The sequence below is a fragment of the Pituophis catenifer genome, unplaced genomic scaffold, assembly GCF_029215685.1.
Source record: "Pituophis catenifer annectens isolate HBS135680 unplaced genomic scaffold, rPitCat1.0.hap2 SCAF_4, whole genome shotgun sequence".
NCBI lineage: Eukaryota > Metazoa > Chordata > Lepidosauria > Squamata > Colubridae > Pituophis > Pituophis catenifer.
In genome coordinates this window covers 106,586,737-106,851,807 of record NW_027256884.1, presented here as the reverse complement: position 1 = coordinate 106,851,807, position 265,071 = coordinate 106,586,737, and the positions used below count along the sequence as shown (strand labels likewise).

At 36.5% G+C, this 265,071-nt stretch overlaps 2 protein-coding genes across 2 annotated transcripts; one reads left to right on the top strand and one right to left on the bottom strand.

Annotated features, from left to right (window-relative positions):
• Nucleotides 1-97,963: 97,963 nt before the first annotated feature.
• FRY (FRY microtubule binding protein) lies at nucleotides 97,964-250,917 on the top strand. Its single transcript, XM_070942813.1, has 61 exons — nucleotides 97,964-98,162; nucleotides 134,956-135,155; nucleotides 145,077-145,130; nucleotides 150,940-151,079; nucleotides 153,090-153,180; nucleotides 153,958-154,037; nucleotides 155,065-155,145; nucleotides 155,699-155,867; nucleotides 156,284-156,376; nucleotides 157,695-157,793; nucleotides 160,168-160,269; nucleotides 163,153-163,256; nucleotides 163,609-163,717; nucleotides 164,195-164,281; nucleotides 165,213-165,384; nucleotides 166,964-167,096; nucleotides 167,721-167,828; nucleotides 178,644-178,899; nucleotides 180,203-180,385; nucleotides 183,544-183,630; nucleotides 184,545-184,804; nucleotides 185,568-185,757; nucleotides 187,858-187,982; nucleotides 188,882-188,939; nucleotides 189,970-190,061; nucleotides 190,301-190,473; nucleotides 193,431-193,591; nucleotides 194,611-194,721; nucleotides 197,999-198,153; nucleotides 199,558-199,657; nucleotides 200,541-200,712; nucleotides 201,613-201,869; nucleotides 202,224-202,370; nucleotides 203,557-203,725; nucleotides 205,073-205,163; nucleotides 206,669-206,751; nucleotides 208,106-208,256; nucleotides 209,603-209,706; nucleotides 214,780-214,965; nucleotides 215,281-215,479; nucleotides 217,270-217,391; nucleotides 220,263-220,450; nucleotides 220,824-220,918; nucleotides 222,719-223,326; nucleotides 224,056-224,153; nucleotides 224,243-224,413; nucleotides 225,274-225,414; nucleotides 226,604-226,783; nucleotides 227,311-227,472; nucleotides 227,779-227,853; nucleotides 228,906-229,076; nucleotides 232,982-233,182; nucleotides 233,688-233,849; nucleotides 235,094-235,260; nucleotides 236,215-236,404; nucleotides 236,915-237,064; nucleotides 238,051-238,149; nucleotides 238,663-238,746; nucleotides 245,787-245,897; nucleotides 248,353-248,555; nucleotides 249,419-250,917. The coding sequence occupies exons 1-61, from the start codon at nucleotides 97,964-97,966 to the stop codon at nucleotides 249,675-249,677; spliced, it is 9,168 nt and encodes a 3,055-aa protein (XP_070798914.1). The 3' UTR covers nucleotides 249,678-250,917.
• A 1,997-nt stretch (nucleotides 250,918-252,914) lies between these two features.
• Nucleotides 252,915-257,076, bottom strand: ZAR1L (zygote arrest 1 like). Its single transcript, XM_070943860.1, has 4 exons — nucleotides 256,348-257,076; nucleotides 254,696-254,788; nucleotides 254,121-254,195; nucleotides 252,915-253,187 (listed from the first exon to the last, which is right to left on the bottom strand). Exons 1-4 carry the CDS (start codon nucleotides 257,074-257,076, stop codon nucleotides 253,044-253,046), a joined length of 1,041 nt encoding a protein of 346 aa, XP_070799961.1. The 3' UTR covers nucleotides 252,915-253,043.
• Between the last annotated feature and the right edge of the window lie 7,995 nt (nucleotides 257,077-265,071).

Below are 265,071 nucleotides of genomic sequence, written 5' to 3'. Positions count from 1 at the left end.
TAAAGAAACATATTGCACATCCCAGATTTTGCTTAATGTTCTCTTTTGTGTACTTTCAATCAAATTTTTGAATGTGCCTTATTTCATTGAAATGTTGGTTCAAATAGCCATGGGGTTTCTAGTAGGAGCAATGGGTACCAGAGACATCTTCAGGGCGTGTCAACAGTATCAAGATAATGGGATGCAACCAGATCAATTGAAGCCCCACACCTTTCTTACATCATTGCAATGCATATAAGGCATGTTAATGGTGGGATTTGATTGCCCATTGCCCCTACTATTTTGATGAATGAATGCATGACAAAACTATAGGTAGTCCTCGACTGACGATCACAATTGAGTCCCAAATTTCTGTTGCTAAGTGAAACATTTGTTAAGTGAATTTCCCCCCATTCAACGAATGTTCTTGCCACAGTTGCTAACTGAATCACTGCAGTTGTTAAATTAGTAACACAGTTGTTAAGTGAATCTGGCTTCCCCATTGACGTTGCTTGTCAGAAGGTTACAAAAGGAGATTACATTATCCCAGGGCACTGCGACTGTCATATATATAAGTCAGTTGCCAAGCATCTGAATTTTGATCACATGATCATGGGAATGCTGTAAGAGTCATAAGTAAGAAAAACGGTGATAAGTCCCTTTTCTCAGTGCTGTTGTAACTTTAAACGGTTACTAAGTGAACTTGTAAAACGAGGACTTTTCTATTTCTTTTTTTCGTTACCCTAATATTACATTGCCAAAGAAAGTGGAGGAACTTAACGGCATTTGTGCTACAGGCATACCTTTGAAAACAATGTGAATTGGTCTAGAACAGGGATCCTCAACCCACGGCCCATGGCCCACGGCCCACTACCAGGCCGTGGCCTATTCAGAATTGGATTATTTTTTTTAATTTGATTTATATGCCGCCCTTCTCCGGAGACTCAGGGCGGCTTACAGTGTGTTAAGCAATAGCCATCATACTTTTTGTATATTTTTATACAAAGTCAGCTTATTGCCCCCACAAACTGGGTCCTCAATTTACCTACCTTAGAAAGGATGGAAGGCTGAGTCAACCTTGAGCCTGGCGAGATTCGATCTTACTTTAATTGCAGACAGCTAGTGTTAAATTACAGTGCTTAGTCTGTTGAGCTATCCAGGATTGTGCAAGTGGGTGGCTGGAACCTGCATGCTTATGCGTGCAGCTCAACTTGTGGGAGGCTGCTGGACATGTGCATGCCAGCCCACTACTTACGCAAGTTGATCTGTGCTCATGCAGCCCAGTTCTCCTCTCCCCCTTCCCCACTGGGCCGCCAAGCCTCAAAGATTGAGAACTGCTGGTCTAGAATATTATGAAGGATTCTTGTCAGTCTCCTACATCTGTCGTTTACTAAACCTATCTTTCTACTCTTTTTGAAGACTGGGACCATACTACCTCTCATCTAGTCATTTAGCATTTCCTCTAGCATTTCATGCATAGCTCCCAGCGATCGGTAAGATCCCACAGAGTGGGTCTCCTCCGGGTCCCGTCAGCTAAACAATGCCAGCTGGCGGGCCCGCAGGGGAGGGCCTTCTCTGTTAATGTAAAGGAAGCGGGCTCTGATAGATGACCACAACACTGTGGCTGCCCCAGCTCTCTGGAACCAGTTACCTCCTGTGGTCCGGACCATCCCCACCCTATTGGCCTTCCGAAAAGAGGTGAAGACCTGGCTTTTCCTGCAGGCCTGGGGCCGTTGATCTCGCTTTGCGATCTGACGAGATCCGGCCATGAATGATGTGAATGGGTTTTAATGTCTTTAATGTTTTTAATTTTTAAGTGTTTTTATAGTGATTTTTTGAGTGTATTGTGAGCCGCCCTGGATCTTTGGAGAGGGGAGGCATATAAATTGAATGAATAAATAAATAAATAAATAAATAAATAAATAAATAAATAAACAAACAAACAAATAAAAAAAATAAAAAAATCTGGTCTTCAGGATTTCTTAAATATAGTTTTTGCTCATGCTACCAGCTAATTCGTTCACTATCGTAGAATGTTGATCCTAGACATAAACTTATTCAAAGTAAAAACAAGTATTCCCTGAGATGTTTTTATCAGTCTCATGCTTCAATCCTGCTCTTTTATTTTACTGTTCCTATTTCCTGGTGGAACAGATACTTTTAATGGAAAAGACCGAATCTAAATACTGACTGTTTGCTCTTTATTAGCATTTTGCCTCCTTCACAGAGCAGCTTGTACACTAATCCCTTTCTTTTTATTTTGAACATGGCAAAAAAAGAAGAAGCCTTAATTGGTATTCTTACCATCCTTCACCAAGCTCATTCCAAGCTTTCATTTTCTGATATCAAGTCTAGAATTTCAGGCTATCTGTCTACGCTCTGGGTTTATGAGCTGACCCACATTCCATTTTCTACATGCATCTTTTTAATATTTTCAGAACATTACTAAACTTTTTCTGTAGTCACAAGCACATTTCTTCTCTCTTCTCTCTCTCTCTCTCTCCCTCTCCCTCCCTCATTAGAATTGTTTGCCGTTGTCCTTTTACATTTTTACATTTCTTTTTATAGGAATTTCCAGCCATCATAAATACCTTTTCCCATTGTTTTCTTTTGCTGTGGGATCCTATTGACAATTGGTGTGAATCAGGGGTGGGTTCTAAATTTTTTTACTACCGGTTCTGTGGGCGTGGCTTATTTTGTGGGTGGGGCTTGGAGGTCATGTGACTAGGTGGGTGTGGCTAGCTGGTCAGTCCTTCATTTCTGGAAGGTCCTCCCACTTACGACCAATCCTCGCACTTACAACCCGACTCATTTGTTTGCTTTTAACACTGATCAGCTGTAGGACGGCCCTTTGAAGCCCCGCGGCAAGAGTTTAAACAGTTTTTTTCCCTCTAGTCATCAGCTGAGACTCAGGAGGCAGCAATAGATTGGGGGTGGGACCAAATAAAAGGTAAGAATAACGTGGAAGGGGGGTGGGAGAATCGGTTCGGTGATGTCATATCGTCACCGCTACCGGCTCGGCCGAACCGGACCGAACCGGGAGGAACCCACCACTGGTGTGAATGTATCAAAATCTGCTTTAAAAAATTTGGGGTACTCAGCTACATTTGGAGTTAATTTCCCTTAAATTCACCTTGCTTTTAAAATTCCTTAAAAAATTGTTTTTATGGTGATGATGACCTGTCTGTAAAAGTTCTTTCTTTGAGACTTTTTAAGTTCATATTTTCCAAAGTTGTGCTCCTCATGAGATGTTTACGATGCTTCTGTTACTAGTCAATTGTTTAACATTTTAAAGCTAATATTGAAACCGAATGGGCCAAAAAAGCAGCATATGTGTATTTTCCCTTAAGCCAGCCATTATAATAACTTTATATATTTGATATTTGGATTTTCTTGGTATATCTTTTTTTCCATATCTTTTTTCCCATTTGTGTTGTAAACCTAGAGGCAGGAACTATCCTGTTTTTATTGATTTTATATAAACTCTGAAAGCCTATTTCAGCTGAAAACGATTGTACAAATGAAGGGGCTATATCCATGCATGCAAAAAAAAAAAAAACAAACCCAAACCCCACAATAGCTAACAACAAATCAAATTTTAGTACCGTATGCACATATAGACATGCACAGAAAGTGAAAAGATATTACACTGTACATCATTTTTGAGGTTTGGAAATGATTGTTAACAATAGCAAGTGGAACTAAAAGGCCACAATGGCCTATGGGAGACCAACGATGTGTTTGTCTGCAAAAAACAAACTTGTAAAAGTAATGTTTCAGGTAGCACTTGGTGCGTATAATATACAGGCAATTAATTGCAAGCCAACTAAGGTGTGAGTAAGAATAACATGTTCATACTGATAATAACAAATGGATGCCAAAGGAAACTATAGTATAGGAGTCTCAATTATGGGGTGTCCTGGCTGGGAATTCTTTGAGTTGTTAGCCTCAAAACATCTGGAGGACATCATGTTGTAGATGGCTCCAAATGTTAGAATTGTCCTTACCAGGTTGGGCTTCCCACTGAGTTCAAGAGATACCCCTTTATGTATCAACCCCTTAGCATATGTACAGAGCTGCCCTATATCTATTGAAAAGAACAAGAGTCTTAAGAGATCATTTGATAGAATGTTACCTACAGATATATTCCACTATATACAGTATTAATCCTCTTTGGTTCCAATAATGTTAGTAAACTTAGATCAATCATTCATCGTGATACACTTCTTCTGATTTATGTGTCTCGCCTCACTATCATCCCCTTTTAAGGGCCTTCCTATCTTACTCATTTCATAAAAACAGTGGCATAAATTCAGTCAAGAAAGGGAGGTTAGCCATTTTAAGACCTGCAAGCATAGAGGCAAACCTGTAAGTCTTTATATACGTGTATATATGTTGTTGTTGTTGTTGTTGTTGCTGCTGCTGCTGCTGGAGGGCCAGTGTATTCCACAGTATGTATGGAAACAAGTGATAAAAAATGCCTGGCATCGCAAACTCCATAACTTAAGCTCTAATGTCAAGATGAGAGCCTTGGTGGCGCAGTGGACTAAAGTGCTGTTAAGTAGCACTTAGCTGCCAGCTACCTGCAATTACTGTGAGTTCAAATCTCACCAGGCTCAAGGTTGACTCAGCCTTCCATCCTTCCGAGGTAAATAAAATGAGGACCCGGATTGTGGGGGCAATAAGATGACTTTGTATAAAAAGAACACCGCTTAGAGGGGCCGAAAGCCCTACTAAGCAGGTATATACAAAAGTATGAAGGCTATTGCTTAACGCATTGTAAGCCGCCCTGAGAAGGGCAGCATATAAATCGAACCAATAAATAAATAAATAAATAAATAAACATTCAAAAGGATAGGATTTGCAGTGTGACATTATTGTACATATGTCTCATCATTTTTTCATCACCATGGTTACTTGTAGACACCTATGTAATATTTAATATTGGGAAGGGAGAACCAAATTAACAGGTGTGCAAAAGAATCCAGAAAGCCCCATTTAAGTGATTACCTGCAGCTAACAAATGCCATACCGCTGTTTAATTCTATACATAAGTTTAAATATTCTGGAGTATATCACAATGAAATCTGTGGGGAAAAACATAAGTTAATGCTACTTTCTCTTCAAGATCTTAGATCAAAATTAGTTTTAATAATTGGCAGCTAGGATTCTTTTCAAAACATTTTGCAACAATAAAGTCAGTCAATTGATACAGTACTTAGTGACTGTTTTTCACAATATTTATAAACCATCTTTTCGTTACTGCATTTCAAGGTAATTTAAAATTTACAATTACAATAAATAATATAATAGACATGACATAAGTGGAATAGGGAGCATGGGACAAATGAGCGAATTCTCTTCACAATGTAAGATTAAAATCTGACATTGTTTTTCTTTATAAACCTACTTGCTCAATATTTTTATATCAATTCTGGTGAACGACTTTCCAGAATGAAATTAACTCTCCTTTAAAAATCCTAATATAGCCTCAACAACTCGAGAAATGTAAAATAAGTAATTTATTATTTAAAATAAGCAATTATGAATACAATCCAAGATAACATGACTATTTGGAATATTTACAGAATGGTGTGTATTACAAGGCTGTCTTTATCTAGAATAGGATAGAATTCTTTATTGGCCCAAATGTGATTGGACACACAAGGAATTTGTCTTGGTGCATATGCTCTCAGCATACATAAAAGAAAAGATACATTTATCAAGAATCATAAGGTACAACACTTAATGATAGTCGTAGGGAACAAATAAGCAATCAAATCCTATTAGGAAACAGTCAATATAAATCTTAAGGATACCAGCAACTAGATTACAGTCATACAGTCATAAGTGGGAGGAGATGAGTGATAAGAATGATGAGAAGATTAATAGTAATGCAGACTTAGTAACTAGTTTGACAGTGTTGAGGGAATTATTTGTTTAGCAGAGTGATGGCGTTTGGGAAAAAACTGTTCTTGTGTCTAGTTGTTCTGGTGTGCGGTGCTACACCTCTTCATTACAACATCTATGAAGATTTCAAAATTAAATCACCAATAAAGCTTTTGTATCTTATTGCAATAAGAATCATATCAACAACCAGACGGTCCTCCATGACCGCCAGCCCCGTTGCCTGTAAAGAGCCGCCTTTACATCTGAAAGGTGGCTCGAAAAACTCCATTTCCTGATGGAAATGTGAGCCAGAGCAGGCGAGGGCAGGTAGAGCCCTCTGCGAAGTCCCCAGAGTTTTTTTTTTTACTCTTGGGGACGAGCAGATTGTGGCTCCCTATTTTCCCTCGCCGCTGCTCCGAGCTTCGGGAGAACTCTGCCTTTTTGCAGAGCCAGGCGCCGGGACCGGACCAACTAATAAAACTAACAGATGGTTTAGTTAAAGAGAGCGAGATTTGAACCTGGGACCCTAAATCGCAAGTATTTTTAATGATTTTATAAGCGTTTCTAACTGAGGGGAAAAAAAGTTTAAAATGGCGACTGCTGAGGCTTGAGAAGAAAGCCGAAAGTGTACAAATACACTTAGCGAAATACTCAGTGCCAGCTAGAATCTAGAAGGAAAATATTCATATTAAGTTTCTTTTTTCTTGGAGATTTGCACTTGATCTTGTTTGGGGAAAAGTTTTCTTTAAAAAAAAAAAGAGAGCTCTTTTGTGTGGCAGGATGGCATTAAAACTAGCGCCTGACAAACAAGCAGTGGGGGGGGGTGCTCCCCCATTTGCAATTATGTGAACAAGCTCTGAGCTTACAGAAGCAGAATGGTTTTAATTTAAAAGAATTTCTTCAGGAGGAAATGGCAAAATATCACGAGACTGTGAATCAGAAATTTGAAAAATTAAGGCAGGAAATTAAAGAAATGATACAACTAAAATATGATAATCTGCAACGAAAGATTGTAACAGTGACTAATGCTTTTTCAGAAGTTGTTATAAAGATGGATACAAATATCAAATTATTAGAGTCTAAAATGGAGGAAGTTGATGATAAGATTTATAATTTGGACAATAAAATACAAAGAATTGAAAATGATTTGATAAATATTCAAGACAATAGTTTAGAAGTAAAGTCTAAAAAGGAAGCTGGTCACGAGATCTACAATGCAGAAGATATAAAGCAAGGGATTGAAAGAAAAGTTGTAATGATGCAATACAGGCTCACAGAATTTGCGGTCAGAATGAGAGGGTTACAGGAAAATAATAGAGATGATCTAAGAAAAATATCTGCTCAAGTTCTGGCTGGGATTTTAAAGGTTCATCCTGAGGAGGTATCTTGTAAAATTGACAAGGCCTATAGAGTAAATTCTTGGATTGCAAAGCAAAGGCAATTGCCTAGAGATGTGGTGATTTACTTCACAGATAAAGAAATAAGAAATGATATTGTGCAAAAATCCTTTAATTCTACTCCACAACTGTATGGAAGAAAGATCTGGATATATAAAGAATTGCCGCCTAAGATGTTAAAAGATAGAAAGAAATTTGGACTCTTGGTGACTGAGCTAAAAAAACAAAATATCTCATTCAGGTGGGACGTTCCAGTTGGTATAATACTGAGATATCAAGGAGAAAGATATCAGCTAGATACTGTTGAAAAAGCGGAAGAATTTTACTACAAGGTTCTTAAAAAGCAAAATCAACAAGAGATAGAAATTCAAGATAAGCAGAAGGAGGTGGAAGTAATGAAGAAACAACAAGTTACAGAGGTCTCTATAGGTGAGCCGCTTCTGGATTCTCCTTCAGAGGTCTCAGCTGGACTATTTAATACAAGAGAGGCGGCTTTGGATTCTAATGTAATGACTTATCAAGTTACAAACCAGCATGGAAATCAATCAGTTGATATACAATTTATAGAACCAGAATGGAGATTTATGCCACAAAAGCAAAACCAACAAGATCAAGTTATAGATCAGCATGAAAACCAAATAGTTGATATACAATTTACAGAAAGGAAATCAGGATTGAGATCCAACCCACAAAAAGTCAAGAAAAGAAGAAGCAGGTCTCATAAAAACAAAAACTTTTAAACTAAACAACAGTATAATGCCAGTTATTTAAGAGATGATTGAATATATGAAAAGATAATCGGCAAAGTATTGGTTTATATTATCCTGAGGAGAATGACAGACCTCTGCAGTGCTGTACTTTTGGGATGTGAAAAGGGCCTTAAACTGAATGGATTGGAACTATCTTTTTTTGGATTCTTTGATAAATATACTACGTTTATCTTGAGCCACAAGGCAAGAGTGTTATGGAATTGGGGCACGCAGATGATCTGGTTGTTACCCTATCACGGTGGTTGGAATTAATAATTTGGATAAAAGACACCTCTACAGACACTATATGGAATACAAATATAAAATCACTCGGGTGGTTGTGTTTTTTTTTTTTTTTTTTGAAGATATTTGCTATTGATGGGGGCAGATGGTAATGGAAGATACCGAACATACTGTTGGAATTAGGATGTGATGTTACCCTAACATGGGTGACGGAGTTAACAATCCAGTTGAAAGACATTACAGAAGATATCATATGGATTACAAGCCTAAAGTCTTTTTAAGAGGATTTTAAGAGGATTTTATTTACATAAGGGAATATTTTTTAGTGGTGTGGGCAGAAGAATAAAGATACTAAGAATTATTAAGTATGGTAGTCTTGTAGGAAAGTGGGTGGAGACAGGTTAGTTTATTGATTTATTGATTGTTTAGTTTAAGAAAAGGGATATTATGTTTAGATATGAATATATGTAAAAGATTTGAGTTAAGAGATATAACGATGGGGGTGAAGGAAATGGGTAGACTATGAATTGAATAAATGTTAAATTAGAATTTATTATATAGTTTTATAGTGGAAGGCTTTGAAATGTTATATTAATATACATAAAAGATTCGATTTAAGAGATATATGTATGGGGGGTTAGAAAAAGGGTAGATTATGAGCAGAAATCGCTAAACTGGGAGATATAATAATATTATTATGCTAAATTAGGAGTTATTATATAATGTTATAATAGAATGTCATTTTGAAATGTATAGTATAAGGGGGATATGATAATATTATTAGAAAGAAAGGGTCAGCATATGGGGATGGAGTAAGGGGATGGTAAAGTATTATATAATCTGTTATGAACTTGGGTTTTATTATGAAGAAGTCACAGGGGGAGGGGAGGGGGAGGGGGGTTAGGGAGGAGGGGGAAAAAAAGGGGGGGAAATTTGTATTTGAAAAACTTTTTCAATAAAAAAAGAATCATAACAACAAAAACAAAACCATAATGAGAGCATAAATATCTTTCCCTCTTGGACAATGGGTCTGATCATATACTCATTTTTATTGTGTATGGTAGACTAATGGTCATCCATGGTAGGAAAAGCATGGGTTGGCTATTACTTACAATTATGTAGGAGCAGAGAAAGATCAATCCTCTAAAATATAAAAGAAACATCCTGATATAACAGCAAGAGGAAGAACAGTTAACATGGAATTTGGGGAGTCACATGGAGTTTTCAAGGTCCATTTCTGTGCCCCTTGCACAGAAGACTTGCAATATTGAGTCTTCGAAACTCAGCAGAAAAAAATACTGGATTTTGGTGATGCTATTTTTCTGTTTGTAAATAAAATTAGCAATAGTATAGATACATGAGCTCCTTTCCCAAGACTGAAAATCTCAGCATTTTCCCATCACTTCATTTTCATGTCCACTCAGCCCTCAGCATTTAAAACATAATCACACATATGATGGTTAAAATATAGACCTGCAAACATAGCAAATACATTTTTAAAAAGTAGTGAGTATAACAGCTCTGAGTTTTTGAGAACATGCATACTAGATAGACCCTTTGGCCAATATACCACCCCAGATTGGTGCATTATTGCCAATATAGGATATCTTGGATTCCTGGCCACAGGAAAGGAGCTCTGCATTAATATAGGCAATCCATGGAATTCTAGATGTGACTGAACAACTCCCAGAATCCCTCATAATTCATTATGTTTCCTAAGAATGCTGGAAACTGCAGTTCCGCAAACATTTGAAGTGCCACAAATTATCCATCATGACCTACATATCAAAAGTATTATATGAGCAGTATATTCTTAGTGTACGTGTTTCCATTAATGCATTTGTCCTTCTCCATTCATGCACTCAAGCTGTACATTCGAAAATGGTTATGCAGCTTCATTTATATCATCACATCCATGTTTCTGAGGTTTGGAAACCTGAGTCCAAATTATTCTGATTTATTACTAGTGTGCAAAACTGGATAAACTCAAATCCCTCTTACGTTTTATTTGACTTTTCCATCAATTGATTTTGTTCCACAAAATGTAGGACTATTGTTGGATGTTAACTCTTAACATCCTACAATTTTAAGAATGCATGCTCAGGGGGAAAAAATACCACTGTTTTCATTATGCCTTTCTCTCAGATAAGTATGCTTAGAATCTCAAACTTAGTGGCCATTGATTAGCATAAGAAATAAAGATGAATAGTTAATTAATCAGAAGCAGACTGACTTGTGCAAGAGCCATTAAAGGGATTTATAAAGCTGATTGATCTGCTATGAAATCTGATCACCTTGGAAACCATTGATGTGGATCTGAAGCTGCAAAGAAAGTGATTCCTTCTGGTTGCTGCCTTGAAGGATGGATGACTGAGAAAATGCATATCTCGACATATCTATAAGCAGCATGGAATGGATATAATGGAGTCATGATAAGATTAGACTGACCTCACCTTGCCCTTGTTTATTTTCAAAGAGCAAGATCTGTCATTCATTCCTCAAAAAACTTCTCTCTCCCTTGAGGGTGGGAGAGATGGATAAAAACAGGAGGATAAGTGTTATAAGGATTGGCCACAAAAGTATTCAGTCTGATGATGTGATTTAATTTCTAATATGATTGTATAATATAACAGTGTGAATAAAAATAATAGTTACAACATCCTGTTAGATTTTAAGTCAATGAATTATATTTGTATTGCCAACACAAATAAGATGGAAACCTATCATTTGATTTTAGCCACACATAATGCATATTTTCCAGCTATTTTTATTTTTATATTTGAGGAGATTGTCTATTAGAAGGATGGTCTATCAGACAGACAACACACCTACTCTACTGTACTGACTATTAACTCAATAGAATCCAAAACTCCTATCTTAAAGAGAATGTAACCCACTTAACTAACCCATACTGAGGAAGCTTTTTTTGGATACCCATCCCCATGCTCTTGTGTTCATTTAACCTTTGAAAGCCCTGAATACTACAAGACAGGGGTGTCAAACTCAATTTCATTGAGGGCTGCATCAGGGTTGTGTTTGACCTTGGGGGGGCAAGAGGTTGGTGGGCCAGGGCCAGCTCAATATCACTCATGTCGGAGGAGCCTGTGGTAGCCTGAGCGCTGTCAGCAAAAACGAGCTCCCGAGCTCAGTTTTTGGCTGCAACCCTCTGCCAGCGAAAACTTTTCGCTGGCAGAGGATTTCAGGAGGCTGTCGCAACCAAAAATGGAGTTCGGGAGCCTGTTTTTGCTGGCAGGGGCACCATGGGCCAATCCTTTGCTGTTTCCAGGGTGGCCCTGCAGGCCAGATCTAAGCACCCTGCAGGCTGGATCCAGCACCTGGGCTTTGAGTTTGACACCCCTGCTATAAGATAAATGTTAATTTAACTGAATACATAAAGTGACGACTCTGCTTTCTCTTCTTTCTTTCTTTCTTTCTTTCTTTCTTTCTTTCTTTCTTTCTTTCTTTCTTTTCTTTCTCTTTCTTTCTTTTTCTTTCTTCCTTCCTTCCTTCCTTCTTTCTTTCTGCTGTCTGTCTGTCTGTCTTGCTTTCTTGCTTTCTTTTGATTGCTTGAAACTAGGCAGACTTTAGCACCTTACTAAGTTTAATATAAAACTATATTTCACATTTCAAAATTTTATACATTTTTATTTATTTATTTATTTTTGTCAAGAACGTATTTGGTAATAAGTATAAGCATGAATTGGATACATGAAATAGATACAAATGGAAGAAACATTAGGACAGGGATGGTAGACACGCTGGCGCTCTTATGCACACCCCTTACAGACCTCTTAGGAATGGAATGAGGTCAACAGTAGACAGTCTTAAGTTAAAACTTTGGGGGTTTTGGGATGAAACCACAGAGTCAGGTAGTGTATTCTAGGCATTGACCACTCTGTTGCTGAAGCCATATTTTCTGCAATCGAGTTTGGTGAGGTTTACTTTAAGTTTGTATCTATTGTGTGCTCATGTATTGTTGTGGATGAAGCTGAAGTAGTCATTGACAGGTAGGACATTGTAGCAGATAATTTTATGAGCTACGCTTAGGTCATACCGAAGGCGGCGTAGTTCTAAATTTTCTAAGCCCAGAATTTCAAGTCTGGTGGCATAAGGTATTTTGTTGCAAGCGGATGAGTGGAGGACTCTTCTTGTGAAATATTTCTGGACACGTTCAATTGTATTAATGTCCGATATGTAGTGCAGGTTCCAGACAGATGAGCTGTATTCGAGAATTGGTCTAGCCTTGGTGGCGCAGCAGACTAAAGTGCTATTAAGTAGCACCAGCTGCCTGCAATTACTGCAAGTTCAAATCTCACCAGGCTCAAGGTTGACTCAGCCTTCCATCCTTTCGAGGTAGGTAAAATGAGGACCTGGATTGTGGGGGCAATAAGCTGACTTTGTATAAAAAAGAACACCACTTAGGGGGGTCCGAAAGCCCCTACTAAACAGGTATATACAAAAGTATGAAGGCTATTGCTTAACGCATTGTAAGCCACCCTGAGTTTCTGGAGAAGGGCGGCATATAAATCAAACCAATAAATGAATGAATGAATGAATGAATGAATGAATGAATGAATGAATGAATGAATAGCAAATGTTTTGTATGCTCTGGTTAGTAGCGTGATATTACCGGAGAAGAAGCTACGCAAAATTAGGTTTACAACTCTTAATGCCTTTTTGGCAATGTTGTTACAGTGGGCTTTGGCACTTAGATCATTAGATATGAGTACTCCAAGAACCTTGACAGAGTGAGGGTCATCTACAAGCTCATGTCCACTCAGCATGTATTTTGTGTTCTGGGTTTTTTTGCCAATGTGCAAGACAGAGCATTTGTTGGTTGAGATTTGGAGTTGCTAATTGTTTGACCATTCTGACACAAAGTCAGGGACTTTTTGAAGGGTAGCAACATTGTCGGTGGTGTTAAATATTTTTACATCATCAGTGAAGAGAACACAGTTGCTTATAATATGATCATAAAGGTCATTTATGTATAGTATGAAGAGTGTTGGTCCTAGAACGCTGCCTTGGGGGACACCACTATTAACAGGTGCAGGATTTGATAGGGTGTGGTCTACAGGTAAATCCCATTATCGTTTTAAAGAGACAAAGACCAAAATAATCCTGGAACAAAGTTTATTCTTTGCAAAGGGCCTTTCTCTCTAAAGTAGAGAAAGACGGAAATAAAACAATTTACACGAGTTTTTATAGTCTTCAGGAATATCAGAATACACGTCACTAAAGTACCTTGGGAATCAGTTTCAGATCTTATATAACATCTTATATAACATATGCAGTACATAATTCCACCCTGGAAATTCCCCAATTCCCAACAGAAATACCCCTCAAAAACATCAATTGCGTACTTCCTTTAATTAATGAGGGCAAGTTGACCCAAGAACATATTTCCTGCAAAACAAACATCCTCTAAAAAAAACACAGAAATTACACATTTCCTTTCTCATGTTCTTAAATGTCAGCTAAATTATATAATCAGGTTATACAAGGTAAAACAAAGCCTTAACATGATTTTAAAATGGCGTAACTCAGGTTATGCTTTTACAGGAATAATTCCTATTTTTCTCACATAGGGCGTTCCCTATTTTGACCACTTGTTGTCTGTTTGACAGGAACGCAGCTATCCAATTATGTAGGGGTCCAGAGATGCCATAGGATTTTAGTTTTAGAAGTAGTTTGTCATGTATCACTAAGTCAAAGGCTTTACAGAAGTCTATGTAAATTGTGTCTATTTTTTTGCCCTGATCAAGATTTGTAGTCCATATGTTCTTGCAGTGTAGAAGTTGTAGTTTACAGGATAATAATTTCCTGAAACCAAATGGTTTATTAGAGAGTAGATTGTTTGTTTCTAGGTGGAGGGTAATGGAATGGTTAATGATTGATTCCATGACTTTGCAGGTGATGCAGCCTAAAGAGATTGGTCTGTAATTTTCAACTAGGCTGGGGTTCTCCTTTTTTGAAGATAGGGATGACCTGGCTAGTCATTCCTATCATCCCTATCTAGACCCTGGCTACCCTAGGTTGGGTACGGAGCTGGTCCTCATTGAGCAACTGCCTTGGACAAGAGCTGTTTCCAGTTACAACAGTGATGAAAAAGTAACTTTACACCCCATCCTTGCATTTACAACTTTGCGAGTTTGCAAAACAAAGAAAATAAAATTGTAAGCACAGTTGCAGTTTCACTTAGCAACCACTTCATTTAGCGGCTGAGTTACCAGGCCCCATTATGATTATTAAATCAGAACTATCTGTATGTGGAAATAGCATTTTATGCAGGATTTTCAAATGAAAGATGACCATCCCTAGATATAATAAAATCTGATATTCAAAAAGTTGGGTATAGTTTTGGAAATTTTTCCACTTTTGCTTGCATTCAGGACATGACTTTTTTTTTTCCAGTAATGACTGACATGTGGAATATGAAAATCAATTGCTTCAGTAGCAGGAGCTATAAGTTTTTGCTTATTTTTCTGCAAAGTGACCTCCTTACTTAAAATCATGAAGAACAAAGTAATGTTGATGTTACTCACTAGAGGGAATAAAAGAAACCACTAGCTTTCATGTGACAGATATGTAGAAATGGAGCATAACAGAACATGTCAGAATGCATGAATAAGATTCAAAATCTTTATATTTTTTTCCTCCCTGAAGTCTTTCTTTTGACATTCCAGTATAATATATTGGGGCTTCCCACAACATCCATTCCACAGACAAAACACTATGAGTTATTTATTGAACTGCCTTATGTTTTCTGGAAGCTCAAAAATGAATCTAGAATTCATAACCAGTTCATACAAGCTGTTAAAGGATATTTGATGTGAATAGCAAATATCACAATCAAATAATCATATGGTATCCAACAGTTATAAATAACAGATTGTGGGATAACAAAGATGTAAAACAGGTATCAATCCCTGGGAAATATGCTGCATTCAGTTCAGTGAGAGAAGGAGTAAAGAGCATTCAAAGAAATATCTAGGAAGCAGGGAATTTCAAAAAGAGTACAGATAGAGTTCGGCCACAAATGAAGCAAGCAGAATAATAAAAATGGAAATGATACACACCATAGGAATTCTTCCCAAAGCAAGACTGTCAGGCTTCCCCCTAAGCGAACATGGAACATTGCACATGTACAGCTTGGCTTGGGAATAGGGAACAAAGGAAGGGAAGATTGAATGTTTTGGAAAGAAGGCAGAAAAGGGATTTCTGGCTTGAGCAGGAAGAGGGAAAGAATAGACTTTCTTCATAGGGTTGGCCAGTATTAACCTGCATTGCTGCGTTGGTTATGATGGGAAGTGACTTAGCTTTGTTTCCATATAAAGTGAGAGGGAGGGAGGGAGGGGGAGAGAGAGAAAGGGGGGGAGGGAAGGAGAGAGTTTTGGTTGAACAGAGTTCTTGGTTCTGCACTGGCTCAATGGACAGGTGAGGGCCATTTTTATTCTTTCTTTAAGGAATTTAATAATTTTTTAAAAAAAGGAATAGGTTAATGTTCTTGATGGCAAATTGTGTTATTTACTGCTTACGTAACCCTCAAAAGGATTTGTGATTTGTCGCATTGTCTGGTCAAGTTCCAAAATAATGCAAATGGGTAAAGGATATTTTCAACGTTTAGCAATCACAATTTTGTTGGGAAGGTCGATCTCAGAGTATTTTAGTATGTTTTTTGCCTATTCTTGAGGAAATTAGTGAGCAAAGTGAAACATGGAAGGAGGGGTGCCCACAGGGGATGGTCCTAAAAGTGAAGTTGAAAGCCCTGGTTGATCAAGGCATGTAAAAAAACAAATGGAGCTTCAATCATATCATTGGACTGCCATTTTTACCTTTTTAGATCCCACCCAACAGACATCCCTGCATGTCAAGGTTCTCTGAAAGCATTTCTCTGTCATGTAAGAATACCTTTGCAAGTCATTCTCTGTCATTTTTCTTCTCAAATGCAAGCATGCCAGCTTTTACAGTAGGAATGAAATAATTTGTACAACCAGCTTTTTGGGTTTAATGGCCCAATTGGAGTATTGAAAATATACAACAATGAGCCAATTGCGAATACAATTTAGGGAGCAGAGTGGAAAATCAGATAACACCCATAATGGAAGCATTCCATAGACACCAGATATGCTTTACTTTTAGTGGTAAAGTTATTTATATTCTTTATTATTCTAATTTACATGCAGCCTACAAATAACAGTAAAATCACCTTACAAATAACAATGAAAAATTAATACATAGAAAGTAACATTTTTAATTTCCAAAGTAGCCTGCAAATAACAATGAAAAATTAAGGCAAACAAAGTAATGTTGACATAACACAACCGGAAGGCCCTATTATGCCACCAATCCGGCAACAGAATGTTGGTATTTATATATTCAATTCTAGACAATTTTAAATAGTGTTATAAATTTTATTGTCTCTTAGTGCATGTATCTATTCTGTCTCTATGCACCTACCCTCCCATGTATATTATTGGACGGATCATTGAAACTTTCTCCAACCTTCAGTCCTCCAGACAGTTGAAATGAAATCCTAGGAATTATTGTCACAACAGGGCATCGCATTTTGAAAAGCAATCATTGCACATTATAAAATTCTAACATTCCAAACAGATGGCAATATGAAACACCATAGAGTTTGTGGTTGGCAACAACTGCCCATTCCAGATTTCAACAGAACCCATACTGAAGGAACACATCATCAAAGTAATGTGTACATCAAATTAGATAGGTTATTGATTGATCCAAGTCCCGTAATGAGCTCCCACCTCATCTACCCTACAGAAACTAGCAGAGATAAAACTTGTTTTAGGTTGCACGTATATTTTATTTCTACATTTATTTTATTTCCCTCTGTCACTGAGACCTCTGTCCACTAAATCATATTGAGTGTGGTTTTTTTTTTTTAATTTTGATACATCACTAATTCAGAGAGCATTATTATGTTACACAGGAGAAACAAAAGATATCAAGATTTCTTTTTCTCAACCATTCCATTAAATTCTTGATCAGATGGTCGCAGTTTACATTATTTTATTACTGGTCTGTTTTGGTTTGGTTTCGCTCAGCAAAGCATAAACAAATGCATACTTTCTGTAAATGGTGCAAAAAAAAAAAAATAGCCGTCTAATTACTCTTGGCATAATGTATTAAGAATATCTTTCAAGTATGTTGACCCTTTGAACACAAGAGCTAGCAAAAGTAAGCATTTGGTCTCTGTGGGCCTATAAAGGCACCGACCCAATTAAAAAAATGACTAGAATAGTGAAGTCACATATGCTAATTGACCATAAATGTCCTTGTTTCATTCTCATTACCCCAAGTACTATTGATTACTGTTATATACATGCAGACACATTAACACACAGAGGGAGAGAGAGAGAGGGAGAGAGAGAGAGAGGGAGGGAGAGAGAGAGAGAGAGATGTTATTTGGCATTCTATTCACTTGATATCAGAGCTGGGTTTCAGCAGATTCTGACCTGTTCTGGAGAACCGGTAGCGGATATATTGAGTAGTTCGGAGAATCGGTAGTAAAAATTCTGACTGGCCCCACCCCCATCTACTCTCTGCCTCCCAAGTCTCAGCTGATCGGGAGAAAATAGGGATTTTGCAGTAACCTTCCCCTGGATTGGGGAGGCAATGGAGATTTTATAGTATCCTTCCCATGCCACGCCCACTAAGCCACGCCCACCAAACCATGCCATGCCCACCAAGCCACACCCACAGAACCGGTAGTAAAAAAATTTGAAACCCACCCCTGCTTGATATGAACATAAAATGATGGCAAATATTAGAGCACAGGTGGGATAGCTTTCAGAAGAATCACTTGTAGCAGCAACAGCGTTCATTAGCTTTTGCAATTCTCAGGCATCTTCAGGCAAATTCTGGCCCTAAAAATGTTTAGTATTTCAAATACTTGCTAAGAGGTCAACTTAATGAATAACTTAAAGTATGTTCCTCTCCTCCTCAGCCTAATATAATTTTATTAAACCAGACTAAATATGTCATGTATTTTCTAAATGCGGTCTATAAAATGTTCTTTCTGGATTATTAATATTAACATCACATTTAATGAACATGGCCCTTACTTTCTAAGACCCAAAGTAAAAATAAGCACATTAAAGCTGAAAAGTATTATAACTATACTGAAAAATCAACACTCGTTTCCAGTTGCTTTTTATTTTAAATTGGGTGGATTTTAGGGATTTTAAATCCATAAAAATGTTGAGCTCTCCCCTTTGCTGAATATTTCAGCGGTTGCTGGGAGGTTATCAGCCAGAGTTCCTATAACTATTCTTCATTGAACTATTTCATTATTATCCAACTTTAGATTCTCAAAATACAATATATAGGTAGTCCTTGACAGTTTGTTTAGTGGTTGTTAAAGAATTCGTTTAGTGACTGTTCAAAGTTACAACAGCACTGAAAAAGGTGGTTTATGACAGATTTTCACACTTATGACCGTTGCAGCATCCCCATGGTCACGTCTTCAAAATTGAGATGCTTGGCAACTGACTCATATTTATGATGGTTGCAAGGTCCCAGTATCGCATGATCCCATTTTGCGACCTTAAACTCACTTAACAAATGTCTCATTTGGTAACATAAAGTTTGGACTCATTCAGCAATACCAACTTCAGCAATACCAACGGTTATGCTGATCAAAGGAGTCAGTCTATTGCACTTGCAAAGTGTTGCACTGTCTAAAAAAAAGGTATTTTCAAAATATTTTTCAATATCTGAGTCCTTCGGGAGAAGGGCAGTATAAAAATTTAAATAATAATAATAATAATAATAATAATAATAATAATAATAATAATAATAATAATATCAAATTAAGCCTATTAAAGTGCAAAGATGCCAGTACTGATAAGCCTTTTCAATTTTGTATTGGGTTAAGGCTTTTTGTCTTAGAACTGCCTATAGCGTGTGAATCAGCATATCCTCTTCAAGCTGCAGACCATGGGTTACCAATCCCCAGATTAGCATATTTACATTTATACCTGTTAGATTGGCGCAGGGAAAAGAATACGCGAGCAGCGAGATGTCCATTCAGCACTTTATTTAGGAGAATCAGAACTGCCAGCTGTGCTGCCGGGCTCGCCTTATAAAGGGAGTTGGCAGGCAAGCCGGCCAATGACAGATCTTCAAATCTCCCGCCGGTGGACTAGCCAATCCATATATGGACATAACACCCCTCCCCTCCTAGTTCTTAGTCCATCTCTCCGTTGGTCACGTACGTGACATAGTCGCGCAGGTAGGCGGGGCGCCTCCCCATCCTATCTGACCTGCGCAGATCACTTCTTGCCTCACTGTCACCCTGTGCAGACGAGGCTCTTGTCTCTCCCAGTTCCCACCTTGGAACCGTCTGGAACTCGGCCGTCGAGTGTGCGGGCTCCAGCCCAGCACCTCCGGCTGGGTTCTCGGAACTCCCTGGTGGCCCCGGGAAACAATGCCTCAGCCGCTGCAACTCGCCGCTGATCAGGACTGGATGTCAGGGATCTGGTAAGTTGATGGTTCTCTTCCCTTCGCTCTGTGGCTGGTTTTCAGCGCAAACGGCGTCTGAACCACCCCAACAAGGTGGGCTGACAACACCCAGTCCAGGTAGACCTACCACACCCAGACAAAGTAGGCCTACAACACCCAGATGAGGGAGACCTCTGACACCCTGGCAAGGTCGGGCCGCTCCACACCGGGAGAGCAGGCCAACTGCCACCACCGGAATGTGAGGACCCTCAACGTCATCCACAACGGCTGCAGCGACAACCGGCCCGGAACAAATGGACCGCCATTTCCTCATCTGATTGGATCCCTCGGTGGATTCCTCGGATGAGGTCTGGGGAGCTTTCTTGATTCTGTGGACTACCTTGGCTCTCCAAATCGCTGCTGCTGCCACCTCTGATGTTTCTGTGGCTGGGGCCTCTTCGACCACGTCTTTAAGCAAGACCTTTCTCCTGCTCAGCAACTTTCTCTGCAGGGCAATGTCCCACATCCCAAAGACGATGCAATCTTGAATGGCATTGTCCACATGATCGAACTCTCAGTTGGCAGCCAACTTCTGTAGCGCTGCCACAAAATCCTTTATGGATTCGCCCTCCTGTTTGTTCCATTGGCTGAAGGTGAATCTGTTCGCCATCGGTGTGCCAGTTGGTGTGTAGTGTTCCTGGAGAACGTCTTGGAGGTCGCTCCATGCCATGGTCTCAATGTCCTGGGGTGCCACGAGGTCGATGGCCATCTCCAGGACTGCCAATTCACAATGTGCCAGGAACAAGGCTCATTTGCGGTTGTCTTCCAGGTCTTCATAGCTGTTGCCAGTCAGGAATTGGCGGAACCTAATCATATAGGCTTTCCACTTCTCCTGATCGTGGTTGAATGGTGCCAGCGAGATTTGTGGCGCTGCCATGGTTCTCATGCTATCAGCTCGAAGTGACTCCAGCTCAGTGACTTGCTCTGTTGAGTCGGGCTGGGTGGCGATCATGCCACAAGGTTCTTCGCTGTGGTTCTTGAAATCCTTTGTCGCCAGTGTTAGATTGGCGCAGGGAAAAGAATACGCGAGCAGCGAGAGGTCCGTTCAGCACTTTATTTAGGAGAATCAGAACTGCTGGCTGTGCTGCTGGGCTTGCCTTATAAAGGGAGTCGGCAGGCAAGCCGGCCAATGACAGATCTTCAAATCTGCTGCCAGTGGACTAGCCAATCTGGCGGGGATGCCCATATACGGACATGGGCATCCTAATACCACTTGTTATAAAAATGGTTTGAGGAACAAAGTCTTTGTGTGCATGGGTTGATGAAATTTAGAAGTGAACTCACAAAATGAAAAATCTGCTTTCACAAGCCGGAAGCCATTTATGCTCCAGTAGGAGTAGTTCTGAAAATGACAAGTAGTAACTTTCCCCCCCAACATTGCTATCTGTGTTACATTTCATGGTCTATTTCGTAGCACATAATTTCCACACAATTGCCCATCAAATTACAAATCAGTCTCTCTCACTCAGTTGCAGAACATGAGCTCTGTTTAGTACAAAGCAAACTGATGAGGGAACCGATGCATTTTTAGATGACCTTTTCTGTTGTTTTAAGCAGCAAATGATACAACGGTAAGATATTTCACTTATATTTCTCAGAGCCAGCCTTAGCAGTGTGCGAACACAGCTTTCTAATAATAGATGAATCAATACATAAGTTAAATTGAATTTTTTTTCTTGGAAGCCAGTTTGGGGCAATGTTTAAGGCACCAAGCTAGAAACAGGAGGCTCTAAGCTCTATTCTGCACCACAGAGGAAACAATTTGGTGGATATGAATGATGTAACTAATATGGATATTCTCTGCCTATCATTATTGGCTTATTGATTGGCAGATGGATCACTGTTCTACATGGGAGTTGGTCTTCTCTTTCTCTTATATCCAAGCAGGTAATATTGAGTTTGAGTTTTACCACAGATCCTGTTGAAAATTTCTTCCTCTGCATGCTATTATTATTTGTTAATGATATCAGCCCAACTGATTCATGTAGCACCTTCACATTTAGTTTGCCCTCAGGATCTTTTGCAGAGAAAGCTCTGGGAAGATAAAGTCTCTGGCAGAGGCTCCTGAAGGGTTCCCCTCCCCCAATTGACACAGTGAAATTACCTAAATTTAACAATAAGTGGGTCTGAGAAAATATGAAACCTCACTCTTATTCAATTATGTATGATTTTTCACAGTGTGAGAGATATTTAAAACTCAGTAAATGCGGATGTTTACATTTTTCAGGTTCATCTATTGGAGCCATTGTCCTAACCAAACTTAAGTTTTTTCAGATTATGAGCTCATAGACATCCATAGAGCAGGAGCGTCTTCTAGTTTTATTTGTTATTTAAGTTATTGTCAGGCGCAAACAACCAAATCCACGCATGCTAGGTATTTTATTGTACTCTGCCTATAATACAAGAATCTCCCCAGCCTGTTGCCTTCCTTTGGGAACAGATAAAGTGCCATTGAGCTGGGGGTTGAGGGGTCAGTTCAGAATCTCTTGTGGCTCTGCAACAATTCAAGGTTAATTCCCCATTTGATCTCTCATCCGTGCCTGGTTGGGCATTTACCAACAGTTCTAAACAAAGTGTACATATTAAAATGTGTATGTGTGTGTTTATTTCCTTATGAAAGTGGTTTATATTTTTTTACTTCACATTCAGATACTTCAGAATTTCTTTGTATAATGTTTCCAAACTCGCCCTTTTGTTGTAATATCATTTTTTTCCTTTAGGCCAGGGTTGTCAAATGCAAGGCCCAGGTCCCGGAGTCAGCCCGCAGGGTACTTAGATCTGGCCCACAGGGCTGCCCTGGAAACAGCAAAGGACTGGCCCACAGTGCCTCTAGCAGCAAAAACAGAGCTTGCAAGAGCTACGCCCTCCTGAGCTCCGTTTTCCCTGACAGAGAGTAGCAGGAAGCCATTGCAGCTGAAAACGGAGAAAAGGAGCCAGTTCGCTGGCAGAGCTCTTGGGCCACCACAGGTGGCCCTGACACAAGTGATGTCGAGCTTGCCACCCCAACCCTGGCCATGCCCACCCTGGCCCCCCAAGGTCAAACACAACCCTGATGCAGCCCTCAATGAAATCAAGTTTGACACCACTGCTTTAGGCAATCACTCTCAGTCCAGCCCAACTCACAAGAAGCGTAGATACACATTTAACAAAGAAACTAATAAATAAGTAAATCAGCCCTCTCAACGCACATACAGCCCATTTCCTTGCAATTTTCTTTGGAATCAATTCATTTCGAAACATAAACCTAGAGCGACAGCAATCTGGAAATGGGTGTGGAGAAATAACACTGTGTCTCCCAGTGGCCTCCTCCAAGGTTCACACACATTCATTTCAACAGAAATCATCAGGAACTGCCAAGAACAACCCTACTCTCAAATTGTAAGGGGTTGTCAGTGCCAGTCCACATTTATCATAGTTACTTTTTTTTCTAGGTGTTTAAGTCGTAGAGACACTGAGTTTCAGCATTCATATTTATTTTGTGCTATGAGAATCCCTCGTTGGATAGAAAATTGGTTGGATTTATCATTTCCCTCAGATGGATATGCATGATGGCCATATCTGGCACACCTGTGAAGGATCCTATATGCATCTTTTCTTTGTGCACAAAGGTTCAAAAGAAGTCACAATTCCCCTGGCGTTGGTGAGACTGACCTTTTCCCCTTCTCCTTTATAATTTGCACACTGAAAAGAAGCAAGGAGAGAGGTGCTTCATCATTCGGATGATACAGGACACCAGAGCTGCTAGCTTCAGGCAGGAGTTCAGTTTCTTGTGCAGTTTGGCTTAGGCACAGCTATGTCCTGAAAGGAAACACAGCATGTGGTTTTAATGAGACTTTTGCCAGCTAACGAACTCATGTATGTTTCTGTAGCTGTTAATTCCATTTTTCCATGAAGCCTAAAATCTATAAAGCTCTAATTCTCCTCTGCAAACCATTAGCCTGTATGTGTGTTTTTAAATCAAACTTGGCAGGCTTTCATAAAGCATCATGCCTAAGGCCTTGCTGCCATTTGTGGACAAAAAGCATTCTGGACTTCAATTCATTGCTAAAATTATGAACCATCAAACTGTGGCAACAGATGTGGATGTTGCATAGTTGAGTGAACAATTAATTGACAACTATTTCAGCAGGGCTGATTCTCTGCCAAACTATTGGTGGGATTGAGAGAATTTAATGTCAATTTTGGGGATTGTTCTTTTCTCTTTATAGAACCATAAACTTGGAAGGGCCATTGAATCTTACTTTCTGCTCAGTGCAGGAATCCTATGTAATATACCCTTGACTGGTGTTATTGTAAAGAGCAGAAGGAATGGCCTTGAAGGACAGAAGGAAGAAATGCTACAGTTTGGCAACTGTCAGATAAGAGGGACTTGAGCTCCTTGCAAAAAAATAACTTGAGAAAATATTTCAGACAGTCCGAATGATGGGCTGTCTGCTAAAATAAAGCCAGGTCATAATACACACTTGAAAGTAAATCAGGAAGTCTGTAATTGTGGAGTCTGTCTGACAAGAACAAAGACTGCTTATTCACAAGAAATATGCATGTGTAAAGCTTGTAACAATTCTGGATAGTTAGAAAGCTGATAAAAGTAACAAAGAGTTAGGCAACTTGCAGACCTCAGCTAAAATTTAGGAATAGAGATGGCGCGCAGCAAATAAAATGTGTATTAGATAACTCCTGGGGCATTCATTAGCTAAGGCTTAGGAATAGGGACAATGTTACTATGTTATGGATTCAGGCCTTCTTTTAATGCTACCAACATAAAAAAGACAGGGCCATGAGCAATTGAAAGCTTCTTTCCTTTGATCATTCCAGCTGCCCTATTATTTAATGACTGTTGAGTAAAACTAAAATAGTCAATTTTACCATTTTTATTAATTTTGCTATAGGTTTGATTATATTTATTAATGAGAACATATTCAAATGTTTGTACATAATATTAAAATGATACCTTTAGGTAAAGGTACAATAAACAAACATGCTTGGAGGGGAAATCGTGCACTTTTCAGAATTTTCTGAAGCATTTCAGACGTCAAAATGTATTTATTATTGATTTATATATGAAAAGTATAGTTTCAAAAAATGTCTATGTACCAAAAGGTGTCCTGTGAGTTAAGAAAAATGGGCATGAAAGATGTGTGTGTGTGTGTGTGTGTGTGTGTGTGTGTGTGTGTGTGTGTGTGATTATAATTTACAGACAGATGCAGAAATTGGCTAATGCAAGCATAGAGTACTTATTCTCCTGTATGTTAGTCCACTGTATTCAGCAGAGGTTATTTCTGAGTAAACAGGTATAAGATTACACTGTTAATGTTTAAGAAAGCCCAACTAATAAATTTGCCCACCCTTAATTGCATTTTTGCCTACATCACTTCCATGGCAATTGTTAGGAAGTATTGATTAATGAACCTTCTGAAATGCCCAGAAGTGCTTGTATGAGTAAAAAATATAATGGTGCTTTAGGAGAAAGCCTCAGCCAAGGGAATTACTGAACATGGTAGATCAGTAGAAGGAGAAATTGAAACATATATTTTTGAAGGATAAATAATATATTGCACAGTATGCATATTTGCAAAATGAATGCTTTTATGGGGTAAAATCCCTTTTGTATGGTAGATTATCAACTGATTAAAGCAAAGATCTGTACTTGTTTTTATTCTTCTGATACATTGCATATATTAATGCTAGTATACCATATTCTTTTGGTTGTATAAAATCTGCTGGAAAACTGGAATATAGATTTCGCATCCCCCTTTATTTTCCCCCAATACCAGCTTGATCCTCTGCATCATTTCAAATAATTACAGAATTGGCCCAAATACAATAACGATGGGCATTAAATATGCTGACACAAATGGGATTAGTACCAATACAATGTTGTATTGTTGCAAGATTTCCCCTTTTCCATTGTTCTCCTTCCATTCTCTTTTATTTCTCTTATTTTTTCATTTTCCTTCCGAAAGTGCTCTGTGCTTATTGAGTGAGTTTAGTCAGTAAGATTTTAAAAGATCCCCCTTTCTCCCCCTTCTGAGTTGCTTAAGGCTTCCTTTTCTTCTCAGTGGCTCATTTTAGCAAGAACAAACAATTACCATTCATTTCCCTTTCTTTTTTTTTCTGTTGTTCTGTTCTGTTTTCTTGTAGCAAGAACATTTTTATTTAGTTGATGTAGCTATGGTAGTGGAGCAAGAAATAATTAAGAATTCTGTAGGTTGGCAGACGGTTTTCTTGCAATAATATTTGTTTGACAGCTCTCTGACCCACAACCAGCAAAACAGATTGATACACATCTCATCTGTTAAACCCTGATGTTTTCAAATTGTTACCCAAATATATCATAAATCCTACATCTCCATCTGGCATGCATCTAGGTTTATAATAAACTCCTCTAAGGATTCCTTCCTAAGTTAAGAGTCTCAACTGAATTGATTTTTTTCCTACCCCTATAGTATATAGCTCATACAAGTGAGAGAACAATGTTTGCCTGGCACTAAAAACAAAAAAACAAAAACTGAAAGACCTAGGAGGAACAAGAAATGCATTCTGCATAATTTTACTTGGCAAAAATGTATTACTTTAAATTCTAAGCAACAGGGAATGTTTCACTGTAACAAATATCTGAATGTTTTTCGTCCAGCATTTGAGCGGAGAGTAGGAATAAATGAAGGCATGTAAACAGTGGGTTGCCCTGGAAGAACTATATTGGGGCCAGCTGTTATTTATTTATTGGATATTTAATATACAATCAAAAAGGAAAAACTGGGGAGAAAATGGTAAAATAAGACCAAAGGTAAGAACATATGAGATTTGCAAACCTAGCAAGACTGAGTAGTTTTTTTCAAGGTGACTTTAGTTAAATTCTACCTAATAAAGTATCCTAAACCAAGAATTTCAGCTTATTTTTAAGATCAAGTTAATATGCTACAATTATCAACAGTGATTAATATCGTACGGTATGTAAATCAAAGATATTGTGATAACTGCTGTTTAATCTAAGAGATCTATCCTTATTCAGTGCATCATATCTGAATGAACTATTGCAATGAGCCGTGGTGGCACAGCGGTTATTTATTAGTTTGATTTATATGCCGCTCTTCTCCGAAGACTCAGGCCGGCTTACAATGCTTTTAAGCAATAGCCTTCATACTTTTGTATATACCTGCTTAGTAGGGCTTTTTGCCCCCCCCCTAGCAATGTTCTATTTTATACAAAGTCAGTTTATTGCCCCCACAAACCGGGTCCTCATTTTACCTACCTCGGAAGGATGGAAGGCTGAGTCAACCTTGAGAATTAGAATTAGGGTTAGAATACAATATTGCAGGCTGACTCTGCCCCAACCAGGAGTTCGATTATGATCAGCTCAAGGTTGACTCAGACTTCCTTCCTTCCGAGGTCTGTAAAATGAGGACAATATGGGGGCAATATGCTAACTCTTCAAACTGCTTAGAGAGCGCTGTAAAGCATTATGGGGTGCTATAGCTATTGCTATTTTCACAGGGCTGCCCTTGAAGACCATCTGAAAGCAACAGCTGGTGCAAAATGCAGCAATGTGGGCAGTTATTTGTGCTCCTCGATCAGTGCATTTACTTACTGAACAAAGTAAGATTATATATAATTTCGAGAGTGATAGTGAAGTGGCATCAGAAGCAGAAAGAGGTTTATGACACCTTAGCCCATATATATTGCACGAACCAAAAAAGCCTCAATGTTTTTAGGTATTATAAAATGCGTAACTACATTGCATACTATAAACACCTTTGAGAAATAACACATATATTATGATATAAGCTTTTATTTCAGAAAAAAAAAAGAATCCCAGTTGTCAAAAAACATGTGGGTGATAACCAATGCCTTTGTCTTTAAGATGCCAGCAACATTTTCTGTTGCCACAACTAAAGCATTTAAAATGTCCACAACTTTTAATTGCTTTTTCCGGATAACCCATGCACATTCCTGTAAGGTAAACTGATGTTATTATTACTTCCACGTTTGACAGATGGGTTAAGGCCAAAAGGAACAATGGCTTACCTACAGCAATTTACTGAAATTGTGGCTGATAAATGAATCCAGGATTTCTTGGTTCATGCTGCTAGCTACCCTGTCACATTTGCTCTTAAAGTAAGATGATTGTCAATGTCTTAATAGAGGACATGTCTGGATGCCTTTTGAAATGCATCTTTCATGTTACTTATTACTTATTACTTATTACTTATTAATAAAAACCAATTTTGATTTGCTTTCCTATCATGAGATTACAGCATGATTAGACAATATTTGGAGAGGGTTTTTTTCCAGGTTTTCATTGAGCATACTTCATACGTGAAAGATTCTAAGTAAGTAAAAACTGTAGCGAGCATAGTACTTTGATGGAGTAGCTGTCTACGTTTGCTTGACAGTTAACCCTCTGGAGAGTGTCTTAGCATTTAGAATAAAGGTGCGCCCTTTTATGAGATATAGCACATGACCTTGATACTCTACATGTAAAATGCATTATTCCAAAATCTACATTAAAGTAATTATTTTCTCAACCCAACTTAATAATCCAATAATAAGTACATTTGTTATTTTTACATAGCATCACTATTGTTTGCCTTTGAACTGGCTTTTGTTCTGTTATGGATTTTGGCTATTTCTGGATAAGCCAGCTGGCTATTTTGTATGCAGATGACTGAATTTATCGTGGGTTAGACACCTCTTCACACTTGAATTTATAATATTGATGGAGAAAATTCTTTAGTTTTCAAACATGTTATCTTTGGCATTTCACAAAGCTATCTTGTCTTCCGAAATAAGTACAGGGAGACCTCAATTTACAATGAATCATTTAGTGACAGTTCTAAGTTACAACAGTACTGGAAAAAGTGACATGACTTTTTACACTTACAGCCATTATAGCATCTCCATGTCCATGTCACTTCTTAGAAGCCTTTAAAAAGAGTTCTAACAAACACGTTTGAAGACACCTTTGGAGTATTGCATATATTAGGCAACAATGGTTCCAATCACAATTTGTGAAAATCACCTGTGTTGTATTTGCTAATATAGTGGTATCAGTGTAGTCATGTATAATGTTCAGGCCTGGACATGCATTCCTACAGGATTTGCTGGTTACTCCAATCCCTGGGCCCATAATTTGCAACAAAAAAGGATATTTAGGGTACAATATTGTTTTTGTCTATATCATATTTACATGATATGTCTGTTTCTACACTGGAAAGAGAGAATACTGAAGGCACTTATACCTAAGATGATTCCCTCTTCCACAAACTCCCATCGCTACTACCTGATATATATGAAACTCATCAAACAGCTATCTTTTCATCCATTCTTGGGTCTTCACATGGCCCAATCACTTCCTTTGTCACACATTTTGGCCATTTGCATAGCAAAAGAGCAAATTTAATCCACACATGTAAATCAGATGAAGAAATTAACCAATTCTCATCCCAAAATGTTGCACTTCGATTGAATGGAAAACCCACAACTCAGCATACACAACCCAAAATAAGAAACATAGGAATGCAGCAGTTTAACAATATACAGCATCTAGATATGGGAGGGCAGAGGAGATAAGCAAATATTGCCCATAGCAGAAGAGAAAATCTGCCATAGAAGCACATCAATTCTTTTTAATGAATTCAACATGTTTCTCATCTTTCTGGGTTGGAGCTGATCATAACCAAGCACATTTATTGCTTATTTTTACTTTGATTTATATGCCGCCCTTCTCTGGAGACTCAGGGCGGCTTACAAGGCGTTAAGCAATAGCCTTCATACTTTTGTATATTTTATATTTTATAAAGATCATTGCTTTTCTAATTAAATTTGAACATTATTTTAAACTTCATATTTATATGCAGATTTCACACAAATGTGTATTGACTTTTCTCCTAACATGATCACTGTTTTAAATAATCCCAGAAGTTTTATTCAGCTGGGATTCATCGACTACATTGTACCATAGTTCCCAAAGCTTTAAGTTGTGCTACCACAGGGGTGAAACTCAAGGCACATGGGCCACATCCAGCCCACAGGGTACTTTAATCTGGCCCAGGGAGCCACCTTGGAAACAGTGAAGGACCGGCCCATGGTGCCTCTGCCAGCGAAAACGGACCTCTGGAGGGCTGCGCGTGCCCCCCAAGTTTTGTTTTCGGTTGCGATGGCCTCCTGAAACCCTCTGTCAGTGAAAACGGAGTTCATTTTTACTGGCAGAGTGGCACTGGCAGAGTGCTCAGGCCACTACAGGTGCCCCTGACATGAATGACGTCGAACTGGGCATGCCCACCCTGGCCATGCCCATCCAGCCCCCCGAGGTCAAACACAACCCTGATGTAGCCCTCAATTAAATTGAGTTTGACACCCCTGTGCTAGCGTATCTGAACTGCAAAAATCGGATGACCACTAGATGGTAGCAAATAGTTAGAGTTTTATGGATCTCTTTGCTGCCATATAGTAGAAATCTGATTTTTTTTCAGCCCAGATGTGTTAATAATATTTTGGAACTATCTGAACTATTCTGAAAACATCAGGTTGTAGAAGGTTGGGGTACAGACTGTAGCCAAAATTACATTGAAATGTTCATTTAAAATACTGTTTGTTCAGTAGCAAACACTTTGAATGTGTAAAATGATTTTGTTTAATTAGAAATGATGTGCTTATTTTATAGTTTTTTTATTAACTGAAGATATTTCAGTGAGCAATGTCTGTCACAAAGTCTGTTTGCCATATGAGCATTGCACAAAATATTTACATCAAACCTTTTAGTCAATATGGTGCAAAATCTAATATTACTGATATAATATGGCCATAATAATATAAACTAGCTATTGGGTTTTGGTTCAAGTTATAGAGCATACTCAGGTACTGTGGTTTGTAAACTATGATTTATAATTTATTTTGTATTACAATCAATTATGGGTTATTCAATGAAGCATAGTTTATAACTTAGTGTATTATGTGAGTCAGTCAACTATGCTTCAGCCCAAAACATGATTAAACGAATTTTAACGTAGCAAATGTTTGAAGCCAACATGGGGACAATGATGAAAGCTCTGGCAATATGCAATAATCTGGGGAAAAAATCCAGTGACAATTTATGTTATATTCCAGGGTAATTGGTTTATTTGTGAGCCTAAAAAAGCATGAAATTGGTTGTTATCTAACTAATGGATATAGCTGGCGCTTAGGAAGGATGGGGTGGGGTACCAACAGAAAGGAATATACTGTAGTTATTCAGGGTCAAACTATGGAGTCCTTCATGCTCCCTGAGCTGGCTTTTTATTTGCAAATGTTTCATTACCCAACTAGGTAACATCATTTGCGCAAGTAAATTTGAGGTTTGCTCCTTAATCATATACAGTAGCTGCGGATGGGGTGACTTAACGTATATTGCAAGAGGTCAATGAATATTTAATATAATATCATTAATGATATTTTTATGCATGCATCAATCTTTCCTCGTGATCATGTCTGGAATTCAGGAACGGTACCTTATAGATGTTTTACCAAATACTTACACAAACAGGGATGAGATTTAGTGCTGTGCTGTTTATCTCAGCTACGATAATCTGAAGAAAACTAGAATATTTATCATTATAAAAGACATAGTAATCCCAAATCCCAAATTATCAAATACAGTAACATTAGCTACCTTAAAAAGAGATCTAATAAATAAGTGGCTGTACTTAATGTATTTTCTTGCTCAAATATTTTCTTGGGCTCAGTTGAAAAATATTGTATCAGTCTCCTTTTCTAAAATTTATGTGCTTGTTTATAACATCATCATAATACAGAGAAAATGGTTTTATAGCAACCTGATTTATTCAAGGTTACAGAAATTATTTACATGTAATGCTGAATAAATATCTTATCTCTTTAGGATGGTCTTTTACAAGTCCATCTGTTAATGTGGCCGATGTAATTTGAATAGAAGAAATTACTCATTTTGACCTTTGGTGATCAGCAGACATTCAATTTCCTGTTTCTGTAAACAGTTGTGCTCTTATAACACTTTCATAACAGAAATTGCAAAATTGGAATTTTGCAATAGCAAACTTATTTACAGGAAAGGTCAGAGCTCAATGATTGGAATATACCTTGCAAAGAATTTCAGTTTTTGGCACCTTCAGATAAGTGGATCCAGGAAGCTACAGCTAGTCAGAGTAGACAATATTAGTTTGATTTCTGATTGACAGGTCCTACCACTGTCAGTCAAATGTTATTGTATCATCAGTCTTCTTCCACTAAGAAAAAAAGGAACAATGAGAAAATGAAAAGCAGAAAATGAAATCTCAATACAATTTTATGAAAGCAGCTTCATTTATCTTTGTAAGCTGCCCAGAGTCACTGAGAGTGAGCTGGGCGGCTGCATATTTTTTTTCAAATAAATAAATATGTTTGAAAAAATAGAAAAATATTAGTGTCTGAGCACGTACTGTATTATTTATGGTTGATGACCATACTATATGTTCAAATACTAATCCAAGGATTTTCTCTTCTCACGCACAGAAGCATACATCTATGAATAATGTAGTAGAAACATAACATCCATTCAAATGTTTTTTAAAAAATTCATTTAATTGCTTGTTGCTTCTATAGAATGTCAAAGAAATGTAAAATGTGAGACATTGCAAGATATTTACTGGGTGTTCTCTTTGTTATTTTTAGTTGCTTAAAAATATGATAGGCTATTTAAAAACAATAAAGCTAGTTAGAGTATAAAAATAATGATCCTATTTTTAAATAATGGACGTATAAATATCTTTGAAAGGATCCATATAGCCTACTCAAATGGAAATGCAGAAAGTATTGTGTGGTACAAAGAAGTTAGGCAACACTGAGTACAAAAAAATCGATACTATAATGAAATCCAAGCATGATTTTTGTGGATATGAATTTTATTTTAACAGCACTAAATAAATTTATGACATAGTTATGATGGCTTTCAGGCTGAGCTTACCATCTGCTAAGTGGTATGAACATTTTCATTTTACCAACATCACTTCATCCCTCCTTAATTGTATGCAAGTTTTTTTAACCAACCTTTGAAGCTTATCATTTTGTCCATTCTATCCTGTAACATATGCTTATCTGAGCTCAAAAATCCAATATCCAATAAGCAAAAATATATCAAAATGCTTTCTTGACATCTGATGGTCATACCCAGCTCAGACAGGGTAGCTCTATAACAGATATTAATTTGATTATGTTATGCATGTGCTGGAAAGGAACTATACATAGTTAATTTATAATGTTGTGTGAATGCATTTTGTGAATGTCCACAGTTCCTAATGATACCTAGATATTTACAGTGTTTTCTTATGCAGTTTAACTCAGGAGGATATACTTCCAAAAAGCATAGTACTACTGTCCTTAAATGGAATTCAAAAATTACTTAGGCCAGGGGTCCCCAATCCCCAGGCAGTGGCCCACTACCAGGCCATGGCCTGTTCAGAATCTGGCTGTGTGAGTGGCAAGTTGACACATAGGCGCATGCAACTCAACATGCACAAGCAGCAGGACGGTGTGCATGTACGCAGCTCAACTTGTACAAGCGGTGGGCTGGTGCATATGCACACAGCTTGATTTGTATAAGTGGTAGGCGAGTGCACATATACTTGTGCGGGCTGGTTCACCTTTTCCTCCCACACCCACTGGGCCACCAAGCCATAAAGCAGAGGTCTTCAAACTTGGCAGCTTTTAGACTTGTGGACTTCAACTATGCTGGCTGGAGAATTCTGGGAGTTGAAGTCCACAAGTCTTAAAACTGCCAAGTTTGGGAACCCCTGCAATAAAGGTTGGGGACCACTGACTGTACAATCCTAAACCAAGTTATATGGAAGTATACCTGACCATAAATGCAATGGGACATATTTCAGACTAGACTATGCCATATGGAGGCAAGAGGCCATGACTGAGACATGCAAATTTTATAATTCATTAAAAATGTACAGGGGGAACACCTCCCCGCTTCCTTAAAACACTAGAATTCTACCTTATGTGATGAAACAGAGGCTTTAAATAGATAATAACATGTATTTTATGAAAATACATCATAACACATATAATTAATTTGGAGGATTTTCTATCAAACATACAGTCGGGGTGAAATCCAGCAGGTTCTGACAGGTTCTGGAGAACCGGTAGCGGAAATTTTGAGTAGTGTGGAGAACTGGCAAATACCACCTCTAGCTGGCCCCAGAGTGGGGAGGGAATGGGGATTTTGCAGTATCCTTCCCCTGGAGTGGGGTGGGAATGGAGATATTGCAGTATTCTTCCCCTGCCACGTCTACCAAGCCACGCCCACCAAGCCACACCATGCCCACCAAGCCAAGCCCACAGAACCGGTAGTAAATAAATTGGATTTCACCACTGCATACAATGCTCTGTATTGAGTTAAATGTCTAGAGTTAGACAAATTCATAAATACCCCTCTGTTATGACACATAGATGGAAGAACCAGGATTAGGGAAAGTGAGGAGGTTTTGGAAAGAGTCAACACTGTCTTCATCCTTTATGAGCTTCAAAGTGTGGGAATGCGGGTTCAGCTGGATACTCTCTAAAGGGCCCTATTTTGTTCTCTCTTTGTTCAGAACATAGACTGTATTAGAAAAGATAAGAGACATCTCTTGGCGGAACATTCCTGAGAAGTGAGGTAATCAGATAGCAGGAGATGGGCCTCTCGCCTGGTAGTAACTGACACCATATAGCCAGAGTTAAGTTTTGTTTTTTACACCTTAAGTATCGCTTTCCTAGAAATCACGTGATTTACTGTAATAGGTAAGAATGTGAAACTTATATTGGAAAATATATGGATGTTTTTCTATCTCTTGTATGTAATATGAGATGTGTAGCCATAATAACGCCTTCTGATGACGCTTTATTTTGATAACTAATAAAAGAGATGGCAGGCTTTTGTTCGCTGCTCCATCACCCGAGAAGCACCTGCGTTTGTGTATTCTCTAATCTGGTCATTCATGATGAGCCCGCCAAGTTGATTCCAACACAAAGGAACTTTTTAATAGCCATTTTGGTGATGCTGGATTAGATGACATTTGGTCTGTTCAGTAACTTATAATCAATACATCTTTGTTTATTGACTAAGCAGTAGAATATCCATTGAGTTCTGTTCCCTGTTCAGCATTTGGCTGATATAATTTCTTAACATTCTACACTGTGGAAACATAACCTTTTCATAGCAAAGCAAATTAGGGAACCTTATATATACCAAGCCAATGAAGAAAGATTATGGAGTACAACTCTCAGCATTTCTAAAAGGAGAGAGCGTGCCAGGCAAATATCAAAGGGGGAAACAGACTTTCAGTAAATATCTCTGAAAGGTATATTTCATATACCATGCAGGATGTTTTACAGTAAAGTACAGTTAATAGAATTACATCCCATATATTACCAAGACCCCTTCCAACTCTGATGTTCTATGTTCTATTTAGTAATTTTCACCTTCTGTCTCATTAAACATTATGATAGAGGCCTTAGGATGTGAAATCCTGCTTTCCCATATCTGAAGAACTGAAATTGCTGTGCATTAGCATCATGTCATCTGCTCAGATGTTTCATTTCTAAAGGCATACAATAAAATCATATCAACCTGTGTGGAAATATTGACTTCAACAAGTCTACTGCTCTCAAGCCAATACTGCCAGGTACTTGGCTAATTCACTCTTTTTACCTACAATTGAGTTGACTAATTTGCTGGTTTTTCTTGCAATTGATTTGAACACAGATTTTGATCGAAGGTTAGATGGTTCAAAGTTTGAAGGCTTCTTAAGAAAGTGAGCTATTTGTGAATTTCTTGTCTATGTTTGCTTACAGGAAAAATAGACAGGGAAAATGTGCTTCTCTTTGTTCTGCAGCCTCAGTCTCACGTTAGCAAAGCCATCTATCCATATAAGGGGAGATTTCACATGTACCAATTGGATTGTTGGTAAATGTTTTGAAATCTCTCAAGAGTTTCTAGGGCCATTCTGGGTAACATATAGCTCACTACAAATTCCTACAAATTCCACTTGATCACAGAGAGAAGGGGGAAAAATACAGTTTAGCTGACATCAGGCACAAAGACTAATGAACTAAACTTAGAAATGTATTTAGTTACAATACATTGTACCAACTTAATTGCAGTGGATGCTATGAAGTCTACATAAAAGTATACACTTAATAATATTGATATTCTAAAACATAATGATACTCCTTGTACACAATACTTATAAATCAGGGGTCAGCAACCCATGGCTCTGGAGCCGCATGTGGCTCTTTCATTCCTCTGCTGCAGCTCCCTATCGCCAGTTGGCTCCACAATTGATAGGGCTTTTGTTTAGGACAGGTAGAGGAAAAAGGATGCTGTACTAGGAGGAGACTCTATGGTGGGGGAACCAGACTTCTGATTGGCTCCGGAATTGAATGGGGGGCTTCTGGTTATGACCTTTGTGGCTCTTTGAGTGTTTAAGGTTGTATGTTATAAATAATGCCATTAGCACATCTGTCAGCATTCCTTTGTGTGGTGTAGTTTTTAAATAATGTGATCCCCAAAGACTATGGGTACCACCAGGTTTTTATAAGCCTTCAGAAAACAAAAGGGAAAAATCTGTTTTTGCCTCCATGAAAAAGCTGTTTCATAGGAATGGAGCTCCACTCACCCCCCCCCCCAAAAATGCCTGCTTCTGAATCTTTTATTGACACACCTCAATAGGCATTCTTTGTTTCTATCACCTGGCAGATTCTACCTGGAATAGACAATCTCAAAAATACAGACTTCCAAGTGTTCTAGGGCTTTGTACGTAACAAGCAATATCTTTAATTGCACTCAGAAACAAACGGAAAATCCATTCAGTTCCCAAAGCCGTGGTCTCAAGGCAGTCGTGCATATGGCCAACAGGCATACAAACAACCATGCTTTGTGCCAGCTGAAGTCTCCAGGTAGCCGTAAAGAGCAAATGAATGTGAAGCAAATCACAATAACCTATCAAGAGATGATAAGGTCATGAATGACTATTATCAAGCCTACATTCCAAAAAAGGCCTCAGTTGAAGCACCCACTGAAGCTAAACCGTGCTCCTCAACCGAAGAGCTGAGACTCCAGAATTGCAAATTTGCTATTTCAAGGGAAGCACAACCCCATCCAGACCTCAATGTTGATAAAATCCTGGAGTTAGTAGGTTTTGAAGTAATAGCCACTCTATCTCGTTTGGGTTGAGTGGTCTGTTGTGTGGATGATTGGGTGGTTTAGGAGTGGGGAATTGTGGTGGGTGGGAGTGTGTTTGGGGATTGTTATGTGTGTTGGATCTGGTCTTTGGGTGTTAAGTGAATTTCGTTGTATGGGTATACTGTGTATACACGTACAATGACAATAAAGTTATTATTGAGTGCACTTGCTGCTCCCCATCCAGACATGACATTCTCGGGGCATTGAGAATTTCCATTATATCTCTTACTTGCCCAGGGTGGAGATTTATAACTGTATATCGTTTACTTATTGATACCTTGTCCCAGACTTATCCCTGAGACTTCATGTTAAATAAAATGCAAGAGAGACACAAGCCACAAGGTATCCTGTACTAGAGTGCTTAAGGCTCAACCTCATTTTCTACCAAAATCACTCTAGACATCTCTTTACTCATTTCATCTCTTGGAATGTCTTAATACAATTGGCTGGTGAGCAAGGAAAGGCTGCACTGGAACAGTCCTTTAAAGCAGCCTTGTCACTTCTATATTCCAGGAGTTTGCCTCCTGGAATATAGAGGGGACAAGGCTGCTTTAAAGGTCTTGTCATTGTCATGGGGTAGCCCACTGGGTCTATAAGGTGCCTGATGCAGTCTGTCCTCCTAGCAGTGGTTAGTGGCTCTAGTCCATCCTGTAAGTGATCTGTCATTGACAAAGGAGAACTAGAAATAATAGGCATCAGTAGATCACAATTTATGTTATTTTTATTTTTATTTTTTAAATTTTTATACCGCCCCCTCTCCCGAAGGACTCGGGGCGGTGAACAGCCAAAATTAAAAAACATACAATATAAACATTAAAATACTATAATACATCCCTTCATCTGCTCTTATGTAGACAGCTTATAGGTACGTCCCTGTGAGTCAGATTTGATTCCTGGCAACTGCATTGACTAGTCCTTTGGCAAGGTTTTTCGGAAGTGGTTTGCCATTGCTTCCTTCCTAAAGCTGAAAGAGAATGACTGGCTCAAGGTCACCCAGCTGACTTTGTGCCCAAAACAGGACTAGAACTAATGATCTCCTGGTTTCTAATCTGATGCCTTAAGCACTGTACCAATCTGGTTCTCAATATGGGAGCCTTTATATGATAATCATATAAGACTCAAAGGTGACTTACAAGAATGATTATTTGAACATTCCTGTTCAGTCCCCTTTAGTTGCATGCTAGAGCCTTGAAGGACAAACTCTCTCCTTGTCTTGACTAGAATTTTTCCTTCGATTGGATTCTAAATTAAAGAAATGCCACCTATTTTCTATATTTTGACTAAAACAGTATTTTTGCTGCAGAAAAAATATGGACATTTTTCCTTTGCTAACTTGTTTATGCTAGCTTCTGTTTCCCTAACAGAAAAAGTATTGTTTGTGCATTATTCATAGATGCTTGAGTATATATATTGACATATGAGAAAAAGGGGCCAGCCATCTCAATTTAGTGTTGGCCCTTCTGCCTTATACTTTCTGGGGAAAAAAATCCATAGGTGAGGGCTGAAAAAGCTTCCCAACCATAGAAAACAGAAAGTGGGAGTTTGACCCCTCCAGAATAAATCATTATCATCATAGCCATAATCATTATTATCATAATCATCTCTGATAATATAACATTATTATACAATGATTATGTATATAAATAATAATTTATATATGCATATAAACAGTGGTGAAATCCGAACTGGTTTGCTACCAGTTCGCTGGCCGCGCATGCACAGTGCATGCCAACGCACGCTGTGTGTGCATGCGCAGTGTGCACCAAAAGGAGGCTTGGGAAGAAGTGAGGAGGGATCAGCTGTGGTGCGTGATTTAGCTTCGCTAGAAAGCAGGATTTCCTGCTTTCTGGCAAAGCTAAACTGCACTGGACAGCTGATTCCCCCGCCCTCGCTGTTCTACTTACCTTCCCAAGCTTCCTTTTGGTGCATGCTGCACCAAATATATAATATAATATAATAGGCAACAGGGCTACACTCATCCTTCGGATGCTTCCAAAGAATAATGTTAGGAAGTCAGATAACTAGATATCATTTCTATATGTACAAATAAAGGAGGCTCTTTGGAGGCTTGAATTCAGGAAAGAGCACGTATGAGATATCGGATTAAAATGCTATAATAGTAAATAAGGAAAGATGCAGAGAAGCTGTAGATGGCTGGAAGAGCTCATGTGATACATACAAAGTAGATTCAATTCTAAATTACAGTTCTAAACTAGGAAAGATGACAGGTCTATATGCCTAGGATATCTGAATCATCTGACATAAGAGCGTTGCACAGACGAGCAACTTGACTTTTGTGGGGGTGGAAAAACCCATGTGTATCTGGTCTTCACCACCTTATCTGATCAATCCATAGGTATTTTGATAGGTTGTTCTGTTATGCCAATTCATCATAGAGTGAACTGGCTCATAAATGACACTAAGCTATGGCTTTTTTGTCATGTTTTGTAACTAAGCTAAAATTGGCTGGGGTCATATATAATGCGAAGTGTATTAGAAAAGCACTCCACATAGGATCCCAACCAAAAATGCCATAGAGCAGGGGTGTCAAACTTGCATTGGTGGGATGGTGTCACATGACGTATAATGATTTTTCCCCTCTATCACATGACACAGCCCTGTCATACAGCTTTGTAAAATAAAAGCTTCTTATTATGGGCTAGAATGATCTCTAAACTCAGTGAAGCATATTTGTTTAACTATGATTTACTGAATAAATTTGGGCTCATTAAAAAGTAGTTCATAAATTATGAAACATATTAGTTATATTTACTCAAACCACATTATAAGTAATGCAAAATATATCCAATCATAGCATTATGTTGTGGTCAGCAGTTAACATATGTATTCCATTTGCAAAGGAATAGGGAGAATGATACCATCTAAGGGCACAGTATACATTTCAATGGGCCAACACATCCATGTACTTCCCCATATATTTTTTTGCTGTGCTCTTACATCATATATTTCTACAATTTAGTACAGCCTCCATATGGTGGGCTGCCAAATGCCTTAATACAACACATCACTTGGATAGATGGAACCATTCAAGTATAAGATGGCTTTGCAACCTAGCCAGATTTTATCTTATTTTCTTTCTATTAAATAACAATTCCCTCCAGCTGAACTCAATTCCAGGTGACTATATGCACACATCAATGTAGTTTCCTTGGCAACAGTAAAAAAAAGTGGTTTGAAATGGCCTTTTTCCTGGATGTCTTTTTGATTTCCCAGTTGAGTCTACAGCCTTTGGACTTTCCCATTTACTTACCAAATATGTACCAACTCTGCTTAGTTTCGGGGCCCAGATAAATATTAATCAAGAAATATTAATCCACAACTTTATCAAACGTTAAGGAGGAATATGACTGATAGCCAGGGGGATCATCATTCAGTGGTTGGATTTACAGAACAGGTTAAACCGTAATGTGGTTGCCTAGTTTGCATCTCAGTCTGTTGTGTAATTCAACCTGTGTAATGTATAGTTCAGCATGTCGTCCAAACCTGGGGAAGTAAGTTTATCTAGTAAACCAGAGCTCAAGTAATCATGGACCGGCATGTTGTGTGAATATAGCTAATATCATTTTGAAAAGGAAAAATAGAAGTTTCATGATTCAACTTTAACTTAGAAATGTAAGATTCAATTTATAGAGTAGCATCTGTGCTAGTCTATCCGTTTAGACCTGCAGGGATTCTTTAACAACACAGAAGATATTAGAGAAAATGCACTTTGAATCCATTATCCCCAGATATCCCATTAAATAGCACAGTAAAGAATAAGAAATAAGAAAAACTGACACGTATGAGAACTTTTATTTCTGGCAATGAGTTCTTCAAAAATATAACGCTGACAGAGAGGTAGAATTGTGCTAATTGGAGCATTAATGACTGTTTATTTTTCGTTGAGACTATAAATGTTCATAAACTGATCCTAATTTCTACCGTAGGGGAAAACTTCTACAGGAAGGAACTGCAATAATTTCCTTCTCTTCCATCCTACAGTGTGTACAGAATTTGTAATCTATTGTAACATCAGAAATATCCTCATTCAAATCAATATTAAGCACACATAATTTGAATGGGATTGAAATATTCCCGTGTAATAAAGCATTGCAGACTATGAATAGTTTTTCTCCTTAGATCGTCCCCTGCTTATAGACTTTATTGTAATCAGAACTGCTTAAACATCACATCAAGTTATTAATTGTTGAATTATAATTTACTGAAAAAAAATATAGTTGGTTGAATTTGTACAACCTACCAAGCCTTAAATCATGACTTAAATATCACATTGCCTACCAACTGCAAACATCTTAAGGTTTAGCAAAATTTGTAAACCATGTTACTATTTTTACCATTTATACAATATAGGCTTAGCCATAAAAGTACATTTTAAAAAGTTAAAAATAAGGGGTAAAAATAAAATTAAGAATTAAGGAATCCTTTTAATTCCTTTGAATAAAGAATATAGTAATGCAAAAAGTTTCCAATTTGTTCAATAAAAATAAAATAGTTGTTTAATTCCATCAAACAGATGAGGATACTATTGAAAACATGAACTTTAAAGCAAGCAAGAAGATGCTCTTCAGATGTTATTATAGCCCTTCAGAGTTATGTCATTTATAAATAATCCTCACTTGGTTAAATGTGTGGGCAAAGATAAGAGCCATCTCTAATCCTCTATTTGCTACACAAGAAAGAATTACTAAGAGGAATTAATGTATAGGATTGGGAAAATCCTTGGCAGTTAACACTGCCATCCTGTGGATGCTACTTACATTCCTACCAATATATCTCTCTTAAGGCCTATAAAACTACTAAAATGAGTCAAACTATGGTAGACTGAAGATATAATCTTGGCTGGCAAAAGAATAACTTAAAAACAACAACCACATGAAACAGAGGGGATTATACCACAACAGGAAAGAGATTCAAGCAAAAAATATTATTTGAAATATTACATGGTGGAGGAGCAAGAACAAGATAAGACTCTTGCTTTCATTGGCTGGATCATTGATAGATGAGTTGGATTGCTTGATCTCTTGTTTTGATGCACCTTTTATGTTATTACTGTATGATTTTATCATGAAATTATTCTTAAATATGACTTCAGTGTATGAGTTTTTAATGTGTGAATAATATTTTGGGCAGTTCTCACCATTTGAATTTGCAGCATACTGATAACTTGACAGCCAATCAGAATGGATTCTTCTTAAGCCGAAAAGTATCAACCAATCATTTCTTACCTGTTGATCAATAAGCAGATGGCTTGCTCTGTTCCCTCATGCTTGCACCAAACCCTAATCTCTTCCCCTACCAAAAGCCCAGTAAACGAAAGTAAACTGAAAGAATTCCAGCAATGTCTCTGGGAATATAAAAATCTGCAAGAGGCTGAGCAGAGTGTTGCAATCTAAGCTCGGTCCCTTTTGTGTGTGTATCACTTCACACAGACATGCAAAAGGAGTGAGGTGTGGTCATTACACTGTACCAGCTACCTTGAAGATTTTGAAACACGCAGACAGACATCCCCATGGACTCCAAGGAAACTTCCCATCGGCTTAGGACGGCATAACTCTTGGCATGTTTAGACTCCATGTTTTGCCTAAACTCCATCACATTGCAAATATGCCAAGGGGTCAACAGGTGAGAGGCAAATGCCAAATCGTAAAGCCAGCACTTCTGCTGCATTTGTTAACTGAATTCTACAATTCCAAAAAAAAAAAAAAAAAAAAAAAAGCCTTACATCTGCAGAAACAGGAGATGGAAAAGAAGAAGTAACAGTCTTGATTAATTGTCAGAAGTTTCTATCTCAGTGTTTCTTGGCAACTTTAAGATGTGTGGAGTCCTGAGAGTTGAAGTCCACAATTCTTAAAGGTGTTAAGATTGAGAAATACTCTTCTATGCATTTCTACAAGATGAGCAGAACTGACTCCTGGTAAATGTCCTTAGCTGAAAGATGTAATACCCGTGTTTCCCCAAAAATAAGACTGGGTCTTATTTTCTTTTGGGCCCCAACATAAGCACTAGGGTTTATTTTGGGGGGGGTGTCTTGTTTTTTTTCCATATAAGGGAAGCCCACTTCTTCTTGCTTGCGGTGGAGCATGAGGCCACACCATGCGCCAGTGCCACTGCTGTGAGGCGGGGCTTGTGCCGCCTCACACACCCTGCAACAACTTACCTCAGGGCCCCTGCTTGTGGCTGCAACGGAGCAGGATGCTGAGTGACTCTCTGATGCCAGGCCATGAGGCGAAGTGGGGGTGGAATTGCCCCACACACCCTGCACGGATTATCTCAGGGCCCCCACAGCCAGGCCATCCATGCCTCAACACTTGCCTCGCCTCTGCAGCACTGTGCTGCTCAGCCTCCTGCTCTGTTGCAGCCGTCAGCAAGCAGAAGTGGCCGGTGGCATGTGGACTCCTGCTGCACATGGCTGGTGGTGCTGCTGCCGCAAGACGAATCTCAGGGCATGGAGGGCCTGGCTGCAGGGGCCCTGAAGTAAGCCGGTGTGGGGCGTATAGAGCAGCTCCACTTTCCTGCCTTGCCTTGTTGCCACAGCACTGCGAGCAACCAGACAGAATGAGCTGCGCAAGCTCTGAAGTAGGGCTTATTTTGGGGGGGTAGGGCTTATATTAGGTGCACATGTAAAAACATGCAAGGGTTTATTTTTGGAATAGGTCTTATTTTTGGGGAAACAGGGTATATACATCTTTTAAAAATATAAATATTATATAAATAATGTAGTACTCAATCAGAGAGGTTTTCTAAACTCTCTGCTTCAGTTTATAGGGCATGCAGAAGTTTTTTTTTTTTTCTTTAATTTATATGCCGCAGGAGATAACAGCATTTACTGAGATAGTTTGAACAGGTTAAACCTTATAGTGCCATCCAACAATGAATCCAAGCTTCCTGTGCGCAATGCACATAAAAAAGGGGGGCAGGACTTTTCTTGCATGATTGTAGCCATCATCATGACTTTTTTGACCTTCCCAAAAACCCTGTGTGGGTTGATTTCTTTACCTTTTTTCTTTCCCCTGAGATGATTAGAGGCAGCAGAGAAAAATTAAGCTTAGAAACAAAGAAAGGGGCTCACAGATGGTATATTAAGCATCTAGCATAAAGACTAATAGTATTTCAGAAGCTCCTTCACCAGTGTGACAGTACTTTTTGCATTTCTATTTTAACTGAATCTCACTTGAGCTATAAATAAAGGCAAGGCAGATGTGTTTAGCTCTTTGCATTATGCGTAAAAGGTTAGTCTAGACCAGGGGTCGGCAAACTTAAACACTCAAAGAGCCACTTGGACCCGTTTCCCACAGAAAAAAAACACACCGGAGCCACAAAACCTGAGTGGGTGTGGCCAACTCGATGTAACTCACTCACCCAGTCACATGACCCCCCCTAGCCACACCTACCCAGCCACAAAACCATTCTGTCTCTCTCTCTCTCCCTATTCCTATCTCCCCCTCTCTCCCCCATGTCTCTCTCCCTCTGTATCTCTCCCTCTCTTCCCCTCTCTCACCCCTCTCTCACTCACTCTGTATGTGTCTCTATGTCTCTCTCTCTCCCCATCTCTCTCTCTGTGTGTCTCTCCCCCTCCCTTCGGGTGACCGTCCTCCTCCTCCCCCTCCTCTTGTGATGTCCTGGATGGCTGTGGCTGAGCCAGGAGCGTGTGCATGGACGGGGAGACCCTCCCCAAACGAGCACCAAAGCACAGCAAAGGCACCCGCTGGGTGAGCTGCTGCTCGATTAGGAGGGTCTTAACAGGATGGGGCTTCTTTCTTGCACTAATGCTCTGGCCATCACCTTGCTGTTTCATCCCTCACCCCCAGCAGCTCTTCGGCTGAGTACGGCGGGTGTGAACTCCAGCCTGAAGCGGCAGAAAGCAAAGGCTGCCTTATGTGCAAATGTGGCGCGAAGGTAGGTACAGGGCAGCTTCTCTCCTGCACTCTCATCCTCCTCCTCCTCCCACTCTTGTGATGCCCTGGCCAGCTGTGGCTGAGCCGGGAGCATGCGCACACATGGGGAGACCCTCCTTAAGCAAGCCGCTGCCCACCCTGCGCGCACCTTTCCTGAGCTTCGGCGCTCGCTTGAGGAGGGTCTCCCTGTGCGCACGCATGCTCCTGGCTCAGCCACAGCCGGCCAGGGCATCACGAGCGTGGAAGAGCCACACTCAAGGGGCCAAAGAGCTGCATGTGGCTCGCGAGCCGTGGTTTGCCCACCACTGGACTAGACCATTATAACAGCCCCCTCTGGTGTTAAAATCCATAGATCAGTAATGATGGTTAGAGGAAAGTGGTCTGTCTTTCTCAAAATAATAATAAGAAAAAGGTTTGAAGCCAAACCCATTATATGGATAGTCAATTAGTTTGTTATCCTAGCCCTGCAATGAATCTAATTCTCAAAATTTTGCACTTTCTGCCAAGTAATTTCACTTGTTATGTATATTCTTTATTCTCCATTCCTATATCTGAGTAAATGAAAGCAAGTCCCAAGAGTAGATTGATTTAGGAGGATTATGATCATAGTTTTCAAACTGTTTCCCCAGTTTTTGTCTTCATTTTTGTTTTGATTGTTCTTGCATTTTGTTCTTCAGTGGTTATGCAGGCAAGGGAATCTGGGAGTTGCAGTTGCAAGAAATACCTTTATGTAAAAACCTGTACCATATTTTTTTTTACTTTATCAAAAACTAAATGTTATCAAAAATCACACATTGATTTAGCTGAATGTGTTTTTCATGTTGCTTTACATGCTAATTGCTTTTATTATCTGTCTTAAAATATGTTTTCAATCTTAGAAATATCACATAGAATCATTTCAACTGCTATTTTTCAGCAAATTCAATTTTTGTTGTTATGCCAATGTCTTGACTTTTATCCTGTGCTGTATCATCTATCCAATATGACAAATTAAAAGATGTTTAGTGGAATTATCCCCCTACCCACAAAAGGAAGATGTTCTTTTGGTACAAAATGGAAGCCACAGGAAAAGTTTGTTTGGCTTTTATTGTAACATTACACAGCTCTATAAAAGATAAAGGTGTTTTATCTTTATGAAGAGAGCATCAAAACACTATGCGCATGTGTTTAGTGCTAAGTCTATGTGTAGTGAGGCTTTCTCTTAGGAAGTATGTAGAAGGTTGCAATTTAAAAATGTCTCCTGTGGATTAATTATAGAATCAAAATGGTAAAATAAGATGTACAAATTATTCAGTTTTCAGTTCCTCAGGAGGAGTGATAATTAGCACAATCATTTATTTTTATGGGTATAAATTTTGCTCTGTTCAAAACTCCAGACAATACAAAAGGATCAATATTTTTAAAAATATTGTATTTGCCAATCAATTTTTCTGTACAGTAGTCACTGCTGCCATCTGCTGGATTCTTGTCTCCATGACAAAAAAATTTCACTGTTGCAAGTGGAAAGTCTAACAAAAATTAAACTGACACCAAAGAATGCAATTTTGTATTGCTTTTATTTGCTTGTGTGTAAATTATTCTACTTCTTCTTCTTTTCAATTTAAAATTTGTTTCAGAAGGACAAAATATAGGGGTGCAAATATTGGCTTAGAAAGCCTGGCTCATTCCTCTGCTCCCTCCTCAGTCAAGCAAGCTTACTGGGAAAAGTTGGGAGCACTCCAGACACCTTGAGATCCTGAAGAAAAAGCACAATATATTGTATATTTAATACATAGCTATATACATTCATATCCAATGCTCCACACATGTATGTAGATATATTATCAGCACTCTAGAAATTAATTAAACAGAATTGCCTAATTCCTTCTTTGTATTTGTCTTCATGTAAAAAGAAAAAAAAATAGTCCAACCTACCAAAAGCAGCACCAAGGGAGGTGTTGGAATGGATGCCAAAATATGAAAGACATTCATAAAAGGACACCAATGCACACTAGAAGAGTTCAAATTGTCAGGACCAGATAGACTGCAGCCCAGGGTTCCGAAGGAACTGGCAAATAAGATCTTGGAACCACTAAACAGAATATTTCATAACTCATGGAGCACAAGAAATCTTCAAAAAAGGAGAAAAGAAAGATCCAGGAAACTATAGACCAATCAGTTTGATATCAATAGCCAGGAAAATCCTGGAAAAGATAATCAAGCAGTGGATTTATGAACACCTAGAAATGAATAAGGCAATAACTACAGTAGAAGCCAGCATGGGTTTGTTAAGAACAGATCATGCCAAACAAATCTTAATGCCATCTTTGATAAAGTGACTAAATCAGTAGGTCAGGGAAATGTTCCGGATATCGTATTCTTGGACTTTTCACTAAGGAGAGCATCATGAAGCGATAGTACTGCTTTGCCACACTTGGAATACTGTATCCACTTCTGGTCATCAAGATAAAAAAGGTGCTGAGATCCTAGAAAGGGTGCAGAGAAGAGCAACAAAGATGATAAGGGGACTGGAAGCTAAACTGTATGATGAACAGTTAAAAGAACTAAGCATGTCTAGCTTACTGAAGAGAAGGTTTAGGGCTGACATGGTAGCTGTCTTCCAGTATTTGAGGGGCTGTCACAGAAAAGAGAGGGTTAACTTATTCTCCAAAGCATCTGAGAGTAGGGCAGGAAGCAAAGGGGAGAAATTTGTTAAAGAGAGATTCAACCTGGAATTAAAGAGAGATTCCTGGCAGTGAGAACAATTATTCAATGAAACATCCAGAGTGGGTGCTCCATCGCTGGACGTTTTCAAGAAAAGATTGGACAATCATTTGTCCAGGATCAGTGGTGGGTTTCTACCTGTTCACCCCTTTCGGGTAAACCGGTAGTGGCGGTGGCGGGAGGGTCCACCCACCCGCCCGGATATCATCACGGACGCTCTGCGCATTTTGCAGAAGGTTCTGTGCATACGCAGAAGCGCCGCGTGCAAGCGCTCCCAGTTCCAAACTGGTAGCAAGGGTAAGTGGAACCCACTATTGTCCAGGATGGTATAAGTTCTCCTGCCTTGGGCAGGAGGTTAAACTAGAAAAGCTTCAAGATCCATTCCAGTTCAATGATTTTAGTCTAGTCTAGTGTAGTCTTTGTTTTAAGTAGTAATTGGGACACAGCAATTTACGATTCTTTTAGACAAAAGGAAATAGTTTCTCTGACTAATTAAAGGTGTTCTCATAAATACTTCTCAAGTTATATGTGTATTTACGTGGAATATAGATTAGTTCTTGCTTCCATGGATGGATGCATAAGAATAAGTACTCTCTGTGTCCGTCTGTCCCCCCCCCCTTTTTTTACATCAATATATATGTATTTATACATCACAAACTCACAGGTGCAAATGAAAGAGTACAATAGCATAAATAAAATAGAGAATAACATTAAAATTAGAGCGTGCCTATAACGTATTCAGTGCCTATTTGAATTATAATACGGTTCCTAACAACGTCCTATAATTGGACACCACCATAAATGAAGCAGTGAAGTCTTTTTTTCTTCCTAGTAATCCTGCTCAAGAATGGATGTGTAGGTTTTGTGTTCATTTCTAAACCACTGTAGAAAGTTAGCACCCACCCCTCTCTTAGAAGAATGAAATATTTTGAGAAATATTTAAAAAGGCAGAATATTAAAGAGTTTTTTTAAAACAATCAAAAACAGATATTTACATCTTCTTTTCAACAGTTTCGCGTCAGTAATCCATATTTATACATTTTCTCGTTCTTATCTTAATATATCTTTTATACATATATTTCTAATATATCATATATATACCATTATAATATATTATTCTAATTATTTTATTTACATTTGACATAAACCTGTACCTAATTTCCTTTTCACAATTTTTATTTCTTCCCACTTATTTCTATATTTCTCCACCTAATTTAACCATTATTTAGTCTTCCTTTGTCCTTTTTCTCCCCCCCACTTTTCCTCCAACCATTTATACCATCTGTCCCAGACTAAATAGTATTCTGTTTCATATTTTTCTTGTATCTCCTTCGTGAGCTTATCCATTTCTGCACACTCCATAATTTTTCTAATCACATTGTTTTCTAATGGTATATCATTATTTTTCCAGTTTTGGGCGAAAACTATTTGTTCTGCCGTAATTATGTGAATGCTTAAGTATCTTGTTTCTTCCCCCTTTTTTAAAAAATTTCTACTCTAGAAAATTCAAAAGCACCAACAATTAGCAAAGAAATGCAGCCCCCTCACTATTAAAAAAACTATAAGTTGCCCAGAGTCATCGCAAACAAATCTAATAATAACAAAAATTAGAAAGGGTGCACATTCTTTATGATTTTCATGGGTAGGATCACAAATCACAGTGAGCCAAAAGTAGATGAAACATATGCTGACTTTTAGAATAATGTTAGATTTTAGCTAGTATGTCAGCATGAGAACACACCAGAAATGCTTTTTCCAGCATGTTATGTGAAAGACAAGGTAGTAGTTGCTCTATTCTTAAAAATGTCAGGGGACAGAAAAAGGTCCATTTATGCTAAGGCTATATTTTTAACATGTATTAATGCTTCACAATTTTTGCATCTATACAAAGAAAAAAATTTTTTTGCTTCAACTATTTCACCTATTTTTTTTTGTTCTAGGCATTACTCTATCCTATATAAGAATGTTTTATAACCGTTCCTATCGTCTACAAAACTTGAAACATTTACAGAAAGACTGGAGGTTGGTTCTAAGAACTAACAAAGGTTTAACTACTTTAGTAATTACTAATGCAAGCACATATAGCATTATATTGCATTGCTGCATTTGAAACATGGGAGTTTCAAACCAGAATGCCAACCTGGGATTGTTGAACTAAGATTAATTTTGAATGAAAGACAATTTTACAACAAAGCCACAATTCAGTTTAATCTAAAATGGATTAAACGGATGCCGTTTCCTTATTCCTTTACCTGTCAAGTTGATAGCTTCCACTGTTACCATTTTAGTTTTGTTTAAGTCACAGCACATTGGTCATGCTGAAACAACAGTGCTTCTCTATTATTTATCTCATTGCCCTGAAGTTCAAAAGTATTAACATATAGACACAACCCATGCTTTCTCTTTAATGATATTGGAAGTTGTCTCGGGCATTTTTGGGGCCGGAAAAGGAAAAGAACCAAAGCAGGGGTGGGTTCTACTTACCTTTACTACCGGTTCGCAACCAGATCGCAACAGGATGCGCAGAAGCTGATGCGCATGTGCAGATTGCCTATGATGACATCCGGGGTGGTGGGCGGGGCCTCCTGCCGGTTTTACTAGTCCAAACCGGGGGCAACACACCACTGAACCAAAGTACATCAACCCTTCTCTTATGTGGCCATAATTTAACATAGCACTTGTAAATGTGATGTTCTCTCCAGATTGTTGGTTATCATTTCACAGCATTCCAGGCAGCGATTATGATATGTACAATTCTGTATGTGTTTTCTTTGATATTTCCTTTTTAAAAGATCATTCAGGTTTAATCATTTATATGTTAATATTCCTGCCCTTTGCAGTTTGCCAACTGATCTTTGTTTCTTTTGAAAAACCAATGCAGAATGTTCTCATTGTAGAATAATGAGTAAAAGAACTGATTACATTTCTGGTATTTAAACACATCTCCTTCCGGTAACACTTCAGCATTTCTGAAAATCTGGATAGTCTTGATCTAGCAGTTGAAGACTTTGAGGCACTGGAAAGGTTGGTACAGGTTAAGACTCAGCCATCAAACAGAGTTGCTCTTTGGTTCTGATTCCTGAATAATTCCATTCCTAGTTCTATGTGGCACTATGCCTGAATGAGCAATTGCACCAATGGTGGGTTATCCCCGGTTCAGACTGGATCACAAGAACTGGTAGTAAAACTGGCAGGAGGCTCTGCCCACTGCCCCGGATGTCGTCATCGGCGATCTGCGCATGCGCAGAAATAAGGCGCGTGCACAAGTGAAGCGTGTGTGCATGATCCCATTGCGAACTGGTAGTAAAGCTAAGTAGAACCCACCCCTGAATTGCATAATATCCCAGTTCTCTGATTCTCCCAACCCTACATCAGCAGGTGGAAATCCTGACCAGCAGACTCTTTGCCCAGCATTGTCTGGGACACTAGAGGCAGCCTTTCCTGGATCATGTTGTGGCCCCGCCCTCTGAGCCTATCTCATCGGAGGAAGAAAGCTCCGAACATGAGGAAGAGGAGTCAGCCAGGCCTCCCTCTCCAGGCCTCTCCCCTCTGGCACTGTCTCAGGTGCCGGCCGAGGGAGAGGAGATTAGCCAGGAGCCAGGTGTCTCGGATGAGAGCGAAGGAGAGCTGTCATTTCTGGATGCACGCCAACGAAGGCATGATAAATGGTTGCAGCAGTTAAGGAGGCGTGCTAGGGATTAGAACTGAGTCACTGGACCACACCCCAGAGACTATATAAGAGAGGGTGGTGGCTGGTAAAACTCCGTGACGAACAAAAACGAACTTTGGCTAGTCATTTGAACGTCTGAAGCTGCGAAAGGAGCTGCTGGACTATTTGCAATGCGTATGTAATTTTGTGTTATCTGTTGCAGTAAAAGCTCTTGGCAGACGGTGATTATATTGCTGCCAAGTTTGAGATAACGACCTGTGTGCGTGCCAAGTACTTTCTTAACCCTCGGCTGGCTGTGTTTGTGTGTGTGTGTGTGGACGGGGACAGATCAGATCAGTAGACACTCACTCAATGTTAACTCACCACTGTATTGTCTTCTGTTTAAATTACATGGACTGCCTTTTAAAAGAATTTGGAAGTGAGAAGACTACTACCAAAAACCTTCTTAGTTATAGCCTCCTGACTCTAACATAATCGGTTCCCCAAGGTCAGTTTGGCCCTTCTCTCGTTATTCAAAAAGAGCATAAAATAATGCTCTTCCAAAGTGTTTCAGTGCGAGGGATATAACTTTATAGGCAGGATCTGATGAGAAAAGCTGGTAGTCTAGGATTAAATAAAGTTATTGTGACTGTTTTATTCTGTGATTTGTAAGTCATCTAGAATCTATTGTATAGGACAGTGACATGATAGCAGTGTTCCAATATCTAAGGGGCTGCCACAAGGAAGAGAGTCAACCTATTTTCTACAGTACCAGAAGGCACAACATGAAACAATGGATGGAAACTAATCAAGGAGAAAAGCAACCTAGAACTAAGGAGAAATTTCCTGACAATGAGGACAATGAATCAGTGGAACAGCTTGTCCCCAGAAGCTGTGGGTGCTCCATCACTGGAAGTTTTTAAGAAGAGATTGGAAAACCATTTATCTGAAATGGAATATAGGGTCTCCTACTTGAGCAAAGGGTTGGACTAAAAGACCTCCAAAGTCACTTCCAACTGTGCTATTCTGTTATTCCTCACAATGACTGTTTGAAGTTACGATAGATCTCCCCAAAGGTACTTACATGAATGCATTTCAGGTGCCTGACAAGTGGCTCAGGTCTGGTTGCAGTGTTCCACAGTCACATCACGTGATTTACAATATTTTTTGCTTTTTCAGCTGGTTTCCAGCAAAAAATGCCCATAGGAATATACTGACTCGCTTAATGACTGCAATATTCACTTAGCAACTGCAGCATTTGCCTTAAGACTATGGCATTTTGTTAACTACCATGGCATTCGTGTAACAACTGCTGCAAAAATAGTAAAAAAATTGGGTTGGTCATGTGGGTGCTTCGACTTATGACCATCATGACTTATGATGAAAATCCTGGACATTATAATCACAGGTTTAGAACTATCTGTCTATAAATTGAATATCAACCTATGTAATGTGTGACTCTGTGGGTAATTGCACTTCTGCAAACATTATTCACCAAGGGATCCAAGATTTACATTTTTGCATATAAAATTGCAAGCATATACACTTTAAATCATTATCCTTTATGATTAATCTTGTTCATATTTTTTTAATCACACGCTAGCACAATGTTTCCTCCCTTTCCTACTGTTCCCTTTTGTATGATAGTGGTGTATTTACACAAATACAAAGCTGTGACATTTACATTATTGTTGATTGTTATTGTTAGATTATTTTTAAAAACCTTAACATACAATATTATGAAGAAAAGAAAAATATACTCTGGACAACAGTGTAAAATTGGATGAAAGCATTGCTCTAAACATTGGACAGCTCCTCTTGATAGATATCACACATCCAGTTCTGTATAATGCCAAATTTTGCAGTAGCAGCCTACAGGCATACATTTATGTTTTCTTTTGAATTATGAGTGCTTACTTTTATTTGACAGTGGTGGGAGACATTGCTGCAACATTTCTCTAGTTCTTCTTCTAAGCAACACCAAAGGAAAGAGCGCCAGCCAAAAAGAGTTACCATGACACTATAAAACCAGGGAAATAAGGTACTTCTGGCAAATAATGAGATCATCTTTCAAGAGGAAGGAAGAAAGGAAGTGAATATCCTGGGCACTGCATATGCTGGCAAAACCCAAAGGTTCTGGATGGTGGGAGAGAAAGAGTGAGAGTGAGAATAACATTGAGAGGAAGAGTGAGAGAGAGAAAGTGGTGCACATACATATAGACATCAGTGGTGAGTTGCTCCCAGTTCACCCCGGTTCAGGCGAACCAGTAGTGGCGGTGGTGGGAAATTCCACCCACCTGCCCAGACATCATCAAAAACGATCTGCACATGCACAGAAGCACTGTATACTCGCGAAGTGAGCGCCCGCGCCCTACCAATAGCGAACTGGTAGCACCGGGATTTGAAACCCACTACTGACACATATCCCACACACAGAGATACAAAATGATTTCTAAGAATTCTTTTAGAAATATAACATTCTGGAAGATCAGAGTAAACTAAGCTTCTTTTAAACCATAATAAGAATAGGCATTCCTCAATATAAAGTCCCACTTTTTCAGGGGATTTAGGTACCGTATTTTCCAGAGGATAAGACGCACCGGGGTATATGACGCAGCTTAGTTTTTGGGAGGAAAATAGGTGGGGGGGAGAAATCTGCCTACCAGGTATTCATCTGGCTAGCATCCTTAGTCTGGTCAGCTTCAGCACATTAGTTTGCTGGTTTTTTATCCCCTGCTTGGGGATAAAAAACAGCTTCTAAGGCACAGCTGAGAGGAAGCAGCAATGAGAAAAGCAGGCAAAGCACATGGAGATCGCTTCACTCGGCTAGCACCTAGTTAAGGCTGAAAAAAAGCTTCTAAAGAACAGCGGAGAGTCAGAGCGCTTCACTCGCAAGCGCCTTGTTAAAGCACAGCGGAGAGTCCAGGGAGCAGGCAAAGCTTCACTCGCTAGTACCTCGTTAGGGCTGAAAAAAAGCTTCAAAAAAGCTACATTCAGAGTATAAGACACACCCAAATTTTCATCCTCTTTTAGGGGGGGAAAGGTGCGTCTTATACTCTGAAAAATACGGTATATGCTTTTCCAACTTCATTTCCAGTCCTCACTTTTCAGCATTTCATAATCAATGTCAGAGATGTTTAATAAGAAGTCAATCCTATTCACATCAGCGAAAATAATTTTCTGTACGCCTCGCAAAATGAAAGCTCAGGAAATGCAGCTCACAGGGAAGTTGATGTTTTTAAAATGAAAGGAGTACACTGAGATACCAACCTTTATCTTCTGGAAAGCAATCCCAATGAGTCAGTTGGCATAATGGAGAGACTGTGTGTGATCAGATAAGCACAGAAATATTTGTACAAAATGCTAAATTTGATAATTATTAAGCTTGATTAGCTATTTTATTGCTTAATAATTTGGGCAGTGGTTCCCTATTTCAAAAAGTTGTTAATGCAGTAACCAGGTGAAGCATGTTGTATGAATTCAATAGATATATCTATGCAGAGTTTTGTCTGTATATGAGAGATAAAGTGAAGGGATCATATAACCCTGTTTGGAAATCTGCTCATGGGCTCATGGGTAAAAGCAAAATCCTCCTTTTATTCAGTGTGTTATTAAACATTTTAATTATATTTTACCATGATTTTCCCTCTACTCCTTTGCTTTTCTCCTTGAAATATATTGAATTAGGTTCTTCTCTCCCAACCTTTGCTCTCCAGATGAGGTATAACTACAGTTTTTGGAACATTCCCAACCAACACCGTCATTTGGAATTCTGAAAATTGGAGGCTCAACATATCTGGAAAAGGGATGAACTAAAATTTGTTAATCCTTTATGATTAATGATGTTAAGAAATTAATAATTATTATATACCTTAAGGCCAGGGGTGAAGTCCAGCAGATTCTGGAGAACCGGTAGCAGAAATTTTGAGCAGTTTGGAGAACCGGTAGTGGAAATTTTGAGTAGTTCGGAGAACTGGCAAATATCACCTCTGGCTGGCCCCAGAGTGTGGTGGGAATGGAGATTTTGCAATATCCTTCCCCCAGGAGTGGGGAGCAGTGGGGAGTTCTTCCCAGTTCGGCCGAGCCGGTAGCAGTGACGATATGACGTCACCGAATCGGTTCTCCCCCCCGCCCTCCCACCCACCCACCCACCCACATTATTCTTACCCTTTATTTGGTCCCACCCCCAATCTATTGCTGCCTCCTGAGTCCCAGTTGATGACTAGAGGGAAAAAAACTGTTTAAACTCTTGCCACGGGGCTTCAAAGGGCCGTCCTACAGTTGATCAGTGTTAAAAGCAAACAAATGAGTTGGGTCCTAAGTGCGAGGACTGGTCGTAAGTGCAAGGACCTTCCAGAAATGACTCTGACCAGCTAGCCACGCCCACCTAGTCACATGACCTCCAAGCCACACCCACAAAATAAGCCACTCCCACAGGACCATTAGTAAAAAAATTTAGAACCCACCCTTGGTGGAGAGGGAATGGGGATTTTGCAATATCCTTCCCCTGCCACGCCCACCAAGCCACACCACGCCCACCAAGCCCACAGAACAGGTAGTAAAAAAATTTGGATTTCACCACTGCTTAGGGCTATCATTTAAATAATAATTTGTTCAGAACTACTTAGCCTTCTTGCTTAAAATTATATTCTATTATAACCCTGTTGTAAATAGTAGTAGAAAATGAATTCAGACCATAGAGATCCATACAAATAATGAAAAGATATCTAGTAATGAATAGAAGAGAAAGGCTAGTTATTTTCTGTTCTTAATTTTATATCTTTGAAAACATTTCGGTGAAATATCCAGTCTAAAATATTGCTTTTAAAATGTTCATTCACGGCTCAGGTTCTGTTAAATACAGTATATATTTAAAGAGAATACAAATGCATCTTCTTCTTCCCTTTTGCTCAAAAAAAGCTGCCAAACAGACATTTGTGCACAGAGCAGTAGCAGCAGGAGCTAATGAAAGCTTCAATACATTTTTTCTGAAGTGCAGATGTTGAGTCTGTCTAATTTTGCTTGCAGAGTGGCTTACAATTATCTCCTGAATTTACATGTTTGTGCATGCCTGCTTGGGTGCGTGGCTTAAAAGATGGACATTGATTAACCAATTCCTTAGCCTTCTTTCTAAAGTCATCTCAGTTCTAATTGCTATCAAAGGCAAATCATTTCTTCCTGGGAAGCCTCTGCATGATGAGGAAGGAGAGAATGAGGAAGAGAAAAAGAGAGAGAGAGAGCGCGCATGCAATGAGAGTCAGAAAATGAGGACAAGAGCATGGCCCCACATATTATTAGTCAGGAGTGCATCTGGATTTATGGGCAAAAAGATAAAGGAGAACTACGCCACAGATGGCAATGAAGGATGGGGCAAAGATCTTTCATTGGTTCTGGGAATGGATAAGAAGGCAGTAGAAAGATTTAAGGAATGACCATTACATGATCAGAGCCATTGGAAACATTAATGATTTTTGCAGCAGAATACTATATAAAGAGACCATAGGGAAATAATTAAGAGCAAGAAAAGTACAATAATCTATTTGGGAAATGAATAGAGTGGGTCATCATGTTTGTTCAGGAGATAGAGATTAAGAATAATAATTTTACTACAATGGAGGGAAGTTTACTTGGTGGCAGAGTGTGGGACCAAAGGGTAGAGCAAGAAGTCAAAGGGAACTATATTTTCATTTAGCAGGATTGTATAGTAAACCGATGTCAATGCATATCCACCAGGGGTGAAATGTAAAATGTGTTACTACTGGTTCTGTGGGCGTGACTTGGTGGGGGTGGTGGTAATGTGACTGGGTGAGCGTGGCCAACTTTTTTTTTTTTTTTTAACTTTTCAAAGCATTTTTTTCTAATGCTTTGAAAAGCCCCTCTGCCGATCAGGCAACTCAGCTGGGATCGTCAGAGACTTTTCAAAGCATTTTTTTTACCACCTCTTCGGCCAAGAGGTTGCAGAAAAAAATGCTTTGAGAAGCCTGAGGATCCCAGCTGAGCCGCGCGATCATCAGAGGCTTTTTTTTTTTTACTTTTAAAAGCATTTTTTTCATCGGAAGAGGTTGTAGAAAAAATGCTTTGAAAAGTTAAAAAAAAAAAACCTCTGATGATCATGGGACTCAGCTGAGCATGGAGGGGGGGCCTGCAGGGATTTTTGCTACCTGTTCTCCGAACCACCCGCTGCCATCACTACCGGATCAGGCGATCCAGTCTGAACCGGGAGCATTTCACCCCTGATATCCACTCTCCCTTCTCCAAATCAATGTCCCTTTGGGTTTTTTTTAAAAGTAACATTATTGTTGTTTTTATCTTATTCCAAGTGACAAAAAAACTGAATCCGTTTTTTCTTCTCAAGATGGCTATTTGCTTTTTTATTTCCATTTGTTATTTATGCCCACTTTTCTGTACCTCTTGTGTTTTATACTCTTCTTTGGAATCTGCTAAACATGGAGAGGTGGAACATTGAATGAAACATTGATACTTGAGTCATGTAGTAGCTGCTTCTATTGTGCTGTGACTAACAGACAAAGAATGGAATGATGGGAAAACAATGGAGGAACCGAAGGATAAGAAATGTTGTTTGTGAAGGTTCAGTAAGCAAGAGATCACAAAGGAATTAATAAGAGCGTTCATGTCATAGCTTCTGACTCTACCATAGCAGATATTTCTATTCTGCTACAACATATAAAGAAAGGAGTTTTGAGAAAGGAGCATTTCTCTTCAACAATGGCACAAGAACATTGCAAAAATGGAGAACATTTGTCTGTTATACCTGCTGTGATGCAAGCTGGTCTGTGTGCTGTTGGAGCTAAATCCAACAATACAGGCCAGAAAGTCATAAATCACAAGGTGGTTTTTGCAGACTGACTCTTAAGAATGCAGTATTTTTCGTTTAACGGATTAATCAAAATTTTTCAGAATAAAACTTTAGGCAGTTTAGAACAATATGTCTATAAATATTTAAAGAGCAAGGGCTTATTGGATACAAATATGGTTTCCGTAAATTCCATAGAATATTAGGACTGCTGTGTGAAGAATGTCCAAATGGAATGTAATATTTTTTAGAATATGGAAATGATTCATGATCATTGTCAACATGGCAGAAGAAATGTGAACTAAATTTAAACTAAATGCTTGGGGACAGGCCAAGATGGTGACAAACTAGCTGCACTATTAAAATGGGCCTTTTCTAACTCGGGTAAATTTCCCAAGCAGAAATCACACAAATTTTGTTTAACATTTGTTTAATAGTAAGCAAAAGCTGGAAAATAAACAGAAAAACTGAAACCACACTTTAGCTATGCTGGAAAAATAGGTAAGACCAGTGGTGAAATCCAATTTTTTTTACTACCGGTTCTGTGGGCATGGGTTGGTGGCCATGGTAGGAGAAGGATGCTGCAAAATCCACATTCCCTCCCCACTCCTGGGGGAAGGATATTGCAAAATCTGCATTCCCACTCCACTCTGGGGCCAGCCAGAGGTGGCATTTGCTGGTTCTCTGAACTATTCAACTTTCCACTACCGGTTCTCCAGAACCTGTCAGAACCTGCTGGATTTCAGCCCTGGGTAAGACCTAACTATTTCCTTTCCACTATGAATCACAAGGAACCAGTACATTAAATTAATCCCTAATAGGAATACATTTATGGTACTGGGCATGGAGAACTGAGCTACATACGCCATCTTTTTCTGTATTGCAGAAAGCTGAACCTGGAGCAGAGAGTCAGAAGACCCAAAAGAGCCAGATAGAGTTTCTCACCATCTATGAATCTCTACCAAAATATCTGGGCAATATTCTTTCTAAACACAGAAACCATTATGCACGTCACAGAATATTTCAGCATTATATTAGCAAAGGCAGATAAGCCCTGGAATGCCTTTGATATATTTGTAACATGAGGCAATTGAAAAGAGACAAGTCAATTAGACCCCATAAAACAGTTCCTGGAGTTGTCTAGGCAGCCTCTGCCAAAATGTCATATGTGTGTCTACTCTTCAAATGCCTCAGGTAATGCTACAAATTGCAATGAATCATAACAATGCAGAGATGAACATTTGGCAATATAATATAAACTCTCTGAGTTTACTTTTAAACAACTACCCCAGATTTACAGACCTGGATTCAGTCCAGTGCCTGCCCAGCTACCAGTCACAAGAGAATTCTGCACACTATTAATAATTCTACCTTTCCATTTAAGCTCATTTGGATTCAGGGAGAGGGAAGAAGAAACTTCTCCAAAACTATAAGAATAAGGACTGCACAATACAGCTGTTATTAGCAGCAAAATTAGGAGTAAAACGGTACCTTCTCTAAAGAATCTTACAGCTAACACTGCCAAAATAACTTGTCAAATTTCAGAAATCTCTGGAGACTAAATTTTTCTGGCTGGGAAACAGTGAGTATTGTAAACCGGTTCATTAGTTCTTTCAACTAAATGCAAAAAGTAATCCAATTTCTCATTTAACACAGCTTTATTGTTGATCCATTGCATAATAAATAAAATAATAATAAGCATATAAAGAAAAGAAACACCATTCTTTACCAGACTATTTCTTTGTTATATGTGATATACTTACTCAAGCAAAAAGTTGCCTGTGCATGCTAGCACAATCTTGTGTATGTGGGTTGAGCAAATCACATTCTGAAAATCTCTAATGAGCAAGCACATGGCATTCTTCAATATTTCATAATGTTCTGGAAAGAAAGTCCCAGAAATCAATATTCTTAACAGCCTGTGTTTGTTTTTACCTTTTACATCCCTGAATGTTCCTGTGCCTTAATTAAATTGTATTTTTAAATGCAGATTTATATTTGCCGTATAGTGCAAAGCCTGTCTAATATTCTCGCTTTTTCCCCACTTGCTGAACAATGTTTCAGTATAGGTCCAGTGGTATTAATAATTACTTATGCAGAACATTAGGATACTAACCAATCCCTATAATCCTCCATTTTTTACTCTTTACCTGTGAGGCTTGCATAGGTCTAGCTCAGGGATGTCAAACTGGAGGCCTGCAGGGCGGATGCATCACGTGCAGACCAGTAGTGGGTTCCACTTACCTTCGCTACCAGTTTGGAACTGGGAGCGTGTGTGTTTGAGTAATTGCTTCGCTCACATATGGCATTTCTGCGCATGCGCAGTGTCCATGACGACGTCTGAGTGGGTGGGCGGAGCCTCCCACCGCCACCACTACTGATTCGCCCAAACCGGGACGAACCGGTGAAAACCCACCACTGGTGCAGACCATGCCTACCCCAGCTCTGCAAAGAGGAAAAACATCGCGAAACATCACGTGAAGACGTGATGCAGCGACTTTGACACCCGTGGTCTAGCAGATCTCAGCTACAAAAAAAAAAAAAAAAAAAAGGAAAATCCAGATAGCAGAAAAAGAATGCTACCATCTGATGATCATGTGTTATTAGCTCCGTGTAACACACATAAAGGTCTACTAGAAAAGTTGTAGAAACCCTGCCAGATGTAGCACCAGCCTTGTCCTGATATCCTAGAGGATTTTTTAAATACTTAGTGTATCATGTGGCAGACAAATTCAAAATAGGCATTATTCTTCCATCTGTAGTTTTAAGAGGAACATCTTATTCTTCAACTTAAGACTCTTTTAAGTTGCCTTCATTTCCATTTGCTTAATGAAGTAGTCCAGGCTGGACAATGTGTTTGAATTCATATGCTTACCCCAAAACCCTCCAGTTTTACCAACTCATTCCTCTTCCCCAGCATCCGTTCTATGTTTACAATAATACTACACTTAAAACAATTCTTCTCTGGGTTCTATAATCTTAATAACCTCAGAGGCTGATAAGCATTCAATTATTTAACAGCATTTATCACCTTATAATGTACTAATGTTTCTAAATTTAAATTTCTTCGTGTTAAGTAATGAAGAAGTGAAAGTCTGTCCAACCTGTGACATGACATTGACATATCCGATAGTACTGTTTTTGTCTATTTTTGCAGTTGTTAAAAAACATTGTATAAACATCCTTTCTTTCAACTTGATTAGCAATGTATTTTTTTCTGATGTTCTTGTTACAAATGTAGGTTACAGTTGCCTTGGATTGCATCTTATATTGCATGTTGTATTTTAAATAAGATAAAAGAAACCATGCAGACCGTATGTGCTTAAATTTACTTTGCTTCCTTTTACCAGCTGGCCAAAGAGATTTTTGTATTGCCTCTAGGTTACAAAGATATGTGTTGGGGGGGGGGGGGAAATGGGACAAGCACAAACTTTCTCTCCAAGGACTACACAGAGTTGGTGCATACATGTTGTCTCTTTATATGCTTCTGAGGGTTTCTGCCTTTCTCACATGTTGCATCTATAGCTGTGTATATGTATACTTGGAAAGCACAGGGCAGAACGCATACAATATATGCTGCTGTGGGACATGTGACCAGGAGAAAGACTGAGGGAGAGAGAGGGAGAAGGGGGAGGGAGAGGGATGAGAGAGAGGAAGGGAGGGGGGATTAGCAGATCATCAGTATTGCAAGCTGCTGCTAAATTCCTTTTCCAGAAGATGCATTGGCAAATTTGGAGATTTTCTACACAGCTCCTGGCCTGGCTGAACCTCATTTTTTTTTAACCCTGATCTATCTTTTCTTGGTTTCTTTCCACACACCAAACTTGATCCTGTTCTGTTCAGTTTTTGGAGTAGTACAGGTTGAGGAACACAGGCAAATCTTGAGTCCTTTTACATGATTTATTTCCACCGTTCTGTTGGGCTGGAAAAAATGAGAATGCCCAAATAGGAACATGTGGTTGGTAAATGCACTCCACAGCTTAGTTTCAAGTGGGAAAATGCAAACACAATTGAAAGAGCACACTTCCCTATTTGCCACTTCCTTCAGGTTGTTAGGCAACCATCTAACTGACTGTTAGGCCACGAAGTAGCTGCAACAAGAGCTTTTATGGTGGGTAGTAAAGTTCCTCCCTGCAGGAAGTTCTGTCCTTTGTAGCTTTGTGGCACCCTCTATTCTGTATTCTTTGAAATCCATAGAACTTTATAGCCTGGCTGAGCTCAGGTAGCACTGAGGGCAAACAGAGCAAAAGGAAATTGGAAATAAACAAAATACAGCACATCCCAGTAACAACAGTGCTGGTCATACAGTCAGCTTTTACCTTCTTCTTTATATTCAGAACGAAAAAGAAGGCATTTTGATGCCTTCTCCTGAGACTTTTGTCCTTCTCCCACAGACTTTCATTTACGTTAGCAAGAAGTTTGAAGATTCAGGAATCCCAATATAATCATTTGAAAATCAACCAGAGAATAGCCTATTGTGGCATTTTAAAATCTGAATGATCTAACCTCAAATTCAGCCAGCGCTGAGAAGTGCCCGATGTTTCATTGGCTCCGTTTAATTTACTTTCTGACATAATCTGGAAAGATAAATTGGGCAGATTAATTTACCCTCTTCACGGGATTATGGGATTTGGTGCAAGGGATTAGAATGCTACCATCAACACTTCAAAGACAGAACGAAAAAAGAAAACATAAGAGCTGGTCCTGTTCTCCACCCCCACCTCCCCTTCCCCTGGGCATTGTCGGATCACATTTTCACGGACAAGCCGCCGGTCGTCGGAGCGAAGCTGCTGCTTATATTCCGGCACAGGGCGCCACGTGCAGCGATGGCGCAAGTGCAATAAACCGCGTTCTCTAGGAGGAATGGCACAGCCTCCTTTGTTCTTTCGTTTCAACTTTGAAGCGGGCGGGCGGGCAAACAGGAGCGCGAAAGAAGTGGAAGACAAAAGAGGCAGAGCAAAGGGGCGCGCGCGGTCGTAAACCAGCCGGGGTTATCTCGGGCCGAGCAAAGACGCGCCCGCTTTTCTCTCCCCCCACCCCCCAGTTTCCCGCGCCCGCCCGCTCGCCTTCCCGCGCCCTCATTTACGAAGTGCGGGGGGGGGGGGCAGAAGGACCCAGGTGAGAGGAGGGAGTCGGTGCCCGGCTGTGTGTTATGATGGGCGGATCCTGTCCACGCGACGTCAAGAGGGTGGGGAACGGGCGCCAACTTGACAGGAGGGAGGGAAGGAAGACGAGCCGGCTGTTGCCTCCTCCTCCTCCTCCTCCATCACCATCTCCACCGCCGCCAACAGCTCCGGCAGCCACGGGGTGAGGGTGAGTGGAAGGAAGCGGCCGTGTAAAGATTCGCCCGCTCTTGGAAGCGTCCACACGACCAAACTCCACTCGAGTGCGCGGCTCTTTCCAAGGGTGAGGGAGGATTGGGGTTGGGTAAGGGGGGAGGGATTTGAGAGCCGCGCCTAGGAAGCGGGGACCGTGGGGGGGGGGAGGCTGTCGGTGGTCGTCCGCTTCTCCCTTCCTCCGGCTGACAGGCGGGCCTCCTTGGGGGGGGAGCTCTTTGGGGGGGGAGTTCCCCGATGCCCACCCGGAATGGGTCAGGGGAGCCCATGTGGGCATCGAGCAGGTGTCCTCCGCTCCGGTGCGGAGTTTAAAAGGCGCCGCTCTCCTTTTGGACTTGGCTTTTCAGGAGCACCACCTGTCGTGCCTCTATTCCGTGATAAGACTGCGCCTCTTCTAGGGTTCCAACACTCCTCCTCGAATGACTTGGCCCACGTGTCGCCCAGGTCTCCTGCTTTCCCTTTTTTGCCTTTGCTTTTTCTGCCCCAGCTGGGATACCCAGAATAACAAAAGCCCGTCTCTCTCTTTCTCTCTCTCTCTCTTTTTGGTGCTTCTTTCCTTTCCTTTTTTTTTATTATTATTTTGGGGAAGAGGAGGGGGTGCTTTTAAATATCGTTATTTACCTGCAGAATTCTCCCGTCAAGGTGGTTTTGTTTGTTTGTTTGTTTCTTCGGTATTTAAAGGAGGACCGATTGGATGTTTGTGGGTGACCAGTGCTGCCCTCTCTTGGTTTGAAGCAAAGCCTGAGAAAAGACTGCCATATGTGTGCCAGTTAACTTATTTTGGGACATAGTTTATTTACTTATGTGCCTTTATAAATAGTTTAATCTATATTTAAATAGTGAGAAGGAAGTGACTTCACCAGCCATTTCTAATAATATTTTAATGCATTTTCCTAAATAGGGTAATCTTGAAGTAATCCAGTCTAGACTGGAACAGTCTGATTTTGGTCATATTTGGAAGCAAGTGATGCTGGATGTTGCAAAGTATTTATAGCCAATACAAAAATAAATGCATATAAAGTGTAAAGTTGATATCGTTTGGGGCAGGGTCTGCATTTATTAATTTTTCCAAATTATTGTGTTGATTGGCTTTTAAAAAGTATTAGATTTATAATATTGCAGACTTTGGCAAAGTTAACATCTATAATGCTGTAGCCCTATGTTTCAATTAATTTTTTACTCAGCAACTCAATGTAGCTATTAAGATGATAAAAGGAGTAATTGATTACACTTAACATCAATAGTTCTTACCATTTCATGAATGAATAATGTTATTCTTTGATTCCATTAGGAGCAGTAAGTTGGTGTACAAATGTGCCTTTAAAATTGTAGTAGTTTTCACTTGTTTAACATTTATTATTGTATGTAAAAAAATCAAATGCATTTTATTGCACATCCTTATATATAATTAGACTGAAAATTTGTGTATATGTATCCACTTCAGAACAAATATCTTTGTCATAAACAATATTTCATCGGTATTCTATGCAATTGTGTCGAAGAATTAGAATTCATATTTTGAATTTGCTGAGTTTTCTTCCCCACTGAATGTTTTCAAAATTTCATGTGTGATGTGGTATACATAAAAGAAGTCAGAAGGAACAGATAACATCAGTGTTCATACAAGTTTCTTTTAACTCATAAACAAAATAATCCAGCAGATTTACCAGTGTGAAGCCCAGTTCAGTTTAATTAATAAGAGAAATAGGACCAGATGTAGTGGTACATGGTGTGGGAATGACCTTGAGCGATAGGGAGAAGAACTGCAACCAGGAAAATGGTCAGATAAGAGGTAACTTAGTATGCAGCAGGAATGTGGGTATGGCAAATATCTCAGAAGAGATTCTCCTAGTTTCTTGGGCTGAATATATGATGGGGAGAAAATGTAGAGGTGAGACTTGCAAGATTCTGTTAAGATAACCTTACAATAAAGTAGAATCTGGGAGTGCTTTCTGAGAGGACTACTTCACAGGGTTGACATCTTGCCCTATACAATTGACATGAATGTTGGTTCCTCCCAACACAATAATGTTATTACCAGATTGTAGAGCCAACTCATGTCTCACTTAAAAGGAACTTCCAAAGATTGTATAGAAGTAATTGATTGTTAGATTCAATTACTAAATTTAGTTTATTAAACTATTTATAAAATTATGGCACTCTACCACTCCATAACTAGAGACATTATCTTAAAATTGGGAAGATTTATAACAATAATGAATCTTCCTAAAGTGGCTATTTTGTCAGTCACTTCAAGAGTGCAACATAAAATTGTCAATGTAAACACAAAGAACCTAAACACCATAGAAACATTTTGCCTTGTCTAAAGACAGAATGACTCTACCATCAGAAAAACATGGGATTCGTAGGATAAGATAGCAATGCAAAAGCCATGACTCACTGAGGACAATGGTCTTGTCTCAAAGTTGCTCAAGATGATTCTCCATGTTTCTGGAAAAATGTTCTGTAAACACATGAGCCAAAGGTGAATCTTGGCAGGCTTTACTGATATTGTTTAGTATTAGTTATTCTGTTCCACAGTAGCAACCTCATACTATCAAACATGAGAGTGCCTTAATTTGTTTAGTTGCCACGGCACTTGGATAATATGCCCTCATTGGCTATAAAATGAAGCTCAAGTAGGTTACCCAACCATGTTCCCTAATATAACAACAAGAAACTGACAAAGAACAACTATAATAATTTGGAATGGTCAACTCAAAGTCTAGACCAAAATCCCATAGAAAGATTATAGCAAGATTATAGCGAGCCACCAGAGCCGAGGTGGCACAGTGGTTAGGATGCAGTACTGCAGCTACTTCAGCTGACTGCTAGTTCAGCAGATCAGCGGATCAAATCTCACCGGCTCAAGGTTGACTCAGCCTTCCATCCTTCCGAGGTGGGTAAAATGAGGACCCAGATTGTTAGGGGGCAATATGCTATTTAGTATAATGTCTTTGTTGTAAGCCGCCCAGAGTCCTCGGAGAGTGGGCGGCATAGAAATATGACTAATAAAAGATCTTAAATGAATGGTTTTTGTAAAAAAAACCTGAAAAAGTGTCAGATGTTACAATTAAAGCAGTTTGTCAGGGAAGAATGGACCATAATTCTTATTCAGCAAGGTTGACAATCGATTACCAATACCATTGGTTATAGTTATTGTAGCTAAAAATTGTAGAACCAGCTACTGAATCCAAGAGAATGATTAGTTTTTCATATTGGCACATGGCATGTTGGGTGATGAAACTAATGAAATAAGCACAAAACTTTGATGTTATTTATGCACTTATTCTCCTTTATATATCAGAAAGATTTACACAAAAATATATTCATGGGAAAGATATGTAAAAATTTAGAAAATCATCAAGATGGAGAGTACCTTTAAAAAAAGTATATTTAGTTCTTTTTTAATTTAACTTTTGTTTTTGGTAAGCCATAGACAATAATTATTTAGCAAAATTATATTTCTTTCGTTATCTTTTTGTTGCAGATAAATATGGGTACTTAAGAAGACCGTAAGATAATATTTTAATACAAAGAATAAGGCAGGTGTCTGTTTTTTTTATTCCAGCTACACTGTAAGTATAATTGGATTATCACTATGTATTGTATTAACTTTATTTAAGATATTTGAAATTATCAATTTAAGGGATCTTATACTTAACAGATGAAAAATGTCATAATTAGTGCCTTGAGCATTTCATTTGTGGCATATGACAATGTAATATGACAACTTTGTAGTTCTGTTGGATAGGAAAGAGCCAATATAAGAGGTGAAAAAACTGGGTAATAGTTAGAATTTGTGTATCAGTTTCAAGGTGCTTATGTCATCTTGTGAGTAATCACAACATTCAAATGCATGTATTTCTACAAAGTAATTTATATTTATTTGCTCTTATCTTGCAGATAGAATGGATAAAATAGCTTGTTTATGGTTACTGAGTAATGTAGTGCAAATGTGAGCTTTGATAAGTACCTGTATTACACTGTAGCCAGAAATCTACAATTATCTTAATCAGCTGCATTTCTCCTTGATATCTAATCTTTAAAACATGCTCCTGGAATTGAGGTGGGGATTATGCAAATTAAAATGAAAAAGGAAGTACCACATTTAAAGCTAAATAGTAAAAAATTATTATGGTCTTATGCTATTGGAAGATGAAAAAAGAATAAGTATTATAAATTAATCTGATGATTATCTATTCTTGTGTGTTTTATTTGAGAATTTTAAATGCTGCTTCTAATGACATTACACCATACTGAATCAATGACAATTCTGCATAGCATACTGAGTGCTTTCTTTTGTGGATTGTCATAGTTATTATGTTAATCAGGCATGGTCATAACTCATATCATGGTCATATATAGCTTGTATACATGTCAGTTGTACTAATGGCATCTTGTAATGTTTTTATTAAATAATTAATGGATGAAATGTCTGATCCAAGAATGACATCATTTTTCATTGAATGCAATTTGAAAGCCTTGGATGATATCCAAAATGATATCCTTTTGCTGATAGAATGATACTTTTATCTAGTGAAGGCTTTTATCAGAAGAAAACATCCCGGGTGCTTTGAAATTTGCTCCAGGTTAGGATCTTCTTTGAATTATGGCAAAGAATGAATTGAAGGAGGACAAGTTGGAAAGGGAATTGCCAAAAATTACTTGCATCCAAGTTGATAGAAGTTTCACTAAATCAAATATCTTTCCCTTGGCTTCTTAGCTTCAACCTCTTTCTAGCCTGGAAAATTCTGGGAATGTAAGAATCAGTGATTAAGAATCACAGCTCAGAAAGCTGCCAAGGTTAAGAAACGCTGACTATAATATAGATAATAATAACAAGTTCTATATAAATACTACAACGATGTATTGTAGATATCATTGTTTTTATTTTCATGTTCATTTCAGGCAAAAGTTACATGTCTGGTTACTGGACAGAAACTGATGAAAGATTTCTTCTTTCTTGTTAGAGCAATACATACAGAATAATCTATTTTGTACCATATACTCATTCCAAGAGCATGATTAAAATTAAACATACGTAGAAAAATGAAATAAATGCAATAATAATAAAAATATTTGAAACAGTATAAAAATAAAGTTAAAAATTAACCATACAAAATACTTTTTAAATTAAAAGGCCAGTGAAAGATAGCATGCACAGAGTTAAAAGTCTGAGTCCTTCGGGAGAAGGGCGGTATAGAAATTCAATAAATAATAATAATAATAATAATAAGAGAACTCCTCTAAGGGAATAAAATCCACAGACAGGTTGGCACCGTAGGGAAGCCCATAGCTCCTCTCTTCACTTCTTACCTTCCATTTATAAAATTTATGGAATACAACAAACACATTATCTGAGCTATTATGAGATGAATGTTATAGTTACACAGAAATAAAACTAAAAATTGAGACAGAGTATTACACAATTGTTTGAATCTGTTTGGATATGAAGAACTTTGGTGATTGTTCATTACCAAATGATGAGCCAATATTGTAAGCTTTTTAATGTAAACCTGCAATTAACTTCCCCATATGTTAAAGATTTATTTAGGAAGTCTGGGTGCTAATTCTTTTACAAAAAGAAAATTTTTATTTTTGATTGTGATTTAAAATGTTAAATTGTTGTGATTTTAAATGCAATCTAACAAATATTTATTGATACCAGTTTGTAAATCAAGAATCAATTAACTAAGTATCATTCATATATTATTACTTATGCTTTTAATTAGCCTTTTATATACCTTTCAAAAATATTAAAATAGTTTTAAACAAAAAACTTTTGCTTTAAGTATATAGCAATGATGTAAGTGATAAAGAAATAAGCACAGAAAACAGCATGCATTATTAATACTTTTTAAAAATTTTAAAGAACATCAAACAGCTTTTGAGGTCTCATAATCAATTTCTGTTTATACTCAAAACAATGTACAACAGCCTAAGAGACATTTATGTAATGTAGTAAACATTTCAAGATAATTTATCAACAAATGCATGATGTAATCAAGTACACAATATGCAACATTCATTGAAATATCAAGTAAATATACAATTAAAACATTCAATTGCCAATAATAAACAATGCATTAATTATTCATATTAATCCACAAGAAGGTAATTCAAGTAGAATAAAAAAAGATATAATCTAAAACATAACGTCAGTAATGTTTTAGATTACTGGTATATCTTTTTTGCCGCTACTTTCAGCAAAACTAGAAAACTAGATTCTTAATCTGCCCTCTGTCTATCTCTAATGACAAGAACAGCTTTTCTTGTCAGATCAAATAGAAATAAACTGATAAGAGGGAAGGACTAGGTTTCATTGGATTTATACTAGGTAAGATTATTTTGACATTGTTATGTGACATACTAAAGCTACTGAACTCATCCCTATTTATGTCTTTTCCTTCAGAACAGAGCTTAGATATTAACCCATAATATTTCTTAATTGCAGTGGATAAAGATAATGCTGCTTGACAGACCATACATATTCTTTTATATTTCTCTTTCTGCCTTAATTTTTGGGTGAATCTTGGAACTAAAATGAGATCCTCATCTTCAAAACTGTATTTTTAGTGGAATTGAATTTTCTGTAATTTTTTTTGTAAAAGATTATCTTCTAAAACTCTTTTGGAAGCACTGTATGTGTTTGTCTCTCATGTAGTAAATGTCATAGTTGGAAAGAGAATATAAGGTAATACTGCTCTAGAAAAATTAGTGGAAATCATTATTATTATAGACCTAGCAGAAATTAAATGAGAGAAAAAAATTTGATGATTGTTCAATTCCTTTAAAAACAGCAATTGAGTATGTTGTGTATGAAAAAAAGATGAATTCTGGTCTACGAAAAAAAAGCTGCTAATGCTGTTTTGCACTTATTGGCATTTTGTATTATTCTGGCTATTGCATCTCAAAAAAGAACTGAAATGCATAGTGAAAAACCCAAAATTATTCATTAGGGATCTGGAGCAACTTACTTTCATTAGATTTGCATGTTTAAATCATTGAAATATTTAGTATCATTTTAACATTTTTGTGCATCTGTTTTAATGATTTTCTCTTGATTTTTTTTCTGTATTAGTGTTCTTTTATGATACATGAATTGCCTAAATTGTACATTGAATATAGATGGGATACAAAGAAAAATAAATCATGAATTCCAAGAAGAAAGGTTATGTTTGGATCTTTTTATCTTAGAAAAAGAAGAAATAATAAGAGAAACTCCAAATGGCTGTCATTTACCAGTAGAGCACGTAGTTTGCACATAGGTCTCTGGTTAAATTCCTGGCAAGTAAAATCATGGAAGTGTTGCCAGGTAGTGTTGACAACATGCTAGAACAAATGGACCAGTAATTTGGCTTACTGTGTGATTTTGAAACTGACATTGAGGTCTGTACTTCTTGGACATTTTCTCATACCAAGAAATCTTTTGTGAACAAATCTCAAAATCATTTCCACCTCATCTCATCCCATCTTTGGGATTAGAATTAAGGAAAAATAATTTAATCACAGTGAAGTGATACTCAATACGACAAAAATTGTGGATGCAGTCAATAAATCATTGAAATAAATTTATGTTAAACTTACATTATTTTATATTAATATAGGGCTAACTTATTATGGCTGCAGAAATCTGGATGACCAATGGATGGGAGCAAAAAGATGCAGAAAACCTGAACCTAGTAATTGTAAAACCTAGCTACCTAACATGGTAGCTCTCACTAGAGCCTATGTTAATATTACGTATTTTTATGAAATTATTTTGTTTCCTTAAGTTTAAAAATTGTAGATTTGATAGTTGCCCTGTTTAAGATTTGAAAATATTGATTTATTGCTGAATTTTATTTATTTTAACTTTATTTATTTTGGTAAATCATTTTTGTTAGGTCAAAACAGTCATATTTATACAGCAAATCTAATAAAAAATATTTTATCTAATGAAGAGTCTGCATAATATAATAACTGGGTTATTTATGAGAACTTGCTATATTACCTCATGAAGGAAACAGGAATATATACTTTAACTTTTAAAATTTAGTCCATTAGAATTTATAGTTAATACAATATTAAATCATAAAAACAAATTTTATATAGAAATAAATATAAATAAGTCTGTAAATGATGTGTTGTCTGGAAGCAATGTTCCCTTTGTTCATCTTTCATCTTTGAAAACTTGAGTCCTTGATAACAGTCGTGAAAAGTACCATGGTTGGTTGTGGAGTTGCATTGTGCTTTTGCTAACAGCAGGTGGCAGCATATAGCCAACCTTGGATAATCTGGAAAAAATATTAATCAAAGTAATTTGATTATACTATATGGACAGAAGACCACTGGAAAATTCCAGGGCTGTAAACTAGACTGGGATGTTTAAAAAATGTCACAAAAGGCAGTGGTAAATCATTTCCAAATTGTTGTCCAAAAGCCACAGAGGCCTTTCATGGGAATACAATACAACTCAAGGGAAATTATTTTGCCTTTTTACTGTTTTGTAAAAACTTATTTTGGACTGAAAATTAAATTTGTCTCTGGTATACACTTAGGTGGTTGATGATCTAAAGGAGAACCTCTGTTTTTATTTATCTTATACTTTGGGAATTACAATACAATCTTCCTGGTTTGCTGTTCTATGCAGTTTTTAAAACAAATTATTTCCAAGATTAAACTTTCTATTATTTAAACTTCTTTGTACCTAAATGGTTCAACATTCTTGCCACCTATAAAATCTTAAAATGGGAGCCTTATATTTTCTGGATGCTCAATAATACTTGCTGGGGTATATAAAAAATAATGGTGAACAATTGAGATTTGATTAGTTTAGGTGGTCTTTTAGAAGTCAAATGCTCTGTAGCTTCTCTGTTAATCCATTCACTTGCCTCAGGCTTAAATGCCAGACTGACTATATGACCTATCAACCTGTCTGCTTAAAGAATACTTCTGCAGTTTTGAGAGGACTTCACCCAATTAGACTGCAGCTAAATACTGAACTTTGTGTAGAGATCATGATGCAACAGTGTCACATCAAATAATCCAACAGTTGAAAGTAAAATTGGTTACAGAGTTAATTATTTAAGATAAGGAAGTGAAGGATGATGTTGTCATGGTGACATACCTATAAGAACATAAAAAGAACTGAGATTTTGAATAATGGATGGACTGTTAAGATTAGGAATTATTTACATGTTTTTGTCTTAAATGGTCATGCATATGCCAAACATTCATAAACAGCAGTGCAACAAACAGTATCTTCTGACTAGCTCCACAAAATCATTTTGATCAACTGTGCATGATGTATTTATATATGCAAAACTAAAGAATATTAATGAACTACAATGACATTAATCGAAAACTGCTGTTAAAGGCTTAAATTAGCTTTCCGTTAGAGAAAAAAGCAATGATTTAAATACTGTGTCAGAGAGTTTCAAGACATATGGATCAGAAAGCGAAATAAAACCTTTAAGTATATCTGTTTTAAAAAGAACCCTTGACTCCATTACCTAATGTCATCCAGAAAGCAGCACCTTTCCTTCAACAAGGCATGCACATAATTGATTGATTAATTGAGAAATCATATCAGTTTACACTTATTACCTGAGGAGTTCTGGATATACGTAGCGCCTGGTTTGATTAGAATGAATACGTTATGGAATGTATTTGCACACATTTTTAAATGTAAGCAGAAATCATTTTACATACTGATTTTAGCTTAGTTTTAACAATAAATTATTATTGCATATATATTATGCTCCTATATTATGCTCATTAGTAGGGAACATTAAGGTCTTAGGTTAAGAAATATTCAGACATATGGGATAGAGCATTCACTTCTTTGTGCTGTGAATTAGGAATGGAAGAGATTCAAAAATTAAAATGAGAAAAGAATTGTGCACCTCCTGGCCCTGTATGTGACGTGTTTGTATTCCGAATGTTTGTGGTCAGCTCAAACCTTGAAAAATAATTCCCTTTAGTAGGATGAAAACAAAGCTGAAAGTTTTTCTTTGGTGAACCCAAAGCTTGTTGTTAAAAACAGTACAGATGCCATATGATTTCCTCCCAAATAGAATAAATTACATTTACCTGGATCTATTTGAATTCCATCTGAGGAAGTATAATAGCCCAAATATCCCTAATAGAGACTGTTCAAACGTAAAGGTTGTGGTCACAAAGGCATTTAAAAATGGGAGAATAGAATGACCAAAAAATGTTCAAAAGGTCATGAAAAACAGGACACAAAAATCTCATAAAACTGATTGGCTGGAGGCTAAATTTCTTATTGCAAGTACCAAAGACAGTTAAATATTTTGTACCAGGGGTGGGTTCTACTTACCTTTCCTACAGGTTCGCAATGGGGCTGTGTGCGTGTGCTCACTTCGCTTCGCATGCGCAGAAGCATTTTGATGACATTGGGGTCGGTGGGCGGAGCCTCCTGCCAGTTTTACTACCGGTTCAAACTGGGGGCAACCCACCACTGTTTTGTACCTTTGTTTAATGTGAATCAGATGGCAAACTCTTTGGGTTCTAATTTTGTCATTTTGGTTCCTACTTTGCCAGTTGCAGTCTTTATAGAATGGGAGAGACAAAGGAACTTTGCTATTCATTTTTTTTTTTATTTTAGAATCTTTATATTTTTATATTCAGGATCAGACTGTTTTTATAATGACCAGGGATTACATTCCCCCCCTCCCTCTAATTACAGTATGGAAAGAAAAAAAGAATTCAAAAAGAGAAATAAAGATAGCAGACAGATATAGAGTTGTGTGTTTATTTGCTTGCTTCTTTTTTGGATTAGTATCTTTTGTTCAGGAATTATAAGAAATAATAGAGAGAAGGTAACATGCTTGGGGAAAAGCATATATACAATATCTAGATTTGTACATTCTGGTAAATCATTATATGATTGTTTGCTTTTACTTTAGCATGGTATGCAAACATAGTAACCATGACTTGTTAATCATTGCTTAGGATTCAGAACTGTGTTTGTTAAAGAGGCCCATTTGTTGATTTATTAAATAGTACGATTAAAATGAATCATGGCTCATGATAAAATAAAATGGAAATTCTTCAGGGATTTTTCATTATCTACTGTGTAGATTTTTTGGAAATGTATCCCATAGGGGTATGACTGCAGAAACAGATCTAGCTATTGTATTATAATGTATTATATACTGCATAGAATAAAAGGATTTAATTTTTTCTCTAATGTAACATTTTCTCTAAATTGCCTTTTTTCTTCAGACAAGCAAATTTAATTTGATGCTAAATAGCATTATAGAGAAATATGAGCTCAAGAATAATTTTTCCAGTGACTCCAGTGTAGAGGAGATAAATTCTAAAAGAATCACATAAACATCTAAAATTGCATTTAACAATCATTAATTAAAACAATATTAAATGGGAAATTCAGATAAAACAGTTTCAACACTTCAAATAGTTCAGTGCTAACTGGATTAAAAAAAAACATTTAGGCCTTAAAAGCCAAAAAGAAAGGACCAACATTTATTTCTTCAACAGAATATTTTAAAAATAGGGATTAGCACAAAAAAGCCAATGTTACGCCTTCAGCATATAGATATAAATGCAGGTGATTCTTTACATAGCTTCAATGTTGGTAGAGCCTTCTTAAATTGCATTCAGAAAGAGATAGGCAAACCATATAATTAGTATAAAAAGATTTAATCTCTTTGGCCGATGCAAAATCCATTACGTTAGATGCAAGGATGCATTTAATTATTGATGTTTAAGATGGACTTGAAACTAATAAAGTAAAGTCTACTTTAAATATATGAGCCTTATTTGAAAAAGATTTCCTCTGAAAATATAGTTGAAATGTTTGATAATGTACATAGATTAGTGTTGATCTGTTTTTTTACAACTTATGAAATGTACATAAATATGTGACAATAAATATTTCACATATATGATGGAAACCCGTTTATAAGCAGGAAGGAATCATTACACTTCTTTAAAATCTGATAGATTTATCAATAGCTATAGGTATAAATGTCTTGTCAACTGGAGTAACTGCTATTGAACTGTAGTTGAAAAAAATTGTTAAATATATGTTGACATTGAATAATATCATAGGATTTATTTATATATAGTGTATGTATGCCTGGGTCTATATTTATATCTATTATGTATATTTATATCTATAAAAATTTATATATATATATATATATATTATATATCATATATATATTATGTATATATCTATTATTATATCACTATGTTCCAATGGTTACAAGTGGTAAGGAAGTTAGCATATGATCACTTATATTTATCTTTGTATAATTCGTTTGATACATTTTTCTTTAAATGAGAGAAGAATGCAAATAACATTTTCACCTTTAAATAATGTATTATTATTGATTTCAGCTACAGTAAACCCTAATGAATATTTGCCATTCAGGGATCTGAAGTCAAGTATTTTTGGATGCAGAGGTTTGAAAGGACTGATATATAATAAAAAGTTGTCTCTTCTCTCATCAAATTAATAATCTCTTGTTCATTTAAGCTAAATAAAAAGATCTGATCATACTTTGCTGATAATACAGAGTAGAGCAGGGCAAGCTTGTGACATCACGGCGGCGTATTGGGACTTTTTTCACCTTCGCTAAACTGGGCATGGGCGTGGTGAGCACGTGATGCATCCAGCCCGCAGCCTATGAGTTTGACAGCCCTGCAGTAGAGGCTACATAGTTATCTCAAATTGTTTTTTAGAAATATCCATTCTGAAACACACACACTTCTGTTTTCTCCACCTGAGAGGTGAGAATGGCTCAGTTAATTAGCCCCTGGTGCATAGTCATTCACAGAGGAGGCTGAAACATGAGCTGTGACATCATGACACAAACCTCATGACTTACATACTGATATGAAAATCCAACTACAAAAAGATGGTTTGCATTCTGATGTCACAATGCACAAATCACCTTTTCTTTAGTCATCAATGCACCATTAATGCCTGTGTCCTGGAATTGATCCTTGGAATACATGATCTATTAATGCATATGCTCCAAAAGAATGTTCTGATATATTAAAACTGAATATATTCCAATGATATTTTCCATTGTGCCAGATGGTTTTCTTTTGAAATTAAATCTAATGAATGCAGTTTGGTTTGCACAAGCTGAATTTAGCACTGGGCAGTGGAAGAATGTAACAGTGAAATTGGCCATATGGTATATTGTTTCAGTAATCTGATGTGGAGAGATATAAAAAGAAACAAAAAGGTAAATAAAGAAATAAAATAAGATAATAAACTGGATTGCATTTTTATTTATTTTAGTACAGCATGGGAATAAAGATAGCTTCCTTATACTGTGTCAGATAGCAGCCCATCCATCTAGTATTGTTGACATTGACTGATGGATGGAGATACTAGGGATTGAATTTTCACTGGGCTATTTTATTCCCCAAAAATATGATATTGATTTTTTTCTTAGTTTGCTCTGTATATATACAAGTTTCTATTGCATTTCTACTGAGTTGCAAAAGAAATTAGGGAGTGAATAGATAAGAAATGATACAATAACCTCAGCATTTAAATATTAACATGATAAATTATTGAAAAACTGATTTGGTTAAAGTATAGGCAGAGGTGGTATTCAGCAGGTTCTGACCAGTTCTGGAGAACTGGTAGTGGAAATTCTGAGTAGTTCGGAAAATCGGTAAACACCACCTCTGACTGGCCCCACCCCCATCTATTCTCTGCCTCCCGAACTCCAGCTGATAAGGAGGAAATAGTGACTTTGCAGTAACCTTCCCCTGGAGTGGGAAGGGAATGGAGATTTTACAGTATACTTCCCCTGCCACACCCACCAAGACCACCAAGCCATGCCATGCCCACCAAGCCACGCTCACAGAACCGGTAGTAAAAAATTTTGAATCCCACCACTGGCTATAGGGACAATAATAACTTTACAGAGAATTTGATGGAAAACATAGGTAGCGTTATAAAAGTATCTACAACTGAAATCAGATTGCTGTTGTTGTGTGTATAACTCCAGTTGAATAACTTTTTGGTATTTTAAAAAATCTCCATATTAGCTAGGGAAGACATGGGGAATTTAGCTATTAAAAGCCCTGCTCTAATGTAATTATATGTGTCAATTGCAATTATAACCTGTGTATATGTTACTATTTCTGTAAAGCCATATCTGAATATCAGAATGGAAGTATTTGTTGAATATAAGGATTCAACTTCTGAATAAGTTTCAGGTGTATAAAATTCATATACAGCAATTGTCTGGAAGAAACAATATATTGTGGATGCTCCATCACTGGAAGTTTTTAAGAAAAGACTGGATATCCATTTGTCTAAAATGGTATAGAGACTTCTGCTTCTGCAGGGGGTTGGATTAGAAGACCTCCAAGGTTCCTTCCAACTCTGCTGCTGCTGCTGCACCTAATGATGATTAGTTGAAAAAAAGTTAACCCTAACCTTTGAAAATGTATGCAATAAAATGAAATATCCAACAAAACATGTAATTCGTTCACCTTAAGACAGGCCATATCTAGATTTGGTAATATAATTTATTTTCTTTTTGATTTAGCATTGAGGGATTTGTATGAAAACTAAAATTGTAATGGTATACAGGCCATTTGTTTCAGTGAGCTAATTTCATTAGTCGCTCAGCCTTGCAATTTTTCAACAAAGGGACCAGAAGATGCTACCACAATTATGAGTACAGTATGTCCAGTTGATTCAATCAGAATTAACAAAACAGATGGTTTAATTGTCACATATGATTTAATCAGTGGTGGGTTGCCCCCGGTTCGGACCGGTTTGCAAGAACTGGTAGTAAAACTGGTGGGAGGCCCCGCCCACTGCCCCGGATGTTGTCATTAGCGATCTGCACATGCGCAGAAGCAAGGCACACAAGCGAAATGAGCGCGCGGCAATCCCGTTGCAAACCGGTAGTAAAGGTAAGTAGATCACCCCTGGATTTAATACTGTATTCTCCATGAAGTCCTTATTAAAGGAAAGAACTTATTGTAAGTAGTTCCACTACTTTCTGAAGTGGGAAAAAAATATGTTCTCCTAAATACTAGGCTTCTTTAATCTGATTCATTAGCAATGTGATAAAGTTCTTTGTTCAAGTGAGATGCCATTCTTTTTTGATAATATTTTTTACTTTAGCGTATTGCTCCTAAAATAGCACATACTGTATAGAAAAATAATGTACAAGATTCAATCAGGGAAATAGTTTGAGCTTGCAGAACTGGTTTCACAACCTTTCCTCTCCACCTTCCACGGTTGGTCGTGGGAGAGGTGTGTTAATAGAACTCTGCAGCTGCAATTAACTCTGCTTGTTAATTAATCCAGAGAAAGTGATCCACAGGATTCCACACAGAGAGATAACTTTATCATTCCACAACTAAAAGAAAAAAGTTTTATTATTTTTGATCAATTTATATGGCTATCCAACTCACAAGTGTAACTTTGAGCAGCTAACATAAGATTAAAACAGAAAAACAAAAAAATAACCAACAAAATAAAAACAACTCTTCTCCTGAAGGAAGAGCTGGGTTTTCAAGAAGGCCAGCCACAATGGGGCTATCTTTCAAGCTAGAGTGAAGATTGAAGAGTTCAAGAGGATACCAAATTGCATATCAGATGTAGTACTGTACCTTCATATCTAAGTACATGCCAACTCCTGAGAAGCCTTAATCATCCAGGAGACACATGAATCTAACACACCATTAGCTGTACTGTAAGGACAAACAGGTTTGAATTCTTCCTAGGTAACCAAGCTATACTATGCCTTAGTTATTTCCAAAGGACCTGTACAATTTGGAATACAATCGAGAGTGGATCTGGCATATGCCTCAGATAGTTTTCACAGAAATCCTGAAGATATTCCTTCGGCTCCTCCCTACCCAGGAGGGCTTGAACAGGGCTGGTGGCTGGCTATCTGCAAATGCAATAGTAGTACATTTGAGGAGAAAGAGATCAACCATCTTGTCTGGAATTTCTAAAATGTGGCTAATGGGCTAGAGAACTTCATAACACTTGGAATGAAGTTCCAAGGAAGCAAATTAAAAATATACAGGTGAAACTCAAAAAATTAGAATATCGTGCAAAAGTTCATTTATTTCAGTAATGCAACTTAAAAGGTGAAACTAATATATGAGATAGACTCATTACATGCAAAGCGAGATAGTTCAAGCCTTGATCTGTCATAATTTTGATGATTATGGATTACAGCTCATGAAAACCCCAAATTCATAATCTCAGAAAATTAGAATATTACGTGAAATCAATAAAACAAGGATTGTACATAGAACAATATCGGACCTCTGAAAAGTATAAGCATGCATATGTACTCAGTACTTGGTTTGGACCCCTTTTGCATCAATTACTGCCTCAATGCGGCGTGGCATGGATGCTATCAGCCTGTGGCACTGCTGAGGTGTTATGGAAGACCAGGATGCTTCAATGGCAGCCTTCAGCTCTTCTGCATTGTTCGGTCTCATGTCTCTCATCTTTCTCTTGGCAATGCCCCATAGATTCTCTATGGGGTTCAGGTCAGGCGAGTTTGCTGGCCAATCAAGCACAGTAATCCCATGGTCATTGAACCAGGTTTTGGTACTTTTGGCAGTATGGGCAGGTGCCAAGTCCTGCTGGAAAATGAAGTCAGCATCCCCATAAAGCTCGTCTGCGGAAGGAAGCATGAAGTGCTTCAAAATCTCCTGGTAGAAGACTGTGTTGACCCTGGACTTAATGAAGCACAGTGGACCAACACCAGCAGATGACATGGCTCCCCAAATCAACACAGACTGTGGAAACTTTACACTGGATTTTAAGCATCTTGCAGCGTGTGCCTCTCCATTCTTCCTCCAGACTCTGGGGTCCTTGGTTTCCAAAGGAGATGCAAAAGTTGCTCTCATCAGAAAAGAGGACTTTGGACCACTGAGCTACAGACCAGTTCTTTTTGTCTTTAGCCCAAGTAAGATGCTTCTGATGTTGTTTGTTGTTCAGGAGCGGCTTGACAAGAGGAATACGACATTTGAAGCCCATGTCCAGGATCTGTCTGTGTGTGGTGGCTCTTGATGCACTGACTCCAGCCTCAGTCCACTCCTTGTGAAAGTCCCCAACACTTTTGAATGACCTTTTCCTGACAATCCTCTCCAGGCTGCGGTCATCCCTGCTGCTTGTGCACCTTTTTCTTCCACACTTTTCCCTTCCACATAACTTTCTATTAATGTGCTTTGATACAGCACTTTGGGAACATCCTTGCAATTACCTTTTGAGGCTTTCCCTCCTTATGGAGGGTGTCAGTGATGGTTTTCTGCACAACTGTCAGGTCAGCAGTCTTTCCCATGATTGTGATTCCTACTGAACCAGGCTGAGAGACCATTTAAAGGCTCAGGAACCCTTTGCAGGTGTTATGGTTTAATTAGCTGATTAGAGTGGGACACTTTGAGCCTAGAATATTGAACCTTTTCACAATATTCTAATTTTCTGAGATTGTGAATTTGGGGTTTTCATGAGCTGTAAGCCATAATCATCAAAAGTATGACAAATCAAGGCTTGAACTATCTCACTTTGCATGTAATGAGTCTATCTCATATATTAGTTTCACCTTTTAAGTTGCATTACTGAAATAAATGAACTTTTGCACAATATTCTAATTTTTCGAGTTTCACCTGTATGTGTTAGTATAATAATGCTCTTACATCTAATATAATGTGTGCTTTTTAGCCTTATTCCAAATTCTTGAAGGGCAATCTCAAGATGTGTAAAATCTATTAGGATTTGCTACTTGTTATCTTGGAAGAAAATCAGGTGACTGTAGAGTCAATATAAGGGTTAGCAGTTAGAGACAGGAATACTTTTCTACCAACCAGAGTAGCTGAACATTTTTTCAGTTCATCAGTACAGAAGGGTCTATGCCATTCTTCACCAGGAACTGATTTTTAACAGGTTGTTGCTTCTGAACCAGAAATTCAGAAATAGCCTGCATAGAGAAATACCACTTTGCATATTGATTGACAGTAATATGCCCCCCCCAAGACAGATGTAGATTGAACAAATTTTATTTAATGCATTGCAGAGTTATTTAAAAAAAGCAGCAGCCCTAAATTTTAGACATTTTCTTCCATGTGACTTTTCACTAAATTCTTTAATTGGCAGTCACAATTTGTATATAGTCTCTGACCTCACTTTCTTGTCCCTACAGGCAACGAATGCAGATGTGAGACTGAAAAATATCAAGATACTTTTGACACAGCAGGAACAAAATAGCTATTAGGAGAGATATTCATGTTCTCTGTTAATTAAAACAAATAATAATTAGTTATGCCCTGTCTGCTCCATAAACTGTTGAATGTCAAGCATGACTGTGCAAAAAATGGCATTTTAATGATCCAGTGGATAGTAGACTTATCAGAACATGCAATTGCACAAAATATAAAATAAGGATAAAAGCAAATGTCACTCCAACCATCAGACCAGAAAGGAGGCAAAGAATATTTTGATTTACAGTATTTTTAAGCAAGCTACTATAACAGACTAAGTACCATTTGAGGAGAAATTGTGTGTCTATACAGAGCTTTGTAACATTTGGCCATAGATGTTTATAAACTATAATTCCTTACATTCCAGGTCTCTTTCCATGTTGGTCAAGGTTGCTGGGATCTATAGTTCAGCAATATCTTGAGGGGCACAATTTCCCCATTTCCATCTTTTACAGCTTATATAACAATGTTCCGTGGTTTCATTTGTAGCATCAAAAACACATGTGCAGATTACCAATTACATTTAGATTAAACTAAAAATCACAGTTGATCAGATACTAAAATAGCCTTGAAAATTTTAGGTCTACATTTTATCTCACCTTCAGCAACAAATTCAGTGCTATTTTAGTCAGCATAATGATGAGAAAAATTGTTAATAAATCTGATTTACTGAGCCATCATTTTTTGCTAGTGCTACAAATTTGGTCTTGCTTTCTTCCTGGAGACTTTTTGTATTATGTACTTGTAGTATTGTCATTCTTCCTATGTGTGAACTACAATAGACACACACACAGCTTCAGTCCTAAAAAGATACTAAAAAGCTTCAATTTAATCTGCCACAATAATGACCAATATATTGCTACTACCTGTTGAAATTGATCATCGCTATTAGATCACATTTTACATACTATCTACATTAGTAATTATCTCTGCATAAATGTAAGACACATAAGCACTTATTGTTACTATATTACATTTGTATATAATAAAAAACTTAACCAAGAGGATAAATGATTTTCTGTAGTGTAAATACATCCCAATATTTTACTATATGTTTTCATATTACAAATGGGGAGAAGGAATGTAAAAACAGCCGACCAGGACATCAATGACTCACTGTTAGACTATATAAAAGCCATTTTGTGCTAGGCCCCTGATGCTTTTAGCAATAGTTGGCATCACACATTTCCACATAATGTAAATAACAGATAAAGTTTTTGACAACCTGTTTTGTTTGATAGATAAGCTATTTTTTCACTCTTCCTTAGAAGCTTCTTTCTTTGTTCTTTATAATCTTTACTCCTAGAAGCACTTTTACAGTTTCAGGAGAGAAAAAAAATTCATTATTGATTATCATCTGATACAAATTAAGGCAAAATTTTTATCCCTGTCATTAAGGGCAATACAGCAGAAGCAATAAAACACACCAGTTTCTAGAAGCAAGTCCAGTTTTAGCATAATTGATTCATGAAATGTATTTATTCAGGCTACCCACCTAATAGTACATGTTTATATGTTTACAGCTTTCTCATGGTGCAGGAACACAAAACTGTCACTAGTAGAGTTATGAAATATAGTCCTTTGGTTCCTGTTCAGTATTAAATGAAGAGTTGGCTATAATCAGTTATTGTATAAAACAGTAGCTGGATTGTTACTTGACTGTATATCAGAAATATTTGGCTGAATCTGTGCCTTAACTCTGTTTTTTGCTTAGCAGACAGGTACTGTGCATTATTTTTTACATTTATTTTGAAAACACATACTATACAAATTCCATAAGTAATGAATGCTAAGTACAGCTTAGTCATTAATGTCAGATAAGTACACATTAACTTTGATAATGGTTGTACAACAGCATATTAGACTAATTCAGAATTATTAAGCTGACTCTGGAAGAAACATAATTTAGCCATATAATAAAAAAACTGTTTTCTACTTGTCTAAAACAGTTTTATAATATGGTCTTATATTTAATCTTATAATATGGTTTTGTGTTTATAATGTGGCCTTGAAATATGGTCTTATATTTATAATGTCTAAAATGTGTCCTAATGGTGCTATGTATAGATAAATGTTACTTAGTGGTATTATATTATCTATTATATTGTTTAATAGAGATATCTAGATAATTAGTTGTAGATAAGCTACTGGGTTGCATCTGGGATTTATCTACAGAAGCTTCTGGAGGATTTCTAGAGATAGAATAACCACAAATTCATAAATTTCCCTTTAATTCTTCTTAGAAAAAAATCTGCTTCAGAAGGGAGAAAATTAACAAGTGGTTTTTCCATCCATTTTCTCATCATCTGAAATGTCCTGAACAGTGCTGTGTTTGGGAATTGTCCTTATCATGGGGGGTGGGGTGGGGGGCTAAAACTAGATCACTTCTCATTCCCCAACCAATTCCATCTCATTTTGAGGAGATAAGTTGTCTTTCCCTGTAAAGAATTTGAAGAAAAGACAAAAGAAACATGGAATAAAGTTAAATTAAAAATCAGTGCTTTTCCTTTTAAAAATTAAACAACAGAACAGAGAGAGGAGAACTGGTATACAGAATGGTTGGCATACATGCATTATTTTAAGTCATAATGGATTTCAATTGAGTTTTGGCTTTGGCTTTGTATATTTTAATAACCCAAATCATTGCTTTTGGTTTAGTTTGGTTGCGAAATTATCTTATCTTCTTTTTGGATATTTTGTTGATTTCTCAGTTTAAACTGCAATTCCAAATTGGTTCCTTCCTTCCTTCCTTCCTTCCTTCCTTCCTTCCTTCCTTCCTTCCTTCCTTCCTTCCTTCGTATTGCCTATTTACGAAATTTAAATATGCTGACATTCAAATATTATCAGTTTTTAAAATATTTAAATAATATTCATCCGTTGTAAACATCTTTGTTAAGTACACATTGGATAGTGTTGAAATATTTCAAGTTGTTTCCCTCTTTAATTAGATGTTTTCCTCCATTAATACAATTAATTAACCTTGTGGAACAATGCCAAGGACATTTTTAAAATGATTGTATGTCTTCCATGAGGGAACATATCCGGAAATGATTCTTGTTCCTTTGCCAGTTCAACTGTAACCTGTTTGGAAACTGTCAGTCAAATAATTAAATCTTTACTAAATTTGCTAAATAAATTTGCTAGTGTAATTTGCTGCAGCTCTGAAGCATTTTGCAAGAACCAATTCAATATTTAGTATTTACTCTACTTGTATTCATTCAGTTTTATACTTAATACCTATTCATCCAGTTTTATACCAACATACCTACATACCCAATGGAGCCTTGACTTCTATGTTAAATTTTATTCTCAAAGATTGCAAAGTAGTATCAGGCAGGAAAAATAAAATCTGTAGAAAAAAGTAATAATTCAGTGGGTTATTTTCATTTTTAAAACTAATAGACAAAATTGGCTTTTGTTTTCTTTTGACATGTGTATGCTATTAATAGAATTCCTGTTAATAGATCAATATCAATAATGATTCAAAAATAAATGACAAGTAAATCTAGTCTTATCTCTCTTTGATGCTTAATGTTAATCCATTACATTAATGTAATGTGATACATGCATATTGGATTGATCTCATGTTATATAAATTATGATTATATACAGAATCACAATAATCATTGTAATATTAAATTTTGTGCACTAATTAAAAAGTTTTTAAATTAGAAACTCTTTTCTATTTTCCAGTTTCTAAAACATTAATGGTAAACATTTTAGCATCAGGATGGGTACACAGAAACCAGAAAAGAAACTTGAATGTAGAAATTCAAAAGTAGGACAATAGTTGAATAATAGCATTGAAAGTAATTTGCTATCAGTGAATCTGCAAATGTTTTAAAAGACAGTTAGTTAGTAATAGTAATTAGGTAGCAAGATATAACCTGACCAAGCATAACTTCTAGAAGTGTGGAAAGGTACTTATTTATTTATTTTATTTTATTTTATTTATTTATTTTATTGAATTTCTATACCGCCCTACTCCCGAAGGACTCAGGGCGGTGAATAGCCACGAAATAAAACACATACATATAAAAATTTAAAATCGAATAAAATGAATTAAATAAATTTGGCTGAATTAATACCCATGATTTAAAATACCCATATTTTAAAACACATTAAACTTTAAAATTTGCACTTAAAAGGGAGAAGATTTAGGCGAGGCCAGCTTGATGAAATAAAAGAGTCCTCAGATCACGGCGGAAGGTGCGCAGATCCGGAATCCTCCGTATCTCTGGGGAGAGTTCGTTCCAGATCGTCGGTGCCCCCACAGAGAAGGCTCTCCCCCTAGGGGCCGACAGCCGACATTGTTTGGCCGACGGCACCTGGAGGAGCCCCTCTCTGTGGGAGCATACTGGTCGGTGGGAGGCTATTGATGGTAGTAGGTGGTCCCGTAAGTAACCAGGTCCTAAGCCATGGAGCGCTTTAAAGGTGGTAACCAGAACCTTGAAGCACACCCGGAAGACCACCGGGAGCCAGTGCAGCTCGCGCAGGAGAGGTGTTACATGGGAGCTCCATACCGCTCCCATAACCACCCGCGCGGCCACACTCTGCGCCAGTTGGAGCCTCCAAGTGCACCTCAAGAGGAGCCCCATGTAGAGAGTGTTACAATAGTCCAGACGAGAGGTGACGAGGGCATGAGTGACTGTGCGTAGTGAGTCCCGATCTAGAAAGGGACGCAACTGGCGAATCAGGCGAACCTGATGAAAAATCCTTCTGGTCACGGCCGTCAAGTGCTCTTCTAAAGACAGCCGTGAATCCAGGAGGACGCCCAAGTTATGAGCCCTTTCCGTGGGAGCCAATGATTCGCCCCCAATAGCCAGCGATGGCGCCAGCTGACTATATCGGGACGTCGGAAACCACAGCCACTCGGTCTTGGATGGATTGAGCCTGAGCCCGTTTCTCCCCATCCAGATCCGTATGGCCTCCAGGCACTGGGAGATCACTTCAAGGGCATCGTTGGGGTGGTCCGGGGTGGAGATGTACAGCTGGGTGTCTTCAGCGTACTGATGGTACTTCACCCCGAAACCACGGATGATCTCGCCCAGCGGCTTTACATAAATGTTGAACAAAAGGGGTGAGAGAACCGATCCCTGCGGCACCCCACATATAAGGGGCCTCGGGGTCGATCTCTGCCCCCCTGTAAACACAGACTGCGACTGGTCAGAGAGAAAGGAGGAGAACCACCGTAAAACGGTGCCTCCCACCCCCAACCCTTCCAGCCGGTGCAGCATGATACCATGGTCGATGGTATCAAAAGCCGCTGAGAGATCTGACAGGACCAGGACAGAGGAACAACCCCTGTCCCAAGCCCTCCAGAGATCATCAACCAACGCGACCAATGCTGTTTCCGTGCTGTACCCAGGCCTGAAGCCCGACTGGAACGGATCCAGATACTTGTTGCTTAAATACATGTCTATTGTGATAAAAGCAAGAATTCTGCTGTGTATTTCTATTTTTTTTTTATTAGACAAGACATTCTTTTATTTTAAGTGATTCAGAATAATCTACTAGGTACCAGAGAACAGTACAGTCATTAAATAAACCATAGCAACAGAGGAAATAATGACATGGCCTTATTCAAGGGTTTGCATACCCTTAGCTCTTTTTTATTTTTTTTTATAAATTTTTATTACATATATAAACACACAAAATACACATACACATACACATGCGACAAATACGATATTAATAACATAAATAACATCTAAACATAATGTCTGATTTCCTCCGACATCAATAACTTAAATTCCTCGATATGTATTCCTTCCTCTCGCCTTATATAACGATATTATTTTTTAATATTTAATTATGCGTTGTTATATCTTATTTGGTACAGAATTTTGTTTTATTCTTTAAGGATCCTCTTTTGGTTTTGTTTTTTCCCTCTAACCATTGATACCACCTTTGCCAAACCAGGTAGTAGTCAAATTCTTCCTTTCCTTGAATTTCCTTGGTGAGTCTGTCCATCCCAGCATATTCCATGACTTTAGATATTATTCTATCTTGTGTTGGGACTTCTTCCAACTTCCAATTTTGTGCATAAGTGATCCTTGAGGCAGTCAAAATATGTGTGATCAAATATATTATTTCTCTGTCATAATTACCTGTAAATATGCCTAATAAATATGTTTCCGGTCTTATTGGTACTTTTTGAGCTGTTATTTGTTCCAATTGGGTTTTGATATTATTCCAGAATTGTTTGGCTTTGGGACATGACCACCACATGTGGTAGTATGTCCCTTTTTGTGTTTTGCATTTCCAGCAGAGTGAAGATGTATTGGGGAACATTTTGGAGATCCGTGCCGGTGGGAGATGCCATCTATAAAACATCTTGTAGATATTTTCTTTGTACGGTACTGATAGTGTTAGTTTGCTGTTAATTTTCCATAGTTTTTCCCATTTGTTTAGTTCTATAGGGTATCCGAAATTCATTGCCCACGTAATCATATTTTCCTTGACTATCTCCTCCTCTAATTTATATGCCAGTAAGAAGTTATAGATTTTTGTTATTAGTTTTTCATTGGGGCCCAATAAGATTTTGGTTTAGTTCTTTTTGGATTCCAAATTTCTCCATATCTGTTTTGTGTCTGGATTTTAATTGTAAGTATGGCCACCAATCCATTTCAAGACCTTGAGTTCTTAATTGTTCTATTGTTTTTAATTTTCCTTCTTCATTTAAGAGATCCTGGTGTGTTTTCATTTTATTTGTGTCCATTGTATTTGGATAGATTTGTGCTTCCATTGTAGAGATCCAACGTGGTATCTTATCATAGTGAATCTTTCTAATTTTGTTCCAGGTTTTGATCAGGGTATTCCTCACAATATGTCTACGGAATTGTTCTTGTTTTGTGGGTTTGTCTTCCCATAGGTATGCATGCCATCCCTTTATCAAGTCGAAATCTTCCAATGTTAATGTTCGTCTGTTCTTCAATTCAATCCAATCCTTTATCCATGTTAATGCTGACGCTTTATAATAAATCTGCCAATCAGGAAGTCCCATTCCTCCTCTATCTCGTTTATCCTGTAAGTGCTTTAATTTGATTCTTGCCTTTTTTTCTGCCATATGTATTTTAGTATCATCCTGTCCAAATCTTTAAAGTATGTTCTGCCCAGGTTTACTGGCATCACCCTGAATAGGTACAGCACTCTTGGTAAAATATTCATTTTGATAGTGGCAATTTTACCTAAAAAAGATAACTGGAGTTTTGTCCACTTTTCCAAGTCTTTTTCTACTTGTTTAGCCAGTTTAGTATAATTGTCTTCCTTCAGCGTCGATATTTTGTTGGTGAGCCACACTCCTAGGTATTTGACCTTTTTTGTTGTTTGCATTCCTAGCATATTTTCCAACTCTTTTTCTTGGTGTTTGGTGACATTCTTTGTTAAAATTTTAGGTTTTTGTTTGTTGATTTTCAAGCCCGCCACTTCTCCATATTGCTGTATTTTAGTCAGTAATTTTAGTCCTGATTGTAGCGGTTTTTCTAAGATAAGTACTATGTCATCGGCGAAGGCTTGCAATTTATACTCCTGATTTTTTATTTTTAATCCCGTTATTTCTGTATCCTTTCTGATTTCTTCTAATAGTATTTCCAAGGTTAATATAAACAATTATGGGGGATAGGGGGCATCCTTGTCTCACCCCTCTTTTTATGTCAAATTGTCCTGTTGTCTCACCATTAATTAATATTTTTGTGGTTTGTGTACTGTATATCCTTTTAATCATCTTTACAAATCTTTCTCCAAATTTCATCTTTTCCAGTTGTGCAATGAGGAATGTCCAATTAAGGTTATCAAACGCTTTTTGTGCGTCCAGGAAGATTAAGGCTAGCTGTTTGTCTGGTCTTTGCTCGTAGAATTCAAGGGTGTCCATAATTGTTCTTAATTATGTTCTTAAGTAATTAGGTAGCAAGATATAACCTGACCAAGCATAACTTCTAGAAGTGTGGAAAGGTACTTGTTGCTTAAATACATGTCTATTGTGATAAAAGCAAGAATTCTGCTGTATATTTCTAATGAACTACATTAGAAACAGAAGAACCCAGGGACCATGTTCAATTTTTTTTTCTGAATTTGGTTGGACAGATAAGCATATTTTTATTTTATTGAAAGCGATTTCAATTGTAGAAAAATCCACTGGTACTGCCCAAATGCCTTTACGTAACATGGAATAATTAAAAAATATGCCTGAAGTCTTTATTCCTGAAGATCAATATTTGTCATGTTTTCTGATAAGCTATCTATTAGACTAAGTAAATGTTATAGTTATTTATTTAACACATGTAAATAATTTGACAACTAATCAATGCCATTGATAAAGTTTATAGTGCTGGACACACTTACTTAGTAATAAGTCTAATCAAATTTATTGAAACTTGTAAATAGATTATGATGGAAAATGTATGGTGCTTCAAAATATTTTTAATCTCTTTTCTTTGGGAAAAATGTTTTTTGTTGTTATATCATTTAGTAATTATTACTTCTAAAGTTCTTCTCATCAACATTTAATTTGTTAGATTTCATCCCAAAGACCAAAACTACCCAAATTATTAAAAATCAGACCTATTATGAACAACAGGAAAAAGTGAACAATGGTGCAGTGGTTAAGGTATCAGGCTAGGAACTGAGAGACCATGAGTTTTAATCGTGCCTTAGGCACAAAATCAGCTGGGTGACCTTTGGCCAGTCACTCTGCCTCAGTCCTAGGAAGCAGACAATGGCAAATCACTTCCAAAAAAAACTTTGCCAAGAAAATTGCAAGGACTTTGCAGGAATCAAAAGTGACTCAAAGGGAGACACACACACACACATACACACAGAGAGGGAGGGAGGGAGGGAGGGAGGGAGGGAGAGAGAGAGAGAGAGAGAGAGAGAGAGAGAGAGAGAGAGAGAGAGAGAGAGAGAGAGAGAGAATTAAACTCAGTGCAAAATGGGCCAAGATTTCAATTTTTTTTTTATATTCTACATGATCATCAGTCAGAGGTTTTTACACTGACAGTATATGCATATAGGGTAAGCAATGCATTTTGCTTGAATAATCCCATTTGATTCTTCTTGTTAGCAGGCAAGCAAAAACAATGAATGCCTGTTCTTTGTTTAGCATTATACATGAAATAGGATCCTTGATTTCTTCTACTCATAATAAATGAAGCATAAACTAGAGTTAAAAGTCAAAGTTTGTTCTTGGCCGGTTAAGAGAGGAATAATTCAGGAATCCTATGTCACACCCAAGACTAAAACAAAATAAAATGATGCGAAGAAATACAAGCTGCAAGAAGAACCTGTCAGAAAGGATCAAATCAAGTGCATTAGAGTGCTCTTTCAAGAGCATGATGGTTACTGAAACTCCTTGGCAATAGAGTTTCTAACATGAAAGAAAATACAAAGGCATATAGACTGGATTCACATATTGTATAAGGTGACCAGATTTTAACATTGGTAAAGAGGGACATTGTGCGCGTGGCTTATTTTGTGGGCGTGGCTAGCTGGTCACGTGACTGGGTGGGCGTGGCTAGCTGGTCACGTGACTGGATGGGCGTGGCTAGCTGGTCATGTGACCGGGTGGCCATGGCTATGTGTATAGGGTAAGGTGAACAGATTTTAACATTGGTAAGAAGGACACCATTGTGGGCGTGACTTATTGTGTGGGCGTGGCTTGGAGGCCATGTGACTGGGTGGGCGTGGCTAGCTGGTCATGTGACCGGGTGGCCATGGCTATGTGTATAGGGATTACTCAGAGGGCTGAAAAGTCATTTCTGACAGGTCCTCGCACTTTTGACTGGTCCTCACACTTATGACCATCCTCACATTTATGCCCGTGCAGCATTCTTAACAACCATGTCACTCATTTCACAACTGCTTCTCTTCACCATGGTGACAAGATAGGGCAAAAACGTAAAATGTGAGGACAGTCGTAAGTTCGAGGACTGGTCAAAAGTGTGAGGACCAGTCAAAAATAACTTTTTCAGCCCTCTGAGTAGTCCATATGCACAAAAGGACTAACCAGAGGGCTGAAAAAAGTCATTTCTGACAGGTCCTCACACTTTTGACTGGTCCTCACACTTATGACCATCCTCACATTTATGCCCGTGCAGCATTCTTAACAACCATGTCACTCATTTCACAACTGCTTCTCTTCACCATGATGACAAGATAGGGCAAAAATGTAAAATGTGAGGACAGTCATAAGTTCGAGGACTGGTCAAAAGTGTGAGGACCAGTCAAAAATAACTTTTTCAGCCCTCTGAGTAGTCCATATGCATTAAAGGATACAGCAATAGAGAGGGATGAAGGAAGGGAAGAGAAATTAGAGTAAGAGAGAGAGGGAGGAAGAGAGAAGGAGAAGGAGAAAGGAAGAGGAAGTAGGGAGGAGAAAAAGGGTGGGGGGAAGAGAAAGTAAGAAGGAAAGAAAAGAGAGTGGTGGTAGGTTTGAGGAGAAAGATTGCTGTACAATAAAAAAGATGAAAGGGAAGAAAGCCAATCCCAAGCAAATATAAAGATATTAAGATTAAGAATGAATTGTTAAACTTTAAAGAATAAAAGAGAACAAATATGAATAAATAGCAATAATTAGAAACACACATACAAACATACAATGTATTTTCTTTGAACAGAATATTTGGCTGGTTCACAAATTTAAACAGCGTTTAGTCATTTCAATTAAATTTACAATTTCTATATTTCCTTTTTGCCATATTTATTCCTCATCTATTTTTTTAAAAAAACAATATTACCCTTCATCCTCATCTCTAATCTTAATCAAATTCAATTTTTCCCTTCTATTCTATTTTATACCCCTTCCCATTGTCATCTATTTTTATATCCATCCTCACATTGGTTAATTATGTAATTATGTAATACAGTTGTTTAATACAAATTCAACATTTTAATATAAATCAATTAGTTATATAACTATCTTTTTTGTATATTAATCAATATGAACATGAATATTCCAATTATTTCCATGCAATCCAATTTCTTACAAATCAATTAATTATATTTACCAATAATAATAAACCAAATAATTTCTCCCATATATTCCTCCAAACCACAACTTAACCATTTCTGCTTTCAACACAATATACAATTATTAATAGTATCTCAATTATTACAATTCCCTAGTTAAATAGAGCTTTTTTTCTTTTGTGTTTTAAAATCTTGAACTCTCCTCTTTTGCCCAAAATTTCCCATTGTTTGCAGTTTTGTACCTACCTTTTTTGGTGAGGAAAAAGAAAAAGAAAGAAATCTCTCTCTGCCTCATTTTGTCACGTTGCAGCTTTACTTTCGCTTTCGCCTTTGTTTTCAGCATAGCTAGGGGGAAAAAAATCTGCTCCAGGAACTTTTTGCAGCTTTTTGCAGCTAATTAACCTAGCGGAAGCTGTTAACAGGGGCTGTTTTTTCTATTTTTGCAGGCATGGGTCTACTCATTTTTTTTTTAACACTGATCAGCTGTAGGTCGGCCCTTTGAAGCCCCGCGGCAAGAGTTTAAACAGTTTTTTTTCCCTCTAGCCATCAGCGGGGATTCAGGAGGCAGCCGGGACTCAGGAGGCAGAATGAAAAATCGGGACTTTTTTAAAACGCCGCGGGACGCGGGACAAATTGCTCAAAAGCGGGACTGTCCCGCCAAAAGCGGGACGTCTGGTCACCTTAATATTGTACCAAACCAAAAGTTTGCTTAAACATCATTTATTGAATAAATGACAGTTAATTGGATTCACACACTATGTTAAGCCATAAACCATGATTTACACAGTACATTAAGCTCAAACCAACAAACAATAATAATAATACAGTTTTGAACTTTGTATAAACTCATTTTTTATTTCCCACTAGTCAATGTTGGTCCCTGTTGCTGAAATGGAACCATTATTTTTTTGTCCCATGGAAGAATATTTTAGCATTCCAAAATATAGTTACTTTTTCTTCTGTGCTTTGGAAAGATCCCTTCCCTCATATAGGGAACCTGCTGAAGCATGCATACGTACAATACTATTTGATATAATTGTAAAATAGTGTTTTAAAAGCTTGGCCCCAAGCAATTGGAGAAGTACTGTGGTGTAAGAAAGGGTGGAGTGGAGTGCCTTTGTTATGTCAAAATTAGCCTTAGTTAGATTTGAACTAGTGCTGTGGTTCTTTTAAGTTACAGAATAAATCCTTTTGAATGGATTTATTGGAGAATCTGAATGGCAGAATTATTGTTTTCAAAGTTAGTTTTGATTTTCTTCAAGAATATTGTGGGAATAATATTAAATCAAGATATCAAAATATTTCATTTATCATAGCATCTCCTATAAAGTTTACTTTTTCAACAAATTCTGTTCAAAATATTTAAGTTAAGTATTTAAGTATTTAAGTAAAAATAAAAAGAGAGAGTGTTTTCTAGGTAGAAGATATAAATGAAGCTTTTCTAAATCTGACAATCAGTCTTTCAAATAGCCAGAGACACAAAAAGCCAAAGAGGGTGCAAGTCCATTATGAAGAGAAAGTGGTGAAGTGGTAATGTGGGATTAGATCTTATTTTGCCTCTGTTTTCTCTCAGGGGGAAAACGGAGCTCAACTGGGTCATTGTTATTCCACTGAGAAAATTAAGGAACTTCAGTTAGGATACATAAAGAGAAAATAAGAGAGAATTTAGCTAATTTAAATGTATCCAGGTACCTTAAAGTCACTTGTGTTGCATCACAGGTACAGAAGGATTAGCAGAGATGATCTAAGAGACCTGTTGGCAATCTTCAAAAATTTCTGGAGGTCTGGTGAGGACCCAGGAAATTGGAGCAGAGAGAATATTATGCCTATATTCAAAAAGAAAGAAAACTGAAGACTTGTCAATTTGATGTTTAGCAGAGTCTTTGTAGAGAATATCAAGCAACATGCTTGTGGTGAGAAAGAATAGCAAAATTAAGAGAAACTAATGTAGTAATTCGTATCAGACTCTGTCTTACTTAATTTAATAGACTAGGATGGTGTTATATATAAGTAGAATGTAAAGAAGATGTTGAGACTCTAGACTCTAGACAGAGTGCAGAGAAGAGCAACAAAGATGATTAGGGGACTTGAGGATTAAACATATAAAGAGCGATTGCTGGAACTGGATATGTCTAGTCTTATGAAAAGAAGGACTAGGGGTGACATGACAGCAGTATTCCAATATCTCAGGAGTTGCCACAAAGAAGAACGAGTCATGCTATTCTCCAAAGCACCTGAAGGAGGGTAGAACAAGAAGCAATGGGTGGAAACTAATCAAGGAGAGAAGCAATTTAGAACTAAGGAGAAATTTCCTGACAGTTAGAACAATTAATCAGTGGAACAACTTGCCTGAAGAAGTTGTGAATGTTCCAACACTGGAAATTTTTAAGAAAAGATTAGGTAACCATTTCTCTGAAGTAGTGTAGGGTTTCCTGCCTAAGCAGGGTTGGACTAGAAGACCTCTAAGGTCTCTTCCAACTCTGTTATTCTATTCTATTCTAGAGTATATGTGGTTCTTGCAGAGTGTTTCAATCTCTCCATAAAATAATGAAATATGGGCTGGATGATACTATTGTGAGATGAATCTGCAGATGGTGTTGTGATGGTTCACTTCCTTTCTTCAGAGTCAATTCCAGTAGTTTGGAAAGGAGATATTTTATTATTTGATTTCTATAGCTGCCCAGCTCTGCAGGTGACTCTGGGCAGTGTACATCATAAAATGTAAAAACAAATTAAATACAATTAAAACAGTATAAAATAGATATATATGGTTGCCAAGTAGAAATATGCTGCCTTTGGACCCTCTAATGTGGAGCGCTGCTGGAATCAGTGTTCTCCTTCTGTTTAATATTTACACGAAACCCCTGGGTGAACTCCTCCATCGCCATAGGGTAAGGTATCATCAATATGCTGCTGATACCCAACTGTGTATCTCTGTCCCTAGTAAATTAAGCAATGCTCTGTATACCCTCTATATGGAGACTGTGAAGGTCTGGATAGTGAACAATAGGCTTCAACTGAATCCTGGCAAGACTAAGAGGTTTGAGGTTTGAAGGCTTTATATTCTAGGAGTATACTATCTCGGGTGTTGAATGGGATTGTGCTATTCCAAACTAACTCTGTGTACAATATGGGTGTCTTTCGGGACTCACAACTCCTGCCCAAGAAGCAGGTGGAGTTATGACTAGGAGGGTCTTTCTGCAACTTCGTATTGTGCACCAGTTCCATCCATTCCTGGATTAAGGGGCCCTACAATGTACTCTACAGAGGCTGCTCCTGAAGAGTATCTAGAAACTTCAGTTGCATCTGAAAAAATGCAGTGGTACAAGCTGCAGGGGGGGCCGCATGCGCATGCGGGGGGAACATGTGGGGCCGTGTGCATGCATGTGTGTGGGGCGGGGTGCATGTGGAGGGGCGGGCGTGTGCGGGGGGCATGTGTGGAGGTCCATGCACGCATGCACAGGGGCTAGGGGGCATGTGCGGGGGCTGCGCGCGCAATGCATTTTGGGGGTTCACTTTGGGCACTCGGTCCGGAAAAGTTTAGCCATCACTGGTATATTGGATTATGGTCAAATAACTGGTTGGCATTTATGGTCCTTCGCTGTGTCCTAGGGAAATTTACAACAAAAACATTCAAACACTGGCATTTTGGATTTTGACATTTCTATTTACTTGAACTGCACCTATTCAGAAATAAAGGTTCCAGGCAGGCAGCAATAAATAAATCCAAACCCAAGAAAAATGCATCATAATATATAGCTGGACATATAATTCCATATATAAAAAGCTAACTGTATTTTACAAAAAGGTCAGGAGGTATATAAGTTGTCACTTTATTTAGCTTGCAGAAGATTCACATTTAAACCCAAAGTTCCGGGGTATTTAGATTTGAGCTTTGAGAAGAAGATTTGAATGATATTATATCAATTTATCTCTTTAATTGTAAAAAAGGGATTTGCTTTTGGAGAGATTGAATCAGAGGCAAGAAGTGGGAAAGAAGAAGTAGAAAAACAGAAAAATTGTCCAGGTGTAAACATGTTTACAAAGCTGTGCAGCAATTATTCAAGTTTTAGCTGTGCAAACAAAGCTTGTTGAAACTTTACCATCTGTACTTCAATTAACTGAAGAACTTGCCCCAGGGTATCTAAGGAGTTTGTTGACTATGCCGAAGGATGGATGAAAACAAGGATAGAAATGGAATTAATGCAAGATTTCTTATATACAGGTTTTGTGTAGCTTTTGAAGAATTGCAGCTTATTAACAGGGTTGTTTTTATAATGCTGCATAGAAATAAACTAACTCATTTGCCATCTGCAACACCTGCATGATTTTTTTAAAAATAAAGTTTAGCTCAGCATCTCCACTTTATCAATAGCTTCAGGAGGCAATCTAGTTAAAAGTATGATACGTCTTTACAGAAATGCAGAATGTCAAAGAGAAGAGCTTAATTTTATTTAACATAAATATATTGAAATTGATAAAATGTTACAATAACAAGTTGTACTTGTGGTTTCATTAGATTTAACATGCATTTAACCTAATAAATTGCAATGCTGTATTTTTCTATACATACATTAAGTGATTATAGAAAAGTACTCATATTCCAGGTTTGCAGATTTGAAATCTGTTATAAAACCTAAATATCCTTCAATGTATAGGTGTCAAAACAGTTAACATTCTCAAAATAAATAATATGCTGCCATTTTCCCTAACTTGACATATTCCAACCAGTGGGATTATTTATCCAATCATTCTCATTAAATAAATTCAGGTTAATGAGCGGCATTATGGGACTTGTAGTCCAAACCATCTTGAAAGCAGTAGATTGAAAACAGGTACCCTGTTAAATAAAATGTTTTGCTCGTATCTGATATTTAAGCAAATAACAGCACATACTAAATTGCAGAGCTCCTATATTTACTGAGACATGTCTCTGCATTTGATCTGTCGCTAAGCAGAGAAACATGAACAGTGAAGCATGAATTACAGCAGCTTTTCAAAACCAGTTTTTTACTCTGCATAATGGGAGTTGATGAGCTTAGTGAGGTAACCTTGTCAGTAATCTACATGTTTCTCTTTGCATTAATGATTTTGTTATGCCTCCTCCCCTGAGGTACTTGACTTTTAAAAGGAGGGACTTGGTGGTAATTCTACACTCAGTTCTGCCCACGCCTATTCACACTTGCTAAACTTACCAAACAAGTGCTGGGCTAAACATTAAAAATGGTTGGTGACTGCTTTTCATCAGTAAAAGATTTGATTGATCTGCAACTCTGCTTCCATAGCTGTTTTGTTTCCAGAAATTGAGTAGTCGTTTTAATATATGTGCTGCAATGGCAATTGGTGACAGTAATCTTCATTTTAGAACTAAGTGTCAGTTAACTTCATACCAAGCTGATTATAAACTAAGACGGAGTAGTCTACCATCGGATCTCCTCAGAAATGACATTAAAGGAAACTATCAAAGAAATATTAGGAATTTAGAACCCATCCATCCGAGACGCCCTAAGAAAAGACCATCACTCTTTCCAGGTAGGACATGTCAGGAAGTTGCTGTTGCACGTTCTTAATGTTTTCTTTATGTTTTAAAAATACAGAGATTTCTAAACATCTATTACACATAAATGATACATATTTTAAAATACCAAATAATGGTAGCGTACAGTAATAATATTGAACTGAATCACCTCATTGCTTTGAAACATGTCTATTGAAAAATGTAATATTGCTTCCTATATTGTAGCATTTTTGATAAAGAGGTTTAGGATGTTACAGTGCTTTTAAGAAAGCACAAACAACCAGATTCTATTTTGAATTATTTGTATGCAGTTTTGACAGTTCTTACTATATCAAGTTCTAGTTCTTATCAATAAAAAACATCATTCTTCTGAAAAACATGCTTTTAAATCCTTATTTTGCACTGAACTAGGAAATGTTTGCAGTAATGGGTATATTTAATCCTCAGGTTTATTTGTGTTTCTTAATCAGATTTTCAATTAAATAAGGAACAGTAATTTACGGCTTTAATTTAAAATAGTAGAGGAGTTAAGACAACATGTTGATTACTTGTAAATTCATTGTACAGATAGAGAAGTTCTAAAGCATATTAAGAACCTATATTTTTGCATATGTGCAACAATTTTTTTCAAATACTAAATAAAATATCTGGATAAGAAAGTCAAATTGATTTTAATTCAGAATCCCATTTAAGAACTCATACAGGCTTGATATCAAAGATTTGGGATTCTTGTTTTAAAAAGGACACATCCCCTAAAATTTTAAAATGAAAGCAGATCTGATTTAAGAACACATTATAAATGCAAAAACATTTTAAAAGCCCTGGAAGGAAAAAAAAAACCTTTTGTAAATGACTTTGCATTTTTCGTTTAAATTCTCAGCTATAAGCAGACATCCACAAGGTTTTAACTAAATACAGAGTCAGGTGATTTGGGTGTGCTCTGCTATATAAAACTTCCTGATTCCTGAATCAGATATTTGAATCAGTTATTTCACAACACCTGCTTCATGTGCAGAGTTAAAATCATGTATGGACCTTTTGGACCAGGCCCAGTCTGCATAATTACAGCTAGTCCTTGATTTATATCCAAAACTGAGCTCAAAATTTCTGGTGCTAAGCGAGACATTTGTTTAGTGAATTCTGCCCCATTTTAAGATCTTTCTTGCCACATTTGTTAAGTGAATCACTGCAGTTTTTGAGTTAGTTACATGGTTGTTAAATGAACCTAACTTTCCCATTGACTTTGTTTGTCAAAAGATTGCAAAAGGGACCCCAGGACAATGCAACTGTTATAAATATGAGTCATATGAATTTTGATCATGGATCTGAGGGATACTGCAAGGGTCATAAGTGTGAAAAATGGTCGTAAGTCACTTTTTTCAGTGCCGTGGTAACTTTGAATGGTCACTAAATGAACTTTTGTAAGTCAAGCATTATCTGTATTAGAACTCTAAGATGAGAAGGAACGTACTGAAATATGAGAAGTTTTGGATACAATTTTCATCTATCTTGAAAAAAAATTTTTTTTTCAGGAACACACACACACACACACACACACACACACACACACACACACACACATATATATATATATATATATATATATATATATATATATATATATATATATATATATATAATATATATATAAATATATATATATATAAAAGTATATGTGGAAATGTACATGCAGTTAGTCCTTGACTTATAACCATTTGTTTAGTGACTGTTCAAAGTTATGATGGCACTGAAAAAGTGATTTATAGCTGGTCCTCACACTTACAACCGTCACAGCATCCCCATAGTCATAGTCAAGTCAGCATGATTTGGGAACTTGGCAACCAGTTCACATTTACAGTGGTTGCAGCAGGATCACATGATTCCTTTTCAGCTGGCTTCTGACAAGTAAAGTCAGTGGGGGAGCTGGCAGGGAACATTGCATGACATAATCCCATGTTGTCTCTCTTAATGACCATGATGATTCGATTAACTACCACAGCTAAAAAGTTCATAAAATTGGGTACTGTCCTGTGAGGCCTTGCCTAATGACAATTTTTATCAGCCCTAATTATGGCAAATTGAGCACTACCTATATATACTGAGCATAAAAGTAATACATACAAGACAATGGGGGATTTGTGGTAGGTCCAGGCATTATTTATTTATTTAGAAAATGTATATAGTTGCCTATTTGCTCACAGCAACTCTAGGTAAGCTTACAAACAATAAAAACAATTATAGAAAAAATAAAAAATAAAAGATACTAACCCCACCCCACCCAATGACAACACATAGTCAAATAAGCCATTTGATGGGTTCCATGTCACTGTGAGTTCCCCAGGCCCTATGGCAAAACCAAGTCTTCAGGGTCTTATGAAAGAGTGTTAGAGTGGGAGCCAGTTTAATTTCTGAAGGGATGATATTCCAGAGGGAGAGAGCCACCACGGAGAAGGCCCTTTTTCTGAGTCCCACCAGATGTACCTTCTTGGGAGACAGAACTCGCAGTATTCCTTGCCTCCCCGCTCTAATGGGTTGGGTAGATGTGACCGGCAAGAGATGGTCCCTGAGATAACCTGGTCCCAAGCCATGAAGGGCTTTGAAGATGACAACTACCATCTTGAATTGCATCCGGAAGCAAATCGGCAACCAATGCAGCTCCCGAAGGAGAGGTAACACATATGCACACTGAGATCTGCACAAAATCATGCGGGCTGCTGCATTTTGAACCACCTGGAGCTTCCAGATGCTTTTCAAGGGCAGTCCCATGTAGAGTGCATTGCAATAGTCAAGGCAGGAGGTGACTAGGGCATGAGTGATTTTTGGTCCAGGAGAGGGCGTAACTTGCGCATAACCCCTTAGTTGTGCAAAGACTCTCCTGGCCACCATTGCCACTTCCTCGAACAGGAATCGGGAGTCCAAGAGAATCCCCTAGATTACACACTGGGGCAGTGCTACCCTATCCAAGACCAGGTGTATCTACTTACCTTTCTTATCCTTTCTTCTCCCAGTGAACTTGTGAATGGGATTTATTTTCTCCCCTTTTCTTGACCACCAGGATATATATAGTTTATTGAACAACTTAAAGCAAGGATTGCAACTGTTTGCTCAATAGAGGCTATTCCTATTTCTTATTCCTCTATTTCCTACTATTCCAAGGGCCACAGTGGATGCATCTGCTAATACAGTATACAGGCACACTATGCACAGAAACATATTTGTAGCTTTTGAAAGATGGTAGGATTTGAAAATTATGCATATTTAAGAATAGAGTATTTATTGTACTCAATGACAATGATGTAATAAAACTTGTTATAATAAACAGATTACATATATGCAGGGAAGTACCAATCATAAAGCTAAACATATTATTTGATTTTGCATTTTACATATAGCACCACCATTAGGCTACGCCTCAAGTAACAGAATCATATGTACTGTATCAACATAAAAATGGTAAATATTAGTGATCAGGATGCCTGAAGAATTTGTTTAAGTGTAAGCTGGTCAAGACTAAATGTGCATCAGGGTAAAATAGACAATATAATAAACATAATTGATGGTTTCAATTGCCCCTCCCCCACATAGACAAAGTCTTAACTCAAATGAAATGCTCTTCAATCTCCCTTTTAAAACGGTTACATGGGCATTAAATCAGGCAGACATTAAATCATGCCAGAGAGACTGCTTTCCTATATTTAGATTTTATAATTTGGTTTAAATATCTAACAGGTTTGATGAGGATAAAGGAACTAACAAGGAATATAATATTGGGAAGAAATATAGGTCCAGTTGCACAGCATATCAATATCCTTAATCCATTGCCTCAAAGCTACTATTGCACATTCATGCCCAAGCATTCAAAAATGAGTTCAATAGAATCAAAGAATTTCCAGTTACCATATTTTTCAGACTATAAGACGCTCCAGAGTATAAGATGCACATTAGCTTTAGAGGAGGAAAACAAGAAAAAAAAATCTGCCTCTGCCTCCACAGCCTGTTTGCCACCGCCACCCATTTGCCACCGCTGAGGCCTGTTTGTGCCTCCCATTTTCAGCAACCCGTTCGCTGCTGCCTGTTCGCCGCCGCCGCACCCCATTCACCCCTGCAGCCCGTTTGCTGCTGTTCATTGCGAATGGGCGGCAGCAATAGGCAGCAGGGATCACCAGCTGATTGGCACCGCACCAACCCCCACTCCCTCACCACAATATTTGCTATATAAGACTCACAGACATTTCCACCACTTTTGGGGGGGATGTGTCTTATAGTCCGAAAAATACGGTATTTTATTTCTGTAGACCAAGATGAAATGTAATTAACAATAATAATTGGAGGAATCAAACTTAATGAAGGACTCAGATGAATGAAAGTATGTGGCCAGATGCTGCTCTCATTCTTACTGATACCAGGCTTGCTGTGAAGAGACACAGAAAGAAACTTGAAATAAGTCCTAAGAAATTTAGTTTGGCATTGATTTCCATTTTGGCTTTATAGTTCCCCAAAATTATTTAAATAAGCAGAGGGGAGGCAGCTTCAAAAGGGTATTTAGATAAGCTTCAGATCAGACTATAGTTCATTGGTATGTGTATGTGAGTAAATTGAGGGAATATATGTATTATTAAAGCAAGGAAATCTTAGTAAATTGGAGCAAGACAGGCTGAGCCTAATGCTCAGTAGATCTAGAAGAATGTGCTGAACAATATATATTGAATCCTCCTGGTGATCTGCCCAACTGTTCTTTACTGTGGAGAGTGACAGAGATTTATAGTATAACAATTTATGCAAGAGTCACCTCTTCCTGGATCTCTTGGATAAAATATTTTTCAAAGTACATAATACAATTTATGAATCCAAGGTCTTCAGATCTTATGTGTCATCCTGTGATGTTCCATAACTAAAATGTCACAGAATTCTAAGCCTAATTCTCACATAGGTTTAATAGAAAACTTTTAATGGCAAATATGAGCAAAACACTACTCACTTGTATGACTCTTTTTATATATTTCAGTTGCAATCTGGGAATACTCTGAGGCCACAAAATAGATTCTGGGGCAGGGGGTTCAACACAGTGGTGGGTTCTTCCCAGTTCGGCCCGGTTCGGCCGAGCCGGTAGCGGTGACAATATGACGTCACTGAACCAGTTCTCTTTGTTCGGGAGCTGGGCCCTCCTGCCCCCCTCCACGTTATTCTTACCTTTTATTTGGCCCCGTCCCCAATTTTTTGCTGCCTCCCGAGTCCCAGCTGATTGGCTGGAAGGAAAAAAACTCTTTAAGCTCTTGCCGCAGGGCTTCAAAGGGCCACCCTACAGCTGATCAATGTTAAAAGGCAGTGTGGTGGTAGACCATTGTGCTCGAAAAACAAATGGGTAGACCAGGACGCTCCAAAAACAAATGGGTAGACTGGGACGCTCAAAAAAACAAATGGGTAGACTGGGTCGTACCAAGAACAAATGGGTAGACCGGTACAGTTCTACAAGCAGTTAAAAGCCTGGTAGACCAGTATCTCTGCTAAATCCTAAAGAATTGTCACATGACCATCAAACCACGCCCATAAAATAAGCCATGCCCACAGAACTGGTAGTAAAAAAATTTAGAACCCACCCCTGGGTCAACAATAATAAAAGTGGGTGTGGCCTGGTATTGAAGTTCTGCCTGTTTTATATATGTGCAGTGGGTACAAAACATGTTAATAAAGAGTAAGACTTTGTGCCCACCATTTTAATGTTGTTGGCTTTTCCTATGGATCCCCCTATGCTTTTCTTTCATAAATTTGCAATGTAGTAAATTATAATGCGAAATGTAAACAAATGGCTGACTGGAACTTTTCTTTGTCTAATGCTTAATTTAAAAAATAGAAATACTTTTAAATACAGAGTTTCAAACCTGTTACGTACTAGATTATAAGTCCAGGGATGATTGTGGCTCTTCATAGTTTTTAAATGGGAGAGTGTTATGAATTTCCTCCTTGCCTTTCAGTTGAGTATTACTGTACAATAATTTTTTAGAATAAACCTTTCATTCTCAATTAGTTTTTGCGATACATTAGATATTGACAGGAAAAGTTGGATATAAACTGTTAATTCACTACTATTATGACACTTACTATAGAAGTCATAAAACAATCCAGTTAATTAGTTACATCAGGTAATTGTTCTGACTACCTATACACTCTCCCAACTGCTGCCATCCAAGTCAGTACATGCTGATAATATCTTACATTATTTTTCCATAGCTAGGACTGCATAATCCCATCAGAATTATCCGGATATTTCTAGTATGTTGACAAGCAAACACCATCATCCCTGCCAAATCCTCTTTCTCATCTCAAAAGACAAGAAGCACTCATAACTAGTGATCATTGGAACTATACTATTATTCCAAACCACTGAAGTCACAGTGACTAAGCTAGCAGGGGGTTGATCATAAAGACCTCCAAGGTTACTTTCTACTCAGTCATTCTGTATTATGTAGGAGGGGGTTCTGGGGATTGCTTTCCAAGTATGCACAACATTGGGATGAGACATAACTTTATTTAATTGCATTTAATTGTATTTCAATGTGTTTCATAATTTTCTTCAATATATTCAGAACTAGAGGTATTTCTGTAAATACAGAACCTGTATTTTCTGTACAGGTTTTTCAGGATTTATCCAAGTGTTCAGGAACTGCATGGAGATTTAGTTTTTCAAGTTGTGCACTCAATCTAAATTTATGTGACTAGGAAAATCATGAATATATTCTGCATGCTACTACATTGCTTCAGAAAACATAGGAGCTTCTATGCTTGAACAATCCTTCTGATTTGGCATGTTAGAAGTTTAAAACTTCATGGAGAATCTAAGCTAAAGTTCTTCCTTTGAAACCTATCTGTATGTGAACTGGGAATTTTTGACAGGCAGAACTGTTTTGACTGATCCTTATATTTGCCATATACTGTAGAACAAAAAATATCCTGAAATATTTTGTTCTTTCAGGCTTATAGGAAAACTGATTATTTTGCTGTGATTATTCTAATCTTGTTACAATTATATTAATTTACCATTTGTTTGTTTCTTCCCATGAAAGGAGAAAAATTGAGTATAGGTAAAAAGTGTTTTGAATCTTATAGCGCTGATGCCTGAGGGTATTAGAAGCTGTTGATGGTGATGCAGTTAAGGTCCAAGTTCAAAACCATTCTAAGCCACAGAATCCACTTAATAAATTGGAGTTAATTATAATCTGTCAACCTAACCCATAAGATTCCAATGGAGAAAATTGGACTACTCATCTGTAGCACATGGAATATAGATTCTGAACATCACTGTTTGGAGAGAAAAAAAACACCAATGGAAAACTGGAGCAAGATCAAAGGAGACCTACTAAAATGGGGAATGTCTGAAAATTAATCCCTATGATGAAAGATTAAAAGCTCCAAATATGTTCAGCCTACTATAACATTTGAAATATTGGTATCTGAACATTTGGAAATACCTGTACACATAAGGCACAAGTATAGGAGAGGGCATTTTTTGCTTGGCAATAGTACACATGAAAAAGATCTGGGTGTCCTTGTCAATCACAAGTTAAACATGAACCAGTAGTGTGATGATGATATTAAAAAGACAAAGACTATCTTAAAGTGCATCAACAAGAACAAGACTTCAGATTACATAAAGTAATTTTCCACCGGACTCTGTTCTGACCAGGTCCCCATTGATAAAAAACGCTGGACAGCACAGGGCCCAGGATAGCATCCTGTGGGACCCGATAACCTCCTCCCAAGCTAATCTGGAATCATTACTGAACACTTTTAGGGTGCATTAATTTAACTGTGTCTACATCTAACAGTATAATCCAAAATGGATTTAGTTATGATTCATCTCTACACTATATCCAATGCATTCTTCTGAAATACTAAACTAGTCTGTCAAAAAACAATGTTAGTGTAGCATGGTTTATCTCTGATTAATCCATGCTAAATCCTGTTATTTGTACCATACTTATCCTAACTTTCACAAATATGTTGCCTTTTGCAGTAAAGATCTCAAGCATACAGGACAGTAGTTTATTGAGACCTTCTATTTTTTTTAGTTTTAAAAGATGGAGATCATATTTGTGCTCTTCCAATCTTCTGGAACTTTGTTATTCTCATGGGAGTTCTTTAAGATTACCAATAGTCCATCTGATACTGGAGACTTGAATTCTTGACAAGTTCTCAATTATTTTTTCTTGTCTTTCCAAGTTTCAGTTTCATCCTTTTCTCAATGGCATAACCATGATCAGCTAGAACCCTATTGGAGATCTAACAGAAGACAGACATGAAACAAGAATTAGGAAGTCAGCCTTCTGATTATTACCCATTACCACTTCGTCATTTTCTTCTTGAAGTCAACCTAGTTGACCAGCATAGTTTTGTGCTGGTTAATAGACAAGAGGAAAACATGGTAAAGTGGTTGTTTATTCATACTATAGTTTAATGGCTCATCCTTGTGCTGCGCTAACATTGATTTCTGAAGCCACTTGGGGGCAACAGAGGAACATGTTTCTCACAGGAAAAAACAAATGTAATAAGTATCTGCATTTGAATCCTACATTTTATCCATCCTAAGATTTGATACAGTATTTCAATTTCTCATTCATCAGCTTCGGTCTACTTGGGAAGGAGGTTGAGGATTTTTCTTTTTCTGATATTTTTACAGGTAGAAAATATGCAAATCAGTTCCTTTTTTCAGGTCATACAGGTAGTATTGCTGATTTGCATTTCAACTGGTAATTCCAGAGCAAGGCAGTTAATGTACACCATACCATGCATGGCCAGTTTTGTGTGTTATGAAAGTACTTGTTAATAGTATACTGGCAGATGCTATGAGAACAATTCTATTATAAATATTTTGATCAGAGGACACTAGACAAAATGGTTCAGAAAAGAAATGGACATTAGTAAGTAATTTAAACTTTGGAGCAGAGCTGGTTAAATAAATTAAGTATTTAAGGTTGTTCTTTAAAAATGCATGAAAAGATGCCCTGGTCCTATGTCAAATTATAATAGAAAAGGACATTTTTTCATTCTAAATATAATTGTGCATTTTATTTTCCTCAAATTATAGTGTTCATCAATATAGTAAATTTGTATTTTAATTTTACTAAACTTATTAGAAGTTTTAAATTATATTATATCTGAAGTTTAATTGCTATTTTGTATACTTAATAAATTTGTACCTCTTCAATCTGAAAGCTTCTAGGTCAGGTTGTAGCCATCAATTAAAGTAATTTAAAATAAAAAATGAGACAGGAAATTGCATAAGACCTTTAAAAACTGATCTGATTTCATACTGTTCTGAATTATACATCAATGTTGGCATCAAGGAAGCCATTCAGAGAGGAACAGGTTCTTCCCTGTTCGCTAATAAGTCTAACTTTAGAACATGGGGCACCAAGAGCAAGCTTAAAATTTAAAATGTAGGAACAGGCTTTTTTCCAGATATACAGACTGCAGCCATTAGGAGCTATTGTCAAAATTAGAAATGTTTTCAGAAATGGACAGTGAACCAATGACATTATTTAAAATTTTGCAATAATATTTTGCCTGTTCCATTCAGTAGTCAATGGCTGTGTTTTGATCACCTGAGAAATCAGCTGAGATATCTCAGCATTCTTCAAAGGTAATTAAAAATGGATACGAAATGACTGCAAGTGGGCAGATCCTGATTTTGCAAGGGTGCATCTGAGAGCCAGGGATGTTTGCAGCATAGGTCAAAAAAGTCAAGATAGTGGCCACAATGTAGTGATCGAAGCTCTGCCTCTGTAATGGGATGTGAGAATGACCTTGGAAGGTAGGAGAGGGAGCCACAGACTAGGTAATGGTCAGAGAAGAGCAGCTGAGTTTCCAGAAGGATTGGGGCATAGCAAATGTCTCAGAAGGACACCCTCCCCCCCAGTTTCTTGGACTGTAAAGATGAAGTGCAAGAGATGAACTTTCAGACTTGAAAGATTCTGTTAATGTAATCTTACAATAAAGATAGAATTAGTACTTCAGGGTGAGCTTCTTGTCTCAATTACTTCTGCTGACATCAGTCTTGCAAGTGCTGCTTTTTGGAGTTGTGTTCAGAGAGGGTTCTGGAAGTAATCAAAAAGGGATATGAGGATTTTATATTCTATGAGAAATCACATATGCTTGTGGTACATAAATAAAGGGTACTATTTATGGCTGTTTGGATATACATAGAAATTTTCAGAGGGATAACTTGTGTTTTTATTCTCACACTCACTTATGGCATTTTAAATACTACCATATTTAATATAATATACTGTATAGCCTTTTTGGCTATGTGTGCTAGAAATCTGTCAAAAGCTCTTTCTTTCTTTCTTTCTTTCTTTCTTTCTTTCTTTCTTTCTTTCTTTCTTTCTTTCTTTCTTTCTTTCTTTCTTTCTTTCCTTTCCCTCTCTTTCTCTCTTTCTCTCTCCCTCCCTCGCTCTCTCTCTCTCACACACACACACATGTACATGCGCATATATGTATACACATACATGCACATACAAATACACAGTGTATGCATAGAATTTTGTCTGTGAAAACACAGTTGCTCATCATATGGAAAGTCCTCTATTTTTGCAAACAAATACTGCTTAATGACAATATTCCAGACACTGAAGCCCTGTACAAAGTGCCCATATATGGGTAGTCCATAGTCATCTAGTTCAGAGTAGTGACAATTTTTAGGGCTCTGTTTTTGTAAAATATACCTTAATTTTGAGGGGGGGGAGTAATCAGGAAGTCTCTTTGATTTCAGTACAATTTTCATTTCTTCTGCTAAAGCAGATGGCCAACTTGGTACAGAAAAGGGATGTTGTAGCTTGGCCATATCCATGAAATAAGGGGCAAACATAGAGGGGCTTTAATATAGTAAGCCATTATTCCACTGGCTGCTGTCTCTTTAAATCTGACCCCAGACAAAATGGTATCAGCAGCCGCTCCGATTTGTCTGGTGCCGAGAGAGAAGAAGAACCCAAACAACTAAGGCAGCGCGGAGAAGCGCCGGGCAAAACCTGGGGGAGGAGGAGAAAAGAGGCACCGTCACTGCACCCTCTGGATGGGTGCAGTTTGGGCTTTACCGCAGCATGATGCAGTTGTTGAGAATTAGGCGTTGTTGTTGTTCTTGGGAGGGAAGCAGCTGACAAGGCGGCGGCGGCAGCAGCAGCAGCTGGCATCAAAACAAAACAAAACCACTCCGGCTGGCTTCCCATCTTCCGTCCCGCGCGCCGGGGCTGCAAGAGAGGAAGGCCCTTGAAGCTCTTGTCGGTGGCGAATCACCGGGCCGCCCCGGTTGCCTGGACTGCTGCGGGGCGTTTTGCAGGAAGAGGTGTTTTTCCTTCCGACCGCTCCTCTCTAATACCCGGCAAGGAAGAAGAAGGAGACAGCGGCGTTCATGCAGCAGTAGCCGCCGCCGCAGCCCACAACAGCAGCAGCGCTTTAAGCGAGCTGGTGGATGGTGAGAAGGGGCGCTTAGACTCTTCCCGGGGAGACGCTCCGTGCGATGGGGAGGCGGCACGCTCGGTGAAGGATGAGCCGAGGACAAGCATCGCCAAGGCTGCTTCGTTCATTGTCCGTGGACGAGAGAGCAGCAGCAGCAGCAGCTGCCGCTACTGCAGGAGCAAGCGCCCCTCAGGAGCGGAAGGAGAGGCTCTGCGGAGACTTCATTTCCTCTCCTGACCCCTCCGTTTACATCACTAACTGGTGACAGTCCCATCTCGCCGGCAAAGTACCTGCCGCTCGACGAGCTGCTCTCGGAGAATCTCCTTGTATGCCGCAACCATGGCCAGCCAACAGGATTCCGGCTTCTTTGAAATCAGTATCAAATATTTACTGAAATCCTGGAGCAATAGTGAGTGAGCTTCCTCCCTCTCCTTTTTTTTTCTTTTCTTTTTTCTTTCTCCACCTCCTACAGAATTGCTGGTAGCATGAACCCAGTGCATCCTTGCCTTGGGGCTGATAGCTTGGTGACCAAGTGATGTCTTTCTGTGGGGAGAAGGCTCCCATGATGTACTTCGCTAGCAAATCATAATTGCGGTTGTAATTATAGCTATGATTATAATCATCATCTTTAGGAGGAAGGAAGGATTTCACTTCCTACCTGGTTTTGCTGGGATTTTCAAAAGACCTCTCAAGTTCATCTTTTGAATCTAGAGAAGAGCAGGGTGGCATGATTTTAGTTTACCATCCTTAAATGTTTTTGCTCGGTTTTGTGACTTTCATTTGTGGGGAGAATGGGTCTTCAGCTGAATAGCAGCACTTGACATATTTTGTGTTTCTCCTACAGGGAAAAATGATAAATCATCTTAATATTTTTACATATTTAACTGAATAATAGAGTAAGGTAGGAAGGATGGACTCCTGGTATAATAAACTATTCAGTATTCACACTCTCCCCTCTTTTCTGGTTTTATTGCCTCCGTTATATTTGCGGTAAAGGATTCTGAACCAAATGAGAGAGATCCACAGTGTAAACAAATGGGGCTGGAGCTATGCAATGTTTGCAGAGGTCACTATTACTGATAGTAATTAAAGTGGCCTTTATTCTATTTTTTTATATGTAGGAAACATTTTTTAAAATAAAGCTTAGTGAATGTCAAGAATGTACACTAGTAATGTGAAGTTAATTAAAGTCTGTCTACTTCAATTCTTTTCATAAGTGAAATTTCATTTGAGAAATGTATCCTGTTCATGCCTATTTTACGTCAGCATACTTGAATGGCATCAGATTCTACCCACTTTTACATGGTGCACAATTATTAAGCAAGTGAGTATTTTGACCATATTTTTTTAAAATTATTTTTATTATTCATATGCCTATGCCGTCCACTCTCCGAGGACTCTGGGCGGCTTACACCAAAGACAGTATACTAAATAGCATATTGCCCCCAACAATTTGGGTCCTCATTTTACCTACCTCGGAAGGATGGAAGGCTGAGTCAACGTTGAGCCGGTGAGATTTGATCCGCTGATCTGCTGAACTAGCAGTCAGATGAAGTAGCTGCAGTACTGCACCCTAACCACTGCGCCACCTCGGTTCTTTTTTAAAAATTTAAAAATATCATTTTAATGCATATTTTCCACCTCCAAACTGTATAAACTTGAATTCTTATTGGATATAAGCATATCAGGTGATGTGTTTTGCATAATGAGGGAGGGTATGGCCTAAGGAGATCAACACCCTATATCAAGGTGTGCATAATTGTTAGGCATCATCTTTTCCTCAGGCAAAATGGGCCAAAAAAAGAGATTTAACTGACTCTGAAAAGTCAAAAATTGTAAAAAGTCTTTCAGATGGATGTAGCACTCTTGAAACTGCTAAGATATCGGGGCGTGATCACAGAACCATCAGACATTTTGTTGCAAATAGTCAACAGGATCGCAAGAAACATGTTGAGAAAAAAAGACGCAAATTAACTGCTAAAGGTTTGAGAAGAATCAAATGTGAAGTTAGCAGGAACCCATTATTCTCCAGTGCTGTCATATTCCAGAACTGCAACCTACCTGGAGTGGCCAGAAGTACAAGGTGTTCAGTGCTCAGAGACATGGCCAAGGTAAACAAGCTGAAACCCGATCACCACTGAACAAGACACCTAAGTTGAAACGGCAAGACTGGGCTAAGGAATATCTGATGACAGATTTTTCAAAGGTTTAATGGACTGATGAGATGAGAGTGACTCTTGACAGAACAGACGGATGGGCCCATGGCTGGATCAGTAACTGGCACAGAGCTCCACTTCAGCTCAGACGCCAGCAAGGTGGAGGTGGGGTACTGGTATGGGCTGGTATTATTCAAGATGAACTAGTCGGACCTTTTCAGGTTGAAGATGGACTCAAAATCAACTCCCAAACCTACTACCAGTTTTTAAAAGACACATTCTTCAAGCAATGGTACAGGAAAAAGTGTGCATCTTTCAGGAAGACCATGATTTTTATGCAGGACAATACTCCATCGCATGCATCGAAGTACTCCACTGCATGGCTAGCCAGTAAAGGCCTTAAAGATGAAAGAATAATGATATAGCCAGCTTGCTCACCTGACCTAAACCCTATTGAGAACTTGTGGGCCTTTCTTAAATGGGAGATTTACGGTGTAGCAAAACAGTACACTTCTCTGAACAATACTGGGAGACTGTGGTTGCTGCTGCACAAAAAGTTGATCGTCAACAGATCAAAAAACTGACGAAGTCCATGAATGGGCTTATGACTTATTGAAAAGAAAGGCTATATTGGTCACTGATTTATTTATTTTTTTGAAATGTCAGAAATGTTTATTTGCAAATTTTGAATTGTTTGTTTATTATTCTCACTTTAACAGATGGAAATAAATGAGCGAGATGGGAAAATTTTCCTTTTTCATTTAGTTGCAAAATAATTCTGCACACTAATAATTGCCCAATAATTTTGCACACATATTCTCCTAAGAAAGCCAAAACCTCACTTTTACTTTCTTAAATATTCTTAAAGGTTTGAGGTTTATTAACATTTTAGATTGACCGAGAACACTGTAGTTGTTCAATAATAAAATTAATCCACAGAATTTGCCTAATAATTGTGCACACAGTGAAAAGTATGCAGTCTTTCAGGAAGGATACAGCTATTTTGTATTATGTATCATTTATATACTATGATATATAAATATGATATTGAAAAATTTACATATGTAATGTATAGCTTATGGAGGCAATATATTCAATTAAATATCACTGGCATATGCTGTGTTTTAAATTTGTATATGAGGTGAGATGCTGATTATTCAACTATAGATCTAAAATATGGTGTAGAATCAAATGTATCAAGAATATCATTTGTGAATAATATTGAAAGACACTGGCTTAAGGTTTATCTGAATTTCTTAACCATAAAGTGGCATTCTAATAATTCTAATCATCATTCTTGTGCATAGCATTAAAGCTTTGTTTCTGAGCTATTGTTAATTGATTTAAATAGAGGCTGTAGCAGGACAGAAGAGAGAAATAAAACTGTTGGTAGATTTTTGTTATGAACAGATTCTGATTTTAAAATATGTAATATGAAAATGATGGCAAAATAGTTTTTAAGTTATAGAGTTTCTAATTTTAATGAAAATTAAGTGATTATCATGGCATGTATTTTCCATCAGGCTGAATCATTTTCATTAGCAATATAATTAGAAGTTATTCAGCTTAACTAAACTATATGTTAAAATAAAATAAAAAAATATCAACATAATTCTCTGCAGTTCTCCATAAAAGTTAAATTAGTTATTATCAAATTTCTATCATTCTATGAAACATTTTTCTCCCCCAGAGAATTTAAGAGGTAAGTGGAGTTATAAAAAAGAATCTGAGTATCAATGAAATCAAGAATTCATTCAAACTTGTCCTCTGATTTATTTGCTTGAAATATAAGAAAACAAATTAAAAGCTACTTAGTTATTTTAAAAATTGGGGGGGGGGAAGAAAGCTGCTGCAAATAAGTTGAAGGATGTAGAACTTAGATTGTATATGGAAAGACTACATTCAACTTTCCTAGGATCAGAATTATTTTATGTGTAAGCCTTTAGCTTCTGGCTGTATTTAGTAGACCCCAGGGTACTCATAAAAACCAGAAACAAAAAGGAGAGGTTGGGAAGGTCCTGAGTTATAGAACAATAATATTAAAAAATGCAAACAAACTTTGTCATTCAACTAGTGGTCTATTTATCTACTATCATGCTTAGTTTTGCTAATATCCAACTGATCACCTGGAAGAGATCATAATAAACCCTTCTGTTCTTCAGGATGGTTGCGAAAGAAACATTAGAGAGGTTTACATTTGTTTTTCATTAATTGCAATCTAGTATTCTAGCCATATTCTAAAATGTGATATAGGATAAATAGCAATTAACTCAAGCTGGAAACAGAAGTTTCCCATTTCCTACTTATAGCTCTGTGAAGAAGAGGTGAGAAGGATTGTGATACTTGCCAAGTCATAGTAAATGAGATTGGAACTAGCTCAGTCTTTTTCCTTATTATTTGTTTCTGTAACTTAAAATATAATAGGATTGCATGAAAAAGAAAAAAAATTCCAGGATGAAGAACTGCTAAAAAAAACCCTGCAAAACTAATCCATTTAGAAAAAGGACAAAATCTCAATGAAACACAAGATCAGAATTAAATTCAGTCTGAAAATAAAAATGAAAAGCATGCATTGATTGTTCTTTTCTTTTACCTGAATTTTTTAAAAAACTGACCATGGGTGAATCCTTCAAAGAAAGCTGGGCATTTTCCAATACAGATATTTGACTCAGGTTTTTCCTTACCTTTTTTTTTCTTTGTTCTTAGTGAATTTTTCTGTAGCTGAGCAATATTGTACTCTGAAATAAGATACTTGGTATTTTACATTTCAGGAGGGGACTTAAAATGTTTATTTTCACAACACTTTAATGTTATTCTTTCAACATACAGTACATAAGTTAAGATTTAATTTTAGATGTATTGCTTTTATTGCTTGTAAGATGCCCAGAGGCATTAAGCAGATGGGTGGCAAGGATAAACATTTCCATGTAAATGAAAATGTACAGAGGAAATAGTTACTCCTAGAAATTTGTCACACTGAGTTGTTTGTTGATCAAAACACATACAGTATTTAGGACCCACTGAATCAGAAAGTTTTGCTTAAAGATGTTATCTCAGCCATCTTCAACTACTCTGAGAGTTATATTAATGTATTTGTATATCCCAATGTTAAAACAGAATCATCTTTATGTAATGGTTTCATGAGGTCTCCTCTTGAAATAAGATACTATTGAATATATAGATTAATAGTACATCAGAGTAATAGATTTGAATGATATTGTTAAAAGCTTGCTTTTAAAGCTATTGCTTAACACTCAAATAATATGACTGATGCTTATTTATTTAAAACATTTAGATGACCACCTGTCTTGAACCAAATTCTGGGCAGCTCAAAACCTCAAAATAAAAACAATATCTAAGGTAAAATAAAAACCGTTGAAACAAAAAGCCCTTTGCATCATGGCTAAGTTTTCCCATGCAGTCCAGAACATGTTCCTCCCATGCCAAACTCAGCTTATTCCAGCCCTTGGGGGAAAATACTGTTAACTATGACAGATATTTCACACTTGGCATCATTAAGCTGGAGATTCAGTCTGCTAAGCATATTTTTTTTTGAGTATGATTTAGTGAAACGTGACAATATGATGAATCAAGATTAGAGTAAATGTTTGTGCAGCGATGTTTTTCATAGGAAAGCAGATCCAGAGTTTTAGGTGAAGTGTAGACTTTTGGGCCTTTAATTGCAGCCCTTATTTGAAAGATCAGCTGATCAAATTAGGTGGCTAAAAGGCAGTGTGTTGAAAGATGTAAAAATGGTTTGGGCGACCTTGTTGCAGAGAGAGTTTTCAAGTTTCCATTTAGACTTCCTTCTTAAAGCATAATCCTATACTAATTTGTTCTATTTATCAATTATTTTATAAAATAGAATTTTAAAAAATATATGACATATTTACTAATAAACGTTTCTCTTCACACGTACAGTATTTGTTTTTTCCAAAACATATAGGTTAGGAGTGCACTTGACAAATCAGGAACAATGTGATATCAATCAGTGCAATTTGGTTTGGCTTCGTGTACTTACTCCTATTTACTCCTGTAAACTTGATTAGGCTGATTTATTTATGATACATTAGTTTGATATGCAAAAGATTTTCCTGGGATAGAACACAGGAACAACTGAGATACATAGAACAGAGTTAAACTTAAAAGTGACTATAAAAAACAAGCATGTACATGAATGCACACACATCTCAATCTGCAATATCATATAACATACTGTGCTTTGCTATGAATGAAGCAAAATAAATTAATCATTCAGTAAAATATATTTTTTTTAATAAATACTGTATTATTATCAAAAATAATAAGAAAAGTCAATATTTAAATTAAACACCCACACATATCACATCATAACTTGTTTGGACATTTGACCCCAAGATTATTAACAGAAGGTACACAAGTTCATTCAGATCTCCACAATACGCTTGCTCATACTAAAATTAGTTCACATTGCACATGCATCATATAGTAATGTGGACCTTACTCGTATGCTCTGGGATATATCCTCAAGACAGTGTATCTAATGAGATCCAAAAGGATGGTGTTTTGCCCCCCACTTTGGAATATCCCCCTCCCCCTCCACCCAAGATCAGATTTGACCCAATCCTACTGGCTTTTCACAGGAATTAAGAACTTGCTTCTGCCATCAAGATTTAGGTGCTGATAATATGCTTGAGCCTGTTATCTGGTTATACTGACTGTGAGGTGTTTGATTATTCTTGGCTGTTATTTTATGCTCTTAAGTTTTTAATCACTGGTTGTGTTTTATTTTGTTCCTATTTCCCATATACATTTATTAAGTAAATATTACTTAATAATATAAATTTATTAAGTAATATAAAATTATTTAATAACTGAATTTTCATATGAATTTATTAAGTAAATAAATGTATAGAAAGAATTCCCAAAGGTGCTTTTTCGAGAGGCAAGTGGACTTTCCTGTTTTTCTTTGAAGACGTTTCGCTTTTCATCCAAGACGTTTCTTCAGCAAGTCCAGTTGCCTCTTGAAAAAGCACCTTTGGGACAATCATGACCTGGATGACTGAGAATCTGCATAGAAATTTAACTATAGAAAGAATTATAATTCTGTTAATTCCTAGCCACATTGGTTGTGATTTTAATGAATTGTGTTGCTGTGCTCTTCTTAAATTTACATTTTGATTTAAACATAAAATCAAATGAATCAAAGAGAAGAATAAATTATTGCAGCAGAGCAACTTATAAATGCTGCATGTTGTTCAATTGTACATTTTGCAATATTTAGTTTTATTTATTTATTTATTTATTTATTTATTTATTTATTTATTTATTTATTTATTTATTAAATCTTTATGCCGCCCTTCTCCCGAAGGACTCAGGGCGGTGTACAGCCATATTAAAACAACATATAAAATGAATTTCATTTTACACTTAATAATAAGGTTAAATATTGCACTCACCACACTATCTCTAATGCTATGAAGAATTCAATGGAAAATGTTTTGTCTCATTTTAGTGGTCCTTGACTTTATCTATAGTTTCATCAAGCTCCTTCTTCCTTATTATGCTACATGTTTTCACGCAGTCCTATGCGTCTCATAGAGTTAGTTCTATGTTTATGATGGCACTTGACATCATTGCAATTGATAAGCTATGCAGTCATAAAGTGCAACCCCATTTGATAGTCACAAGATATTGCAAGGACATTAAGTATGTCTTGACTTTTAAGAGATGTGTCTGAAACATTCTGTGTGAAACTCATAACGGGATGTGCATGTGATTTCCTTGTTTGTTTGATCTGGCATTTTACAAGTTTCTATAAAAAAAACAAGAACATGTTGGATGCTGCAATTTTATATAAACTTGGTTTTATAAATACTACACAGAGAATTGGGGAAATTATATTTTGGAACATCGGTAGTTTCTGTATAATCTTCAAGGGCAATCCAATGTAAAGCGAATTACTGTAATCCATACAAGAAATTAGAGGAATGTGAGAACCCTTGCAGTAGGTAAGGAATGGTTGGTGCACCAGCCAAAGCTGGACAAGTGTTTTCCTTGCCTCAGCCTTCATCTGCTATTTTAGGAGGAGCTGGAAGTCCAGGAGGACTTTCAAATTGTGAGGTTATTCTCCATCAGTAATCACAAGAGTAAAGACAAAATTAGCAGATTTATGGAGATAATAGGAGAAAGGAGTGTTAGGTATATTTGCCATTTTGAATATTTATAATTTTTATTTTATAAAAATAATAAAGGTGAGATAGGTAGGTAGGTAGATAGATAGATAGATAGATAGATAGATAGATAGATAGATAGATACCGGTAGATAGATGATAATGAAAGCAACTCAATTTAATGATAATGTGGCTATTAAACTGAAGTGGGCTCTTATCATAGATGTCACAATCCCCTCAAATAAATTATATTTCCTGCATAAAGAAGTTAATACTCAACTCTTCCTAAATGCCCAATAAAAATATTTGATTGTTTAATATGCTCATTTTAGGATTATGATACCACTGAACTGTTAAAATAGCCTATAGTATTTCAATTTTTTCATCCAACATTCTTGCAAGTTACCATTATCTATTTTAGTAACATTTCAGCTGTCTGTAAAAATAAATTGTACTTTTAGAAGCTCCTAGAACACATTCCAAGAATACTTCGGGAGGTTCAGAAGTTGCTAACACCAGATTCATATTATGAAATTAAAACCTGCCTTATGAATATGAGTGTGGCCTTTGTTATTCACATGGGTTCTCTTCCAGGCCAAAAGCATGAAATAACAAGACCACGGATAATGGGTTTGTAAAAAAAATATTTTGCACTTGTCTGCCATTTTGCATATCCATAAAATTAAAAAATATGTAAAAAACCACAAATACATGAAACTTAGACACCCAGATCCAGGATATATTTTCTAACCAGAGATCATTAAAGCCATTTGCACTGTTATTCAACAGCATTGTTAGGTGCTTATGTATTTTTTTTTCTCTGATAGACAGACCAAGGTTAATTCAGTATTCCTGGGTTTATTCAAAGCAATTAATGACTACAGTTCATGTTTACATGAAAGCAGCAGTCTCGGGCATATAGACAACAGCTGTGTACACCTGGTTCTCAGAATGGAATGCAATTGCTCTTCTGAGAAATTCTGGCAAAATGATTGTTATAGCATGGAATTTTTGCATTACTCTTAGCAGAAACATTCTTTGCATATATTCCATTACATATTGCGCTGTACAGTAATTTAATAACCTCACTCATTAAAAGCTTAACATTAAATTACTAATGAAGTATAAAAAATAATCAAGCTCCATGATTATTTCCACTTCTTAGTCAGCTGAATTAAATGTCATGATTTTAAGGAGGATTGTCAAAACATTTGTTATGAATCATGCTGTTTATCAGGTATCTTAACATTTACATGAATTCTTAACACTTTCATAAAAACAACCTTTTCTGACCATGAGAGTTTCCCTAGATTATATTTTCATTTCCCTTTTTATTATTTTCTGTAGATTGATTTGTTATTCTATAAACAAAAACCTTCATGGAGACATTTAAATTATTCAGGAACAAGTGTGTTTAGCATTCCTGGCTAAGGAAGTTGGAATGCATTGTACTACTTTCTGTACAGGCACTTCAAGAAGAATTAAGACCAAGAACAAAGAAATTCTCATTAATACATTTATACTAAACTTTTTAATAAAACTAATATTTGCCATACCAATAGAATGGGAAAGAGAACTGAAATATACAGCAATCAAAACATGTTCTAATAGGGGAAAATAACTAAATCATGGAAGCATCCAGCAGATATTTGCAAATTAGTTTTTCAACTTGATGATATTCAGTTTTGAAGCTCAAACCTTAAAGATGTAGATAACTCAAGGTTGATTACGAATGAAGGCAAATATATGTGCCTCGTAATAATATTGCAAGATCCAATCTGGGTAGGTCACTGGGATCAGAGGTTTAGTCTTTCAAGCTTTTGGACTTGTGCTGGAACCCATTTTAAGGGAATTTATCTACCAGAATGTATAAGAGAGAAATTCCCTAAGGATGGGCTCTAGAATGAATCTGAAAGCTCAGAAGACTAAATCTCTGATCCCGGTGCCTGATCAAGGTTGATTAATTACATATTCTAAAAGATATTACTTCTGTAAGGTGGAATTTATTGCTGAGGAACTTTAAACTTGGACATTATAAAACTTTAACATTTTAGTTTAGAGAATTATAAATCTTGGTTTGACACAAATATGGTGAAACCACCTGAAGACCCTATATAAGGAGCAGTAAATATTAAAGAAATAAATTGTACCTATCTCTTCCTTAAACAGGAAAACTAGAAAAGAAATCATCCCAACAAAAAGGTTTTATTTTACTTCTGCTAAATTATAGTCGTGATACTTTCCAAAGAAAGCTGCCTTTTGCAGTTGACTGATGGTGATTTTGTCAATGCCAATGGCATTTAAATGGTGCTCCAATTGTTTTGGGATTGCACACAAGACACCTATTAGTATTGATATTACTTTTGCTTTCTTTGCTTTGCCACAGATGTTCTATTTTTATTTGCAGGACTTTGAATTTTGTTGTCTTCTCCTGCTCTTTCTTTGTATTCTGCTGTCTCCAAATACTGTCACATCTACTATCCAGTTGTAATTATTAATTATTAAGTCTGGGATGTTACGTGATAGGTGTTTGTCTGTTTGAATTCTAAAATCCCAAGGCACTTTAGCTTCTTAGTTTTCTATTACTTTCGGTATTTTGTGGTCCTGCCAGTTCTTGCTTTCAGGCAAATGTATTTCTTGCAGATCTTCCAATGCCCTATTATTACTGCTTGGTTATGTGTTTTTTGTAGTCAGTCTGTGCAACCTTGTTGCAGCAGCTAACCAGACGGTCCACTGTTTCTTCAGGTTCTTTGCAGAGGCAACACTTGCTGTCTGTTGCTATCTTCTCAATTCTGGCTTTGTATTCAATTGTTCTTAAGGTTTGGTCTTGTGCAGCCAGAATTAGCCCACCTATCTCTTTCTTCAACTTTCCTGCTCTTAGCCATTGCCAGGTCTTGTTATTATTTGCTTTGCCTGAGTTATTTTTTTAATGTATTGGCCATGAATTGTCTTCCCATCTTTCTTTTTATTTCATAAGGTCTTTTTTGTAGTGTTGTTTGTTCTCTCCAGTTCTCAGTAAGCCTTCCTGATATACTTCCTTCAGTGCATTTTCTTCACTGTCCTTCAGCTATTCTTCCAAAGCCCATTTTTCTTCTTCAACCGTCTGACATACTTGCAACATTCCACGCCCATCCATTTTCCTTGGTAAATAAAGTCTGTCGATATCCCTCCAAGGATGAAAGACATGATTCATTGTCATTTTTTTGGTCTTCCTGTCCAAGGCTTTAGTTCTGTTTGAGTCCAGTCCAGTATTCCAGCTGTGTATTTAATGACCGGAATTGTGCAGGTGTTAATTGCCTTGACGGCATTTCTTCCCCTGAATTTGGACTTTTAAGATCTTCACTCACATTTCTAACCTTTTTCTTGACTTCAGTGTGCTTGATGTTATTAGGTTGAAGGACGCTCAATATTTGTAGTGATCATCTTTATCCAGACTCTTGATGCTATTTCCATAGGGCATCTTGATTCCTTCAGTTTTCATTATTTTTCTCCATTTGATGGTTATTATTTATTTGTATCCCACATTTATTATTTTTACAAATAATTCAAGGCAGCAAAAATATCCAACACACCTTCTTCCTACTATTTTCCCCACAACAACAACAACCCTATGAGGTGGGTTGGGCTGAGAGAGAATGACTGGCCTGGTGGCTCAGCAGACTGATAGCATTGTGATTAACACCAGCTGTCTGCAATTACTGTAAGTTCGAATCTCACCAGGCTCAAGGTTGACTCAGCCTTCCATCCTTTCTAAGGTAGGTAAATTGAGGACCCAGTTTGTGGGGGCAATAAGCTGACTTTGTATAAATATACAAAAGTATGAAGGCTATTGCTTAATGTATTATAAGCCGCCCTGAGTCTCCGGAGAAGGGCGGCATATAAATCAAATTAAAATTTTTTAAAAATAAAATAAATATGTGTGTGTGTGTCTTTTTTTTATTATAAGGCCCATTATGCAGGTAGTGCTCAAGTTATGAATGCTTGTTCAGTGACCAATCAGAGGTACAATGATGAGGGGACTTATGACCAGTCATCTGTGTTCTGGCCCTGCAGTCACGTGATTATAATTCAGTCACTTGCAACTTTCCCTGCTGGTTTCCCACAAGCAAGGTAATGTGGAAGTCACTCTGGAAAGTCACACTTCTCCTGCCATTTTTTTACCATGGTAACACTCCCTCCTTGCCTCTCTGCACTTCATAGCACTCGTCCATCTGCTATCCTATTTGTGAGCTGCCTAAGGAAAGACTTATTATGGCTGGGACTTGCTACTCCCTACTGACTTTCCCATTGACTTTGCTTATTGGAAGCTGGCAGGAAATTACAAGTCATGGTCCTTGCTTAACAACCTGCAATCCTCACTTAATGATGGCAACAGGGACTGCCAGTATTGCTGCCACTAAGTGATGCAGTCATGTAACATGTTTTATGACCACATTGTGATTGGTTGTTAGAAATCCATATATAAAATCCAGTTCCATATTTTCTTGATTTTGCAGCAGTCTTGACTTCATGAATTCCATTGCAACAGCATACCTTGGTTGTAATATCCAATTTCTTGATTCAAGCAGAAATGTTTGATTTCTGCTCCTTGGAGAGATTAAAAATTAACATAGTATGAAGGAATTATACATCTTCTTTCAAATTTAAGTCTTATATATGATTCTCTTGGAAACACATTTTTCTACTCACCACAGTCTTACCACTTGCTGCTTTTTTGGATATAATTTGAATTGTGAGGTATTATTCCTGAGCTTGGCTTTCCTTGATACTCATTCGTCCTTCTTACCTCCTGTCCAAATCTTCCTTCTATCGTGCCCATTGTCTGTCCTGTTCAGCTTTCCTCTGACTTTCATTTCACTTGACTTTCAGCTCACTATCTATGGCAAGATTGCATTAGTGGAAATTGAATACCATATTTCTTGATTAATGTCTATTAAGTACAGTATCAATTAATGATCTAAAAGGCAGTATAGTTATAAATAACAAATCACATAAAGAGAATATAGATTGTTTTTCTGAATTCAGGAGTAAAACTATCACCTATTATGAATTATTCATCCACAGTGAATAAACCTAATTATAGGATCTCTTGTTGGATAAAATGCCAACATTCACTTCAAGGCTGCAGTTCAGCAATTTGCTGTCCATGTTATTTTGAGTCCCACAGCTGTTGAACTGTTTTGATTGTTTCAGCAGATCAACAGCTCAGCATCTGTTAATTTAGAAAAGTGTTTTAACCTGGATGCCTACTCAAAGCAAAAACACCTAAATACAGTTTTAATGCGGTAGCCTTAGTCATGACCTATAATGCTCTACAGGTGAGTTACATGAAACAGAAGCTGAAAAAGTAGTCAGTCGGGCGGGGAAAAGATCTGGAGTGGAAAGCAAAGTATGATTTGGAAAGTGCCTAAGCACGCACATAGCACCTGTTCGTGAAGCAGCTGTGTCTTTTCCTGGAGTCATGTATGGGTTGTCTTCCTGGTGAAAGGGGGCCAAACAAGTTATTTCACAAGAAAGAAACTCAGGAACACCTCACATGCCCCAATTTGAGAAATATTTGATATTTATTTCTGAATAGGTGTGCTTAGAGGTAGATTCATGGCTATACTTTTTGGTGGAAATATTAGCATGTTTCCATTTTTCCTCGGCTCCGTTTGTTCTTCCCATACATTTCTATGTAAGTGAACAAAAAACAACAAAACTTATGAAGAGCATCCAAGTTTCTTCTACTGAAAGCCTGATAAATTAACATTCTACCTTAGGTTACAATTAATATCAGTGGTTGTTAGTATTGATATAGCAATCATAGATAAAGGAAGATTTTGATTCTAAAAGCAAAAATGGGATTCACTTGATTCTACCAAATGTCGAAAATGCTAAGTGTTGTTGAAAGAAGAGACTTTGGGTTCTTGGGAGGGGATGGCATAGATTATGCCTGTAGAAGAAGAAGTGAAATACATATATGCATCCTTAAATATACAATACAAAATTAAACTTTCATTCACATGCCTAATCTCATAATTTGTGTTTGCATTTACTTGAACATGCAAAATTTTTCCCCCCAGAAGCACCATAGAGCTGATCTCATGATACCAGGAATAATAATTCATTATGCCAAAATAGCATGTCATTGTGCCTGTTACACAGTGATGTCCCAATACAAATGCTCTCAAGGGGCATGTGATGTTTATTGTTAATGATCTATACAAGTTGTTTGTTTTATTTACACAGTGCTTCACATTGTTTTATTTTCATGTCAACTAAACATCGATAATGACAAACAAGTTTTAAATTCTCATTCGTTGACTGATTACTAATTGTTAATTTGCACTCATTTTGGGGAGAATGCCTACCCACTTGTGGAATGAAGCAAATACTCAATTGCATCTTTAAAGGAAAAACTAAAAAGGTGGGTACAAAGGATGTACATTTGGGAGAAACTGCAGCTTTTTCATTTCTGGTGGGTTTATAAAGAAATGGCCAGAGGTTTGTAGCATACAGTATAAAAAGTAGAATAGTATCTGGATTACCAGCAGATGATCTTGTATTTATTTGACTCTTATAACTTTCTGGTTTTAGAACACTCTGGCATTGAAAATGCAATTTAAAATGTTCAAGATTTTAGCTAATTTCTCCTTTTTTATCTAGCGCAACTAGTGAGGCATACATGAAGATAATATAGGAATCACAAAAAGAATGAGCTCCAGGTTTCACAAGAAGTTATTCTTCGATGTAAACACGTCCTATTGCTGTAGCTTTTATATAGATTTTACCAAAGGTCAGGCCCATAGACCAGCAATGAAAAGTTTTATTAAGTTTTTTTTTTTTTCAGAGAAAACGTTACTGTATTTGGGAATGTTCAAAGATCATGCATCAAATAAATAAGTAATTGTTTAAAAAAAATGACAGCCAATTAAATATAATAAGTTGTCCGTGGGGGCTTGACTTTTGATACCCCCTGAAAATTTGTTTTCTCTTTCACCTTGAATGAGGAAATGAATGCTGCTCTTCCATTGTTGTGTCTCTGGCACTGCTTCGTTTAGAGAGCATGTAAGCAGGCAGTAATAAAGAAAAGGCAGCAGAACAAAATTAGAGTGTTCTAGAAGTTGTTAGTAGGCTTTTTACACATACTTAGGATGCTAAATTTTAATAGAACCACAAACCAAGCTGTTCTAATACAGGTCTATAGCAGCATATAATAATAACAACACAACAACAACAACAACAACAACAACAACAACAACAATATACTGCATGCTAAATCTAGAGTACTTTCAGACGTACAATAAAGTTAAGGTTAATATAGATTTTAAAAATCATTATGTTAGACGTGCCGTATTGAGAGTATGGAAGAGATTTAAATGTAGGATGAACCTGAAAACTCCTTTATGGCTCTCAGCACAAGAAATTTTATAAACAAGAAATAATCATAATATATTTGTGATACATCTTTAAGTGTTCAGTTTAATGTTTAATGAATATAATAATAATAATAATAATAATAATACAATAATAATAATAGGTTAATATATTCTGAGATCAAGTGGAATGTAAAATAAAATTAAGAGAACTACTGATAACAGAGGGACATAGTTGTCAATAGTTTTTGTACTTACAGTTATCAGAAATATTTAAAGTAGACAGAAGAATTTATGGTATACCATGTAGTACAGAATGGAATTGTGTACAAATAATGAACATATAATTGCTAAACTGTATCAACTTTTATTGAAATTTGAAAGAAGGTCAAAGAATGTGATAAAGTGGGCTAAAAACTTTTGTTTATAATATACAAATGGAACAATGGGAACATATGTCATTGAAAGGATTGGAACTTAAATCATACTATAATCTCAAGAAGAATCTTCATAAAATGATGTGCCTTTGATATATGATACTGGAAAATTATCCAGAATGTATAAAGGTATTTCAAATTTATGTTGGAAATATGAACAAGAAGGGTCATTTTATTATGGTTGGTGGACATGTAGAAAAGATAGAAAATTCTGCCAAATACATATAGGGTCAAATACATACAGTAATTCAGAGGATTTTACAGGTTAACATTCAATTGAAACTATAACTTTTTCTCTTGGACTAATGAATAAACAGGAAAGAGCCACAAAACACTTTTTATATGCATAATTATTGTCTGCACGAACATGGAAAGATTCGGCACTACCTACAATGGAGAAATGGTTGGTGGAGATGACAGAACTTACTGAAATGGCTTAAGTAACTTGTTTGATTAGACAGAGAAGACAATATCTGTATATATTGGTGATTGGAAACTGGTGATTGACTTTTTGCATAAAAATAAGAAAAAATAAAAATGATTTATGTTTTTGATGATTAGACAGAATAGATCATAGAAAAAAGACTTTCTAACTTGAGACAGAGAAGCTAAAATAGTTATAAGCAATATATAACTTTTGTGAAGATCAGAAGTCCCTTCTTTATATATTGGTTTACATCTTTTTTCTTCTACATTTTTTTCTTTCTGCACTTTAATTTTTTTCTTTTTTCTCCCTTTCTCTTTCCCCTTTTTTATTCTATATTAGTTTGTAATAGCTCTTATTACTTTTCTTAAAACTTTCAATAAAAATCATATATAAAACTACTTTCAGACATCTCCTTAATCAGCTATAACTTACAACAGTAAGTCTTGGTGTAGGACAAGTCTTATCAATTTCTACAATACTGTAACAAGTACAGTAAAGTACAGTATTTGCTGTACTGGCCAATGATATTGTATGGAATCAGCTTTAATTGGCTTGCCACGTAGAGTTCACTGAAAGAAAGGCAGGATATGCATGTAAATATTTTTCTATAGGCATCTGAATGTATGTATTTACTTATGGGCAGTTTTCCTATTATTTTAACTTTATTGCTATTAAACTTATTTGACTGATAGTATAAGAGAAATAAAAAGAAGGAAGGACATGCTAGTATTCAGCTAAACAAAAGTACTTGAGATAATTTATGGGAACATGTTCTAAGATTAATTCTACTGTCATGTTTAAAAGTATTTTTCCATTTAAAAGGACAAAATAACATATACAAAATTATTCGTTTATGCAAAGTTACATTTTGATGCTCTATTTATACTGGTTATATACTAGCAGTTATAATTGTAGATAGTTATTTACAGAGAAATTTAAAACACCAGTGGAACATTTTTTTTCTCCATTGTCTTACAGGAAAGTTCTCATTTGAAAGGCAATGTTAAGTAATTTCTTAATAAATATTTTATGGCTAACAGTATTATATTTACTTTTTATGTGACTGAAAACATAGTAACAGAATTTAATATTTTCAATCTGTCAAGAAATGTGACCATATAGACTTTTGTTAACAAATTATACTTGTGTACAGTCTTGTCTGATAAAGAAATATGGTGATAAACTCAATAGTTTATACATTGTTCATTACTTTAAGGAAAGTGATGGAGATACTGCACTATTTTTTTTCTTCATCATCCTTGTCATCTTTTAACCATATCTTTTACTGGTTTCACTGAAATTTCTTCATTTCATTGTTGTGAACTGCCCAGAGTCATTGAGAGTTGGGAGGTACACAGATTTAATATTATTATTACTTAGTATTTTTAGTATTAGTGTTTAGCATTATTATGGTATTTAATACTAGAATTAGTGTTTAGTATTTTTCTTATGGCCATTTTTTATATGTAGATTTTTGATTTTGATATAAATATACAGGTAGTCCTCAATTTAGAACCATTTGTTTAGCAACCATTTGAGATTTTGATGGAAATGAAAAAAGTGACTTGTGACCAGTCTTTATACTTATAACCACTGAGGCATCTGCGTAGTCATGTGATCTAATTTTGGGCATTTGGCAACAACTGTCAGTTTTGGAAGCCATATCAGGCCGGAAGCTTCTATGCTGCCACCTTCTCATGTGTGGGAAAGTAAGAGGGGGGATTTAGTAGAGGGGTGGTTGGTAGACATAATAGCATTCTTCCTGTCGGTCAAGGTCAGGGCGATCCAGCATCTGGAGAAGGAGTGGTCGGAGTGCTGAGTCGAGACGGGATGGATGTTGATTGGAGCATGTGATCGACTGAGGAGTGAGGGGATGGTTTGGGGGGTTTTGATTTACTGAGGGAAAACCCGGACCTTTCAGATTTGGGTTTTCCCAGATGTGCCAGTTTACCTCTTCTAGTAAAGAGAACTTTGGAAAACGCTTGCTTCCGCGTCTTTACTCAGAATTGGGCTTTTCTGGAACGCTGACACCAACATTTACTACAGTTGCAGTATTCCAGCTCACATGATCCACATTTGCTATTTTCCCAGTTAGTTTCTAACAGGCAAAGTCAATGGGGGAAGCTGGATTCACTTAAGAACCATATGATTTGCTTAGCCACCATGGCAAAAAAAGATCTAAAATCTGCACCACTCATTTAACTGCCTTGCTTAAAAATGAAAGTTTGGGTCCCTTTTGTGGTTGTAAAACAAAGACTATCTGTAGATTATGGATGTCTATGGGGAAGCAGGGAGGCAATAAATTCCTTTATGTTTTCATTAAGTGAGCATCATGTGATCACGACTTGCAGTTGTTTCTGATTTCTTTGTTGGCTCTAAGCTGGTTGTGAAATGCATAAATGGTGATTGTGTGACATAGGATGCTGCAATAGTTGTAAATGTAAAGACTGATTGTAAAGTTACTTTTTCAGTGCCATTGTAACTTTGAATGGTCACTAAAGAACACAATCGATATGTGACATCTATCTGCACTTGTGTAGGCTTTCACGGTTGGTATCAATAAAGTAGCAATGAGCTTCTGGGCTGAATGTCCATGGTCTGGTTTTATAGTGGCCTGATATTTCACTGGAAATTTAAAGGCAGAGTGAGCAGCTTTATTGGGCTGGGCTATTCTGAACTTGACAAGCTGATCTCTGAATTGTCCATGTTATAGGAATACAAGAAAATAGACAAATCAGAAGTCTACTCCACAAAGAACTAGTCAACGGCTTAACTCAAGGATTGACCAATTAGGAATTGGTCCTCTTGGAATTTCTTCAAAACAAACCAATTGGAAGTTTTAGGTGAGGAACCAATTAGGAACAAGCCTCAAAGATCATAAGTATGTGAGAACCAATATAGTTAATGAAAATAAAATTTTCTTTTAAATTTAACTGATGGGATATAAGTTTAATCATCTTTCCAAAGCAATAACAATTGAAAAAGTTTCCATCTTTCTCTCTCTCAGGGCTTTTGCCTTCTTGATATGAAATGTGTTTGCATTATCAGTTAAACCTTTCTGTATGTATGGTTGCATCATCTATTCAAAATAGAGGCAGGTTCTTATCAGATATTGGTTGGCAGTATACCCTTCACACCAGCTGTCTCATAAGATTCACATTTGGTACTTTTGAATTATATTTAGCCACTGTAAATTAATATTTAATAAATGTAAAAGGCAGTGTAAGTTTCATTGTTCCATAATAAATCATATATTTTTTGCAGAATTGCTAATGATTCTTGCGATTCTGCCAAAAGCTTGCACATTTGATGCAGTGTCTCTTATTGAGCCTATGTTGGTGAGATTTGCTATGTGCATATATTCCACATGTTTTCAGAAAATGGTTTTAGGCAATTGATGAGACTTTGTATTTAGTTTCTTTAGGTTGATTGCATTGTCATTAAAGTCTTAATACAGCATAAAACCAAGTCTTGCTGATTTCCAACTTAAGCACATTCATTTATGTTTTGAAATATAGCCAGATCTTGTGTTCTACTTCTGACTAATTGACATTCATAATGGTAGTTCTGATGGCATGATAGCTACTAGTGAGTCAGGTGATATAATTGTGCTTTTTTTTTTACAGCTGTAAAAGAATTCCAGAGTGTAAACTAAAGAATCTTTTCGCGCCCCCCTCCCGTCCCCCAAGTACAGTTCTTCTGGTTTCTCATTCAGTCTACAGGCAATTTAAGGAAGCTATTCCACTAGCCCACCACCCCAATGCAGCTGAGTTTGCTCCACAGGGGGAAAAGGTTGAATGGAAATAACAAGTTTTCCTCTCCCCCCCCCCCAAGGCTTTAAAATTGCTTCTATTGTGAGGGTTATTTTAAAGGCTAATGATTGTGCAGAAGTGATTTTTGAAAAGAAGGTTTGTGCTTATGAGAGGAGAGGTTAATTCTCTACCCCATGTTCTGACCACCTTTTAGAAAATTGCTTCTGAACATGTGGAGGCTTTAAAAGACTCACTGCATGCAGAGGAGCATGTGTTATGTGTTCCTCTGCTTGAAGGGTAGAAGGAAAGGAAGGAAGGAGTGGAATTATATTCTGTCCATCACTAGTGTGATCATCCTAGTATGATTGTTTGAAGTTGGTTGGCTTGATACTGGCTCTCTGTCCTTTCTTGCTTGAAGCTGAAGTCATGGATGAAAAGAAGAAAGTGAGTACCACTGTTTCAAAACTGATTGCACAAAAGGTTGCAGAAATAATTCACCCTGCTATAATTATCCTAAATTCTGCAGCATCTTTTACAAGTAGAAAAACTGTCTTTGACATTTACCTTATAGCACTATCACACACCATGTAAACTCCTAAAGTGACTGGAAGTTAGCTACAGTACTAATTAATTGTCCTAATTGTGCTTTTTTCAGGAGGCAACTGGACTTTCTTGTTTTTTCTTTGAAGACGTTTCGCTTCTCATCCAAGAAGCTTCTTCAGCTCTGACAGAACAGTGGGGAATGGAAGCTATCCTGTCAGAGCTAAAGAAGCTTCTTGGATAAGAAGTGAAACGTCTTCAAAGAAAAAACAAGTAAGTCCAGTTGCCTCCTGAAAAAAGCACCTTTGGGACCACCATGACCTGGATGACAGAGAATGTCTACAGACTTTTACTAATTAATTGGTTTGATTCCATATCCTGTTTACTTTGGCTTAGTCATTGTGCTTTTGATACCTCTATTCTATCTCTATAGAATATTCTTTATTCTACATCTCTCTATATCTACCTATATTATAGATAGATCTCTATATCCACCTATATTCTTATCTATATTCTACATTTCTAAATTTTGTGCTCTTCATGATCTATATATCTATACAATTGAAGGATCTATATCTATTTATATTCCGACTTTCTTTCTATAAAGAAAGTTGAGAGGATCTCCCTAAATTCTAAATATACAAGAAATGTATATTTCTTGATCAGAAGCAGAATTCAGTAGGCTGAAGTCTTCCCTTCTTCTCTTTCTGGTTCCACCCTCTTGGGGCTGGGTGGGGGGGTGAACTGTTAGTTAACTGCTCTTAGTTTTAGCAAGTTTGTTTGGCAAGTTTGTTTGGAGAAACTCCTTGTGATCTCTGCCTAAGATACCAAGATTCATTGTTGGAAAGATACGACTCTATGGATTGAAGAAGAGAGGTTGTAGACAGTCTTGCACTATTCTTGGCAGCTAATCAGATGTGAGCCATCTTGCATTTTTCATTTTAATTTGTTCTTGAGAAGATAAATGTTTCCTTTTGACATAGTTGTAGTTATTGTTGTTATTTGTATTATAAATAATAGCTTGTCAATTCAAGCTTAAATGCAGTTGTTGGAAATTTCACTTTTTTCTTTGGAATAACTTTCTATTCATTATAGTTAATATAATTTCCATAGAATTCATTTTATGCTGCTGTTTTTAACATTTTAGATTGTGTACGTGTGAATTTTGTAGTCAGTCCTGACTCGGGTAAATGCCTGGAAATGTTCATGTAGTTCTTGGTGGTTTAAAAACATTTTGTAAGTCATCTTACAACATTTGCTGTGAATTGTAGCATATTAAATTCTATTCAGTGTTGATATTTCATACTAGTTTAATATTCTAATCCTGTTCAGGAATAAGCATGGAGGGTTTATCTTCAACAAATGTGCAAGTTTTAGTCACAGTATAAACTGTAACTTTCTTTGAGGATGTGCAATTTCACACTTCTTTTGACACTGTTAAAAGGACGCCCTCTGTGTTGTGTCTAAAGGAATTCATATTGTTTCTATGTGTGATTTAGGACCTTTGGTTACAAAGCAAATGTTTTTATCATTTATTCTGTGTTATCTCAGTGTTGCCTAACTTTTCTGGGGAGAAATGCTACCTTCACCATGGTCTGTACGATAATGTATGTTGTTGGTATGCAAGAGTTGTTTACGCAGGCTATACAAGCAAGTCTCATGTGCTTGGAGTGCATGAAGTAGTTTTGCTAATCTGTCAGTATAGTATGTGCTTGTGGATAAATATAGGCTGGCAGCTACTCTGCAAGTTGTAGATCATCATCATACACTGAGGCTAAAAATTACCTCTGGTTATGGAAAATGTGTTCTGATCAGGAAGCTGCAGGTTGTCGTCATTTAAAACCCTAAAGTTCTAGCTTTGAATCTGAAGTTAATAAAAACTTCTGTAACAAAATGACCAAGCTAGGGACATGAAGCAAGTCATTTTTTTTTCTCAGCTATAGAAACAAATAAATTTTATGATCGGGAATTTTTTTGATATTGTCATCCTCATGGAGATTTCACTGGCCTGCTGGCGGCGATCCAGTGTGATCAGCTTAATAAAAGGACTTGGTAGGTAAAAAAAAAGAAAGACAAAAAGCCTTTCCATAAGTTTGAATTTTAAATTGACTTGTTAGAGTTTGTATTTAAAAACCATAGATAGATAGATAGATAGATAGATAGATAGATAGATAGATAGATAGATAGATATAGATATAGATATAGATATATTTATAGATATAGATGTGGGCAGATAACAAAAATACTGCCTGTTTTTGGTAAACTTAATGAGGTTCGGGTTTTGCCTGATAATATTTTTCTTCATTGATTTTGCTTTATAATCAAAGGAATATCTTTGGTTTTATTGTGTATTTGAAAAGCTATGGAAAGGGCATCATTTTTATCTTGAATTCTTCTAATGCATGTGTCATGTTATCTGCCGTATTTAATTCTAATTATCATAAAGGACACAGCACTATGATATAGGAAGAAAATTTGGTAATAAAGGGTTGAAGGTGGAGAAAGATTATCAGCCAGGATAATTTAGATATTTAGATATTTATTTTTGGCCAGGGGAAAAATAGCTAATTGATGCATAACCACAGGAATGGGATATTTATGTTTCATTTTTCTTAATTTTATATTTTATAACTTATTTTAATTATAAAATTAGAGTGGTAACTTAATGGTAATTAAATTGTAACTGTAGTTTAAGTAAAGTGAAAATACGTGGTGTACTGATACTTGTTGCCATTGTGGTGTTCCTTGAGTGGAAAAACAGTTGAAATTAAGAAATTTTCTTGAACACAAATAAGGTTAAATGATGAGGGGTAATCTACAGCCTAAAAATCTCAGAATCATGTACTGTATGTGTTTTATTAATTCCCAGATAATTTTCAGCAACAAATTGATTGTTTTGATTGTTTGGAAATTGTCTGTAGTATTTAAGATTTTTGACATGGGATTAAAACAAGACTATAAATTTACAGGACTAACAATACCTTAAGTAGTTTTACTATAGAATCAAAAATATGAATTCAATTCAATTTTTGTTTACATTTTACCTTAATCTGCTGTCCTATTGTCCATGGATACTGTGTTACTTTCAAGAGTAACGGTTGTTGATAATGCTGTTATATCTGACTCACTTGTCACATATATAAGATGAAGATGCTATGTTAGAATAGTTTGCACCGGCCAGACATTTTCACATTTAAAGCAATATTTAGAATATTGATAATCTATATTTAGTAAATGGTGGCTTATTATGCTGATTTCAAGTGAGTGGAGAAATAAACCAGGAAAACTATATGTATTTGGAATAATGTTAGTTAAAAAAACAGGAAGGGTTAAAGAAAAAGTCTCTTATATGATAAAGCTTGAATTGTATGCTGTAATACTTGGTATGGAAAAATAAAACTACTTTTTTTGTTATGTAAACAACAGAAAAGTGACCAAAAAATTAATTTGTGTGGTATCCTCTTACATTAGCTTGATTTATCCAAATAGAAAAAATTGAGAATTAAGTCAATCTGCTTCTGATTAATATTGACTACTATGCAAAATCAGAGTTCAATGTGCTAACTATATTTCACTTCTGGGGATTATTATGAAAAATGTGTATCAGCTTAAAGAAATATTGCCTGTTTAGGCTGCCTCCCGGAGGGAGTGGAACATCCAACTTTAAATGCAACTTTCAGATATGAGTAGTTGTCTGATTTATTTATCAGTATTTAATATTCCCATCAGTATTCATCATTCTAGACAAACATTCAATCTGGCACAATATTTATTTCGCCTTTTAAAATCCTGATTTCTCTGGGTTTTACATATTTCTTATTCTTTTTCGCTCATTCTGCACTGTTACATTCCTATTTGTTGTAATTAGAGTTATTTCCTGCCAAACCTTAACGCATTTTTGGAAGCAGCTCCCCCTGAGTTATGTGGAGCTCATTACAACCACTAATTAAGAAAGCTTCTTATAAAACCTTTTCGAAAGATGTAACTGCATATAACCTTAATGACACCATTATATGATGGCATCGTTATTTCTTAATGAAATACTAGGAGAGCACAGCAGAAGAGAGACTGTTGTTCAGAAAAGATTGTACAGGGAAATCTACATCCCCTTGTCTGAGATTCTCCCTGCAATATAATTAGCTTATTTCTGTGTATTTGTGTGTGAGTATTATGCTCTTGTGGTTATACACACAGACACACACGAAAGGAACTGGCTGTAATACTTTATTTGAGTAATACAGTTTCAGACTCTCGGTGTGCTTTTATCTTCTTTGTGTTCAGCATTTTAGAAGATAGTGCCACTGCCTAATATTTAATTTTAACAGCTCTACAATGTCTTTACATATTCACATTAAAAATAATATTAGGCTTTAATCCATTCAATATCTTAACAATCTACACTTTGCAAGCTGCTTAATAAGATTATATAGTCTATATTGGAATAAAATTATAAGATTATTTAGTCTATATTGGAATAAAATCATTTTGTAATCTAAATTATGTTTTACTAAGTATATATTGCATTTTTAATTTTCAGCATCTCCAGTGGGTAACGGATACATTAAACCACCCGTCCCTTCTGTTTCTGGCACACAAAAGGAAAAGGGACCTCCAACCATGCTACCTATCAATGTTGATCCAGATAGTAAGCCTGGAGAATATGTCTTGAAAAGTTTATTTGTTAACTTTACCACCCTGGCTGAACGCAAGATCCGCATCATCATGGCAGAACCTCTGGTAAGTCAAAGAAAAATTAACATTTCAGTGTAGAATGAACTAAAACTAATTTGCAATCAATTTGCTAGAATCTCTTGAACCAATGGAATATGACTGTTTTACTCTGTGGGGGGATTAAAGACCTGTAAAATAGCAACTTCACTAAAATAAGAAATATGTATGGAATGCACTTGGAAAATATGTTGCCTTGCCCAACTTGGTGGATAAGGGAAATATAATTCTAATACAAGGGTGTCAAATTGGATTCCTTCGAGGCATGGATCAGCATTGTAGTTCTCCTCCGTGGGCCAGCCAGGGGGCGGAGACAGAATGGACATCTCATGCAGTACCTCTGGCAACCAAAATGGGGCGTGAGGCCCTCCACGCACTGTTTTCGGCTTGGACGGCCTCCTGCAGCACCCTGCCAGCCAAAATGAGGCACAGGGGGCCTCACGCCCATTTTGGCTGCCAGAGGCACTGTGGGCTGGTCCTTTGTTATTTCCAGGCCCGTCCTGCAGGCCAGATTTAAGTACCCCGAAGACCGGTTTTGGCCCGCAGGCCTTGAGTTTCACATCCTTGCTCTAATATGTTGACAAAAATGATTAACAAGATTTAACAACCCAGGCATTTGCATCAGACTGGGTTCAGGATTATTCTTTTGAATGCCAAGTTTGCCTATAATATATTTAGCACCATCCATAGTCAGTTGTGGATAACAGGAGAAACCTGACATGTATCACCAAGAGCTGGCTTGACGAAGGGGGAAGGAGGTGTATGCCTGTCACTGAAATCTCTTTGACCAGGTTCCATGTGCTCTGTCAGCTCTTGGAGCAAGGGGAGAGAAGTGACAATAATATATTGGCACACTATGGGTGTTATGAGAAACATTGCTGATATTTGTGAGATTAGCTTTTGGGCAAAGTAGAGGGTGTTGTTCTTTTACCATTCTTTTACCATCCAGCCTCTTGATGTCATTACTATACTGGATGTTTATTCACCCAGGCTGCTGACTTGGAGAAATTTCTGCTTCCTCTTTCTGGGTTCAAAAATAGTTTAGGAATTTCTGGCTGCCATGATAACTATAGGCTTGGACATCACTAGCCTGATTTATATACAGTATCTGGCCTTTATCTTGGAGATAGAAAATGTTACTTGGTTCTTATGGACTTTTCCATAAATCCCTTGTTGTAGGAAGATCGCTTTCTTATAGTGATGGATCTAACTGAAGCCAGCAAAGTCTGTAGCGTTACAGTGGCTCTTAATGGGTCCATAGGGTTTCCAGATGACACTATGTTTTCCCAGTTATCTTGTGGACAACTCTGTCCAATGCCTTGTTAGACCACCAAGGTTCTCAATAGGGTTGCTCTTATTGAATGACCTCTCCCTGACTGCTGATCCTGTGGAAATTATTGATTCTTTGAGGAGCTTCAGGAAATGAAATATGTGAAATAACATCGGTAGAAAACAAAAAGTCAGAGTGACCAGGTTCAGATATGAAATTTAATTCAAGCCTATTCCATGACATAAGGTAGCAAAGCAGAATTATATTTTCCAAAGAATATCTAGTTTATGACTGTGCTTGTGAGATACTTTTAAAATAACACTTAAAAGATAATGGAAGAATCTATGCCATATTCATTCTCCTGAAAAAAATCAATGAGTTTTGGTCAGCGTTTTCACGGTCCAATGACATAGTTCACACAACTTTTTCATTGTGTCATTATGTCTCTTTGACTATATGGAGTAACTGTATATAATATCAACCTTATCTATTAATCTATTAGAAAGAAATGAATAATTTTGTAATAATTTGGGGGCACTCTATGTGATATAGTACAGGCTCTAACATGATTGTGAGCCTTTAGGCACTTTTCATATACTATATTCTATGTGAAAGGAGACTGTTTTACTGATGACTTTAGGCCTATAGGGAGCAAAATGCTTCTCGTTCCTGAAGATTTTAAAATGTATTTCTTTCAGAATAGTTCAAGGCTCCTTAACTGCTAATAAACCTGTATTTTTCCACAGAGATTAGAGTCAAAATGAAAAATGGAGAATATTTTAGAACCATAGATATACAAGAATTGGTCCATCACTATAGTTAATTCAACTTTTCTATATTTGAATTAGGCCCACATTACTAGAACAAGATGAGTGGCCTTTACAAATCATACTGTAGTCTAACAGATGCATTGAATGAAAACTAGTGAAATGTTAAATTTCTATTTATTTCAAATGAAAAGAAAAAATATACTTATCACTAAATATTTGATAGTGACAGTGCTAAAAATTACAACACTCTGTAAGCAATTCACAGATTGCCCCCAACAATCTGGATCTGCATTTTACCGACCTCAGAAGGATGGAAGGCTACGTCAACCTTGAGCCAGTCAGGATCGAATGCCTGACAGTGAGCAGAATTAGACAGCAATACTGCATTTTATCCACTGTGCCACCATCTTGTTGTATTCTGTTGCAGGAAGGGTTCTTTTTTGCACCATTTCTGTTCATTTGCTTGTAGAGGACTTAGCATTTGTTCAGATGACATACATAGCCATAATTTTATTTATTTATTTATTTATTTATTTAAATTTGTATACCGCCCTTCTCCTGGTGGACTCAGGGCGGTGCACAGCCAAGTAAAAAACATCCAATACAAATGTTAAAAATTTAAAAGAATTATATCCTTTGACCGAAAAATTAAGAACCTTACGACTAAAACCCATTAAACAATTAAAAATCTAATATCTCAAAAACGGGATATAATTTAAGTGGGAATCGTTTGCAGATTACATTTAAGGCTCTCTACCATAACCACAGTTTTGAATATGTACTTAGTTCAAATGTCCACAAAACCTCACCACAGAATATACCTTTTCTTATTAAACTAAGTCAAGATGCAGGGCACTTTAGGTACTGCCTAAGCCACAGGTTGGCTCAGCTACTGCTGCCTTCTTAGCACAAGCATATATTTTCCTGGAACCACAGAGCTACAATGCAAGCTGAGAAAAAAACACAGCTTCTTTATCAGTCTGTTGACAGATGCAGTGAGTATGCATGCCTATGCAGATCCAAAGTACTTTTCCTGCTTCAGATAATTCTGCATACTTCTAAAGAAGACTCTAAAAACAGCTTCAGTCTCAGAACTTTTCCATATCAGAATATCACTTTCAGAAAGGTTGTCTACTTTATGGTTAATTTGTTTATGTACTCAAAGCCTGGTGTCTGTAGATCAAAATTTCAGATAAGTACAAATGGAAGAAAGCAATCTTTCATATAACTAGATCCCATGCTGTAGTAAGATGTTGAAGTAAAATCAGCATTTGGATTTGAGTTTGGAAATGCATTGGAAAGTGGTACAGCCAATAAAACACAGCCTGTCCCAGTTTAATAATCTTGCTACTCTAATATCAACTAATTGCAGTTTTTTTGAAGATGCAGTGCCCTGTCATACTTTAAATGGGAGATTATTAGACTCTATAGCCATGTCTCAAATGCCAGAAGCCTATCAGAAAAGGGAATCATTGCTTTGGGCTTTTCCTTTCATAACAGATAGATAGATCTAATATTTTTATTGACAATTGCTGGTGAGGATATGTTTGGGGGTATACATCAGAATTCAAATAAAACTCAGTTTGATGTTTTAAAGATATTTTCAGGAATGTCTTTCTTGTACTGTTTTTATTTTTTCCATAAGGGTAGAAAATCAAGTTTTGCATTAAGAACAAGTCCACTTTCAAAACATATTAAAGCGGTAGTTAAGTTGATAATAGGTCTATCAGTGTGTTAAGGTCTTTTGAGCTCCTCTCATGCCTTACTCATTATATCAATTGAAGTTGAGGTCTGACAGCCATAAAATATCCCATTCATTGAAAATTTTACATGAATTATTACTCAATTTATCTGCATATTATTTATTTATTTTTATTAGTATTAGCAGATTTCTGTGGTTTAAAAGAGGTTGCCAAAAATGTTCCTGCATCTTGCTTTTGCCTGATATTTCCAAATTAAAATACTTATCTAAATTTTGGTATTTCCTTCCTTTATATTATTTTTTTATTAAACATGTCACAAAAAATACTCAAAACAATAACAATTTTTAAAAGACAAAGAAAATACTGAAGTAATGGATAGATAAGTAAACAAAGAATCCAAGATGTCTAGGAAATTATAATTTTCCAGTATATCATTAATCAATTATGAACAAATGAATATAATATATAAGAAACTAAAAATCAAAGTTCTAAGCAAGGATACATATCAAGAACCATGCTCAACACAGTATGAATCACCAAGGCAAAATTGGAAATTTATTCTGATTTAAATGTCCCATGAAACTAAAATGTGAACATTGAAAACCCAAATCTTGGTTGAGTCACAAATAAGTTGGAATACAATTCTGTTTCTGTTTTACTAGTTAAGGTACAGAGTTATTTTGGACACTGAAATGTACTCGCACAATTTGTTTAATCATTTTTCCAAAGAGACAATCAGATGACCTTTTCAATAAGAAGCACACAATATCCTTCCAGCAGTAAACAAAAGTAATTCAGTTTACTTAGAGGGAAGATATGGCTTAATAAAATATTTCAGGTTGAAATGGAAATTTGACTTTTAAAATTTATTTCATTCTAGTATGAATCATTTTCCAAATAGGAAAAAAAAATCTGACCTATTCATTACAGTTCAAAACAATTTTTAGAAAATGACTTATCAACTTTAAAAACTGCAATGATAATACCAATGTAAAATATCTTACACCCATTTTCTATGAATATAATATTTAGAGTAAGCTTAAATTCCCATTGTTACATCTTCATTACTTGTATTCAAATTCTGCATCGATTTAATAATGGAATCTTTGTGGGTTCAAATACATATAATGATATAAAGAATTTTAAAGATCAACATTCAGTTGAAATTAGCACTTTTCTTGCTGGGAATAATAGCAGTCAGTTTAAAAAGATGACATCCCTCTTCCCCGTTCTGGCATGTCCACAAAGCCCCCCTCCCTCCAGGAAGGAAGAGACATCTGAACACCTGTCTAGGAATTTCCTTCTGTTCTCATAATAGATTTTTTTTCCTTGTGGCAGAAGCAGCTTTTAATCAAAGAGGTGTGATATATCCATGCAGCTAATATATTACAGTTTGCTATGATTAATTTGAATTATATTATATAAATATTTAATGTGGTCATTTTTTATTTGCATATTTCATTTGCATTTTTATTTATGATTATATGTATTGATATATGTGTGAGGGAACAGATGACTTCTATCTTGTTCATAAATTTTGTGGAAATTATTTATTCTCTGAATGGATCAATTGCTTTCTGCCAACATGTCAGTGCATACTTTTCAAACCTTTGTTAATAGACCATCATCCAGATTGTTCAGACCAGAGTCCTGGTAATCATCACTCTTTTGTCTGCATCATTTCTGCAGATAATATTAATGTTTCCTTTTCCTGGTCCTCTTCTTTGGACTGATCAAAATTCAGATTATTGGCAATTGGTTTCATATTTATGACGGTTGCAGTGTCCTGGGATCATGTGATCATCTTTTGCGACCTTCTGAAAAGCAAAATCAATAAGATTGACTTAGCAACCCTGTTACTAATTTAACAAATGCAATGATTCACTTAACAACTGTGGCAAGAAAAGTAGTAAAATGGGGCAAAACTCGCTTAAATGTTTCACTTAGCAACATAAAGTTTGGGCTCAATTATGGTCATAACTTGAGGACTCCCTGTACTCAAGTCTACAAGCTAAAAAAGAATAATTGGAAGAATATTTGTAAACCAAGAAGGAGTTCACACTTTAATTTGAAATTTACCATTGAGTTCAAGAAACATGGCACTATCTTTTTGGGGATGCTGTAATTCTTCCCTATTACCTCACAAACTGTAATTATTTATGACTTAAAAATCATTATGATGAAGAGAAATAATTGTGATCTTGAAAGCGTTTTCAATTTTAATTTTTTAAAATATATTTTGTGAAAAAACTAGATTACCTCTTTTTCTAAAATTCATTATATATTCTTCTGATGAAAGTTCAGGATATGAAAATGAGACTTTAATGGGACATTGTTTATTAAGATAGGAATATGTTTATTTGGTGTTCTTTGGTTCTTATATAACAGCTGCTTCAGTCCAAAATACAGTGAATCATTGAAAATGAATAAACCCCTTTTGTACTAAATTTAGTGGCTGTAGATTTTGGCTCGGTATTTAGCCTTCCAATATGAAAGATAGTGAATAAATTGCAATAGACATATTTGGGTGGAGAAAGAATGTTCTTCCCTTTTTGCAAACACTGTAAATAGCCAAATAGAGACTTGAGAAATCTCTGTGCAGCGATTTCTTAGAAGAGATTAATTTCCATAAAAAAATTAGTTTTGCTAAAATGGGAAGACAGAGAATCAATGACTATATTTAGGGAGAAAAGCATATAAAAGAAATGCACTAAAGTATTGGGTCCCAAACTAATTAAACCCAATACACCTATGAGTAACATTTATTTTATGTTTTCTTCTCATGACTGCTGCTGCCAAATATTATCTTTGTGTCTATACCAGACTACTTGCATAACCCATCTTTGATTCTCTACCATCTTCTCTTCTTTTGTGCAAGCATTGTGCAAGCAGCATGATCATCTATCAGCCTTCCTGGCGCAGAACCAGCCATTTCTCTGTTGTTACCCAGTGAGACCTCTGCTGTGTTCCTGGCATCGGCATCATTTCCCTTCCCGTTCATCAAATGAATCCAGAAAGCATGTGCAGGCAGGCAGATTGCTCTTCTGTGGCTGACCTTTCTCTGAGTTGAACAGAGAGAGAAATTTTCATGTTCCCAGGAAGCCATTTCCACTATAATGACTAATTGGCACAGGACTGCCTATTCAAGTAACTGGGGTCATGGCCCACATCCTTTTTGTAAATCTTTGTGAACAACCTGCCGCTTGGCTAGTAATAGTTTATTTAGAGAAAATAGTGCTGGATAATGACTTGGATTTTTTTCTTCTTAAAATTTTGAAAGAGAATCTTTTTTTCTTTTTTTTAAAGAGTTCATTTCTAAAACATTTTTCCTTTTTTCAGGAAGGTGGAAAACCCTACAAAGATATTGTACCATAGCTTGTAATTCATTTCTGGAAATTTTATATTTGCATTTCATTATTTTAAAATTCCGCTGTGGTATTTCTCTGGAACTGATTTCTAGTTTGAAGTCTTAAAGAAAATCGGCGAGCATTTTGTGTTGAGGGATGACAACAATGATTTCTCCTCTTAATTTCCCCATTTGTGAGTGTTTTGCATTTTAGGCCTCTTCAAAACCTGGAAGCTACCTTTAGTTCTGCTTCAGTAGAGCAATTGTTCCTAGTCGTGCCTGGTCTGATTAGTTCTAAATAGTGCAAAGAGCCATTAGGTTACGAGAGTGCATCTATTCCTTTATGCTGACTTGTGAAGCTGCTTGGTTTTTCCTAACTAAAACTATACCTTTTTAATCTGTTTCCATCTGTGAGCCTTTGTTCTTCATTTCCTCAGCATGGAGCAATCATGCTTTTCCATCTGCTATATCTTGAGGCAGAACTGAACTTGGTTCAACTTTTTGTTAGTCCTGCAAAATGCCATAAAATAACTTTAATGTGCAAAAGTTGATTGCATAGAGGGCAGAACAAGAATTCAGTGACATAATTTCAAGAAAACCAGACTTTTTCCTGCTTCCATTCCGTTTATCCCTGGAACTTTATTTTCCTTTGTTTCTGGTAGACAGTTATCAGGAAAGTGCTTTGGAAGGGCCCTAGGGAAGCTCTGGAGGCAATAGGATATGATGCATCTGAAGGCATCTACTGGGAGACGAGTGGGCCTCCATGTGTAGTTAGTTGGCCTCTGTAAGAAAAGTGTGCTAGACTAAATGGCCTGGAATCCAATCCACCAAGATGTTGCTTATGTTTTTAAGATACAGACTGGATGTTATAGGTCCGGGGTGTCAAACTTGTGGCCTGTGGGCTGGATGTGTCACGCACTGGCCACACCCACCCCCATTTTAGCAAAGGGGGGAAAAGTGATACGTCATGTGATGATGTGACGATGCGAGTTTGACACCTCTGTTATAGGTAATATCCAGATTGCAATTTTTCCACTCAGTTGCATCTAACGTTAGCGCTCTTAGTGATAATCATAATTTGTTTCCCTTTAATTTGTCAGTTGATTTGCTTGGAACAAAATCTTCAAAATAAAAAAAGCAAGGTGATCCATTGCTTGCCCATGCTAACCACATATTTGACAATTGGACACAGTGTATTTTCACAGCTTCACTGTGAAATTCAGACTGGTAAAACAGCTAGAGTGTGAACAAGAACTAAATAATTAACGATAGGGTAAGGTGATAGGAATAAAATTACTGAGTAAGTGGAGGACATATATTTGGAGTAGGCTTGGAAAGATACAAAGGTGAACTAAAACGGGAAACATGCCCCAGATAATAGGAACTCCAAAAGAACAAGGGCTTTGTTAGCGCAGGGACAGGTGAAATCTGAGAAATCTAGTTTAAGAACTAAAAATACTTTGTCTGTCTCCTAATGCATTCAAGGTTATTTCCTATAAACTTACAAAGGATGACTATTGTTTCTTAGGACATTAATGTTAAAAAGGGTAATTATAATTAGTCTGACAGTCTTCTAGAATGTCTTCTAGATTTTACAGATACATATTGTAGTGATGCCAACAGTTTGCATGATAAATATACAAATCCAAGACAGGAAGAATGAAGAAAAAAAAATGTAAAGCAACCCTTCCCTAGATTTTCATTTTGTTGTAAAATATTCAGAGCAAAATACACCTAGTTAGAACATTGTATATGGGGTATAAATTAATCTTTTCTTCCTCTGTAATTTCTGCAAGATAAAACCCACTTCACCCTGCCCTTCGATTACTCTGGCAATATGACTATTATGACTATAATAGTCCTTCAAGTGATGGTAATTGGGACTCAAATTTTCATCACTGAGCAATGCAGATGTAAATTGCAGTGTCATGTGCCACATCACTTAGTGATGGCAATCCCCATTGCCTTTGTTAACCAAATTCCAGCAGTTGTCAGCTGAGGACCCATTCCAATCCAAGCCTCAAGCTTTGTTCCTTCCCAGCCCCAAGCCTTGGTAAGATAAGGGACTGCCTTCAATTCCCCCCACTGACCTATCTTGAGAAGAAGTTTTGAGAGGACATCACCATGCACAATCTTGGGAAGAAAGCCTCATGTGGTCAGCAGCTACCTCATGAATGGCAGGGCAGGCATTCTTGGTCAGCAATGGGAGCAAGAAAACAGCAAAGGTCAGCTAGGGCTGCTGGAGCCAAAAGGGGTAGAAATAAGTAGTGGGAGATAGGCAGGTGAGGGGAATTGAAGTGCCTCTGCTTTGTAAGTGGAGGATAAATTTTGATCATGTGACCACAGTGTGTTGCACTGATGCATTTCCCTTTGTTCACCATCACCATAGCTGCAAACAGTCACTGAACAAAGAGTTGTAAGTTGAGGACTGCTAATTGTAATTTCTCAAATATTAGGTCTGTACATAATTCTGGATCCAAATTCTAGTTTAATCATATGCACAGTATGAGCTATTTTGTTCTTCCATTCATGTAAATGAACTAACAAATTAGGATTCAGCACTTAAAGCAGTTTTGTAAGCTTGTGTCTATAACTAAATGCTAGCAAAGAAGGCAGGTTTCTGGCTATGGTCCCAAGATAGCTTATAAATCTTACCTTAGTGAGGTATTTATTATATGTTTATTATATGTTTTGATATTGTTGTGTACAGAATCCTGAAAAGCATTTTCAATTATATTGACTTCTGACATAAAATGACTATATAACAAGTCAAATAACATTTTACAATGATAAATATATCTTATATATTTATATATTAAAATCTTATATATTTTATTATAGGAAAAACCATTGAGCAAATCTCTGCAACATGGAGAAGATCCACAGTTTGATCAAGTAAGTTATATTGGAGACAAGTAAATTATATCTCTTTTGCTGTCTGCACTGTAGTTCCAGTTACTTATATGACTAAAGCAGAAGAATTACAACTTGATTAATCTTCTCCTTTGAGGCTGTTGATATCTTCAATTTATTTTAGTTTTGTTATTAAGAAAATATATACTGTTCAGCCATTGTAGGTTAGAAAAAAAAGTGCAAGACTGAACCTACACTATATCATTGTACTGCCCCGCAATTGTAGAGCCAATTCATCAAGACATTAAAAATTGACAGCTTTTGCTAAACATACATAACCTTAAATATTCACTTTAAACCTTTCTCAAGGCTGAATAACATTTTGTTTCAGCCCACATAAATCTCTTTGCAGCTCTGAAAAACTTCAAAATGTTCTTACTGTATATTGCTTAATAATACAATCCATTTCTTTCACCACATGAGACTTTTTGATACCAATTGTAAAGCATGGTGATGGCAAAGTTATGGTTTGGAGCTGTTTTGCTGCATCAGGACCTGGACAGCTAACTTTCATAGAAGCCACTATGAATCATTCATTATGCCAGAGGATAATGTGCTTGAGGATAACATGAGACCATCTGTCAGAAAATTGAAACTCAATCAAAAGTAGACCTTGTAACATGACAATAACACTAAAAACTGAATTATGACCAGTTTTTACACTTATGACCATTGTAGCACCCCTTCAGTCATGTGATCTCCATCTGGGACCTTCCTAGTCAGCTTCTGAAAAGCAAAGTCAATGGGGAAGCTAGCAGGAAAGGTTGCAAGTCATGGTCATGTGATGTCTCGCTTAACAACCAAGGTGATTTGGTTAGTAACTGCGGCCACAAAGGTAATAAAATCAGGTGAAGTCACATTATGTCTCACTTAATGACTGCAGCACTTAATCATGAATTTCTAGACCCAATTGTGGTTGTAAATTGAGGACTACCTGTATAAGACACTCCTGTGGCTAGAATATCAAGTATTAGAGTCAGTAACTTATACTTATTGTTTCTGCAGAAGAAAATGGCATAGCTCTTAATTTTTTGTTGAGTAAATGGCTGCAAAGATAAATTTGTATAGGTTGTTTTGTTGAATTACATTACTTTTATCTTTCATATACTGTTTGAATGTAAATAAAATACCAATATGTCCACATATATTTTAAAAGAAAAAAAATCTTTACAAGTGGTATAAATAAATAAATAAATAAATAAATAATTTTATTTCTATATTGCCCTTCTTCCGAAGGACTCAGGGCGGTGTACAGCCTATTAAAAGCACAAAGACAGACATCAATTAAAAATAATTAAAATTATTAAATAATTTTGGCTCAGATTTAAAACCCCAAAATTTAAAACACATGCTTACTTTTTATGACTGTATTTGTTTTAACATTTTTATCATGTTTTATATGCAGTGAAAAAATTACAACATAGTTTATAAATACAAAGAAATGATGAAATAGAAGTTCTTCTGCAATATAAGAAAGCTACCTGAGCTATTGTTGATTTGGCGTCTGTGACTTATGTTTTTCAGTGGTGCCGAGTTTAAAATTAATTTCATAAAATTTCTGGACATTGACATATTGACTTCTTTTATTTATTTTTGGTTCCCCTCCCCCTTTTTTTCTCTCTCTGTCTCTATAATGCATACAGATGTATACTTTTATTCCAGATGTTGATTAAAAACAACTTTATATTCAAATCTTATTCAACTGGTTCAAGTTGAAGGTGTTATTAGTTTTATAACAACCTTAGCAACAGTTGAGTGGCTGTCAAAAGTTTTCCTGTCTCATTAAAATGTACTGTAAGACAGTTGTTGCTGGCAAAGTTGTACCAGTAATGTTTTTTGGCAAATGGTGTGTTGCAGAGGGAATCAACTGAAGTCTATGAAAAGCCTCATGAGATTTAATTAGTACAACATGGAGGAGGACTCATCACTAGAGGGATAATAGTGTTTTAATCCCACTCAATGATCAGGATAGGTTGGTTGTAGAAAAGGATTGTGAAGACTGAAACGTGGAGATAATATCTTAATGTTTTAAATAAGCAACAATATGTGCAGTGGACATTTCTTTTGGGGGCAAGCATGCCACAATGACAGAAGCAGCAGCAGCATGCCATAGTGATATGAGCCTGCAGGTTTGTACATGAAGTCTGCTGCGGTCACATACTGTGGGCAATATACTGTGGGCGCTGTGGGCACTGCAGTGTGGCCTACAAAAGGAGCAAGATCTTACAGATGCCTATGGCCTGTGCTTGCCATTTCTAGCTTGGTTCTTAGGCATATGCAAAACATTTGGAGGAGTGCTTCACAAAGTGTTGAGGTACTACATCCAATTAAAAGCTCAGAACAGATAGATAAAGGATACACCATATTGTCTGAGTACTTCTGAAATTATTGTGAAGATGGAGCAATTAGAAACTGTGTGGTGCCCTTGTTTTGAGGAATGGTTCAGAGGTTTACTTCAATAATTTTGTGAAGCAGGTCTTCAAATGACTTGCCTATCCCTACTAATAATAAATTTAATGAAGATATATAGTATTTATATTCTGATTTGACAGTTCAATAACTTTTTTATTATTATTACTTACGTCAGAGCAAAAATACTTTAGGTGACTTATTTTTCAAATTCTTCCAAAATAATTATGAAAAGTATATTTGTAAAGACTAGCAGGGCGTTTGCTTATGTAGGGTGGGTATCTCAAGCTGCATGCTCTGTAGTTCATTCAGGTTGGAAGAACATGTTCATTTTGTGTAACAAGGACCCATTTGTACATCTGCACACTCCCTTTCAGTAGTAACACAGAGCTAGAATTCTTCTCACACTGGCTGTGATTCCAATAAATGGAGGGGTTGAGTAACCAGCATGCTGACTTAGACGTTCCTCCCTTCCTGTATTCTAAGAGTCAGTCTCTGTAAATTCCACCCTTCCTTCCTGACTTATAAGACCAATGACCAAAAAAGTTAAAAAGCTAAGGAGACACTATGTATTTAATTTACGTTACATTGGGCAGCACTGTTCAATAAATTAGGCATTAATAGGTGAAGCTGCATACCTGTAAGTTATACATACTACGCTTAATAAACCAAACTGAGACCTGTGCAGTTGCTTGTTCAAATCAAATCAGTACATTTATCTTACTAAGTAAGATCAGTACAATTATCTTACTAATAGACCATTGTGACTACATACCCAGTAGACAAAAATAGGAGAATATTAATGAAAAATCATGTGGCAAAAGTTATTTATTTGTTTGTTTGTTTGTCTATCAAACTTGATAACCCACCATCTCCCTTGTAGAAGGGCTCTATGGGTTATCTCCATAACCATCAGGTGAAAATCTATATGAACTCAGAATTTCACTGATAGTACATCCGAACAGGTAGCTGACATTGCAGATCTGCCAATTGAGAAAAGCAGGAACAAATGAGAGAGATGTGAGGCATTCAGAGAAAGAAATGGTCACTCTTCACTTATCAAGAAAAATCTCAGTATTTGCAAAATTCCATTACCAAGGATCAGCGAATTCACAGGAATTGGAAAGAAATCTGTAATATGAATTTGAGATAGGGTTTAAGAAAAAGAAAGCTGAGAAACACTACAAGTACTATTTCAGTTTCATTAAAGTTTTAGATATAGCCTAAGATTGAATGACACAGCATTTTATTTTCTGTCTTCCAAAGGACATTTATTTTGGCAATCTTTGTTTTTATTTTAGCTTCTTCATTCGACACTGACATGTTTGTGCAGCTGAAAAGAAAACTCTACTGATATAAAATTATGAGAGCTGCTATTGTCAAATTCAGATCGAATAAAAACTCAAGATGGAATCTCAATATTTTGTTTCCTTCATTGACTTACTTTATTTAAAGAAAAACTTAAATACGTTTTTCCTATTATGGGAGAATTAACAATTGATTAGGGAAAATTGCATGGGGAAACAAAATCCAGCACTGCATTTATGATTCATTTGAAGGGAAAAGGGGCTAGAGATGTAAAGAAAACAAAAATTTCAGGAGGTTCACTTCAGCTACACATTCTGCTGAAAATAATGGGATAGGTTGGCTGTAGATTGGTTAAGATGTGGAAGTAGGAATCAGGAAATTCATATTCAAATTTTATGTCAGCCTTGGAAGTTTATTGGCTAACTTTCCTCCCCTCAGATATGCTTGATATAGATTCAGGAAGATTCCATTCTGGAGAGACAATGCTCCTGGGATTCTGGAAACAACAGAACATATGCTTCTTAGTGGTTCCTTCTACTACAGAGACATTCATACTAGCCTCACTCACCATTATTTCATAAATACCCAGGGTGCGCAGGATAATTATATACTTCCCTGCTGCTTGCAGATACCAAACCTGCTACAACATATAATATTGCCAGGTTGTGCACAGCAGCACTTAAAATCTATCAGAAGATAACCTGTGCCATAAACCAGTTTTAATGAGCACTTTGTTTGTTATTTTAGAGTGCTCTGTATTGTGATATATTTAGCTTGCCATGTTCCTCTATGCAAGGACTGTCAAACCCGTGGCCCACGGGCCAGATGCATCACATGCTGACCATGCCTATGCCCTGTTTAGTGAAGGGGGGACAAATTGCGATACGGCACGTGACGCCGCCATGACGTATCGCGACTTTTGATTTGACACCCCTGCTCTATGCTCATCTACTGTTCCTGTCCTTCCTCTTAGATTCTTTTTAGATTTTTAAAAATGTTTTTAGGTTTACATTTAACATTGATGTCTAATTTATTTGATATATTTTTTAATTCTCATGCTTTTTAATTTTTTTTGTACCCTGCCTTCCTTATGCTACCCTCCTCCTTATTATTGACCATAAAAAAGATTTGGTTTTATTACTGATTAATCAAGCTTTCTTGCTTTCTCTCAACTATACCTATTTTATACTTTATTTCACAATGGAAATGAAATATAACTACTTTGAGCTTCTGGAAGAAAGGAGAATATGTACTAAATAAATAATAATAAATATAGTCTTAATTAAATTAAGACAACACATTTATTATTTATTTATTTATTCTAATATTCTGTATTTATTGGACATAATGTATGACAAAATATTTTTTAATGGCTGGCTTTAGACCTGTAGCTGGAAATGTAATTTGTGAGTAGGAATATTTAATTATATGGTCTGATTTGACCTATTATAGTTTTGGTTTGAACTTTCCAGATTTGTTGTTGTTGAAAATTATATATTCTTGTATATTCTTCTAGAATCTAGATCTAGACTATAGTTTTGTTAAAAAAACACTTCAGTATGAGATTTGTAAAGCAAATCTTTACAATTGAATTTTATCACAACTTCATGTATATACTTTTTGTTCATTTATTTCATAAAGTAATCCAACATGTGATATACTAGTATGAAAAATTAACCCACCTCCAGTTCAGTTATTTAATAAAAGGAATACCAGAGTCAATTGTATGAATGTTTCATTAAATAATCAGGGCTAATTTGGGTCAGTCATTTCCTTATATAAAGTATCTTAAACTTTAGCTCTCACATACAGATTTTAAAGGCATGCTCTATTCCAGTCAAAACAAAATATTACTAAACCAGTCAGTTTGGTTTTCTAGTGGTTAAGACGCCAGGCTAGAAAGCCAGATAACGTGAGTTTAAGTCCTGCTTTAGCCATGAAACCTGCTGGGTAACTTTGGGCCAGTCACTCTCTCTCAGCCTAACCCACCTCACAGAGAATTGACTAAAGATTACAGTTGATTTTTAGTAGACTGTACCTAAATATGTTTTTATTATTATGCATTTTCCCATAGGTAATTAGTTCAATGAGTTCCCTTTCAGAGTATTGTCTACCTTCTATCCTGCGTACTTTGTTTGATTGGTATAAAAGACAAAATGGCATTGAAGATGAATCTCATGAATACAGACCAAGAACAAGCACAAAATCCAAAAGGTATGCACCTGGATAACTTTTACTACTGATTGCTACTTACGGTTTTATGATTATTTCTAAAAAACAAACAAACCTGCTTCTATATAGAATTTAGCTTTAAAGGATTTGCTTTAAACAATATTTGTGGGTGTGTTAAAGGATTTGCTCCAGACAATAGTTTAAGGGTGCTTTCATTTTCCAATCCTGTCAAAGCATCATGAAGCTAGCTGTGGAATTCTCTTCATTACTGTTGAATTTAAATTCCTGTTGAATTCTCTTCATTCCTGTTGAGAATAGACAGAGAACACATGAGCCAATCAATGCTTCCTTCGAAGGGTGCAAAAAGAGTGCAGAAGTTGAAAAGTAGAGGCCTGCACTCTGAGCTATGGTATTGTATGTCTCAAAGTTGTGTGATGGCTCTTCCTAGTTGAAAAAATAAGCTATAGAAGGAAATGATGTCCTAGTGCCTGGAGGCCGTGCGGGCCTGGATGGGGAGAAACAGGCTCCGACTCAATCCTTCCAAGACTGAGTGGCTGTGGTTTCCGGCGTCCCGATATAGCCAGCTGGTGCCATCGCTGGTTATTGGGGGCGAATCATTGGCCCCCACGGAAAGGGCTCGCAACTTGGGCACCCTCCTGGATACACGGCTGTCTTTAGAAGAGCATATGGCGGCCGTGGCCAGGGGGGCTTTTTATCAGGTCCGCCTGATACGCCAGTTGCGTCCCTTTCTAGATCGGGACTCTCTATGCACGGTCACTCAGGCACTCGTCACTTCCCGCCTGGACTACTGCAATGCTCTCTACATGGGGCTCCCCTTGGGGTGCACCCGGAGGTTCCAGTTGGTCCAGAATGCGGCCGTGCGGGAGATTATGGGAGCGATGAGGCGCTCCCATGTGACACCTCTCCTGCACGAGCTGCACTGGCTTCCTGTGGTCTTCCGGGTGCGCTTCAAGGTGTTGGTGACCACCTTTAAAGTGCTCCATGGCTTAGGGCTGGGGTATTTACGAGACCGCCTTCTGCCGCCAATAGCCTCCCACCGGCCAGTTCGCTCCCACAGAGAGGGCCTCCTCAGGTGCCGTCGGCCAGACAATGTCGGCTGGCGACCCCCAGGGGGAAAGCCTTCTCTGTGGCGGCACCTGCCCTCTGGAACAACCTACCCCCAGAGATACGCACGATACCAGACCTCCGGACTTTTCGTCAGGCCTTGAAAACACATCTATTTCATCTAGCCGGGCTGGCTTGACCCCATCCTTGCAGTTTTAAATTTATAATTGGTTTTAATTGGGTTATTTTAAATTGATAGCCAAAATTATTTAATGTTTTTTAAATTGTTTTTAAATTTTATATGTTGTGTTTTTACCGTGGCTGTTCACCGCCCTGAGTCCTGTTGGAGAAGGGCGGTATACAAATTAAATAAATAAACAAACAAACAAACAAACAAACAAACAAACAAATAAATAAATAAATAAATAAATGTAAATCCAATCATAGAGACCCACTTTGGCTTATTCCAGCAGACTAAACCATCATGCTATGTTTGGCACCCTTAGAGAGGGCTGTAAAGCACTGTGAAGCGGTATATATGTAAGTCTAAGTGCTATTGCTCTTAGAACTGCTTGTTTCAGAGAGATTATCTGAATCCTGGACTGTGGTAGTTTGTTAGTGGAATACATCCTTACATAAATTCAATTGCCACTGTATTTTATCTGCTGGTTAATATTGATGTCTATGTTTTATGTCAATTGCCTTACTGGTTGTATTTTTATATGAGATGTATAGAAATAGTGAGGATTTGGAAATAGTTTAATAAGGAAATAAATTTGAGGGAGAACCAATCAACAGAAACTAAATCTCTTAAATTGGGGAATAATAAAGGAAATAAAAGGAGTAGATATTGAAGCATCCTTAAAAACTTGTCAGATGAATTTTTGACCCTCTTGCCCTAAAATAGATTAATTAAAAACTGTTTAATTTTATACTTCATTTGTGTACGACAAGATAACTTTAATTATGTTTTCTCATTTTTTAAAGTGATGAGCAGCAACGAGACTATTTAATGGAAAGAAGAGATCTTGCTATTGATTTTATTTTTTCTTTAGTATTAATAGAAGTATTGAAACAGGTATGTCATTTTGAAATTTTTAATATTTAATTTTAATGGCATATGTTCATCACTCTTTTAGGGAAAGATATGCAAGCCTTTCAAATAAAGAAATAATGTATATAAGCGGCTATGGGTTTCCACATAAACTGGAAAACATTAATTTTGAAGGTTTATTACTTTGTAAATAGTATCTTAAGATTCTGGGATTCTTTAGTCACAAATCAAGTGTATTTGTGTGTGTGTGTGTGTGTGTGCATGTGTGTGTTTGTTATTGACTAGAAAAATGTGAAATAACGTTCTCTGATGTACTCAGCAGAGAATGAAACCAGGTTACTGTTTAGGGTGTGCTTTCATTCTATTCTTCCACTTTTCTCCATCTTATCTGCTAGATTAGGCTTCATTTTCTATAAGAGGTTGAGTCATAGAAAGACCTTTCTGTTTTTCCTGTATACATAATGGGAAGAAAGAATTATATCTTAATTCTAAATACATTTTCTAGAAGGAAAGCTTCATAATTTTAGCAAAATGTACTTCTAAATGTAAGAGAGCAAGAGGTAAAGCAAATTAATTAAATTGATTCTGTTTGGTGGTTTACAATTTGTTGCTGTGTTTCCTATTTCACATTTATAAGCGCTTATACAACAATTTTTAAAACTCAACATACTGCATCCCTGTCAGAATTAAGGAGCATTATATTTTGGAGGAGAAAGCAGAAACATGTAGTGGCTGACTATACTTGCCGGTAGTCATCCTCAAGTATGAATTTTGTTAATTGGTTGTTAATTTGTTTTTCAGATTCAGCTTCATCCTGTAATTGATGGTTTGGTACATGATGTTATTAATTTGGCTTTCAAGCACTTTAAATACAAAGAAGGGTAAGACTTGTTCTTTCTTTTCTATGAAATCTCAGAGATTTAGACCACACTGGCATCAATAGTTACTAACCCCTGGCAGTATGACGTAGTTATGAAGTAGGAATTTGGGAGTCTAAATTTTGGGAGTAAGGACCTCCTTTTAGAAGACACTTTCTTAATCAGAAACTGTTCTGCCTTCCTTTAGGGAAGTTTGATATTAAGAGCTTAAGAGCCCCTTCATAAACTTACTATTTGTATAAATCTCAGATAAATAGAGAAATCCTATGTCATTTTGTAATGCAGGCATACCATTTCCCTTATTTCCAATTGATTAGTTTTTATCGTAGGGAAGGCTTACTCTTTTGCTAGTATAGTGATGAATCTTAACAAGATTTGTCTGGCAAATCAAATATTTCATGTCTATTATTGCCTCTATAACTTTCTCATACCCTATGCTGGTGTGTGATCACAATAAAGATTGATTTTATTTATATGACTTGTGAAATTGTGTAGAATTAGATTTTAATGGGGTTACTACTCTTTATATACTAAGCCAGATTTCAACACTATGGAGATAATGCTCTTTATATACTAATCCAGGTTCAGACATTCAGCTAAACCGTAAACCACTACATTTGGGTATTCAACTACACGAAATCAAAACCCAATGTATGTAAACCAAGCGTAAGTGTGTGTGTGTCCATTGAGAAATGATAGGAATACCTGAAGATTATTGGTCATGTGAAGCTAAACCAGGGGTGAAACGCTCCCGGTTCGGACCGGATCACCCGATCCGGTAGCAATGGAGGCGGTTGGTTCAGAGAAGCGGTAGCAAAAATTCGCCGAAGAGGTTGTAGAAAAAATGCTTTTAAAAGTAAAAAAAAAAAAAAAACTGGCTACACCTACCCAGTCACATTACCACCACCACCACGAAGCCACGCCCACAGAACCGGTAGCAACAAATTTTAGATTTCACCACTGAGTTAAACCTACTGTGGAATTTAGTTATGAATGTTTTAAAATTCTATATTTTCTTAATTTTAAACAGGTACCTAGGTCCCAACACAGGAAATATGCACATTGTTGCAGATCTCTATGCTGAGGTAATAGGGGTACTAGCACAAGCAAAGTAAGTATATTTAAATAATCAAAATATTAGATATCTTTTACTCAGAAAGCCAGATTCTTTAATGAGAAGTTTTCTCTCTCTCATAAGTTTTCTTTCTCTTTCATAAGTTTTCTGTGTGTGTTAGAAAGAGAGAGAGAGAGACAGAGAGACAGAGAGACAGATAGACTGTTTGTGTGTAGTATGCACGCGGACATGCACATTTTCAATCTTTGTAGGAATAGATTCTTTCCTTCACAAATGCTTTGTTTTATCAAACTAGGTTTTGATGTAGAGAACTATCTGATCTTCTGTAGTTTCTGCAGCTAGTTAAACTATTCTAAAAGTTATAATCTTCTTCCATTGATACTATCTTTGGAAGTTCAAGAGCAGGAATTAAGTGCAGTGTTTCCTCAGAATAATCTTCTAGGAGACCACTCCAAGACCACTCTGGCTGATCATAATTTAAAAAATAAGTATATAAAGTATAATGCATTGTAATATATCTGTGTTGCTGTCAAATATCTACTTTGAAACAAGCATCATCATAATTTGTTTTTGTTTTGCCTGTTTTTAGATTTCCAGCTGTGAAGAAGAAATTTATGGCAGAATTAAAAGAGCTGCGGCATAAGGAGCAGAATCCTTACATGGTTCAAAGCATTATCAGTCTAATCATGGGGATGAAATTCTTCCGTATTAAAATGTACCCTGTGGAAGATTTTGAAGCGTCCCTTCAGTTTATGCAGGTAGCAAAGTTCCATATCAGGAAGAAACTGTCCTTTTCTTATACAAAGAAACCTCAGTGCTTCATAATGTTTGTGTAGTAATTAATTTCAGGAACATGTGGTTTTTATTTCACAGGTCAGATAGTAATGAAAACTGGAAAATAAGATATGCCTATCACTAAAAACTATTTTCATTTGATTGTTCATAATGTTTGCTTATATTTTTCTATTTGGCACGTTATTATTCTCTGTATTTTGTTGTACTTAATTTGGAGTAAGAATACAATGGGATCACCTTTGACTAAACATACATAAATTTGCATTGCCTTTTGAATCAAACTGTCAAATAAAATAAAGGCAAAAATAGTAGCTTTGTCAAAAATACAAATATTCTTGTTTTTTTATGAAACTTTATTTTCTATTTTTGTTTATTCCAGGAATGTGCACATTATTTTCTTGAAGTTAAAGACAAAGATATCAAACATGCATTAGCAGGCTTGTTTGTTGAAATTCTTGTCCCAGTAGCTGCTGTAAGTTCTTGTTTGTTTGTTTACTAACCCATAACCCATCACCCAAGTCCCTGGTTAGTACACATAGTATCCAACAGCTAGTAATAAGTTAAAATAAGAGGCTTAGTGGCGCAGCAGACTAAAGCACTGTTAAGTAACACCAGCTGCCTGCAATTACTGCAAGTTCAAATCTCACCAGGCTCAAGGTTGACTCAGCCTTCTATTCTTTCGAGGTAGGTAAAATGAGACCCGGTTTGTGGGGGCAATAAGCTGACTTTGTATAAAATAGAACACTGCTTAGGGGGCCCCCAAAAGCCCTACTAAGCAGGTATATACAAAAGTATGAAAGCTATTGCTTAACGCATTGTAAGCTGCCCTGAGTCTCCGGAAAAGGGCGGCATATAAATCGAACCAATAAATAAATAAATAAATAAATAGATAGATAGATAGATAGATAGATAGATAGATAGATAGATAGATAAATAAAATACATAAAACTTTAAAAGTATAGTCTGACATTAAAGCAGAATTAAAGTAGCATTTTTACCAAAGTTAAATTAATAACAAAAGTTAAAAATAAACCATTTCAATTGTAAGCTAATTGAAAGGTTTGTGTTTTAAAATCATCTTAAGGGCCAGCATGGACAGCAGTTCTTCTATTGCACTGGGAATTTGACTTGGGGCTTCCACAGAGAAAGTTTGACCCCAAATAGCAAATAGGCAGACCAGCTTCCACTGAAAAATGAGCTTTTGGTGGCTTATGTTAATAAACGATGGGAATCTTACAATAAGAAGTATTCTGCCAGTGTCTTGGGCCCAAGAGCTTTAAAGGTAGTAAATGACATGTTTCACTATATCCAGAAACAAATAAACAACCTGTGTTAACACTTCAAAATTAGCACAGTGTGCTCTGTCCAATGTTTTGTACCAATAGAAATTTCTGAATAAAACACAAGAGTAACCAAGAAAAAGGATACAAGCAAATGGTTGGGGGCTAAAAGTATATCTATAGTTGTGTTAGATTATTATTATTTAAGATATGATGAAGGTAAGGGGCTGGATTTCACTTCAAAGTTCATGGTAAAATTCAGATCAAGAACTCCCAAGCTGCATATTGTGTTTATTCTTTCTGTCTCATCTTGGACAGATAGTAGATCTATTAGAGTTGCTAGAATTATGATTCCCCACAGTGCCTTCCCTAGATTCTGTTTAAGTTTATTTTTCCTTGTTTAGCCAATGACTGTCTGCAAGCCAGCATTATCTTCTATATGAGTATCCAAGCTGTACGTATTAGAAAATTTGAAGCAGAACTTTATTTTATTTTTCTCTCTCTCTTCAGGCTGTTAAAAATGAAGTGAATGTTCCCTGTCTGAGGAACTTTGTTGAAAGTCTCTATGATACAACACTCGAACTATCTTCACGAAAGAAGCATTCACTGGTTAGTAATGTTGAGGTTAATATCTATTATGAAAAGTGTTTTTAGGCAGTATTTTTTTTTTCTTAAAATGCTTTCTGAAATGTTTCCAAAACTATTTCCCTGTATCTCATTAGAGTCACTATAATTTGTTAGAAGGTCGTTTTTAATGTAAGTGCCTCTTGGTCAGCATATGCATAAACTGTTTATATGTACAGTATTTCTGTCATATTTAGTCATTATTGATTTCTGGCTATTAAAAAAAGCACACCATTATTTCACATCTACATGAAATATAGTCCAGCGGTTATCATAAGGCTTAAAAGAGTGAATGGATATGTTACTAAACAATGCAAAGTAATAAAGTTTTGTTAGTAAGTAATTGGTATCCTTAATAAACAAGCCAATATGACTTCTGTTAAAACAATAGTTTATTTCTTGTTTCTAAGTATAATCATACTTTGTATGAACTTAATAGTAGCATAGACATTTCATTTTGAAAAGCTATAGCAGAGATGAAGATACGATGCACTGGATCTTAGCGTTTCCTTCTTTCATTCGATTATATTACTTTTGTGGGTTAATTATTCCGAAGCATTGGGTTTCCTCAAATACCTTTAATATCCTAAGTACAGGACCTGGTTAGGGAGGGAGAGAAGCTTCTGCATTCATTAATGGCTCAATAAATATTCGGCAGCAGTAAATGTTAGCACTGTTCCAATTTTATTTATATTGAAAAGATTACCTCTTCAATTTGCTAAACAGTTGTTAAACTGTATCAATGAAGCTTGCAAATGTGAATATATTATGAGTCACTGTAAGAAAATAATTATGCTGAATGTGAAGAAAGTAATCACTTTTAAGTCTAACTGAGGTCATTTGGAAAGATTCAGATACATGGTTAACTCTTGAAATAAGATGTGGTTCCCTAACTAGATCATGTCCATTGGCTAGATCAATTGAAAGTGAATGGGGCTTTAAGAAAATAAAAAATATTTTATAATATTTCAATTTACAGTTTAAGTTGAAAGTAGATGATTTAGTATAACAATTTGCATCAGAATCAGAGGAACACAAGATATTATAAGTACCATAAAGCACCAATCTTCCAGTGCTTTTCAGACAAAACAGAAATGTTTTATACTAAATTATTATTATGAGACACTAACCTAGGTATAACAAGGATAATTGCCCTCTATTATTAGGTGGTAGTGAAGACACTATCATCTGACCTCAACTAATTTTATTTTTGTTCTGTAATTTATATTTTAAAGTTTTTTTTTTATCAATGATTGTAATAACATTTGATTTGATTTTGATAATAATGATGAATGGTTGTGATTTAAATAGTTCGTTTAATGCTGAGAGTGTTAAAATCCTACTGAATGTAGTGGACATTCTCCAAAGTACATATAAATCATACTTTGTTTTTCTAGCTTTTAAGCAAAACAAAAGGGGGAAAGGGAAGAAAAAACCCATTAAACTGAAAGTGCAAGGTAGAACATTTGGAAGAGGACAAAAAGTTGGACAAAAAACTACCCAAATATGCATTTTGGATCATCTAGCGTTCCCTTTTGTACTTGACCTGTGAATTGTGGAATCTTTTATTTTTTATTACAATATTTTAATTGAAAATGAAACTTTAAGAATATTTTTAACTGAAAATAATATAGTTGAAGTGTTGCGGGAGAGTTAAGACATTTCTGTGACCTTATAAGGGACAAGCCATTTCTCTAGGCTATTTCCAGTAACAGAGCCAAATAAAATACAGTTCTAAGAAAAAACATTTATTTAGTGGCTCATTATTATATAAAATGGGATGAAAAAAATACCAATTGTTTGAAGAAGAACTCAAACTGCTTTTTTGTCACTACCATGAATGCATTTGTTAATTTATCCATTAAAGACGAGGGCCACATTAGTCTACACAAATAGTCTATTCTGTGGGAATTCTAATAGCTTCATGACAGCAGATTCTTAACATTCAATAAATCTAACTGGTACAATAATTTATAGCTTACTACAATTTGTCCTTGGAATGTTACATTATTCTGCACTCTATTGCTGCATAATGTTGGACCGCATTTCAAGTGTCCTGGATAGCGCTAGATAGAAGTATTTTATTATTTAATTGTAAACATATTCCTTCATTTATACCAAATGATCACAAAAAATCATAATAAATAAGCTTTTAAAAATTGTAAGAGTTAATTTTTTATTTTTAAAAAATCATTGTTTGAATTTTGAATTCTATAATCATTGTTTATATTGGCTGATGCATTTAATATAAGCCAGGAGAGAAATGGAGCTCTAATGTTTACTGTGGATCTGTTGATAAATTAGATTTCTCCTTTGTTGTCATTAAAATAATCTTGTATTTCTTTTGTCTCTTATTTAGGCTTTGTATCCTCTGGTAACATGCCTGCTTTGTGTCAGTCAAAAACAGTTCTTTCTAAATAGATGGCATATTTTTCTCAACAACTGCCTGTCCAATCTCAAAGTTAGTACATCATATTTTTTTTTTTTTTTGCTTTGTAGTTAGCTCTGGGTATGTGTGTCATGAATCTGCCAATACTACCTGTGCAATTTTATATTCTTAATATAGAGGCTTCCTTGCAAATCAATACATGGTTTTCCAAATCTCTACTAATTATAAAATACACATAGCATACTGACTCAGTCAGGATGCATTTATATGATATAGAACCTCTGTCATAATTAAGTCTGTCATAATTAAGTACCTTTAAAATAAAATAGAACTAGTACTTGCAAGTACATTTGTAAATGTAATAAGATTACTCTTTTTAAAATAATAAAGTCCACATCTTACATTTAACAGGATGATGATGATGAAGAATTGATTATAGCTGCCCTCTCTGGTAGACTGAATTGCTTAAAAATACAAATACTAAACAATAAAAACAGTTAGAAACAACTAACCTTCAGGCAGTCCAGACTAAAGATATGGTTATTAAAAAGAAAATATAATTATTTTCTTTAACATCTACTTAATATAGTTGTTAAGAATACTTAATATAATTGTTAAAAATAAAGGAATGACAATCTTTGTACTTTGAAAGGTAAAAAAGGTAAGTGGGACCTACAAAAATATTGCAGCTCTATTAACTGAAATATGGCTTTTAATCATAAATAGAATTATGATTGGTGAGATAATTTAACAGCCAAGTTTATTATCTTTTTATGTTTAGCTGGAGAAAACAACATTGCTTAAAAACTGTCAGTTGCTTTACAATAAATAATAATTTTTTCCTATTTCTAAACCTTGCTACCAATTCTTTTGTCCTACTGCATAAATACTATCTGAATGTTGTTATTCACTGAATTATATTTAAAATTATTTACTGAAAAGTTGACTCATTTTGCTTAAATTCAATTTGAGCATTTCTGTGGTATTTCTACAAAGGTTGATTGGTTACAAAGCTAAATAGTTGCATTGCTTTTAATTAGCAAAATGTAAAGAAAACTAACAGATCCTTAGCAGAACTTCTGTGGTGTCATAGAACATTTATTGAATCACAGAATTAAAGAACTGTTTAGGCCTCAGTTCTAATTCCTGCTCAATGCAGGAATCCAAATGAAAGCATCCCCAACAAATGGTTTTCTAATGTCTGATTAAATACATCCAATGAAGGAGAACCCAGGTTCAGGATAACTGGTTGAACATAACTACAATGACACCTTCTCTGAACTGGACTCCACATTCTCTCCTGCATCCATGAAAGAGCGTTCTAGAGCATCCATAAAGAGCAAGAACATGTCTTGACCTGGTATTTCAACCAGTATTTTACAATTATATTACTTCTTCAACTTCTGAAAATTAAACATGCTCAGTTCTTTCATCTTTCATCATGCAACTTTGTTCCTTGTTGCCCTTCTCCAAACTTTTTCCTATTTCAAGTGAGCTATCTGACCACACTTACGGTGATTAATCTATCATAGTTACATATAATAGCAACATAATATGATACAAAAAGGACACAAATCTTAATATATGATTCTCGTATGCATTTTACTAAATCATATGGTTCACTGAAATGCATTTGTCTGAGTTCATACAATACATAAACACCTTGGTTTACAAATAACAATTGCTAGGTAACATTGACTTTTATGTAAAAGTCATATACCAGTTATATGCTTGAGATATGAAATATTCACATCTTGCCATTTTTTTAAAAAAATATCTGTCTTCAAGTCAGTTTGCTCAGCTGGCTTTAAAAGAACACTCCAAATGAAAATGTTGTGTTTGTGTAGCAGATTATTTAGCTTCCAGCACACTTAAGAATTACAGTAGATGCTTGACTTCAATGACAAAACAAAGCTGAAGACATATCTATCCATTCAAAGCTTAAAAGTTATCGCCAGTAAGAATATTTCTGATTCCAAAGGCTGAGAAGTCTTCTGCACTTTTAAGATACTGTATATAAACAAGACATGTCTTACCCATTGCTACAGTGAAAAAATAGTGTTCTTTCTCAAATCTGTTGAATTCAAGCATATATATTTCAAGCTAGAAGCACCATAATTTTAAATATCTTAAATGTTTGCTCTCTATTTCACTCTCTCAGATCACCATGCATTACTTTTATCAAATCTAATTGATACTAAAGAAACACATGTATTTTTTATTGTTTATGTTATATTGCTATCTTTCCCTCTGTGTAGGGGAATGATAATAGCATTATTTTACTTATCATCCAAATTTTAGCAGTTCTCCAGGTTTACCATTTATAGGGTGCAGCCTTACAATTTGTCAGCATTCATAATATTACTTTCTTTTCATTGTGTTTCTCCTTGTACTCAAACATTTACAGCATTAGCTTCAGTTTCAGTTTTCAAAATTTAATTACCATATGTTTTATAATATATAATACATATATTATAATTTCTTCATTCTATACCATACATTTTGATCCTTTAATTCATTATCTTCACCTTTTCTTTCTGGCATGTATATTCCTCATCTGCACATCACAAAATTATTTCATTCAGATCTGTTACATACTTCTCGTTTTTCTCAATTCCACAAAAATGCAGCATGCTGTATCTAATTCTCTCTCTCTAATATCATTACTTAGCTCAGATTGTTCATGCCATGAGAACATAGCCCAAATACTTTGGCTCTCATATCATTCTTGGCATAAAGTCTACTATGTATTTTCCCCCCTTTTCTTGCAGGACCCCAAACAAGGCCATAATCCATATTTTGTAGATTTGTCAGTTTTAATAGTTCTCATAGGTCCATTACAAATAAAATACCCTTTTTCAGGTTCCATGAATAAAAATGTATATGCCTTAAGATTTAGCCGTTATATGAAATATAAATCAAGGTTACAGTATTTACATTATTTTATTTTTTTAGAACAAAGATCCAAAAATGGCTCGAGTTGCACTGGAATCTCTCTACAGACTGCTATGGGTTTATATGATTAGAATTAAATGTGAAAGCAATACAACTACCCAAAGGTATTGTTATATATTCATATTTCAATGTAATTTTTCTCATGCAGTGAGCAAATCACTAAAGCTACCTTCAGAATAATCCAAGAGTATAATTAGTGCCATATAATGCAAAGGAAGAGATAAAATATCTTAGTTACATTTTGATAAATATCCTGGGCATATTTGTGGGTTAAAGTTTACATTCTGGAATTATCCTTTTATTTAACTGCATTTGCTGTGCTGTCAGTATTACAGTATGTTCCTGACACAAGGAATTTCTTCTTGTCTCTATTTTCAAAAGTTTGATTCAGGTAGCATAAAGCTATATTGCAAGAAATGAACTTGTCACAATGTGTTTTTTTTTTTAATTTTACAGTCGGCTTATAACAATCATCACAACCCTTTTTCCAAAAGGTTCCCGAGGTGTGGTACCCCGAGACATGCCTCTGAACATTTTTGTGAAAATTATACAGTTTATTGCACAGGTTTGAAAAACTTTTATGCTTTTTAAGCGATGGAATGTTTTATTTTTAAGTTTTACATTATGTTTCCTCTACTTTGCGTGTCTGAGTTTTGCTTCTTTAGTTATAATGTGCTTAAATAGTCAGTTTCAGCTTTCAGTTGGATGAATTATAGAAAAGTCTCACATTGAAAACTACACTAAATTCTGGTAATGGATTGAATACGTCTCAATTATATCATCTCATATCTATCAGGATATGGTATTTAAATTCTACATAGGATACATTACAATTAGGCCTTCTTCTTCTGCTTTACAATTTTCTAGATAAGCAGTAATCTCCATTCATTGTTTATGTAGAAAGTCTTGTTATAAATATGGTCTTGTTAAAATAAGTTGGAATTCTATGTTGATTTAAAACTCTGATCATTCCACTCAGATTTACACTAGAGATGCAACAAATGTTATCATATGTTCATGTGCAATATATATTTTGCTACAGGAACGTTTGGATTTTGCAATGAAAGAAATCATATTTGATTTCCTTTGCGTTGGAAAGCCAGCAAAAGCATTTAGTCTAAATCCAGAGGTAAGGTATCATTATTAATGTATTTTTTTTAGATTTAAAAAAGTATAATATGTTTTTAAGAGAAAAGCAAAGAAAGTGGGTCAGTGTTATCTAGTGCTCTTTGTTTTGGCATAAGGGATCAACTCTCATCTGTATCGTTCATCAAGTCTTTAATTGCTCTTTAACACTATCTAAGCACATGTTTTTACAGTGCTCTACATACATGGAACAATTCCACGTAGTTTGTAGAAATTTTTGAAATTTATATGGCTCCCTATTATAAAGAGATAATTTTGGATGGCTATTGGTGGATATACCAATAAAAACAGTTTAAATACAATAAAAAGCAGATATAATAAATAACAAAAAACAAAAGCTGAGGAATTTCACACATTATTCTTAATCACAGACTTGCCTACTTGTGCTATCACCTCAACCCTAACACCTGAGGGAACAGCTGGGTTTTTGCAACCTTCCAGAAAACAAACAGGATTTGGGCTATACAGATCTCCATGAGAGACTGTTCCATTGGGTACACATTTCAGTAGAGAAGGCTTGTTTTCTCGATTATGTCGTGTTGAGAAAACTAGAGAAAAAGCAACAGTTTGGCCTGTTTGCTAATTGTAGCACATTTTTAAATATTTTACAAATATTCTGTATCTGTTATACTTCTAGTTTCTTGAGTAACTAGTTAACCTACAATTACTGACTTAACACCCCACTATTTCACACAACCATTTCCATGTTACTGTATTCTTATCAGTCCTCTTTAATTCTCACTGGAATCTAAATTCACACGTGGAACGTGTTCTTTGGAATCTTTTGGAGATACTGCATTGATCTCCAGCTATTTTCAGTGTAATCTCTTCAGGTCAGGTGAGAGTAAAAAATGCATCACTGCTAACCACATAATTGTTATTTTGCTTTCATCATCCATCCATTAAATTTGCAGAGAATGAATATTGGTCTGAGAGCTTTCTTGGTTATTGCGGATAGCTTGCAGCAAAAAGATGGAGAGCCTCCAATGCCCGTTACTGGAGCCGTACTGCCTTCAGGAAACACGCTACGAGTGAAGAAAACATACTTGAGCAAAACTCTCACAGAGGAGGAAGCTAAAATGATAGGCAAGTATCAGACATGTCTTCTGCCTGTTCACAAATGTGTATGACAGCTTGACCCAAATTTTACCCACATTGCCAGCCCTGAGACTTCATTTCACTGTTGAACTGAGTATACCCAAATGCTTCTTTTGGAGAATGCAGCTTGAGGGAAGTTGAATCACAGTTTGGTTGCCTGGGGATAATTTCTAGTTGCCAGTAGCAACCAAAAATTATGCAAATATATAGTGACATAATGTATAACCCATTTATTATGGTGTAATGTTTATTTATTTTTGTATTAAATTGTAGCAGAATTTAACTCTGGCAGAATAGGACTAGTAATTATTAATCTATATAATCAAAATAGGAATCACATGGAAAAACTGTTCATAATGTAATATTCACATGATTAATATTGAGTTATAACTACTGGGAAAAAATAAAGCAGTATTCTAAAGGAAAGATTTGTCAATGGCCGTTTGTTAAACTAGTTGTAGTGTCAGTCCTTTGCTTGTATATGTCTTGAATGTAAATACAAGAAAAGGATAGTTGTAAATCCATTATCTTATTACAGCATGCTGATAGAAATTCCAGAGTTTTAAGGATATAGGCATTATTAAAGAGATGATCCTGCACCAGCCCATAAGTTTGATTCAATACTGCTGTTAGAAATGTTTCCCTATTTAGAGCTAGTTGACCAATTGAACAAGTCCTATGCTTACTCGTATAATACAAAGCAAAGCAATGTTTCTCTAAGAATCTTATATGATTCTATTCAGAGTTTTATAAACAAGAGCTTAGGGTATACAGCTGCTTGTTCTAAATTTAAACATCTGCCTTTGTATCACTATGTGTTTAGCTTATAAATTAATGGCATTGATTCTGTCCTAAACACCATAGTTTGGGAAAATCCTGGGGACACCTGAAATTTTTCTACCAGAAATCTTGGATTCAGCTGGTCCAATGCAATTCAGCATTTTCTGGGACTTATTCTTATCTCAAAATAATTTTATCAGGAAATTCATGAAGTAGATTTAAGTAAACAAAATCATACTCCCAGTACCTGGAATATTCAGTGATTTAAAGAAAAAAAGTTTTACTCTCACTTTCTAGTTTGCCTAAGAATCACATAAGGAGTCTATTGCTTTAGCAATAGTGTTGTACCTTATGATTCTTGATGAGCGTATCTTTTCTTTTATGTACATTGAGAGCCTACGCACCAAGACAAATTCCTTGTGTGGCCAATCACACTTGGCCAATAAAAAATTATATTCTATTCTATTCTTTAGCACCCTCATTTTATGATCCTTCCTAGCTCTGATCTCCATTAATATAATGTCACCAGATACTAAGGTCATAATCTGCATGTAAGTTCCTTTTCTGCATTTCACTTATCTGTGAGGGAACGTTTTTTTTTAAATTTATATTTTATTCAGTTGGTTCATTAATATTCAAGTCCAAAGTAAATTGTGAAGTAGAACATCTTTATTACAGATCAAAATAATCAATTGTCAATGATAACACCTAAAATGCACATGTTCACATTTTTTCCTGAAATTTTAGATATACATTTTAAGGGTTCTTCAATTGTATGTTTTTCTAGGCATGTCAATGTATTATTCTCAAGTAAGAAAAGCTGTAGACAACATACTGCGGCATCTTGATAAAGAAGTTGGGCGGTGCATGATGCTCACAAATATACAAATGTTAAACAAAGAACCTGAAGATATGATCACGTAAGTCTTAAAATGATAATTGATATTGAACTGAATTTATTTAATTCTTTTTTTAAAAAAAAGCAAAACCTTATCTTTATAGGTAGACTTCTGGGAATTGTGATCCACACATCTTCAAGCTGCCAAAGTTGAGAAACATTGACAATAAATTCCAGAATTGTAGTTAATCATAGCCTTTCTTTATAATCCTTTAAAAACAGTAGTGGAGTTAGCATCTCCTTTGTGATTCTGCAAAATTACTTTTTTTCATCATAGCTCTGATTTTGCACAAGATCTTACTTGAGTTTTGAGACAAATTTGATCTTAGCAATAGAATAGTACTACAATGCTTTTGCTAGACTGGATTGATTTATAAATAATTACTGCCATTTTTGGGGAGAATGATTAATAAGATAAATGTTTATCATTTTACTATTGTTTATGTCAGGGTGTCAAACTGGCAGCCCGTGGGCTGGATGCATCATGCGCAGGCTATGCCCACCCCAGCTCCACAAAAGGGAAAAAACATAATGAAACTTCACGTGATGGCAATGTGATGCCACAAGTTTAATACCCGTGTTTATATATATTTCTTTCCACTGTCTGGTATTAAAAAGTGATTAATCAATTTCATATTCTTTTCAGAGGCGAAAGAAAACCAAAAATTGACCTTTTCAGGACTTGTGTTGCTGCTATTCCACGACTCCTTCCTGATGGGATGTCTAAATTAGAACTAATTGACTTGCTATCAAGGTAAATTGTGTACATATTAAAGAATTTTTAGAATTAAAAATGACATTGCTGATCAATTTGTGAAGCCATAATAGGATTCTGTAGCTTCTTGGAAGGAGCATTGAAACATGTTTTGGGTGCATGTAGGAACTGCTGGCAATTCCATAAATCACTTTTTTTTTTATCTCACTGTAACTGTTGAAGCCAACCATAGCTTCCTGAGAAAAGGTACAGCTGTTCTAAGGCAGTGGTTCTCAACCTTCCTAATGCCGTGACCCTTTAATACAGTTCCTCATGTTGTGGTGACCCCCAACCAGGGGTGGGTTCTAAATTTTTTTACTACCGGTTCTGTGGGCGTGGCTTATTTTGTGGGCGTGGCTTGGAGGTCATGTGACTGGGTGGGCATGGCTAGCTGGTCATGTGACCGGGTGGCCATGGCTATGTGTATAGGGACTACTCAGAGGGCTGAAAAAAAGTCATTTCTGACAGATCCTCGCACTTTTGACTGGTCCTCACACTTATGACCATCCTCACATTTATGCCCGTGCAGCATTCTTAACAACCATGTCACTCATTTCACAACTGCTTCTTTTCACCATGGTGATAAGATAGGGCAAAAAACGTAAAATGTGAGGATAGTCATAAATTCAAGATCTGGTCAAAAGTGCGAGGACCAGTCAAAAATTTATTATTTATTTTATTTATTTATTAATTTTATTTCTATACCGCCCTTCTCCCGGAGGACTCAGGGCGGTGTACAGTCTGATTAAAAGCACAAAGACAGACAGAATTTAAAATAAATTAAAATTATTAAATGATAGGCTCAATTTAAAACTACCTTTTTCAGCCCTCTGATAGTCCATGTGCACAAAAGGACTACCCAGAGGGCTGAAAAAAGTGATTTCTGACAGGTCCTCGCACTTTTGACCAGTCTTCGCACTTATGACTGGTCATCATTTATGCCCATTGTAGCATTCTTAACAACCGTGTCACTCATTTCACAATTGTTTCTCTTCACCATGGTGACAAGATAGGGCAAAAACGTAAAATGTGAGGACAGTCGTAAGTTCGAGGACTGGTCAAAAGTGCGAGGACCAGTCAGAAATAACTTTTTCAGCCCTCTGAGTAGTCCATATGCATAAAAGGATACAGCAATAGAGAGGGATGAAGGAAGGGAAGGGAAATTAGAGTAGGAGTGAGGGTAAGAGAGGGAGGAAGAGAGGAGGAGAAGGAGAAAGGAAGAGGAAGTAGGGAGGAGAAGAAGAGGGGGAGGAAGAGAAAGTAAGAAGGAAAGAAAAGAGAGAGGTGGTAGATTTGAGGAGAAAGATTGCTGTACAATAAAAAAGATGAAAGGGAAGAAAGCCAACCCCAAACAAATATAAAGATATTAAGATAAAGAATGAATTGTTTATTCTTTAAAGAATAAAAGAGAATAAATATGAATAAATAACAATAATTAGAAACACACATACAAACATACAATGTATTTTCTTTGAACAGTATTTGGCTGGTTCACAAATTTAAACAATGTTTAGTCATTTCAATTAAATTTACAATTTCTATATTTCCTTTTTGCCATATTTATTCCTCATCTATTTTTCTAAAAAACCAATATTACTCTTCATCCTCATCTCTAATCTTAATCAAATTCAATTTTTCCCTTCTATTCTATATTATACCCCTTCCCATTGTCATCTATTTTTATATCCATCCTCACATTGGTTAATTATGTAATATTACAGTTGTTTAATATAAATTCAACATTTTAATATAAATCAATTAGTTATATAACTACCTTTTTTGTATATTAATATGAACATGAATATTCCAATTATTTCCATGCAATCCAATTTCTTACAAATCAGTTAATTATATTTACCAATAATAATAAACCAAATAATTTCCCCCATATATTCCTCCAAACCACAACTTAACCATTTCTGCTTTCAACACAATATACAGTTAATAGTATCTCAATTATTACAATTCCCTGGTTAAATAGAGCTTTTTTTCTTTTGTGTTTTAAAATCTTGAACTCTCCACTTTTTCCCTAAATTTCCCATTGTTTGCACCTACCTTTTTTGGTGAGGAAAAAGAAAAGAAATCTGCCTGCCTAATGTTCCAATGTTGTAGCAACAGCAAAGCCAACAGCCTTTACTTTCAGTTTCATTTTTCAGCATAGCTAGGGGGAAAAAAAATTGCTCCAGCACTCTTTGCAAACAAGCAGCAGAGCCCTTAGCAAAACAGCTGAGAGCAAATCAGCTGAGAGTTGGGAGCCGATCTAATCAAGGGCTAATTAGCCTATGCTGAAGCTCCGTGGGCAAATAAAATTACAAAAAAACACCGAACCATTTGTTAAATTGCTGGCTCGCCCGCCCCTCGCCCACCACTATTTATTGGCAATAAATAGTGGTGCGGAGGGGCGGGGCAAGGGGTGGGGCGGAACCGGCAGAATCCCACCAGTGGCTATAGGGCGGCCCTTTGAAGCCCCGCGGCAAGAATTTAAACAGTTTTTTTTCCTCTAGCCATCAGCTGGGACTCAGGAGGCAGCAACAGTTTGGGAGTGGGCGGGGTAAGCGAACAGCCGGCGATCCAACAGAGCAGAGAGTGAGGGTGAGTGAAGGCGTGGGGGGGCAAGAGAGGGCTTTGGCGACCCCTGTGAAATGGCCGTTCGACCCCCAAAGGGGTCGCGACCCCCAGGTTGAGAACCGCTGTTCTAAGGGATTATGAAGAGTGAGCAATCAGCTTAGGCTTCTGTGTGAAAATAACAAAACACACACAAAAAAATTGTCTTCCATTTTTTTTAATTTATCTTTACTGATTAACAAATCTCACACTCAAGCATAATGTTTCTAATGTTATGTTAGAAGCATAACAATAATCAGTTTAAATCTGAGATTTTAATATTACTCAATGTACGTGGCTTGCGGTAGCCAACCAAATTACTGCTAAATTTAAAACATAGAATTGAACCCATCAAGCAGACTTCAAGCATCTACCCACTTAAATTTGCCAGTTTAAGGTTCAGATCACCCTCATATCTACCTGTATCACCATTCCCTGTATTTCTTGTTTGTCTGGGGCTTGGAAAGTAATAATTGCAAATAATGTCAACAAACTAGCAGGCCCCAGGATTGATGGTGTGTTGATTTGCCTTCATTTTGCAGGTTAGCTGAAATGCATACCTATTTATTGCTATTATTGTATACGCTTTGAATAACTTCAGTATGTGGGTTTTTAAAACATTGTTAGATTAAGATGTTTGCTTAAGAATAAACTGTGTTCATGTCAAACATTGTGATGTTGACCTCCTAATATCCTTCTTCATATTTCAAAAATCAGCATTTTAATACAGATTTTATAGTGCTAGTCACAGTTAAATATTAAACACCCTATGTATAGTATCTGCACCTTTTGAAATTCCTCAGAAAGGTACATATGCAACACTCAGAATGACAAAATGGGTGTCATGATACGAGTGCCACCCTAGGCGTTCTTGCATGTGATTCAAGTACAAAAATGGATGTCAGTATGTATGTGCCATAATTTGCCACTCCTTTGTATTCAAACAGCTGAAGAAAATTCTAAGGCATGTGTCAAATGTCAAATCGGTTACTCCAGTTCATTCCAAATTCTTATTGTGATATTACATTACACAACTACAGGACAAGAAACAAACACTATTATTTTTTAAGATATTCTTGCTGGAATAAACTTGAATTATGAACCAGATAACAAATATTATCATTATTGCTTATATACACACTACCAACCATTGCTATTCTGAGTTTCTCTTTCTAACTCATTTAGTTTGAATAAAATAAAGCTAGTATGCAAATTCAGTTTTTTTATTAGTCTTCTTTCAGTATCTGTCTTCACGTGCATCTTCTCCCAGAATTGGGGAGCTCTGGTTTGTTTCTATTTCATAAGGGTCAAATGTCTTGCAGTTGTATCTCTGTATTCAGACGCTCGGTGATAGTTTTGATGTATGACATTATAAAAAGAGTACTAGGAATGAGCTGGTAGAGTCAGTATCCAATTTCATTTCAATTAAATTAAATTACCAGAGGAAAGAATAGTGAATACTCTAAAATAAACTGCATATTGTTATATAAAGTTTTATAAAGTTAGTAAGGCATTTTTAAAGAAATGAAGGACATTATCCTTGTTATGTTTGGAGCTAGAAGCAAAATATTTCCTGGTTTTTCAATCTATAGTATTGTAATCTCCTAATGCAGAGCAGGTCATTTAGTACTTTCCAGATATCCTGAATTTTAACTCTTACTAACTCTGATCATCAGAATGGCCAAAAATCAAGGAACTGTATGAATTAGAATAGAAAGCATATGTCAGGCATCATTTTGTCTATATTTAAAAGTTGAAACAAGTATTAAAAATACCACTTTGCACGTTGGTCTACTATTCTTTTCATACCAGAGATTAGGGGAAAAAATTATAGCTTAGATAGCTTAGATATCTCTTGAAAATTAAAGTTTCAAAATTAATCAGAACTTAGTTGTAATAAACTGTAAGAAATTGAGCAAATATTAATACTTTTAAAATCAGCTTTGAATGGTAGCTTTCTTGAAAGCCTGCTTGTTATGAAGATGAATTGGTATTTATCTATATAGATAGCTTGGTAATTTTGTTGAAATCAGAATATTAAGAATGTTGTTTGTGTCTTGAGCTTTACTGCTTTATTTTGAAAATAAATATATCTATCATCTATTTTAACTAAACTTGAATTAAAACAAGATTAAATGTCAGATGTAAATGCCTTATTCTATAATGTGTAAATAATATATGAACGGGGTATCAGGGGTTAACTTATTCTTCACTTCTTAATGTATTCATGATTCACCACTCCCACATCTAGCTCCACCCATTGTATATATAAGGAGCTGTTTGCCCCCATTTACTTGCTTCTACCTATAAATATTCAGTGAATATAGAATGCCTATTGTAAATAAAAGGAGATATATTTAAACCTTTAACTCTTACTAAATTTATTGAGTCTGATCCTGAAAAATATTGCAACAAGCTGGTAGCAGAGGATGGTTAATTGACTCAATAAAAATTAAAAATGTCTAAGAAAGATAGGCCCAACACCAGGGCATACAGCAAAGAAATAGAAACAGAACAAGAAATAATCAACGAATCCACAAATGCGATTTCGAGAGAATCTGAAGAATACACCACTGAAGACGAAGAAATAATAGATGAAAATGATGATGAGAAGGAAATCGAAATAGAGAATAACGAACTCAGGTCAGAAATATTAAAACTATTGAAAAGCCAGAAGAATGATGAAAGCCTCATCGCGAACCTCCAAGATATGCTGAAGAACAGCGGAGCAGCGAGAGAGAAGCACATCACTAATGAAAAATCAAAAGACACCAAAATAGTGAGTGATATGACTACAGAAAATATTGTTGTGAAGAAGAAAACCGGTGATCCCGCGCGAAATTTTGAATGGCAGCCATCTTGGTTTCAACAGACCTCCAGGGTGAGCGAAGCAGAGCCAATCAGAAAGCTCAATTCAAAATTTCTGGCGCGAAAAACATCAGACAACGAAAATGAAAAAGAAGACTCTAACACCTCTGAAGAATCAGAATCGGAAAGTGAAGAGGATTCAACAAACAATCAAATAAAATCAGCAATGAAAACGCTTTTTGCTGCCTTTGGACCAAAACTAAAAATAACAAAAAAACTAACGAAGAAGCGAGCGGGCAAGCCAATGCCTCAAGACCTGCCCGCTCCCATTCTGACTACGAGAGCGACGACGCCCGAACCCAGAGGGCCCTGCCGATACCGCCCCACGCCACAGACCGAAGCAAGCACCAACGCCGTCAAAGGAAGAAGAAGAGCAGCCGCCATCGTCAAGACTCCCAAAATCGAGCCAGAGACCAATTCGTCTGAGGAGGAGCAGAACGAGCGAGCCGCAACGAGGAGAACCTCTCACGACGACTCCGTGGAAGAAATGAACAACGCGCATGCGCAAGACTACACAGACGGTCCGGGAAGACATGAACTGGCGAGGAGACCGTGCAGGCTCGTTGCGAGCATCCCCACGCCGTTTTGTAACTTTCTGCATTTGCGAGACCACGGACTACCTCAGGTTGTAAGTAATGGACCTAATAATGTCGGAAATTTACCCAGTGACTTCCCAAAGCTAAGGGTAGATGGCATTAATTTGCAAGAATGGTATCAGCAGCTCCAGGTTGTCTTTATGAAGGAAAACTTACTGTTTTTTATCACTAGTCCCCCAAAAAGACCTTGGACTCTAAAAATAGACTGCTTACACCATAGAGCATTTTTCTTATTAATATCTAGCGTGTCTCCTGCAATGTATCATAGCATTAAGCAAAATATGACTGTGTCAGAAATTATTCAATGCATGTTCAATTTGTTTTACAGTGACAGTGTAGCTACCACCACAAGGATGTCTAAAGATTTCTTTTCATCTAGGATAAAACCAGGGGTTTCCATAAGTGAGCATTTAATATCTTTAAACAAAATAAGAGCTGAGCTGCATTTAAGGGGGGAGGTGATTTCAGATCAAACAATGAAAAGTGTTATTATCAACTCACTTGATCCATCATGGGACAATTATATGTCACATTTAGACACAATCAATCTAGGATACTTATCCATAGAAAGTCTATCCAATAAATTAATAGCAGAAGACAATTCAAGAAGGAATCGTTCTAACAATCACATAGAACACAAAACATATAGGAAAGTAGCTTTCCAAGAAAAATATAATGAAACATTTAAATGTCATAACTGTGGATCCAGGGAACACAATAGAAGGGATTGCCCCAAAATTTCAAAAGAAAGACATAGGTCAGAATATAGAAACAAATACAATTATAGACAGTCTTCCATGGATAGACATAGATACAGAAGCCCACCAAATTACAAGGACAATAGAGGGGGCAGAGATAATTCAAAGGATAGAAAATCTGGTTCATTGAATGGATTAAATAAACAAGACAACACTAACACACAGCAGAATGAAAATAGTAATTGGCTTATTGATTCTGGAGCAACTAATCACACCACTAATAACAAAGATATATTGTCTTCATTTGTAGAAGATAAATTTGTAATAAAAGTAGCTAACCAAGAAAAGGTTCAAGTATTAGGCAGAGGGAATGTAATACTGCCAGGTCTAGGAAAAATAGAGGGGGTATTGCTAATACCTGAAATACCTCATAACATACTAAGTGCCATAAAACTAAGTGGAGATTCTGATATTAACATAGTTTTTTCTAAAGGAAAGGTGACTTTAGAGAAAAATAAGATAGATATAGGCACTGTAATAATTAAAGGAGGCCTACCTTATCTGATAACAAAGGAAAAATGGTTACACAACATTGATTCAAATGTGGAAGATTGTATTGAAGTAGATGATGAAAACATTAGCAACAGTGACAATGATGAATGTAAAATATCTCATGATCACAAAGATGTACACAATGAAAAAAAACCAAAAATAGGTAAGCCAATTCATGATGAGTGTGCTCACATCTTACATAGGAAGTTAGGACATGCCAGTTTTCCTGTAGTACAAAAAATGACTGAACACGCAGAAGGTGTCAAAATAAAAAATTGTGAAAACTATTTGGAATGCTCAGTATGTAAATCTACAAAACTAAAGACTAGCCCCAGACCAAGAAAATCCACCAGATCAACCAACCAAATTTTTGATTTAGTACACATGGACTTAGTTGGTCCACTAACTCCATCAATCACTTATAGAAAACGTTACTTCTTAACCATAGTAGACGATTATAGCCGTTATGGATTTGTCTATACATTAAAACACAAAGACGAAACCTTCCAAAAATTTAAAGAATTTTATAAACGCATAGAAACACAACACAATATCAGAATAAAACAAATTATGACAGATAGGGGATGTGAATTCATGTCTAAAGAATTCTCCCAATGGTTAAAGGACAGAGGAATGCTACATTACACGTCTAGTCCATTTTCTGCGTTCCAGAACGGGATTGTAGAGAGGAAGAACTCAACATTACAAACCATGATTAGATGCACATTGGAAGATGCTGGCTTAAGCAAACAATTCTGGTCAGAAGCCTTACATTATTCCAATTACACACAGAATAGAACCTGGTCCAGCATTGTAAATAAAACACCATATGAAGTAATGTATAATAGAAAACCAAAATTGGCACACATGCACATATTTGGGGTCACTGCAGACGTACACATACCTAAGCAACTGAGAAGAAAGGGAGAAAACGTGTCCAGAAGACTCAGATTTATGGGATATGAGACAGGTACTAAAGGGTACAGATTCATTGATAGTAATAACAAATTTATAGTCTCCAGAACAGCTGTATTCCATGAACAAGCCAACTGGTCTAAAATACATCTTAATGAAATATTTCCAAGTGACAACAAAGATACAAAATCTCAAGAGAAAGGGACCATAGAAAAGCAAAACATCAACAAATATAAAAACAAAACCAAAACATGGACAAATAGCCAACACAAAATAAAGACAGACACACTAACTAAAAAGGAAGCAAGATATTTGCATGATAACAATAGTAAACCTGAAAAAACAATTAGAAACACCAGAAATCAGATGCCAAATAAATATAAAGACTATATAATGCATATGGATGATGAATCAAAGACACCTAATACATATGAGGAAGTGTTAAAACTCCCTCGTGAAGAAAAAGAAAAATGGGAATTAGCAATGAAAAAAGAAATGGAAAGCTTACAAGGACTAAATGTATTTACACCTGCAATCGCACCAAAGGATAAAACAATTATTGGTACCAGGTGGATATATAAAATTAAGAACTTAGAGGGAGGCAATACCCTATACAAAGCTAGACTAGTTGCACAAGGTTATGCACAGAAATATCCGGAGGATTACACTGACACGTATTCCCCCACAGTAAGAACCGAGAGTGTCAAAACAGCTCTAGTGGTAGCATCAGCACTTAATCTCGATGTATTCCAATATGACATACAGACAGCGTACCTACACGCAAAACTAGATAAGGAAATATATGTAAGAGCACCCCACAGTCAATACACAAACAGAAATGAGACTTGGTTGTTAAACAAGAGTTTATACGGGTTAAAACAATCTGGTAAACGATGGTATGATTGCTTAGTAAAAGTACTTAAAACCATGGACTTCAATGCCACCACTGCTGATAACTGTTTTTTCGTTAAAAAGGGTGATGATTACATGGAATTTGTATTGATCTATGTGGATGACATTTTATACATAGGAAAACATAAAGAGAGAAGAGAAACCTTTGTAACTAAGCTAAATGAACATTTCTCATTGAAATCTTTAGGCAAAGTAAACAAATATCTTGATGTTCAAATTAATAAAACAAAAAGAGGATTCAAACTTACTCAGAGAGATAAGATCATAGAGCTTTTAAATAAATGCAATCTAAGTAATGCCAAACCTTGTGATACTCCTATGCAAACTGACTTTCTAAGAAATACTGATGAATCATCCCCTGAATTCAAAGATAACACATTTTATAGATCAGTCATAGGTTCACTTCTTTATATATCTAATTGGACAAGACCAGATATCGCTTTACCCCTCAATTTATTATCCAGACATGTCAGCAAGCCAACAATGTACCACTGGGAAGCTGTTAAAAGAATATTAAGATATCTGAAAAGTACACTAGACTTTTGTTTAATGTTGGAACCTAACGATAATAAAGAACCAAAGCTTACATGTTATGCAGATGCAGACTGGGCTGGAGACACATCATGTAGAAAAAGTACATCTGGTTATATATTCCTCTTAAATGACTGTCCAGTTTACTGGTACACTGGTAAACAAGAATTAGTGGCCACTTCAACGACAGAAGCAGAATATGTTTGTTTATCTAAAGCTGCAAATAACCTTGTATGGTTTAATGATTTGATTTCAGATGTTTGGAAAAAACCTGCTTTACCTTTTATTATGCATGAAGATAATAAAGCAGCTATTGAAATATCCAGATCTGACGCCATTGGACAAAGGTCCAGACACATAGATATAAAATTTAAACATGTGAGACAATTATCTCAGGATGGATTTATTAAAGCTGTGCATTGTGAAACTTCAGAACAATTAGCTGACATATTGACAAAGCCTTTACCTGCCAAGCAGCATAAATACTTAACTTCTAAATTGTATGTTTTGTACTGCCCTGAATCTGAATGTAATTGGTGTTGTGTAACGAATCGGCATTTAGAGGGGGATTTGTCAGATGTAAATGCCTTATTCTATAATGTGTAAATAATATATGAACGGGGTATCAGGGGTTAACTTATTCTTCACTTCTTAATGTATTCATGATTCACCACTCCCACATCTAGCTCCACCCATTGTATATATAAGGAGCTGTTTGCCCCCATTTACTTGCTTCTACCTATAAATATTCAGTGAATATAGAATGCCTATTGTAAATAAAAGGAGATATATTTAAACCTTTAACTCTTACTAAATTTATTGAGTCTGATCCTGAAAAATATTGCAACATTAAATTTATGATACTATTTGCATTGCATTTTACTTCAAAATTAAATACTTTATGATAAGTTATTTCAAGAAAAGTTTAACATATAAACTTACTCAAATCTCCTTAGAAACAAATTCCATTATATGTTGTTATTAGAGATACTAAACTATGTTGACTGAGAATAAATTTATAACAATAATGGTTTGTAGATCTAAATGAGTAGCTATTACAAAGAAAATGGGATTATTTTTGCTATAGAAGTTGCCCATAATTTTCATTTCACTTTTTTTCCTTTTTTTTTTTCTCATAGGCTTTCTATACATATGGATGATGAACTTCGGCACATTTCTCAAAATTCTCTTCAGGGACTACTAGTTGATTTTGTCGATTGGAGAGAGGATGTTCTTTTTGGTTTCACAAATTTTTTGTTGCGTGAAGTGAATGATGTGCATAATAGCCTCCTGGACACATCGTTAAAATTATTATTACAGTTGCTAACACAATGGAAGCTTACAATACACACTTCTGGGAAGACCAGTGAACAGACAAAAGTCAGATCTTCAGAGGTAAGATTCTAAAAGCAAAGATAACACTGCCTTCTTAACATGTTCCTTCACTTTATGGAATTGGAGTACCCATTCTAAATTTGGCAGACCTGTTTTTTCAGCAAGTATAAAATATGCTCAAGTCCTAGTAACAGCTAAAGAAAACAGAAAAATACTCAGTATCATATATATCTAACATGGGAGGAAATACCTATTCCACACATATTTTATTACTGTACTATGATACACACACGAAGAACTACATAATATTTATATTTAATAATTATATATTTTAATATAATTAAATATAATTGAGGAACCTGATGCTTCCCAGGCATTGTTCATCATAGTTAACTACAAAGGCCTTTATTGTGTATCAGTAGAACAAGAAAGGGCCTACAATGAAAGAAGAGCATTTTCTTGGAATTTCTATGTGTTTAAATAATGTTACCACAAATAAGCTTAAGAGTGGGAAAAACAGAAAAATGTTTTATAAAAAGATTATAAAGAAATGTTTTATAAATAGATTATAAACTAGTACCCTGAAAGGACCTTGTTTTCTTCCAGTTAATTCCTTCTGCAATTATATATATTTGTTCCAACCCTGCTTTGTTCAACCAACAGAGAACGGTAACAAGACTAGGTGTTTTCAGAGGAGGTTTCTTACTGAGTCTTTGCATTTCTTATTGTTTGGATTTTGCTTTTCAGATCTGTCCCACTGTGATAGGTTATGCTACATATCCTGAAATTGTTTTAATTAGATAGCATCTCCATAAAAGTATAATTATTTTGCAGAAGAAGAATTAGCCAGATTAGATGAAATGCATGATTTGGCCATTTATGTAATGCAAAATTGTATTAAATTTTCAAAATTATGGATGATGAGATTTGAATATTGATTTCCCATACTTATAGACCTGCTTTAAAAATGTCTGGCATGGAAATTGAGCTTCTCTTTTTGTCCTAATTGTAATTTTAAATAGTAGTAGGAAGCAAATATCAATTTTTTTTGTTGTAAAAATCCAATTATGGCTGAAATCAAATGTCAGACAGTTAATGTTACGTATACATACTGTGCACCACAGGGTAATCAAATCAAAATCTTTATTACAGCCATAGACCAGCATAACACAGGGTAATGCTTTGAAGAATAAGAATGAAAAGTAGTTATTATTTCAGTGAACAGCAAAACATACAAGTCAATGCCTTTTTGTTTCTATTTCAAATTTTACAGTTCAAATTATATATTTTTCTATATTAGAACAGTCTAAAGACTAAAACTTGAAATATACTTGGGTGAGTTAATAAATGCTTTATATTGCAGCTGATAGCAAATGGATCCAGTCAAAGGACCCAAACTGAGCGAAGTTCTTATTCAAATGTACTGCATGCTGTTGAAGGTTTTGCACTGGTATTACTCTGCAGTTTCCAAGTTGCCACACGTAAATTGGCAGTTTTGATTCTCAGAGAGGTCCGTGCTTTATTTCATGCACTAGGACAAGCAGAGGTATGGCTTTCTTGACTGTATCATGACTTTGATTTTCCCCAACAATGAAATTTCGCTTTATCAGTTTGGACTGAGGTTTAGTGCAAGTTTACTTAAAAATTAATCCCTACCAAGATCAATAACCAATACATTTTGCTTTTAGGTTCCTCTAGTTTTCATCACTGTTGTGGATGTGAGAGTTAGTGAGTGCCAAATCAGCTATGACAGCAAAAGATATGTGATTTATATTTAGAGTTCTAAAAATATAAACTCTGGCTATAGAAAGTTCAGATTAGGACCACATGGCAGAGGCAATAAGGTTAGTTATTTCTATATGCATTACATTTCTGATCAAGATTAATTTCTTAAAAGCTGCTATTTAACCCCAGCAGTGAAAATGTGCAGGTATCATATGGATATCAATTCTATGGGGTATCTGATATTGCATTTTAAGTTAGTTTAATTTTACTCATTTAATTTATGGTTAAAGATGAAAACATATTGAAACAGAGAACAGTAAATCTATTATAAACACCAAGAAATTTCCCAAACTGCTTACATTAAAGTATTGAGGTTTCCAAAATGAGTGCCTGATAATAAGAATAATAGCAATAAATATTACAAATTTTCCAGAAATATCTATCAGTTAAGAGTAGCTTCTTGCAGCTTCTGAGCTACAAGAAAATGAGTTAGGACAGGGGTGTCAAAGTCGATTTCATTGAGGGCAACATCAGGGTTGTGTTTGACCTTGGGGGGGCTGGAGTGTGTGTGGCCAGGGTGGGCGTGGCCAGCTTGATTCCACTTGTGTCGGGGGGCACCTGTGGTGACCCAAGCGCTCTACCAGCGAAAACAGGCTCGCAAGCTCCGTTTTCAGCTGGAGTGTGCAGCCCTTTGCCAGTGAAAATAGAGATCAGGAAGGGCCGTGCACGGCAATATACAAGAGGGGCTGTTTTTGTTTCTTTCTATAAATTGGAGCAGAATTTGTTTTTGCAGACATGTTATTAAAGCTACCTTTGAACAGTGAAAATACCAAAACTATACTGCAGGCTTTGAAATAGATTTTATTCCCTACATGAGAAGGCCTTTTTCAATCTTAATAAGGGACTACACAAGTTTAAGGTGATTTGCTCACTCTTAAAATCATTTTTCCTGCTTCTCATTGTCTATTTTACCCAGCTAATATTTTTTTCAGGCCCAGAAAAAATAGTGTAATATTGATTATTGAACTGAGTTGGTTTTGGGAAGGAGCATTGCTATTAAGACATATTAAGACCAAGTCACCAACTGCCCCTTCCTGATATGAGATGTTGTAAAAATATTTCTTCATACATTGCAGTTAATATTTTTATAAGGTATGACATCAGGAAAAACCAGGTGGCAGTGCGGTCTTAATACAGTAGAGCAGTGTTTCTCAACCTTTGTAATTTAAAATACTGAGAGTTCAATCTCCGCTGACTAAGGAATCGTAAGAGTTGAACTCAACCTATTCTAAACTTCTAAAGGTTCTAAAGTTGAGAAACATTGGAATAAAGGTTATTAAAACCTATTTGTCAACTATAAGATCATGGACATTGAATTCCTAGTTTGTAACCCTACATTACAAGAGCCATGGTGGCGCAGTGCTTAGAATGCAGTACTGCAGGCTACTTCTGCTGACTGCTGGTTGCCTGCAATTTGACAGTTTGAATCATACCAGGCTCAAGGTTGATTCATCCTTCCATCCTTCCAAGGTCGGTAAAATGAGGACCCAAATTGTTGGGGGCAATATGCTGACTCTGTAAATTGCTTAGAGTGGGATGTAAAGCACTGTGTAGCGGTATATAAATCTAAGTGCTATTGCTATTACTGTATTTTTCGGAGTATAAGATGCACCTTTCCCCCACCCCCCAAAAGAGGCTGAAAATTTGGATGCATCTTATACTCTGAATGTAGCTTTTTCAAAGCTTTTTTCAGCCCTAACGAGGCGCTAACAAGGCACTACCTAGTGAAGCGATCTTCCCAGCTTTGCCTGCTCCCTCAACTCTCCGCTGTGCTTTAACAAGGCGCTAGCGAGTGAAGCAATCTCCATGCTTTGCTCCGACTCTCAGCTGTTCTTTACAAGCTTTTTTTCAGCCCTAACTAGGTGCTAGCCAAGTGAAGCGATCTCTCCATGCTTTGCCTGCTTTTCTCATTGCTGCTTCCTCTCAGCTGTGCCTTAGAAGCTGGTTTTTATCCCCACGCGGGATAAAAAACTAGCAAGCTAATGTGCTGAAGCTGACCAGAATAAGGACGCTAGCCAGATGAATACCTAGTAGGCAGATTTTTTTTTTTCCTATTTTCCTCCCCAAAAACTAAGCTGTGTCTTATACTATGCTGCGTCTTATACTCCGAAAAATATGGTAATTGTTAAAGAAGGCTCAAAATATTCTAGCTTCATGCCATTGGGATGTCTTAGCAAAAAGTAATCTACTTTTTCAGACCATTAGATTATATTGACTTCAATATAGAATCTGGTTAGATTATATTGACTTCACATAGAATCTGGTAAACACAGAATGTCACATTGCTATGATTATGGTATTAATTGGTGCCACATTTATATAACTGTTGAAACTTATAAAAGGGAGTATTTTAACAGATTTGATTAAGACGTCATCAAATACACGAGATTTAGTATGTAATTACTGGGTATGGTATCTCTTTTATTTTTATCACTTGCAGAAACATGAATAAAATTCAACAAACAAGGTAGGGCAGTTTATTTCTTTTCTTCCCAGCATTACTGGAATAGCTGGAATTCATAAGGAAAAGCTTCAGTTTCTGTCAAAAGAATGTTTTCTTAAATATTCTAGCTACTGATAATGTAATTCCAAATGCTTGGGAAAGTAGAGATAAACTTCACTACCACATTCTTTCTAGAGAATACATGCATAAGTGTAAATATGTGCTTGCTAAAACTGTCAATAAAGTGATAGTGTTTTGCCCTAAAATAAGTGTTTACTTACTTTTGATAAATTTGATAATTCTTATTAATATAACTTGAGTCACTTTTTTCTGTAAGAGATTAAGATTATTCATCTTTTACCTTACAAAATGCTCTCCCCATCAGAGGGGGGGAGGGAGTGTGTGTGGGGGAGAGAGAGAGAGAGAGAGATCATTTCCAGACATGCAATTAATTATTGCTACTTTCATGTGTACAGGATGATGATAGACCTATGATTGATGTTATGGACCAGCTAAGTTCTTCTATTCTAGAAAGTTTTATTCATGTGGCTGTTTCTGACTCAGTAAGTAATTTCTCATCATTAACAATATATACATGCCAAATAAACATTGTAGCCTGCAATTATTGTTTTATAGATTTTTCCATTTTTAGCAGAAAATCAAAAATCTAATAGCAATTTTAACTACAGGTTGTCCTTGATTTACAATCAGTTGCACCCCCACCTTGCAATCACTGATCACATTTTGAGCTCTTGGCATCTGGCTTGCAATTATGACCAGTTGCTTTGGCTCTTAGTCACATGACTATGATGGGACTTTTTGCTGTACTTTCTGGCAAAAAAAACCCCCATTGGGCATGTTTAACAGCACTTAACAGCAAAGATGATTTGCTAAGACCATTAAAAAATTTATAAAATCAAATCTAGTCATATGGTTCCTTGATTTATGACCAAAATTTATGACCAAAATTCCAGGCTCCATTGTGGTTGTAAGTCAAGAATTATTTGCGTCAACCCATCCAGAGATTTCCATAGAACCAGGTTCAGCTCCATTATCTACTAGGTCTATCCTGCTAATTTAATGCACTTCATCTTCCATAAGAACAGACTGTCTGCTTATTGGATTAATATAAATGCACAGAGCTTGAGTAAGTTAACCAAATAAATGAACTAAGAAACCAATTCCTCAAGTGGATTTTGATGAAGACAAACTGTTCTGTATCTGAATGCTGAAGAAACAACTGCAATAAACAGAACATTTGGTTATTTAAAATAAGAGATATGTAAATAAATCAGGAACGGAATACTGAATCAGCAAAATGTATTGTCAGTTGTATATATGTTAGAGAATCCATCCCAGTAGAGAAGAGCCTTGTCATCAGACATGAGGCCTGGATATCTAGCAGAGCTTTGTACCAAAGAAAATATGAAAAGTAGATGATTTTCTGAGATATCGTTCTTTTCATTTCTTTTCACAGACAACGTTGCCACTAACACATAATGTGGATTTGCAATGGCTGGTAGAATGGAATGCAGTACTTGTTAATAGCCATTATGATGTAAAAAGCCCTTCCCATGTCTGGATATTTGCACAGTCGGTCAAAGATCCTTGGGTTCTCTGTCTTTTCAGTTTTCTTAGGCAAGAGAACTTACCGAAGCATTGTCCTACAGCTCTTAGCTATGCTTGGCCTTATGCGTTTACAAGGCTACAGCTAGTGATGCCTTTGGTTGATCCAAAGTAAGTTCTGTTAACGTTACCTATTAATATTATCTGTTTTCAAGCTTACGTTTATTTATTTTTGAACCACCTCAGAGAAGTTACGTTGTTAGATATGTTTGATTACTTTTTAATGAATAAATCTAACTGTTCAAGGATATATGAGAATTATATATTTGTAAACAATAATTATATTTTAAGGCTTCTGCGTGGTCTATTTAAAGTATTTCAGCTGGACTTCAAGCACTTTTTAAAAAAATATTCTTTGTCTCCCCTGGTCTCTAAATCTCTTGGTTTTACCTGTGGGTGAATTTTATTATTAGCATGTCATAGATCGAGTAACAAATTTAAAATTAACAATTTAAAAAACCAAATTGAAGAAAGCTCTGTTGCTGTACCCACTATTAGGTACATTGGAAAGTATCTTTTATAGATCAGGTCTATATGAAATGCTAAGTCAAGTTATTTGTTTTGTGTTATGCTTAGTGTGATATCACTCATTCAGTAAAGTGTGGCTCAATGATATAAGGCTAGTTACTGAGTTAGACCATCGCTTTATCTTGTTTACTATTAACCTGCTGTTACTCTCTAAGATTTTAGAATGAAATATCTAGTTTGCTGTTGATTCAATTTCTTAACTGAATTTCATTTTATAACTGGGTTGAACTCAAAGTCTTAATTTCTTTCTCTTTTTCCTCATCATATTGGTATTGTAAAAACTATAGAACAAAATTATATTTAATATTTGAATTTGAAAAATGTTTATTTTAAACCATATTTCTAGTAGTCCTGTGAATGCAAAGAAAACAAGTACACCCAGCACTGGGGATCATTATGTAACTTTGTGGAGAAACTATCTGATTCTCTGCTTTGGAGTAGCTAAACCCAGCATTATGAGTCCTGGACATCTGCGTGTTTCTACACCAGAGATCATGGCTACTACGCCTGATGGTACCATTAGTTATGATAATAAGGTAATTACATATTTCAGCAGAAGAATTTATAATGTGACTAAAATGTTTATAGTTATTATACAGATATGTTTATAGTTATTATACAGGTTTGCACAATGTCCCGAAACTGTTCGTATATATAATATGCTGTTTCCTGTAGATTTTAAAGAGGTGTTGCAGTATATGCACAAAGCAAATTTGTAACTACTAATCTGTTGTTAGGATATAATTTTGGAAAAGAGGAATTGAAGAAGATATCTTGCCACTTGGAGTTAGCAATATTGGCCTCAGCAGGACATACTGTAGTTTTACTTTTATTTTATTAAATTTAGAAAGCCACCCATCTCCCAAAGGATGTCTGGACAAGATCACTCATTAGAGTATATTTAAAAATATATTTGTGGCTCAACAAACAGCCTAACCCCATGTTTAGGAGCAAAGTTGGATTTTCAAAGATTTGGGGAATCCTTGTAGGATGGGAATCAAAAGTCACTTCTGTCATCCAGATCATTTTTTTCTTCAAACCAAATAGCCCCAAATTATGTTTTTTTTTTTACACTATGGAAGTATGGGTATCATAAAATGTATATTGATTGATCTTTAGCTCATTATTAATGGATAAGATTCAAGTAACCATGTTAGTATTTCCTTTTTGAGTGATAATTCTTTTGCTACTACCTTCATGGTATGAGCAAAAACTGCCATAAAATTTTAAAATATTATTAGTTTTGTGTTGTAGCTAGAAGCTCACTATTCCAATAGCATTACCAACTATATTGTACCAATATGGACACATTTTTCATTCTGGAAGCACATTCACAAATATAAATGTAGAGGGTTTCTCATGTTTATTTCTATTGTTTCTGCACTAAAATGTTTGGGAAGTGCTATGCTATGGGAAGAAAGATTGTAACAGATCTGAATGGACTCCTCCAGAAAAGTTAACCTATCTTCTGCAGTCTCACAATTGTCCCCCAGCAGTAAGGCACTGTTAATACTACAATCCTTTTTAAGCACCTTCAAATGTTTTTGCCCAGAGTCTCATTATTTCCTTGGCCAATTTATTGTTTTTATCTAGTTAGTTTTAGTATTCTGTTTTAGTCCATTGTTACCAGCTCAAGATTGGGGCAAGGTATAAAAGTTGGAAAACAAAGAATGAATGATCTGGTCTTTCCCTCTGGTTTGACTTAGTGCTTTGTAAGCCATTCTGTTGGCAGGAGAGAAGTATGAAAATATAATTCCATTTGCTTTTAGGATTATATTTTCCGCCAATTACATTTTTGACTCTGAAATGCACCAGCCTCAGATGCTTGACCTTTGGGTAAAAGGCAGGCTTTCTTTTTCAGAATTAGCAATGAGGTCAAGTGAAAGATAATGAAAGAGATAAATCTCTTGATAATCATTTCTGAAACAATGATTGGGGTTTTGGAATGTCTCTATTGTTATATTGGGGTAAAGAACTTTAAATGTCCCCAGCTGTGCAGGCCTTTCTGTTAGATGTTCTTGTTTTGCAACCAACTCACACAATGTTTATTCTCCCCTTCCTCAGCAGATAATAAAGAATGTTGTGGCAGGGTGGGTACTCAGGAATGTATTTTCTGTATTGGGGATTTTTAAACAGAGCTATAATTAAGAGATTAAAGCAAAAGCATTCAGTAGTCTTGAAGAAAATAAAATTGAATCCTCTATCTTCAGGGTAAATGTCCAAACTCCATAGATCAGGTGTGAGATAAGTTACCAAAAATCTAATTTTCAACTGAGAATGACCCTATTCCAAAACAATATATTACCAAACTCAACATACCATTCAGAAATGTCTTTCCAATCTCATTCTTGCAAAATGCAGTGATATTAAACAGGAGTAAATCAGATCGTGTATGTTAAAGAGAAAAGTACATGTTATAGTTCTGCTGCTGAACTACCTTTAAACATTGCTTTAATAAACATGCCATTTATATTGCTTATTTTATTTTCTTGGCCATTTTGAACATAATCCTCCCTTGCAAAATGTGCGTTTTAAAAATTAATTAGCAACAGTTATAACTATGCATTCTTTGTTAGCCATAATTTTTTATATTTTTAATGACCATACCCATTAAAATTATTTTCGTTTTATTTTAGGTTATAGGAACTCCATCTGTTGGTGTGTTATTAAAACAGCTAGTGCCTTTGATGAGACTTGAAAGCATAGAAATAACTGAATCACTTGTACTAGGCTTTGGAAGAACTAATGCTCTTGTTTTCAGGTATTGCATTAAATTTGTTTTAGTATTAAATGTAATAAAATGTACTATTATTGGAATACTGAATTAAATAGAAAACTGTAAACATCTTGATCATAAATTTTGAAACATTAATGCAGAAGGCATTTTATTTATTAAATAATCTATAATATGCAGAACACTAAAAAGTAAAATTGTTATATTGCATGGTAATTATAATTAATACTTATGGTTGAGAGTTCAAGTGGTAGATGTTTCTCTCTTAGGGCGCAAAGAAAAAATATGTGCTGTGAACTCCATGTAGGCATCAGGAAGGGCATCTGACCAATAAACACTCAGCTCCACCCAGTCGCCCCAAATCTACCCTGAATTAAGGGACTACAAAATTGTAAAAAGAAAAAAAATATCTAATTAATATTTCCATTATTTTTTTTCTTTCTTTTCTGCACTCTTTTTCTTTTTAGTTTCTGTTATTCTTTACCTTAGTTGCAACTGTAAACTTTAATAAAACTTTAATAAATTTACTTTTGAAAAAAAAGCCTAGGTCACAGTCTCAGATTCCTCAATGACATTGTTTAACTGGAATTTGTTGGGCTCATCTATTAGATAAGTTTCACATTTTACCACCTATAGTTGCTCTTCTAGGAGATCTTTATAGAAATTCCACCCTCCATCTAAAGCAGAGTATTCCTGTTTTTAAGAACTTAATCATTTTGATGTGCCTTCAATATATATACACCATCACAAGGTTATTGAGCTGTTTTTTGTGGAAACATTCAAGAATTCACTGTCTCTTTTCACAATACACCCAAAAAATAAACATACATTTGGAGAAGGCGCATATACTCCCATACATATTACAACTGCAGTCCTACTTAATTTATAAAGAACTTTATTTGAAAAATATTTTGTTTTTAATTTAGGGAATTAGTGGAAGAACTTCACCCTCTAATGAAGGAAGCATTAGAGAGAAGACCAGAGGTTGGTAATAAAGTTAAACTGCAAATATTTAACAGATGGTAAATTGGATTGAAATTAATTAATAAATCTATTTTGGACAAAAATATTAAATTAATTGATTTTTTTTATAAAATTTCTTTTGTAAGATATCTGAAAATCGTGTGGGTAGTAATCAATAAAAAAATAGAATACTTGCAACATAAAGCATTTTAATTTGTCACAATGAAAGATGCTACAAAGAAAAAAGAAATATGAAAAATATTATTGATTTGAAAGTTGGAAGTTGGTAGTGATCAGACAGTGTTGGAAGATCTGTTGTCTCTTAGGGAGTTTTCAATTATTTGACAACAGAAATTATGTGTGAAGATATGCAGTGGTTTGGAATGCCCTCATTTCTCTTCTCCTGTCCCTTTATATCTCTTCCTTAAAACTATACAAACCAACTCTTTATAGGGTTTTAGCTATAGCACTGTGTGTGGCAACCTAGAAGTCAGAAAGGGAAGGCGAAAATAAGGATATTGAAAAAGCAGGCAAACCTTGGCAGATACAGTGGGGTAGAAGTAACCACAGTGAGTAGCAGCTGCTGTGGGATACCTGAGAAAACATTGACTAGGCCTTTGGAATGGCTTAGCTGTTGGCAAATAGTTCACATGCTGGCATCTAAAAACAACTCAAAGGCCTATCACAGCCTATTGAAAGGCATCCGTAGCCTCCTAGGAGCAACCACTTAGGTCATTAACAGTTTCTACATTAGTGCTTTCTCTGCTGGACCATAACTGATGCTTGATTTCCTCTTGTGTAAACCTACTCAGATTTGTTTAATAGCCAGCAAGATGGTTTTTATAGGAGCCCCCTGCCTCGCCTCCCAAATTGGTGTGCCACTGTCAGTTCTCTGAAGAACCATCTTCAGTGTTAAAAAGTTCAGACTATTTGAAAATTGCTGGATAGCTTTAAAACCAATTCTGAACTCCTACTTGGCAAGGTTTTATTTTTAAGACCAACATGCAGAGAGTAGATATAACTAATATTGCCCTATTTTTCTGCAATACAGAATAAGAAACGTCGTGAGCGCAGAGATCTCTTACGATTACAGCTGTTGCGAATTTTTGAATTACTTGCTGATGCTGGTGTGATAAGTGATAGGTAGGATATACTGTTTTTCAAATAGAAGAAAACCCTGTGGTGATGCCAATTACTTGTCTGATCACAGTCATTTCTTGAATCTCTGTTAAAATAGCTTTTTCCTCTGTAGTTGCTATATAGTTTCCTTTTTAATTCTTGATGACAGTTTTGACTGTTATACTGTAAAATCTAGTCTATCATGCACACTTGTAGTTTCCTCTGGATGATTCCTTAATCCATACTGTTTTCCTTTGTTACAGTACAAATGGTGCCTTGGAACGAGATACCCTAGCACTGGGAGCCTTGTTCTTAGAATACGTTGACCTAACTCGCATGTTGTTGGAAGCTGAAAATGATAAAGAAGTTGAGATTCTCAAGGACATGAGAGCCCATTTTAGTGCAATGCTTGCTAATTTGATTCAATGTGTGCCAGGTATGGTAATGCAATAATTATATCAAGTACAGAATCATTAAGATAAAAAAAGAGATTAGTGGTTGACAAATCATGATAAGGACTGCTGGGTAAAGAAGTAAATGTTTCATATGCAGGTAGTCCTCGATTTACGACCACAATTGAGTCTAAACCTTCTGTTGTTAAGTGAGACAGCTGGTAAGTGTATTTTGCCCCATGTTATGACCTTTTTGGCCATAGTTGTTGAGTGAATCATGCACTTGTTAAGTTAGTAACACAGTTGCTAAGTGAATATGGCTTCCCTATTGACTTTGCTTGTCAGAAGGTCACAAAAGATGATCACATGACCCCAGGATGCTGCAGCTGTCATTAATACAAGTCAGTTGCCAAGGATCTGAATTTTGATCATGTGACCATGGTGATGCTGCAATGGTTGTAATTTGAAAATGGTCATAATAAAAGTCAGATTTTTCAGCGCCATTTTAATTTTGAACGGTCACTAAATGAACTGTTGTAAGACGAGGACTACCTGTAGTTGGTGGGGAGAGAGGAAAGAAGACACTAAATAGAAGTATAATTTATATAATTTTAATCATGCAATTTCTAGAGTTGTAATCATATAAGAAATTATGGTAAAAGTAATAGCTTTCAAATTGTTTATTGCACAAATTCCATGAATGATGTCTGATGTAAGAAATGTTATATTGAGTTCCTTATTTATCCTTTATTTAACAGTATAGTTTGTGAGTTGGTCACTGTGTAATTATCACTGTCAGCATTTTGCTCATTTCATTTCTATTTGATTTCCAGTGACAGTCCATTCCATGTGTATCTATATTGGGTTACTTACTTGCAATAAATGTTTTAATTATGTAATATCAGTCTATTCTTTGTATCCTATCTTTCCTCTCGGAACTGAACAGAATGCACATAGAGATGCAAAACACAACCTTATGAAGTTGGTTAGGCTGAGGCAAACCAACCAGCCCAGAATCACCAGTGAGTGAAGTGTCAAACTGGGACTTTAATGTGTGGATTTTCCATATTGAACTCCAATTTCTGAACTTATTGACAGGATTCCATAAAAAAAAATGTGCTATATTAAATGCATACATTTAAAATGTCATAATGTTTACTATTAAATGGATAAGAAAAAAAGTGCAAGAAATAAATAGCAAATAATCAACAAAGAAAAGGTGGACCACATGCAATCCTGTGAAACATGCCTTATCTGTAGAATTATTTGTTGTGCTTCTCATCCTAATAGTACTGTGGACATATACTATAAGGATTGATGAACATATGACCACTGTTATAAATCAATATAGGCTACATGAGTCAGATTATTTGCTTTTGAGTTTGTTCTTTTTTCAGTGAATGAACTTGAAAGTCTACTTCACAGTTTTTGGTTTTTAAAAACATTGTCAAATATATTTAATACATATGTGTACAATTTTAGTATTGTGGATCAGTCAGGTTGTCATTTAATACCTATTTATATTAATTTCTAATTTGCAAAGGAAATTTGAAATACAGGGTTCCTTGTATTTTTGATTGTATTTTTGTAGTCGAAACTCATTAATGGTTGTGGTGATTGTAGGAACAGCCAAGGAACTATTAGCTTTCATCTGCAGAAAACTAGCATCCATAAAGTAGAGTGATCATTAATTTTCCTTATAGCAGAAACTTAATTTATTTAAGGTTATGCATGTTGAAAGATTTCTTTGAAGGTTGAGTATATTTCATTTCTTAAATCAGCCTGCAGGTTTGTAGCTTAATTGGGGCATCGGAAAACTTCTGTTTTCTCTGAAAATTTCCATTTCCAAACTTTCAAAGCATTAAATCCAGCTGTGCCAAATGCTCAATGAATGGAATTTTCTTAGTACTAACAAAGGATTTTCTGTTTTCATTCATTACAAATTTTATATATAAAAAGCAGGAGAGGCTGGGAGCAAGCAAGAGAGATTAAAAAGCATTTGGATTTTTTAACTTTTTTAAAAAAAATTAATTTAATTTAATTTTTTAAATTTGATTTATATGCCGCCCTTCTCCGGAGACTCAGGGCAGCTTACAATGCATTAAGCAATAGCCTTCATACTTTTGTATATTTATTGCCCCCACAAACTGGGTCCTCATTTTACCTACCTTAGAAAGGATGGAAGGTTGAGACAACCTTGAGCCTGGTGAGATTCGAACTTACAGTAATTGCAGACAGCTGGTGTTAATCACAATGCTTTTAGTCTGCTGAGCCACCAGGCCCTTTAACTTAGCATAATATTTAAAATATCCATAGCTCTATTGTAAAACTGAACATTAAGGGATTTGGATAACATAGTAAACATCTCAGAATACATCTTTTCACTCTGTTTGGCATCTCCATGTAGCATTTCAGTTTGGGATGAAGGATCTACATGCATAATATACAGTGTGCATTGGTCCCATCTATACTCTTGTGTGTATCTGAAAATTGAATAGTATTTGTGATACAAGTGCAAACACTCATGATAGTTAGAATTTGAAAACTCTAGAGAAACTCTTCAGATGCATTATCTGAATTGTTCTCAAATTTTGCCATACTATGATCTCTTGAAATGATAAATGAATTTGTGTGACTGCCCCATGCATAAAACAAATTTAATAATTTGGTGTTAGTGTCAAACTGGTACAAAAGGGATAGCCATGTAGTTTTCCTTATTGAGAGTCTGAGAAATCCATCTTTGTTTCTGAGCAAATCTCTCTCTCACCATACCACATTCTTTGTATTGTGTGTATTTATTTACCTTAAAAAATTACTTTTTTTACGTGTGATAATCTTAAATTCAAGGCTCTTTCCTTTCCAATAAATATATACTTGACAAATGCTGTTAATGTGTTTTAGGAATAATTTCTTAGCTACACAGTTTTGCATAAGATTTATGTTTGAGTTTTGATTAATTAATCAATATCGATAATTTTGTTTTATTTTTTTATTCACTTAGTTCATCATAGGAGATTTCTTTTCCCTCAGCAAAGCTTGAGGCACCACCTCTTCATCCTGTTTAGTCAATGGGCTGGACCTTTCAGTATCATGTTTACACCTCTGGATCGTTACAGTGATCGAAATCATCAAATTACAAGATACCAGTATTGTGCTTTAAAGGTACAACATGATTCCTTTCATTGCATATAAATCTTTATCAAATTAAATTATTTTAAATTTAGAAATGAAAAGTGGTAAGACAAGTTAAATTTGAAATAATTTCTACAAAATAACAGATTATTTGATCCATCTTTGTGGTCTGTTCTTTTTCTGAATCTTGAGTGTATCATTTGAAAAATGATTAGTAAATATTTTAAATATTTCAGTTAAGATTAATTTGGAAATATAAAATTGACTGTGTTAATTCATACTTAATTGGCTCAAGAGGAATAATAATAATAATAATAATAATAATAATAATAATAATAATAATAATAATAATAATAATAATAATAATAGGAGAGACTACCAAAAAGTGTTACCTGGAGTATTAAATTAAACCCAGAACTAGCTAGTAATTCAAGAATTACATTAACTTCTTGCCACCACAAGACACTTAACCCAATGTAATCCAGTCATCCACTACACAGTCATCTTTCCTTACTTGTAGTTCTGGCAGCATGCAAGCATACTAACTGCAGTGGTAGGTTGCCCCGGTTTGCACCAGTTCTATAGAACTGGTAGTAAAACCGGCGGGAGGCTCTGCCCACTGACCTTGACATCATGAAAATGCTTCTGCGCATGCGCAGAAGAATGTGAGCGAAGCACGCATGTGCGGCCCCATTGTGAACCGGTAGTAAAGGTAAGTAGAACCCACCCCTGACTAACTGGTTTAGAATACACAATTTGGGGAACACATAATATCTACATGCTTTGCCCAGGAACTACTTTGTATCTCAGGAACCCTTGGATCAGAAGAGGAATGGCATCACTATACCTTCGCAGGAAAGCAATGAAGAGTATGATTGGGCCATTGTAGCATTTAGAAATACGTTTTCTGCAGACATGACTGACAGCATGGAGTCTTACATGATTAATCTTCATTACTACATTGTTTGATTTGTTGCCTTTCATTTAGAATTTGAAACTGATAACCTTTCAGTAATCAGGACCATATCCTCTTTTTTTTTTTAAATTAGGCCATGTCAGCAGTGCTGTGCTGTGGCCCTGTGTTTGACAATGTGGGCCTTTCCCCTGATGGCTATCTTTATAAATGGCTTGATAATATTCTAGCTTGCCAAGATTTACGGGTAAGTAACTCAGCAATGATTCTCACTTTTAAATGTATTAAATTTTACTTGTATTGCATGTGGTCTACTCTATGGGTGAATTCATGGTGATTCAAGTGGAATTTGTTTAGTATTTGTACTGTGGGGCAAATGATGTAATTTGTGTTTTATCAGAAGGCCATACTCTGTGAACTGTGTTAAGGGACAAGATAAGATAAGTCAAGAACTAAACTTAATTTGAGAGAAGCAGGGCATCCTAAACTCATGTTGTATACATTTCTTATAGCAGTTCAAAATGATCTACTGTCATCATTCCATTACTGCAATAATGAAATCATATGTTTCCTTTTCAAGATACATAATTTGGTGTGATTTATTAATATGAATTACTGTTTTGAAAGACTCCAGGCATTTTAGTGGTTTACAGATTAACAAGATCAGCATGATATCAATTTGTTTGCATTTTTGTTTGAAGTCTTTCCACCCTACATATGCACCAGATTGCAGGCACTCTAAGAGGCAAATAGAAAAGGACTATCTTGAAAAGCTTGTGAATCAGTTGAATGCGCTGGTATTCAGAGTATGGTTAAAAGTGGCAGTAGTCTTAAGAAATACAGGTTATCCTTGACTTATAACTGGTCATTTAAGGATCGATCAAAGTTATGATGGCCTCAGAAAGTGTGGTTTACAGCCCTAAAAGCACTTCTGGTCATCGAAAAATGTTAAAACACATTTCAGGTGCTTGGCAAACAGTTCACATTTATGACTCGTTGCAGCATTCCTTACAGCGAGATGGATGGCAAACAAATTTAATAAATTAATCTCACAGTCACATGACTGAGATGTATGAATTTTTTTGCCAGTTTTTTGTTTTTTGCTAGTTTTTGGCAAAAAAACCACTTATTCAGAAGAATGGGTTTAGATTTACAACCACATGATTAGCTTAACAATCACTTTAAAATCAGATCAGGCCACATGGGAGCCTTGACTTAACAATTATTTTTATTTTTAAGAACATCTGAATAGAAAGATTTGCATTAAGGGAAATTATCTTAGGAAATGGTATTACTATATTTCAAACATTTTGTATAGCGCCACATTTCCCCAGTTCAAAAAACAGAGTAATGTAAGATTAGAAAATATGTATAAAAAGGACACGCTAAAACTATATATAAAAAGCAAATAGCATTTAAGTAGGAATTGGAACCAAATTAAGGAGACATAAAAAGATACCTCTGGAGATTCTCAGTCATCCAGGTCATGGTTGTCCCAAAGGTGCTTTTTCAAGAAGCAGATGGATTTTCTGGTTTTTCTTTGAAGATGTTTCACTTCTCATTCAAGAAGCTTCTTCAGCTCTGACTGGATGGTGGGGAATGGAAGGATTTATACTCCTTGCAGACAGCTGTCAATTGCATTCTTTTAGCAAGTCATTAAGACCACCTGGAGGTTTAGCTGTGTCCTTAAGGTCACCTGAGTAGTGCAAATGGGTGTGGAGCTGTCTTGGAACTGTTGAAAGGACTGTATTGTATACTGGAGATAGATGATGTCGTATCCCTGCCCCTGAGGGATCCTTTCATTCCCCGCCACCAGTCAAAGCTGAAGAAGCTTTTTGGATGAGAAGTGAAATTTCTTCAAAGAAAAACCAGAAAGTCCAGTTGCCTTTTGAAAAAAGCACCTTTGGGACATAAAAAATATATTTTATTTATTTCCCGCCTTTATTATTTTTACAAATAACTGAAGGCAATGAACATATCCAACATACCTTTTCATCCTTTTCCCCTTCACAACAACACTGGAGTGAGTTGGTTGAGAGTGACTGGCCCAGCTTGATTTCATGGCTAAAGTGGGATTAGAACTACATGTTCTTTCCAAATAAGTAATAGGGACTAAGTGAGTAGATAGGTGGGCAGGTAAATGGATGGATGCATGGGGGGGGGAAGTGCTAATCATAATAGATTTATAAAATATTTTAGAGCATGAACAAAATGTTTATAGAAAATTGCCACTTCTTAATATAATGTGTATTAATTTCTGACCTGGTAATAATTTCTGACCTGAAAAAATATTTTTGCCTTAATCTTCACAAAACAGAAATTCAACTAGTTCAGTGAATTAAAAAAAAAAAAGATTAGAAAGTTCATGGGAAGCAAATATACAATCCATTACAATTTTGGGTATGGGAGTTAATGAGGATCCCTTTCTTGCAATGGCTATTATACAAAATTGTTTTAAAATGTCCCAAATTAAATATATGTATATAAGAATACCAGGAGGGTAAGGAGCCTTGTATAGCAGTAACATTTAGGTAACATTTAGTTTTTTTGCTTTTGTCAGGCTCCAAAAACCAAGAAAGACACGTTGTGATTCTTCCAACCAGATTTCTTCATTGTTCCTCACCTGTGGACAGAATTTTGCCAAACTAAAGCAAACTAAACCCTCATAAAGCATATACTGCAGGAACTATTAAGGAGAAGTTGTCCTTAGCCTCTTTCTTTCAGACAAATAATCTGAACTGAGTTGTCACTTACTCCTCTAGCATGTACTTCCTCCTTCCTGGGAATCCAGACTATATTCCATCAGTTAGCCCATTGAGGTAGGGCAGGTCAAGAAACAGACTCCATAAGAAATACTGGTATTCTATTTATTGATACAGGATAGAGTAACAGAATCTTGAAGCCTCTGAGTTTTCCCTTCCCTTCCTCTTATACCAGAGTCAAGGCAGAGTCACTTTTATTAAAAAAAATATTTTTTGTGAGCAGCCCAGATTTATGCTACATAAAATGAGCAGCTATTCAAATATTTTATACAAACAAGCAAGTAAAATACGTTTCTTTCTGACTTATTTCCCTGGGATCATTAATGTTTTGGTAACTGCCTCATTTCTTCTCTAAGTGGTTCTCTAGAGATTGCTTTTAAAAAAAGGAATGGCATTGAAGGGGTGGATAGGGATAGTGCCAAATAGATAAGACTGGAGGAGGTGGGGAAGTAAGAGGGAGCAATCTAAACAAATATAACCACAAAATTGCCAAGAATTAAAGGAAACATTTCAACAAAAGAATGTTACAAAAAGAACACACTTAACATTGTGAGCATTCAAATTTCAATAACAAATAATGGAGGTGCTATGAAATGGCCAAGGAGTTACCTAATCTTGCCTCTTAATGTCATGTTTATCAGCACCCTAAATTTGGCAAACACACAAAAGAGAATATTGATCTCAATGAATTTTTGTCAGTTGTTGATATAAAACACTGTTACTTTTGTTTTAAAACCCCTTACCCATTCTCTGCATTTTCAGGTTCATCAGCTTGGCTGTGAAGTTGTTGTCTTGTTGTTGGAGTTGAATCCTGACCAAATCAATCTCTTTAACTGGGCTATAGACCGATGTTATACTGGATCCTATCAGCTTGCTTCAGGATGCTTCAAAGCCATTGCAACTGTGTGTGGAAGCAGGTATCAACAATAAGCAAAGCAAAAAAAGCGGTCCTTGCATGTGAATCGGGATCTGTGTAAAAATTAAAAGTAAATTACCCTAGAACTTTTGAAAAGGATAGACTTAAATTATATGTTCATGCTTTGATAGGACTGTATACAGGCATGTTCATTAAAATAATCCCTTTTAGCCTAAACAACATTATATAGAAACAAAGAAATAAAAGTCAAGAGATGATAAAAAAAAAGGTAACATAGCTAAACCTAATTAGCACTACCATTCATAATACAGTATATCTTTCTATACTGTATTTTCCTGTCCTTGTTTCCCCCATATTCATGTCACCTTCTTTTCCTCTTAAACTTCTCACCTCTCTCATCTCATCCAACTATGACTTTCTCAGTCTTCCCCTTCTTCTTGCTTCCTTCGCTCTTCCTTCATATGTCCATTTTCCAATTTTAATCCTTGTTCAATCGCTGTGACCATACCTCAGTATATTTCTTTCATATTGGTCATGCATTTTTATATTCAACTCACATTCATTCACCACCATTTATTATTGACTTTATCTCTTGTATTACCACATACAGGTAGTTCTTGACTTACAACCATTCATTTAGTGACCATTCAAAGTTACAATGGCACTGAAAAAAGTGGCTTATGATCGTTTTTCACACAACCGCTGCAGCAACCCATAATCATGTGATCAAAATTTGGATGCTTGACATTTAGCATGTGTTTATGATAGTTACAGTGTCCCGGGATCATGTGATTCCCTTTTGAGTTTCATTCAAAGCACACTCACATTTGCACTCTGTACAAATCAAGAAATCTGACCTGTAGTTACTTAGCAGTAAAATGGGTAGCCAATACAATAGATAGAGGGAGGGAGGGAGGGAGGGAGGGAGGGAGGGAGGGAGAAGTGCACTGCTGTTTGCACTGACCAACTTGGCAAGTAGTTTAGTGATATCCACTTAAGAATTAAAAATTCATTTTAACAAATAATAATTTTCAAGGGATCTGGAATTATTGGATCTGGCACAGTGGTTATAATGCAGTATTGCAGGCTAACTCTACCCACAGCCTAGAATTTGATCCTGACCAGCTCAAAGTTGACTCGTCTTCCATCTTTCCAAGGGCGGTAAAATGAGGACCCAGATTGTTGGGGACAATATGTTGACATTGTAAGCTACTCAGAGAGTGCACTTTGAAGCACTATATAAGTCTAAGTGCTAGTGCTATACAGCTGGCTTTTGGAAAAAGAAAGAGAATTCATTGTCATTATGTTTGATATAGTTCATTGTTTACTATAATTGTTAGATTATTGAGTTTGTTGCCTTGAGTGTATTCTTTTGTGGAAAATGATTGAGAATGTTCATTTAAACCTAAAAATCTCAAACAATCACTTTTGTTTGCTATTTCAGGAACTACCCTTTTGACATTGTGACTCTTTTAAATCTAGTCTTGTTTAAAGCGTCTGACACCAGCAGAGAGATTTATGAAATTTCCATGCAACTCATGCAGGCATGTATGAAATATTTTTTTAAAAAATCTTATAAACTATAAGGAAGAGTAAACAATGCCCTGAAGACCTTCCTTTTTCAGCAAGCCGGGCTGGCTTAATGCTTTTTAAATGTTTTTAATATGTTTGTTACTGTTTTTTAACTTTGGGGCCAAATTTATATATATCTTTTTAAATTGTTTTTAATGTTTGTATCTATGTTTTTTACTTTGGCTGTACACTGCCCTGAGTCCTTCGGGAGAAGGGCGGTCTATAAATGTGATAATAAATAAATAAATAAATAAATAAATAAATAAATAATGCAGTTTGCTTTACATTCAGCAGGATATTACCTATTTGTTGTTTTAATGCAGAACAAATAAAGGAAAACAACTGGAGCAGTGGTGGGATTCAATTTTTTTTACTACTGGTTCTGTGGGCGTGGCTTTGTGGGCGTGGCATGGTGGGCATGGCAGGGCACGCAGTAAACAGTAAACAATCACAGTAATAATAACAAAATAATTGTAAGAAAACAATAATATATCCTTTAGAGAGAAAATGATTAGGAAAATCTTTCTGCTTTTTTCAATTTCTCAGAAAAAAACAAAATTACAATAGAGGGAACAAAGATCCCCCCCCCCCGCCTGCCATTTTCCTGCTTCTTTTTTTACTTTGATATCTTTATTGTGGCTGAGTTAACTTTTATTTTCCTTATGGGAGGAGAAGAGAAGGAGGACCAAATCAGTGGTAAACCTAATACTTATGACTACTTTTACCTATGGTAACAGATACAAAACATAGGCAGAGAATGCTAATCTGAATAATCCATTAAAATTTATTTACAATAATACTCCACCATTCATTTATCATCTATATCATTTCCGTTTCTTTTTAATCTTCTGACAGATTTTGGAAACAAAGCTTTTTGTTTATTCTAAGAAAATAGCTGAGCGAAGACCTGGCAGCATTCTTTATGGGACTCATGGTCCTTTGCCACCACTTTACAGTGTCTCATTAGCTCATCTGTCCTATGAACTGGCAAGAATGTACCCTGAGCTGACACTTCCATTGTTTTCAGGTACAAGTTTCTATTTATATCTTTAGCTTTAGTAGTGGAAAGATGATCTATTAACCTCTTGTGGATCTTGTGGATCTATCATATATGTAAACTCTTAGAACTATAGGACATGATTTTGCATCTTTTGGGAGTTTTTCCTTTACATATGCCAAAAACAGTAGAACTAAATCCAATCTAAAGCATGAGTGTCCAACCTTTTGGCTTGCCTGGGCCTCATTGAGAGGAATTGTCTTGGGCCACATATAAAATCTATATTGGTAATGTATATCAATCAGGTTTATGATCTTATGGGGCTGCATTACTAGCTGTCAAGGGCCGCATGCAGCCCATGGGCCATAGGTTAGACATGCCTGATCTAAAGATATGATTCCAATTTTCTTATACTACTTGAATAACAAGAAGGATTTTTATTACCTTATTTTACCTCATTATAATTACCATACATATTTGAAACTTTGAGTAACTATTTAAAAACTCATGTTTTCCTCTTAATGCATTTATCTTTAGATACTACTCTTTCTTTGTGAAAGTTGTGCTTGGAATATAATCTAAGTTTAATAATGGGCTGAATAAAGAAAAGAAATAAGCAGTAAACTTGATTCAGTTGAGAGACTGGCCCAAACTGTCCCAGTGAGCTTTCCAGTGAGCAGATCTGTAATCTGGATCTTCCTGCTCCTATTCTAACATCAAATCACTGTTCCACAAAGACTCTGCTTCTCTGCCAGTTGCTGAAAATAAAATATGCGCTACTTCTGTCTTTATAATAAAAAATGTTGAACTCACCTTCTTGACATTTGATCAGAAGAAATATATTTGTCAGAATTTATTGTTGAACTAAATGCTTCATTGTCTTTCCCCTAAAGCTAAGATCCTAGCAGTGGTTTTATTTTTCAATTTTAGAAGTGAGTCAACGATTTCCAACAACTCATCCAAATGGGCGCCAGATCATGCTCACCTACTTGCTACCCTGGCTTCATAACATAGAGCTATTAGACAGCAGACTTCTTCTCCCAGGTTCAAGTCCTACCACCCCTGAAGATGAAATAAAAGATAAGGATGGAGAAGTAACTGTTTCATGTGGCTTGAAGGGAAATGGCTGGGGCTCACCAGAAGCCACATCATTGGTGCTTAATAATCTGATGTATATGACAGCCAAAGTAAGCAAGAAAATACTAAGTAGTATATAAATATGAAATGTGGTGGGATTGAAAGTCGCATAAATAATTCTTCCTCTTTTTTATCTGCATAATGCTACATAATGATATATTGGAAAGGTCTGATTATTAAATATCAGTCAATATGTATTTGTCAGTACTTTTTTCCAATTTTATGCCAGCAAGGGCTTAATGTAGCTTGACCTTTATTATTCAAATGGATTCTGTACACAAAAAACATCTTTCTCCTGTGTCTCTTTAGCTCATTGATTATTTTTCAGTTTGTCTTATATTTCTCTTATTTTAGCAATCACTCACTGTATTCTGATCACATTCATTTTTCATATTTCTGTTTAGTATGGAGATGAAGTTCCTGGACCAGAAATGGAGAATGTCTGGAATGCTTTAGCTAATAATGAAAAATGGAGCAACAACCTGAGAATAACTTTGCAGTTTCTGATAAGCTTATGTGGGGTTAGCAGTGATACAATTCTTTTACCTTATGTAAGTGATTTTTTTAAAAAAAAGTTGTATTATTCTTATGGAACAAAACAATATCTATTCAAAATAATGTATCAGGAATAATTTTATGAATTTATTCTACTGAAGTTAATAAATTTCCCCTACATAGGAGAAAAGATACCAAATATTCAGTAGACTTTATAAAGGATATCTCTTTATTTTCATGTGAAATGTGGAACCCAAAGGTTCCGCCTCAGAAACTGCATTGTCAACATTTGATCACAAATTACCAATTTTGGATGATACTTACAGTTTAAACAAAAAAAGCTGTAAAAACAGTTTTTAAAAGTTCTGGTATACTTCAATGTGCTGAACTTATGGATAGCACCTAGTTGTATCTGACTGATCTCAAGCTAAGTAGGGTGAAATCTTGTTAGCATTTGAATGGGAGACCTTTAGGAAACACAGAGCTGTAGGATCAGCCTCGGAAAAACATATCTGGAAGAGTTTAACAAGAAACCACTTCTATATTATTGCTAAAAATACAATATAGATGTGCCCATAAACTCATCAAGAATTAAATTCAAATTGTATTTATTTACTTATTTATTACATTTGTATGCACACAGCTCCCTGTCAAGCTGAAGGAAACTATGCCTTTGTTTAATTTTAGTGAGCGTTTTTTGAGAACTCTCTGACCACTCCAAAATTAACCAAAAATATAGCCTTATCCCATTAATTAAAATCAATATGTACTCTGAAGTCCTTGCAGATCAACTTCAAAACAAAATTATAAACCTTTGCAGACCAGAAAAATTATTCCCCATTTCTATTTTATATAATGAAAAGTTGTTCAATGGCATGACAGTATTATTTTACAATGTAGTTGTGATTCCTTTATTTCTCTATTACAGAATCTTTCTGTAACCAGTTTCTGTATGCTTTCATATTCTAGGATTAATCCTGAGTAGCTGTTAGGCCCATTAGTTTCTGGGCAAAATGGTATTTCCCCATCCAGGTACTTTCCAGATTATTCTGCCATCTGGCAGCCAGTAATATGAGGAAGGTCATTTTATATTATTATTATTATTATTATTATTATTATTATTATTATTATTATTATTATTATTATTATATAATTAAAAAATATCATCTATATGTCCACTGTGCACATTTTCACGTTACCTATTTTGTAGATAAAAGCTGCTAAATGCTACTTTTTCTTCAGATCAAAAAAGTTGCCATCTATTTGTGTCGGAACAATACTATTCAAACAATGGAAGAACTTCTATTTGAGCTCCAGCAAACAGATCCCGTGAATCCTATAGTTCAGCATTGTGACAATCCACCATTTTATCGTTTTACTGCCAGCAACAAAGCTTCAGTTGTTGCTTCTGGTAAGAATTAAATCTTTCTACTTTTATTGGAAGAGATACTACATTGGAAAGAATTATGGACCTTTCAGAACAGAGTTGCATGTGTTACATTGACTGTCTTTCTTATATCTTGCTCGGTGCTGAAATATTTCATCAAGATATAAATATGTAGGTATAGTCCTCACAGTTACAGTAGATTAGAGTACACTCTTTGAAATCAAGTAACCATGACTAAGTTAAATATTCTTGATCACAGTGGGCCTACTCTAAATAATTTTGAATCCAACATTTAATATCTGCAGAACAAAAAATATATCTTTAGATTTATTTTTATTTGCTACAGAATAAATGGCAAGTTTTTATCAACTGAAAACCTATATAGGCTTTTTTTAGGATAGTTACATTCATGAGCTAGCCCTATTCTATCTATTGTAACGACAGACAAATGCTTTCAGCTAAATTTATTCACACTGTACTTTGCCATTATGCTAACCCTTAGGTCCTGTTCCAAGATTCTGGAAAGTTTTTTATTATTTATTTATTTATATGCTGCCATTCTCCGAAGACTCAAGGCGGCTTACAATGCGTTAAGCAATAGCTTCATACTATTATATATTTTATACAAAGTCAGCTTATTACAATGTGTTAAGTAATAGCCTTCATACTATTGTATATTTTATACAAAGTCAGCTTATTGCCCCCACAAACCGGGTCCTCATTTTACCTACCTTAGAAAGGATGGAAGGCTGAGTCAACCTTGAGCCTGGTGAGAATTGAACTCGCAGTAATTGCAGGCAGCTGGAAGCTAAATACTACCTTTAACGGTAGCATTAGTCTGCTGCACCACTCAGGTTCCTGCAGTTCATGCAGATGTTTGATCTGGATTGCATAATTGTGTTGTAGTTCAAATATAACCACATATAATATGCATTATATATGTATGGCTATTCATGTGTTGAGCCTGAAATATGTGAGTTTTAATCATATATGCCTAAAATGATATAATCATCATATCACCATCATCATCATCAATAGGAATCTATGATAGGAAAAAATATGGAAGTAACTTAAGGATGGGGATCAAAAGATGCTTTTTCTCTGATCTGATGTTCTATTCCAACAGTTCATAATTTGCAAATAGTTGCATATGTAAGAGAGATGGAAAGAAATAAGTTGCAATATAAATGTTTTTTACTCACACAGATAATAATTTATAAAATGATTCAACATGTTATAAGCCAACAAATATAGTGTGGGCTTGCTGATTGTTGAGTTATGCATTGTGTTGGATATATGTTTATGTATTTATGTGGTTTCAAAATGATTATTTTTAATAGTACTGTAATACTTTTGGTTTTACATATATAGGAACTACATCAAGCAGTAACACTGTTGTAGCTGGCCAAGATAGTTTTCCAGATATTGAAGACAATAGAATTGTAAAAGAGACAGATGAGAGGTTTGTAATAAACATCTCAGACTTTTTTTTCCCTTTTTCTGGACTAGAAATGCTTAGTAGTTCTCCAATTTGAGTATCGGTAACCCTCATTAACCACAATCTTATGATCTGTGGTTTTGTTCTGAGATTAACAATTAAAGACTAGAACTTGGAACATACATAAACTTGATTTTCATGTATTTACAGCTTGGAACTGTTTATGGTTAATATGTTCATGATTAAAACTGTGGATGGGCTTTGAATAAGGGTAAAGTATATTTTCTAAGTTCAGGTTGATTGTTTGGGGAACATGTATTTGTGCCTACTTCTCATTATGAGGTTTCAGCCAATCTCACTGAATGTCTGGTTAAAGTCTCTCTATCTTTGTTCCAGTAGCTAGTCTTCTTCAGATCAACCCATTTGCATGTTGAAGGAAAAGATAGCTCTTCTCTAATACAAGGGTATGCAAATTTCACCACTCAGATCCTTCAAGATCTCATTGGAGAGGCCACTAGTGAGGTAGTCATTAGTGTTGTCCTAGTTTATGGGGATCAAAACAAAGAGCAAATAGTCTGAAGGTAGCATTAACATCCAGTGGTGGGTTGAGAGATTGCCGCAAGTAATGTGCAGGCAGCACTAGCATCCATCAGGAGCGTATTACAATTGACTACGATTGTGTCAAATCACGGGCCCTTTATGAATAACAGTAGCATTCAGTGGGACAGTTGAGAGCCTCCTCTATTGAGTGTAAAAGACCAGTGAAATTAGTTTGAATGGGTGATCCCTTCCACCACCATAGCTGATTGTGTTGGTCCAAAAGAAAAAGGTTAATTACTGAAAGGAAGCCAGAGAAAATTTTGGATCAGGCTGACCCAGCAAGGAGTGAGGAGGAGGAGCAAATACAGATATTTGATGCAGACAACCATTATGGCAGAAAGAGGGCATGGAAGCATTCATGGGAGGAAGAGAACAAATCTAGACTCCTGTTGTTATTATTTCAAGGCTACAAATTTCCCTAATAAAGCTGCTTTTACTCTCTGAATCTTACAATTCTATAAAATAGGCTTTAACATTTAAAAAAAACATTTACCTGTAAATGTCTCAGTTGTATTATGCTAGACATTGCTTACAGAAAGGCTTATATTTTTAATATCTATTTTCTATTTTTAGAAGTTCTGCTTTCTGCTAATAAACTAAGCTTTTTTTCATTTTTGAAATTCAGAAATATTCATGCACAGGGAAGTTATATCCTATTGGAAATGATTAAACTTTCTGGACTGATTATGGAGGCAGAACTTTTAGATAAAAATGCTACCAATTTTTTTTATCTAACTTTTTGTTTGGAAAAAATCTAAACTAATATGAGCACAGGCCTAATGGATGTTAGAGGTGAAAAAATTGAGAAATGAATTTAAAACAAGAACGGATACATTTTTATCCATCCACCAGGATATATAATGCTATTATGAACTGAACATGTATTAAGATTTTAAATAGGTTTTTTGTGGTTTTTTCCCATTTGCAAGGTTTAGTAATGTGATCAGAGCACATAACCGACTAGAATCAAGATACAGCAATAGCTCTGGAGGATCTTACGACGATGATAAAAGTATGTCTTGATTTTTGGTTAATATTAATTTTTGTGAATGGTGTTATTTGTGAATACTAGCCACAATTTCGACAATATTGACAATATTAAATATCTGTTTCAATCTCATTTATAACTTTCAGTTAATTGAAATTAAGTGTTTTTAACACTAAAATTTCAGTTAAGCATTAATATTAACATCTGATTAGTATTTGTTTTATCTAAATACCTGCGTATAAAAAATGCATCAAGTATTCACAGTGTGCATTGACTGGTTTGTAATGGTGGCAATATCAGACTCCCTATCTATTAAATTTTCAAACAGAAAGCAATCAGCAGCATATACCACAGCAAACAGATGGTTCAGCTATCAGAGAAACAAACTTCTCTGCTCTCTAGCCCCATACACCTTCCAGTACCTTAGTCTCCTCTTACTTTGAATTCAAGCACACCATGTCAAAGTGGGTGGCCTGCCTCCTCCCCCGATCTTCCAGATGCCTTTCTTTCCTTACCTCCCCTTAGCCACTGCAAGGTATTGTTGCCAATGACCGTTCCTTGTGTTTGTTTGTTTTTTGCCTCATCTCAGAATGCCTCTACTCAAAGTATGTGTTAGGGGGCTGTGCCTGGACAAAACACATATTTTAGTCCTGATACTGATCAGCCAAAACTGGTTGTTCCATGCACACTATTATCTTGATTTTGAACACTTTGTATTAGCTTAATTTAGTAGTCTAGTAAGAGCAATGTTGTCAATGGCATTAGCGATCCCATTGTGCCAATATCTTCTATCTGCACTGCTTTTATCTAGTTTTATTTAAAGTGCTGCTTTAAAACCCTATATGGCTTGCTGACCACCTATCCTGGGCATCATGTGAGGCCCTAGGATCACCAGGCAACAGGGCTTTGTAAAAATAGCACCCTAGTATTCGAATATCTATATTTTGGAATATGCCACAGACACCATAAGTCAAATAGTTTCATCTGGCGGGGTCCAGGAAAAGAGCCCCAATGGGGAGACATTATTCTGGAGATGGTTAACAGACTAAGACAAAACCCCACTCCTCCCTTATGCATCTTGTTTCCTTCCCCCTTATCTTTGTTAATCTTAATTAATGTTACTATTGCTTATTGTTTTAATATTTTTATTTATTTTTAATTATTGTAAGCCGCCTATGGTCAGGCAAAATGGGCAATATATAAGTTGAATGAATACGTTAATTAATAGCCTCCCAAAGGCATATATTGTTTTCTTTTAGCTATCCTATAAGATTTGATATTTGCACTGCATTGTTTCTCTGATCTTAATTTACCCAACGCTGCTTCAAAAAGATTGGCTGTTGGACAATGTAGAAATATAATAAATGTTTCTGCACAGATGATCCTATTTCTCCATATACAAGTTGGCTTCTGAATATTGTGGAAATGAAACAACCACAACCTTTGCCAATGCCATTTAATGGAGGGTGCTGGGCACCACTTGTTGACTACCTTCCAGAAACAATTACACCACGGGGACCCCTCCATAGGTAAGCACAATATAATAACACCCCAGTTTCCTAACATATTTTAATTGGTTCAATCAGCTGCTCAAGCTAAATCAGGCTGTGCTGAACCTGGCCAGGCTATTTGCTGTTTGCTGCAAGGAGGTAAATTGCTGGGAAGCAGAGGCTGGCGGGTGGGTGAGGCTTCAGCAACATTCACTGTATAAGATGCACAGACATTTCCACCCACTTTTTTGGGGGGGGGCGAAGTATGTCTTATACACCGAAAAATATGTTATAAATCTATTTTGCCACATGGAAATGATTTGATCTATTATATTCTGAACATAAAGAAATACTAGCATCAGATAGGATCAGCAGTGGGTTTCACTTACCTTTGCTACCGGTTTGGAATCGGGCGCGCACGTGCGCGCTCTTGCTTTGCTTGCACACGGCCCTTCTGCGCATGCGCCACCGCCACTACCAGTTCACCCAAACCGGGGTAAACCAGTAGAAACCCACCACTGGATAGGATGATCTAAATTAATTAAGTTTAGGTATCATATTGTGATATTGTACTTAAAACAGACCTTTGTGACATTTTGACAGATCAATCACATTGTAAATTACATTTTTAGTGATTGGTGTATTGAATTTCAATATATATACAAATCTCCATGTTTCTCCCATGATGACTCCTGAAATGCCAAAAAATATTTTGAATCAGATCCTGCAAAAGAGTACTTTTATTTTGCCATAGCATTTTGATTCCGGAGATTCTCAATCATCCAGGTCATGGTTTTCCTAAAGGTGCTTTTTCAAGAGGCAACTGGACTTTCTGGTTTTTCTTTGAAGACATTTTGCTTCTCATCCAAGAAGCTTCTTCAGGTCTGAGGTTGGAAGGAGGTGTTTTTGGCACTGGTGAGAGTGCCAAAACACCCCCAGAGCTGAAGAAGCTTCTTGGATGAGAAGTGAAACATCTTCAAAGAAAAACCAGAAAGTTCAGTTGCCTCTTGAAAAAGCACCTTTGAGACATAGCAATTTGACTTCCTCCTTTTCTCATTTAATCTCTTGTACTTCTACAAAATTTATTCCAGGAAGCTCTCTAACTTTTCAGATGTGGAGAATTGTGAGGGACCAAATATGGAGAGACTATTTTCTTAATATACTACAGACAGAATCACTGACATGCATTTAATGCAGCATATATAATTATCAGTGCCTTTCCTCATATTAATCACCCTTCTATTTCCATTACTCTTACTACATCTTAGAAGTTGCCACATATCTATGTTATTCTTGGTATTTTGTGATCAGCTTCTTCATGTTTTTTGCTTTTTTCCCATTTCTTATTGCAATTTTTGAATTGATTAATTTTATTTTTTTGTTAGATGCAATATTGCTGTTATCTTCATGACTGAAATGGTAGTAGATCATAGTGTAAGAGAAGACTGGGCTCTTCATCTTCCATTGCTGTTGCATGCTTTGTTTTTAGGTAAGAAATAATGACTAAACAAAAAATTAAGTGGAAATTGAGTTTGTTTATGTTAACAAAGCTTTTCTATGCATCTCCTCACTAAACAATTATTCTCATTCATTCTTGGCCCAATTATTATTTTTTTGTACTCCTTTGTGTTAATCCTACCAACCTACTCATATCCCCTAATAGAGTACCTTTTCCCTCAAATAAAAGAATCACATTTTATGAAAAAAATGGCATTGTGAGAGAGGATCTTGGGCAGAAATCCCCACAATAATATCCTTATAGAATCAGAAACCATACATTCTGCATGGGGAAAAAAACCAAACAAGGTAAAAGTTTCTCTAACTTTTCATTATGATACTTTAATTTTATTTTATACTTTTAATTCTAAAATGGCATCAGTCACATTATACTATCGGTGAGAAGTTATTAAATTGAGACCATTTAGAACCTGAATTACTATTAGGACTATTATCTGGTTCTTGGGATCTTCACACTTTGAAAGTGAGATGAATCATTAAAATAATACATGAATTTGAATGACATTTCTCCAAGAATAAAATTTGCAGACTACATTCTGACAGTACTGTAAACTTCCTGTCATGAGGCCTCATGTTTCTGCAAAAATAGAGAAGACAAAGCATTCGGTCTGCCTGGAGCACATATCCAGGTTCAGTACCAAGACTTGGCATGATGCCTTCCAGGAAGAAATCCCAAGTGATCCTTGGAAGAGAGGAACAATGAGATTAGGCAAGAACACCTCAATCCCGCCTGAAATGACCCACAGAACAGGTTGGGGATATGATAGGAACTGTTGCTGCAAATGCAAAGGTTATTAAAGAAAACCTAGTAAACTTAGTGCCAGCAGATTAGCAAAGGTCATCTACATCCAGGTAGAGCAGAGTAAGTGTAAACCCCTCAAATTTGGTCACAACCCAGCCATTGTTGTAATCCACGGTTTGATAATCTCTGGATTAACTGACTGTCCTATGAGATTTTTTATGTTTACCTACCACTGGATTCAATTATTTCTCTCTCTGTTTAGGATTGTAGTTTTAGTGTAATGTTTATTAAGGCCTACCTTAAGGACGGGCTTTGGAGCCCCGAGAGGTGGCATGTTTTAAAGCGGGGATTGAGGGGTTTTTTAATTAGGGTTTTTAATAATCTTTTAAGGGGAACTGGGAGGGCGACCAAAGGGGATGGGGGGGGGTAATCCACCTAGGTCAGGGCCCAGCCTGGCACAGGGTAACGGTCTGGAGGGCGCAGGACGAGGGATTGGGGATGTCATCAGCACGGTGGATGGGAGGGGCAGATATGGCGGGAGCAGAGGACCTTATCTTGTGCCGGGGGTGCGCACTCGCTACTTGAGAGCGATTGCGCGCCCCGGTCCTCAAGGCTCCCCTCGGATACTAGGTGGCTCAGATACTCAGGACCTGGGCCTCCGGCTGATGCTGTGCAACGCCAGGTCCGTGGTAAATAAGGGCCCCCTCATTTACGATCTTATTCAAGAGGGGGGAGCGGACCTGGCGGGTATTACGGAGACCTGGTTGGGCCCGGAGGGAGGGGTCCCTCTGGTTGAGATGTGTCCACCAGGCTTCAGAGCATTCCATCAGCCGAGGGCCCAGGGGAGGGGCGGGGGGGGTGGCGGTTATTATTAACGAAGGTCTGGGTCCGAGGAAGACCACTGTGCCACAGATTGCCGGGTGTGAGTCCCTCTTTGTGAGATGGGGTCATGGGGTTCAGATGGGCTTGCTGCTTACGTACCTGGCTCCCTGCCGCGTGGCAACGGCCCTGCCCGAGCTACTCGACGTGATAGCCACGGTGGCAGTTGATACACCCAGGCTTATGGTCATGGGTGATTTCAATCTGCCGTCCATTGGTGAAACGTCAGAGATGGCTCGGGAGTTCATGGCTTCCATGACGGCCATGGACCTGACCCAGTTAGTTCATGGCCCCACTCACAGGGGGGGACACACGCTGGACCTGATTTTTGTCTCTGGCCAGTGGTTGAGTGGTCTTATTATAGGGGATATAGACATGAAACCCTTGTCATGGTCAGATCACTCACTCCTTCGTCTGGACCTTCGAACCGCTACACCCCGCCGCAGGGAGGCGGACCCAATTAGATGGATCCGCCCCAGGCGCCTGATGGATCCTGATAGGTTCCAGACGGAGCTTGGGCCAATTCCTGAAGATCTGGCACACGACTCGGCCGAGGACCTGGTAGCTGCCTGGGATCGGGCGGCTGGTGGGGCCTTGGATCGAGTCGTGCCTTTGCGGCCTCTGACCCGGTGTCGATCCCTCGCGGCTCCTTGGTTCACCGAGGAGCTGAGGGAGATGAAACGCCGGAAAAGACGCCTAGAGAGTGGTTGGAGGGCCAGTCTCGCTGAATCTGACCGAACACTGGTAAGGTCGCATATTAAGACCTACCTAGTGGTGATAAAGACGGCAAAGTTTAACTACTTTTCCGCCTCTATTGCGTCATCAGGGAATCGTCCGGCCGCCCTGTTCAGGGTAACCCGCTCCCTGCTCCATCCGGGAGCGCGGGAGGATCCCTTGGAAGGCAGGGCGGAGGATTTCGGACAATACCTGTATGACAAAATCGCTCAGATCTGGGGGGATTTGGACTCTGACTGGGTAGATCAGGGCAGGGTGACGAGGAATAGTCTTGAGAATGTTACCTGGGAGGAGTTTGATGCTGTGACTCCGGATGATGTGGACAGGATTTTGGGGAGACTTAGTGCGGCCACATGTTTACTGGACCCGTGTCCCTCCTGGTTGGTACTGGCCTCCCGGGAGGTTACACGAGGCTGGTTCCAGGGTGTTGTCAACGCTTCGTTGAGTGAGGGTCACTTCCCCGCCGCCTTGAAAGAAGCGGTGGTGAGGCCTCTCCTCAAGAAGCCGTCCCTGGATCCGGCAATATTGGCCAACTATCGTCCTGTCTCCAACCTTCGCTTCCTGGCGAAGGTTGTTGAGAGTGTGGTCGCGCGACAGTTTCCACAATTCTTGGAGGAAACATCCTATCTAGATCCGTTCCAGTCGGGTTTCAGGCCTGGACACAGCACGGAAACGGCATTGGTCGCGTTGGTTGATGATCTCTGGAGGGCTCGGGACAGGGGTTGTTCCTCTGTTCTGGTCCTGTTAGACCTCTCAGCGGCTTTTGATACCATCGACCATGGTATCATGCTGCACCGGCTGGAAGAGTTGGGGATGGGGGGCACCGTATTACGGTGGTTCTCCTCCTTTCTCTCCGACCGGTCGCAGTTCGTGTTGGCAGGTGGGCAGAGGTCGACCTCAAGGCCTCTTATATGTGGAGTGCCTCAGGGGTCGGTCCTCTCGCCCCTCCTGTTCAACATTTATGTGAAGCCGCTGGGCGAGATCATCCGTGGCTTTGGGGTGAGATACCACCAGTACGCTGATGACACCCAGCTGTACATCTCCACCCCAGGCCACCCCAACGATGCCCTTGAAGTGATGTCCCAGTGCCTGGAGGCTGTGCGGATCTGGATGGGGAGGAACAGGCTCAGGCTCAACCCTTCCAAGACTGAGTGGCTGTGGCTCCCGGCATCCCGATATAGTCAGTTGACTCCATCACTGACTATTGGGGGCGAGTCGTTGGCCCCCACAGAGAGGGCTCGCAATCTGGGAGTCCTCCTGGATAGGCAGCTATCCTTGGAGGAACATCTGACGGCTGTAACCAGGGGGACCTTTTGTCAGGTTCGCCTGATCCGCCAGTTGCGGCCCTTTCTTGATCGGAATTCCCTGTGCACAGTCACTCATGCCCTCGTCACCTCTCGCCTTGACTACTGCAACGCTCTCTACATGGGGCTCCCCTTGAGGAGCACCCGGAGGCTCCAACTGGTCCAGAATGCAGCAGCGCGGGTAGTGACGGGAGCAGCCTGGCGCTCCCATGTAACACCGCTCCTGCGCGAGCTGCACTGGCTCCCAGTGGTCTTCCGGGTGCGCTTCAAGGTGTTGGTTATCACCTTTAAAGCGCTCCATGGCATAGGGCCTAGCTATCTTCGAGACCGCCTGCTGCCACCGACAATCTCCCATCGACCCGTGCGCTCCCACAGAGAGGGCCTCCTCGGGGTGCCATCAGCCAAACAGTGCAGGCTGGTGACCCCCAGGGGGAGGGCCTTCTCTGTGGGGGCACCTACCCTCTGGAATCAATTGCCTCCAGAGATAAGGAGAATCCAAGACCTCGGTGCCTTCCGCCGTGCCCTTAAAACCTTCCTTTTCCAGCAAGCCGGGCTGGCCTAATTTTTTAAGTGTTTTTAAGTGTTTTGTTTATTGTTTTTAATTAATGGGGCCAAATTTATATATGTATATTTTAACTGTATTTTAATATTTGTACTTGATGTTTTTACTTGGCTGTTCACCGCCCTGAGTCCTCAGGGAGAAGGGCGGTATACAAATTCAAAATAAAATAAAAATAAATAAAATATTGTTTTAGTTAAATTTTTGGTTGTTCCTAGGACAATGGGTCATGTGAAGTACTGTCTTCAAAGGCATGAATATTACAGGTGGAATTCCTCTAATGCCTACTGTCATATCTTAATGGGAGATGTCAATGGAATTTCAGGGCTGTAAACTAGATTTTAAAAAATCCCAGAAAATGCAGTGACAAACTACTATAGAATTTAGTTATGTCTGCCCATGTACATATATGAACAGAAGTCAAGATTTATTCAAATGTGTTAATACTTTATTACAAACAATTATTAAAATTAATACAATTAAATGTTTCAGCTCTAATGCTAATTACGTTTTTAATTATGTGCCAAATTAATTATTAGCAATCAGTCAAATAAAACTTCCAGAATGATCTATCTCCAACCCAACCAATCAGGTCTCCCAATAATGCATTCGTCCATCAATAAATCAATAGATTAATCCAATTACGGTAAATGTTACAACTTTTATTTTTAGAATATACAAAAATCATGTAAACTGTATAAACAAGAATAAAATTATATTTTTGGTTTTCCCAAATAAAAGGCTCTTCAAATACGTTTCCCTTTTTCTAGCATATGAACTTTTTGTGCTGCTTAATTAATCAAACTTCCTGATCGTTTTCTTTAGGCCTTGATCATTATCGTCCAGAAGTCTTTGAGCATAGCAAGAAGCTGTTGCTCCATCTGCTGATTGTGTTGTCATGCAACAGCAATTTTCAAGCCATAGCCTCAATGCTTCTTCAGACTAGAGAGATGAATGAAACCAAGACGCTTACAGTCCAGCCTGTGCATTTGCCTGAATTCTTCTATACAGGTAATGAAAAACCAGCTCTTTGGCTTTATTTCAATTTTGCTTGAATTACTTTCATAATTCTATTGTGCTCAACATAGAAAAGAATGGATATAACGAAGGTTCCTTTTCTGCAGAAGCACATTTTAGACACATATTCTGTTTTAGTACTATGTTCCAATTGGACCTGTCTATATTAGATTTTTTTTCAAAGACATATTTTCATATGTTTCTTAAGAAAATATATGTTTGTACGTATGTGACCTCCTATCTCACAGTGACTATAACAAAATTATGACTTCTATGTTTATATAGATTTTTTTTCCACATTTTTGTTAGGTGGTTTTGACTTTTTGCGGGAATATCAGTCTTCCCCTGTACCGGACTCTGGGCTCAGTTCTAGTTCCACTTCTTCCAGCATTAGCCTTGGAGGAAGCAGTGGAAATCTCCCACAAATCACCCAGGAGATAGAAGACATTGACCCAACTGTGGAGACAAATGAAAAGGCAAACAAACTAATAGAGTTTCTAACTACCAGGTAACCAAGGCAGAATAAATATCCCATTTTAATTCTTAAAAACAGTATTGTGTGCTTTTAAAAGAATTTGTATTCATAATTCATGAAAAAAAGTATCCTTCACTAACAGGTTTCTTGGATATAACAGCACAGGCATGATGTCTCATTTTCTGCTTTACAAGTAACAGGCAGTTTTTTCAAATGCCACTGAGGTTTTCTAATCTTAGCCAGAAGTGAATGTTAGTATTAAGCAGGTGTAGGAAACTGATGTAAAAAGGCATTTAAGTTGCTTGGAGCAATTTATTTCAAGTTGTGGGGAGAAGAGTATAATACAATAATTCTTTTTTGGCTGGCAGATTGCTTCTTAAAAAATATAACATCACTTTATGAAATTAAGATTGGCACTGTCACTCAAATGCTTCATTCCCCGTTGAAATTCAAAGCAGACTCTTGAATTAATCTTTGTTTTTATTTTTCATAGTTAGCTAAAATGAGAAATATTTTCTGCATCAGAGGCTAAAACTGTCTTCTTCATCCTTTCTTAGACTTATTAAAAATGGATAAACATATTTATACATTGTGCATAGCAATAGTCTCTTAGAACAATTACAAGGTTTACCTAACTGTCCTGACAATACAACAAGTTTTAGTGAGAATGAGCAAGGAAAGAGCCATAGTTAAATGAAAGAACATCACCTCAAGAGGGCATTCTTCTGCTTTCTGTTGTGACTATATAGTGACTGTGAAGCTCTTCCTTCTTAGCATTTAGCATGAGGGTAACATAATTCAGAACTTCTCATATGATCATTTGCTCTTAATAACAGTATCAAATAATTCAGCCTCCCCCAAAATGGTGTCTATAGAACTATTGGAACCTGAACTCCTGGGATGACTGAAAGGCACCTGGATGGAAAAGGTTGATTCATTTCCTAATTAGAGCGGTATTGAAGTGACAAATTGATCTCTTTATTAAAAGAATGAAAAAATAGTGTTGTATTTGGATAAATGAAGCCTAGTTTGGTGCAGTGGTTTAAAATACTAGACTAGACCCTGGGAGACCATGAGTTCTACTTCTGCCTCAGGCACAAAACCAGTTAGATCAAGGGTGTCAAACACAAGGCCCACGAGCTGGATCCGAGCCGGCCCATGGGGCCGTCCTGGTCTACCCAATACAAAGAGGAAAGATCGGGCCAGTCTACCCAATGCGAAGAGGAAAGATCAGGCCAGCATGGCTTCGGCCCAGTCTACCCAATGTAAAGAGGAAAGATCGAGCCAGCATGGCTTTAGCCCAGTCTACACAATGCAAAGAAGAAACATGCCAGCATTTTGGGGTTTGGCGTCAATCTGGTTACACTCACCCAGTTGGCCATACCTACCCAGTCGGCCATGCCCCCCCCCCCCGAGATCAACCACAGCCCTGATGCGGCCCTCAATGAAATTGAGTTTGACACCCCTGAGCTAGATGATTGTGGGCTGAGCGTAATTTTGCTCAATCCCAGAAAGGAAAAAGCAAGGGCAAATCACTCCAGAAATCTAGCTAAGAAAATTTCATGGGCTTGTCCATGTGTTTGACAGGAGTCAAGATTGAATCAAAGGTATGCTCTCTCCAAGTTTTAATAGAATTAATAGAATTGAATCATTGTTTATTTACTAAGACTTTACACAAAGTTACAGCTTGCCTATACTGTAAACCATTTGTCTGCAGTATTCATCTGAAGGAGGATGTATGTGAACTGTGCTAATGTGTTGTACTATTTAAAATAATTTATTTTAATCTCAAAATAAAGTATATCAATTTTCTGATTTTTAAGGGCATTTGGTCCGCTCTGGTGCCATGAAGATATCACACCCAAAAACCAGAATACAAAAAGTGCAGAGCAGCTTACCAATTTCTTGCGTCATGTTGTGTCTGTCTTTAAAGATTCTAAATCAGGTACTAAACCAATTGATTTTAAAGCACCTTTATTTAACAAGCAGCTTTCTCAAATTTTATTTTGCTGTTTGCTGGACAAAATCTAATTTTCACATTAAATGTTGCTCAATAATAAATCATTGCATATAGATTTGTTTTTATGATTTGAGTATTGCCACAAATTAGGAGTATACGTTTTTATTTAGCGTATGGCAAATACATGGACTTATAGTGGTTCAGATGTTAATGTCCAGGGTGGGTGAATTCAGAGTATGATGGAGCCAACCGTCGAAAGGCTGAGAGTACTTTTTTGATGGTAGTTGAGTGCTCTTTCAACCTTGGGGCTTTAGAAGGCCCGTTTTGTTTACCCATTGCCATGTATTTAGAGAGCCAGGAGTTCTACAAAAATGTCTGACTGCTAACTCTTGTTAACTGCCAATTCTTCAATGTAGTCTGGCTACCAATTGTTGCTAGTCATTTAGTTCACACTACTGTGCTATCCATGGTGCACCACAAGGAGGCAAACTAGCATCACACCCCAGGAGCATACAATTTTAGATGTATTGCTTTATTGATATATTTGGCTTTGGTTTATAAAAGAGGCAGAACAAATTGAAGAGAATCTGATTTTCTCAGGATTCAGGTGAGGGATTTTTCCAGCATTCCTTAGGGATTCAGAAACAAAATTTGCAATACCCTTTAATGCCTTGTTAAATAAATCCATTGAATTCTTCACTAAAGAGGACATAAAGCTTTAAAGAGTTTTTAAAGGCATTTCTTCAATTGGAGACCAAGCATGGTACATTGGAGATGCCCGGGGAACAGTCTTATCTGGGATCACTTTGATTTTGTTGGTCCTGAGGAAATGGACAGAGTATTTGGTCTATAAGCATGGCCAACTATGATTAGAATTAGAATTAGAAGTTTTTATTGGCCAAGTGTGATTGGACACACAAGGAATTTGTCTTGCATATGCTCTCAGTGTACATAAAAGAAAAGATATGTTCATCAAGAATCATAAGGTACAACACTTAATGATAGTCAAACCCATGTCCGTTCTGGTTGATCGAAACACCTGGGAGGTAACATGTGGTGAATTAGAGGTGAATTATTCATTCTTAATAGAGAATGATATTCTCGGCACCATTTAAAGAGGCATTTGTACATTCCCTTTTTAAGAAGCCATCGCTGGACTTTATCATTCTTGATAATTTTCATTCAGGCTCCCATCTCCCTTTTTAGGGAAAATGGTGAGTAGTGGTTGTGCTGCAGCTCTAAAGGATTATCTGGGCTCTTCCAGTCAGGTTTCGGATCTGGATTTGGAGTAAAACAGCATTGGTCACACTTTGGGATGACCTCTGGCAGGAGCGGGATGGAGGTAATACATCCATCCTGGCTGTTCTTGACCTTTTGGTAGATTTCATCAGTCATGGTATTCTTTTGATCGACTTTAGGAGTTGGGATAGAGGGCACAGTTGTGCTGATTCACCTCTTTCCTATGGGACTGATTCCAATCGCTGTTGCTAAATCGCTATTTTGCAACTGCAGTCCTTGATTTGTGGGGTACTGCAGGGTTCATTGCTCTCGTGTCTCCTTTTTAACATCTACATGAAACTGCTGGGTGAGATCATCCATCACCATAAGAGGAGGTACCATAAATATGCTGATGATACCCAGTATACTGAGGTCCCATCCCACCTAATCAGACAGGGAGTGTATATTGCAAGTATATATCTCCATCCTGGGTGAATTAAATGATGCTGTAAACCTTCTTTCATGGTGCCTAGAGGCTGTGGGGAACTGGATGGGGTACAAACATGCTGCAACTGAACCCTGGTAGGATGGAGTGGCTGTGTTATTCTGTATTTGTGAGCTAACATCATTGGTTCTGGATGGGGTTGCACTGCCCCAGATGGACCTACTGTATAATTGCAGGCTACTCCTGGACTCACAACTGCTAGAGAAGCAAGTGGCAGTTGTGGCTAGGAGAGCCTTTGCTCAACTTCATGTTGTACACCAGTTATGCCCTTTCCTGGATCAAGAAGCCTTTCTTTCAGTCACTCATGCCCTAATTATCTCCTATATGGAGTACTACAATGCATTTTACATGGGCTACTCTTGAAGAATATCCAGAAGTTGCAACTGGTGCAGAATGCAGTGGCATGAACAGTTTTGAGATACTATCAGACATGTAACACCTCTGCTATGCAAGCTGCATTGGATACCAGTTTGCTTCTGGGTCCAATTTGAAGTTATCAAATTTAAAGCCCTTTGTGGGACCAGCCTTCCTAAGGAACTGTCTCATCCCAATTACATTGTCCGATCTCACCGGATCAATCAGGGAGGGTATGTTGCAGATCCCATTGGTTAAATAATTTTGACCAGTGGATCATCTTTGGAACATCTTACTCCCAGAAGTGAGGTGAGACCCCATTCTTCTGTCTTTGCAAAAGAATGTTAAGACCTGACCCTTCCAATCGGCATGGAAGTTGATGAGTGATATGGGCCTCAGAGGTGACTGGTGACGTGCGAGTGCTCCCTCCATCTTTTTTTTAATACATAATAACTTAATTTCAACTTTGTCCTTAAGTCTGTTAACATTGTTGTATTTATGATTTTATGACACTTTTTATGTTTTTATGGTAAATTGCCCTGATTCATCTAAATGAGATGGCTGGTGTAGAAATTTGATAGATAAATAAATAAATAAATGCTTCAGATAATCATTTTCACATTAACCTGCATTTGCTTCCTCCCTATGATTAAAAATGTAAAGGTTCCTGACAATGTCTTCCTTTATATTTTTGTTGCAACAAAAATGAAAATTTGCAATGTATATTTCAAATTCATGCATTTTCTATTGAATTTGGTTTGGTTTGGTTTTCTCATCAGGCTTTCATTTGGAGCAGCATCTTAGTGAAATTGCATTGCAAACAGCTCTTTCTAGTTCTTCAAGACATTATGCTGGCCGCTCTTTTCAGATATTTCGGGCTCTAAAACAGCCACTTTCAGCACACGCATTGTCCGATCTGCTTTCAAGATTAGTGGAAGTTATAGGAGAACATGGAGAAGAAATTCAGGTATAAACACTATCCTAGCTTGTCTTTGTAGAAAAGTGCCTTTCATTGTTGGATGATCTAGCTCAGTGCTTTTCACAAGGATTAGCAGTTTCTTTGCTAGTTTTTTTTTAATTTTAGCTTAGCAAATATCAAATGTACACACCACTTATCATAAACAGTATCTCTTTCACAGTTAATTTCAGAAGTCAAGCTAGAGTCTGTTTGAATATTTAATGAAAACTAAGATTAGGCAGTAGACATTTAATAATTCACATTACTGGTAGTAATGGAATGATTATATTGTTGTTGTGATCTTAAGATGGGATACCATATAAATCTTTTAAATAAGTGAAATACATATACTGAAATGATCATATTTCTGTATTTTTGGCAGGGTTACGTTATGGAAGCCCTTCTTACATTAGAAGCCACTGTGGATACTCTGTATGATTGTCTGAAGAACAGTGATCTTTTGACAGTTTTATCACGGTAATGAGTTTTTCTATTCAATTAAATATAACATTTTCTATAAACATTTGGCTATAGAATTCAGAATGCAACTGCCTGGTGTCAGGGTTCTGACCGATGCCCTAATAAAAGCAAGAGCCCCAAGCCATTTAGCAAGAAAAATCCAGTAGTTTATTAGGAGCACCATGTCCGCATGAACTAAGTGAAGCCAAGTCTGACTTCATCCAATTCGTGCCTTGCCTCTGACCCTGTTTTTCCCTCCCCCCAAGGTGTGTCACCAGTCACATTTCCCAACAAAGCAATTTCGCAGGTCATAGAAGTCACTCCCTCTAGCCATTGTGGGTCTCCTTGGAGATGGCCTTGACTTCCGGCGATTAGGATGTGTTTTGTTTTGACTGAGGTGTGAATTCCTTGGTGCAGCTGCGAGGCACGATTTTCCATCCCCCTGCCTATGGCAACTCAGGAGCAGGTCAGGAAAGCTTTGCGAGTTGACATTCGGCTTTCCTCACTTCCAGAAGTTTGGAGACTACACAGACGTGAGGATGTAATTCAAGTGCAAAATATACAGTTACAGTGTAGAGATTCTGCAATATTGATAGAAGTTTATGTTATGTCAGCTCAACATCTGAGCCCACTGGGCATTTCAAAGAAATGGATCTTGTAAAAAAGTAAGCGTTAGTAAATCAATTTAGGATATTGTTTGTTCTTTTTGTGAAATATTAACAGTATTAAAATGAGTGCCATAATTTATGAAGGCTCATATATTCTTGTTTCATTAGATAAGCATACAATATTTAGCTTTCTATCTGTCCATATGGAAGTCTTTTGTCCAGATTTCAGCTGTGATAACAGCTGCAAGTGCGTCATTTTACTTCTCCTATCAAAGAAGTTATTAGAATTTAAAGAACTGAAATAAAGCATCTACTAAAAGTGGCATAGCTTGAGGCAAAGTCGCCTTTTATGTCAAAAGGCTTCCCACCTTGCTTATGTTACATTTTGCAATGATTTGAATATATTGACATTTGTGAATGATTACAAAACATTTGATATTAGAATACTAGTAGTTTCCTTGCTTCCCAGCAGTGAAGCACAATAAAATATGAACCCTTTTAGAGATGAACATGTTTTACCTTCACCTTAATGTAGTCCCCTGTCATGTCAAGTTACTAGTTTGTTGGTAGAGTAGAATGATGCATGAATAAACAGAAAAAAAGAGAAACAGAAAAGAAAATACTCTTCTGAATGCTGCACAAAAAATAAAATCGACAGCCCGGGTTCAAGGCCCGAGTGTCATGCAATGGGGGCGAGCATCTGTTTTTGCCTAGCTACGGCTCACCTAGCAATTCAAGTAGATAAATAGGTACCACTTCAGTGGGGAGGAAACAGTGCTCCATGACATCATGCTGGCCACATGACCACAGAAACTTCTTTAGACAGTGCTGGCTCAACCTTGAAACAGGGATGGGCACCACCTATAATCAGCAACAACTAGCAAAGTCCACAGGAATTCCTTTCCTTTCTTTTCTTTGACTCAGTGCTGTATTGTATGCATTTAAATCTTTCATACAATAGTTCCATTATACTTTTACTCTCTATTTTCTAAAAAAAAGTGTTCTTCTTAAAACATAGGAGAAAGAAGATGGCTTACGTAGTGCACTTTTTGCTTTTGTCCCTTCATGATATGATCTCTTGAGTTCAATGAGCAGAAAATCTATGGAAGGAATAGCTTTGTTTTTTTTAACCTCTCCTTGAAGATATTTCTACTTAGTATTACAGCTGCAATTAAATTGATAATTTATTCGTATGATTGTTTTCTCTTAGTTCATCCTCACCAGACTTGACATCAAGTGCAAAACTGACAGCCAATCGGAAGAGCACAGGACAACTTAATGTGAATTCAGGAGCTGCCAGTGGCAGTACAGGCACTGCTGAGCGTAGCAGACATCAGAGGAGTTTTTCAGTGCCTAAAAAGTTTGGGGTTGTGGATAGAACTTCTGATCCCCCTCGCAGTGCCACTCTGGATAGGATTCAGGCTTGCACACAGCAAGGCCTTTCCTCCAAAACTAGGAGCTCCTCTTCTTTGAAGGACAGTCTTTCAGACCCTACCAATATTAACAATCCAACTAACCTGCTGGCTACCATTTTCTGGGGAGCAGTGGCTTTGATGGAATCTGATTTTGAATTTGAGTATCTAATGGCACTAAGACTGCTCAGTAAGCTACTCATTCATTTGCCACTGGATAAAGTAGAAAACAGGGAAAAATTAGAAAAGCTACAAGGACAACTAAAATGGACAGATTTCTCAGGGCTCCAGCAACTTCTGCTTAAAGGTTTTACTTCTCTAACAACTACTGATTTCACACTTCAGCTCTTCAGTTTGCTGACTCCAGTATCACGTGTATCCATGGTTGATTCCTCTCAGGCTATAGGTACATCTAATACATGTTTTGTTTATTTTTTATCAAAAATAAAATGAACAGAAAATCCTGAAAGCTAAACTTGTATTTGGTAATATGTATTTATATAAATAGCTAATTACAAAATCTTGGAAACAAGCTAAGCAATTACATAGGTCATAGGATTACTGTCTACGCTTCCTGGTAAATTATAATGAAAATAATGCATATTGTGTCATATTCCAAATTTCCCAATTCTTCCTCTACTTCATTCTCTAATTCCTTCTATTAATGAAATGGGTACTAATTTATAATTTAAAGAGGAATAGGAAAACCGCCTTTCTTTTCTTACCTTTAGCTTTCTGTCCAAGTTATTGTGACATTCCTCCTTACCTCTATGTAAGAAGATGCCCAGTTAACCCTTTACTTTAATAGTATGAAAGTATAATCTACTATTTTATCATTGTTACCCCCAGGCATAAAAACATACAAACTACACCTTCTTATACAAATCTTATGTGTATAATTTATATACATTTATATTATTATATGCAGTAATTAATGGCAATACATTTTGCATATTACTGAAACTATAAACGACTCAAAGTACCCAATTATTATTTTCACATAATCGGAATTAAGAAAAGAGACATGGATTGCATTTTTGGTATATAATGTATGTTTTCAGTCAGTTTCATTTTTTATTATCATATAATACATTACAGTGTCACATTTATGTTTATTTCTATTTTTTAATGCCAGGATTTCCATTGAATGTTTTATGCCTTCTGCCTCATTTAATTCAGCACTTTGATGGCCCAAATCAGCTCTGCAAGGATATAGCAGAGAGGATTGCTCAGGTACTCTATGTTTAATATTATGTGGATATTATTAAATCCAGAGCTGCCTTTTTTTCTTTTTGTTTTTAATGTTGTTGTTCACTTGTTAGGTCTGTCTAGAAGAAAAGAACCCGAAGTTGTCAAATCTTGCACATGTCATGACTCTCTATAAAACACACAGCTATACAAGAGATTGTGCAACTTGGGTGAATGTTGTTTGCCGTTACCTTCATGAAGCATTTGCTGACATTACTTTGAATATGATTACTTATCTTGCTGAGGTATGTTTTAATTAGTTCATCCTTTCTTCTCATAGTTCAATAGATCCTGAAAGATTTAAAACAACACTGAGTCTAAATACACACATTACAGAAATTATTTATGATATAAAGAAGGTGGTGATGATTATAGCCAATTAGGCTGTGCAGTGCTCCAGGTTCCTTGGAGCAGGAGCAGTTGTAAATTTATTTATTTAAAAAAATTTGTATGGCTGCCCATCTCAGTGATGCTGGGCGGCTTACAAAAATAAAAATCCATTATACAAACAAACAAAACAACAACAACAATACAACATCCCCCCCCTCCAGTGACAAAAATCAATGAAACAAGCCACTTGATGGGTTCAATCCCACTTTGGGTTCCTCAGGCCCATTGGCAAAACCAGGTCTTCAGGGTCTTGCGAAAGAGTGTCAAAGTGGGGGCCAATATAAATGCAACTTTAGAGCCACTATGTCAAGGGTGTCAAACTCGCAGGCCGCGGGCCAGATGCGTCACATGCTGGCCACACCCACTCCCAGTTTAGCAAAGGGGGAAAAGTCGCGATACATCACATTACGACAACGTGACACCGCAACGTGGCACTCTGCACTGTGTGATCTGGGAAAAGACAGAGCTCCTTTAAAGACTTGTAGGCAGATGCTGCATTCATTCATATATGCTCTAAAGAATCCTTTGAAATTAATTGGAAAAATTGTCCAGTCCTAACATCTATGTTTTCTAATTCAATATATCAGATGCCCACATATTTTTGCTATACTAATCTATTTTCTGTTACAATAAAAAATTCTAATCTTTAGCTGTCTACAGTAATTATTATTATGGTTTATTTAAGGATTATGAGTTTGTCTAATTTTTTTCACAGCTACTGGAAAAGGGGCTTCCTAACATGCAGCAATCACTTTTACAAATAATCTATAGTCTTCTTAGTTACATGGACTTATCAAACTTACCTGTTAAACAGTTTAACATGGAAGTACTAAAGACCATAGAAAAATATGTACAAGTAAGTATATTTTGCTCATAGTACTTGTGTAGAAACCAGTATTAATTCAATCATTTCTTCCCATGTCTCTCAGTCTCAAAGACCTACCACTACTCTTCCTTCATTTAACATTGTTAAATAAATGGGGGATTAGCACTTTACCCAATGTCTTTCTTGGTATTGCAATGCATGTCAGAAGTAATCACAGTGTAATTAAAACTGCAGGTACATTGTGGGGACTCAATATAAAATTCTGTACCAATTAAATTCCTCTTCTACAGGAGAATAATTGAACTTCACCAAGCAAAATGTATTTCCTGCTAGCAGATTCTGATAACTTCGTAATGTAGCAAGTTGTGTGATTTGTACAAACTGCAAGGAGGTTAAGAACAAAATAATGGCAACTATGGCAATAAATTGTACAGTAGATGACAGATATTAATTATGGGCAAATACAATGTTAATGTCTGCCTGATGGTATTTAGTAAAATACTGTAACTATGTATGATGAAACCATCCTTTGTATGTTGTTTTTTTATTATAGTTACTTTATTCGGGAATTGTTAAAACCAAAGTTTCCATTAAATACTTGTATCTTAAATTGGAATGGTAAATATGTCTGACATGGGTAAATAATGATAAAATAAAGAAAAACAGAAAAAAGAACCAATGGGCAAAGACATCACTATACTCCTCAGCTTGCTATTTTAAACTTGTTATTGTACAAAAATAATAAACTCTAATCAGTAGTGTTGATAGAACATTTACTATTTTTATTGTTCTAGAAAATAAAATAAATCTGGGAATCTTTTGAAAATATCGAATATTGTCTTGCTTTCTCTTAAATATTGTCGAATATTGTCTTGCTTTCTATACTGTGTATAGAAAACATAAAAAAATGACAAGATGTCAGATTCTGTGCCAACTGGAAGCTTAACAAGAAGCCTTGATAATATTTTGTAATATTACTAACATTTTCTTCTTGCTGTATTTAGTATATGTTTTTTTTAATATGGAAAATTTCAAATTATATTATTATTATTATTATTATTATTATTATTATTAGTAGTAGTAGTAGTAGTAGTAGTAGTAATAGTATTACAGAGTAGTCAGATTTTCTATATTCAGTACAATCAGTCTCTGATGTATTTAATGTTACAAATATATTTTTGTTCAATGTGTATGATTTTATGTGAATATTTGCTTACAGAGCATTCACTGGCGAGAAGCCCTGAATATACTTAAATTGGTGGTTGCACGCTCAGCAAGTCTGGTTCTACCCTCTTATCAGCATAGTGATATTTCAAAAATGGAAATACATTGTATCTGGAATAATGCATCCAAGGAACTGCCTGGGAAAACTTTAGAGTTCCAGTTTGATATTTCTGAGGTACGGTACCATAATTAAGATATCAATAGCACTTAGGCTTATATACTGCTTCACAGCTCTTTATAGCTTTCTCTGGGAGGTTTACAATGTGAGCATTATTGCTCCCAACAATCTGTGTCCTCATTTTACCAACCTTGGAAGAGTGCAAAGCTGAGTTAACCTTGAGCCCTGTCAGGATCGAACTCCACGCTGAAGGCTGTGAGCTGAATTTGCCTACAATATTGCATTTAACTATTGCGCCACCAGTCTACATATTATAAATTAATATTACGAACTAATGATTTAAGCAGAACAGGCAATTTAGCCAAAGTTTAATTAATAAGATCATGGGCAAATCAGAGACATAACCACATGCTATACATATGAAATTAATTTACTGCCTCATAGTATTTATTAAATTGTTGTAATTAAGAAATTCAAAAAACAGAATTTCTGAATGTTAAAACCAACTACGATTCAGAGTTGCTATATGCACTGTGGGAATAATATATGTAAATTTTAAATTTTTATTGATATTTTACTTTAAGACACCAATTATTGGCAAGCGGTATGATGAGCTGCAGACTTCTTCGGGTCGTGATGGAAAACATAGAATAATGCCTGTCACACGAAGCACGTCGTCAACATCTTCTGGATCTAATTCCAATGTCCTTGTGCCTGTTAGTTGGAAGAGACCTCAGTATTCTCAGGTAAACTTCTTACTGATTTTCTGTAATGGTGGTTTGTTCCATTCATTTTAGATTTAATTATTGTTCAGAAATATAGAAATATTGTTTAACAAGTACGGAAATATAGAGGATCTAAATTGCACCAAAGTAATATTTTGCCAGATTAAATTATATTTAATTAACTAATTAAAATTATGAAGAATTAGAGCCAGAGTTATGGTTTTCTCTACAAGCATTTCTACTTTTTCTCTTATTATTAAAAAATCATATGTGTAACATTATTTTTAAATTATTATTTCTTTCACCTTTATTTTTTTTTTTTTAAAGAAAAGAACAAAAGAAAAGTTGGTGCATGTTCTTAGTCTTTGTGGTCAAGAGGTTGGTCTGAGCAAAAATCCCTCAGTAAGTGTCATATTTCTTCTTATACCATTTGTGCACAATTAATTTATATCTTTAGTTTAAGATACTATCTTTCATTTGCCTAATATAGTCCTCCTGAACTTATGGCTCCTGCTGGATTTGCAGGTGGTGGACATGTTGGCTTTTGACAATCTTTGGCGGAGGTGCCAGTTGTGAGCCTATCTAGAGTGGAAGGCTCTGATACTGGGGACTTATGCCCTCATCACCACTGGAATAATAATGCATTTGCGTGGACTGTAGCATATCTTACATGCCAGCAGACGAGAACTGCTCTAGCCATATAACAGTAGTGTTGCGGATGCTGTATTAACTTCCAGTAGGACATGGATGCAATTCAAATTATTGACTTAAACATATGAAAATATCTGAAATATTGGGATTGCCTAATTTTTGAGCTGGGATTTATTTTTTGTTTCAGGAATTATACAGTAGTGAGACTTAATTCTCTCAAAATTTCTCCTGTAGGGAATGTCCAGTATCAGCATCTAGACTAGTTAAACTTTAGTAGAATAATAGATAGAGCAAACCTATTTTTTCATTTGGCTTATTTACTGATAGTTTATGATCATGGTCTACCAAGAAGCAGCTCTGCATTTTTCTGCAAATAAGATTAAATTTAAAAACTAGGTCAGCAAAACTAAAATGCTTTCTAAGTAATCCACATGTTTTAACTTGAACAACTGTGGGGAGTGGCTGATTTTATGAAGCTCCTTGAATGCTTATTTTGTAGTTGTTTTTATATTATTTTGTCTCTTGTTTCTATAAACGCTTGGATAAACTAAGACCGCATCGGTCTGCAGCCATTAGGAAGTAATTGGATGGGTTTCTACAATTCAGAGTTGTGTCTTTGTTCAAGTATAATCTGAAGGCACCTGTCCAACATAAATAATAAAAAAGAGTCTTCTAAAAATACCCTCTGAAGGAATTAGGTGTGTACTGAAAATACTGTTTCTGAATAGTCCATTAGTTTTAAGGCTAGTAGAAGGAACCGTAGAAGAATCTTAAAAAGAAAGTCATCCCTTTTCAATGTTTAGGTCATTTTTTCTTCCTGTGGAGATTTGGATCTGATTGAGCACCAAACTAGTCTGGTAGCTTCAGAAGACGGACAACGTGAACAAGAGAATATGGATGATTCTAACAGCGAGCAACAGTTCCGAGTTTTTAGAGATTTTGATTTCCTAGATGTGGAATTAGAAGATGGTGAGGTACGGTACATTCTTTTTGAATCTTTACTCTTATCGTAGATTAAACCCCATATTTGCCTTCGCAGTAGCGTTCTGTTTATATTTTAGTAAGTACATAACTGAATAGTTATAATCTTGATTTTGCATGAACATTTTCAGAACATTTTTAACAGTAGAGGCCATAAGGACATAACACTTAGCAGGTTACCATGCCAAATATATTTTAAGGGTTTGCTGCCTTGCATGGAAACCTTAGCACAATGTTACAGCTTAATAAACTACTCTAATATTAAAATTAAAGCTAAAAGTTTGTTTTCCATACATTAAAATAAAACACAATACTTTTACCATTCTTAACCATCTGCCTGACGTGCTGATTGATGATCAGAACACATGCTTCATAAACCCATTGCACAACCATTTTAAAAGCAGGCAATTTCATCAATGACTTTCCAGAAAGCTAAAGCTAAAGCTTTCTCTGTGTAAATCTTTAATGCTTCCACTGCCTTAAGATAGTGCACTTAAAAAGCCTGTAGAAGAAAAACAGGAGCTTGAGGGCCTGTAATTATGTCTTAGCAGGTAAAAGCTTGCTGTTTTAATTGAAGTTGTTGAAAGTGCCTGCTAGCAGATTACTAGCAACATTTAATCTGCATGGTCCTGTTTGTGTTTATTTTATTTCTAAATAATATTTTTATAGTTAATATGGATCCCTTTCCTCTAGAAATAACTGTTTCTGGTTAACTAGAGAAAAGATCAGCATTTGGTGCTAAAGAATACTGCTTAGTGTCCTGACAATATCTTGCCCCATTCCCTTCTGCAAAGAAAAACAGGCAGTGAATGTAAGAAAGAAAGGGGATTCATAAAATAAGGAGTAATTTAGGGATAGTAATATCACCTGTGAGCCTCACCTCAATCCTGTAAATAAATCCTCTTAAAGATAAAGATCCCCTATATAACAGGTCAGATTTTGGCTGCCCTGAAGAGGGAAATGAGAGACAGGACAAATAGTAGCAACAATTTGGTATCTTGATCTGTTCAGAAACTTGTTCAGCAGGATTGCTAATGTCAATGATAAGAGAGGGTGCTTTGCTAAAAAGGGAGCATCCGATACTAGCTATTTAGCATATCCATCACTACCAAGCTGTTTAATTTTGAATTACATTATTCTACTTCAGTTTGATGAGCTGAGCTGGAAATAAATTACATTGAAATAAAAATCAACTTTTGCCCTGTGCTATGTTTAAATTTGGAACATTGTAACAAAGCATTCTAAAGAAAATATATTTGCTGGAGTAACAATGATGTTTTGTAGGTAAAAAGATGCAAGGAATTGTAAAGAATTGATCTGGAATTAGAACAGGAATTATGCTACACATTTTCTTCTTTTGATAGCAAAACTCAGAGCCAAATCTGCTGAATAATTCCTGAAATTCTACATTTCTTTCCAACAGTTATCAATATGAGATATTGATAATTAGGTATTCTAAATATTGAGCCTATACTTCAGCTGGGACAGTAGGTGTCAGGATACAAAGTGGGATGTATGTATAATAGAAAAACATGTTCAGTAACAATAGCAACGTTGCTAGGTGGTGTTGTAATATGTTTCCTGTTATTGACTCTTAACTTCTTTGCCCTTAACAAATAAAAAATAAAAAGCAGATTTTGTCTCAGGGAAGAAGGTAACTGTGTTTTGGTTTTCAAGAAAATCCTATGCATGTCTCCTTCAGGTCCCTCTGAGTACATTAGGTCTTCCTCTCTGGTTAATGTATAGAATTTGGGTCATTTTCTTAATGTAGCTTTAATAGATCTGATCTTACAAGATATAGAAATGAATTAACATCAACAAATTAAACTTATTCTAGGCTTTATTTCCACTTTTTAAGTTTAATTTTATGTGAATATGAATTTAATTTAGTTGGATCATTTAGTTGGGTTAAGAAAAAAGTGATTTAGTATTTTAATTTGTTTTTCAAACCAATGTTACAGTATTTTAAGCTTTTAAAAATGAAATACAGGAATAAATTGGTCAGCTGCAGTAATGACTGTAAGTATATTTAAATCAAATATGTTTACACAAGCTTTTCTTTATTTGTTTCCTATTTGTTATATCTGCTATTCAGGAACTTCAGGTAAGATAATGCTATTTGAACTCATGTGCTAGTAAACGTAATGCATTGTTTGTATCCTATAGTATTTACTGAACTGCTCTTTCAGTATGTGTATGTTTGTTTACATGTATGAAAGTTTTATACTTACACACAGGTTTAGAAATGTTTTAGAATTCAAAGAAAAGTGTTTCAAGTTTTCTATAATATCCACAGTAAGACCACAATTCTCATCCATTGTGAAGTTTACAAATCATGAGTTTGACAAGATCAAATTTAACCTACTTATTTGTACATTCTGGTTGTGGTTTAAATATGACAGGATATTTGTAAAATAATAAATTATGTATAGCTTAATTCTTGCATAATTATTATGAGAGGCAGTAGGAAATGTAGTGTTTGCATTTTCCAGAACTGTCTTAGCACTTCAGGGATCCTTCAGAGTTTTGCACAATTGCCTAGGAGATCCTGTCAAATTCTATTCTTGTGATAGCAATTGTGAGAATAGGAAAAGAAGCAATATATTTTTTGATATATTGTCTTGACAGATGACAGTAGGAAATATTTGTGGCAGGAAAATATTTATAGCAATAAGCTGTCTAAATATAACATTTTTATTTTTATTTTATTATTGTAATAAATGCTGTAAAAAATTCCACACTGTTAGATTAGCACACCTTAAAATCTTATAAAATGTTCATTTTTAATAGGGGCTCCCAAAAAGTAAACTTTCAATTCGCTTGCACAAATAATGAGATTATGTGCCATCAAGTTGTTTTTGACTCCTAGTGACCATAGATAGATAAATAATAAGAGCAGTCTGTTAATGTTAGACTGTGCCACAAATAGAAAAAAGAGCAAGGAGAATTGGAGTACATGCTATTAATCAAATTCATTCATGTTTTAAGCTAACTGTACAGATCTTCAGTGTTTTCAATGATAAAGACCCAAGTTTGCTTACTTCATTTTTAGAAGTAAGCAAACCTGTCAACACATCAATGACTGAAAAAAAAATCTATTAGAAGTTCAGCCCAATTAAATCCTTCAAGACTTGTTTCTATGGAAGCAAGTGTAAGATTGTACTATACAATGTTAACTAGATTTAAAATGTAAACACAGAACATATTTTTTTTTAAAAAGTAAACTATTATTAAATAAGAAATGCTCATCTGTTTTTTTACACATAAAACAATTTTAGGTTTAGTTTTAGAAAATCAGGATTAAAAATAAGGGCTCTTTTATTGTGGAATCTTGCATTATGCATGTTAAATTGAGTGTTCCATTTTATTTTAATTTTGCTCTTCAACATTGTAGATAAATAGATAGATAGACAGACAGACAAGTTCTTTTGGGATTTGGTATTGTTATTTTGGGATTTGATATTGTTTCTATTATTGTAAAGGAAGTATACATAAATTGATGCTCAAAATACTTTTTTCAACTGCATGAACAAATAATTTCATATGTGTAGAAATCCCTCATAATAGACATTACTACTAAATGTGTACAGTGAAAGGATGTCTCATAATTTTAAAATTTTAGTCTTCATTGTCAGACATGAAAATAAACAGAATTTCATCATTCAAACATTCTGAAAATTAAAGCTTTGAAAATAAAAGAATTTTTAGAGGAGACGATCATAATATTATTAAGCTTCCCTCTGTAAAAAGCTATGGTTTTATATTTCTGGATTTAAAATATATACTAAAGGATATATATATCCTTGAAATGCACAAACTTATAAATGTTTTTTAAATGTCAGGTAGGAAGAATTTGTTGTATAGTGGCAGAGAAAATAAAGCACTGCTATGATTGCAGGGTGAAAGCATGGACAATTTCAACTGGGGAGTTCGTAGGCGTTCTCTTGACAGTCTGGACAAGTGTGATATGCAGCTTTTGGAAGAAAGCCAGCTTTCAGGAAGTATTCCCAGCCTAAACAAAATCAACCATGAAGACTCTGATGAATCATCGGAAGAGGAGGACCTTACAACAAGTCAAATCTTGGAACAATCCGAACTTGTAAGTACTTAAAGTTAAGCTGCTAGAAACATTTAAAAATGAGGAAAGATTGATATTTGAATTCATTTCAAATGAAATTGGATGCCATAAGCTTTAAGTGAGTAAATATGTTCTGAATTGCTTCACCTTTTGAGAGTCAACAAATATGAAAAAAATGCAGAGTTTTCAAAAGTTGCCAGATACTCTCATATCAGATACTCTCATATCACTCTTTTTAGTACAATGTTTTTTTTTAAAAAAAACACCTTCACAAGGAGTCAGTATTTATTTTTAAAGATGTGGCTATGAAACTAATACATATATTCATTGTATTATTTTCACCAAAAGAAAATCGTAAATAGTTTCAGGAAGACTGTTTGTAGGAAAATGATGTCAACTCTCTCCCACATATTCAGACTTGTATGGGACAGATAAAGGAGGAATCTTTGGGCAGTTCTCATTCAGTGCTTTGGCCTGCGCAGAAGCATCTCTCAGAGGAATGTGCCCTTTCCCTCTTTTTTAACAGATCATGACACTTTCCCCTTCTGAGGACACAAATCACATTGATGCCCTTTCCACACCATGTGAGGCAGCAGCATCAGGTCCGCCTCCTTTCAGTTCAAGAACTTCTAGCTTTAACACGTCTTTGCCAGAAATGAATAATCTCCAGGTCTCTGAAGATTCAAAGGTGAATGATTTTAAAATTTCAAGAAACAGTGGCCGGGATGGGGGGGGGGCTTAGGAATACATATTTGCTAGAGTTTTAGGTCTGCAAAATAACACTTTACAATTTTGCATAACAAAGTCAGATGTTTTTGGGCACCAAATTAAATATATAAGCTTCTCAAGTTACCCTGGAAAATGTTGGCGTTACACTTTTACAGCTTTAATAGAGCAGTGGTCTGTGGGAGTTAATATGAATTCTATTCCGTCCCCTAAATGTGGGAGTACTATTGTGCTACTGACTGTAATGGATTCAATTTTTGCTTCTTTGAGCTACTTTGAGAATGCTGATTACAATATGCAGTGTTTTGTAAGTCTCAAATGCCTGAAACAAAGCTTATCATGGACACAACTATCAAAAGTTAGTAAAAGTTAATAAGGGCTTAGTAGATTTGCCTTGGTTGTGCTTCTGTCCTGCTTCTGTCCTGTTTTTTTCTTCCTTCCTCTGCTCTAAGTAAAAAGAATTAATTCATCATAGTAACTTTTTGGTTTGATTGCCCATGTTTGGAATTTTCATGCAAATGAATAATTTTAGCTCCATGCAGCTATATAACAAATACTGTATCATATCATATGATCATATTTGCTAAAGGAACTTTTATTTATTTATTTATTTATTTATTTTTTATTTATTTATTTATTGGTTCGATTTATATGCCGTCCTTTTCCGGAGACTCAGGGCGGCTTGCAATGCGTTAAGCAATAGCCTTCATACTTTTGTATATACCTGCTTAGTAGGGCTTTCGCCCCCCCCCCCACAGCGGTGTTCTTTTTTATACAAAGTCAGCTTATTGCCCCCACAAACCGGGTCCTCATTTTACCTACCTCGAAAGGATGGAAGGCTGAGTCAACCTGGAGCCTGGTGGGATTTGAACTTTCAGTAATTGGAGGCAGCTGGTGTTACTTAACAGTGCTTTAGTCTGCTGCGCCACCAAGGCTCTTGGCTGTATCAATATTATTTGACTTTATAAGCACCCCTAAGTGACTTTGTCTTGGCTTGGAAGTAATCAGAACTAGTTTTCGCTACCAAGAGTTGTAGGCTAGACTCAGAAATTTAAAAGTAAAATTGTTCTGGAACAAACAAAGAGCAATCCACTGTATTGTTTCTAGCAGTAGCATGGGGACACATTCATTAAGTTATTTGAAACAAATTTGAGTTCAAATTGTAATATTAATTGCTCTACTTATAATTATAACTGATTCCTTTAGGTGGAAGGTGCCCAAGAAGAAGAAGATACCTCAGTTCAGGAAGATGATCTATCTGGATCTACCAATGAACTCCCAGCAGCATTTGAATACAGTGATAGTTTTAGTCTAGATATGACTGAAGCTGAAGAAAAAGGTGACCGACTGCTAGACCAATATGCACTTGCCAGGTGAGTTGGTCCCTCCCTCCCTCCCTCCCTCCCTTCCTTTTTTCCTTGGAGTTCAGGGCAATATACATAGCACCAGGGGTGGGTTGTACTTACCTTTACTACTGGTTTGCAACGGGATCGTGCACGCGTGTTCGTTTTGCTCACGCACACACCTTGCTTCTGTGCATGCGCAGATTTCTTCTCATGACATCAGGGTCAGTGGGCGGAGCCTCCTGCCGGTTTTACTACTGGTTCTATAGAACCGGGGGTAACCCACCACTGCATAGCACTCTCTTCTGTTGTTCCCAACAACAACCTCACTCTTTGGCTGTGAGTGTGAGTGACCCATAATTGCCCAGTGAAATTCTGCGGTCATCAAGTGGAACTGAATCCAGCCTTCTTGCTCTTAGTCCAGCACCTTTGTTGCTGCTCCAAACCAGTTCTGTTTTATCCCAAACCTTAGATTAATTATTTCCATATGCATATATATTCTTCATACAGTATTTGCTTGAAAGGAAAATATCTTTTTAGATACAGACATAGTGGTGTCTGTGTTTTTGTTGTCATCTTGTTGTTTTCTTTTGAGGCAGCAGTCATACAATCAAGGTTGTGTTTCTTTATACATATATTTATGTACGAGAGCAGTTTAATCTGTATTTCTTTTTAGTAAACTAAAAATGCACACACAAAAATTTGCAGCATAGCAAAACATAGTAAAATGGTTCAAATAAATGAAAACTATTTTTTAAAATTAAACTAAGAGGAAATGTTTAAAAATGCAACATAAACTCCCAAGAGGCAGAGGTTTACTCATAGGTATGCCAGGGTGAATTGAAAAATGCACACATGACAGAGTTTAAGAAATGGTTCATGTCAAATCATTAAACACATTAAGATTGTACATGTATGAAAACCAAGATGTTTTAGACACATTATCTATCCTTATCTAATATTTTGAGATTTTCTTTGTTACAGTTTTGGTGAAGGTGACCGCACTGCTTCACCCCCACCTTCCCCATTCTTTTCTGCTATCCTGGCTGCATTTCAACCTACTGCCTGTGATGCCGCAGAAGAAGCTTGGCGTAGTCATATCAACCAGCTAATGTGTGACTCAGATGGCTCTTGTGCTGTTTATACCTTCCATGTGTTTTCTTCCTTGTTTAAGGTAAGGAAATGGTTCTAGAATCCTATATGATCAAACCTGGGTAAATATTGAAGTGGACCATCCCACCCTGCCAAGTCCCTACAGCCGCTCATTCATCCAAGGGAGATCAGGCCAGCTGTAGCATCCAGCTTGATCTCTCCTTGCTTGCACACTCCAGCAAGCCTGATTTCCCCCAGGTCGCTGGATGGGAAGGAAGCTGAAAGGCTATGAGGAGCCCAAGGAGTGAGAAGCAGAGTATGGAATGCCTCAGGGTGGAGGAAGCCTTGGGAAGCTTAGGGAAGACAAGCCTGAGCCTGCGGTGGGCCTCTCAGGGCTTCCCTCACCCCTGAGGAACCCTGTACCAGCTTAAGAACCCATATGTTTGTTTCAACAACTGCATCAGGGAGAGCAGAGGATGGGTGTCGTCACCACTTGCAACCTTAATGGGCAAACTCCATTACGGTCGTAACACAAGACCTGTGTATGAAACTAAAAGATGCATTCTACAACAAATATAATTCTGCTTTATAGAATATTCAGAAAAGATTCTGCTTTCTAACTTGTGATGCTGCCAGCTATCTTGGTGACAATCTGCGAGGAATTGGCTCAAAGTTTGTGAGCTCATCCCAGATGCTGACTTCATGTTCAGAGTGTCCTACCCTTTTTGTAGATGCTGAAACCGTGAGTATATTTACATAAGCAATCACACAAAAGCAGCATGTTTTTAGAATTTATTAGAATTACGTGGATGTGTAATTTCATCATCTCTTTTCATGATCAGCATCTCAGTTCTCCTGAATATTTGTTCCCTGGATAATTAAAGATACGTTGCATATTATGGAGCATACAATACAGCCTTTAATGCATAATTATATTTTATTTTTATTTATTTATTTATTTATTTATTTGCATCCCATCTTTATTATTATTTTTACAATTAACTGAAGATGGCAAACATATCCAACACACCTTTCTTCTCCATTTTCCCCACAATAACAAACCTGTGAGGTCGGTTGAGTTGAGAGTGAGTAACTGGCCCAAAGTCACCCAACTGACTTTCATGCCTAATGCATGAAAGGCCAGATGCCTTAATCACCAAAATCTGTTTTTATACGAATTACCATGTCAGACTATAAATGGAAACTTACATTACCAAAGTGCTACCATTCAAATCCCAAACCATGTTCTTCATGAAGTAGGCTAACCGTCTGAAGATCACAGCACCTGGATTTATTTTCTTGTTTTCTTGTACATTTTGATGGTCACCCAAGCAGCTTCATCAGTCAGAGCAAGTTAGTTAGGAGGAGAGGTTGGTGCAGGAGGAGTTGGTACATTCCAACGATTCTCTGGCTAAATAACTGGCTCTGACTGATGAAACTGCTTGTATGAGCAGTGAAACATTTCAAACCAACGAGAAAATAAGTCTAGTTTCCATGACTCAGCCTTAAGATAATTTTATCAGGATGACTGAGAATCATCATCAGCTAGACCAGAGAGTTTCTCTGCAACATCTGATCTCACATGAATGACAAAGCCATTATGCATGACCATTCTAGAGTTTAATTCTTATAGGATTGTCCCTACTGATTTTCATTACTCAATGAGAGCAATTTTTACCAATCTTTGAAAGAAACAATGTTCACTGAAGCATCTTTATTTTTTTCCAGCTTCTCTCTTGTGGGCTTCTAGAGAAATTAAAGTTTAGTGTCTTAGAACTACAAGAATACTTGGATACATATAATAACAGAAAAGAAGCGACACTTTCTGTAAGCATGATTGTTATGTTTTGTCTTATGTTGATTTTGTCTTACTTTTAAGTATAAAATCTGGAAGGAGATTAGTTCATCAGTAAACTATTTTTTGGAGAACATAGAGCTAGTTAACCCTGATGTATATTCATTACTCTCAGAATATACTGTATGTTAAAGATTTTAATTTTAAAAACTTAAAACATTTTAGGAAGTAAACAAGATTTTAGGGATTGGAGTTGTCATAATGTGATTAAATTTGACTTAAGTTACAATGTAGTATCTACATTGTACATTGTATCTACATTTTCATTCAAGAATTTGATATTCAGCACAGTAATGCATCCTTTCTTAGATTTATTCCAGAAAATATTTAGAAATTCAGTAAAATGTATATTATCTCAAAAGTATGGTTTTTGAAAAATTGAGTTTATGTGTTCTGTGCTAATGCCTATATAAATATGTGTGGGTGTGTATGTGTATGTATGTATGTACACACATATATACATATATATTGTTTTTTATAAACAGTGGCTGGCAAACTGCAAGGCAACTTTTTCAGGGGGTTCAAGAGATGGGGTTATCACTTGTCAGCCAGGAGATTCAGAAGAAAAGGTAATAAAAATTCTGGTTATATGGTGATGTTTCTGGAGGAAGATTTTTGTGTGCCTTGTGTTGCTTTCAATTTCAGTCTAATACCATAGCAACTATGAAACTTAATATAAGCAGATTCTGAATTATTCTCATACATGCTGAAGTGAAGTTTATACTCCCATGTTTGTTTGAACATTGAAAAATCCCTTCTTCCTTCAAATCCCCATCAGTAAGTCAATGTGTACTTGACCTAGTGTACATGTACATACCTAAAAATCATGGAGATTTATTAATTTAATTGCTTCTGGCTGCCCATCTCAATCAAATGCCATTAATGGAAAAAGAAACAGGCATTTCTATGGAGATTCTCAGTCATCCACGTCATGGTTGTCCCAAAGGTGCTTTTTCAAGAGGTGACAGGACTTTCTGGTTTTTCTTTGAAGACATTTCGCTTCTCATCTTGGAGAAGCGAAACGTCTTCAAAGAAAAACCAGAAAGTCCAGTTGCCTCTTGAAAAAGCACCTTTGGGACAAGCAGGCATTTCCTTTTCTAGGATTGCCAGCTTCTCTCTGGGGAGAATGCCTCTGATGAGTCTGTGCAAGGATTTGAAGGGAATCTGCAAATGGGCCAGCCTCATCCGCCAGAAGGAGGTTGTCTTCCAACGGCCATCCTCCAGCTGCTTCAAACGCTTTTTCAGGTTGTTCATGTACATATACAGTACAGAGATTAGCAACAAAAGGTCTGTGCCTGCTCCTGCACTCAGAGGTGACACAGGAAAGCCCATTCAACAGATACAGCTGCTCAACTTCAATGTCTTTGCAAACAACCCCTTGAATATTTTGCACATCATTACTATCTAATCAGAAAGTCAATATGTATTAGTGATAGAGTTGTGTCACACTTTGGACCAGAAGGCAAAAGAGGGATTTGAAGTCCTTAAAGCAGGAGCAAGAAAACTCTTTTTCCAGGATCATTCATTTACTGCAAAAGCATCTTTTTGCCTTCAACTCAAAAGCACTCTTTGAAAAAGCATGAAAGGGATTCTCCCAGTAATCTAGAACCTTGGCTTACATTCTCTTTGGGAAAGAGATTTGTGTAAGTACATATATATTATGTTTCAGGGCTTATAGGCCAGTCTGCCAATTCTGCACACAGTTTAATCCCCTAGCTGGTATTAAAATCATACTATTAGTTTGAAAATAACCACATAAACTTAAAAAGAAATGTTCAGATCATTTAAGTACCATACCATAAAAATAGGGAGTACTACTTTGATCATGGCTGCTGACTTATCATATAAGTAGATGTGAATAATAAAGGATTTCATCATTCCTGTCATACCTAGTGTACAAAGATCCTGTCCAACCTTGTGATTCTTTGACTTGTTCTGCTTGGAATAGGACATAACATCGTCTTCTCTTCTGGCCTATAAATATGTTCCTGTTTAAGAAGCTCAAGGAATAAATCAGCATTGAAGACATATTGTAATGTTAATGGACTGTTAATTCTAATGTCTTGGTGTGAATCCAGTGCTGATTAATACACTGGCCATACCATGTTCAGAGTCAAGGGCTGAACAATATATTCTGCATTTATGTATTTCTTTACTATGTGTGGAAAGCAAATCAGTACTTATGGCCTATTGCACTCCTGGTCAACAACGAACAGTTTCTTTGCAAAAGGCTTGGAAATGAATTTCACTTCAGCTTCTTTGAAACAATAGAATCAGGAAGAATTATGAATGAAGGCTGTCAGGGTTCCAAGTAACACCCCCAACGAAAGAAAACGCCGAGGCTTGAGTTTCCTCAAATTTCCATTTTATTAGAGATGGCATATTGGCACATTTGGGAAAACCCAAATCTGAGAGCTTCCAGGTTTTCTCCACCCAAAGGAAAGTTCAAGTCCCTGCCCAACACCCACATGTCCATCACATGGTCCAATCCAAGCACCATTGCAACTGGAGATGCCTCCCAGTTCCAGTTGTCCAGGTGCAGGGCAAGATGTCCTTGACTTTCTGAGAAAGGAATGTTATTATCACTCTATATTGCTCTGGCTTCACACAATCCCCCCTCCCAGTTTCCCACAGTAGTAAATGTGGCAGGCCTGAAGATCCAACGAAAAAGATGGTCTGACAAAAGCAGCATATCTGCCATAACTGAAAAAAAAAATAGCTTATTCCCAGGATCTGGAGATTGCAGATAATGTTACAAATAACAACATGTAGCTTGAATGGATTTTTTTCCCTGTAAAGTTTTGAAGATTGTGAAAGCTTTTGCTTTCTGGATTTATTTGCATATTACTCTTTCAACTTCCCTTCTGTCATAATGTAACTGTGTTATTGGTTTAGTCAGTGCTAAAAATATTTGTTTTTAATTTCCCACATAATCAGTTTTCTCTCTGCACTGGGTCTCCTCCCAGTTTTTGGCCATATGCATAAAATAATAACAAGAGAAAGTAAACCTTTGTCCTTATTTTTGTATGTGGAATTAGAGAATGTTCAGCTTTAACTTTCCATCAGCATATCTATCTTTCTGGGATAATGAGGTTTGTAGTTTCCAACCCTTATAGGATTTAACCAGTGATAATTATTTTAGTGAAAAAGCATTTATTAATGATCTATTGGTTTGTCCTGGCATGCCATAAGCTTTATATAGCCTGGCAGTGACGAAGTCCATTTGCCACAAATTAGGGTTTTTTCGAAACTAAGCAAATCTATCTAATGTAATTAAAACTGAATTTCTCCTGCCTTTTCCCATCCAAATGACAATATATTTTAATTCACAGACCAAAGCAACATTCCAGGGCCATATTTTGTGTTCCCTCTGGACACAAGATTACATTATTAGAATATACTCATTCATTTACATTGACTAATTCAAAGATTATATGTTGCCTGATTGCTCTTTTTATATTAGTTGAATTAAGTATTCAGAGGGTACCTCAAGTCATGCAGAAAGTTGGGATATTGGCTATAAGACAAACTCTGACAAAAATCTGTCAGATCTCATATCCCTTTCTATCTGACTTCATATTTAGATCATCAAACCGGACAGAACTAGTTAAATGGCATTTTATAGGAAAGACTTCTGTATGTATCAACTAAAGCAATAAATGCTTAAAACTGCAGTGTTTCCTATATTAAGTAAGTTAGGATTAATTCACCAATAACTGTCTGTAGTGGATTACAGCTAACAACTTTGTCTGATTCTTAGCTGTGCCTTTGTATAATATTGTACAGCAAGGCAACTTTCAGTCAAATATGCAGCATTAGGACATTTCAGGATACTGCTGAGTAATTTAAAAATCAATGTTATTATTTTATTCATTTTCTCATGCTGTACAGCAAACAATATTGGTTTCATTCTGGCTAGGGAAACAGGGTGGCCATAAAGAAAAGGCTAAGTAAGGAAAAATATTGAAGGCCTGAGATTTTACACAAATTTGTACAGGTAGTCCTTGACTTACAACCACAACTGAGCCCAAAAATTTCCATTGCTAAGCAAATAGTTGTTAATTGAGTTTTGACCCATTTTACAAGCTATAGTTGTTAAGTGAATCACTGCAGTTGTTAAGTTGCATGGTCATTAAATGAATCTGGTTTTCCCATTGACTTTGCTTGTCAGAAGATGCAAAGGTGATCACATGACCTCAGGACACTACAACCACCCTAAATACATGTGAGTTGCCAAGCGTCTGAATTTTGATCACATGACCAAGGTATACTGAAACAGCTGTAATTGTGAAAAACGGTCATAAGTCACTTTTTTCAGTGCCATTGTAACTTCAAACGGCTGCTAAATTAATGGTTGTAAATCAAGGGTTACCCATATGTGGTGCAACTGGAGATACTGCTAAGACAAACCTTTTAAATGCCAAAAATTCATTGTTTTTATCCAGTGAAGGATGTAGGCAGTGGTAGAATTATATATTTGTAATGCAACATATTTTAAAAATGGTGTACTAATGTCTAAGTCAGTGTTTCTCAACCTTGGTAGCTTGAAGATGGGTGGACTTCAACAGTATTTTTAAAAAATGAATCATATTATTTGTTTAGAAAGGTATATGCTGCATATTCTGTCATTGCTCCAAACGGATTACAACATACAGAAAACCTATTTTAAAAAATCATAATCACCATCTTTTTAAAAAAAAAATTCTAAAAACACTAGGGAGCTTTAAATCTCCTCCTAAACTGTAATAAGTAGGTAGCAGAGCATGCTGTTAAAAATATGACAGTGAATATCCTGCAAATAACTTGGACCTGACCTTCTATTTAAAAAAAATGGGACAATCCTGCTTACCTTATATGTTTGCTTACCTCAACCCGCCTAAATATTGTTTGAAACCTGCATGATACTAAAAGAGCCTAATCAATTTGCATCCACAGCTTTTTAAAATTTCTTAAAATGGAAATTTTAAAATTATGAAAACATAGACTTCATAATTCCCACATTATGTTCTGTTTTTGTAACCTTTTCCTTCCAGTCTGTTGCATCTTGCTGGTGAAGATTTTGGAAATCACAAGCTAGTATATATTATTTGGCCAGTTCTAATACATACTATCTTATTATGGGATTTGATTTTTTTCTTTCAGATCACTCTTGTCTATAAGAGAATTGCAACTATTGATTTTACAATGATGATTAAGATTTCTGAGCCATGCATGTTGTGTACTTGATACATCCTGAATCACTTTAGCAACTCAAAATAAACTCTGCTAATTGTAGTAAGAGACTAGTAGGAATGGCTGTGCTTTTCCAGTTGCATGCATTACACTGACACTTTACTTTCTTTCCTTTCCTTTTTCCTGTGCCATGCTTGCTGTGTAGCAAATGGAATCTCTTGCAGTAAGTTAAACATTCTTTTCATATTCTTTGTCCATTAAAATATGGACTAATACACTGTTTTAACTCTTAGCATGTTTCTCCTTTTTCACTTTCTTATTTATTCAGTGTACAATCATTGTTATTAAATTATTTGTTTTTATTTTATTTTACTATACAGTTTCCCATTCAAGTTCCTTGAATGGAGCTTTCTTTGTTTATAAATTCTGACCATGTAACATTTAACTCCAATTATTATATGAATTTTATTTGAAAGTATATTAGCCTTCTTTAATTATCAGGGCACTCAGTTGCTTCTCTTCTGAATAAATCAAACTAATAGAATACTTTATTAAAGAAATGACTTGTTTCCTGATCTCATCAGCCATCACTGCAGCAAACTAGCTACATTATTATTTCATATGAGACGACTGTTATTTGTAGCCTTAATTGGTCATTTCTCTTGAGGACCAGATACCTAGTTATCAATTACAAATTCACTACATATATTCATAATGCAAGAAGGAGTTCAACTGCTTTTAAGTGGCTACTGTATAATGACTTATCTTGTAACAAACGATAATCTACAACCACATGGATTGATATGACATTAAGTAACTGACTTTCAGAATTTACAGTAGTCATTTGCAGTCACATACAAAAGTTATTGGGCAATAAGTCTGAATCTGTAGTCTGCAGATAAATCTATTATTTTAACCATTAAGGTAGTATAAATTGTGAATGCTCCAACACTGGAAATTTTAAAGAAGATGTTGGATAACCATTTGTCTGAAGTGATGTAGGGTTTCCTGCCTGGGCAGGGGGTTGGACTAGAAGACCTCCAAGGTCCCTTCCAACTCTGTTATTCTATTCTATTCTAAGTGCTTCTTCGAGTGGACACCAAAATAAAATGGGGTCCAGATCATAAAATAGCATCAAATTCTCACAAGAGTTTGGCTTTTTTACACCAAGTCCGTAAGATTTCAAGAGGGAATGTTAATAAAACAAAAACAGTAATAATTCTAATATAACATTACAGTTCCACAGTTTAATGTTTTTGGCTTATGTGGTGATCCTGAAGGCTTTCAATGAAAATAAAATCTTCTAGATAAATGAAAAGTTTAAAGAACAGCTGCTATAATTTTTAAAGTTAGGGAATCACCATGAACATAAATAAACCATGAAACAAATATAGTTTAGAGTAAATCTTTTAATTTTAATTTATCTGGCTCAATTTAAGCAAGAGTTCCCATAAAAATTATTTATCTATTCTCAATATCTGAGTCCATTATTTATTTATTTATTCAAAGGGTCAGTCATTCCATGAAATTACAATCCCAGAATCCATTGTGCCATTTCACAATGAGCCATGTTTTGCAATGAAATCAACTATGAGCTCTGCCACTAGGCAACTTAATATTTCACCCCGTAACAATTATATCTAAACTATATTTTTTCATAATAATTTTTATAATAAACTAGTTTCATAACCCATGTTTTGAAATTCTGTTGTTTTAACAAAACATAGATAAGATTAGCCACAATATTTTGATAGAAGACAAAACAGTAAAATAAAATTAATAAAAATAGAAGAGAAGGCTTTGAAGTTTCTTCTCATGGTCATATAGGAGAAGAAAAGGGAGAATATAGAGGCATTAATCTGTTTCCTATCACAATAAATTACAGTTTACGATCCCAGAATGTAGTTTGATACTACTTGAAGTAAAAACACAACTTGCTGGTTCTTACAATTCATGTCACAATTAATTTGTAAAAGTAATGCACATTGCATTGAGAGATAAAATAGATGAAATGTTAAAGTCATTCTGGTAATGTTAGTTTAATAAAAAGAAATGATGTAAGAAGAGATTCTGCATCATAAAGTTTAATAAGACTCAGCATTTCAAGTCCTACAAGATAGATCATCATTATTAATTCCATATTGCTTGGGAGTAAGAAAGAATGGCTTGCAACTGTGTTCATGGCAGTGGAAAAAATTATATCAGGGATAACTGATATAGAGGCTTATATTTTAGCAGCTCTGCTATTCTAATTCATCATCAGCCTAAAGAAACATTAAACAAATGATGTAGAAATAGCATAAAATACTCATAATAGTTTCATATTGTTTTGTAACTCCTGAATCTTAGTTTCTGTTGCAAAGCACATTATGGAAAAATCCAAGCTGTCACCTTTTAATAGTAACTCTCTCTTCTACTATTGTTTTTTTTTTTTTAGCAATTGGAACTGTGTCAGAGATTATATAAGCTGCACTTCCAGTTATTGTTACTTTTTCAGTCATACTGTAAACTCATCGGACAAGTGCATGAAGTTAGTACAATGCCAGAGGTATGTAGCAAGAAAAGAAAAGACGAGAAGCATCTTTTCCTGGAGTAATTGCTGTAGTCTTCTGATTAATGTTTATTTCTTTCACCAGATCAGGTGAATTTTAAGTGATCGGTAATGAACATTTAAATTTTGGTGGACAAGAATCATAATGGAAGGAATAATTATGAAAAGTGAATAGGAGTGGAATTAAGTACTCTTTTTTCCTCTGTCTACCCCAACCCCACCCCCAGTTTTTTAACTGTGTAATGCCTATACTAGAAGTTATCCCCACAATTCCTATTACAGAATCATGGGGAAACTCTGGTGCCAATCACACTCTTATATTTTTATTGGGCCCTGAACACATTGTGGTCTGAAGATTGTCTATTAAGCACTCTCTTTTAAAATTATAAATGTAGAAAACTTTAAAGCATTTGGTAGATTTTATGAAAATGTCTCATTTTAAGAAAACATTTCGATATTTTTACATATACATTTTGCTTCTCCTTTATACAGAGAGAGAGAGAGAGCTAAAGTTGGCACATCATTCTCTACACTCCATTTTTTCCCACAGGAATGTTGAATAAAATATTGGCAAAAAGTGACTAATGTAATATCCGTCAGTTGAATTTCATGGCTGAGAAAAGACTTCCCTACCCTAATTTTAATACTGAAACTATAGTATTACAGTAAGCTGCATGTAGCATATAGTGGGCTACTCTTAAATAGGCTTGTGGAATGGTTTTTAAAAAGCATAGTTCATCTAAATGCTATATATTTATTCTTTAAATTATAATCCAACACTAATCATGGAATTATGAAATGGTATTTCATGATAGTAGTATGATGTTCCTTGGAATTAGTATTCTTGCCCTATTTTTGTCCAAAATGAAGCAGAACCTAACCACCTAGAAGTATAAAATGTAACCTCCAGGTAAGAATTGCTGATGAGTTGCCTTGACTTCAAACATCAAGGAATTGATGTTTAAATTGAAATCAATACAGCCTTTTAAATTTAATAGTACTGGTAGTATATCATTACAGCCATAAGCTTCAGTCTACAATAACGTATTGTTAATTATTGGCTTTCATGAAGTCATAAAGCCAACACCTGCAGTGTCCCACCTGATTCTAAAAAGAAGGGAAATAAGTTTGATGTCCTTTAACAACCTCATTTTATGAGATCTTTCAGATTTTTAAAAATTATTGATACAGTTTTCCCCACCTCAATTTATAGAGAGTAGGCTGAATAAAGGAGGTTAAAAATACAAGGATAACCATCAGTGGTGAAATCCAAATTTTTTTACCACCAGTTCTGTGGGTGTGGCTTGGTGGGCATGGCAGGGGAAGGAGACTGCAAAATCCCTATTCCCTCCCCACTCCAGGGGAAGGATATTGCAAAATCTCCATTCCCATCCCACTCTGGGGCCAGCCAGAGGTGGTATTTGCCAGTTCTCTGAACTACTCAAAATTTCCACTACTGGTTCTCTGAACTGCTCAAAATTTCCTCTACCGGTTCTCCAGATCCTGTCAGAATCTTCTGGATTTCACCCCTGGTAACAATACTGTGTTATCTGAGATTCATGATCCAGAAGTCATGGAGTTAAGCAGAATCCACCCCTTGAAGCCACGCCCAGAAGTAGAAACAGAACCATTGAAAAAGAGTGCCTTTTACTCTGATTTTAGGTAGTCAGTTGAGAGGGATACCATGTTTAATGTGATTCACAACCCATTTATTCCAGTCTCACAAAATACAAACATGCAGTTGAAAAGCAGTGTGGTTTAGTGGTTAAGATGTTAGACTAGAATCAAGGGGCTGCAGGTTCTAATTCTTTCTCAGGCATGCAAACCTATTGGATAAGCTTGAGTTAGTCATTTTCTCACAGCCCCCAAACAATAACATAACACAGTGTAAGGGTCTGTAACAAATCAGCTGAAGAACAAAACCCTTGTCATGCATTGATCTTGTAAACTGGGCAAATATAACACAAAAGAAGTAGACTCTGTAGCCAAGCTGGACAGGCTAAAAAGAAATAATAAGATAGCATGAAGTAGTGTGGAAGATATAAATCTTATTTTAGAACAGTGAGGTTGAAATGTATGATTAAATGCTTAGAGCATTTTATTTTGGTTAAAAAATATTCTTAATAAATCCATAAAGTTGGGTTAATGTACAATGATTTGATTGAGTTTAATACAGTAAATAACATTTTATTTTAATTAATATCTCTTACATTTTTTAAAAAGCAAGAATCAGTTTATGATATTCTTTAACTTGTAAAACACCCTATATTCCTCCCCTGGTTTTAAAATCAGGACAAGATGTACCAAATATATTGTATATTCTTAATTAATTTTCATATGGATATTGTTCCTCCTAATTTAAATAATTCATCTGTCCTTGAATTTTGCATCTTTTATATGAGAGAGAAAAATGTATGTTGGTGAAAATGATTGTTTTTTTTCCCTTTCACAGCTCCTAAATATGTCACGAGAACTGAGTGAGTTAAAGAAAAACCTTAAGGAAGCGAGTGCTGCCATTGCACTTGATCCATCGATTATAGAAAGTGATACCTCTGAACCCATGTTCACTTCTACAGAAATAGCTATTCAATTTATGCTAGAGTGTCTGAAAAACAATGAACTTGGAAAAGCTCTTCATCAAATAAGAGAATGCAGGTACATTGGAATAGATGACTAATGTATTGTATTTTCCTATTTTCTCTGAAGAGCAGCTATCAAATACTGTATGTTTTTACTGAATAATACTGAATATTATTGCTGAATTTATATAGATAGATCCAGATTAAAGGGACTCATTTCAATCTAATAAATGAGAAATAATTAAACATTCATTAGGTATCTCTATACATTTTTTAAAAATGTTATATTTTTGGAACACAGTCTATTATCAGTTTCCCTTGCTTAGAGAAATGAAGGTTTGGTATTGAAATTTTTAAAAAACCCTGTCTTGATCACAAATTAAGTTTTGTATGTTGAAAGAAACAAAGTTCTAGTATGTTATGCCAATTTAGTGAACATACTGGTTTTGTCCACTAAACTATCTATGGATTGTTTTCAAGCTTCTTTTGCATGAAATATATACATGAGATAGTACCAAAAGCAAAAAACAAAAACAAAAAAACAACCGATCATATCTGTTTGCTTTGTCAGAAGCATTATCTTGTAAAACCCAATGGATTCAAACAAATAAAAAAGAGAACCTGCTTTATACAAAAAGCCAGGAGTTTTAAAGTTACTTTACTAGCTAATAATGAAGCTTCCTTCCCTTCCTTCAAAAGAGAAACAAACCTTGAAGAGGAATCTTCTTAAATGCATTGCAGTGCATATTGCAATTAATATCTTTGCACTTGAAGGTTTTTTCCCTTCATTTTGTGATATCCATAACACTGGGATGTTTTTTTGTTGTTGTTGTTGTTTTTTACCTTTTTATATGTGTAGCCACAGAATTAAAGAAATGAGATTTCATTTGCATTAAACAGTATTTTAGTAGCATATACTGTATTTTTGTTTCATTGCAGGAATTTATGGCCGAATGACATTTTTGGAAGCAGTTCGGATGATGAAGTCCAGACTCTACTGAATATTTACTTCCGGCACCAAACACTAGGGCAATCTGGCACTTATGCATTGGTAGGCTCTAACCAAAGCCTGACCGAAATCTGTACGAAGCTGATGGAGCTGAACACAGAAATCCGGGACATGATCCGGCGAGCTCAAAGCTACCGAGTGATCAATTCTTTTCTTCCAGATTCCAGTGTTTCTGGCACGAGTCTCTGACAAAAGTCTGGTGCCCCCTACCTCTTTCAGGCTGGGATTGCTTCCATGCTGGGATGAAATGGTTCAGTGCATTTTCAGCTTTAGAAAGAGTTGGTCAAGTCATACTCAATGTTGTTACTTTTACAATATTTTCCAAGAAAAGTTGGGCAGTGTTTTCAGAGTGCAGTCATAATATAAGGACAAAGGTAACGTCAAATCCTTTGTTCTGAACTACACACCCAAATGACTTTCACAGGGCAACTGCAATTCACTACTGAAGAAGTGACTTCCTTACATACCAAAGACTACTACACTGAGCAAGACTTCCTTTCTAGAAAATAGTTTTAGATATCAAAAGTGCAATCTCTCCTTCACTTGAGGATTTTTTTTTTAGTTTTGTACATTTATTCCTTTGACCAAGTTATTAAAAACAGGCAGAATGAAGCTAGCGACAGGATATTGAAAGACTGTCACTGCGAAAGCTGAGAGCCTCTGCATATGAAAGTTGTTGTAAAGGACTACAAATGTGCACTGTATTTAAATATGATTACTGTATCTTCTAAATAGAGAAAAAATAAGCTGCTATGAAGTACATTTGTTGATGTTGCTAGGCTACTGTCTTGGAAGGTACTAGATCCTATTTCAAGAGGTCTGTTATTAAGACCCAAGTACCTATGAATGGACGAAGATTTTTTTAAAAAAAGATTTTGGCTGCTTTTTACTAGAGAGTTGCTTTTATGTATATTTATATTAAGAATGCTGGCCTGGCATAAGTTGTCATTTTGTAGAAAAATATCACGTCTGATTTAAGTTCTTTTGAACTGGTACATGCATCTTTTAATTTTAATGTACATTTGGATTTTAACACTGAAATTATTGAGTACAGATCAGATTTACTTTCTATTTTCAAGTGGGGGGTTGCTTATTAGTAATATATGTTCCTGTTTTCTAGCAATATTTTTTTTGCACTTACTGCTGTAAAGAGTTAAAATAAGTGCATGTAAGTTATTTGCACATTTGAGACACTTTTATTCCAACATTGTGTGTGTCGCTTATTCACCCTGTAAATACATTTAAAGGTTTTTGTGAATTTTCTTTTAATATTTTGATCATTACAGATCTCAAGTATAAAAGACTATATATGTGTATGTCTACATACATGCAAACATCTATATACATACACATTAGCGTGTAAATGTACTAAATTGTAATGAGTTTATGGTATAATATATATGGAAACAATTCTATAAGAATATTTTGAAATCAGGTTCTTTTATAGTTGGGCTTGAATCAACATGTAAATTAGTCCAACTTTTATGTGCTCACTATGCATCCAAACATTAACCTGCACAAATTGATATAAATTGAACAAAGTCCCTTAAATTTAATGTATTCTTGCTCAACCCGTTCTCTCTAGCTAAGCTTTGTCAATCTGGCGTCTTCCAGAGATGTTGGGACCACTAATACCAGAATTTCTAACTAGAGAATATACTGGAATTCTGGGACTTACAGTCCAAACAAGTGGGAAAGGAACCAGGCTGAAAGGGCTTCTGCGAATATATGAAAATCGATAAGACTTCTCTGTTCTCCCTTCCTCAAAACACTAATTTGAGCATATTTAAGAGAAGTATTAGTTTGAATTGTAATGGAAAAATCAAGCTGTAAGAAATATATTGTTATGCAAAATGTAAGTGTACTTATTCTGTAACACCATGATTGAGCAGATGGGCTCTAGAGGTGTGAACCTCCTCCTGTTGGATTGTGCCGCCTTTATTATAGAAGCCAATTTAAAATTTTGTTTCCTAAAAATGATTCAAACAGGGATTCAAAGAGTGTATCTCACATTCAGACTATAAAATCAACATGTCATTTGCTAGGTATATATCTTGGTTTCTTTTTCCCTATTGAGTTGAAAGAGAGACTAGCTTTATGCTTAGTGATTAAGGCCTACTACCATAATCATATGAATTTGAGGAGTATTAATGGGATATAAAGTTATTTTTATTGCTTATAATCTTGTGTGGCAAGTCCGTGTCAGCTAACCCTCATGAAAGCTAACATGAAGTGCCTCTTTCACTGTGTGACTCAAGTGCTGCCCTACTCACTTAGTTACTATTCTCTTTAGAGGAATGCTTTGTAAGAGATTAACAGATGTTTCTGAGTGTTAGTAAACCTAATATAATTGAACAAATGAAGTTCATGTTTCTTCTTCATTGTGCTATTTACCACTCTTGTATAGCACAGGCTTAAATCATTTTCTGAAATGAAATATCAACCTACACACATGTACATATCTCTACGAACTATCATAATCATGCTTAATTGAACTGTGTTTGCAACTTCAGAACATGTGTTGTTTTCAATATAATTTTGCTACTACTTTTATCATCCGAAAACCACTGAAAATAAGATGGAAGCTTCATTTAACCATCAATTTCCACATCTCCTTGCTAAAATCCAACAGAAATGGGGGCAAACTCATTACACGTGCAACTACTCAGGTTACTTTTTTTTTTATCAGTGTATGAAATAGATATGAAAATCTCAGTTGCTTATGAAGAGTGACCAAATCTTATCACATTCTTCCTGTTTTTACATTGGCTTGAAATTGCATATTTAATCTATAGTGCTATGAAACTCAGTATGCATCTCTTCTAATATAGGCCTAATCAGTCAATTTTGCAAGTTAGTTTTGAGAGTAATGTCCCTCCTAGGACAAAAGTGCTAACGTGTTAATAGTTTAACATGTGCCACAAAATTCAAAGTAGCAGTACATCAGCAATCTGATGTTGTCTTATATTATTAATACCAAATACCGAAGTAAACTTAACTATTAATATGTTCAGGTATTTTTTCAACAAAACAGACAGGCCATCTGTTGATTCAGGAAGACTACTGTTACCCCTATCATATAAATCTATTACATATTCTATTTTCCTTCAGTGATTTAAGACTTACTTTCATGTGTCTTTATAGAATACCATAGTAGATACGAAAGTATACTGCTCAATCTTTATCAAACTTCAATATGTTCAATTATATTCAGAATCCTGATACCGTATCACTGTTTCTACAAAAAGATTGCAGGAATATAGTATTGTTTGCAAGATTTAATCTAGCACATAATTTCCCTCTAAGCTTTCCATTTTTTTCTAGTTAAGCGTGTCAGCTCTCCCATCTCTTTTTAATGCTCATCAAGGGAAATACAATTTAATTAGAATTTAAGTTTTATTAATTAGGCAGTACAGTGATAAATTACAAATATATCTTAGCATTACAAACATCTTTAGTCCATTATCCATTGCCAGGTCAGAATCCTAAAGTCAAATCCATATTATGAAACAAAGTGCATAGCTAAATGCAACCTCAGCACACAAACTGCACAGATCAAACAATGTATTTGAAGCTGTAGGTGTTGTCACAAGATAATCTTTTGCCTTTACAGCGGCCACATAGCTCTTGCCGGTGGGGTCTCTTGAGGTCAATGTGCCTTTTTTTCTGGGGACAGGAGCAACGAGTCTTTGAACAGATCTTAGGATAACAAACTTGAATTAGTAGAAGAAATCAAAACCTATTCCAAAGTTTATTTTTCTTTTGATTATACTTAGTGATCTTCTAGAAACTTTTGAACTATAAAAGATTTAAAATATTATATTAACTAAGATACAAGTTAATCCTATTGCATAAATGTGCCACAGATGCCAAGTAACATTAACCAAAGATACGCTTTCATAAGGATAAGCACCCTACACCCATGTTGAACCAAAATTAAGGAAAGTTTTAAAAATGGCTATATCCTATATTTTTAATAGTGTAGTAACAACCATGCTCTGAAGTTCTCTATCCTTCAGGTTAGTTTTGGTTATTAAGAACCGGGGTGTCAAACTCACAGCCCATGGGCCAGATGTGTCATGCGCTGGCCATGCCCACCTGTTTTAGCAAAGGGGGGAAGTCACGATGTCACATGACATGAGTTTGACACCACTGAAGAACAAGGAAATGAAGTATCTGAATTATCCATACTTATTGGTGAACAGCAGATACTTAAGTCTTCCCAAATATCTATTAAGTCCAAAAGTATAATTTGACAAAAAGTTATTATATATGAATGATATAATTTACCATAAATGTAAGTGCCTTATAGTTCAGATGCACCAAATTTCCAATTTCCAGGGGGAGTCTGAGCTAACACTCTGCCTATTGTATCCAAAATCTGCGAAATGATAGCCTTTCTATGAGAAGTTTTAAAGTTCCACATTTATTGCCGCTATTTGTTGAGGTAGAGGAAGACAACTTACGGAAGTCAATTTGTCTCCGAGAATTGTATTGCATATTACAATATTATGATTCAAATAGTTCTTTAATACACTGCAATTTTAAGCCAGAAAAAAAAAGCTCCATTTTTTTTTTTGATATTTTTAAAAATGTGCTAATAGAAGTTGCTGAATATCGAGTGTTACTTACATGGCACTGAATTGCTTCTACTTTATAGGGATTAAAGCTCTTTTGACACTTGCGACAAAGCTGCTTAAAGTATACCTAAAAATGAAAGTGGTACATTTGAGAGGGGAGAGTCTCAGAATCTTTAAAATGTAGCATCAAAAAATTATACATTGAAGCACAACTGAACCAAAACTCATTGTACCAAACAGACATTAAAAGTTCTTAGTCAGCTCATTTTATGATTTCCTATTAACATGGCACCATTTAACCCAAAGCAAAAAAAAAAAAAGTTTGTGTAGCAAAATGTAACTATAACTGATGTTAAGAAAAAGTGAAGAAGAATATCATGAACTGTGAACCAACAACATGCTGCCTTCCAGCATTTGCAGTTGGTCACCACTATAGTTAACAGGTAAACATTGCACAAAAGCATCACTTTAAGTTTGCACCTCTCATTCAATTAAAACTGCCTAAAAAGATTCTGCAAGTTTGAGACAGTTACATTTTCTAATGGGCAGTCCAGACATTGAATCCTTTTCTGAAATTTACACCTTAAACAGTAGAAGCATTTTTTTCTAATGTTCCCTTAAACATACCTTATTGGTTCCAGAAATGCACCATACATAGGCACTTTCCCATCTGGTCTTACAGTCATTGCAATGGAAATAGCCATATTTCTGTTCTAAGAACTGCAACGGAAAGATGTTCATGAACAGTAAATACTAAATTTGCTTTGCAAGATTATTCTTAAATCATAAACATTTACTTTAATTAACTAAAATAACATTTAAAGCAGTTTTTAAATGCAGAAATTTGAGGAAAATAATAATAACTTTGTCATTGTACGTGTATACAGTTTACCCATACAACGAAATTCACTTAACACCCAAAGACCAAGTCCAACACACATTCCCATTCCATTGACCATATATTTACCTTGTTCTGCAAGCATGAAAAAAAGCATTCTCCAAATATTAAGATTCAATTATTTCTGGCCAAATACAGATTTGTTCTACTCCCACAGCCAAATATATCCATTCTATTTAGACACCTTCAAGGACTTTATACCCATTTCTCATTCAGAGGTGAAGTTACCCCACACACAGGGGTGAAATCCAGCAGATTCAGGAGAACCGGTAGTGGAACTTTTGAGCTGTTCGGAGAGCCTTGGTGGCGCAGCAGACTAAGTGCTGTTAAGTAACACTAGCTGCCTGCAATTACTGGAAGCTCGAATCTCACCAGGCTCAAGGTTGACTCAGCCTTCCATCCTTTCGAGGTAGGTAAAATGAGGATTCGGATTGTGGGGGCAATAAACTGACTTTGTATAAAAAAGACCACCACTGGGGGGGGAGCCAAAAGCCCTACTAAGCAGGTATATACAAAAGTATGAAGGCTATTGCTTAACGCATTGTAAGCCACCCTGAGTCTCCGGAGAAGGGCGGCATATAAATTGAACCAATAAATAAATAAAACCGGTAACAGAAATTTTGAGTAGTTCGGAGAACCAGCAAATACCATCTCTGGCTGGCCAGAGTGGGGTGGGAATGGAGATTTTGCAATATCCTTCTCCTGGAGTGGGGTGGGAATGGAGATTTTGCAGTATCCTTCCCCTGCCACGCCCATTAAGCCACACCAAGCCATGCCCACAGAACCGGTAGTAAAAAAAATTGGATTTCACCATTGCCCACACAACAATTACAGTACTATCCCAGAGAGATAAGCTACTAAGTACTAAACTCAAAAAAGGGAAGCCAGAACCATAGGAGTATAAAAAAAAGATCTGTATTTAACCAGATTCTATACAATTCTTAATCCCAACACCTCTTGCGAATATACTGTTAAACTCCTTGCCTGTGTTTGGGGTGGAGGTAGGGCGTCAGAAACGTGACAAAGGAACATTACACCCTGGCTGTATTCGCACGTTCGCCATACACGTTGCCTGGTTTGTTCAAATGTCAGGCCTTGTGGGCTAGTGCAGCGTTTCTCAACCTCCGTTACTTTAACTCGCAGAATTCAGTTCCCAACCGGCTGGGGAATTCTGCGAGTTGAAGTAAACACATCCTAAAGCCGCTAAAGAGGTTGGGCTAAGCCAGGCAAGCCAAGGCTCCAGCTAACACCACATTTCTTCCAAGGCGTTTTGAAAAACTCCCCCCTTCTGCGCCTTCCATCATCAAAGCGCGGCTGCCAGAGGCCGCGGAGGGCTTTCCAACCGAGCGCCGCGTCTGAGGGAAACCACCGCGCCGCTCACCTGGAAGGTGGTTCTTCTGCCCTCTTCGTCGAGGCGACTCCCGCCTTCCTCAGCCTCGCCTCCTTTTCCGACCTCTTGCTGCTGCTGCTGCTGCTGCTGGGCAGAGTATCCGACGGCGTGCCCCGGCAGCTCGTCCTCAGCTCCCGCCTTCTCATCGGCACCGCCGTCCCCTTTCTCTACGGACGTTCCCTTTTCCTCGGATTCCTGGTTGAACTGAAACGAAGCCGGCCCTTCAGGGTGCGCCTTCGGTTTCTCCGCCGCTTCGGGCAAAGTAAAGAGGCGGCGACCGAGCACGGGCGAGTAGAAACCTGGGAGCGGTGGCTCCCGGTTGATCCGGCCCGAGGGGCTTTGAGGTCGGACGGCCTGGAGCGGCCGGGATCCGAGCGAGCATTGCACCGCGGCGTCCGCCCGCGGGTTCACCTGGACGCCCACTTCTTTGGTGTTGGCTTTACGGAGCCGCGGGGTGAGGCCCGGGCTGACGTGCGACAGCAGCGCCTTTAGCTGCGCTCGCTTGTAAGTGTCCAAATAATCCGGCGAAGTCACCGGAGGAGTCGCGGAAGGGGCCGTGAGCACCCCTCGGTAGGGATTGGAGATGCCGCTGCATTTGCTTTGCTTCCAGCTCGGCTGCTTCTGCTTGGGCGGTAGCCTCGAGGCCACGTTGTGGCTTGGAGTAAAGCTGGTTCCATAACTTTGATAAACGCTGTAAGGCGGATAAACGAAGCGGTCCATGCCGGGACAGGGAGCCTGGTTTAAGGGGAGGCTTCCTGCCTCCCTCGCTTTTATCGGCCCCAGGAGTACCGGTTGCAATTAGTGCTCATTAACTAGTGGCGAAAACCAATAAACCCTCTTAATGAAGGAACAGTTGCACTGACTACGTCGCTCGTAAAGTACGCTGGAAATTTACGCACCGGAGTTGTGCGGAGTTAACAGATTTTGGACCCGCTAACGACCATGCGCGTTCGCTTTATAAAGCGCTTCCACTAAATGTTTGCAACCAAGAACCAAGGTTTTGGATTGAGTTGGTTGTAACCGGAAAGATGAAACTACAAGAGGATTCAGCAGATCTTTTGAAGATAAAGGGTTACTTTACCGAAAATTAAGTCGTACCAAAATATCAGGGAGTGGAAACATTTACTCCAAGGTAGTACATTGATATCAACTGACTTTTGGAGATGCAATCCAGTAAACATCTAACATTGGCCCGGTTGCAATACAACACTCTGTTCTTTACAAACCTAGTTATCCAAACAACACTGGTTCTCATAGTCAAAATGTGATTTAGTGTGCTGTGGAAATCCAAACAATAAAGTTAAATTATTTAATATGCTCTGTAAATCCCGGCAATTTGACTCAATGCAGTAAAACCAAGGTCCTCTGTTTGTCTGAATACAACTAATCTCCCATTTGTCAAAAATGTTGCTGAGCACATTGTAAGCCGCAGTGAGTCTCCGGAGAAGGGTGGCATATAAATCAAATTAAAAAAAAAAAAAAAGCAACCTGGCTAGATTGTTCAGCACTAACCTCTCTGGATGGTTCTGTTAGTCTTTTAAACAAGTGAAGCATAATTCAAGTAGCATTGGTTTGTTTTCTTTCATGTGTATTTTTATTTTTAACACTTTTTGTGGGATATATGCATTTTCTAAAAGGCTTTGTGGAATTTTATGATCAACATATTGCTTAGTAATATGTTAACTTTATATTTAACTGTTTAAATTAAAACAAGCTTTAAAAACATACAATGATGAGGCATATTGTGGAGGCCATCACGTTGAAGATATAGGTCCCAACTCCTGATTTTACTGAAGAAATCACAATTACTATGTTAATACAGTGTACTAACCCAGAATAAACCACTTAATGGCTCATTGTTCATGCAATACACTAACTCCTAATGTGATGTTTGGTTTCAGCTTAAATATTGAAATTTGTTAACTAGGTTTATGGTGCAGAATATTATGTGTAATGGCTTCAGACTCTACACAATATGTAAAATAAAATCATACTGGGGCTTACCATTATCTGTATGAATCCAATTTCTGTCATATGAACATAAAAATGTGTGTGTGTTTATATCCAAACTCATCCAGATTCAAGACCAAAAGCATACCAGTGACTTTGAACTAATCATGCACAGTACAACCAACTTCAGAGTGACTAGAGATTTTCAATCATCCAAGTCATGGTTGTTCCAAAGGTGCTTTTCCAAAAGGCAACTGGACTTTCTTGGGGTTTTTTTCCCTTGAAAACGTTTGGCTTCTCATCCAAGAAGCTTCTTCAGAACTGAAGCAAAACGCTTTTAAGAAAAAAAAATCAAGGAAGTTCAATTGCCTTTTGGAAAAGCATCCTTCGGGAGAAACTGAAGAAGGGAGTACTCTCTTATGTCTCCTTGAAGTCCTGGAAGAAAGGCAGGATATATAAAGCGCAAATCAGTTAATTGTATAAAATGTAAACTTTTTTTCACAAGAGATTTGCAGGATCAGATTCTCATTGTTGTACTTAATGTGCAGTAACTAAAAGAAGTGAATATATTTCTAAAAAATAGTATTTATTGAATTTTCCAACATTTAAAACACAAAACACATACTGATTTGTGAGTAGATATTATTATAATTTAAATAAGGATATAACATAGGATGGTGATGTATATAAATAGAATTTTTGTAAATATGATAGTTATGAAAGATATTGATACCGATATGGAAAAGCTGTTATAAGTGTAAAATATGTGTTTTGAGAGGTGGAATATATTTCAATGGGATAATTTGCAGCTTTTTGAAAAGAATAAAAAAAAGGGGGAAGGATCTTAACAGCTCCTGAGAGAAAAATGAAAACGATGTGCCTGTCTCTGAACTATCAAAATTCCTTGGTTTGAGGCATACTTTTAAGTATTGCACATAAACCTAACTTAAACTCGTGAGCTAGAACGGACCAATTCTTTTTTGTTTAAAAAAAACTACAAGTTCCATGATCCTTTGAGTGCGGCAGGATTAAACCATTACAGTCTACCCTCTGGCTCTTCTCTTAGTTTCGGGCCTTCACGCCATTGCCAGTGAAAAAAACGGAGGCAAGAGCTTGGCTCCACCGTTCCCAACGGGAGGCCAATTTCATTTCCCTTCGTAGGGCGGATCGGTATGTACGGAAATACCTCCGGATTATGAGACTGGACCAGCTGTGAGGAAATGATTGCTTCCCCCCCCCTTCTGAAACTGCGCATGCGTTGGCTGGGTTTTGGCGCCTTCTTTTGTCTTTCTGAGGAAGTTGTTGCTGAGGTGAACTTGGAGCCCGGCGGTACCGGGAGCGTGTCGCTTCTTCTTCGCTTGGCCTCGAGAAACCCTTCCTTTCATCCATTGATTTATTTTTATGTTTTGCTCTCGACTACATTTCCGCAGGGCTGCTCTTCTGAGGTTCTTCTTGGCTCAGGAGAAACTCGCTGTCCCATGAAGAAAGGCACTGAGGTGAAACCGTGTGTGAGTGGAAGACAGGTCGGGTTTTCTTAAAGGGCTTGAGATCTGGGTGTGAGGGAAAGGGACGCTGATGGTGCATCCCGTTGGATAATTTATTCGGTCGTTACGAGATCTGAAGTATGATGAGCATAAAGCAGAGGTCTTCAAACTTGGCAGCTTTAAGACTTGTGGACTTCAACTCCCAGAATTCTCCAGCCAGCATAGCTGGCTGGAGAATTCTGGGAGTTGAAGTCCACAAGTCTTAAAGCTGCCAAGTTTGAAGACCTCTGGCATAAAGATTTCTGTGCCTCCTAGTCAGTTTTTTTTTTTTTTTTTTTTTTTTTTTTTTTTTTACTCCTGTCGACTGTCTGGACAAGTCCCTGCAGTTTTCTTGGCAAGATTGTTCAAAAGTGATAGGCTGTTGCCTGCTTTCTAGAACTGAAGCAGCTTAAGGTCACCCAGCTGGCTTCATGCTCAAGGCAGGACTGAAACTTGCAGGCTTCTGGTTTCTAGCTTGATGCCATAAACACTAGACCAAACTAGCTCCAAAGATGATTATGATTATATTTTTATTTCCCCTATACTGGATAGTTAAGGTGGTGAACATACCTAATACTTCTTCCTGCTATTCAGAGTACCTTAAATTAGTATATGAATTAAATATTCCCAACTAAGTGTGTAGAAATAGAAAATATTGGATCATAGCTTTGCTGTAGGTCAAATACAATACATCTGTGGCTATATACTAAAATTAGTCATATAGTAAAATTAGTGCTTAGTGTGTTATGCTAGCACAGCTGACGGGTATTTCATCAAAGGGGGGGGCAGGTAGTCCTGCAAAATACATAGCCGTGGCAAACCTCATTGGATATTTTTCACTTGTAGTTATTATGTAAACAGAAGGGTTTAACTTCCAGATAAGTATATCAGGATGGCAGCTTAACAATGATAGGATTGATGAACTAAATAGTCATTCAAGTTTAATTTCCTGCTTTGTGAAGAAATGCATATTAAAGCAGCAAAAACAGAGGCAAAGACTGTTGAGTAGGCTTGCAAATTTGTCCAATTGGATTCAGCCCTCCTGTTTTGTACAGGCTTATGTTCTTAGAACCCAGTTAGCAGATGTGGAGGTGGGAGAGGGATAGACTTGCTGTCTAAGCTTCATTCTCCATAATAGTTTTGTGGAGGGAACGATGAAATACAGTGATGGAACATTGATTCTGATTTCAGAAAATGCAAAGCTTCCATAGAATGGGATTTTTGTAATCTTGGTTGGAATACAAGTATCAGCAAATATATATCAAAAACATTTTGATATTCGAAACATTTTTCCAACTTCCTTTTTTTTTTTCTTTTTTTTTTTTTTGGCAATTGCCATTGTTTTTTTACACTTTGTAAATTTCAGTGGCTATGTAGCTAGTACCGATCCTCCCATCACAATGTAATTGGACATTAAATTTGATCATTTTAATGTCCTTTTTCTGGTTTTCTTTTAGCTACACCATTTCCACCAGTTACAAGTCACAGCCAAGTTATTTCCCATAAATTGTTATTTTTAGAGTTTGTCTTAATCTGCTGGGCTGGGATTTACAGCGATTCCTAAATTTATGAATCCTTTTGAATTTTCAATGTTTCTGCATAAATATAAATATAAAACATGACAAAATTCCAGACCTACATATGTGTATATGGGTGTATATGTGTAAAAATGTAAACCTTTTCATTTAGTAACTTATGGGTCGTCTTTGGGCAGCAGTAACCAATTAAACATTACCAGTAACTGTTGATCAAGCAATTTTCAGCCCATTCCTCCTCAGAGAACAGGTTTAACCCAGGGATGTTGGTGGGCTTTCCCTCACAAACTGCTTGCTTAGATATTTTAACATTTTTCTAACTTAATGTCAAGATCTTGACTTGGCCATTCCAAAAACTTTTTTTGTTGTTGAGCTTCAGTTCCTAGACATATACGCTGACATTTTCATGTAGAATTTGCTACTGGTAGTAGAATTCAGAATTCATTATTCCATCTAAGATAGTAAGCTCTCGTGATCAGAGGCCTAAACCATATTACAGGTAGACCTCAATTTACAACCACAATTGAGCCCAAAATTTCCATTGCTAAGTGAGTTTATTATCTTTCCACAGTTTATTTATTTATTTATTGTTTATATTTATATACCACCCTTCTCCCGAAGGACTCGGGGCGGAGCCAACAGATAAAACACAAGAAATACAAAATTTAAAAACAGTATTAAAATCCAATTAAATTAATTTGGCCCACAATTAAAAACACCCTTGTATTAAGACCCATAATTAAACAATTTAAAAATTAAAACAATTTAAAAGAGTTAGGCCAGCCCGGCTTGCTGGAATAAAAACATCTTTAGGGAACGTCGAAAGGTGCGAAGATCCGGGATCCGCCGTATCTCCAGGGGCAGCTCATTCCAGAGGGTAGGTGCCCCCACAGAGAAGGCTCTCCCCAGGGGGCCGCCAGTCAACATTGTTTGGCCGACGGCACCCTGAGGAGCCCCTCTCTGGGAGCGTAGTGGTTGGTGAGAGGCTATCGGTGGCAGAAGGCGGTCTCGTAAATACCTGGATCCTAAACCATGGAGCGCTCTAATGGTGGTAACCAATACCTTGAAGTTGTTAAGTGAATCATAGTAGTTGTTTAATTAGTCAAAATGTTGTTAAGTGAATCTGACTTTCCCATTGACTTTGCTTGTCAGAATATAGCAAAGGGGATCACAGGACCCTGGGACATTGCAACCCTCACAATTATGAGTCAATTGCCAAGTGTATGATCACATGACCAAGGAGATGCTACAACAGCCGTGTGAAAACTGGTCATAAGTCAGGTTTTTTAGTGCCATTTTAACTTTGAACAATACTACCTGTACTGTTACCACGCTGTTTCACACATGTGATAAAGTTTTATGTTGGAATGCAGTGTTGCCTTTCACCAAACATCTTTTTATTTAAGCCAAAAGTTCTCTTTTAGTCTCGCCCATCTACAGAACTTTCTTCTAATAACCTTTTGGTTTATGCAGATGGTAATTCACAAACTCTAGATGGGCAGCAATTTTTTTTTTTTTTTTTGAGATTAGTGACTTTCTTCTTGCAGCCCTACCATGCGTACCATTGTTGTTCAGTATTTTCCTAATGGTGGTCTCACCAATTCAATATTTTCCTAATGGTGACATTCACCAATTCAAGATAGGCTTTTGGTTTCTTAGACTTTATCTTGAGGTTCTCCCAGAGCATTATGTACCTTGCCCTTAGTATGCCTTTGGCATGCTGATCACTTCTGGGGAAAATAACAGTGAGGTTAAATTGTCTCCATTTGTACACAATCTTCCTGGCATCTGACTGATTAAAACTATTTAGAAATAGTTTGTAACCCTTTTCCAACCTGGTATGCTTCAATTAACTGTTTTTCAAAGGTCATCAGAAGTCTCATTTGTTCAAGCCATGACACACTTCTTCCATGCTTGTGTTGCAAAGATCCTACATTTTCAGTCTTTAAATAAGAAAGGACCTCCCACATTCATACCTGGTTATCATCCCACTAATTGAAACACCTGATGATGCTAGTTTCCCTTCAAATGAACTGATAATCCCAATTCTATCTTGTCACATAGAAATATGTAGCTTTGGATCATTTTCCTCAATAAATGAACAAGAATAATGTTTTTGACACATTTCTCTAATGGATTTGTTATCTAATTTTAGGACTTGTTTAGACAACAGTTCACATTTTAGCTCATATTTATGCAGAAATATTAAAAATTCAAGAGAGTTCACAAGGTTTTAAGCATATGTTAAATCCTGGTTATTTGTTACTAGTTTAATGAATATGAGGAAGTCTTTTTGGATCTCTATTCCATCTCTATTCATTTAATTTGCCAGTCTGATGGCACCTTTTTAACAAACACATTTTATTAAAAGCTTTTCTGAGCAACAACTCATTTCTGCAGAGTTGATAAATTGGAATTGGATTTATATTGGAATGAGATGAGTGGAGGGAATGAAATGGAAGATAGGTTGGTTAGCCAGATGCAGGTTACATGTAGGAAAGATTTATAAGCACCTTTATCAATTAACAATTGTATTGACAATATATGTTTGTTTGAGCCCTTTTGTGAGAGCCTGGTTATAATGTATCCAGGTTCAGGAATCTTTTGCTCAATTTTGCATTGTTTTGTTCTAAAATAAGATTTTTTAAAAAAAATTTAAAAAATCTGGAAGTGTGAACTGATATTAAACTTGTTACCTTTAATTCTTTTACAAAAAATTTGTACCATTTGACCTGACAGAATCCAGAGGGGGTGGGATCATTGCTAGTAGATGACAGCATATATCCCATTAGAGGAAAAGCCTATGAATGCTCTTCAAACTTTTAAAATATACTGTTGGGGCCTTTATTGGAGCTGTTGATTTAGATGTAGGTACAATCTGGGAATAGGGACGCGGTGGCTCACTGGCTAAGACGCTGAGCTTGTCGATCAAAAGGTCGGCAGTTCTGCGGTTCGAATACCTAGTACCGCGTAACAGGGTGAGCCCCTGTTACTTGTCCCAGCTTCTGCCAACCTAGCAGTTCGAAAGCACATAAAAAATACAAATAGAAAAATAGGGACCACCTTTGGTGGGAAGGTAATAGCATTCCATGTGCCTTTGACGTTTAGTCATGCCGGCCACATGACCACGGAGACGTCTTTGGACAGCACTGTCTCTTTAGCTTTAAAACGAAGATGAGTGCTGCCCCCTAGAGCTAGAAACGACTAGCACATATGTGCGAGGGGAACCTTTACCTTTACCTTTACCTTACAATCTGGGAATGTTGCAGGAGTTGGTTTCCACGTTAGCATCATTGTCTAGATTTTTTGTTGCTTGTGAGAATCTACTTCAGATTTATTGACTGTATACAAATATGGACCTATCATTCAGTCTCTGAAAAATTACAGTATTATTGTCCAGTGTAGGATGTAGCTTATTCCCATAATATCATTACTTTCAGGCAGTTTGTTTCTATAAAACACTTGCAGTTGTAGGATTTTTGTTCTATATTTTTGGATTTGTTGTGGCAGTACTTATTTATAGAAGTTGCATACTTAAAAACATGTTACAATTTTGCATAGGAATAATGAGTCTTATAAACTGACCATTTTGAAACAACATACCAATTTAAATGAAAAATCTGGCCTAATTTTCCTTAAAGATCAATACTATAGTCATTACACAACAAAGACTGCCAGCAGTTTTCATTGATTATATTTTGTCTTGG

Excerpts from the sequence above, each read along its gene's own strand:
- FRY (XM_070942813.1), top strand. The coding sequence starts at position 97,964 with ATGGCAATTGGTGACAGTAATCTTCATTTTAGAACTAAGTGTCAGTTA. Across the intron at positions 153,181-153,957 it reads TAATAGAAGTATTGAAACAG|ATTCAGCTTCATCCTGTAAT; the intron begins GTATGTCATTTT and ends TTTGTTTTTCAG. Across the intron at positions 215,480-217,269 it reads ATAGAGTTTCTAACTACCAG|GGCATTTGGTCCGCTCTGGT; the intron begins GTAACCAAGGCA and ends CTGATTTTTAAG.
- ZAR1L (XM_070943860.1), bottom strand. The coding sequence starts at position 257,076 with ATGGACCGCTTCGTTTATCCGCCTTACAGCGTTTATCAAAGTTATGGA. Across the intron at positions 254,789-256,347 it reads GCAGAAGAACCACCTTCCAG|TTCTTAGAACAGAAATATGG; the intron begins GTGAGCGGCGCG and ends TTTCCGTTGCAG. Across the intron at positions 254,196-254,695 it reads GCATTTCTGGAACCAATAAG|GTATACTTTAAGCAGCTTTG; the intron begins GTATGTTTAAGG and ends TTTCATTTTTAG.